This window comes from Schistocerca serialis, unplaced genomic scaffold (assembly GCF_023864345.2).
Source record: "Schistocerca serialis cubense isolate TAMUIC-IGC-003099 unplaced genomic scaffold, iqSchSeri2.2 HiC_scaffold_1352, whole genome shotgun sequence".
Taxonomy (NCBI): Eukaryota; Metazoa; Arthropoda; class Insecta; order Orthoptera; family Acrididae; genus Schistocerca; species Schistocerca serialis.
The window spans coordinates 3141918-3430275 of NW_026047572.1; positions in this window are offsets into that span (position 1 = coordinate 3141918).

A 288358-nucleotide genomic window follows, 5' to 3' on the forward strand; every position below is an offset into this window, starting at 1 on the left:
AGGGTGGAAAGATTCAAAGAAGGGGGAGCAGCTGGCTGCAGTAACTATGACTCTCTTAAGGTAGCCAAATGCCTCGTCACTCGGCAAAATTTATTTTAAAACTCGAGGAAATCGTTGTTAAAGTAACTCAGACAACGGTAACATGGACAGGTGGTGGCGTATTGCCTCTGCAGGACTGACCACAGTACGATTTAAAGGGAGGAAGGATTCAAAGAAGGGGGAGCAGCTGGCTGCAGTAACTATGACGCTTATAAGGTAGCCAAATGCCTCGTCATCCGGCGAGGTACATTTGCTAACTCGAGAGACTCGTAGTGGGAGTAACAGAGACGACGTTAACGTGGACATATAGTGGCACATCGGTTCTGTAGGACAGCCATAGCAAGAATGATAGAGAGAATGGGCTTAGAAAAGTGGGAGCAGCAGGCAGGGGTACTATGACTCCCTTAAGGTAGCCAAATGCCTCGTCACCATGTAAATTTTTTTTTGAAAACTCGAGGATATTTTCGTTAAGGTAGCTCAGACAACGTTAAGGTTTACATGTAGTGGCATATTGCTCCTGCAGGACTGACCACAGTAATAATTAAAGAGTGGAAAGAAAGAAAGTTGGTCGAGCAGCTGGCAGCAGCAACTATGACTCTCTTAAGGCAGCCAAATGCCTCGTCACTCGGCGAAATTTATTTGAAAACTCGAGGAAATCGTCGTTGAAGTAACTCAGACAACGGTAACATGGACAGGTGGTGGCGTATCGCTTCTGCAGGACTGGCCACAGTACGATTTAAAGGGAGGAAAGATTCAAAGAAGGGGGAGCAGCTGCCTGCAGTAACTATGACGCTCTTAAGGTAGCCAAATGGCTCGTCACTCGTCGAAATTTATTTGAAAACGCGAGGAAATCGTCGTTGAAGTAAATCAGACAACGGTAACATGCACAGGTGGTGGCGTATCGCTCTGCAGGACTGACCACAGTACGATTTAAAGGGAGGAAAGATTCAAAGAAGGGGGAGCAGCTGGCTCCAGTAACTATGACTCTCTTAAGGTAGCCAAATGCCTCGTCACTCGGCGAGATTTATTTGAAAACTCGAGGAAATCGTCGTTGAAGTAAATCAGACAACGGTAACATGCACAGGTTGTGGCGTATCGCTCTGCAGGACTGACCACAGTACGATTTAAAGGGAGGAAAGATTCAAAGAAGGGGGAGCAGCCGCCTGCAGTAACTATGACTCTCTTAAGGTAGCCAAATGCCTCGTCACTCGGCGAAATTTATTTGAAAACGCGAGGAAATCGTCGTTGAAGTAAATCAGACAACGGTAACATGGACAGGTGGTGGCGTATCGCTTCTGCAGGACTGGCCACAGTACGATTTAAAGGGAGGAAAGATTCAAAGAAGGGGGAGCAGCTGCCTGCAGTAACTATGACGCTCTTAAGGTAGCCAAATGCCTCGTCACTCGGCGAAATTTATTTGAAAACGCGAGGAAATCGTCGTTGAAGTAAATCAGACAACGGTAACATGCACAGGTGGTGGCGTATCGCTCTGCAGGACTGACCACAGTACGATTTAAAGGGAGGAAAGATTCAAAGAAGGGGGAGCAGCTGGCTGCAGTGACTATGACTCTCTTAAGGTAGCCAAATGCCTCGTCACTCGGCGAAATTTATTTGAAAACTCGAGGAAATCGTTGTTGTGGTAACTCAGACAACGGTAACATGGACAATTGGTGGCGTATCGCTTCTGCAGGACTGACCACAGTACGATTTAAAGGGAGGAAAGATTCAAAGAAGGGGGAGCAGCTGCCTGCAGTAACTATGACGCTCTTAAGGTAGCCAAATGCCTCGTCACTCGGCGAAATTTATTTGAAAACGCGAGGAAATCGTCGTTGAAGTAAATCAGACAACGGTAACATGCACAGGTGGTGGCGTATCGCTCTGCAGGACTGACCACAGTACGATTTAAAGGGTGGAAAGATTCAAAGAAGGGGGAGCAGCTGGCTGCAGTAACTATGACTCTCTTAAGGTAGCCAAATGCCTCGTCACTCGGCAAAATTTATTTTAAAACTCGAGGAAATCGTTGTTAAAGTAACTCAGACAACGGTAACATGGACAGGTGGTGGCGTATTGCCTCTGCAGGACTGACCACAGTACGATTTAAAGGGAGGAAGGATTCAAAGAAGGGGGAGCAGCTGGCTGCAGTAACTATGACGCTTATAAGGTAGCCAAATGCCTCGTCATCCGGCGAGGTACATTTGCTAACTCGAGAGACTCGTAGTGGGAGTAACAGAGACGACGTTAACGTGGACATATAGTGGCACATCGGTTCTGTAGGACAGCCATAGCAAGAATGATAGAGAGAATGGGCTTAGAAAAGTGGGAGCAGCAGGCAGGGGTACTATGACTCCCTTAAGGTAGCCAAATGCCTCGTCACCATGTAAATTTTTTTTTGAAAACTCGAGGATATTTTCGTTAAGGTAGCTCAGACAACGTTAAGGTTTACATGTAGTGGCATATTGCTCCTGCAGGACTGACCACAGTAATAATTAAAGAGTGGAAAGAAAGAAAGTTGGTCGAGCAGCTGGCAGCAGCAACTATGACTCTCTTAAGGCAGCCAAATGCCTCGTCACTCGGCGAAATTTATTTGAAAACTCGAGGAAATCGTCGTTGAAGTAACTCAGACAACGGTAACATGGACAGGTGGTGGCGTATCGCTTCTGCAGGACTGGCCACAGTACGATTTAAAGGGAGGAAAGATTCAAAGAAGGGGGAGCAGCTGCCTGCAGTAACTATGACGCTCTTAAGGTAGCCAAATGGCTCGTCACTCGTCGAAATTTATTTGAAAACGCGAGGAAATCGTCGTTGAAGTAAATCAGACAACGGTAACATGCACAGGTGGTGGCGTATCGCTCTGCAGGACTGACCACAGTACGATTTAAAGGGAGGAAAGATTCAAAGAAGGGGGAGCAGCTGGCTCCAGTAACTATGACTCTCTTAAGGTAGCCAAATGCCTCGTCACTCGGCGAGATTTATTTGAAAACTCGAGGAAATCGTCGTTGAAGTAAATCAGACAACGGTAACATGCACAGGTTGTGGCGTATCGCTCTGCAGGACTGACCACAGTACGATTTAAAGGGAGGAAAGATTCAAAGAAGGGGGAGCAGCTGCCTGCAGTAACTATGACTCTCTTAAGGTAGCCAAATGCCTCGTCACTCGGCGAAATTTATTTGAAAACGCGAGGAAATCGTCGTTGAAGTAAATCAGACAACGGTAACATGGACAGGTGGTGGCGTATCGCTTCTGCAGGACTGGCCACAGTACGATTTAAAGGGAGGAAAGATTCAAAGAAGGGGGAGCAGCTGCCTGCAGTAACTATGACGCTCTTAAGGTAGCCAAATGCCTCGTCACTCGGCGAAATTTATTTGAAAACGCGAGGAAATCGTCGTTGAAGTAAATCAGACAACGGTAACATGAACAGGTGGTGGCGTATCGCTCTGCAGGACTGACCACAGTACGATTTAAAGGGAGGAAAGATTCAAAGAAGGGGGAGCAGCTGGCTGCAGTGACTATGACTCTCTTAAGGTAGCCAAATGCCTCGTCACTCGGCGAAATTTATTTGAAAACTCGAGGAAATCGTTGTTGTGGTAACTCAGACAACGGTAACATGGACAGGTGGTGGCGTATCGCTTCTGCAGGACTGACCACAGTACGATTTAAAGGGAGGAAAGATTCAAAGAAGGAGGAGCAGCTGCCTGCAGTAACTATGACGCTCTTAAGGTAGCCAAATGCCTCGTCACTCGGCGAAATTTATTTGAAAACGCGAGGAAATCGTCGTTGAAGTAAATCAGACAACGGTAACATGCACAGGTGGTGGCGTATCGCTCTGCAGGACTGACCACGGTACGATTTAAAGGGTGGAAAGATTCAAAGAAGGGGGAGCAGCTGGCTGCAGTAACTATGACTCTCTTAAGGTAGCCAAATGCCTCGTCACTCGGCAAAATTTATTTTAAAACTCGAGGAAATCGTTGTTAAAGTAACTCAGACAACGGTAACATGGACAGGTGGTGGCGTATTGCCTCTGCAGGACTGACCACAGTACGATTTAAAGGGAGGAAGGATTCAAAGAAGGGGGAGCAGCTGGCTGCAGTAACTATGACGCTTATAAGGTAGCCAAATGCCTCGTCATCCGGCGAGGTACATTTGCTAACTCGAGAGACTCGTAGTGGGAGTAACAGAGACGACGTTAACGTGGACATATAGTGGCACATCGGTTCTGTAGGACAGCCATAGCAAGAATGATAGAGAGAATGGGCTTAGAAAAGTGGGAGCAGCAGGCAGGGGTACTATGACTCCCTTAAGGTAGCCAAATGCCTCGTCACCATGTAAATTTTTTTTTTAAAACTCGAGGATATTTTCGTTAAGGTAGCTCAGACAACGTTAAGGTTTACATGTAGTGGCATATTGCTCCTGCAGGACTGACCACAGTAATAATTAAAGAGTGGAAAGAAAGAAAGTTGGTCGAGCAGCTGGCAGCAGCAACTATGACTCTCTTAAGGCAGCCAAATGCCTCGTCACTCGGCGAAATTTATTTGAAAACTCGAGGAAATCGTCGTTGAAGTAACTCAGACAACGGTAACATGGACAGGTGGTGGCGTATCGCTTCTGCAGGACTGGCCACAGTACGATTTAAAGGGAGGAAAGATTCAAAGAAGGGGGAGCAGCTGCCTGCAGTAACTATGACGCTCTTAAGGTAGCCAAATGGCTCGTCACTCGTCGAAATTTATTTGAAAACGCGAGGAAATCGTCGTTGAAGTAAATCAGACAACGGTAACATGCACAGGTGGTGGCGTATCGCTCTGCAGGACTGACCACAGTACGATTTAAAGGGAGGAAAGATTCAAAGAAGGGGGAGCAGCTGGCTCCAGTAACTATGACTCTCTTAAGGTAGCCAAATGCCTCGTCACTCGGCGAGATTTATTTGAAAACTCAAGGAAATCGTCGTTGAAGTAAATCAGACAACGGTAACATGCACAGGTTGTGGCGTATCGCTCTGCAGGACTGACCACAGTACGATTTAAAGGGAGGAAAGATTCAAAGAAGGGGGAGCAGCTGCCTGCAGTAACTATGACTCTCTTAAGGTAGCCAAATGCCTCGTCACTCGGCGAAATTTATTTGAAAACGCGAGGAAATCGTCGTTGAAGTAAATCAGACAACGGTAACATGGACAGGTGGTGGCGTATCGCTTCTGCAGGACTGGCCACAGTACGATTTAAAGGGAGGAAAGATTCAAAGAAGGGGGAGCAGCTGCCTGCAGTAACTATGACGCTCTTAAGGTAGCCAAATGCCTCGTCACTCGGCGAAATTTATTTGAAAACGCGAGGAAATCGTCGTTGAAGTAAATCAGACAACGGTAACATGCACAGGTGGTGGCGTATCGCTCTGCAGGACTGACCACAGTACGATTTAAAGGGAGGAAAGATTCAAAGAAGGGGGAGCAGCTGGCTGCAGTGACTATGACTCTCTTAAGGTAGCCAAATGCCTCGTCACTCGGCGAAATTTATTTGAAAACTCGAGGAAATCGTTGTTGTGGTAACTCAGACAACGGTAACATGGACAGGTGGTGGCGTATCGCTTCTGCAGGACTGACCACAGTACGATTTAAAGGGAGGAAAGATTCAAAGAAGGGGGAGCAGCTGCCTGCAGTAACTATGACGCTCTTAAGGTAGCCAAATGCCTCGTCACTCGGCGAAATTTATTTGAAAACGCGAGGAAATCGTCGTTGAAGTAAATCAGACAACGGTAACATGCACAGGTGGTGGCGTATCGCTCTGCAGGACTGACCACAGTACGATTTAAAGGGTGGAAAGATTCAAAGAAGGGGGAGCAGCTGGCTGCAGTAACTATGACTCTCTTAAGGTAGCCAAATTCCTCGTCACTCGGCAAAATTTATTTTAAAACTCGAGGAAATCGTTGTTAAAGTAACTCAGACAACGGTAACATGGACAGGTGGTGGCGTATTGCCTCTGCAGGATTGACCACAGTACGATTTAAAGGGAGGAAGGATTCAAAGAAGGGGGAGCAGCTGGCTGCAGTAACTATGACGCTTATAAGGTAGCCAAATGCCTCGTCATCCGGCGAGGTACATTTGCTAACTCGAGAGACTCGTAGTGGGAGTAACAGAGACGACGTTAACGTGGACATATAGTGGCACATCGGTTCTGTAGGACAGCCATAGCAAGAATGATAGAGAGAATGGGCTTAGAAAAGTGGGAGCAGCAGGCAGGGGTACTATGACTCCCTTAAGGTAGCCAAATGCCTCGTCACCATGTAAATTTTTTTTTGAAAACTCGAGGATATTTTCGTTAAGGTAGCTCAGACAACGTTAAGGTTTACATGTAGTGGCATATTGCTCCTGCAGGACTGACCACAGTAATAATTAAAGAGTGGAAAGAAAGAAAGTTGGTCGAGCAGCTGGCAGCAGCAACTATGACTCTCTTAAGGCAGCCAAATGCCTCGTCACTCGGCGAAATTTATTTGAAAACTCGAGGAAATCGTCGTTGAAGTAACTCAGACAACGGTAACATGGACAGGTGGTGGCGTATCGCTTCTGCAGGACTGACCACAGTACGATTTAAAGGGAGGAAAGATTCAAAGAAGGGGGAGCAGCTGCCTGCAGTAACTATGACGCTCTTAAGGTAGCCAAATGCCTCGTCACTCGGCGAAATTTATTTGGAAACGCGAGGAAATCGTCGTTGAAGTAAATCAGACAACGGTAACATGCACAGGTGGTGGCGTATCGCTCTGCAGGACTGACCACAGTACGATTTAAAGGGAGGAAAGATTCAAAGAAGGGGGAGCAGCTGGCTGCAGTAACTATGACTCTCTTAAGGTAGCCAAATGCCTCGTCACTCGGCGAGATTTATTTGAAAACTCGAGGAAATCGTCGTTGAAGTAAATCAGACAACGGTAACATGCACAGGTTGTGGCGTATCGCTCTGCAGGACTGACCACAGTACGATTTAAACGGAGGAAAGATTCAAAGAAGGAGGAGCAGCTGCCTGCAGTAACTATGACGCTCTTAAGGTAGCCAAAGGCCTCGTCACTCGTCGAAATTTATTTGAAAACGCGAGGAAATCGTCGTTGAAGTAAATCAGACAACGGTAACATGCACAGGTGGTGGCGTATCGCTCTGCAGGACTGACCACAGTACGATTTAAAGGGAGGAAAGATTCAAAGAAGGGGGAGCAGCTGGCTCCAGTAACTATGACTCTCTTAAGGTAGCCAAATGCCTCGTCACTCGGCGAGATTTATTTGAAAACTCGAGGAAATCGTCGTTGAAGTAAATCAGACAACGGTAACATGCACAGGTTGTGGCGTATCGCTCTGCAGGACTGACCACAGTACGATTTAAAGGGAGGAAAGATTCAAAGAAGGGGGAGCAGCTGCCTGCAGTAACTATGACTCTCTTAAGGTAGCCAAATGCCTCGTCACTCGGCGAAATTTATTTGAAAACGCGAGGAAATCGTCGTTGAAGTAAATCAGACAACGGTAACATGGACAGGTGGTGGCGTATCGCTTCTGCAGGACTGGCCACAGTACGATTTAAAGGGAGGAAAGATTCAAAGAAGGGGGAGCAGCTGCCTGCAGTAACTATGACGCTCTTAAGGTAGCCAAATGCCTCGTCACTCGGCGAAATTTATTTGAAAACGCGAGGAAATCGTCGTTGAAGTAAATCAGACAACGGTAACATGCACAGGTGGTGGCGTATCGCTCTGCAGGACTGACCACAGTACGATTTAAAGGGAGGAAAGATTCAAAGAAGGGGGAGCAGCTGGCTGCAGTGACTATGACTCTCTTAAGGTAGCCAAATGCCTCGTCACTCGGCGAAATTTATTTGAAAACTCGAGGAAATCGTTGTTGTGGTAACTCAGACAACGGTAACATGGACAGGTGGTGGCGTATCGCTTCTGCAGGACTGACCACAGTACGATTTAAAGGGAGGAAAGATTCAAAGAAGGGGGAGCAGCTGCCTGCAGTAACTATGACGCTCTTAAGGTAGCCAAATGCCTCGTCACTCGGCGAAATTTATTTGAAAACGCGAGGAAATCGTCGTTGAAGTAAATCAGACAACGGTAACATGCACAGGTGGTGGCGTATCGCTCTGCAGGACTGACCACAGTACGATTTAAAGGGTGGAAAGATTCAAAGAAGGGGGAGCAGCTGGCTGCAGTAACTATGACTCTCTTAAGGTAGCCAAATGCCTCGTCACTCGGCAAAATTTATTTTAAAACTCGAGGAAATCGTTGTTAAAGTAACTCAGACAACGGTAACATGGACAGGTGGTGGCGTATTGCCTCTGCAGGACTGACCACAGTACGATTTAAAGGGAGGAAGGATTCAAAGAAGGGGGAGCAGCTGGCTGCAGTAACTATGACGCTTATAAGGTAGCCAAATGCCTCGTCATCCGGCGAGGTACATTTGCTAACTCGAGAGACTCGTAGTGGGAGTAACAGAGACGACGTTAACGTGGACATATAGTGGCACATCGGTTCTGTAGGACAGCCATAGCAAGAATGATAGAGAGAATGGGCTTAGAAAAGTGGGAGCAGCAGGCAGGGGTACTATGACTCCCTTAAGGTAGCCAAATGCCTCGTCACCATGTAAATTTTTTTTTGAAAACTCGAGGATATTTTCGTTAAGGTAGCTCAGACAACGTTAAGGTTTACATGTAGTGGCATATTGCTCCTGCAGGACTGACCACAGTAATAATTAAAGAGTGGAAAGAAAGAAAGTTGGTCGAGCAGCTGGCAGCAGCAACTATGACTCTCTTAAGGCAGCCAAATGCCTCGTCACTCGGCGAAATTTATTTGAAAACTCGAGGAAATCGTCGTTGAAGTAACTCAGACAACGGTAACATGGACAGGTGGTGGCGTATCGCTTCTGCAGGACTGGCCACAGTACGATTTAAAGGGAGGAAAGATTCAAAGAAGGGGGAGCAGCTGCCTGCAGTAACTATGACGCTCTTAAGGTAGCCAAATGGCTCGTCACTCGTCGAAATTTATTTGAAAACGCGAGGAAATCGTCGTTGAAGTAAATCAGACAACGGTAACATGCACAGGTGGTGGCGTATCGCTCTGCAGGACTGACCACAGTACGATTTAAAGGGAGGAAAGATTCAAAGAAGGGGGAGCAGCTGGCTCCAGTAACTATGACTCTCTTAAGGTAGCCAAATGCCTCGTCACTCGGTGAGATTTATTTGAAAACTCGAGGAAATCGTCGTTGAAGTAAATCAGACAACGGTAACATGCACAGGTTGTGGCGTATCGCTCTGCAGGACTGACCACAGTACGATTTAAAGGGAGGAAAGATTCAAAGAAGGGGGAGCAGCTGCCTGCAGTAACTATGACTCTCTTAAGGTAGCCAAATGCCTCGTCACTCGGCGAAATTTATTTGAAAACGCGAGGAAATCGTCGTTGAAGTAAATCAGACAACGGTAACATGGACAGGTGGTGGCGTATCGCTTCTGCAGGACTGACCACAGTACGATTTAAAGGGAGGAAGGATTCAAAGAAGGGGGAGCAGCTGGCTGCAGTAACTATGACGCTTATAAGGTAGCCAAATGCCTCGTCATCCGGCGAGGTACATTTGCTAACTCGAGAGACTCGTAGTGGGAGTAACAGAGACGACGTTAACGTGGACATATAGTGGCACATCGGTTCTGTAGGACAGCCATAGCAAGAATGATAGAGAGAATGGGCTTAGAAAAGTGGGAGCAGCAGGCAGGGGTACTATGACTCCCTTAAGGTAGCCAAATGCCTCGTCACCATGTAAATTTTTTTTTGAAAACTCGAGGATATTTTCGTTAAGGTAGCTCAGACAACGTTAAGGTTTACATGTAGTGGCATATTGCTCCTGCAGGACTGACCACAGTAATAATTAAAGAGTGGAAAGAAAGAAAGTTGGTCGAGCAGCTGGCAGCAGCAACTATGACTCTCTTAAGGCAGCCAAATGCCTCGTCACTCGGCGAAATTTATTTGAAAACTCGAGGAAATCGTCGTTGAAGTAACTCAGACAACGGTAACATGGACAGGTGGTGGCGTATCGCTTCTGCAGGACTGGCCACAGTACGATTTAAAGGGAGGAAAGATTCAAAGAAGGGGGAGCAGCTGCCTGCAGTAACTATGACGCTCTTAAGGTAGCCAAATGGCTCGTCACTCGTCGAAATTTATTTGAAAACGCGAGGAAATCGTCGTTGAAGTAAATCAGACAACGGTAACATGCACAGGTGGTGGCGTATCGCTCTGCAGGACTGACCACAGTACGATTTAAAGGGAGGAAAGATTCAAAGAAGGGGGAGCAGCTGGCTCCAGTAACTATGACTCTCTTAAGGTAGCCAAATGCCTCGTCACTCATCGAGATTTATTTGAAAACTCGAGGAAATCGTCGTTGAAGTAAATCAGACAACGGTAACATGCACAGGTTGTGGCGTATCGCTCTGCAGGACTGACCACAGTACGATTTAAAGGGAGGAAAGATTCAAAGAAGGGGGAGCAGCTGCCTGCAGTAACTATGACTCTCTTAAGGTAGCCAAATGCCTCGTCACTCGGCGAAATTTATTTGAAAACGCGAGGAAATCGTCGTTGAAGTAAATCAGACAACGGTAACATGGACAGGTGGTGGCGTATCGCTTCTGCAGGACTGGCCACAGTACGATTTAAAGGGAGGAAAGATTCAAAGAAGGGGGAGCAGCTGCCTGCAGTAACTATGACGCTCTTAAGGTAGCCAAATGCCTCGTCACTCGGCGAAATTTATTTGAAAACGCGAGGAAATCGTCGTTGAAGTAAATCAGACAACGGTAACATGCACAGGTGGTGGCGTATCGCTCTGCAGGACTGACCACAGTACGATTTAAAGGGAGGAAAGATTCAAAGAAGGGGGAGCAGCTGGCTCCAGTAACTATGACTCTCTTAAGGTAGCCAAATGCCTCGTCACTCGGCGAGATTTATTTGAAAACTCGAGGAAATCGTCGTTGAAGTAACTCAGACAACTGTAACATGGACAGGTGGTGGCGTATCGCTTCTGCAGGACTGGCCACAGTACGATTTAAAGGGAGGAAAGATTCAAAGAAGGGGGAGCAGCTGCCTGCAGTAGCTATGACGCTCTTAAGGTAGCCAAATGCCTCGTCACTCGGCGAAATTTATTTGAAAACGCGAGGAAATCGTCGTTGAAGTAAATCAGACAACGGTAACATGCACAGGTGGTGGCGTATCGCTCTGCAGGACTGACCACAGTACGATTTAAAGGGAGGAAAGATTCAAAGAAGGGGGAGCAGCTGGCTCCAGTAACTATGACTCTCTTAAGGTAGCCAAATGCCTCGTCACTCGGCGAGATTTATTTGAAAACTCGAGGAAATCGTCGTTGAAGTAAATCAGACAACGGTAACATGCACAGGTTGTGGCGTATCGCTCTGCAGGACTGACCACAGTACGATTTAAAGGGAGGAAAGATTCAAAGAAGGGGGAGCAGCTGGCTGCAGTGTCTATGACTCTCTTAAGGTAGCCAAATGCCTCGTCACTCGGCGAAATTTATTTGAAAACTCGAGGAAATCGTTGTTGTGGTAACTCAGACAACGGTAACATGGACAGGTGGTGGCGTATCGCTTCTGCAGGACTGGCCACAGTACGATTTAAAGGGAGGAAAGATTCAAAGAAGGGGGAGCAGCTGCCTGCAGTAACTATGACGCTCTTAAGGTAGCCAAATGCCTCGTCACTCGGCGAAATTTATTTGAAAACGCGAGGAAATCGTCGTTGAAGTAAATCAGACAACGGTAACATGCACAGGTGGTGGCGTATCGCTCTGCAGGACTGACCACAGTACGATTTAAAGGGAGGAAAGATTCAAAGAAGGGGGAGCAGCTGGCTCCAGTAACTATGACTCTCTTAAGGTAGCCAAATGCCTCGTCACTCGGCGAGATTTATTTGAAAACTCGAGGAAATCGTCGTTGAAGTAAATCAGACAACGGTAACATGCACAGGTTGTGGCGTATCGCTCTGCAGGACTGACCACAGTACGATTTAAAGGGAGGAAAGATTCAAAGAAGGGGGAGCAGCTGGCTGCAGTGTCTATGACTCTCTTAAGGTAGCCAAATGCCTCGTCACTCGGCGAAATTTATTTGAAAACTCGAGGAAATCGTTGTTGTGGTAACTCAGACAACGGTAACATGGACAGGTGGTGGCGTATCGCTTCTGCAGGACTGACCACAGTACGATTTAAAGGGAGGAAAGATTCAAAGAAGGGGGAGCAGCTGCCTGCAGTAACTATGACGCTCTTAAGGTAGCCAAATGCCTCGTCACTCGGCGAAATTTATTTGAAAACGCGAGGAAATCGTCGTTGAAGTAAATCAGACAACGGTAACATGCACAGGTGGTGGCGTATCGCTCTGCAGGACTGACCACAGTACGATTTAAAGGGTGGAAAGATTCAAAGAAGGGGGAGCAGCTGGCTGCAGTAACTATGACTCTCTTAAGGTAGCCAAATGCCTCGTCACTCGGCAAAATTTATTTTAAAACTCGAGGAAATCGTTGTTAAAGTAACTCAGACAACGGTAACATGGACAGGTGGTGGCGTATTGCCTCTGCAGGACTGACCACAGTACGATTTAAAGGGAGGAAGGATTCAAAGAAGGGGGAGCAGCTGGCTGCAGTAACTATGACGCTTATAAGGTAGCCAAATGCCTCGTCATCCGGCGAGGTACATTTGCTAACTCGAGAGACTCGTAGTGGGAGTAACAGAGACGACGTTAACGTGGACATATAGTGGCACATCGGTTCTGTAGGACAGCCATAGCAAGAATGATAGAGAGAATGGGCTTAGAAAAGTGGGAGCAGCAGGCAGGGGTACTATGACTCCCTTAAGGTAGCCAAATGCCTCGTCACCATGTAAATTTTTTTTTGAAAACTCGAGGATATTTTCGTTAAGGTAGCTCAGACAACGTTAAGGTTTACATGTAGTGGCATATTGCTCCTGCAGGACTGACCACAGTAATAATTAAAGAGTGGAAAGAAAGAAAGTTGGTCGAGCAGCTGGCAGCAGCAACTATGACTCTCTTAAGGCAGCCAAATGCCTCGTCACTCGGCGAAATTTATTTGAAAACTCGAGGAAATCGTCGTTGAAGTAACTCAGACAACGGTAACATGGACAGGTGGTGGCGTATCGCTTCTGCAGGACTGGCCACAGTACGATTTAAAGGGAGGAAAGATTCAAAGAAGGGGGAGCAACTGCCTGCAGTAACCATGACGCTCTTAAGGTAGCCAAATGCCTCGTCACTCGGCGAAATTTATTTGAAAACGCGAGGAAATCGTCGTTGAAGTAAATCAGACAACGGTAACATGCACAGGTGGTGGCGCATCGCTCTGCAGGACTGACCACAGTACGATTTAAAGGGAGGAAAGATTCAAAGAAGGGGGAGCAGCTGGCTCCAGTAACTATGACTCTCTTAAGGTAGCCAAATGCCTCGTCACTCGGCGAGATTTATTTGAAAACTCGATGAAATCGTCGTTGAAGTAAATCAGACAACGGTAACATGCACAGGTGGTGGCGTATCGCTCTGCAGGACTGACCACAGTACGATTTAAAGGGTGGAAAGATTCAAAGAAGGGGGAGCAGCTGGCTGCAGTAACTATGACTCTCTTAAGGTAGCCAAATGCCTCGTCACTCGGCAAAATTTATTTTAAAACTCGAGGAAATCGTTGTTAAAGTAACTCAGACAACGGTAACATGGACAGGTGGTGGCGTATTGCCTCTGCAGGACTGACCACAGTACGATTTAAAGGGAGGAAGGATTCAAAGAAGGGGGAGCAGCTGGCTGCAGTAACTATGACGCTTATAAGGTAGCCAAATGCCTCGTCATCCGGCGAGGTACATTTGCTAACTCGAGAGACTCGTAGTGGGAGTAACAGAGACGACGTTAACGTGGACATATAGTGGCACATCGGTTCTGTAGGACAGCCATAGCAAGAATGATAGAGAGAATGGGCTTAGAAAAGTGGGAGCAGCAGGCAGGGGTACTATGACTCCCTTAAGGTAGCCAAATGCCTCGTCACCATGTAAATTTTTTTTTGAAAACTCGAGGATATTTTCGTTAAGGTAGCTCAGACAACGTTAAGGTTTACATGTAGTGGCATATTGCTCCTGCAGGACTGACCACAGTAATAATTAAAGAGTTGAAAGAAAGAAAGTTGGTCGAGCAGCTGGCAGCAGCAACTATGACTCTCTTAAGGCAGCCAAATGCCTCGTCACTCGGCGAAATTTATTTGAAAACTCGAGGAAATCGTCGTTGAAGTAACTCAGACAACGGTAACATGGACAGGTGGTGGCGTATCGCTTCTGCAGGACTGACCACAGTACGATTTAAAGGGAGGAAGGATTCAATGAAGGGGGAGCAGCTGGCTGCAGTGACTATGACTCTCTTAAGGTAGCCAAATGCCTCGTCACCCGGCGAAATTTATTTGAAAACTCGAGGAAATCGTCGTTGAAGTAACTCAGACAACGGTAACATGGACAGGTGGTGGCGTATCGCTTCTGCAGGACTGACCACAGTACGATTTAAAGGGAGGAAAGATTCAAAGAAGGGGGAGCAGCTGCCTGCAGTAACTATGACGCTCTTAAGGTAGCCAAATGCCTCGTCACTCGGCGAAATTTCTTTGAAAACGCGAGGAAATCGTCGTTGAAGTAAATCAGACAACGGTAACATGCACAGGTGGTGGCGTATCGCTCTGCAGGACTGACCACAGTACGATTTAAAGGGTGGAAAGATTCAAAGAAGGGGGAGCAGCTGGCTGCAGTAACTATGACTCTCTTAAGGTAGCCAAATGCCTCGTCACTCGGCAAAATTTATTTTAAAACTCGAGGAAATCGTTGTTAAAGTAACTCAGACAACGGTAACATGGACAGGTGGTGGCGTATTGCCTCTGCAGGACTGACCACAGTACGATTTAAAGGGAGGAAGGATTCAAAGAAGGGGGAGCAGCTGGCTGCAGTAACTATGACGCTTATAAGGTAGCCAAATGCCTCGTCATCCGGCGAGGTACATTTGCTAACTCGAGAGACTCGTAGTGGGAGTAACAGAGACGACGTTAACGTGGACATATAGTGGCACATCGGTTCTGTAGGACAGCCATAGCAAGAATGATAGAGAGAATGGGCTTAGAAAAGTGGGAGCAGCAGGCAGGGGTACTATGACTCCCTTAAGGTAGCCAAATGCCTCGTCACCATGTAAATTTTTTTTTGAAAACTCGAGGATATTTTCGTTAAGGTAGCTCAGACAACGTTAAGGTTTACATGTAGTGGCATATTGCTCCTGCAGGACTGACCACAGTAATAATTAAAGAGTGGAAAGAAAGAAAGTTGGTCGAGCAGCTGGCAGCAGCAACTATGACTCTCTTAAGGCAGCCAAATGCCTCGTCACTCGGCGAAATTTATTTGAAAACTCGAGGAAATCGTCGTTGAAGTAACTCAGACAACGGTAACATGGACAGGTGGTGGCGTATCGCTTCTGCAGGACTGGCCACAGTACGATTTAAAGGGAGGAAAGATTCAAAGAAGTGGGAGCAACTGCCTGCAGTAACCATGACGCTCTTAAGGTAGCCAAATGCCTCGTCACTCGGCGAAATTTATTTGAAAACGCGAGGAAATCGTCGTTGAAGTAAATCAGACAACGGTAACATGCACAGGTGGTGGCGCATCGCTCTGCAGGACTGACCACAGTACGATTTAAAGGGAGGAAAGATTCAAAGAAGGGGGAGCAGCTGGCTCCAGTAACTATGACTCTCTTAAGGTAGCCAAATGCCTCGTCACTCGGCGAGATTTATTTGAAAACTCGATGAAATCGTCGTTGAAGTAAATCAGACAACGGTAACATGCACAGGTGGTGGCGTATCGCTCTGCAGGACTGACCACAGTACGATTTAAAGGGTGGAAAGATTCAAAGAAGGGGGAGCAGCTGGCTGCAGTAACTATGACTCTCTTAAGGTAGCCAAATGCCTCGTCACTCGGCAAAATTTATTTTAAAACTCGAGGAAATCGTTGTTAAAGTAACTCAGACAACGGTAACATGGACAGGTGGTGGCGTATTGCCTCTGCAGGACTGACCACAGTACGATTTAAAGGGAGGAAGGATTCAAAGAAGGGGGAGCAGCTGGCTGCAGTAACTATGACGCTTATAAGGTAGCCAAATGCCTCGTCATCCGGCGAGGTACATTTGCTAACTCGAGAGACTCGTAGTGGGAGTAACAGAGACGACGTTAACGTGGACATATAGTGGCACATCGGTTCTGTAGGACAGCCATAGCAAGAATGATAGAGAGAATGGGCTTAGAAAAGTGGGAGCAGCAGGCAGGGGTACTATGACTCCCTTAAGGTAGCCAAATGCCTCGTCACCATGTAAATTTTTTTTTGAAAACTCGAGGATATTTTCGTTAAGGTAGCTCAGACAACGTTAAGGTTTACATGTAGTGGCATATTGCTCCTGCAGGACTGACCACAGTAATAATTAAAGAGTTGAAAGAAAGAAAGTTGGTCGAGCAGCTGGCAGCAGCAACTATGACTCTCTTAAGGCAGCCAAATGCCTCGTCACTCGGCGAAATTTATTTGAAAACTCGAGGAAATCGTCGTTGAAGTAACTCAGACAACGGTAACATGGACAGGTGGTGGCGTATCGCTTCTGCAGGACTGACCACAGTACGATTTAAAGGGAGGAAGGATACAATGAAGGGGGAGCAGCTGGCTGCAGTGACTATGACTCTCTTAAGGTAGCCAAATGCCTCGTCACCCGGCGAAATTTATTTGAAAACTCGAGGAAATCGTCGTTGAAGTAACTCAGACAACGGTAACATGGACAGGTGGTGGCGTATCGCTTCTGCAGGACTGACCACAGTACGATTTAAAGGGAGGAAAGATTCAAAGAAGGGGGAGCAGCTGCCTGCAGTAACTATGACGCTCTTAAGGTAGCCAAATGCCTCGTCACTCGGCGAAATTTATTTGAAAACGCGAGGAAATCGTCGTTGAAGTAAATCAGACAACGGTAACATGCACAGGTGGTGGCGTATCGCTCTGCAGGACTGACCACAGTACGATTTAAAGGGTGGAAAGATTCAAAGAAGGGGGAGCAGCTGGCTGCAGTAACTATGACTCTCTTAAGGTAGCCAAATGCCTCGTCACTCGGCAAAATTTATTTTAAAACTCGAGGAAATCGTTGTTAAAGTAACTCAGACAACGGTAACATGGACAGGTGGTGGCGTATTGCCTCTGCAGGACTGACCACAGTACGATTTAAAGGGAGGAAGGATTCAAAGAAGGGGGAGCAGCTGGCTGCAGTAACTATGACGCTTATAAGGTAGCCAAATGCCTCGTCATCCGGCGAGGTACATTTGCTAACTCGAGAGACTCGTAGTGGGAGTAACAGAGACGACGTTAACGTGGACATATAGTGGCACATCGGTTCTGTAGGACAGCCATAGCAAGAATGATAGAGAGAATGGGCTTAGAAAAGTGGGAGCAGCAGGCAGGGGTACTATGACTCCCTTAAGGTAGCCAAATGCCTCGTCACCATGTAAATTTTTTTTTGAAAACTCGAGGATATTTTCGTTAAGGTAGCTCAGACAACGTTAAGGTTTACATGTAGTGGCATATTGCTCCTGCAGGACTGACCACAGTAATAATTAAAGAGTGGAAAGAAAGAAAGTTGGTCGAGCAGCTGGCAGCAGCAACTATGACTCTCTTAAGGCAGCCAAATGCCTCGTCACTCGGCGAAATTTATTTGAAAACTCGAGGAAATCGTCGTTGAAGTAACTCAGACAACGGTAACATGGACAGGTGGTGGCGTATCGCTTCTGCAGGACTGGCCACAGTACGATTTAAAGGGAGGAAAGATTCAAAGAAGGGGGAGCAACTGCCTGCAGTAACCATGACGCTCTTAAGGTAGCCAAATGCCGCGTCACTCGGCGAAATTTATTTGAAAACGCGAGGAAATCGTCGTTGAAGTAAATCAGACAACGGTAACATGCACAGGTGGTGGCGCATCGCTCTGCAGGACTGACCACAGTACGATTTAAAGGGAGGAAAGATTCAAAGAAGGGGGAGCAGCTGGCTCCAGTAACTATGACTCTCTTAAGGTAGCCAAATGCCTCGTCACTCGGCGAGATTTATTTGAAAACTCGATGAAATCGTCGTTGAAGTAAATCAGACAACGGTAACATGCACAGGTGGTGGCGTATCGCTCTGCAGGACTGACCACAGTACGATTTAAAGGGTGGAAAGATTCAAAGAAGGGGGAGCAGCTGGCTGCAGTAACTATGACTCTCTTAAGGTAGCCAAATGCCTCGTCACTCGGCAAAATTTATTTTAAAACTCGAGGAAATCGTTGTTAAAGTAACTCAGACAACGGTAACATGGACAGGTGGTGGCGTATTGCCTCTGCAGGACTGACCACAGTACGATTTAAAGGGAGGAAGGATTCAAAGAAGGGGGAGCAGCTGGCTGCAGTAACTATGACGCTTATAAGGTAGCCAAATGCCTCGTCATCCGGCGAGGTACATTTGCTAACTCGAGAGACTCGTAGTGGGAGTAACAGAGACGACGTTAACGTGGACATATAGTGGCACATCGGTTCTGTAGGACAGCCATAGCAAGAATGATAGAGAGAATGGGCTTAGAAAAGTGGGAGCAGCAGGCAGGGGTACTATGACTCCCTTAAGGTAGCCAAATGCCTCGTCACCATGTAAATTTTTTTTTGAAAACTCGAGGATATTTTCGTTAAGGTAGCTCAGACAACGTTAAGGTTTACATGTAGTGGCATATTGCTCCTGCAGGACTGACCACAGTAATAATTAAAGAGTGGAAAGAAAGAAAGTTGGTCGAGCAGCTGGCAGCAGCAACTATGACTCTCTTAAGGCAGCCAAATGCCTCGTCACTCGGCGAAATTTATTTGAAAACGCGAGGAAATCGTCGTTGAAGTAAATGAGACAACGGTAACATGCACAGGTGGTGGCGTATCGCTCTGCAGGACTGACCACAGTACGATTTAAAGGGAGGAAAGATTCAAAGAAAGGGGAGCAGCTGGCTCCAGTAACTATGACTCTCTTAAGGTAGCCAAATGCCTCGTCACTCGGCGAGATTTATTTGAAAACTCGAGGAAATCGTCGTTGAAGTAAATCAGACAACGGTAACATGCACAGGTTGTGGCGTATCGCTCTGCAGGACTGACCACAGTACGATTTAAAGGGAGGAAAGATTCAAAGAAGGGGGAGCAGCTGGCTGCAGTGACTATGACTCTCTTAAGGTAGCCAAATGCCTCGTCACTCTGCGAAATTTATTTGAAAACTCGAGGAAATCGTTGTTGTGGTAACTCAGACAACGGTAACATGGACAGGTGGTGGCGTATCGCTTCTGCAGGACTGACCACAGTACGATTTAAAGGGAGGAAAGATTCAAAGAAGGGGGAGCAGCTGCCTGCAGTAACTATGACGCTCTTAAGGTAGCCAAATGCCTCGTCACTCGGCGAAATTTATTTGAAAACGCGAGGAAATCGTCGTTGAAGTAAATCAGACAACGGTAACATGCACAGGTGGTGGCGTATCGCTCTGCAGGACTGACCACAGTACGATTTAAAGGGAGGAAGGATTCAATGAAGGGGGAGCAGCTGGCTGCAGTGACTATGACTCTCTTAAGCTAGCCAAATGCCTCGTCACCCGGCGAAATTTATTTGAAAACTCGAGGAAATCGTCGTTGAAGTAACTCAGACAACGGTAACATGGACAGGTGGTGGCGTATCGCTTCTGCAGGACTGACCACAGTACGATTTAAAGGGAGGAAGGATTCAATGAAGGGGGAGCAGCTGGCTGCAGTGACTATGACTCTCTTAAGGTAGCCAAATGCCTCGTCACCCGGCGAAATTTATTTGAAAACTCGAGGAAATCGTCGTTGAAGTAACTCAGACAACGGTAACATGGACAGGTGGTGGCGTATCGCTTCTGCAGGACTGGCCACAGTACGATTTAAAGGGAGGAAAGATTCAAAGAAGGGGGAGCAGCTGCCTGCAGTAACTATGACGCTCTTAAGGTAGCCAAATGCCTCGTCACTCGGCGAAATTTATTTGAAAACGCGAGGAAATCGTCGTTGAAGTAAATCAGACAACGGTAACATGCACAGGTGGTGGCGTATCGCTCTGCAGGACTGACCACAGTACGATTTAAAGGGAGGAAAGATTCAAAGAAGGGGGAGCAGCTGGCTCCAGTAACTATGACTCTCTTAAGGTAGCCAAATGCCTCGTCACTCGGCGAGATTTATTTGAAAACTCGAGGAAATCGTCGTTGAAGTAAATCAGAAAACGGTAACATGCACAGGTGGTGGCGTATCGCTCTGCAGGACTGACCACAGTACGATTTAAAGGGTGGAAAGATTCAAAGAAGGGGGAGCAGCTGGCTCCAGTAACTATGACTCTCTTAAGGTAGCCAAATGCCTCGTCACTCGGCAAAATTTATTTTAAAACTCGAGGAAATCGTTGTTAAAGTAACTCAGACAACGGTAACATGGACAGGTGGTGGCGTATTGCCTCTGCAGGACTGACCACAGTACGATTTAAAGGGAGGAAGGATTCAAAGAAGGGGGAGCAGCTGGCTGCAGTAACTATGACGCTTATAAGGTAGCCAAATGCCTCGTCATCCGGCGAGGTACATTTGCTAACTCGAGAGACTCGTAGTGGGAGTAACAGAGACGACGTTAACGTGGACATATAGTGGCACATCGGTTCTGTAGGACAGCCATAGCAAGAATGATAGAGAGAATGGGCTTAGAAAAGTGGGAGCAGCAGGCAGGGGTACTATGACTCCCTTAAGGTAGCCAAATGCCTCGTCACCATGTAAATTTTTTTTTGAAAACTCGAGGATATTTTCGTTAAGGTAGCTCAGACAACGTTAAGGTTTACATGTAGTGGCATATTGCTCCTGCAGGACTGACCACAGTAATAATTAAAGAGTGGAAAGAAAGAAAGTTGGTCGAGCAGCTGGCAGCAGCAACTATGACTCTCTTAAGGCAGCCAAATGCCTCGTCACTCGGCGAAATTTATTTGAAAACTCGAGGAAATCGTCGTTGAAGTAACTCAGACAACGGTAACATGGACAGGTGGTGGCGTATCGCTTCTGCAGGACTGGCCACAGTACGATTTAAAGGGAGGAAAGATTCAAAGAAGGGGAAGCAGCTGCCTGCAGTAACTATGACGCTCTTAAGGTAGCCAAATGCCTCGTCACTCGGCGAAATTTATTTGAAAACGCGAGGAAATCGTCGTTGAAGTAAATGAGACAACGGTAACATGCACAGGTGGTGGCGTATCGCTCTGCAGGACTGACCACAGTACGATTTAAAGGGAGGAAAGATTCAAAGAAAGGGGAGCAGCTGGCTCCAGTAACTATGACTCTCTTAAGGTAGCCAAATGCCTCGTCACTCGGCGAGATTTATTTGAAAACTCGAGGAAATCGTCGTTGAAGTAAATCAGACAACGGTAACATGCACAGGTTGTGGCGTATCGCTCTGCAGGACTGACCACAGTACGATTTAAAGGGAGGAGAGATTCAAAGAAGGGGGAGCAGCTGGCTGCAGTGACTATGACTCTCTTAAGGTAGCCAAATGCCTCGTCACTCGGCGAAATTTATTTGAAAACTCGAGGAAATCGTTGTTGTGGTAACTCAGACAACGGTAACATGGACAGGTGGTGGCGTATCGCTTCTGCAGGACTGACCACAGTACGATTTAAAGGGAGGAAAGATTCAAAGAAGGGGGAGCAGCTGCCTGCAGTAACTATGACGCTCTTAAGGTAGCCAAATGCCTCGTCACTCGGCGAAATTTATTTGAAAACGCGAGGAAATCGTCGTTGAAGTAAATCAGACAACGGTAACATGCACAGGTGGTGGCGTATCGCTCTGCAGGACTGACCACAGTACGATTTAAAGGGAGGAAGGATTCAATGAAGGGGGAGCAGCTGGCTGCAGTGACTATGACTCTCTTAAGGTAGCCAAATGCCTCGTCACCCGGCGAAATTTATTTGAAAACTCGAGGAAATCGTCGTTGAAGTAACTCAGACAACGGTAACATGGACAGGTGGTGGCGTATCGCTTCTGCAGGACTGGCCACAGTACGATTTAAAGGGAAGAAAGATTCAAAGAAGGGGGAGCAGCTGCCTGCAGTAACTATGACGCTCTTAAGGTAGCCAAATGCCTCGTCACTCGGCGAAATTTAATTGAAAACGCGAGGAAATCGTCGTTGAAGTAAATCAGACAACGGTAACATGCACAGGTTGTGGCGTATCGCTCTGCAGGACTGACCACAGTACGATTTAAAGGGAGGAAAGATTCAAAGAAGGGGGAGCAGCTGGCTGCAGTGACTATGACTCTCTTAAGGTAGCCAAATGCCTCGTCACTCGGCGAAATTTATTTGAAAACTCGAGGAAATCGTTGTTGTGGTAACTCAGACAACGGTAACATGGACAGGTGGTGGCGTATCGCTTCTGCAGGACTGACCACAGTACGATTTAAAGGGAGGAAAGATTCAAAGAAGGGGGAGCAGCTGCCTGCAGTAACTATGACGCTCTTAAGGTAGCCAAATGCCTCGTCACTCGGCGAAATTTATTTGAAAACGCGAGGAAATCGTCGTTGAAGTAAATCAGACAACGGTAACATGCACAGGTGGTGGCGTATCGCTCTGCAGGACTGACCACAGTACGATTTAAAGGGTGGAAAGATTCAAAGAAGGGGGAGCAGCTGGCTGCAGTAACTATGACTCTCTTAAGGTAACCAAATGCCTCGTCACTCGGCAAAATTTATTTTAAAACTCGAGGAAATCGTTGTTAAAGTAACTCAGACAACGGTAACATGGACAGGTGGTGGCGTATTGCCTCTGCAGGACTGACCACAGTACGATTTAAAGGGAGGAAGGATTCAAAGAAGGGGGAGCAGCTGGCTGCAGTAACTATGACGCTTATAAGGTAGCCAAATGCCTCGTCATCCGGCGAGGTACATTTGCTAACTCGAGAGACTCGTAGTGGGAGTAACAGAGACGACGTTAACGTGGACATATAGTGGCACATCGGTTCTGTAGGACAGCCATAGCAAGAATGATAGAGAGAATGGGCTTAGAAAAGTGGGAGCAGCAGGCAGGGGTACTATGACTCCCTTAAGGTAGTCAAATGCCTCGTCACCATGTAAATTTTTTTTTGAAAACTCAAGGATATTTTCGTTAAGGTAGCTCAGACAACGTTAAGGTTTACATGTAGTGGCATATTGCTCCTGCAGGACTGACCACAGTAATAATTAAAGAGTGGAAAGAAAGAAAGTTGGTCGAGCAGCTGGCAGCAGCAACTATGACTCTCTTAAGGCAGCCAAATGCCTCGTCACTCGGCGAAATTTTTTGAAAACTCGAGGAAATCGTCGTTGAAGTAACTCAGACAACGGTAACATGGACAGGTGGTGGCGTATCGCTTCTGCAGGACTGGGCCACAGTACGATTTAAAGGGAGGAAAGATTCAAAGAAGGGGGAGCAGCTGCCTGCAGTAACTATGACGCTCTTAAGGTAGCCAAATGCCTCGTCACTCGGCGAAATTTATTTGAAAACGCGAGGAAATCGTCGTTGAAGTAAATCAGACAACGGTAACATGCACAGGTGGTGGCGTATCGCTCTGCAGGACTGACCACAGTACGATTTAAAGGGAGGAAAGATTCAAAGAAGGGGGAGCAGCTGGCTCCAGTAACTATGACTCTCTTAAGGTAGCCAAATGCCTCGTCACTCGGCGAGATTTATTTGAAAACTCGAGGAAATCGTCGTTGAAGTAACTCAGACAACGGTAACATGGACAGGTGGTGGCGTATCGCTTCTGCAGGACTGGCCACAGTACGATTTAAAGGGAGGAAAGATTCAAAGAAGGGGGAGCAGCTGGCTGCAGTAACTATGACGCTCTTAAGGTAGCCAAATGCCTCGTCACTCGGCGAAATTTATTTGAAAACTCGAGGAAATCGTCGTTGAAGTAACTCAGACAACGGTAACATGCACAGGTGGTGGCGTATCGCTCTGCAGGACTGACCACAGTACGATTTAAAGGGAGGAAGGATTCAATGAAGGGGGAGCAGCTGGCTGCAGTGACTATGACTCTCTTAAGGTAGCCAAATGCCTCGTCACCCGGCGAAATTTATTTGAAAACTCGAGGAAATCGTCGTTGAAGTAACTCAGACAACGGTAACATGGACAGGTGGTGGCGTATCGCTTCTGCAGGACTGGCCACAGTACGATTTAAAGGGAAGAAAGATTCAAAGAAGGGGGAGCAGCTGCCTGCAGTAACTATGACGCTCTTAAGGTAGCCAAATGCCTCGTCACTCGGCGAAATTTAATTGAAAACGCGAGGAAATCGTCGTTGAAGTAAATCAGACAACGGTAACATGCACAGGTTGTGGCGTATCGCTCTGCAGGACTGACCACAGTACGATTTAAAGGGAGGAAAGATTCAAAGAAGGGGGAGCAGCTGGCTGCAGTGACTATGACTCTCTTAAGGTAGCCAAATGCCTCGTCACTCGGCGAAATTTATTTGAAAACTCGAGGAAATCGTTGTTGTGGTAACTCAGACAACGGTAACATGGACAGGTGGTGGCGTATCGCTTCTGCAGGACTGACCACAGTACGATTTAAAGGGAGGAAAGATTCAAAGAAGGGGGAGCAGCTGCCTGCAGTAACTATGACGCTCTTAAGGTAGCCAAATGCCTCGTCACTCGGCGAAATTTATTTGAAAACGCGAGGAAATCGTCGTTGAAGTAAATCAGACAACGGTAACATGCACAGGTGGTGGCGTATCGCTCTGCAGGACTGACCACAGTACGATTTAAATTGTGGAAAGATTCAAAGAAGGGGGAGCAGCTGGCTGCAGTAACTATGACTCTCTTAAGGTAACCAAATGCCTCGTCACTCGGCAAAATTTATTTTAAAACTCGAGGAAATCGTTGTTAAAGTAACTCAGACAACGGTAACATGGACAGGTGGTGGCGTATTGCCTCTGCAGGACTGACCACAGTACGATTTAAAGGGAGGAAGGATTCAAAGAAGGGGGAGCAGCTGGCTGCAGTAACTATGACGCTTATAAGGTAGCCAAATGCCTCGTCATCCGGCGAGGTACATTTGCTAACTCGAGAGACTCGTAGTGGGAGTAACAGAGACGACGTTAACGTGGACATATAGTGGCACATCGGTTCTGTAGGACAGCCATAGCAAGAATGATAGAGAGAATGGGCTTAGAAAAGTGGGAGCAGCAGGCAGGGGTACTATGACTCCCTTAAGGTAGTCAAATGCCTCGTCACCATGTAAATTTTTTTTTGAAAACTCAAGGATATTTTCGTTAAGGTAGCTCAGACAACGTTAAGGTTTACATGTAGTGGCATATTGCTCCTGCAGGACTGACCACAGTAATAATTAAAGAGTGGAAAGAAAGAAAGTTGGTCGAGCAGCTGGCAGCAGCAACTATGACTCTCTTAAGGCAGCCAAATGCCTCGTCACTCGGCGAAATTTTTTGAAAACTCGAGGAAATCGTCGTTGAAGTAACTCAGACAACGGTAACATGGACAGGTGGTGGCGTATCGCTTCTGCAGGACTGGGCCACAGTACGATTTAAAGGGAGGAAAGATTCAAAGAAGGGGGAGCAGCTGCCTGCAGTAACTATGACGCTCTTAAGGTAGCCAAATGCCTCGTCACTCGGCGAAATTTATTTGAAAACGCGAGGAAATCGTCGTTGAAGTAAATCAGACAACGGTAACATGCACAGGTGGTGGCGTATCGCTCTGCAGGACTGACCACAGTACGATTTAAAGGGAGGAAAGATTCAAAGAAGGGGGAGCAGCTGGCTCCAGTAACTATGACTCTCTTAAGGTAGCCAAATGCCTCGTCACTCGGCGAGATTTATTTGAAAACTCGAGGAAATCGTCGTTGAAGTAACTCAGACAACGGTAACATGGACAGGTGGTGGCGTATCGCTTCTGCAGGACTGGCCACAGTACGATTTAAAGGGAGGAAAGATTCAAAGAAGGGGGAGCAGCTGGCTGCAGTAACTATGACGCTCTTAAGGTAGCCAAATGCCTCGTCACTCGGCGAAATTTATTTGAAAACGCGAGGAAATCGTCGTTGAAGTAAATCAGACAACGGTAACATGCACAGGTGGTGGCGTATCGCTCTGCAGGACTGACCACAGTACGATTTAAAGGGAGGAAAGATTCAAAGAAGGGGGAGCAGCTGGCTCCAGTAACTATGACTCTCTTAAGGTAGCCAAATGCCTCGTCACTCGGCGAGATTTATTTGAAAACTCGAGGAAATCGTCGTTGAAGTAAATCAGACAACGGTAACATGCACAGGTTGTGGCGTATCGCTCTGCAGGACTGACCACAGTACGATTTAAAGGGAGGAAAGATTCAAAGAAGGGGGAGCAGCAGGCTGCAGTGACTATGACTCTCTTAAGGTAGCCAAATGCCTCGTCACTCGGCGAAATTTATTTGAAAACTCGAGGAAATCGTTGTTGTGGTAACTCAGACAACGGTAACATGGACAGGTGGTGGCGTATCGCTTCTGCAGGACTGACCACAGTACGATTTAAAGGGAGGAAAGATTCAAAGAAGGGGGAGCAGCTGCCTGCAGTAACTATGACGCTCTTAAGGTAGCCAAATGCCTCGTCACTCGGCGAAATTTATTTGAAAACGCGAGGAAATCGTCGTTGAAGTAAATCAGACAACGGTAACATGCACAGGTGGTGGCGTATCGCTCTGCAGGACTGACCACAGTACGATTTAAAGGGTGGAAAGATTCAAAGAAGGGGGAGCAGCTGGCTGCAGTAACTATGACTCTCTTAAGGTAGCCAAATGCCTCGTCACTCGGCAAAATTTATTTTAAAACTCGAGGAAATCGTTGTTAAAGTAACTCAGACAACGGTAACATGGACAGGTGGTGGCGTATTGCCTCTGCAGGACTGACCACAGTACGATTTAAAGGGAGGAAGGATTCAAAGAAGGGGGAGCAGCTGGCTGCAGTAACTATGACGCTTATAAGGTAGCCAAATGCCTCGTCATCCGGCGAGGTACATTTGCTAACTCGAGAGACTCGTAGTGGGAGTAACAGAGACGACGTTAACGTGGACATATAGTGGCACATCGGTTCTGTAGGACAGCCATAGCAAGAATGATAGAGAGAATGGGCTTAGAAAAGTGGGAGCAGCAGGCAGGGGTACTATGACTCCCTTAAGGTAGCCAAATGCCTCGTCACTCGGCGAAATTTATTTGAAAACGCGAGGAAATCGTCGTTGAAGTAAATCAGACAACGGTAACATGCACAGGTGGTGGCGTATCGCTCTGCAGGACTGACCACAGTACGATTTAAAGGGTGGAAAGATTCAAAGAAGGGGGAGCAGCTGGCTGCAGTAACTATGACTCTCTTAAGGTAGCCAAATGCCTCGTCACTCGGCGAGATTTATTTGAAAACTCGAGGAAATCGTCGTTGAAGTAAATCAGACAACGGTAACATGCACAGGTGGTGGCGTATCGCTCTGCAGGACTGACCACAGTACGATTTAAAGGGAGGAAGGATTCAATGAAGGGGGAGCAGCTGGCTGCAGTGACTATGACTCTCTTAAGGTAGCCAAATGCCTCGTCACCCGGCGAAATTTATTTGAAAACTCGAGGAAATCGTCGTTGAAGTAACTCAGACAACGGTAACATGGACAGGTGGTGGCGTATCGCTTCTGCAGGACTGGCCACAGTACGATTTAAAGGGAAGAAAGATTCAAAGAAGGGGGAGCAGCTGCCTGCAGTAACTATGACGCTCTTAAGGTAGCCAAATGCCTCGTCACTCGGCGAAATTTAATTGAAAACGCGAGGAAATCGTCGTTGAAGTAAATCAGACAACGGTAACATGCACAGGTTGTGGCGTATCGCTCTGCAGGACTGACCACAGTACGATTTAAAGGGAGGAAAGATTCAAAGAAGGGGGAGCAGCTGGCTGCAGTGACTATGACTCTCTTAAGGTAGCCAAATGCCTCGTCACTCGGCGAAATTTATTTGAAAACTCGAGGAAATCGTTGTTGTGGTAACTCAGACAACGGTAACATGGACAGGTGGTGGCGTATCGCTTCTGCAGGACTGACCACAGTACGATTTAAAGGGAGGAAAGATTCAAAGAAGGGGGAGCAGCTGCCTGCAGTAACTATGACGCTCTTAAGGTAGCCAAATGCCTCGTCACTCGGCGAAATTTATTTGAAAACGCGAGGAAATCGTCGTTGAAGTAAATCAGACAACGGTAACATGCACAGGTGGTGGCGTATCGCTCTGCAGGACTGACCACAGTACGATTTAAATTGTGGAAAGATTCAAAGAAGGGGGAGCAGCTGGCTGCAGTAACTATGACTCTCTTAAGGTAACCAAATGCCTCGTCACTCGGCAAAATTTATTTTAAAACTCGAGGAAATCGTTGTTAAAGTAACTCAGACAACGGTAACATGGACAGGTGGTGGCGTATTGCCTCTGCAGGACTGACCACAGTACGATTTAAAGGGAGGAAGGATTCAAAGAAGGGGGAGCAGCTGGCTGCAGTAACTATGACGCTTATAAGGTAGCCAAATGCCTCGTCATCCGGCGAGGTACATTTGCTAACTCGAGAGACTCGTAGTGGGAGTAACAGAGACGACGTTAACGTGGACATATAGTGGCACATCGGTTCTGTAGGACAGCCATAGCAAGAATGATAGAGAGAATGGGCTTAGAAAAGTGGGAGCAGCAGGCAGGGGTACTATGACTCCCTTAAGGTAGTCAAATGCCTCGTCACCATGTAAATTTTTTTTTGAAAACTCAAGGATATTTTCGTTAAGGTAGCTCAGACAACGTTAAGGTTTACATGTAGTGGCATATTGCTCCTGCAGGACTGACCACAGTAATAATTAAAGAGTGGAAAGAAAGAAAGTTGGTCGAGCAGCTGGCAGCAGCAACTATGACTCTCTTAAGGCAGCCAAATGCCTCGTCACTCGGCGAAATTTTTTGAAAACTCGAGGAAATCGTCGTTGAAGTAACTCAGACAACGGTAACATGGACAGGTGGTGGCGTATCGCTTCTGCAGGACTGGGCCACAGTACGATTTAAAGGGAGGAAAGATTCAAAGAAGGGGGAGCAGCTGCCTGCAGTAACTATGACGCTCTTAAGGTAGCCAAATGCCTCGTCACTCGGCGAAATTTATTTGAAAACGCGAGGAAATCGTCGTTGAAGTAAATCAGACAACGGTAACATGCACAGGTGGTGGCGTATCGCTCTGCAGGACTGACCACAGTACGATTTAAAGGGAGGAAAGATTCAAAGAAGGGGGAGCAGCTGGCTCCAGTAACTATGACTCTCTTAAGGTAGCCAAATGCCTCGTCACTCGGCGAGATTTATTTGAAAACTCGAGGAAATCGTCGTTGAAGTAACTCAGACAACGGTAACATGGACAGGTGGTGGCGTATCGCTTCTGCAGGACTGGCCACAGTACGATTTAAAGGGAGGAAAGATTCAAAGAAGGGGGAGCAGCTGGCTGCAGTAACTATGACGCTCTTAAGGTAGCCAAATGCCTCGTCACTCGGCGAAATTTATTTGAAAACGCGAGGAAATCGTCGTTGAAGTAAATCAGACAACGGTAACATGCACAGGTGGTGGCGTATCGCTCTGCAGGACTGACCACAGTACGATTTAAAGGGAGGAAAGATTCAAAGAAGGGGGAGCAGCTGGCTCCAGTAACTATGACTCTCTTAAGGTAGCCAAATGCCTCGTCACTCGGCGAGATTTATTTGAAAACTCGAGGAAATCGTCGTTGAAGTAAATCAGACAACGGTAACATGCACAGGTTGTGGCGTATCGCTCTGCAGGACTGACCACAGTACGATTTAAAGGGAGGAAAGATTCAAAGAAGGGGGAGCAGCAGGCTGCAGTGACTATGACTCTCTTAAGGTAGCCAAATGCCTCGTCACTCGGCGAAATTTATTTGAAAACTCGAGGAAATCGTTGTTGTGGTAACTCAGACAACGGTAACATGGACAGGTGGTGGCGTATCGCTTCTGCAGGACTGACCACAGTACGATTTAAAGGGAGGAAAGATTCAAAGAAGGGGGAGCAGCTGCCTGCAGTAACTATGACGCTCTTAAGGTAGCCAAATGCCTCGTCACTCGGCGAAATTTATTTGAAAACGCGAGGAAATCGTCGTTGAAGTAAATCAGACAACGGTAACATGCACAGGTGGTGGCGTATCGCTCTGCAGGACTGACCACAGTACGATTTAAAGGGTGGAAAGATTCAAAGAAGGGGGAGCAGCTGGCTGCAGTAACTATGACTCTCTTAAGGTAGCCAAATGCCTCGTCACTCGGCAAAATTTATTTTAAAACTCGAGGAAATCGTTGTTAAAGTAACTCAGACAACGGTAACATGGACAGGTGGTGGCGTATTGCCTCTGCAGGACTGACCACAGTACGATTTAAAGGGAGGAAGGATTCAAAGAAGGGGGAGCAGCTGGCTGCAGTAACTATGACGCTTATAAGGTAGCCAAATGCCTCGTCATCCGGCGAGGTACATTTGCTAACTCGAGAGACTCGTAGTGGGAGTAACAGAGACGACGTTAACGTGGACATATAGTGGCACATCGGTTCTGTAGGACAGCCATAGCAAGAATGATAGAGAGAATGGGCTTAGAAAAGTGGGAGCAGCAGGCAGGGGTACTATGACTCCCTTAAGGTAGCCAAATGCCTCGTCACCATGTAAATTTTTTTTTGAAAACTCGAGGATATTTTCGTTAAGGTAGCTCAGACAACGTTAAGGTTTACATGTAGTGGCATATTGCTCCTGCAGGACTGACCACAGTAATAATTAAAGAGTGGAAGGAAAGAAAGTTGGTCGAGCAGCTGGCAGCAGCAACTATGACTCTCTTAAGGCAGCCAAATGCCTCGTCACTCGGCGAAATTTATTTGAAAACTCGAGGAAATCGTCGTTGAAGTAACTCAGACAACGGTAACATGGACAGGTGGTGGCGTATCGCTTCTGCAGGACTGGCCACAGTACGATTTAAAGGGAGGAAAGATTCAAAGAAGGGGGAGCAGCTGGCTGCAGTGACTATGACTCTCTTAAGGTAGCCAAATGCCTCGTCACTCGGCGAAATTTATTTGAAAACTCGAGGAAATCGTTGTTGTGGTAACTCAGACAACGGTAACATGGACAGGTGGTGGCGTATCGCTTCTGCAGGACTGACCACAGTACGATTTAAAGGGAGGAAAGATTCAAAGAAGGGGGAGCAGCTGCCTGCAGTAACTATGACGCTCTTAAGGTAGCCAAATGCCTCGTCACTCGGCGAAATTTATTTGAAAACGCGAGGAAATCGTCGTTGAAGTAAATCAGACAACGGTAACATGCACAGGTGGTGGCGTATCGCTCTGCAGGACTGACCACAGTACGATTTAAAGGGTGGAAAGATTCAAAGAAGGGGGGGCAGCTGGCTGCAGTAACTATGACTCTCTTAAGGTAGCCAAATGCCTCGTCACTCGGCAAAATTTATTTTAAAACTCGAGGAAATCGTTGTTAAAGTAACTCAGACAACGGTAACATGGACAGGTGGTGGCGTATTGCCTCTGCAGGACTGACCACAGTACGATTTAAAGGGAGGAAGGATTCAAAGAAGGGGGAGCAGCTGGCTGCAGTAACTATGACGCTTATAAGGTAGCCAAATGCCTCGTCATCCGGCGAGGTACATTTGCTAACTCGAGAGACTCGTAGTGGGAGTAACAGAGACGACGTTAACGTGGACATATAGTGGCACATCGGTTCTGTAGGACAGCCATAGCAAGAATGATAGAGAGAATGGGCTTAGAAAAGTGGGAGCAGCAGGCAGGGGTACTATGACTCCCTTAAGGTAGCCAAATGCCTCGTCACCATGTAAAATTTTTTTTGAAAACTCGAGGATATTTTCGTTAAGGTAGCTCAGACAACGTTAAGGTTTACATGTAGTGGCATATTGCTCCTGTAGGACTGACCACAGTAATAATTAAAGAGTGGAAAGAAAGAAAGTTGGTCGAGCAGCTGGCAGCAGCAACTATGACTCTCTTAAGGCAGCCAAATGCCTCGTCACTCGGCGAAATTTATTTGAAAACTCGAGGAAATCGTCGTTGAAGTAACTCAGACAACGGTAACATGGACAGGTGGTGGCGTATCGCTCTGCAGGACTGACCACAGTACGATTTAAAGGGAGGAAGGATTCAAAGAAGGGGGAGCAGCTGGCTGCAGTAACTATGACGCTTATAAGGTAGCCAAATGCCTCGTCACTCGGCGAAATTTATTTGAAAACGCGAGGAAATCGTCGTTGAAGTAAATCAGACAACGGTAACATGGACAGGTGGTGGCGTATCGCTTCTGCAGGACTGGCCACAGTACGATTTAAAGGGAGGAAAGATTCAAAGAAGGGGGAGCAGCTGCCTGCAGTAACTATGACGCTCTTAAGGTAGCCAAATGCCTCGTCACTCGGCGAAATTTATTTGAAAACGCGAGGAAATCGTCGTTGAAGTAAATCAGACAACGGTAACATGCACAGGTGGTGGCGTATCGCTCTGCAGGACTCACCACAGTACGATTTAAAGGGAGGAAAGATTCAAAGAAGGGGGAGCAGCTGGCTCCAGTAACTATGACTCTCTTAAGGTAGCCAAATGCCTCGTCACTCGGCGAGATATATTTGAAAACTCGAGGAAATCGTCGTTGAAGTAAATCAGACAACGGTAACATGCACAGGTTGTGGCGTATCGCTCTGCAGGACTGACCACAGTACGATTTAAAGGGTGGAAAGATTCAAAGAAGGGGAGCAGCTGGCTGCAGTGACTATGACTCTCTTAAGGTAGCCAAATGCCTCGTCACTCGGCGAAATTTATTTGAAAACTCGAGGAAATCGTTGTTGTGGTAACTCAGACAACGGTAACATGGACAGGTGGTGGCGTATCGCTTCTGCAGGACTGACCACAGTACGATTTAAAGGGAGGAAGGATTCAAAGAAGGGGGAGCAGCTGGCTGCAGTAACTATGACGCTTATAAGGTAGCCAAATGCCTCGTCATCCGGCGAGGTACATTTGCTAACTCGAGAGACTCGTAGTGGGAGTAACAGAGAGGACGTTAACGTGGACATATAGTGGCACATCGGTTCTGTAGGACAGCCATAGCAAGAATGATAGAGAGAATGGGCTTAGAAAAGTGGGAGCAGCAGGCAGGGGTACTATGACTCCCTTAAGGTAGCCAAATGCCTCGTCACCATGTAAATTTTTTTTTGAAAACTCGAGGATATTTTCGTTAAGGTAGCTCAGACAACGTTAAGGTTTACATGTAGTGGCATATTGCTCCTGCAGGACTGACCACAGTAATAATTAAAGAGTGGAAAGAAAGAAAGTTGGTCGAGCAGCTGGCAGCAGCAACTATGACTCTCTTAAGGCAGCCAAATGCCTCGTCACTCGGCGAAATTTATTTGAAAACTCGAGGAAATCGTCGTTGAAGTAACTCAGACAACGGTAACATGGACAGGTGGTGGCGTATCGCTCTGCAGGACTGACCACAGTACGATTTAAAGGGAGGAAGGATTCAAAGAAGGGGGAGCAGCTGGCTGCAGTAACTATGACGCTTATAAGGTAGCCAAATGCCTCGTCACTCGGCGAAATTTATTTGAAAACGCGAGGAAATCGTCGTTGAAGTAAATCAGACAACGGTAACATGCACAGGTGGTGGCGTATCGCTCTGCAGGACTGACCACAGTACGATTTAAAGGGAGGAAAGATTCAAAGAAGGGGGAGCAGCTGGCTCCAGTCACTATGACTCTCTTAAGGTAGCCAAATGCCTCGTCACTCGGCGAACTTTATTTGAAAACGCGAGGAAATCGTCGTTGAAGTAAATCAGACAACGGTAACATGGACAGGTGGTGGCGTATCGCTTCTGCAGGACTGGCCACAGTACGATTTAAAGGGAGGAAAGATTCAAAGAAGGGGGAGCAGCTGCCTGCAGTAACTATGACGCTCTTAAGGTAGCCAAATGCCTCGTCACTCGGCGAAATTTATTTGAAAACGCGAGGAAATCGTCGTTGAAGTAAATCAGACAACGGTAACATGCACAGGTGGTGGCGTATCGCACTGCAGGACTGACCACAGTACGATTTAAAGGGAGGAAAGATTCAAAGAAGGGGGAGCAGCTGGCTCCAGTAACTATGACTCTCTTAAGGTAGCCAAATGCCTCGTCACTCGGCGAGATTTATTTGAAAACTCGAGGAAATCGTCGTTGAAGTAACTCAGACAACGGTAACATGGACAGGTGGTGGCGTATCGCTTCTGCAGGACTGGCCACAGTACGATTTAAAGGGAGGAAAGATTCAAAGAAGGGGGAGCAGCTGCCTGCAGTAACTATGACGCTCTTAAGGTAGCCAAATGCCTCGTCACTCGGCGAAATTTATTTGAAAACGCGAGGAAATCGTCGTTGAAGTAAATCAGACAACGGTAACATGCACAGGTGGTGGCGTATCGCTCTGCAGGACTGACCACAGTACGATTTAAAGGGAGGAAAGATTCAAAGAAGGGGGAGCAGCTGGCTCCAGTAACTATGACTCTCTTAAGGTAGCCAAATGCCTCGTCACTCGGCGAGATTTATTTGAAAACTCGAGGAAATCGTCGTTGAAGTAAATCAGACAACGGTAACATGCACAGGTTGTGGCGTATCGCTCTGCAGGACTGACCACAGTACGATTTAAAGGGAGGAAAGATTCAAAGAAGGGGGAGCAGCTGCCTGCAGTAACTATGACTCTCTTAAGGTAGCCAAATGCCTCGTCACTCGGCGAAATTTATTTAAAAACGCGAGGAAATCGTCGTTGAAGTAAATCAGACAACGGTAACATGGACAGGTGGTGGCGTATCGCTTCTGCAGGACTAGCCACAGTACGATTTAAAGGGAGGAAAGATTCAAAGAAGGGGGAGCAGCTGCCTGCAGTAACTATGACGCTCTTAAGGTAGCCAAATGCCTCGTCACTCGGCGAAATTTATTTGAAAACGCGAGGAAATCGTCGTTGAAGTAAATCAGACAACGGTAACATGCACAGGTGGTGGCGTATCGCTCTGCAGGACTGACCACAGTACGATTTAAAGGGAGGAAAGATTCAAAGAAGGGGGAGCAGCTGGCTCCAGTAACTATGACTCTCTTAAGGTAGCCAAATGCCTCGTCACTCGGCGAGATTTATTTGAAAACTCGAGGAAATCGTCGTTGAAGTAACTCAGACAACGGTAACATGGACATGTGGTGGCGTATCGCTTCTGCAGGACTGGCCACAGTACGATTTAAAGGGAGGAAAGATTCAAAGAAGGGGGAGCAGCTGCCTGCAGTAACTATGACGCTCTTAAGGTAGCCAAATGCCTCGTCACTCGGCGAAATTTATTTGAAAACGCGAGGAAATCGTCGTTGAAGTAAATCAGACAACGGTAACATGCACAGGTGGTGGCGTATCGCTCTGCAGGACTGACCACAGTACGATTTAAAGGGAGGAAAGATTCAAAGAAGGGGGAGCAGCTGGCTCCAGTAACTATGACTCTCTTAAGGTAGCCAAATGCCTCGTCACTCGGCGAGATTTATTTGAAAACTCGAGGAAATCGTCGTTGAAGTAAATCAGACAACGGTAACATGCACAGGTTGTGGCGTATCGCTCTGCAGGACTGACCACAGTACGATTTAAAGGGAGGAAAGATTCAAAGAAGGGGGAGCAGCTGCCTGCAGTAACTATGACTCTCTTAAGGTAGCCAAATGCCTCGTCACTCGGCGAAATTTATTTGAAAACGCGAGGAAATCGTCGTTGAAGTAAATCAGACAACGGTAACATGGACAGGTGGTGGCGTATCGCTTCTGCAGGACTAGCCACAGTACGATTTAAAGGGAGGAAAGATTCAAAGAAGGGGGAGCAGCTGCCTGCAGTAACTATGACGCTCTTAAGGTAGCCAAATGCCTCGTCACTCGGCGAAATTTATTTGAAAACTCGAGGAAATCGTCGTTGAAGTAAATCAGACAACGGTAACATGCACAGGTGGTGGCGTATCGCTCTGCAGGACTGACCACAGTACGATTTAAAGGGAGGAAAGATTCAAAGAAGGGGGAGCAGCTGGCTCCAGTAACTATGACTCTCTTAAGGTAGCCAAATGCCTCGTCACTCGGCGAGATTTATTTGAAAACTCGAGGAAATCGTCGTTGAAGTAACTCAGACAACGGTAACATGGACAGGTGGTGGCGTATCGCTTCTGCAGGACTGGCCACAGTACGATTTAAAGGGAGGAAAGATTCAAAGAAGGGGGAGCAGCTGCCTGCAGTAACTATGACGCTCTTAAGGTAGCCAAATGCCTCGTCACTCGGCGAAATTTATTTGAAAACTCGAGGAAATCGTCGTTGAAGTAAATCAGACAACGGTAACATGCACAGGTGGTGGCGTATCGCTCTGCAGGACTGACCACAGTACGATTTAAAGGGAGGAAAGATTCAAAGAAGGGGGAGCAGCTGGCTGCAGTGACTATGACTCTCTTAAGGTAGCCAAATGCCTCGTCACTCGGCGAAATTTATTTGAAAACTCGAGGAAATCGTTGTTGTGGTAACTCAGACAACGGTAACATGGACAGGTGGTGGCGTATCGCTTCTGCAGGACTGACCACAGTACGAATTAAAGGGAGGAAAGATTCAAAGAAGGGGGAGCAGCTGCCTGCAGTAACTATGACGCTCTTAAGGTAGCCAAATGCCTCGTCACTCTGCAAAATTTATTTGAAAACGCGAGGAAATCGTCGTTGAAGTAACTCAGACAACGGTAACATGGACAGGTGGTGGCGTATTGCCTCTGCAGGACTGACCACAGTACGATTTAAAGGGAGGAAGGATTCAAAGAAGGGGGAGCAGCTGGCTGCAGTAACTATGACGCTTATAAGGTAGCCAAATGCCTCGTCATCCGGCGAGGTACATTTGCTAACTCGAGAGACTCGTAGTGGGAGTAACAGAGACGACGTTAACGTGGACATATAGTGGCACATCGGTTCTGTAGGACAGCCATAGCAAGAATGATAGAGAGAATGGGCTTAGAAAAGTGGGAGCAGCAGACAGGGGTACTATGACTCCCTTAAGGTAGCCAAATGCCTCGTCACCATGTAAATTTTTTTTTTGAAAACTCGAGGATATTTTCGTTAAGGTAGCTCAGACAACGTTAAGGTTTACATGTAGTGGCATATTGCTCCTGCAGGACTGACCACAGTAATAATTAAAGAGTGGAAAGAAAGAAAGTTGGTCGAGCAGCTGGCAGCAGCAACTATGACTCTCTTAAGGCAGCCAAATGCCTCGTCACTCGGCGAAATTTATTTGAAAACTCGAGGAAATCGTCGTTGAAGTAACTCAGACAACGGTAACATGGACAGGTGGTGGCGTATCGCTCTGCAGGACTGACCACAGTACGATTTAAAGGGAGGAAAGATTCAAAGAAGGGGGAGCAGCTGGCTCCAGTAACTATGACTCTCTTAAGGTAGCCAAATGCCTCGTCACTCGGCGAGATTTATTTGAAAACTCGAGGAAATCGTCGTTGAAGTAACTCAGACAACGGTAACATGGACATGTGGTGGCGTATCGCTTCTGCAGGACTGGCCACAGTACGATTTAAAGGGAGGAAAGATTCAAAGAAGGGGGAGCAGCTGCCTGCAGTAACTATGACGCTCTTAAGGTAGCCAAATGCCTCGTCACTCGGCGAAATTTATTTGAAAACGCGAGGAAATCGTCGTTGAAGTAAATCAGACAACGGTAACATGCACAGGTGGTGGCGTATCGCTCTGCAGGACTGACCACAGTACGATTTAAAGGGAGGAAAGATTCAAAGAAGGGGGAGCAGCTGGCTCCAGTAACTATGACTCTCTTAAGGTAGCCAAATGCCTCGTCACTCGGCGAGATTTATTTGAAAACTCGAGGAAATCGTCGTTGAAGTAAATCAGACAACGGTAACATGCACAGGTTGTGGCGTATCGCTCTGCAGGACTGACCACAGTACGATTTAAAGGGAGGAAAGATTCAAAGAAGGGGGAGCAGCTGCCTGCAGTAACTATGACGCTCTTAAGGTAGCCAAATGCCTCGTCACTCGGCGAAATTTATTTGAAAACGCGAGGAAATCGTCGTTGAAGTAAATCAGACAACGGTAACATGCACAGGTGGTGGCGTATCGCTCTGCAGGACTGACCACAGTACGATTTAAAGGGAGGAAAGATTCAAAGAAGGGGGAGCAGCTGCCTGCAGTAACTATGACGCTCTTAAGGTAGCCAAATGCCTCGTCACTCTGCGAAATTTATTTGAAAACGCGAGGAAATCGTCGTTGAAGTAACTCAGACAACGGTAACATGGACAGGTGGTGGCGTATTGCCTCTGCAGGACTGACCACAGTACGATTTAAAGGGAGGAAGGATTCAAAGAAGGGGGAGCAGCTGCCTGCAGTAACTATGACGCTTATAAGGTAGCCAAATGCCTCGTCATCCGGCGAGGTACATTTGCTAACTCGAGAGACTCGTAGTGGGAGTAACAGAGACGACGTTAACGTGGACATATAGTGGCACATCGGTTCTGTAGGACAGCCATAGCAAGAATGATAGAGAGAATGGGCTTAGAAAAGTGGGAGCAGCAGGCAGGGGTACTATGACTCCCTTAAGGTAGCCAAATGCCTCGTCACCATGTAAATTTTTTTTTGAAAACTCGAGGATATTTTCGTTAAGGTAGCTCAGACAACGTTAAGGTTTACATGTAGTGGCATATTGCTCCTGCAGGACTGACCACAGTAATAATTAAAGAGTGGAAAGAAAGAAAGTTGGTCGAGCAGCTGGCAGCAGCAACTATGACTCTCTTAAGGCAGCCAAATGCCTCGTCACTCGGCGAAATTTATTTGAAAACTCGAGGAAATCGTCGTTGAAGTAACTCAGACAACGGTAACATGGACAGGTGGTGGCGTATCGCTTCTGCAGGACTGGCCACAGTACGATTTAAAGGGAGGAAAGATTCAAAGAAGGGGGAGCAGCTGCCTGCAGTAACTATGACGCTCTTAAGGTAGCCAAATGCCTCGTCACTCGGCGAAATTTATTTGAAAACGCGAGGAAATCGTCGTTGAAGTAAATCAGACAACGGTAACATGCACAGGTGGTGGCGTATCGCTCTGCAGGACTGACCACAGTACGATTTAAAGGGAGGAAAGATTCAAAGAAGGGGGAGCAGCTGGCTCCAGTAACTATGACTCTCTTAAGGTAGCCAAATGCCTCGTCACTCGGCGAGATTTATTTGAAAACTCGAGGAAATCGTCGTTGAAGTAAATCAGACAACGGTAACATGCACAGGTGGTGGCGTATCGCTCTGCAGGACTGACCACAGTACGATTTAAAGGGTGGAAAGATTCAAAGAAGGGGGAGCAGCTGGCTGCAGTAACTATGCCTCTCTTAAGGTAGCCAAATGCCTCGTCACTCGGCAAAATTTATTTTAAAACTCGAGGAAATCGTTGTTAAAGTAACTCAGACAACGGTAACATGGACAGGTGGTGGCGTATTGCCTCTGCAGGACTGACCACAGTACGATTGAAAGGGAGGAAGGATTGAAAGAAGGGGGAGCAGCTGGCTGCAGTAACTATGACGCTTATAAGGTAGCCAAATGCCTCGTCATCCGGCGAGGTACATTTGCTAACTCGAGAGACTCGTAGTGGGAGTAACAGAGACGACGTTAACGTGGACATATAGTGGCACATCGGTTCTGTAGGACAGCCATAGCAAGAATGATAGAGAGAATGGGCTTAGAAAAGTGGGAGCAGCAGGCAGGGGTACTATGACTCCCTTAAGGTAGCCAAATGCCTCGTCACCATGTAATTTTTTTTTTGAAAACTCGAGGATATTTTCGTTAAGGCAGCTCAGACAACGTTAAGGTTTACATGTAGTGGCATATTGCTCCTGCAGGACTGACCACAGTAATAATTAAAGAGTGGAAAGAAAGAAAGTTGGTCGAGCAGCTGCCTGCAGTAACTATGACGCTCTTAAGGTAGCCAAATGCCTCGTCACTCGGCGAAATTTATTTGAAAACGCGAGGAAATCGTCGTTGAAGTAAATCAGACAACGGTAACATGCACAGGTGGTGGCGTATCGCTCTGCAGGACTGACCACAGTACGATTTAAAGGGAGGAAAGATTCAAAGAAGGGGGAGCAGCTGGCTCCAGTAACTATGACTCTCTTAAGGTAGCCAAATGCCTCGTCACTCGGCGAGATTTATTGGAAAACTCGAGGAAATCGTCGTTGAAGTAACTCAGACAACGGTAACATGGACAGGTGGTGGCGTATCGCTTCTGCAGGACTGGCCACAGTACGATTTAAAGGGAGGAAAGATTCAAAGAAGGGGGAGCAGCTGCCTGCAGTAACTATGACGCTCTTAAGGTAGCCAAATGCCTCGTCACTCGGCGAAATTTATTTGAAAACGCGAGGAAATCGTCGTTGAAGTAAATCAGACAACGGTAACATGCACAGGTGGTGGCGTATCGCTCTGCAGGACTGACCACAGTACGATTTAAAGGGAGGAAAGATTCAAAGAAGGGGGAGCAGCTGGCTCCAGTAACTATGACTCTCTTAAGGTAGCCAAATGCCTCGTCACTCGGCGAGATTTATTTGAAAACTCGAGGAAATCGTCGTTGAAGTAAATCAGACAACGGTAACATGCACAGGTTGTGGCGTATCGCTCTGCAGGACTGACCACAGTACGATTTAAAGGGAGGAAAGATTCAAAGAAGGGGGAGCAGCTGCCTGCAGTAACTATGACTCTCTTAAGGTAGCCAAATGCCTCGTCACTCGGCGAAATTTATTTGAAAACGCGAGGAAATCGTCGTTGAAGTAAATCAGACAACGGTAACATGGACAGGTGGTGGCGTATCGCTTCTGCAGGACTAGCCACAGTACGATTTAAAGGGAGGAAAGATTCAAAGAAGGGGGAGCAGCTGCCTGCAGTAACTATGACGCTCTTAAGGTAGCCAAATGCCTCGTCACTCGGCGAAATTTATTTGAAAACGCGAGGAAATCGTCGTTGAAGTAAATCAGACAACGGTAACATGCACAGGTGGTGGCGTATCGCTCTGCAGGACTGACCACAGTACGATTTAAAGGGAGGAAAGATTCAAAGAAGGGGGAGCAGCTGGCTCCAGTAACTATGACTCTCTTAAGGTAGCCAAATGCCTCGTCACTCGGCGAGATTTATTTGAAAACTCGAGGAAATCGTCGTTGAAGTAACTCAGACAACGGTAACATGGACAGGTGGTGGCGTATCGCTTCTGCAGGACTGGCCACAGTACGATTTAAAGGGAGGAAAGATTCAAAGAAGGGGGAGCAGCTGCCTGCAGTAACTATGACGCTCTTAAGGTAGCCAAATGCCTCGTCACTCGGCGAAATTTATTTGAAAACGCGAGGAAATCGTCGTTGAAGTAAATCAGACAACGGTAACATGCACAGGTGGTGGCGTATCGCTCTGCAGGACTGACCACAGTACGATTTAAAGGGAGGAAAGATTCAAAGAAGGGGGAGCAGCTGGCTCCAGTAACTATGACTCTCTTAAGGTAGCCAAATGCCTCGTCACTCGGCGAGATTTATTTGAAAACTCGAGGAAATCGTCGTTGAAGTAAATCAGACAACGGTAACATGCACAGGTTGTGGCGTATCGCTCTGCAGGACTGACCACAGTACGATTTAAAGGGAGGAAAGATTCAAAGAAGGGGGAGCAGCTGCCTGCAGTAACTATGACTCTCTTAAGGTAGCCAAATGCCTCGTCACTCGGCGAAATTTATTTGAAAACGCGAGGAAATCGTCGTTGAAGTAAATCAGACAACGGTAACATGGACAGGTGGTGGCGTATCGCTTCTGCAGGACTAGCCACAGTACGATTTAAAGGGAGGAAAGATTCAAAGAAGGGGGAGCAGCTGCCTGCAGTAACTATGACGCTCTTAAGGTAGCCAAATGCCTCGTCACTCGGCGAAATTTATTTGAAAACGCGAGGAAATCGTCGTTGAAGTAAATCAGACAACGGTAACATGCACAGGTGGTGGCGTATCGCTCTGCAGGACTGACCACAGTACGATTTAAAGGGAGGAAAGATTCAAAGAAGGGGGAGCAGCTGGCTCCAGTAACTATGACTCTCTTAAGGTAGCCAAATGCCTCGTCACTCGGCGAGATTTATTTGAAAACTCGAGGAAATCGTCGTTGAAGTAACTCAGACAACGGTAACATGGACAGGTGGTGGCGTATCGCTTCTGCAGGACTGGCCTCAGTACGATTTAAAGGGAGGAAAGATTCAAAGAAGGGGGAGCAGCTGCCTGCAGTAACTATGACGCTCTTAAGGTAGCCAAATGCCTCGTCACTCGGCGAAATTTATTTGAAAACGCGAGGAAATCGTCGTTGAAGTAAATCAGACAACGGTAACATGCACAGGTGGTGGCGTATCGCTCTGCAGGACTGACCACAGTACGATTTAAAGGGAGGAAAGATTCAAAGAAGGGGGAGCAGCTGGCTCCAGTAACTATGACTCTCTTAAGGTAGCCAAATGCCTCGTCACTCGGCGAGATTTATTTGAAAACTCGAGGAAATCGTCGTTGAAGTAAATCAGACAACGGTAACATGCACAGGTTGTGGCGTATCGCTCTGCAGGACTGACCACAGTACGATTTAAAGGGAGGAAAGATTCAAAGAAGGGGGAGCAGCTGGCTGCAGTGACTATGGCTCTCTTAAGGTAGCCAAACGCCTCGTCACTCGGCGAAATTTATTTGAAAACTCGAGGAAATCGTTGTTGTGGTAACTCAGACAATGGTAACATGGACAGGTGGTGGCGTATCGCTTCTGCAGGACTGACCACAGTACGATTTAAAGGGAGGAAAGATTCAAAGAAGGGGGAGCAGCTGCCTGCAGTAACTATGACGCTCTTAAGGTAGCCAAATGCCTCGTCACTCGGCGAAATTTATTTGAAAACGCGAGGAAATCGTCGTTGAAGTAACTCAGACAACGGTAACATGGACAGGTGGTGGCGTATTGCCTCTGCAGGACTGACCACAGTACGATTTAAAGGGAGGAAGGATTCAAAGAAGGGGGAGCAGCTGGCTGCAGTAACTATGACGCTTATAAGGTAGCCAAATGCCTCGTCATCCGGCGAGGTACATTTGCTAACTCGAGAGACTCGTAGTGGGAGTAACAGAGACGACGTTAACGTGGACATATAGTGGCACATCGGTTCTGTAGGACAGCCATAGCAAGAATGATAGAGAGAATGGGCTTAGAAAAGTGGGAGCAGCAGGCAGGGGTACTATGACTCCCTTAAGGTAGCCAAATGCCTCGTCACCATGTAAATTTTTTTTTGAAAACTCGAGGATATTTTCGTTAAGGTAGCTCAGACAACGTTAAGGTTTACATGTAGTGGCATATTGCTCCTGCAGGACTGACCACAGTAATAATTAAAGAGTGGAAAGAAAGAAAGTTGGTCGAGCAGCTGGCAGCAGCAACTATGACTCTCTTAAGGCAGCCAAATGCCTCGTCACTCGGCGAAATTTATTTGAAAACTCGAGGAAATCGTCGTTGAAGTAACTCAGACAACGGTAACATGGACAGGTGGTGGCGTATCGCTTCTGCAGGACTGGCCACAGTACGATTTAAAGGGAGGAAAGATTCAAAGAAGGGGGAGCAGCTGCCTGCAGTAACTATGACGCTCTTAAGGTAGCCAAATGCCTCGTCACTCGGCGAAATTTATTTGAAAACGCGAGGAAAACGTCGTTGAAGTAAATCAGACAACGGTAACACGCACAGGTGGTGGCGTATCGCTCTGCAGGACTGACCACAGTACGATTTAAAGGGAGGAAAGATTCAAAGAAGGGGGAGCAGCTGGCTCCAGTAACTATGACTCTCTTAAGGTAGCCAAATGCCTCGTCACTCGGCGAGATTTATTTGAAAACTCGAGGAAATCGTCGTTGAAGTAAATCAGACAACGGTAACATGCACAGGTGGTGGCGTATCGCTCTGCAGGACTGACCACAGTACGATTTAAAGGGTGGAAAGATTCAAAGAAGGGGGAGCAGCTGGCTGCAGTAACTATGACTCTCTTAAGGTAGCCAAATGCCTCGTCACTCGGCAAAATTTATTTTAAAACTCGAGGAAATCGTTGTTAAAGTAACTCAGACAACGGTAACATGTACAGGTGGTGGCGTATTGCCTCTGCAGGACTGACCACAGTACGATTTAAAGGGAGGAAGGATTCAAAGAAGGGGGAGCAGCTGGCTGCAGTAACTATGACGCTTATAAGGTAGCCAAATGCCTCGTCATCCGGCGAGGTACATTTGCTAACTCGAGAGACTCGTAGTGGGAGTAACAGAGACGACGTTAACGTGGACATATAGTGGCACATCGGTTCTGTAGGACAGCCATAGCAAGAATGATAGAGAGAATGGGCTTAGAAAAGTGGGAGCAGCAGGCAGGGGTACTATGACTCCCTTAAGGTAGCCAAATGCCTCGTCACCATGTAATTTTTTTTTTGAAAACTCGAGGATATTTTCGTTAAGGTAGCTCAGACAACGTTAAGGTTTACATGTAGTGGCATATTGCTCCTGCAGGACTGACCACAGTAATAATTAAAGAGTGGAAAGAAAGAAAGTTGGTCGAGCAGCTGGCAGCAGCAACTATGACTCTCTTAAGGCAGCCAAATGCCTCGTCACTCGGCGAAATTTATTTGAAAACTCGAGGAAATCGTTGTTGTGGTAACTCAGACAACGGTAACATGGACAGGTGGTGGCGTACCGCTTCTGCAGGACTGACCACAGTACGATTTAAAGGGAGGAAAGATTCAAAGAAGGGGGAGCAGCTGCCTGCAGTAACTATGACGCTCTTAAGGTAGCCAAATGCCTCGTCACTCGGCGAAATTTATTTGAAAACGCGAGGAAATCGTCGTTGAAGTAAATCAGACAACGGTAACATGCACAGGTGGTGGCGTATCGCTCTGCAGGACTGACCACAGTACGATTTAAAGGGAGGAAAGATTCAAAGAAGGGGGAGCAGCTGGCTCCAGTAACTATGACTCTCTTAAGGTAGCCAAATGCCTCGTCACTCGGCGAGATTTATTTGAAAACTCGAGGAAATCGTCGTTGAAGTAAATCAGACAACGGTAACATGCACAGGTTGTGGCGTATCGCTCTGCAGGACTGACCACAGTACGATTTAAAGGGAGGAAAGATTCAAAGAAGGGGGAGCAGCTGGCTGCAGTGACTATGACTCTCTTAAGGTAGCCAAATGCCTCGTCACTCGGCGAAATTTATTTGAAAACTCGAGGAAATCGTTGTTGTGGTAACTCAGACAACGGTAACATGGACAGGTGGTGGCGTACCGCTTCTGCAGGACTGGCCACAGTACGATTTAAAGGGAGGAAAGATTCAAAGAAGGGGGAGCAGCTGCCTGCAGTAACTATGACGCTCTTAAGGTAGCCAAATGCCTCGTCACTCGGCGAAATTTATTTGAAAACGCGAGGAAATCGTCGTTGAAGTAAATCAGACAACGGTAACATGCACAGGTGGTGGCGTATCGCTCTGCAGGACTGACCACAGTACGATTTAAAGGGAGGAAAGATTCAAAGAAGGGGGAGCAGCTGGCTCCAGTAACTATGACTCTCTTAAGGTAGCCAAATGCCTCGTCACTCGGCGAGATTTATTTGAAAACTCGAGGAAATCGTCGTTGAAGTAAATCAGACAACGGTAACATGCACAGGTTGTGGCGTATCGCTCTGCAGGACTGACCACAGTACGATTTAAAGGGAGGAAAGATTCAAAGAAGGGGGAGCAGCTGGCTGCAGTGACTATGACTCTCTTAAGGTAGCCAAATGCCTCGTCACTCGGCGAAATTTATTTGAAAACTCGAGGAAATCGTTGTTGTGGTAACTCAGACAACGGTAACATGGACAGGTGGTGGCGTATCGCTTCTGCAGGACTGACCACAGTACGATTTAAGGGGAGGAAACATTCAAAGAAGGGGGAGCAGCTGCCTGCAGTAACTATGACGCTCTTAAGGTAGCCAAATGCCTCGTCATCCGGCGAGGTACATTTGCTAACTCGAGAGACTCGTAGTGGGAGTAACAGAGACGACGTTAACGTGGACATATAGTGGCACATCGGTTCTGTAGGACAGCCATAGCAAGAATGATAGAGAGAATGGGCTTAGAAAAGTGGGAGCAGCAGGCAGGGGTACTATGACTCCCTTAAGGTAGCCAAATGCCTCGTCACCATGTAAATTTTTTTTTGAAAACTCGAGGATATTTTCGTTAAGGTAGCTCAGACAACGTTAAGGTTTACATGTAGTGGCATATTGCTCCTGCAGGACTGACCACAGTAATAATTAAAGAGTGGAAAGAAAGAAAGTTGGTCGAGCAGCTGGCAGCAGCAACTATGACTCTCTTAAGGCAGCCAAATGCCTCGTCACTCGGCGAAATTTATTTGAAAACTCGAGGAAATCGTCGTTGAAGTAACTCAGACAACGGTAACATGGACAGGTGGTGGCGTATCGCTTCTGCAGGACTGGCCACAGTACGATTTAAAGGGAGGAAAGATTCAAAGAAGGGGGAGCAGCTGCCTGCAGTAACTATGACGCTCTTAAGGTAGCCAAATGCCTCGTCACTCGGCGAAATTTATTTGAAAACTCGAGGAAATCGTTGTTGTGGTAACACAGACAACGGTAACATGGACAGGTGGTGGCGTATCGCTTCTGCAGGACTGACCACAGTACGATTTAAAGGGAGGAAAGATTCAAAGAAGGGGGAGCAGCTGCCTGCAGTAACTATGACGCTCTTAAGATAGCCAAATGCCTCGTCACTCGGCGAAATTTATTTGAAAACGCGAGGATATCGTCGTTGAAGTAAATCAGACAACGGTAACATGCACAGGTGGTGGCGTATCGCTCTGCAGGACTGACCACAGTACGATTTAAAGGGTGGAAAGATTCAAAGAAGGGGGAGCAGCTGGCTGCAGTAACTATGACTCTCTTAAGGTAGCCAAATGCCTCGTCACTCGGCAAAATTTATTTTAAAACTCGAGGAAATCGTTGTTAAAGTAACTCAGACAACTATAACATGGACAGGTGGTGGCGTATTGCCTCTGCAGGACTGACCACAGTACGATTTAAAGGGAGGAAGGATTCAAAGAAGGGGGAGCAGCTGGCTGCAGTAACTATGACGCTTATAAGGTAGCCAAATGCCTCGTCATCCGGCGAGGTACATTTGCTAACTCGAGAGACTCGTAGTGGGAGTAACAGAGACGACGTTAACGTGGACATATAGTGGCACATCGGTTCTGTAGGACAGCCATAGCAAGAATGATAGAGAGAATGGGCTTAGAAAAGTGGGAGCAGCAGGCAGGGGTACTATGACTCCCTTAAGGTAGCCAAATGCCTCGTCACCATGTAAATTTTTTTTTGAAAACTCGAGGATATTTTCGTTAAGGTAGCTCAGACAACGTTAAGGTTTACATGTAGTGGCATATTGCTCCTGCAGGACTGACCACAGTAATAATTAAAGAGTGGAAAGAAAGAAAGTTGGTCGAGCAGCTGGCAGCAGCAACTATGACTCTCTTAAGGCAGCCAAATGCCTCGTCACTCGGCGAAATTTATTTGAAAACTCGAGGAAATCGTCGTTGAAGTAACTCAGACAACGGTAACATGGACAGGTGGTGGCGTATCGCTTCTGCAGGACTGGCCACAGTACGATTTAAAGGGAGGAAAGATTCAAAGAAGGGGGAGCAGCTGCCTGCAGTAACTATGACGCTCTTAAGGTAGCCGAATGCCTCGTCACTCGGCGACATTTATTTGAAAACGCGAGGAAATCGTCGTTGAAGTAAATCAGACAACGGTAACATGCACAGGTGGTGGCGTATCGCTCTGCAGGACTGACCACAGTACGATTTAAAGGGAGGAAAGATTCAAAGAAGGGGGGGCAGCTGGCTCCAGTAACTATGACTCTCTTAAGGTAGCCAAATGCCTCGTCACTCGGCGAGATTTATTTGAAAACTCGAGGAAATCGTCGTTGAAGTAAATCAGACAACGGTAACATGCACAGGTTGTGGCGTATCGCTCTGCAGGACTGACCACAGTACGATTTAAAGGGAGGAAAGATTCAAAGAAGGGGGAGCAGCTGGCTGCAGTGACTATGACTCTCTTAAGGTAGCCAAATGCCTCGTCACTCGGCGAAATTTATTTGAAAACTCGAGGAAATCGTTGTTGTGGTAACTCAGACAACGGTAACATGGACAGGTGGTGGCGTATCGCTTCTGCAGGACTGACCACAGTACGATTTAAAGGGAGGAAAGATTCAAAGAAGGGGGAGCAGCTGCCTGCAGTAACTATGACGCTCTTAAGGTAGCCAAATGCCTCGTCACTCGGCGAAATTTATTTGAAAACGCGAGGAAATCGTCGTTGAAGTAAATCAGACAACGGTAACATGCACAGGTGGTGGCGTATCGCTCTGCAGGACTGACCACAGTACGATTTAAAGGGAGGAAGGATTCAATGAAGGGGGAGCAGCTGGCTGCAGTGACTATGACTCTCTTAAGGTAGCCAAATGCCTCGTCACTCGGCGAAATTTATTTGAAAACTCGAGGAAATCGTTGTTGTGGTAACTCAGACAACGGTAACATGGACAGGTGGTGGCGTATCGCTTCTGCAGGACTGACCACAGTACGATTTAAAGGGAGGAAACATTCAAAGAAGGGGGAGCAGCTGCCTGCAGTAACTATGACGCTCTTAAGGTAGCCAAATGCCTCGTCATCCGTCGAGGTACATTTGCTAACTCGAGAGACTCGTAGTGGGAGTAACAGAGACGACGTTAACGTGGACATATAGTGGCACATCGGTTCTGTAGGACAGCCATAGCAAGAATGATAGAGAGAATGGGCTTAGAAAAGTGGGAGCAGCAGGCAGGGGTACTATGACTCCCTTAAGGTAGCCAAATGCCTCGTCACCATGTAAATTTTTTTTTGAAAACTCGAGGATATTTTCGTTAAGGTAGCTCAGACAACGTTAAGGTTTACATGTAGTGGCATATTGCTCCTGCAGGACTGACCACAGTAATAATTAAAGAGTGGAAAGAAAGAAAGTTGGTCGAGCAGCTGGCAGCAGCAACTATGACTCTCTTAAGGCAGCCAAATGCCTCGTCACTCGGCGAAATTTATTTGAAAACTCGAGGAAATCGTCGTTGAAGTAACTCAGACAACGGTAACATGGACAGGTGGTGGCGTATCGCTTCTGCAGGACTGGCCACAGTACGATTTAAAGGGAGGAAAGATTCAAAGAAGGGGGAGCAGCTGCCTGCAGTAACTATGACGCTCTTAAGGTAGCCAAATGCCTCGTCACTCGGCGACATTTATTTGAAAACGCGAGGAAATCGTCGTTGAAGTAAATCAGACAACGGTAACATGCACAGGTGGTGGCGTATCGCTCTGCAGGACTGACCACAGTACGATTTAAAGGGAGGAAAGATTCAAAGAAGGGGGGGCAGCTGGCTCCAGTAACTATGACTCTCTTAAGGTAGCCAAATGCCTCGTCACTCGGCGAGATTTATTTGAAAACTCGAGGAAATCGTCGTTGAAGTAAATCAGACAACGGTAACATGCACAGGTTGTGGCGTATCGCTCTGCAGGACTGACCACAGTACGATTTAAAGGGAGGAAAGATTCAAAGAAGGGGGAGCAGCTGGCTGCAGTGACTATGACTCTCTTAAGGTAGCCAAATGCCTCGTCACTCGGCGAAATTTATTTGAAAACTCGAGGAAATCGTTGTTGTGGTAACTCAGACAACGGTAACATGGACAGGTGGTGGCGTATCGCTTCTGCAGGACTGACCACAGTACGATTTAAAGGGAGGAAAGATTCAAAGAAGGGGGAGCAGCTGCCTGCAGTAACTATGACGCTCTTAAGGTAGCCAAATGCCTCGTCACTCGGCGAAATTTATTTGAAAACGCGAGGAAATCGTCGTTGAAGTAAATCAGACAACGGTAACATGCACAGGTGGTGGCGTATCGCTCTGCAGGACTGACCACAGTACGATTTAAAGGGAGGAAGGATTCAATGAAGGGGGAGCAGCTGGCTGCAGTGACTATGACTCTCTTAAGGTAGCCAAATGCCTCGTCACTCGGCGAAATTTATTTGAAAACTCGAGGAAATCGTTGTTGTGGTAACTCAGACAACGGTAACATGGACAGGTGGTGGCGTATCGCTTCTGCAGGACTGACCACAGTACGATTTAAAGGGAGGAAACATTCAAAGAAGGGGGAGCAGCTGCCTGCAGTAACTATGACGCTCTTAAGGTAGCCAAATGCCTCGTCATCCGTCGAGGTACATTTGCTAACTCGAGAGACTCGTAGTGGGAGTAACAGAGACGACGTTAACGTGGACATATAGTGGCACATCGGTTCTGTAGGACAGCCATAGCAAGAATGATAGAGAGAATGGGCTTAGAAAAGTGGGAGCAGCAGGCAGGGGTACTATGACTCCCTTAAGGTAGCCAAATGCCTCGTCACCATGTAAATTTTTTTTTGAAAACTCGAGGATATTTTCGTTAAGGTAGCTCAGACAACGTTAAGGTTTACATGTAGTGGCATATTGCTCCTGCAGGACTGACCACAGTAATAATTAAAGAGTGGAAAGAAAGAAAGTTGGTCGAGCAGCTGGCAGCAGCAACTATGACTCTCTTAAGGCAGCCAAATGCCTCGTCACTCGGCGAAATTTATTTGAAAACTCGAGGAAATCGTCGTTGAAGTAACTCAGACAACGGTAACATGGACAGGTGGTGGCGTATCGCTTCTGCAGGACTGGCCACAGTACGATTTAAAGGGAGGAAAGATTCAAAGAAGGGGGAGCAGCTGCCTGCAGTAACTATGACGCTCTTAAGGTAGCCAAATGCCTCGTCACTCGGCGAAATTTATTTGAAAACGCGAGGAAATCGTCGTTGAAGTAAATCAGACATCGGTAACATGCACAGGTGGTGGCGTATCGCTCTGCAGGACTGACCACAGTACGATTTAAAGGGAGGAAAGATTCAAAGAAGGGGGAGCAGCTGGCTCCAGTAACTATGACTCTCTTAAGGTAGCCAAATGCCTCGTCACTCGGCGAAATTTATTTGAAAACTCGCGGAAATCGTTGTTGTGGTAACTCAGACAACGGTAACATGGACAGGTGGTGGCGTATCGCTTCTGCAGGACTGACCACAGTACGATTTAAAGGGAGGAAACATTCAAAGAAGGGGGAGCAGCTGCCTGCAGTAACTATGACGCTCTTAAGGTAGCCAAATGCCTCGTCATCCGTCGAGGTACATTTGCTAACTCGAGAGACTCGTAGTGGGAGTAACAGAGACGACGTTAACGTGGACATATAGTGGCACATCGGTTCTGTAGGACAGCCATAGCAAGAATGATAGAGAGAATGGGCTTAGAAAAGTGGGAGCAGCAGGCAGGGGTACTATGACTCCCTTAAGGTAGCCAAATGCCTCGTCACCATGTAAATTTTTTTTTGAAAACTCGAGGATATTTTCGTTAAGGTAGTTCAGACAACGTTAAGGTTTACATGTAGTGGCATATTGCTCCTGCAGGACTGACCACAGTAATAATTAAAGAGTGGAAAGAAAGAAAGTTGGTCGAGCAGCTGGCAGCAGCAACTATGACTCTCTTAAGGCAGCCAAATGCCTCGTCACTCGGCGAAATTTATTTGAAAACTCGAGGAAATCGTCGTTGAAGTAACTCAGACAACGGTAACATGGACAGGTGGTGGCGTATCGCTTCTGCAGGACTGGCCACAGTACGATTTAAAGGGAGGAAAGATTCAAAGAAGGGGGAGCAGCTGCCTGCAGTAACTATGACGCTCTTAAGGTAGCCAAATGCCTCGTCACTCGGCGAAATTTATTTGAAAACGCGAGGAAATCGTCGTTGAAGTAAATCAGACATCGGTAACATGCACAGGTGGTGGCGTATCGCTCTGCAGGACTGACCACAGTACGATTTAAAGGGAGGAAAGATTCAAAGAAGGGGGAGCAGCTGGCTCCAGTAACTATGACTCTCTTAAGGTAGCCAAATGCCTCGTCACTCGGCGAGATTTATTTGAAAACTCGAGGAAATCGTCGTTGAAGTAAATCAGACAGCGGTAACATGCACAGGTGGTGGCGTATCGCTCTGCAGGACTGACCACAGTACGATTTAAAGGGTGGAAAGATTCAAAGAAGGGGGAGCAGCTGGCTGCAGTAACTATGACTCTCTTAAGGTAGCCAAATGCCTCGTCACTCGGCAAAATTTATTTTAAAACTCGAGGAAATCGTTGTTAAAGTAACTCAGACAACGGTAACATGGACAGGTGGTGGCGTATTGCCTCTGCAGGACTGACCACAGTACGATTTAAAGGGAGGAAGGATTCAAAGAAGGGGGAGCAGCTGGCTGCAGTAACTATGACGCTTATAAGGTAGCCAAATGCCTCGTCATCCGGCGAGGTACATTTGCTAACTCGAGAGACTCGTAGTGGGAGTAACAGAGACGACGTTAACGTGGACATATAGTGGCACATCGGTTCTGTAGGACAGCCATAGCAAGAATGATAGAGAGAATGGGCTTAGAAAAGTGGGAGCAGCAGGCAGGGGTACTATGACCCCCTTAAGGTAGCCAAATGCCTCGTCACCATGTAAATTTTTTTTTGAAAACTCGAGGATATTTTCGTTAAGGTAGCTCAGACAACGTTAAGGTTTACATGTAGTGGCATATTGCTCCTGCAGGACTGACCACAGTAATAATTAAAGAGTGGAAAGAAAGAAAGTTGGTCGAGCAGCTGGCAGCAGCAACTATGACTCTCTTAAGGCAGCCAAATGCCTCGTCACTCGGCGAAATTTATTTGAAAACTCGAGGAAATCGTCGTTGAAGTAACTCAGACAACGGTAACATGGACAGGTGGTGGCGTATCGCTTCTGCAGGACTGGCCACAGTACGATTTAAAGGGAGGAAAGATTCAAAGAAGGGGGAGCAGCTGCCTGCAGTAACTATGACGCTCTTAAGGTAGCCAAATGCCTCGTCACTCGGCGAAATTTATTTGAAAACGCGAGGAAATCGTCGTTGAAGTAAATCAGACAACGGTAACATGCACAGGTGGTGGCGTATCGCTCTGCAGGACTGACCACAGTACGATTTAAAGGGAGGAAAGATTCAAAGAAGGGGGAGCAGCTGGCTCCAGTAACTATGACTCTCTTAAGGTAGCCAAATGCCTCGTCACTCGGCGAGATTTATTTGAAAACTCGAGGAAATCGTCGTTGAAGTAAATCAGACAACGGTAACATGCACAGGTGGTGGCGTATCGCTCTGCAGGACTGACCACAGTACGATTTAAAGGGTGGAAAGATTCAAAGAAGGGGGAGCAGCTGGCTGCAGTAACTATGACTCTCTTAAGGTAGCCAAATGCCTCGTCACTCGGCAAAATTTATTTTAAAACTCGAGGAAATCGTTGTTAAAGTAACTCAGACAACGGTAACATGGACAGGTGGTGGCGTATTGCCTCTGCAGGACTGACCACAGTACGATTTAAAGGGAGGAAGGATTCAAAGAAGGGGGAGCAGCTGGCTGCAGTAACTATGACGCTTATAAGGTAGCCAAATGCCTCGTCATCCGGCGAGGTACATTTGCTAACTCGAGAGACTCGTAGTGGGAGTAACAGAGACGACGTTAACGTGGACATATAGTGGCACATCGGTTCTGTAGGACAGCCATAGCAAGAATGATAGAGAGAATGGGCTTAGAAAAGTGGGAGCAGCAGGCAGGGGTACTATGACTCCCTTAAGGTAGCCAAATGCCTCGTCACCATGTAAATTTTTTTTTGAAAACTCGAGGATATTTTCGTTAAGGTAGCTCAGACAACGTTAAGGTTTACATGTAGTGGCATATTGCTCCTGCAGGACTGACCACAGTAATAATTAAAGAGTGGAAAGAAAGAAAGTTGGTCGAGCAGCTGGCAGCAGCAACTATGACTCTCTTAAGGCAGCCAAATGCCTCGTCACTCGGCGAAATTTATTTGAAAACTCGAGGAAATCGTCGTTGAAGTAACTCAGACAACGGTAACATGGACAGGTGGTGGCGTATCGCTTCTGCAGGACTGACCACAGTACGATTTAAAGGGAGGAAGGATTCAATGAAGGGGGAGCAGCTGGCTGCAGTGACTATGACTCTCTTAAGGTAGCCAAATACCTCGTCACTCGGCGAAATTTATTTGAAAACGCGAGGAAATCGTCGTTGAAGTAAATCAGACAACGGTAACATGCACAGGTGGTGGCGTATCGCTCTGCAGGACTGACCACAGTACGATTTAAAGGGAGGAAAGATTCAAAGAAGGGGGAGCAGCTGGCTCCAGTAACTATGACTCTCTTAAGGTAGCCAAATGCCTCGTCACTCGGCGAGATTTATTTGAAAACTCGAGGAAATCGTCGTTGAAGTAAATCAGACAACGGTAACATGCACAGGTTGTGGCGTATCGCTCTGCAGGACTGACCACAGTACGATTTAAAGGGAGGAAAGATTCAAAGAAGGGGGAGCAGCTGGCTGCAGTGACTATGACTCTCTTAAGGTAGCCAAATGCCTCGTCACTCGGCGAAATTTATTTGAAAACTCGAGGAAATCGTTGTTGTGGTAACTCAGACAACGGTAACATTGACAGGTGGTGGCGTATCGCTTCTGCAGGACTGACCACAGTACGATTTAAAGGGAGGAAAGATTCAAAGAAGGGGGAGCAGCTGCCTGCAGTAACTATGACGCTCTTAAGGTAGCCAAATGCCTCGTCACTCGGCGAAATTTATTTGAAAACGCGAGGATATCGTCGTTGAAGTAAATCAGACAACGGTAACATGCACAGGTGGTGGCGTATCGCTCTGCAGGACTGACCACAGTACGATTTAAAGGGTGGAAAGATTCAAAGAAGGGGGAGCAGCTGGCTGCAGTAACTATGACTCTCTTAAGGTAGCCAAATGCCTCGTCACTCGGCAAAATTTATTTTAAAACTCGAGGAAATCGTTGTTAAAGTAACTCAGACAACGGTAACATGGACAGGTGGTGGCGTATTGCCTCTGCAGGACTGACCACAGTACGATTTAAAGGGAGGAAGGATTCAAAGAAGGGGGAGCAGCTGGCTGCAGTAACTATGACGCTTATAAGGTAGCCAAATGCCTCGTCATCCGGCGAGGTACATTTGCTAACTCGAGAGACTCGTAGTGGGAGTAACAGAGACGACGTTAACGTGGACATATAGTGGCACATCGGTTCTGTAGGACAGCCATAGCAAGAATGATAGAGAGAATGGGCTTAGAAAAGTGGGAGCAGCAGGCAGGGGTACTATGACTCCCTTAAGGTAGCCAAATGCCTCGTCACCATGTAAATTTTTTTTTGAAAACTCGAGGATATTTTCGTTAAGGTAGCTCAGACAACGTTAAGGTTTACATGTAGTGGCATATTGCTCCTGCAGGACTGACCACAGTAATAATTAAAGAGTGGAAAGAAAGAAAGTTGGTCGAGCAGCTGGCAGCAGCAACTATGACTCTCTTAAGGCAGCCAAATGCCTCGTCACTCGGCGAAATTTATTTGAAAACTCGAGGAAATCGTCGTTGAAGTAACTCAGACAACGGTAACATGGACAGGTGGTGGCGTATCGCTTCTGCAGGACTGACCACAGTACGATTTAAAGGGAGGAAGGATTCAATGAAGGGGGAGCAGCTGGCTGCAGTGACTATGACTCTCTTAAGGTAGCCAAATACCTCGTCACTCGGCGAAATTTATTTGAAAACGCGAGGAAATCGTCGTTGAAGTAAATCAGACAACGGTAACATGCACAGGTGGTGGCGTATCGCTCTGCAGGACTGACCACAGTACGATTTAAAGGGAGGAAAGATTCAAAGAAGGGGGAGCAGCTGGCTCCAGTAACTATGACTCTCTTAAGGTAGCCAAATGCCTCGTCACTCGGCGAGATTTATTTGAAAACTCGAGGAAATCGTCGTTGAAGTAAATCAGACAACGGTAACATGCACAGGTTGTGGCGTATCGCTCTGCAGGACTGACCACAGTACGATTTAAAGGGAGGAAAGATTCAAAGAAGGGGGAGCAGCTGGCTGCAGTGACTATGACTCTCTTAAGGTAGCCAAATGCCTCGTCACTCGGCGAAATTTATTTGAAAACTCGAGGAAATCGTTGTTGTGGTAACTCAGACAACGGTAACATTGACAGGTGGTGGCGTATCGCTTCTGCAGGACTGACCACAGTACGATTTAAAGGGAGGAAAGATTCAAAGAAGGGGGAGCAGCTGCCTGCAGTAACTATGACGCTCTTAAGGTAGCCAAATGCCTCGTCACTCGGCGAAATTTATTTGAAAACGCGAGGATATCGTCGTTGAAGTAAATCAGACAACGGTAACATGCACAGGTGGTGGCGTATCGCTCTGCAGGACTGACCACAGTACGATTTAAAGGGTGGAAAGATTCAAAGAAGGGGGAGCAGCTGGCTGCAGTAACTATGACTCTCTTAAGGTAGCCAAATGCCTCGTCACTCGGCAAAATTTATTTTAAAACTCGAGGAAATCGTTGTTAAAGTAACTCAGACAACGGTAACATGGACAGGTGGTGGCGTATTGCCTCTGCAGGACTGACCACAGTACGATTTAAAGGGAGGAAGGATTCAAAGAAGGGGGAGCAGCTGGCTGCAGTAACTATGACGCTTATAAGGTAGCCAAATGCCTCGTCATCCGGCGAGGTACATTTGCTAACTCGAGAGACTCGTAGTGGGAGTAACAGAGACGACGTTAACGTGGACATATAGTGGCACATCGGTTCTGTAGGACAGCCATAGCAAGAATGATAGAGAGAATGGGCTTAGAAAAGTGGGAGCAGCAGGCAGGGGTACTATGACTCCCTTAAGGTAGCCAAATGCCTCGTCACCATGTAAATTTTTTTTTGAAAACTCGAGGATATTTTCGTTAAGGTAGCTCAGACAACGTTAAGGTTTACATGTAGTGGCATATTGCTCCTGCAGGACTGACCACAGTAATAATTAAAGAGTGGAAAGAAAGAAAGTTGGTCGAGCAGCTGGCAGCAGCAACTATGACTCTCTTAAGGCAGCCAAATGCCTCGTCACTCGGCGAAATTTATTTGAAAACTCGAGGAAATCGTCGTTGAAGTAACTCAGACAACGGTAACATGGACAGGTGGTGGCGTATCGCTTCTGCAGGACTGACCACAGTACGATTTAAAGGGAGGAAGGATTCAATGAAGGGGGAGCAGCTGGCTGCAGTGACTATGACTCTCTTAAGGTAGCCAAATACCTCGTCACTCGGCGAAATTTATTTGAAAACGCGAGGAAATCGTCGTTGAAGTAAATCAGACAACGGTAACATGCACAGGTGGTGGCGTATCGCTCTGCAGGACTGACCACAGTACGATTTAAAGGGAGGAAAGATTCAAAGAAGGGGGAGCAGCTGGCTCCAGTAACTATGACTCTCTTAAGGTAGCCAAATGCCTCGTCACTCGGCGAGATTTATTTGAAAACTCGAGGAAATCGTCGTTGAAGTAAATCAGACAACGGTAACATGCACAGGTTGTGGCGTATCGCTCTGCAGGACTGACCACAGTACGATTTAAAGGGAGGAAAGATTCAAAGAAGGGGGAGCAGCTGGCTGCAGTGACTATGACTCTCTTAAGGTAGCCAAATGCCTCGTCACTCGGCGAAATTTATTTGAAAACTCGAGGAAATCGTTGTTGTGGTAACTCAGACAACGGTAACATGGACAGGTGGTGGCGTATCGCTTCTGCAGGACTGACCACAGTACGATTTAAAGGGAGGAAAGATTCAAAGAAGGGGGAGCAGCTGCCTGCAGTAACTATGACGCTCTTAAGGTAGCCAAATGCCTCGTCACTCGGCGAAATTTATTTGAAAACGCGAGGATATCGTCGTTGAAGTAAATCAGACAACGGTAACATGCACAGGTGGTGGCGTATCGCTCTCCAGGACTGACCACAGTACGATTTAAAGGGTGGAAAGATTCAAAGAAGGGGGAGCAGCTGGCTGCAGTAACTATGACTCTCTTAAGGTAGCCAAATGCCTCGTCACTCGGCAAAATTTATTTTAAAACTCGAGGAAATCGTTGTTAAAGTAACTCAGACAACGGTAACATGGACAGGTGGTGGCGTATTGCCTCTGCAGGACTGACCACAGTACGATTTAAAGGGAGGAAGGATTCAAAGAAGGGGGAGCAGCTGGCTGCAGTAACTATGACGCTTATAAGGTAGCCAAATGCCTCGTCATCCGGCGAGGTACATTTGCTAACTCGAGAGACTCGTAGTGGGAGTAACAGAGACGACGTTAACGTGGACATATAGTGGCACATCGGTTCTGTAGGACAGCCATAGCAAGAATGATAGAGAGAATGGGCTTAGAAAAGTGGGAGCAGCAGGCAGGGGTACTATGACTCCCTTAAGGTAGCCAAATGCCTCGTCACCATGTAAATTTTTTTTTGAAAACTCGAGGATATTTTCGTTAAGGTAGCTCAGACAACGTTAAGGTTTACATGTAGTGGCATATTGCTCCTGCAGGACTGACCACAGTAATAATTAAAGAGTGGAAAGAAAGAAAGTTGGTCGAGCAGCTGGCAGCAGCAACTATGACTCTCTTAAGGCAGCCAAATGCCTCGTCACTCGGCGAAATTTATTTGAAAACTCGAGGAAATCGTCGTTGAAGTAACTCAGACAACGGTAACATGGACAGGTGGTGGCGTATCGCTTCTGCAGGACTGGCCACAGTACGATTTAAAGGGAGGAAAGATTCAAAGAAGGGGGAGCAGCTGCCTGCAGTAACTATGACGCTCTTAAGGTAGCCAAATGCCTCGTCACTCGGCGAAATTTATTTGAAAACGCGAGGAAATCGTCGTTGAAGTAAATCAGACAACGGTAACATGCACAGGTGGTGGCGTATCGCTCTGCAGGACTGACCACAGTACGATTTAAAGGGAGGAAAGATTCAAAGAAGGGGGAGCAGCTGGCTCCAGTAACTATGACTCTCTTAAGGTAGCCAAATGCCTCGTCACTCGGCGAGATTTATTTGAAAACTCGAGGAAATCGTCGTTGAAGTAAATCAGACAACGGTAACATGCACAGGTTGTGGCGTATCGCTCTGCAGGACTGACCACAGTACGATTTAAAGGGAGGAAAGATTCAAAGAAGGGGGAGCAGCTGGCTGCAGTAACTATGACTCTCTTAAGGTAGCCAAATGCCTCGTCACTCGGCAAAATTTATTTTAAAACTCGAGGAAATCGTTGTTAAAGAAACTCAGACAACGGTAACATGGACAGGTGGTGGCGTATTGCCTCTGCAGGACTGACCACAGTACGATTTAAAGGGAGGAAGGATTCAAAGAAGGGGGAGCAGCTGGCTGCAGTAACTATGACGCTTATAAGGTAGCCAAATGCCTCGTCATCCGGCGAGGTACATTTGCTAACTCGAGAGACTCGTAGTGGGAGTAACAGAGACGACGTTAACGTGGACATATAGTGGCACATCGGTTCTGTAGGACAGCCATAGCAAGAATGATAGAGAGAATGGGCTTAGAAAAGTGGGAGCAGCAGGCAGGGGTACTATGACTCCCTTAAGGTAGCCAAATGCCTCGTCACCATGTAAATTTTTTTTTGAAAACTCGAGGATATTTTCGTTAAGGTAGCTCAGACAACGTTAAGGTTTACATGTAGTGGCATATTGCTCCTGCAGGACTGACCACAGTAATAATTAAAGAGTGGAAAGAAAGAAAGTTGGTCGAGCAGCTGGCAGCAGCAACTATGACTCTCTTAAGGCAGCCAAATGCCTCGTCACTCGGCGAAATTTATTTGAAAACTCGAGGAAATCGTCGTTGAAGTAACTCAGACAACGGTAACATGGACAGGTGGTGGCGTATCGCTTCTGCAGGACTGACCACAGTACGATTTAAAGGGAGGAAGGATTCAATGAAGGGGGAGCAGCTGGCTGCAGTGACTATGACTCTCTTAAGGTAGCCAAATACCTCGTCACTCGGCGAAATTTATTTGAAAACGCGAGGAAATCGTCGTTGAAGTAAATCAGACAACGGTAACATGCACAGGTGGTGGCGTATCGCTCTGCAGGACTGACCACAGTACGATTTAAAGGGAGGAAAGATTCAAAGAAGGGGGAGCAGCTGGCTCCAGTAACTATGACTCTCTTAAGGTAGCCAAATGCCTCGTCACTCGGCGAGATTTATTTGAAAACTCGAGGAAATCGTCGTTGAAGTAAATCAGACAACGGTAACATGCACAGGTTGTGGCGTATCGCTCTGCAGGACTGACCACAGTACGATTTAAAGGGAGGAAAGATTCAAAGAAGGGGGAGCAGCTGGCTGCAGTGACTATGACTCTCTTAAGGTAGCCAAATGCCTCGTCACTCGGCGAAATTTATTTGAAAACTCGAGGAAATCGTTGTTGTGGTAACTCAGACAACGGTAACATTGACAGGTGGTGGCGTATCGCTTCTGCAGGACTGACCACAGTACGATTTAAAGGGAGGAAAGATTCAAAGAAGGGGGAGCAGCTGCCTGCAGTAACTATGACGCTCTTAAGGTAGCCAAATGCCTCGTCACTCGGCGAAATTTATTTGAAAACGCGAGGATATCGTCGTTGAAGTAAATCAGACAACGGTAACATGCACAGGTGGTGGCGTATCGCTCTGCAGGACTGACCACAGTACGATTTAAAGGGTGGAAAGATTCAAAGAAGGGGGAGCAGCTGGCTGCAGTAACTATGACTCTCTTAAGGTAGCCAAATGCCTCGTCACTCGGCAAAATTTATTTTAAAACTCGAGGAAATCGTTGTTAAAGTAACTCAGACAACGGTAACATGGACAGGTGGTGGCGTATTGCCTCTGCAGGACTGACCACAGTACGATTTAAAGGGAGGAAGGATTCAAAGAAGGGGGAGCAGCTGGCTGCAGTAACTATGACGCTTATAAGGTAGCCAAATGCCTCGTCATCCGGCGAGGTACATTTGCTAACTCGAGAGACTCGTAGTGGGAGTAACAGAGACGACGTTAACGTGGACATATAGTGGCACATCGGTTCTGTAGGACAGCCATAGCAAGAATGATAGAGAGAATGGGCTTAGAAAAGTGGGAGCAGCAGGCAGGGGTACTATGACTCCCTTAAGGTAGCCAAATGCCTCGTCACCATGTAAATTTTTTTTTGAAAACTCGAGGATATTTTCGTTAAGGTAGCTCAGACAACGTTAAGGTTTACATGTAGTGGCATATTGCTCCTGCAGGACTGACCACAGTAATAATTAAAGAGTGGAAAGAAAGAAAGTTGGTCGAGCAGCTGGCAGCAGCAACTATGACTCTCTTAAGGCAGCCAAATGCCTCGTCACTCGGCGAAATTTATTTGAAAACTCGAGGAAATCGTCGTTGAAGTAACTCAGACAACGGTAACATGGACAGGTGGTGGCGTATCGCTTCTGCAGGACTGACCACAGTACGATTTAAAGGGAGGAAGGATTCAATGAAGGGGGAGCAGCTGGCTGCAGTGACTATGACTCTCTTAAGGTAGCCAAATACCTCGTCACTCGGCGAAATTTATTTGAAAACGCGAGGAAATCGTCGTTGAAGTAAATCAGACAACGGTAACATGCACAGGTGGTGGCGTATCGCTCTGCAGGACTGACCACAGTACGATTTAAAGGGAGGAAAGATTCAAAGAAGGGGGAGCAGCTGGCTCCAGTAACTATGACTCTCTTAAGGTAGCCAAATGCCTCGTCACTCGGCGAGATTTATTTGAAAACTCGAGGAAATCGTCGTTGAAGTAAATCAGACAACGGTAACATGCACAGGTTGTGGCGTATCGCTCTGCAGGACTGACCACAGTACGATTTAAAGGGAGGAAAGATTCAAAGAAGGGGGAGCAGCTGGCTGCAGTGACTATGACTCTCTTAAGGTAGCCAAATGCCTCGTCACTCGGCGAAATTTATTTGAAAACTCGAGGAAATCGTTGTTGTGGTAACTCAGACAACGGTAACATGGACAGGTGGTGGCGTATCGCTTCTGCAGGACTGACCACAGTACGATTTAAAGGGAGGAAAGATTCAAAGAAGGGGGAGCAGCTGCCTGCAGTAACTATGACGCTCTTAAGGTAGCCAAATGCCTCGTCACTCGGCGAAATTTATTTGAAAACGCGAGGATATCGTCGTTGAAGTAAATCAGACAACGGTAACATGCACAGGTGGTGGCGTATCGCTCTCCAGGACTGACCACAGTACGATTTAAAGGGTGGAAAGATTCAAAGAAGGGGGAGCAGCTGGCTGCAGTAACTATGACTCTCTTAAGGTAGCCAAATGCCTCGTCACTCGGCAAAATTTATTTTAAAACTCGAGGAAATCGTTGTTAAAGTAACTCAGACAACGGTAACATGGACAGGTGGTGGCGTATTGCCTCTGCAGGACTGACCACAGTACGATTTAAAGGGAGGAAGGATTCAAAGAAGGGGGAGCAGCTGGCTGCAGTAACTATGACGCTTATAAGGTAGCCAAATGCCTCGTCATCCGGCGAGGTACATTTGCTAACTCGAGAGACTCGTAGTGGGAGTAACAGAGACGACGTTAACGTGGACATATAGTGGCACATCGGTTCTGTAGGACAGCCATAGCAAGAATGATAGAGAGAATGGGCTTAGAAAAGTGGGAGCAGCAGGCAGGGGTACTATGACTCCCTTAAGGTAGCCAAATGCCTCGTCACCATGTAAATTTTTTTTTGAAAACTCGAGGATATTTTCGTTAAGGTAGCTCAGACAACGTTAAGGTTTACATGTAGTGGCATATTGCTCCTGCAGGACTGACCACAGTAATAATTAAAGAGTGGAAAGAAAGAAAGTTGGTCGAGCAGCTGGCAGCAGCAACTATGACTCTCTTAAGGCAGCCAAATGCCTCGTCACTCGGCGAAATTTATTTGAAAACTCGAGGAAATCGTCGTTGAAGTAACTCAGACAACGGTAACATGGACAGGTGGTGGCGTATCGCTTCTGCAGGACTGGCCACAGTACGATTTAAAGGGAGGAAAGATTCAAAGAAGGGGGAGCAGCTGCCTGCAGTAACTATGACGCTCTTAAGGTAGCCAAATGCCTCGTCACTCGGCGAAATTTATTTGAAAACGCGAGGAAATCGTCGTTGAAGTAAATCAGACAACGGTAACATGCACAGGTGGTGGCGTATCGCTCTGCAGGACTGACCACAGTACGATTTAAAGGGAGGAAAGATTCAAAGAAGGGGGAGCAGCTGGCTCCAGTAACTATGACTCTCTTAAGGTAGCCAAATGCCTCGTCACTCGGCGAGATTTATTTGAAAACTCGAGGAAATCGTCGTTGAAGTAAATCAGACAACGGTAACATGCACAGGTTGTGGCGTATCGCTCTGCAGGACTGACCACAGTACGATTTAAAGGGAGGAAAGATTCAAAGAAGGGGGAGCAGCTGGCTGCAGTAACTATGACTCTCTTAAGGTAGCCAAATGCCTCGTCACTCGGCAAAATTTATTTTAAAACTCGAGGAAATCGTTGTTAAAGAAACTCAGACAACGGTAACATGGACAGGTGGTGGCGTATTGCCTCTGCAGGACTGACCACAGTACGATTTAAAGGGAGGAAGGATTCAAAGAAGGGGGAGCAGCTGGCTGCAGTAACTATGACGCTTATAAGGTAGCCAAATGCCTCGTCATCCGGCGAGGTACATTTGCTAACTCGAGAGACTCGTAGTGGGAGTAACAGAGACGACGTTAACGTGGACATATAGTGGCACATCGGTTCTGTAGGACAGCCATAGCAAGAATGATAGAGAGAATGGGCTTAGAAAAGTGGGAGCAGCAGGCAGGGGTACTATGACTCCCTTAAGGTAGCCAAATGCCTCGTCACCATGTAAATTTTTTTTTGAAAACTCGAGGATATTTTCGTTAAGGTAGCTCAGACAACGTTAAGGTTTACATGTAGTGGCATATTGCTCCTGCAGGACTGACCACAGTAATAATTAAAGAGTGGAAAGAAAGAAAGTTGGTCGAGCAGCTGGCAGCAGCAACTATGACTCTCTTAAGGCAGCCAAATGCCTCGTCACTCGGCGAAATTTATTTGAAAACTCGAGGAAATCGTCGTTGAAGTAACTCAGACAACGGTAACATGGACAGGTGGTGGCGTATCGCTTCTGCAGGACTGACCACAGTACGATTTAAAGGGAGGAAGGATTCAATGAAGGGGGAGCAGCTGGCTGCAGTGACTATGACTCTCTTAAGGTAGCCAAATACCTCGTCACTCGGCGAAATTTATTTGAAAACGCGAGGAAATCGTCGTTGAAGTAAATCAGACAACGGTAACATGCACAGGTGGTGGCGTATCGCTCTGCAGGACTGACCACAGTACGATTTAAAGGGAGGAAAGATTCAAAGAAGGGGGAGCAGCTGGCTCCAGTAACTATGACTCTCTTAAGGTAGCCAAATGCCTCGTCACTCGGCGAGATTTATTTGAAAACTCGAGGAAATCGTCGTTGAAGTAAATCAGACAACGGTAACATGCACAGGTTGTGGCGTATCGCTCTGCAGGACTGACCACAGTACGATTTAAAGGGAGGAAAGATTCAAAGAAGGGGGAGCAGCTGGCTGCAGTGACTATGACTCTCTTAAGGTAGCCAAATGCCTCGTCACTCGGCGAAATTTATTTGAAAACTCGAGGAAATCGTTGTTGTGGTAACTCAGACAACGGTAACATGGACAGGTGGTGGCGTATCGCTTCTGCAGGACTGACCACAGTACGATTTAAAGGGAGGGAAGATTCAAAGAAGGGGGAGCAGCTGCCTGCAGTAACTATGACGCTCTTAAGGTAGCCAAATGCCTCGTCACTCGGCGAAATTTATTTGAAAACGCGAGGATATCGTCGTTGAAGTAAATCAGACAACGGTAACATGCACAGGTGGTGGCGTATCGCTCTGCAGGACTGACCACAGTACGATTTAAAGGGTGGAAAGATTCAAAGAAGGGGGAGCAGCTGGCTGCAGTAACTATGACTCTCTTAAGGTAGCCAAATGCCTCGTCACTCGGCAAAATTTATTTTAAAACTCGAGGAAATCGTTGTTAAAGTAACTCAGACAACGGTAACATGGACAGGTGGTGGCGTATTGCCTCTGCAGGACTGACCACAGTACGATTTAAAGGGAGGAAGGATTCAAAGAAGGGGGAGCAGCTGGCTGCAGTAACTATGACGCTTATAAGGTAGCCAAATGCCTCGTCATCCGGCGAGGTACATTTGCTAACTCGAGAGACTCGTAGTGGGAGTAACAGAGACGACGTTAACGTGGACATATAGTGGCACATCGGTTCTGTAGGACAGCCATAGCAAGAATGATAGAGAGAATGTGCTTAGAAAAGTGGGAGCAGCAGGCAGGGGTACTATGACTCCCTTAAGGTAGCCAAATGCCTCGTCACCATGTAAATTTTTTTTTGAAAACTCGAGGATATTTTCGTTAAGGTAGCTCAGACAACGTTAAGGTTTACATGTAGTGGCATATTGCTCCTGCAGGACTGACCACAGTAATAATTAAAGAGTGGAAAGAAAGAAAGTTGGTCGAGCAGCTGGCAGCAGCAACTATGACTCTCTTAAGGCAGCCAAATGCCTCGTCACTCGGCGAAATTTATTTGAAAACTCGAGGAAATCGTCGTTGAAGTAACTCAGACAACGGTAACATGGACAGGTGGTGGCGTATCGCTTCTGCAGGACTGGCCACAGTACGATTTAAAGGGAGGAAAGATTCAAAGAAGGGGGAGCAGCTGCCTGCAGTAACTATGACGCTCTTAAGGTAGCCAAATGCCTCGTCACTCGGCGAAATTTATTTGAAAACGCGAGGAAATCGTCGTTGAAGTAAATCAGACAACGGTAACATGCACAGGTGGTGGCGTATCGCTCTGCAGGACTGACCACAGTACGATTTAAAGGGAGGAAAGATTCAAAGAAGGGGGAGCAGCTGGCTCCAGTAACTATGACTCTCTTAAGGTAGCCAAATGCCTCGTCACTCGGCGAGATTTATTTGAAAACTCGAGGAAATCGTCGTTGAAGTAAATCAGACAACGGTAACATGCACAGGTTGTGGCGTATCGCTCTGCAGGACTGACCACATTACGATTTAAAGGGAGGAAAGATTCAAAGAAGGGGGAGCAGCTGGCTGCAGTGACTATGACTCTCTTAAGGTAGCCAAATGCCTCGTCACTCGGCGAAATTTATTTGAAAACTCGAGGAAATCGTTGTTGTGGTAACTCAGACAACGGTAACATGGACAGGTGGTGGCGTATCGCTTCTGCAGGACTGACCACAGTACGATTTAAAGGGAGGAAAGATTCAAAGAAGGGGGAGCAGCTGCCTGCAGTAACTATGACGCTCTTAAGGTAGCCAAATGCCTCGTCACTCGGCGAAATTTATTTGAAAACGCGAGGAAATCGTCGTTGAAGTAAATCAGACAACGGTAACATGCACAGGTGGTGGCGTATCGCTCTGCAGGACTGACCACAGTACGATTTAAAGGGAGGAAGGATTCAATGAAGGGGGAGCAGCTGGCTGCAGTGACTATGACTCTCTTAAGGTAGACAAATGCCTCGTCACCCGGCGAAATTTATTTGAAAACTCGAGGAAATCGTCGTTGAAGTAACTCAGACAACGGTAACATGGACAGGTGGTGGCGTATCGCTTCTGCAGGACTGGCCACAGTACGATTTAAAGGGAGGAAAGATTCAAAGAAGGGGGAGCAGCTGCCTGCAGTAACTATGACGCTCTTAAGGTAGCCAAATGCCTCGTCACTCGGCGAAATTTATTTGAAAACGCGAGGAAATCGTCGTTGAAGTAAATCAGACAACGGTAACATGCACAGGTGGTGGCGTATCGCTCTGCAGGACTGACCACAGTACGATTTAAAGGGAGGAAAGATTCAAAGAAGGGGGAGCAGCTGGCTCCAGTAACTATGACTCTCTTAAGGTAGCCAAATGCCTCGTCACTCGGCGAGATTTATTTGAAAACTCGAGGAAATCGTCGTTGAAGTAAATCAGACAACGGTAACATGCACAGGTTGTGGCGTATCGCTCTGCAGGACTGACCACAGTACGATTTAAAGGGAGGAAAGATTCAAAGAAGGGGGAGCAGCTGGCTGCAGTGACTATGACTCTCTTAAGGTAGCCAAATGCCTCGTCACTCGGCGAAATTTATTTGAAAACTCGAGGAAATCGTTGTTGTGGTAACTCAGACAACGGTAACATGGACAGGTGGTGGCGTATCGCTTCTGCAGGACTGACCACAGTACGATTTAAAGGGAGGAAAGATTCAAAGAAGGGGGAGCAGCTGCCTGCAGTAACTATGACGCTCTTAAGGTAGCCAAATGCCTCGTCACTCGGCGAAATTTATTTGAAAACGCGAGGAAATCGTCGTTGAAGTAAATCAGACAACGGTAACATGCACAGGTGGTGGCGTATCGCTCTGCAGGACTGACCACAGTACGATTTAAAGGGTGGAAAGATTCAAAGAAGGGGGAGCAGCTGGCTGCAGTAACTATGACTCTCTTAAGGTAGCCAAATGCCTCGTCACTCGGCAAAATTTATTTTAAAACTCGAGGAAATCGTTGTTAAAGAAACTCAGACAACGGTAACATGGACAGGTGGTGGCGTATTGCCTCTGCAGGACTGACCACAGTACGATTTAAAGGGAGGAAGGATTCAAAGAAGGGGGAGCAGCTGGCTGCAGTAACTATGACGCTTATAAGGTAGCCAAATGCCTCGTCATCCGGCGAGGTACATTTGCTAACTCGAGAGACTCGTAGTGGGAGTAACAGAGACGACGTTAACGTGGACATATAGTGGCACATCGGTTCTGTAGGACAGCCATAGCAAGAATGATAGAGAGAATGGGCTTAGAAAAGTGGGAGCAGCAGGCAGGGGTACTATGACTCCCTTAAGGTAGCCAAATGCCTCGTCACCATGTAAATTTTTTTTTGAAAACTCGAGGATATTTTCGTTAAGGTAGCTCAGACAACGTTAAGGTTTACATGTAGTGGCATATTGCTCCTGCAGGACTGACCACAGTAATAATTAAAGAGTGGAAAGAAAGAAAGTTGGTCGAGCAGCTGGCAGCAGCAACTATGACTCTCTTAAGGCAGCCAAATGCCTCGTCACTCGGCGAAATTTATTTGAAAACTCGAGGAAATCGTCGTTGAAGTAACTCAGACAACGGTAACATGGACAGGTGGTGGCGTATCGCTTCTGCAGGACTGGCCACAGTACGATTTAAAGGGAGGAAAGATTCAAAGAAGGGGGAGCAGCTGCCTGCAGTAACTATGACGCTCTTAAGGTAGCCAAATGCCTCGTCACTCGGCGAAATTTATTTGAAAACGCGAGGAAATCGTCGTTGAAGTAAATCAGACAACGGTAACATGCACAGGTGGTGGCGTATCGCTCTGCAGGACTGACCACAGTACGATTTAAAGGGAGGAAAGATTCAAAGAAGGGGGAGCAGCTGGCTCCAGTAACTATGACTCTCTTAAGGTAGCCAAATGCCTCGTCACTCGGCGAGATTTATTTGAAAACTCGAGGAAATCGTCGTTGAAGTAAATCAGACAACGGTAACATGCACAGGTTGTGGCGTATCGCTCTGCAGGACTGACCACAGTACGATTTAAAGGGAGGAAAGATTCAAAGAAGGGGGAGCAGCTGGCTGCAGTGACTATGACTCTCTTAAGGTAGCCAAATGCCTCGTCACTCAGCGAAATTTATTTGAAAACTCGAGGAAATCGTTGTTGTGGTAACTCAGACAACGGTAACATGGACAGGTGGTGGCGTATCGCTTCTGCAGGACTGACCACAGTACGATTTAAAGGGAGGAAAGATTCAAAGAAGGGGGAGCAGCTGCCTGCAGTAACTATGACGCTCTTAAGGTAGCCAAATGCCTCGTCACTCGGCGAAATTTATTTGAAAACGCGAGGAAATCGTCGTTGAAGTAAATCAGACAACGGTAACATGCACAGGTGGTGGCGTATCGCTCTGCAGGACTGACCACAGTACGATTTAAAGGGTGGAAAGATTCAAAGAAGGGGGAGCAGCTGGCTGCAGTAACTATGACTCTCTTAAGGTAGCCAAATGCCTCGTCACTCGGCAAAATTTATTTTAAAACTCGAGGAAATCGTTGTTAAAGTAACTCAGACAACGGTAACATGGACAGGTGGTGGCGTATTGCCTCTGCAGGACTGACCACAGTACGATTTAAAGGGAGGAAGGATTCAAAGAAGGGGGAGCAGCTGGCTGCAGTAACTATGACGCTTATAAGGTAGCCAAATGCCTCGTCATCCGGCGAGGTACATTTGCTAACTCGAGAGACTCGTAGTGGGAGTAACAGAGACGACGTTAACGTGGACATATAGTGGCACATCGGTTCTGTAGGACAGCCATAGCAAGAATGATAGAGAGAATGGGCTTAGAAAAGTGGGAGCAGCAGGCAGGGGTACTATGACTCCCTTAAGGTAGCCAAATGCCTCGTCACCATGTAAATTTTTTTTTGAAAACTCGAGGATATTTTCGTTAAGGTAGCTCAGACAACGTTAAGGTTTACATGTAGTGGCATATTGCTCCTGCAGGACTGACCACAGTAATAATTAAAGAGTGGAAAGAAAGAAAGTTGGTCGAGCAGCTGGCAGCAGCAACTATGACTCTCTTAAGGCAGCCAAATGCCTCGTCACTCGGCGAAATTTATTTGAAAACTCGAGGAAATCGTCGTTGAAGTAACTCAGACAACGGTAACATGGACAGGTGGTGGCGTATCGCTTCTGCAGGACTGGCCACAGTACGATTTAAAGGGAGGAAAGATTCAAAGAAGGGGGAGCAGCTGCCTGCAGTAACTATGACGCTCTTAAGGTAGCCAAATGCCTCGTCACTCGGCGAAATTTATTTGAAAACGCGAGGAAATCGTCGTTGAAGTAAATCAGACAACGGTAACATGCACAGGTGGTGGCGTATCGCTCTGCAGGACTGACCACAGTACGATTTAAAGGGAGGAAAGATTCAAAGAAGGGGGAGCAGCTGGCTCCAGTAACTATGACTCTCTTAAGGTAGCCAAATGCCTCGTCACTCGGCGAGATTTATTTGAAAACTCGAGGAAATCGTCGTTGAAGTAAATCAGACAACGGTAACATGCACAGGTTGTGGCGTATCGCTCTGCAGGACTGACCACATTACGATTTAAAGGGAGGAAAGATTCAAAGAAGGGGGAGCAGCTGGCTGCAGTGACTATGACTCTCTTAAGGTAGCCAAATGCCTCGTCACTCGGCGAAATTTATTTGAAAACTCGAGGAAATCGTTGTTGTGGTAACTCAGACAACGGTAACATGGACAGGTGGTGGCGTATCGCTTCTGCAGGACTGACCACAGTACGATTTAAAGGGAGGAAAGATTCAAAGAAGGGGGAGCAGCTGCCTGCAGTAACTATGACGCTCTTAAGGTAGCCAAATGCCTCGTCACTCGGCGAAATTTATTTGAAAACGCGAGGAAATCGTCGTTGAAGTAAATCAGACAACGGTAACATGCACAGGTGGTGGCGTATCGCTCTGCAGGACTGACCACAGTACGATTTAAAGGGAGGAAGGATTCAATGAAGGGGGAGCAGCTGGCTGCAGTGACTATGACTCTCTTAAGGTAGACAAATGCCTCGTCACCCGGCGAAATTTATTTGAAAACTCGAGGAAATCGTCGTTGAAGTAACTCAGACAACGGTAACATGGACAGGTGGTGGCGTATCGCTTCTGCAGGACTGGCCACAGTACGATTTAAAGGGAGGAAAGATTCAAAGAAGGGGGAGCAGCTGCCTGCAGTAACTATGACGCTCTTAAGGTAGCCAAATGCCTCGTCACTCGGCGAAATTTATTTGAAAACGCGAGGAAATCGTCGTTGAAGTAAATCAGACAACGGTAACATGCACAGGTGGTGGCGTATCGCTCTGCAGGACTGACCACAGTACGATTTAAAGGGAGGAAAGATTCAAAGAAGGGGGAGCAGCTGGCTCCAGTAACTATGACTCTCTTAAGGTAGCCAAATGCCTCGTCACTCGGCGAGATTTATTTGAAAACTCGAGGAAATCGTCGTTGAAGTAAATCAGACAACGGTAACATGCACAGGTTGTGGCGTATCGCTCTGCAGGACTGACCACAGTACGATTTAAAGGGAGGAAAGATTCAAAGAAGGGGGAGCAGCTGGCTGCAGTGACTATGACTCTCTTAAGGTAGCCAAATGCCTCGTCACTCGGCGAAATTTATTTGAAAACTCGAGGAAATCGTTGTTGTGGTAACTCAGACAACGGTAACATGGACAGGTGGTGGCGTATCGCTTCTGCAGGACTGACCACAGTACGATTTAAAGGGAGGAAAGATTCAAAGAAGGGGGAGCAGCTGCCTGCAGTAACTATGACGCTCTTAAGGTAGCCAAATGCCTCGTCACTCGGCGAAATTTATTTGAAAACGCGAGGAAATCGTCGTTGAAGTAAATCAGACAACGGTAACATGCACAGGTGGTGGCGTATCGCTCTGCAGGACTGACCACAGTACGATTTAAAGGGTGGAAAGATTCAAAGAAGGGGGAGCAGCTGGCTGCAGTAACTATGACTCTCTTAAGGTAGCCAAATGCCTCGTCACTCGGCAAAATTTATTTTAAAACTCGAGGAAATCGTTGTTAAAGAAACTCAGACAACGGTAACATGGACAGGTGGTGGCGTATTGCCTCTGCAGGACTGACCACAGTACGATTTAAAGGGAGGAAGGATTCAAAGAAGGGGGAGCAGCTGGCTGCAGTAACTATGACGCTTATAAGGTAGCCAAATGCCTCGTCATCCGGCGAGGTACATTTGCTAACTCGAGAGACTCGTAGTGGGAGTAACAGAGACGACGTTAACGTGGACATATAGTGGCACATCGGTTCTGTAGGACAGCCATAGCAAGAATGATAGAGAGAATGGGCTTAGAAAAGTGGGAGCAGCAGGCAGGGGTACTATGACTCCCTTAAGGTAGCCAAATGCCTCGTCACCATGTAAATTTTTTTTTGAAAACTCGAGGATATTTTCGTTAAGGTAGCTCAGACAACGTTAAGGTTTACATGTAGTGGCATATTGCTCCTGCAGGACTGACCACAGTAATAATTAAAGAGTGGAAAGAAAGAAAGTTGGTCGAGCAGCTGGCAGCAGCAACTATGACTCTCTTAAGGCAGCCAAATGCCTCGTCACTCGGCGAAATTTATTTGAAAACTCGAGGAAATCGTCGTTGAAGTAACTCAGACAACGGTAACATGGACAGGTGGTGGCGTATCGCTTCTGCAGGACTGGCCACAGTACGATTTAAAGGGAGGAAAGATTCAAAGAAGGGGGAGCAGCTGCCTGCAGTAACTATGACGCTCTTAAGGTAGCCAAATGCCTCGTCACTCGGCGAAATTTATTTGAAAACGCGAGGAAATCGTCGTTGAAGTAAATCAGACAACGGTAACATGCACAGGTGGTGGCGTATCGCTCTGCAGGACTGACCACAGTACGATTTAAAGGGAGGAAAGATTCAAAGAAGGGGGAGCAGCTGGCTCCAGTAACTATGACTCTCTTAAGGTAGCCAAATGCCTCGTCACTCGGCGAGATTTATTTGAAAACTCGAGGAAATCGTCGTTGAAGTAAATCAGACAACGGTAACATGCACAGGTTGTGGCGTATCGCTCTGCAGGACTGACCACAGTACGATTTAAAGGGAGGAAAGATTCAAAGAAGGGGGAGCAGCTGGCTGCAGTGACTATGACTCTCTTAAGGTAGCCAAATGCCTCGTCACTCAGCGAAATTTATTTGAAAACTCGAGGAAATCGTTGTTGTGGTAACTCAGACAACGGTAACATGGACAGGTGGTGGCGTATCGCTTCTGCAGGACTGACCACAGTACGATTTAAAGGGAGGAAAGATTCAAAGAAGGGGGAGCAGCTGCCTGCAGTAACTATGACGCTCTTAAGGTAGCCAAATGCCTCGTCACTCGGCGAAATTTATTTGAAAACGCGAGGAAATCGTCGTTGAAGTAAATCAGACAACGGTAACATGCACAGGTGGTGGCGTATCGCTCTGCAGGACTGACCACAGTACGATTTAAAGGGTGGAAAGATTCAAAGAAGGGGGAGCAGCTGGCTGCAGTAACTATGACTCTCTTAAGGTAGCCAAATGCCTCGTCACTCGGCAAAATTTATTTTAAAACTCGAGGAAATCGTTGTTAAAGTAACTCAGACAACGGTAACATGGACAGGTGGTGGCGTATTGCCTCTGCAGGACTGACCACAGTACGATTTAAAGGGAGGAAGGATTCAAAGAAGGGGGAGCAGCTGGCTGCAGTAACTATGACGCTTATAAGGTAGCCAAATGCCTCGTCATCCGGCGAGGTACATTTGCTAACTCGAGAGACTCGTAGTGGGAGTAACAGAGACGACGTTAACGTGGACATATAGTGGCACATCGGTTCTGTAGGACAGCCATAGCAAGAATGATAGAGAGAATGGGCTTAGAAAAGTGGGAGCAGCAGGCAGGGGTACTATGACTCCCTTAAGGTAGCCAAATGCCTCGTCACCATGTAAATTTTTTTTTGAAAACTCGAGGATATTTTCGTTAAGGTAGCTCAGACAACGTTAAGGTTTACATGTAGTGGCATATTGCTCCTGCAGGACTGACCACAGTAATAATTAAAGAGTGGAAAGAAAGAAAGTTGGTCGAGCAGCTGGCAGCAGCAACTATGACTCTCTTAAGGCAGCCAAATGCCTCGTCACTCGGCGAAATTTATTTGAAAACTCGAGGAAATCGTCGTTGAAGTAACTCAGACAACGGTAACATGGACAGGTGGTGGCGTATCGCTTCTGCAGGACTGGCCACAGTACGATTTAAAGGGAGGAAAGATTCAAAGAAGGGGGAGCAGCTGCCTGCAGTAACTATGACGCTCTTAAGGTAGCCAAATGCCTCGTCACTCGGCGAAATTTATTTGAAAACGCGAGGAAATCGTCGTTGAAGTAAATCAGACAACGGTAACATGCACAGGTGGTGGCGTATCGCTCTGCAGGACTGACCACAGTACGATTTAAAGGGAGGAAAGATTCAAAGAAGGGGGAGCAGCTGGCTCCAGTAACTATGACTCTCTTAAGGTAGCCAAATGCCTCGTCACTCGGCGAGATTTATTTGAAAACTCGAGGAAATCGTCGTTGAAGTAACTCAGACAACGGTAACATGGACAGGTGGTGGCGTATCGCTTCTGCAGGACTGGCCACAGTACGATTTAAAGGGAGGAAAGATTCAAAGAAGGGGGAGCAGCTGCCTGCAGTAACTATGACGCTCTTAAGGTAGCCAAATGCCTCGTCACTCGGCGAAATTTATTTGAAAACGCGAGGAAATCGTCGTTGAAGTAAATCAGACAACGGTAACATGCACAGGTGGTGGCGTATCGCTCTGCAGGACTGACCACAGTACGATTTAAAGGGAGGAAAGATTCAAAGAAGGGGGAGCAGCTGGCTCCAGTAACTATGACTCTCTTAAGGTAGCCAAATGCCTCGTCACTCGGCGAGATTTATTTGAAAACTCGAGGAAATCGTCGTTGAAGTAAATCAGACAACGGTAACATGCACAGGTTGTGGCGTATCGCTCTGCAGGACTGACCACAGTACGATTTAAAGGGAGGAAAGATTCAAAGAAGGGGGAGCAGCTGGCTGCAGTGACTATGACTCTCTTAAGGTAGCCAAATGCCTCGTCACTCGGCGAAATTTATTTGAAAACTCGAGGAAATCGTTGTTGTGGTAACTCAGACAACGGTAACATGGACAGGTGGTGGCGTATCGCTTCTGCAGGACTGACCACAGTACGATTTAAAGGGAGGAAAAATTCAAAGAAGGGGGAGCAGCTGCCTGCAGTAACTATGACGCTCTTAAGGTAGCCAAATGCCTCGTCACTCGGCGAAATTTATTTGAAAACGCGAGGAAATCGTCGTTGAAGTAAATCAGACAACGGTAACATGCACAGGTGGTGGCGTATCGCTCTGCAGGACTGACCACAGTACGATTTAAAGGGTGGAAAGATTCAAAGAAGGGGGAGCAGCTGGCTGCAGTAACTATGACTCTCTTAAGGTAGCCAAATGCCTCGTCACTCGGCAAAATTTATTTTAAAACTCGAGGAAATCGTTGTTAAAGTAACTCAGACAACGGTAACATGGACAGGTGGTGGCGTATTGCCTCTGCAGGACTGACCACAGTACGATTTAAAGGGAGGAAGGATTCAAAGAAGGGGGAGCAGCTGGCTGCAGTAACTATGACGCTTATAAGGTAGCCAAATGCCTCGTCATCCGGCGAGGTACATTTGCTAACTCGAGAGACTCGTAGTGGGAGTAACAGAGACGACGTTAACGTGGACATATAGTGGCACATCGGTTCTGTAGGACAGCCATAGCAAGAATGATAGAGAGAATGGGCTTAGAAAAGTGGGAGCAGCAGGCAGGGGTACTATGACTCCCTTAAGGTAGCCAAATGCCTCGTCACCATGTAAATTTTTTTTTGAAAACTCGAGGATATTTTCGTTAAGGTAGCTCAGACAACGTTAAGGTTTACATGTAGTGGCATATTGCTCCTGCAGGACTGACCACAGTAATAATTAAAGAGTGGAAAGAAAGAAAGTTGGTCGAGCAGCTGGCAACAGCAACTATGACTCTCTTAAGGCAGCCAAATGCCTCGTCACTCGGCGAAATTTATTTGAAAACTCGAGGAAATCGTCGTTGAAGTAACTCAGACAACGGTAACATGGACAGGTGGTGGCGTATCGCTTCTGCAGGACTGGCCACAGTACGATTTAAAGGGAGGAAAGATTCAAAGAAGGGGGAGCAGCTGCCTGCAGTAACTATGACGCTCTTAAGGTAGCCAAATGCCTCGTCACTCGGCGAAATTTATTTGAAAACGCGAGGAAATCGTCGTTGAAGTAAATCAGACAACGGTAACATGCACAGGTGGTGGCGTATCGCTCTGCAGGACTGACCACAGTACGATTTAAAGGGAGGAAAGATTCAAAGAAGGGGGAGCAGCTGGCTCCAGTAACTATGACTCTCTTAAGGTAGCCAAATGCCTCGTCACTCGGCGAGATATATTTGAAAACTCGAGGAAATCGTCGTTGAAGTAAATCAGACAACGGTAACATGCACAGGTTGTGGCGTATCGCTCTGCAGGACTGACCACAGTACGATTTAAAGGGAGGAAAGATTCAAAGAAGGGGGAGCAGCTGGCTGCAGTGACTATGACTCTCTTAAGGTAGCCAAATGCCTCGTCACTCGGCGAAATTTATTTGAAAACTCGAGGAAATCGTTGTTGTGGTAACTCAGACAACGGTAACATGGACAGGTGGTGGCGTATCGCTTCTGCAGGACTGACCACAGTACGATTTAAAGGGAGGAAAGATTCAAAGAAGGGGGAGCAGCTGCCTGCAGTAACTATGACGCTCTTAAGGTAGCCAAATGCCTCGTCACTCGGCGAAATTTATTTGAAAACGCGAGGAAATCGTCGTTGAAGTAAATCAGATAACGGTAACATGCACAGGTGGTGGCGTATCGCTCTGCAGGACTGACCACAGTACGATTTAAAGGGTGGAAAGATTCAAAGAAGGGGGAGCAGCTGGCTGCAGTAACTATGACTCTCTTAAGGTAGCCAAATGCCTCGTCACTCGGCAAAATTTATTTTAAAACTCGAGGAAATCGTTGTTAAAGTAACTCAGACAACGGTAACATGGACAGGTGGTGGCGTATTGCCTCTGCAGGACTGACCACAGTACGATTTAAAGGGAGGAAGGATTCAAAGAAGGGGGAGCAGCTGGCTGCAGTAACTATGACGCTTATAAGGTAGCCAAATGCCTCGTCATCCGGCGAGGTACATTTGCTAACTCGAGAGACTCGTAGTGGGAGTAACAGAGACGACGTTAACGTGGACATATAGTGGCACATCGGTTCTGTAGGACAGCCATAGCAAGAATGATAGAGAGAATGGGCTTAGAAAAGTGGGAGCAGCAGGCAGGGGTACTATGACTCCCTTAAGGTACCCAAATGCCTCGTCACCATGTAAATTTTTTTTTGAAAACTCGAGGATATTTTCGTTAAGGTAGCTCAGACAACGTTAAGGTTTACATGTAGTGGCATATTGCTCCTGCAGGACTGACCACAGTAATAATTAAAGAGTGGAAAGAAAGAAAGTTGGTCGAGCAGCTGGCAGCAGCAACTATGACTCTCTTAAGGCAGCCAAATGACTCGTCACTCGGCGAAATTTATTTGAAAACTCGAGGAAATCGTCGTTGAAGTAACTCAGACAACGGTAACATGGACAGGTGGTGGCGTATCGCTTCTGCAGGACTGACCACGGTACGATTTAAAGGGAGGAAGGATTCAAAGAAGGGGGAGCAGCTGGCTGCAGTAACTATGACGCTTATAAGGTAGCCAAATGCCTCGTCATCCGGCGAGGTACATTTGCTAACTCGAGAGACTCGTAGTGGGAGTAACAGAGACGACGTTAACGTGGACATATAGTGGCACATCGGTTCTGTAGGACAGCCATAGCAAGAATGATAGAGAGAATGGGCTTAGAAAAGTGGGAGCAGCAGGCAGGGGTACTATGACTCCCTTAAGGTAGCCAAATGCCTCGTCACCATGTAAATTTTTTTTTGAAAACTCGAGGATATTTTCGTTAAGGTAGCTCAGACAACGTTAAGGTTCACATGTAGTGGCATATTGCTCCTGCAGGACTGACCACAGTAATAATTAAAGAGTGGAAAGAAAGAAAGTTGGTCGAGCAGCTAGCAGCAGCAACTATGACTCTCTTAAGGCAGCCAAATGACTCGTCACTCGGCGAAATTTATTTGAAAACTCGAGGAAATCGTCGTTGAAGTAACTCAGACAACGGTAACATGGACAGGTGGTGGCGTATCGCTTCTGCAGGACTGGCCACAGTACGATTTAAAGGGAGGAAAGATTCAAAGAAGGGGGAGCAGCTGCCTGCAGTAACTATGACGCTCTTAAGGTAGCCAAATGCCTCGTCACTCGGCGAAATTTATTTGAAAACGCGAGGAAATCGTCGTTGAAGTAAATCAGACAACGGTAACATGCACAGGTGGTGGCGTATCGCTCTGCAGGACTGACCACAGTACGATTTAAAGGGAGGAAAGATTCAAAGAAGGGGGAGCAGCTGGCTCCAGTAACTGTGACTCTCTTAAGGTAGCCAAATGCCTCGTCACTCGGCGAGATTTATTTGAAAACACGAGGAAATCGTCGTTGAAGTAACTCAGACAACGGTAACATGGACAGGTGGTGGCGTATCCCTTCTGCAGGACTGGCCACAGTACGATTTAAAGGGAGGAAAGATTCAAAGAAGGGGGAGCAGCTGCCTGCAGTAACTATGACGCTCTTAAGGTAGCCAAATGCCTCGTCACTCGGCGAAATTTATTTGAAAACGCGAGGAAATCGTCGTTGAAGTAAATCAGACAACGGTAACATGCACAGGTGGTGGCGTATCGCTCTGCAGGACTGACCACAGTACGATTTAAAGGGAGGAAAGATTCAAAGAAGGGGGAGCAGCTGGCTCCAGTAACTATGACTCTCTTAAGGTAGCCAAATGCCTCGTCACTCGGCGAGATTTATTTGAAAACTCGAGGAAATCGTCGTTGAAGTAAATCAGACAACGGTAACATGCACAGGTTGTGGCGTATCGCTCTGCAGGACTGACCACAGTACGATTTAAAGGGAGGAAAGATTCAAAGAAGGGGGAGCAGCTGGCTGCAGTGACTATGACTCTCTTAAGGTAGCCAAATGCCTCGTCACTCGGCGAAATTTATTTGAAAACTCGAGGAAATCGTTGTTGTGGTAACTCAGACAACGGTAACATGGACAGGTGGTGGCGTATCGCTTCTGCAGGACTGACCACAGTACGATTTAAAGGGAGGAAAGATTCAAAGAAGGGGGAGCAGCTGCCTGCAGTAACTATGACGCTCTTAAGGTAGCCAAATGCCTCGTCACTCGGCGAAATTTATTTGAAAACGCGAGGAAATCGTCGTTGAAGTAAATCAGACAACGGTAACATGCACAGGTGGTGGCGTATCGCTCTGCAGGACTGACCACAGTACGATTTAAAGGGTGGAAAGATTCAAAGAAGGGGGAGCAGCTGGCTGCAGTAACTATGACTCTCTTAAGGTAGCCAAATGCCTCGTCACTCGGCAAAATTTATTTTAAAACTCGAGGAAATCGTTGTTAAAGTAACTCAGACAACGGTAACATGGACAGGTGGTGGCGTATTGCCTCTGCAGGACTGACCACAGTACGATTTAAAGGGAGGAAGGATTCAAAGAAGGGGGAGCAGCTGGCTGCAGTAACTATGACGCTTATAAGGTAGCCAAATGCCTCGTCATCCGGCGAGGTACATTTGCTAACTCGAGAGACTCGTAGTGGGAGTAACAGAGACGACGTTAACGTGGACATATAGTGGCACATCGGTTCTGTAGGACAGCCATAGCAAGAATGATACAGAGAATGGGCTTAGAAAAGTGGGAGCAGCAGGCAGGGGTACTATGACTCCCTTAAGGTAGCCAAATGCCTCGTCACCATGTAAATTTTTTTTTGAAAACTCGAGGATATTTTCGTTAAGGTAGCTCAGACAACGTTAAGGTTTACATGTAGTGGCATATTGCTCCTGCAGGACTGACCACAGTAATAATTAAAGAGTGGAAAGAAAGAAAGTTGGTCGAGCAGCTGGCAGCAGCAACTATGACTCTCTTAAGGCAGCCAAATGCCTCGTCACTCGACGAAATTTATTTGAAAACTCGAGGAAATCGTCGTTGAAGTAACTCAGACAACGGTAACATGGACAGGTGGTGGCGTATCGCTTCTGCAGGACTGGCCACAGTACGATTTAAAGGGAGGAAAGATTCAAAGAAGGGGGAGCAGCTGCCTGCAGTAACTATGACGCTCTTAAGGTAGCCAAATGCCTCGTCACTCGGCGAAATTTATTTGAAAACGCGAGGAAATCGTCGTTGAAGTAAATCAGACAACGGTAACATGCACAGGTGGTGGCGTATCGCTCTGCAGGACTGACCACAGTACGATTTAAAGGGAGGAAAGATTCAAAGAAGGGGGAGCAGCTGGCTCCAGTAACTATGACTCTCTTAAGGTAGCCAAATGCCTCGTCACTCGGCGAGATATATTTGAAAACTCGAGGAAATCGTCGTTGAAGTAAATCAGACAACGGTAACATGCACAGGTTGTGGCGTATCGCTCTGCAGGACTGACCACAGTACGATTTAAAGGGAGGAAAGATTCGAAGAAGGGGGAGCAGCTGGCTGCAGTGACTATGACTCTCTTAAGGTAGCCAAATGCCTCGTCACTCGGCGAAATTTATTTGAAAACTCGAGGAAATCGTTGTTGTGGTAACTCAGACAACGGTAACATGGACAGGTGGTGGCGTATCGCTTCTGCAGGACTGACCACAGTACGATTTAAAGGGAGGAAAGATTCAAAGAAGGGGGAGCAGCTGCCTGCAGTAACTATGACGCTCTTAAGGTAGCCAAATGCCTCGTCACTCGGCGAAATTTATTTGAAAACGCGAGGAAATCGTCGTTGAAGTAAATCAGACAACGGTAACATGCACAGGTGGTGGCGTATCGCTCTGCAGGACTGACCACAGTACGATTTAAAGGGAGGAAAGATTCAAAGAAGGGGGAGCAGCTGGCTCCAGTAACTATGACTCTCTTAAGGTAGCCAAATGCCTCGTCACTCGGCGAGATTTATTTGAAAACACGAGGAAATCGTCGTTGAAGTAACTCAGACAACGGTAACATGGACAGGTGGTGGCGTATCCCTTCTGCAGGACTGGCCACAGTACGATTTAAAGGGAGGAAAGATTCAAAGAAGGGGGAGCAGCTGCCTGCAGTAACTATGACGCTCTTAAGGTAGCCAAATGCCTCGTCGCTCGGCGAAATTTATTTGAAAACGCGAGGAAATCGTCGTTGAAGTAAATCAGACAACGGTAACATGCACAGGTGGTGGCGTATCGCTCTGCAGGACTGACCACAGTACGATTTAAAGGGAGGAAAGATTCAAAGAAGGGGGAGCAGCTGGCTCCAGTAACTATGACTCTCTTAAGGTAGCCAAATGCCTCGTCACTCGGCGAGATTTATTTGAAAACTCGAGGAAATCGTCGTTGAAGTAAATCAGACAACGGTAACATGCACAGGTTGTGGCGTATCGCTCTGCAGGACTGACCACAGTACGATTTAAAGGGAGGAAAGATTCAAAGAAGGGGGAGCAGCTGGCTGCAGTGACTATGACTCTCTTAAGGTAGCCAAATGCCTCGTCACTCGGCGAAATTTATTTGAAAACTCGAGGAAATCGTTGTTGTGGTAACTCAGACAACGGTAACATGGACAGGTGGTGGCGTATCGCTTCTGCAGGACTGACCACAGTACGATTTAAAGGGAGGAAAGATTCAAAGAAGGGGGAGCAGCTGCCTGCAGTAACTATGACGCTCTTAAGGTAGCCAAATGCCTCGTCACTCGGCGAAATTTATTTGAAAACGCGAGGAAATCGTCGTTGAAGTAAATCAGACAACGGTAACATGCACAGGTGGTGGCGTATCGCTCTGCAGGACTGACCACAGTACGATTTAAAGGGTGGAAAGATTCAAAGAAGGGGGAGCAGCTGGCTGCAGTAACTATGACTCTCTTAAGGTAGCCAAATGCCTCGTCACTCGGCAAAATTTATTTTAAAACTCGAGGAAATCGTTGTTAAAGTAACTCAGACAACGGTAACATGGACAGGTGGTGGCGTATTGCCTCTGCAGGACTGACCACAGTACGATTTAAAGGGAGGAAGGATTCAAAGAAGGGGGAGCAGCTGGCTGCAGTAACTATGACGCTTATAAGGTAGCCAAATGCCTCGTCATCCGGCGAGGTACATTTGCTAACTCGAGAGACTCGTAGTGGGAGTAACAGAGACGACGTTAACGTGGACATATAGTGGCACATCGGTTCTGTAGGACAGCCATAGCAAGAATGATACAGAGAATGGGCTTAGAAAAGTGGGAGCAGCAGGCAGGGGTACTATGACTCCCTTAAGGTAGCCAAATGCCTCGTCACCATGTAAATTTTTTTTTGAAAACTCGAGGATATTTTCGTTAAGGTAGCTCAGACAACGTTAAGGTTTACATGTAGTGGCATATTGCTCCTGCAGGACTGACCACAGTAATAATTAAAGAGTGGAAAGAAAGAAAGTTGGTCGAGCAGCTGGCAGCAGCAACTATGACTCTCTTAAGGCAGCCAAATGCCTCGTCACTCGGCGAAATTTATTTGAAAACTCGAGGAAATCGTCGTTGAAGTAACTCAGACAACGGTAACATGGACAGGTGGTGGCGTATCGCTTCTGCAGGACTGGCCACAGTACGATTTAAAGGGAGGAAAGATTCAAAGAAGGGGGAGCAGCTGCCTGCAGTAACTATGACGCTCTTAAGGTAGCCAAATGCCTCGTCACTCGGCGAAATTTATTTGAAAACGCGAGGAAATCGTCGTTGAAGTAAATCAGACAACGGTAACATGCACAGGTGGTGGCGTATCGCTCTGCAGGACTGACCACAGTACGATTTAAAGGGAGGAAAGATTCAAAGAAGGGGGAGCAGCTGGCTCCAGTAACTATGACTCTCTTAAGGTAGCCAAATGCCTCGTCACTCGGCGAGATATATTTGAAAACTCGAGGAAATCGTCGTTGAAGTAAATCAGACAACGGTAACATGCACAGGTTGTGGCGTATCGCTCTGCAGGACTGACCACAGTACGATTTAAAGGGAGGAAAGATTCAAAGAAGGGGGAGCAGCTGGCTGCAGTGACTATGACTCTCTTAAGGTAGCCAAATGCCTCGTCACTCGGCGAAATTTATTTGAAAACTCGAGGAAATCGTTGTTGTGGTAACTCAGACAACGGTAACATGGACAGGTGGTGGCGTATCGCTTCTGCAGGACTGACCACAGTACGATTTAAAGGGAGGAAAGATTCAAAGAAGGGGGAGCAGCTGCCTGCAGTAACTATGACGCTCTTAAGGTAGCCAAATGCCTCGTCACTCGGCGAAATTTATTTGAAAACGCGAGGAAATCGTCGTTGAAGTAAATCAGACAACGGTAACATGCACAGGTGGTGGCGTATCGCTCTGCAGGACTGACCACAGTACGATTTAAAGGGTGGAAAGATTCAAAGAAGGGGGAGCAGCTGGCTGCAGTAACTATGACTCTCTTAAGGTAGCCAAATGCCTCGTCACTCGGCAAAATTTATTTTAAAACTCGAGGAAATCGTTGTTAAAGTAACTCAGACAACGGTAACATGGACAGGTGGTGGCGTATTGCCTCTGCAGGACTGACCACAGTACGATTTAAAGGGAGGAAGGATTCAAAGAAGGGGGAGCAGCTGGCTGCAGTAACTATGACGCTTATAAGGTAGCCAAATGCCTCGTCATCCGGCGAGGTACATTTGCTAACTCGAGAGACTCGTAGTGGGAGTAACAGAGACGACGTTAACGTGGACATATAGTGGCACATCGGTTCTGTAGGACAGCCATAGCAAGAATGATAGAGAGAATGGGCTTAGAAAAGTGGGAGCAGCAGGCAGGGGTACTATGACTCCCTTAAGGTAGCCAAATGCCTCGTCACCATGTAAATTTTTTTTTGAAAACTCGAGGATATTTTCGTTAAGGTAGCTCAGACAACGTTAAGGTTTACATGTAGTGGCATATTGCTCCTGCAGGACTGACCACAGTAATAATTAAAGAGTGGAAAGAAAGAAAGTTGGTCGAGCAGCTGGCAGCAGCAACTATGACTCTCTTAAGGCAGCCAAATGACTCGTCACTCGGCGAAATTTATTTGAAAACTCGAGGAAATCGTCGTTGAAGTAACTCAGACAACGGTAACATGGACAGGTGGTGGCGTATCGCTTCTGCAGGACTGGCCACAGTACGATTTAAAGGGAGGAAAGATTCAAAGAAGGGGGAGCAGCTGCCTGCAGTAACTATGACGCTCTTAAGGTAGCCAAGTGCCTCGTCACTCGGCGAAATTTATTTGAAAACGCGAGGAAATCGTCGTTGAAGTAAATCAGACAACGGTAACATGCACAGGTGGTGGCGTATCGCTCTGCAGGACTGACCACAGTACGATTTAAAGGGAGGAAAGATTCAAAGAAGGGGGAGCAGCTGCCTGCAGTAACTATGACGCTCTTAAGGTAGCCAAATGCCTCGTCACTCGGCGAAATTTATTTGAAAACGTGAGGAAATCGTCGTTGAAGTAAATCAGACAACGGTAACATGCACAGGTGGTGGCGTATCGCTCTGCAGGACTGACCACAGTACGATTTAAAGGGTGGAAAGATTCAAAGAAGGGGGAGCAGCTGGCTGCAGTAACTATGACTCTCTTAAGGTAGCCAAATGCCTCGTCACTCGGCAAAATTTATTTTAAAACTCGAGGAAATCGTTGTTATAGTAACTCAGACAACGGTCACATGGACAGGTGGTGGCGTATTGCCTCTGCAGGACTGACCACAGTACGATTTAAAGGGAGGAAGGATTCAAAGAAGGGGGAGCAGCTGGCTGCAGTAACTATGACGCTTATAAGGTAGCCAAATGCCTCGTCATCCGGCGAGGTACATTTGCTAACTCGAGAGACTCGTAGTGGGAGTAACAGAGACGACGTTAACGTGGACATATAGTGGCACATCGGTTCTGTAGGACAGCCATAGCAAGAATGATAGAGAGAATGGGCTTAGAAAAGTGGGAGCAGCAGGCAGGGGTACTATGACTCCCTTAAGGTAGCCAAATGCCTCGTCACCATGTAAATTTTTTTTTGAAAACTCGAGGATATTTTCGTTAAGGTAGCTCAGACAACGTTAAGGTTTACATGTAGTGGCATATTGCTCCTGCAGGACTGACCACAGTAATAATTAAAGAGTGGAAAGAAAGAAAGTTGGTCGAGCAGCTGGCAGCAGCAACTATGACTCTCTTAAGGCAGCCAAATGACTCGTCACTCGGCGAAATTTATTTGAAAACTCGAGGAAATCGTCGTTGAAGTAACTCAGACAACGGTAACATGGACAGGTGGTGGCGTATCGCTTCTGCAGGACTGGCCACAGTACGATTTAAAGGGAGGAAAGATTCAAAGAAGGGGGAGCAGCTGCCTGCAGTAACTATGACGCTCTTAAGGTAGCCAAGTGCCTCGTCACTCGGCGAAATTTATTTGAAAACGCGAGGAAATCGTCGTTGAAGTAAATCAGACAACGGTAACATGCACAGGTGGTGGCGTATCGCTCTGCAGGACTGACCACAGTACGATTTAAAGGGAGGAAAGATTCAAAGAAGGGGGAGCAGCTGCCTGCAGTAACTATGACGCTCTTAAGGTAGCCAAATGCCTCGTCACTCGGCGAAATTTATTTGAAAACGCGAGGAAATCGTCGTTGAAGTAAATCAGACAACGGTAACATGCACAGGTGGTGGCGTATCGCTCTGCTGGACTGACCACAGTACGATTTAAAGGGTGGAAAGATTCAAAGAAGGGGGAGCAGCTGGCTGCAGTAACTATGACTCTCTTAAGGTAGCCAAATGCCTCGTCACTCGGCAAAATTTATTTTAAAACTCGAGGAAATCGTTGTTATAGTAACTCAGACAACGGTCACATGGACAGGTGGTGGCGTATTGCCTCTGCAGGACTGACCACAGTACGATTTAAAGGGAGGAAGGATTCAAAGAAGGGGGAGCAGCTGGCTGCAGTAACTATGACGCTTATAAGGTAGCCAAATGCCTCGTCATCCGGCGAGGTACATTTGCTAACTCGAGAGACTCGTAGTGGGAGTAACAGAGACGACGTTAACGTGGACATATAGTGGCACATCGGTTCTGTAGGACAGCCATAGCAAGAATGATAGAGAGAATGGGCTTAGAAAAGTGGGAGCAGCAGGCAGGGGTACTATGACTCCCTTAAGGTAGCCAAATGCCTCGTCACCATGTAAATATTTTTTTGAAAACTCGAGGATATTTTCGTTAAGGTAGCTCAGACAACGTTAAGGTTTACATGTAGTGGCATATTGCTCCTGCAGGACTGACCACAGTAATAATTAAAGAGTGGAAAGAAAGAAAGTTGGTCGAGCAGCTGGCAGCGGCAACTATGACTCTCTTAAGGCAGCCAAATGACTCGTCACTCGGCGAAATTTATTTGAAAACTCGAGGAAATCGTCGTTGAAGTAACTCAGACAACGGTAACATGGACAGGTGGTGGCGTATCGCTTCTGCAGGACTGGCCACAGTACGATTTAAAGGGAGGAAAGATTCAAAGAAGGGGGAGCAGCTGCCTGCAGTAACTATGACGCTCTTAAGGTAGCCAAATGCCTCGTCACTCGGCGAAATTTATTTGAAAACGCGAGGAAATCGTCGTTGAAGTAAATCAGACAACGGTAACATGCACAGGTGGTGGCGTATCGCTCTGCAGGACTGACCACAGTACGATTTAAAGGGAGGAAAGATTCAAAGAAGGGGGAGCAGCTGCCTGCAGTAACTATGACGCTCTTAAGGTAGCCAAATGCCTCGTCACTCGGCGAAATTTATTTGAAAACGCGAGGATATCGTCGTTGAAGTAAATCAGACAACGGTAACATGCACAGGTGGTGGCGTATCGCTCTGCAGGACTGACCACAGTACGATTTAAAGGGTGGAAAGATTCAAAGAAGGGGGAGCAGCTGGCTGCAGTAACTATGACTCTCTTAAGGTAGCCAAATGCCTCGTCACTCGGCAAAATTTATTTTAAAACTCGAGGAAATCGTTGTTATAGTAACTCAGACAACGGTCACATGGACAGGTGGTGGCGTATTGCCTCTGCAGGACTGACCACAGTACGATTTAAAGGGAGGAAGGATTCAAAGAAGGGGGAGCAGCTGGCTGCAGTAACTATGACGCTTATAAGGTAGCCAAATGCCTCGTCATCCGGCGAGGTACATTTGCTAACTCGAGAGACTCGTAGTGGGAGTAACAGAGACGACGTTAACGTGGACATATAGTGGCACATCGGTTCTGTAGGACAGCCATAGCAAGAATGATAGAGAGAATGGGCTTAGAAAAGTGGGAGCAGCAGGCAGGGGTACTATGACTCCCTTAAGGTAGCCAAATGCCTCGTCACCATGTAAATATTTTTTTGAAAACTCGAGGATATTTTCGTTAAGGTAGCTCAGACAACGTTAAGGTTTACATGTAGTGGCATATTGCTCCTGCAGGACTGACCACAGTAATAATTAAAGAGTGGAAAGAAAGAAAGTTGGTCGAGCAGCTGGCAGCGGCAACTATGACTCTCTTAAGGCAGCCAAATGACTCGTCACTCAGCGAAATTTATTTGAAAACTCGAGGAAATCGTCGTTGAAGTAACTCAGACAACGGTAACATGGACAGGTGGTGGCGTATCGCTTCTGCAGGACTGGCCACAGTACGATTTAAAGGGAGGAAAGATTCAAAGAAGGGGGAGCAGCTGCCTGCAGTAACTATGACGCTCTTAAGGTAGCCAAATGCCTCGTCACTCGGCGAAATTTATTTGAAAACGCGAGGAAATCGTCGTTGAAGTAAATCAGACAACGGTAACATGCACAGGTGGTGGCGTATCGCTCTGCAGGACTGACCACAGTACGATTTAAAGGGAGGAAAGATTCAAAGAAGGGGGAGCAGCTGCCTGCAGTAACTATGACGCTCTTAAGGTAGCCAAATGCCTCGTCACTCGGCGAAATTTATTTGAAAACGCGAGGATATCGTCGTTGAAGTAAATCAGACAACGGTAACATGCACAGGTGGTGGCGTATCGCTCTGCAGGACTGACCACAGTACGATTTAAAGGGTGGAAAGATTCAAAGAAGGGGGAGCAGCTGGCTGCAGTAACTATGACTCTCTTAAGGTAGCCAAATGCCTCGTCACTCGGCAAAATTTATTTTAAAACTCGAGGAAATCGTTGTTATAGTAACTCAGACAACGGTCACATGGACAGGTGGTGGCGTATTGCCTCTGCAGGACTGACCACAGTACGATTTAAAGGGAGGAAGGATTCAAAGAAGGGGGAGCAGCTGGCTGCAGTAACTATGACGCTTATAAGGTAGCCAAATGCCTCGTCATCCGGCGAGGTACATTTGCTAACTCGAGAGACTCGTAGTGGGAGTAACAGAGACGACGTTAACGTGGACATATAGTGGCACATCGGTTCTGTAGGACAGCCATAGCAAGAATGATAGAGAGAATGGGCTTAGAAAAGTGGGAGCAGCAGGCAGGGGTACTATGACTCCCTTAAGGTAGCCAAATGCCTCGTCACCATGTAAATATTTTTTTGAAAACTCGAGGATATTTTCGTTAAGGTAGCTCAGACAACGTTAAGGTTTACATGTAGTGGCATATTGCTCCTGCAGGACTGACCACAGTAATAATTAAAGAGTGGAAAGAAAGAAAGTTGGTCGAGCAGCTGGCAGCGGCAACTATGACTCTCTTAAGGCAGCCAAATGACTCGTCACTCAGCGAAATTTATTTGAAAACTCGAGGAAATCGTCGTTGAAGTAACTCAGACAACGGTAACATGGACAGGTGGTGGCGTATCGCTTCTGCAGGACTGGCCACAGTACGATTTAAAGGGAGGAAAGATTCAAAGAAGGGGGAGCAGCTGCCTGCAGTAACTATGACGCTCTTAAGGTAGCCAAATGCCTCGTCACTCGGCGAAATTTATTTGAAAACGCGAGGAAATCGTCGTTGAAGTAAATCAGACAACGGTAACATGCACAGGTGGTGGCGTATCGCTCTGCAGGACTGACCACAGTACGATTTAAAGGGAGGAAAGATTCAAAGAAGGGGGAGCAGCTGCCTGCAGTAACTATGACGCTCTTAAGGTAGCCAAATGCCTCGTCACTCGGCGAAATTTATTTGAAAACGCGAGGAAATCGTCGTTGAAGTAAATCAGACAACGGTAACATGCACAGGTGGTGGCGTATCGCTCTGCAGGACTGACCACAGTACGATTTAAAGGGTGGAAAGATTCAAAGAAGGGGGAGCAGCTGGCTGCAGTAACTATGACTCTCTTAAGGTAGCCAAATGCCTCGTCACTCGGCAAAATTTATTTTAAAACTCGAGGAAATCGTTGTTATAGTAACTCAGACAACGGTCACATGGACAGGTGGTGGCGTATTGCCTCTGCAGGACTGACCACAGTACGATTTAAAGGGAGGAAGGATTCAAAGAAGGGGGAGCAGCTGGCTGCAGTAACTATGACGCTTATAAGGTAGCCAAATGCCTCGTCATCCGGCGAGGTACATTTGCTAACTCGAGAGACTCGTAGTGGGAGTAACAGAGACGACGTTAACGTGGACATATAGTGGCACATCGGTTCTGTAGGACAGCCATAGCAAGAATGATAGAGAGAATGGGCTTAGAAAAGTGGGAGCAGCAGGCAGGGGTACTATGACTCCCTTAAGGTAGCCAAATGCCTCGTCACCATGTAAATATTTTTTTGAAAACTCGAGGATATTTTCGTTAAGGTAGCTCAGACAACGTTAAGGTTTACATGTAGTGGCATATTGCTCCTGCAGGACTGACCACAGTAATAATTAAAGAGTGGAAAGAAAGAAAGTTGGTCGAGCAGCTGGCAGCGGCAACTATGACTCTCTTAAGGCAGCCAAATGACTCGTCACTCGGCGAAATTTATTTGAAAACTCGAGGAAATCGTCGTTGAAGTAACTCAGACAACGGTAACATGGACAGGTGGTGGCGTATCGCTTCTGCAGGACTGGCCACAGTACGATTTAAAGGGAGGAAAGATTCAAAGAAGGGGGAGCAGCTGCCTGCAGTAACTATGACGCTCTTAAGGTAGCCAAATGCCTCGTCACTCGGCGAAATTTATTTGAAAACGCGAGGAAATCGTCGTTGAAGTAAATCAGACAACGGTAACATGCACAGGTGGTGGCGTATCGCTCTGCAGGACTGACCACAGTACGATTTAAAGGGAGGAAAGATTCAAAGAAGGGGGAGCAGCTGGCTCCAGTAACTATGACTCTCTTAAGGTAGCCAAATGCCTCGTCACTCGGCGAGATTTATTTGAAAACACGAGGAAATCGTCGTTGAAGTAACTCAGACAACGGTAACATGGACAGGTGGTGGCGTATCCCTTCTGCAGGACTGGCCACAGTACGATTTAAAGGGAGGAAAGATTCAAAGAAGGGGGAGCAGCTGCCTGCAGTAACTATGACGCTCTTAAGGTAGCCAAATGCCTCGTCACTCGGCGAAATTTATTTGAAAACGCGAGGAAATCGTCGTTGAAGTAAATCAGACAACGGTAACATGCACAGGTGGTGGCGTATCGCTCTGCAGGACTGACCACAGTACGATTTAAAGGGAGGAAAGATTCAAAGAAGGGGGAGCAGCTGGCTCCAGTAACTATGACTCTCTTAAGGTAGCCAAATGCCTCGTCACTCGGCGAGATTTATTTGAAAACTCGAGGAAATCGTCGTTGAAGTAAATCAGACAACGGTAACATGCACAGGTTGTGGCGTATCGCTCTGCAGGACTGACCACAGTACGATTTAAAGGGAGGAAAGATTCAAAGAAGGGGGAGCAGCTGGCTGCAGTGACTATGACTCTCTTAAGGTAGCCAAATGCCTCGTCACTCGGCGAAATTTATTTGAAAACTCGAGGAAATCGTTGTTGTGGTAACTCAGACAACGGTAACATGGACAGGTGGTGGCGTATCGCTTCTGCAGGACTGACCACAGTACGATTTAAAGGGAGGAAAGATTCAAAGAAGGGGGAGCAGCTGCCTGCAGTAACTATGACGCTCTTAAGGTAGCCAAATGCCTCGTCACTCGGCGAAATTTATTTGAAAACGCGAGGAAATCGTCGTTGAAGTAAATCAGACAACGGTAACATGCACAGGTGGTGGCGTATCGCTCTGCAGGACTGACCACAGTACGATTTAAAGGGTGGAAAGATTCAAAGAAGGGGGAGCAGCTGGCTGCAGTAACTATGACTCTCTTAAGGTAGCCAAATGCCTCGTCACTCGGCAAAATTTATTTTAAAACTCGAGGAAATCGTTGTTAAAGTAACTCAGACAACGGTAACATGGACAGGTGGTGGCGTATTGCCTCTGCAGGACTGACCACAGTACGATTTAAAGGGAGGAAGGATTCAAAGAAGGGGGAGCAGCTGGCTGCAGTAACTATGACGCTTATAAGGTAGCCAAATGCCTCGTCATCCGGCGAGGTACATTTGCTAACTCGAGAGACTCGTAGTGGGAGTAACAGAGACGACGTTAACGTGGACATATAGTGGCACATCGGTTCTGTAGGACAGCCATAGCAAGAATGATACAGAGAATGGGCTTAGAAAAGTGGGAGCAGCAGGCAGGGGTACTATGACTCCCTTAAGGTAGCCAAATGCCTCGTCACAATGTAAATTTTTTTTTGAAAACTCGAGGATATTTTCGTTAAGGTAGCTCAGACAACGTTAAGGTTTACATGTAGTGGCATATTGCTCCTGCAGGACTGACCACAGTAATAATTAAAGAGTGGAAAGAAAGAAAGTTGGTCGAGCAGCTGGCAGCAGCAACTATGACTCTCTTAAGGCAGCCAAATGCCTCGTCACTCGGCGAAATTTATTTGAAAACTCGAGGAAATCGTCGTTGAAGTAACTCAGACAACGGTAACATGGACAGGTGGTGGCGTATCCCTTCTGCAGGACTGGCCACAGTACGATTTAAAGGGAGGAAAGATTCAAAGAAGGGGGAGCAGCTGGCTCCAGTACCTATGACTCTCTTAAGGTAGCCAAATGCCTCGTCACTCGGCGAGATTTATTTGAAAACTCGAGGAAATCGTCGTTGAAGTAACTCAGACAACGGTAACATGGACAGGTGGTGGCGTATCCCTTCTGCAGGACTGGCCACAGTACGATTTAAAGGGAGGAAAGATTCAAAGAAGGGGGAGCAGCTGCCTGCAGTAACTATGACGCTCTTAAGGTAGCCAAATGCCTCGTCACTCGGCGAAATTTATTTGAAAACGCGAGGAAATCGTCGTTGAAGTAAATCAGACAACGGTAACATGCACAGGTGGTGGCGTATCGCTCTGCAGGACTGACCACAGTACGATTTAAAGGGAGGAAAGATTCAAAGAAGGGGGAGCAGCTGGCTCCAGTAACTATGACTCTCTTAAGGTAGCCAAATGCCTCGTCACTCGGCGAGATTTATTTGAAAACTCGAGGAAATCGTCGTTGAAGTAAATCAGACAACGGTAACATGCACAGGTTGTGGCGTATCGCTCTGCAGGACTGACCACAGTACGATTTAAAGGGAGGAAAGATTCAAAGAAGGGGGAGCAGCTGGCTGCAGTGACTATGACTCTCTTAAGGTAGCCAAATGCCTCGTCACTCGGCGAAATTTATTTGAAAACTCGAGGAAATCGTTGTTGTGGTAACTCAGACAACGGTAACATGGACAGGTGGTGGCGTATCGCTTCTGCAGGACTGACCACAGTACGATTTAAAGGGAGGAAAGATTCAAAGAAGGGGGAGCAGCTGCCTGCAGTAACTATGACGCTCTTAAGGTAGCCAAATGCCTCGTCACTCGGCGAAATTTATTTGAAAACGCGAGGAAATCGTCGTTGAAGTAAATCAGACAACGGTAACATGCACAGGTGGTGGCGTATCGCTCTGCAGGACTGACCACAGTACGATTTAAAGGGTGGAAAGATTCAAAGAAGGGGGAGCAGCTGGCTGCAGTAACTATGACTCTCTTAAGGTAGCCAAATGCCTCGTCACTCGGCAAAATTTATTTTAAAACTCGAGGAAATCGTTGTTAAAGTAACTCAGACAACGGTAACATGAACAGGTGGTGGCGTATTGCCTCTGCAGGACTGACCACAGTACGATTTAAAGGGAGGAAGGATTCAAAGAAGGGGGAGCAGCTGGCTGCAGTAACTATGACGCTTATAAGGTAGCCAAATGCCTCGTCATCCGGCGAGGTACATTTGCTAACTCGAGAGACTCGTAGTGGGAGTAACAGAGACGACGTTAACGTGGACATATAGTGGCACATCGGTTCTGTAGGACAGCCATAGCAAGAAAGATAGAGAGAATGGGCTTAGAAAAGTGGGAGCAGCAGGCAGGGGTACTATGACTCCCTTAAGGTAGCCAAATGCCTCGTCACCATGTAAATTTTTTTTTGAAAACTCGAGGATATTTTCGTTAAGGTAGCTCAGACAACGTTAAGGTTTACATGTAGTGGCATATTGCTCCTGCAGGACTGACCACAGTAATAATTAAAGAGTGGAAAGAAAGAAAGTTGGTCGAGCAGCTGGCAGCAGCAACTATGACTCTCTTAAGGCAGCCAAATGCCTCGTCACTCGGCGAAATTTATTTGAAAACTCGAGGAAATCGTCGTTGAAGTAACTCAGACAACGGTAACATGGACAGGTGGTGGCGTATCGTTTCTGCAGGACTGGCCACAGTACGATTTAAAGCGAGGAAAGATTCAAAGAAGGGGGAGCAGCTGCCTGCAGTAACTATGACGCTCTTAAGGTAGCCAAATGCCTCGTCACTCGGCGAAATTTATTTGAAAACGCGAGGAAATCGTCGTTGAAGTAAATCAGACAACGGTAACATGCACAGGTGGTGGCGTATCGCTCTGCAGGACTGACCACAGTACGATTTAAAGGGAGGAAAGATTCAAAGAAGGGGGAGCAGCTGGCTCCAGTAACTATGACTCTCTTAAGGTAGCCAAATGCCTCGTCACTCGGCGAGATTTATTTGAAAACTCGAGGAAATCGTCGTTGAAGTAACTCAGACAACGGTAACATGGACAGGTGGTGGCGTATCCCTTCTGCAGGACTGGCCACAGTACGATTTAAAGGGAGGAAAGATTCAAAGAAGGGGGAGCAGCTGCCTGCAGTAACTATGACGCTCTTAAGGTAGCCAAATGCCTCGTCACTCGGCGAAATTTATTTGAAAACGCGAGGAAATCGTCGTTGAAGTAAATCAGACAACGGTAACATGCACAGGTGGTGGCGTATCGCTCTGCAGGACTGACCACAGTACGATTTAAAGGGAGGAAAGATTCAAAGAAGGGGGAGCAGCTGGCTCCAGTAACTATGACTCTCTTAAGGTAGCCAAATGCCTCGTCACTCGGCGAGATTTATTTGAAAACTCGAGGAAATCGTCGTTGAAGTAAATCAGACAACGGTAACATGCACAGGTTGTGGCGTATCGCTCTGCAGGACTGACCACAGTACGATTTAAAGGGAGGAAAGATTCAAAGAAGGGGGAGCAGCTGGCTGCAGTGACTATGACTCTCTTAAGGTAGCCAAATGCCTCGTCACTCGGCGAAATTTATTTGAAAACTCGAGGAAATCGTTGTTGTGGTAACTCAGACAACGGTAACATGGACAGGTGGTGGCGTATCGCTTCTGCAGGACTGACCACAGTACGATTTAAAGGGAGGAAAGATTCAAAGAAGGGGGAGCAGCTGCCTGCAGTAACTATGACGCTCTTAAGGTAGCCAAATGCCTCGTCACTCGGCGAAATTTATTTGAAAACGCGAGGAAATCGTCGTTGAAGTAAATCAGACAACGGTAACATGCACAGGTGGTGGCGTATCGCTCTGCAGGACTGACCACAGTACGATTTAAAGGGTGGAAAGATTCAAAGAAGGGGGAGCAGCTGGCTGCAGTAACTATGACTCTCTTAAGGTAGCCAAATGCGTCGTCACTCGGCAAAATTTATTTTAAAACTCGAGGAAATCGTTGTTAAAGTAACTCAGACAACGGTAACATGAACAGGTGGTGGCGTATTGCCTCTGCAGGACTGACCACAGTACGATTTAAAGGGAGGAAGGATTCAAAGAAGGGGGAGCAGCTGGCTGCAGTAACTATGACGCTTATAAGGTAGCCAAATGCCTCGTCATCCGGCGAGGTACATTTGCTAACTCGAGAGACTCGTAGTGGGAGTAACAGAGACGACGTTAACGTGGACATATAGTGGCACATCGGTTCTGTAGGACAGCCATAGCAAGAAAGATAGAGAGAATGGGCTTAGAAAAGTGGGAGCAGCAGGCAGGGGTACTATGACTCCCTTAAGGTAGCCAAATGCCTCGTCACCATGTAAATTTTTTTTTGAAAACTCGAGGATATTTTCGTTAAGGTAGCTCAGACAACGTTAAGGTTTACATGTAGTGGCATATTGCTCCTGCAGGACTGACCACAGTAATAATTAAAGAGTGGAAAGAAAGAAAGTTGGTCGAGCAGCTGGCAGCAGCAACTATGACTCTCTTAAGGCAGCCAAATGCCTCGTCACTCGGCGAAATTTATTTGAAAACTCGAGGAAATCGTCGTTGAAGTAACTCAGACAACGGTAACATGGACAGGTGGTGGCGTATCGTTTCTGCAGGACTGGCCACAGTACGATTTAAAGCGAGGAAAGATTCAAAGAAGGGGGAGCAGCTGCCTGCAGTAACTATGACGCTCTTAAGGTAGCCAAATGCCTCGTCACTCGGCGAAATTTATTTGAAAACGCGAGGAAATCGTCGTTGAAGTAAATCAGACAACGGTAACATGCACAGGTGGTGGCGTATCGCTCTGCAGGACTGACCACAGTACGATTTAAAGGGAGGAAAGATTCAAAGAAGGGGGAGCAGCTGGCTCCAGTAACTATGACTCTCTTAAGGTAGCCAAATGCCTCGTCACTCGGCGAGATTTATTTGAAAACTCGAGGAAATCGTCGTTGAAGTAACTCAGACAACGGTAACATGGACAGGTGGTGGCCTATCCCTTCTGCAGGACTGGCCACAGTACGATTTAAAGGGAGGAAAGATTCAAAGAAGGGGGAGCAGCTGCCTGCAGTAACTATGACGCTCTTAAGGTAGCCAAATGCCTCGTCACTCGGCGAAATTTATTTGAAAACGCGAGGAAATCGTCGTTGAAGTAAATCAGACAACGGTAACATGCACAGGTGGTGGCGTATCGCTCTGCAGGACTGACCACAGTACGATTTAAAGGGAGGAAAGATTCAAAGAAGGGGGAGCAGCTGGCTCCAGTAACTATGACTCTCTTAAGGTAGCCAAATGCCTCGTCACTCGGCGAGATTTATTTGAAAACTCGAGGAAATCGTCGTTGAAGTAAATCAGACAACGGTAACATGCACAGGTTGTGGCGTATCGCTCTGCAGGACTGACCACAGTACGATTTAAAGGGAGGAAATATTCAAAGAAGGGGGAGCAGCTGGCTGCAGTGACTATGACTCTCTTAAGGTAGCCAAATGCCTCGTCACTCGGCGAAATTTATTTGAAAACTCGAGGAAATCGTTGTTGTGGTAACTCAGACAACGGTAACATGGACAGGTGGTGGCGTATCGCTTCTGCAGGACTGGCCACAGTACGATTTAAAGGGAGGAAAGATTCAAAGAAGGGGGAGCAGCTGGCTCCAGTAACTATGACTCTCTTAAGGTAGCCAAATGCCTCGTCACTCGGCGAGATTTATTTGAAAACTCGAGGAAATCGTCGTTGAAGTAACTCAGACAACGGTAACATGGACAGGTGGTGGCGTATCCCTTCTGCAGGACTGGCCACAGTACGATTTAAAGGCAGGAAAGATTCAAAGAAGGGGGAGCAGCTGGCTCCAGTAACTATGACTCTCTTAAGGTAGCCAAATGCCTCGTCACTCGGCGAGATTTATTTGAAAACTCGAGGAAATCGTCGTTGAAGTAAATCAGACAACGGTAACATGCACAGGTTGTGGCGTATCGCTCTGCAGGACTGACCACAGTACGATTTAAAGGGAGGAAAGATTCAAAAAAGGGGGAGCAGCTGGCTGCAGTGACTATGACTCTCTTAAGGTAGCCAAATGCCTCGTCACTCGGCGAAATTTATTTGAAAACTCGAGGAAATCGTTGTTGTGGTAACTCAGACAACGGTAACATGGACAGGTGGTGGCGTATCGCTTCTGCAGGACTGACCACAGTACGATTTAAAGGGAGGAAAGATTCAAAGAAGGGGGAGCAGCTGCCTGCAGTAACTATGACGCTCTTAAGGTAGCCAAATGCCTCGTCACTCGGCGAAATTTATTTGAAAACGCGAGGAAATCGTCGTTGAAGTAAATCAGACAACGGTAACATGCACAGGTGGTGGCGTATCGCTCTGCAGGACTGACCACAGTACGATTTAAAGGGTGGAAAGATTCAAAGAAGGGGGAGCAGCTGGCTGCAGTAACTATGACTCTCTCAAGGTAGCCAAATGCCTCGTCACTCGGCAAAATTTATTTTAAAACTCGAGGAGATCGTTGTTAAAGTAACTCAGACAACGGTAACATGGACAGGTGGTGGCGTATTGCCTCTGCAGGACTGACCACAGTACGATTTAAAGGGAGGAAGGATTCAAAGAAGGGGGAGCAGCTGGCTGCAGTAACTATGACGCTTATAAGGTAGCCAAATGCCTCGTCATCCGGCGAGGTACATTTGCTAACTCGAGAGACTCGTAGTGGGAGTAACAGAGACGACGTTAACGTGGACATATAGTGGCACATCGGTTCTGTAGGACAACCATAGCAAGAATGATAGAGAGAATGGGCTTAGAAAAGTGGGAGCAGCAGGCAGGGGTACTATGACTCCCTTAAGGTAGCCAAATGCCTCGTCACCATGTAAATTTTTTTTTGAAAACTCGAGGATATTTTCGTTAAGGTAGCTCAGACAACGTTAAGGTTTACATGTAGTGGCATATTGCTCCTGCAGGACTGACCACAGTAATAATTAAAGAGTGGAAAGAAAGAAAGTTGGTCGAGCAGCTGGCAGCAGCAACTATGACTCTCTTAAGGCAGCCAAATGCTTCGTCACTCGGCGAAATTTATTTGAAAACTCGAGGAAATCGTCGTTGAAGTAACTCAGACAACGGTAACATGGACAGGTGGTGGCGTATCGTTTCTGCAGGACTGGCCACAGTACGATTTAAAGCGAGGAAAGATTCAAAGAAGGGGGAGCAGCTGCCTGCAGTAACTATGACGCTCTTAAGGTAGCCAAATGCCTCGTCACTCGGCGAAATTTATTTGAAAACGCGAGGAAATCGTCGTTGAAGTAAATCAGACAACGGTAACATGCACAGGTGGTGGCGTATCGCTCTGCAGGACTGACCACAGTACGATTTAAAGGGAGGAAAGATTCAAAGAAGGGGGAGCAGCTGGCTCCAGTAACTATGACTCTCTTAAGGTAGCCAAATGCCTCGTCACTCGGCGAGATTTATTTGAAAACTCGAGGAAATCGTCGTTGAAGTAAATCAGACAACGGTAACATGCACAGGTTGTGGCGTATCGCTCTGCAGGACTGACCACAGTACGATTTAAAGGGAGGAAAGATTCAAAGAAGGGGGAGCAGCTGGCTGCAGTGACTATGACTCTCTTACGGTAGCCAAATGCCTCGTCACTCGGCGAAATTTATTTGAAAACTCGAGGAAATCGTTGTTGTGGTAACTCAGACAACGGTAACATGGACAGGTGGTGGCGTATCGCTTCTGCAGGACTGACCACAGTACGATTTAAAGGGAGGAAAGATTCAAAGAAGGGGGAGCAGCTGCCTGCAGTAACTATGACGCTCTTAAGGTAGCCAAATGCCTCGTCACTCGGCGAAATTTATTTGAAAACGCGAGGAAATCGTCGTTGAAGTAAATCAGACAACGGTAACATGCACAGGTGGTGGCGTATCGCTCTGCAGGACTGACAACAGTACGATTTAAAGGGTGGAAAGATTCAAAGAAGGGGGAGCAGCTGGCTGCAGTAACTATGACTCTCTTAAGGTAGCCAAATGCCTCGTCACTCGGCAAAATTTATTTTAAAACTCGAGGAAATCGTTGTTAAAGTAACTCAGACAACGGTAACATGAACAGGTGGTGGCGTATTGCCTCTGCAGGACTGACCACAGTACGATTTAAAGGGAGGAAGGATTCAAAGAAGGGGGATCAGCTGGCTGCAGTAACTATGACGCTTATAAGGTAGCCAAATGCCTCGTCATCCGGCGAGGTACATTTGCTAACTCGAGAGACTCGTAGTGGGAGTAACAGAGACGACGTTAACGTGGACATATAGTGGCACATCGGTTCTGTAGGACAGCCATAGCAAGAAAGATAGAGAGAATGGGCTTAGAAAAGTGGGAGCAGCAGGCAGGGGTACTATGACTCCCTTAAGGTAGCCAAATGCCTCGTCACCATGTAAATTTTTTTTTGAAAACTCGAGGATATTTTCGTTAAGGTAGCTCAGACAACGTTAAGGTTTACATGTAGTGGCATATTGCTCCTGCAGGACTGACCACAGTAATAATTAAAGAGTGGAAAGAAAGAAAGTTGGTCGAGCAGCTGGCAGCAGCAACTATGACTCTCTTAAGGCAGCCAAATGCCTCGTCACTCGGCGAAATTTATTTGAAAACTCGAGGAAATCGTCGTTGAAGTAACTCAGACAACGGTAACATGGACAGGTGGTGGCGTATTGTTTCTGCAGGACTGGCCACAGTACGATTTAAAGCGAGGAAAGATTCAAAGAAGGGGGAGCAGCTGCCTGCAGTAACTATGACGCTCTTAAGGTAGCCAAATGCCTCGTCACTCGGCGAAATTTATTTGAAAACGCGAGGAAATCGTCGTTGAAGTAAATCAGACAACGGTAACATGCACAGGTGGTGGCGTATCGCTCTGCAGGACTGACCACAGTACGATTTAAAGGGAGGAAAGATTCAAAGAAGGGGGAGCAGCTGGCTCCAGTAACTATGACTCTCTTAAGGTAGCCAAATGCCTCGTCACTCGGCGAGATTTATTTGAAAACTCGAGGAAATCGTCGTTGAAGTAACTCAGACAACGGTAACATGGACAGGTGGTGGCGTATCCCTTCTGCAGGACTGGCCACAGTACGATTTAAAGGGAGGAAAGATTCAAAGAAGGGGGAGCAGCTGCCTGCAGTAACTATGACGCTCTTAAGGTAGCCAAATGCCTCGTCACTCGGCGAAATTTATTTGAAAACGCGAGGAAATCGTCGTTGAAGTAAATCAGACAACGGTAACATGCACAGGTGGTGGCGTATCGCTCTGCAGGACTGACCACAGTACGATTTAAAGGGAGGAAAGATTCAAAGAAGGGGGAGCAGCTGGCTCCAGTAACTATGACTCTCTTAAGGTAGCCAAATGCCTCGTCACTCGGCGAGATTTATTTGAAAACTCGAGGAAATCGTCGTTGAAGTAACTCAGACAACGGTAACATGGACAGGTGGTGGCGTATCCCTTCTGCAGGACTGGCCACAGTACGATTTAAAGGGAGGAAAGATTCAAAGAAGGGGGAGCAGCTGCCTGCAGTAACTATGACGCTCTTAAGGTAGCCAAATGCCTCGTCACTCGGCGAAATTTATTTGAAAACGCGAGGAAATCGTCGTTGAAGTAAATCAGACAACGGTAACATGCACAGGTGGTGGCGTATCGCTCTGCAGGACTGACCACAGTACGATTTAAAGGGAGGAAAGATTCAAAGAAGGGGGAGCAGCTGGCTCCAGTAACTATGACTCTCTTAAGGTAGCCAAATGCCTCGTCACTCGGCGAGATTTATTTGAAAACTCGAGGAAATCGTCGTTGAAGTAAATCAGACAACGGTAACATGCACAGGTTGTGGCGTATCGCTCTGCAGGACTGACCACAGTACGATTTAAAGGGAGGAAAGATTCAAAGAAGGGGGAGCAGCTGGCTGCAGTGACTATGACTCTCTTAAGGTAGCCAAATGCCTCGTCACTCGGCGAAATTTATTTGAAAACTCGAGGAAATCGTTGTTGTGGTAACTCAGACAACGGTAACATGGACAGGTGGTGGCGTATCGCTTCTGCAGGACTGGCCACAGTACGATTTAAAGGGAGGAAAGATTCAAAGAAGGGGGAGCAGCTGGCTCCAGTAACTATGACTCTCTTAAGGTAGCCAAATGCCTCGTCACTCGGCGAGATTTATTTGAAAACTCGAGGAAATCGCCGTTGAAGTAACTCAGACAACGGTAACATGGACAGGTGGTGGCGTATCCCTTCTGCAGGACTGGCCACAGTACGATTTAAAGGGAGGAAAGATTCAAAGAAGGGGGAGCAGCTGGCTCCAGTAACTATGACTCTCTTAAGGTAGCCAAATGCCTCGTCACTCGGCGAGATTTATTTGAAAACTCGAGGAAATCGTCGTTGAAGTAAATCAGACAACGGTAACATGCACAGGTTGTGGCGTATCGCTCTGCAGGACTGACCACAGTACGATTTAAAGGGAGGAAAGATTCAAAGAAGGGGGAGCAGCTGGCTGCAGTGACTATGACTCTCTTAAGGTAGCCAAATGCCTCGTCACTCGGCGAAATTTATTTGAAAACTCGAGGAAATCGTTGTTGTGGTAACTCAGACAACGGTAACATGGACAGGTGGTGGCGTATCGCTTCTGCAGGACTGACCACAGTACGATTTAAAGGGAGGAAAGATTCAAAGAAGGGGGAGCAGCTGCCTGCAGTAACTATGACGCTCTTAAGGTAGCCAAATGCCTCGTCACTCGGCGAAATTTATTTGAAAACGCGAGGAAATCGTCGTTGAAGTAAATCAGACAACGGTAACATGCACAGGTGGTGGCGTATCGCTCTGCAGGACTGACCACAGTACGATTTAAAGGGTGGAAAGATTCAAAGAAGGGGGAGCAGCTGGCTGCAGTAACTATGACTCTCTTAAGGTAGCCAAATGCCTCGTCACTCGGCAAAATTTATTTTAAAACTCGAGGAGATCGTTGTTAAAGTAACTCAGACAACGGTAACATGGACAGGTGGTGGCGTATTGCCTCTGCAGGACTGACCACAGTACGATTTAAAGGGAGGAAGGATTCAAAGAAGGGGGAGCAGCTGGCTGCAGTAACTATGACGCTTATAAGGTAGCCAAATGCCTCGTCATCCGGCGAGGTACATTTGCTAACTCGAGAGACTCGTAGTGGGAGTAACAGAGACGACGTTAACGTGGACATATAGTGGCACATCGGTTCTGTAGGACAGCCATAGCAAGAATGATACAGAGAATGGGCTTAGAAAAGTGGGAGCAGCAGGCAGGGGTACTATGACTCCCTTAAGGTAGCCAAATGCCTCGTCACCATGTAAATTTTTTTTTGAAAACTCGAGGATATTTTCGTTAAGGTAGCTCAGACAACGTTAAGGTTTACATGTAGTGGCATATTGCTCCTGCAGGACTGACCACAGTAATAATTAAAGAGTGGAAAGAAAGAAAGTTGGTCGAGCAGCTGGCAGCAGCAACTATGACTCTCTTAAGGCAGCCAAATGCCTCGTCACTCGGCGAAATTTATTTGAAAACTCGAGGAAATCGTCGTTGAAGTAACTCAGACAACGGTAACATGGACAGGTGGTGGCGTATCCCTTCTGCAGGACTGGCCACAGTACGATTTAAAGGGAGGAAAGATTCAAAGAAGGGGGAGCAGCTGGCTCCAGTAACTATGACTCTCTTAAGGTAGCCAAATGCCTCGTCACTCGGCGAGATTTATTTGAAAACTCGAGGAAATCGTCGTTGAAGTAACTCAGACAACGGTAACATGGACAGGTGGTGGCGTATCCCTTCTGCAGGACTGGACACAGTACGATTTAAAGGGAGGAAAGATTCAAAGAAGGGGGAGCAGCTGCCTGCAGTAACTATGACGCTCTTAAGGTAGCCAAATGCCTCGTCACTCGGCGAAATTTATTTGAAAACGCGAGGAAATCGTCGTTGAAGTAAATCAGACAACGGTAACATGCACAGGTGGTGGCGTATCGCTCTGCAGGACTGACCACAGTACGATTTAAAGGGAGGAAAGATTCAAAGAAGGGGGAGCAGCTGGCTCCAGTAACTATGACTCTCTTAAGGTAGCCAAATGCCTCGTCACTCGGCGAGATTTATTTGAAAACTCGAGGAAATCGTCGTTGAAGTAAATCAGACAACGGTAACATGCACAGGTTGTGGCGTATCGCTCTGCAGGACTGACCACAGTACGATTTAAAGGGAGGAAAGATTCAAAGAAGGGGGAGCAGCTGGCTGCAGTGACTATGACTCTCTTAAGGTAGCCAAATGCCTCGTCACTCGGCGAGATTTATTTGAAAACTCGAGGAAATCGTCGTTGAAGTAAATCAGACAACGGTAACATGCACAGGTTGTGGCGTATCGCTCTGCAGGACTGACCACAGTACGATTTAAAGGGAGGAAAGATTCAAAGAAGGGGGAGCAGCTGGCTGCAGTGACTATGACTCTCTTAAGGTAGCCAAATGCCTCGTCACTCGGCGAAATTTATTTGAAAACTCGAGGAAATCGTTGTTGTGGTAACTCAGACAACGGTAACATGGACAGGTGGTGGCGTATCGCTTCTGCAGGACTGACCACAGTACGATTTAAAGGGAGGAAAGATTCAAAGAAGGGGGAGCAGCTGCCTGCAGTAACTATGACGCTCTTAAGGTAGCCAAATGCCTCGTCACTCGGCGAAATTTATTTGAAAACGCGAGGAAATCGTCGTTGAAGTAAATCAGACAACGGTAACATGCACAGGTGGTGGCGTATCGCTCTGCAGGACTGACCACAGTACGATTTAAAGGGTGGAAAGATTCAAAGAAGGGGGAGCAGCTGGCTGCAGTAACTATGACTCTCTTAAGGTAGCCAAATGCCTCGTCACTCGGCAAAATTTATTTTAAAACTCGAGGAGATCGTTGTTAAAGTAACTCAGACAACGGTAACATGGACAGGTGGTGGCGTATTGCCTCTGCAGGACTGACCACAGTACGATTTAAAGGGAGGAAGGATTCAAAGAAGGGGGAGCAGCTGGCTGCAGTAACTATGACGCTTATAAGGTAGCCAAATGCCTCGTCATCCGGCGAGGTACATTTGCTAACTCGAGAGACTCGTAGTGGGAGTAACAGAGACGACGTTAACGTGGACATATAGTGGCACATCGGTTCTGTAGGACAGCCATAGCAAGAATGATACAGAGAATGGGCTTAGAAAAGTGGGAGCAGCAGGCAGGGGTACTATGACTCCCTTAAGGTAGCCAAATGCCTCGTCACCATGTAAATTTTTTTTTGAAAACTCGAGGATATTTTCGTTAAGGTAGCTCAGACAACGTTAAGGTTTACATGTAGTGGCATATTGCTCCTGCAGGACTGACCACAGTAATAATTAAAGAGTGGAAAGAAAGAAAGTTGGTCGAGCAGCTGGCAGCAGCAACTATGACTCTCTTAAGGCAGCCAAATGCCTCGTCACTCGGCGAAATTTATTTGAAAACTCGAGGAAATCGTCGTTGAAGTAACTCAGACAACGGTAACATGGACAGGTGGTGGCGTATCCCTTCTGCAGGACTGGCCACAGTACGATTTAAAGGGAGGAAAGATTCAAAGAAGGGGGAGCAGCTGGCTCCAGTAACTATGACTCTCTTAAGGTAGCCAAATGCCTCGTCACTCGGTGAGATTTATTTGAAAACTCGAGGAAATCGTCGTTGAAGTAACTCAGACAACGGTAACATGGACAGGTGGTGGCGTATCCCTTCTGCAGGACTGGACACAGTACGATTTAAAGGGAGGAAAGATTCAAAGAAGGGGGAGCAGCTGCCTGCAGTAACTATGACGCTCTTAAGGTAGCCAAATGCCTCGTCACTCGGCGAAATTTATTTGAAAACGCGAGGAAATCGTCGTTGAAGTAAATCAGACAACGGTAACATGCACAGGTGGTGGCGTATCGCTCTGCAGGACTGACCACAGTACGATTTAAAGGGAGGAAAGATTCAAAGAAGGGGGAGCAGCTGGCTCCAGTAACTATGACTCTCTTAAGGTAGCCAAATGCCTCGTCACTCGGCGAGATTTATTTGAAAACTCGAGGAAATCGTCGTTGAAGTAAATCAGACAACGGTAACATGCACAGGTTGTGGCGTATCGCTCTGCAGGACTGACCACAGTACGATTTAAAGGGAGGAAAGATTCAAAGAAGGGGGAGCAGCTGGCTGCAGTGACTATGACTCTCTTAAGGTAGCCAAATGCCTCGTCACTCGGCGAAATTTATTTGAAAACTCGAGGAAATCGTTGTTGTGGTAACTCAGACAACGGTAACATGGACAGGTGGTGGCGTATCGCTTCTGCAGGACTGACCACAGTACGATTTAAAGGGAGGAAAGATTCAAAGAAGGGGGAGCAGCTGCCTGCTGTAACTATGACGCTCTTAAGGTAGCCAAATGCCTCGTCACTCGGCGAAATTTATTTGAAAACGCGAGGAAATCGTCGTTGAAGTAAATCAGACAACGGTAACATGCACAGGTGGTGGCGTATCGCTCTGCAGGACTGACCACAGTACGATTTAAAGGGTGGAAAGATTCAAAGAAGGGGGAGCAGCTGGCTGCAGTAACTATGACTCTCTTAAGGTAGCCAAATGCCTCGTCACTCGGCAAAATTTATTTTAAAACTCGACGAAATCGTTGTTAAAGTAACTCAGACAACGGTAACATGAACAGGTGGTGGCGTATTGCCTCTGCAGGACTGACCACAGTACGATTTAAAGGGAGGAAGGATTCAAAGAAGGGGGAGCAGCTGGCTGCAGTAACTATGACGCTTATAAGGTAGCCAAATGCCTCGTCATCCGGCGAGGTACATTTGCTAACTCGAGAGACTCGTAGTTTGAGTAACAGAGACGACGTTAACGTGGACATATAGTGGCACATCGGTTCTGTAGGACAGCCATAGCAAGAAAGATAGAGAGAATGGGCTTAGAAAAGTGGGAGCAGCAGGCAGGGGTACTATGACTCCCTTAAGGTAGCCAAATGCCTCGTCACCATGTAAATTTTTTTTTGAAAACTCGAGGATATTTTCGTTAAGGTAGCTCAGACAACGTTAAGGTTTACATGTAGTGGCATATTGCTCCTGCAGGACTGACCACAGTAATAATTAAAGAGTGGAAAGAAAGAAAGTTGGTCGAGCAGCTGGCAGCAGCAACTATGACTCTCTTAAGGCAGCCAAATGCCTCGTCACTCGGCGAAATTTATTTGAAAACTCGAGGAAATCGTCGTTGAAGTAACTCAGACAACGGTAACATGGACAGGTGGTGGCGTATCGTTTCTGCAGGACTGGCCACAGTACGATTTAAAGCGAGGAAAGATTCAAAGAAGGGGGAGCAGCTGCCTGCAGTAACTATGACGCTCTTAAGGTAGCCAAATGCCTCGTCACTCGGCGAAATTTATTTGAAAACGCGAGGAAATCGTCGTTGAAGTAAATCAGACAACGGTAACATGCACAGGTGGTGGCGTATCGCTCTGCAGGACTGACCACAGTACGATTTAAAGGGAGGAAAGATTCAAAGAAGGGGGAGCAGCTGGCTCCAGTAACTATGACTCTCTTAAGGTAGCCAAATGCCTCGTCACTCGGCGAGATTTATTTGAAAACTCGAGGAAATCGTCGTTGAAGTAACTCAGACAACGGTAACATGGACAGGTGGTGGCGTATCCCTTCTGCAGGACTGGCCACAGTACGATTTAAAGGGAGGAAAGATTCAAAGAAGGGGGAGCAGCTGCCTGCAGTAACTATGACGCTCTTAAGGTAGCCAAATGCCTCGTCACTCGGCGAAATTTATTTGAAAACGCGAGGAAATCGTCGTTGAAGTAAATCAGACAACGGTAACATGCACAGGTGGTGGCGTATCGCTCTGCAGGGCTGACCACAGTACGATTTAAAGGGAGGAAAGATTCAAAGAAGGGGGAGCAGCTGGCTCCAGTAACTATGACTCTCTTAAGGTAGCCAAATGCCTCGTCACTCGGCGAGATTTATTTGAAAACTCGAGGAAATCGTCGTTGAAGTAAATCAGACAACGGTAACATGCACAGGTTGTGGCGTATCGCTCTGCAGGACTGACCACAGTACGATTTAAAGGGAGGAAAGATTGAAAGAAGGGGGAGCAGCTGGCTGCAGTGACTATGACTCTCTTAAGGTAGCCAAATGCCTCGTCACTCGGCGAAATTTATTTGAAAACTCGAGGAAATCGTTGTTGTGGTAACTCAGACAACGGTAACATGGACAGGTGGTGGCGTATCGCTTCTGCAGGACTGGCCACAGTACGATTTAAAGGGAGGAAAGATTCAAAGAAGGGGGAGCAGCTGCCTGCAGTAACTATGACGCTCTTAAGGTAGCCAAATGCCTCGTCACTCGGCGAAATTTATTTGAAAACGCGAGGAAATCGTCGTTGAAGTAAATCAGACAACGGTAACATGCACAGGTGGTGGCGTATCGCTCTGCAGGGCTGACCACAGTACGATTTAAAGGGAGGAAAGATTCAAAGAAGGGGGAGCAGCTGGCTCCAGTAACTATGACTCTCTTAAGGTAGCCAAATGCCTCGTCACTCGGCGAGATTTATTTGAAAACTCGAGGAAATCGTCGTTGAAGTAAATCAGACAACGGTAACATGCACAGGTTGTGGCGTATCGCTCTGCAGGACTGACCACAGTACGATTTAAAGGGAGGAAAGATTGAAAGAAGGGGGAGCAGCTGGCTGCAGTGACTATGACTCTCTTAAGGTAGCCAAATGCCTCGTCACTCGGCGAAATTTATTTGAAAACTCGAGGAAATCGTTGTTGTGGTAACTCAGACAACGGTAACATGGACAGGTGGTGGCGTATCGCTTCTGCAGGACTGACCACAGTACGATTTAAAGGGTGGAAAGATTCAAAGAAGGGGGAGCAGCTGGCTGCAGTAACTATGACTCTCTTAAGGTAGCCAAATGCCTCGTCACTCGGCAAAATTTATTTTAAAACTCGAGGAAATCGTTGTTAAAGTAACTCAGACAACGGTAACATGAACAGGTGGTGGCGTATTGCCTCTGCAGGACTGACCACAGTACGATTTAAAGGGAGGAAGGATTCAAAGAAGGGGGAGCAGCTGGCTGCAGTAACTATGACGCTTATAAGGTAGCCAAATGCCTCGTCATCCGGCGAGGTACATTTGCTAACTCGAGAGACTCGTAGTGGGAGTAACAGAGACGACGTTAACGTGGACATATAGTGGCACATCGGTTCTGTAGGACAGCCATAGCAAGAAAGATAGAGAGAATGGGCTTAGAAAAGTGGGAGCAGCAGGCAGGGGTACTATGACTCCCTTAAGGTAGCCAAATGCCTCGTCACCATGTAAATTTTTTTTTGAAAACTCGAGGATATTTTCGTTAAGGTAGCTCAGACAACGTTAAGGTTTACATGTAGTGGCATATTGCTCCTGCAGGACTGACCACAGTAATAATTAAAGAGTGGAAAGAAAGAAAGTTGGTCGAGCAGCTGGCAGCAGCAACTATGACTCTCTTAAGGCAGCCAAATGCCTCGTCACTCGGCGAAATTTATTTGAAAACTCGAGGAAATCGTCGTTGAAGTAACTCAGACAACGGTAACATGGACAGGTGGTGGCGTATCGTTTCTGCAGGACTGGCCACAGTACGATTTAAAGCGAGGAAAGATTCAAAGAAGGGGGAGCAGCTGCCTGCAGTAACTATGACGCTCTTAAGGTAGCCAAATGCCTCGTCACTCGGCGAAATTTATTTGAAAACGCGAGGAAATCGTCGTTGAAGTAAATCAGACAACGGTAACATGCACAGGTGGTGGCGTATCGCTCTGCAGGACTGACCACAGTACGATTTAAAGGGAGGAAAGATTCAAAGAAGGGGGAGCAGCTGGCTCCAGTAACTATGACTCTCTTAAGGTAGCCAAATGCCTCGTCACTCGGCGAGATTTATTTGAAAACTTGAGGAAATCGTCGTTGAAGTAACTCAGACAACGGTAACATGGACAGGTGGTGGCGTATCCCTTCTGCAGGACTGGCCACAGTACGATTTAAAGGGAGGAAAGATTCAAAGAAGGGGGAGCAGCTGCCTGCAGTAACTATGACGCTCTTAAGGTAGCCAAATGCCTCGTCACTCGGCGAAATTTATTTGAAAACGCGAGGAAATCGTCGTTGAAGTAAATCAGACAACGGTAACATGCACAGGTGGTGGCGTATCGCTCTGCAGGGCTGACCACAGTACGATTTAAAGGGAGGAAAGATTCAAAGAAGGGGGAGCAGCTGGCTCCAGTAACTATGACTCTCTTAAGGTAGCCAAATGCCTCGTCACTCGGCGAGATTTATTTGAAAACTCGAGGAAATCGTCGTTGAAGTAAATCAGACAACGGTAACATGCACAGGTTGTGGCGTATCGCTCTGCAGGACTGACCACAGTACGATTTAAAGGGAGGAAAGATTCAAAGAAGGGGGAGCAGCTGGCTGCAGTGACTATGACTCTCTTAAGGTAGCCAAATGCCTCGTCACTCGGCGAAATTTATTTGAAAACTCGAGGAAATCGTTGTTGTGGTAACTCAGACAACGGTAACATGGACAGGTGGTGGCGTATCGCTTCTGCAGGACTGACCACAGTACGATTTAAAGGGAGGAAAGATTCAAAGAAGGGGGAGCAGCTGCCTGCAGTAACTATGACGCTCTTAAGGTAGCCAAATGCCTCGTCACTCGGCGAAATTTATTTGAAAACGCGAGGAAATCGTCGTTGAAGTAAATCAGACAACGGTAACATGCACAGGTGGTGGCGTATCGCTCTGCAGGACTGACCACAGTACGATTTAAAGGGTGGAAAGATTCAAAGAAGGGGGAGCAGCTGGCTGCAGTAACTATGACTCTCTTAAGGTAGCCAAATGCCTCGTCACTCGGCAAAATTTATTTTAAAACTCGAGGAAATCGTTGTTAAAGTAACTCAGACAACGGTAACATGGACAGGTGGTGGCGTATTGCCTCTGCAGGACTGACCACAGTACGATTTAAAGGGAGGAAGGATTCAAAGAAGGGGGAGCAGCTGGCTGCAGTAACTATGACGCTTATAAGGTAGCCAAATGCCTCGTCATCCGGCGAGGTACATTTGCTAACTCGAGAGACTCGTAGTGGGAGTAACAGAGACGACGTTAACGTGGACATATAGTGGCACATCGGTTCTGTAGGACAGCCATAGCAAGAAAGATAGAGAGAATGGGCTTAGAAAAGTGGGAGCAGCAGGCAGGGGTACTATGACTCCCTTAAGGTAGCCAAATGCCTCGTCACCATGTAAATTTTTTTTTGAAAACTCGAGGATATTTTCGTTAAGGTAGCTCAGACAACGTTAAGGTTTACATGTAGTGGCATATTGCTCCTGCAGGACTGACCACAGTAATAATTAAAGAGTGGAAAGAAAGAAAGTTGGTCGAGCAGCTGGCAGCAGCAACTATGACTCTCTTAAGGCAGCCAAATGCCTCGTCACTCGGCGAAATTTATTTGAAAACTCGAGGAAATCGTCGTTGAAGTAACTCAGACAACGGTAACATGGACAGGTGGTGGCGTATCCCTTCTGCAGGACTGGCCACAGTACGATTTAAAGGGAGGAAAGATTCAAAGAAGGGGGAGCAGCTGGCTCCAGTAACTATGACTCTCTTAAGGTAGCCAAATGCCTCGTCACTCGGCGAGATTTATTTGAAAACTCGAGGAAATCGTCGTTGAAGTAACTCAGACAACGGTAACATGGACAGGTGGTGGCGTATCCCTTCTGCAGGACTGGCCACAGTACGATTTAAAGGGAGGAAAGATTCAAAGAAGGGGGAGCAGCTGCCTGCAGTAACTATGACGCTCTTAAGGTAGCCAAATGCCTCGTCACTCGGCGAAATTTATTTGAAAACGCGAGGAAATCGTCGTTGAAGTAAATCAGACAACGGTAACATGCACAGGTGGTGGCGTATCGCTCTGCAGGACTGACCACAGTACGATTTAAAGGGAGGAAAGATTCAAAGAAGGGGGAGCAGCTGGCTCCAGTAACTATGACTCTCTTAAGGTAGCCAAATGCCTCGTCACTCGGCGAGATTTATTTGAAAACTCGAGGAAATCGTCGTTGAAGTAAATCAGACAACGGTAACATGCACAGGTTGTGGCGTATCGCTCTGCAGGACTGACCACAGTACGATTTAAAGGGAGGAAAGATTCAAAGAAGGGGGAGCAGCTGGCTGCAGTGACTATGACTCTCTTAACGTAGCCAAATGCCTCGTCACTCGGCGAAATTTATTTGAAAACTCGAGGAAATCGTTGTTGTGGTAACTCAGACAACGGTAACATGGACAGGTGGTGGCGTATCGCTTCTGCAGGACTGACCACAGTACGATTTAAAGGGAGGAAAGATTCAAAGAAGGGGGAGCAGCTGCCTGCAGTAACTATGACGCTCTTAAGGTAGCCAAATGCCTCGTCACTCGGCGAAATTTATTTGAAAACGCGAGGAAATCGTCGTTGAAGTAAATCAGACAACGGTAACATGCACAGGTGGTGGCGTATCGCTCTGCAGGACTGACCACAGTACGATTTAAAGGGTGGAAAGATTCAAAGAAGGGGGAGCAGCTGGCTGCAGTAACTATGACTCTCTTAAGGTAGCCAAATGCCTCGTCACTCGGCAAAATTTATTTTAAAACTCGAGGAAATCGTTGTTAAAGTAACTCAGACAACGGTAACATGGACAGGTGGTGGCGTATTGCCTCTGCAGGACTGACCACAGTACGATTTAAAGGGAGGAAGGATTCAAAGAAGGGGGAGCAGCTGGCTGCAGTAACTATGACGCTTATAAGGTAGCCAAATGCCTCGTCATCCGGCGAGGTACATTTGCTAACTCGAGAGACTCGTAGTGGGAGTAACAGAGACGACGTTAACGTGGACATATAGTGGCACATCGGTTCTGTAGGACAGCCATAGCAAGAAAGATAGAGAGAATGGGCTTAGAAAAGTGGGAGCAGCAGGCAGGGGTACTATGACTCCCTTAAGGTAGCCAAATGCCTCGTCACCATGTAAATTTTTTTTTGAAAACTCGAGGATATTTTCGTTAAGGTAGCTCAGACAACGTTAAGGTTTACATGTAGTGGCATATTGCTCCTGCAGGACTGACCACAGTAATAATTAAAGAGTGGAAAGAAAGAAAGTTGGTCGAGCAGCTGGCAGCAGCAACTATGACTCTCTTAAGGCAGCCAAATGCCTCGTCACTCGGCGAAATTTATTTGAAAACTCGAGGAAATCGTCGTTGAAGTAACTCAGACAACGGTAACATGGACAGGTGGTTCCGTATCGTTTCTGCAGGACTGGCCACAGTACGATTTAAAGGGAGGAAAGATTCAAAGAAGGGGGAGCAGCTGCCTGCAGTAACTATGACGCTCTTAAGGTAGCCAAATGCCTCGTCACTCGGCGAAATTTATTTGAAAACGCGAGGAAATCGTCGTTGAAGTAAATCAGACAACGGTAACATGCACAGGTGGTGGCGTATCGCTCTGCAGGACTGACCACAGTACGATTTAAAGGGAGGAAAGATTCAAAGAAGGGGGAGCAGCTGGCTCCAGTAACTATGACTCTCTTAAGGTAGCCAAATGCCTCGTCACTCGGCGAGATTTATTTGAAAACTCGAGGAAATCGTCGTTGAAGTAAATCAGACAACGGTAACATGCACAGGTTGTGGCGTATCGCTCTGCAGGACTGACCACAGTACGATTTAAAGGGAGGAAAGATTCAAAGAAGGGGGAGCAGCTGGCTGCAGTGACTATGACTCTCTTAAGGTAGCCAAATGCCTCGTCACTAGGCGAAATTTATTCGAAAACTCGAGGAAATCGTTGTTGTGGTAACTCAGACAACGGTAACATGGACAGGTGGTGGCGTATCGCTTCTGCAGGACTGGCCACAGTACGATTTAAAGGGAGGAAAGATTCAAAGAAGGGGGAGCAGCTGCCTGCAGTAACTATGACGCTCTTAAGGTAGCCAAATGCCTCGTCACTCGGCGAAATTTATTTGAAAACGCGAGGAAATCGTCGTTGAAGTAAATCAGACAACGGTAACATGCACAGGTGGTGGCGTATCGCTCTGCAGGACTGACCACAGTACGATTTAAAGGGTGGAAAGATTCAAAGAAGGGGGAGCAGCTGGCTGCAGTAACTATGACTCTCTTAAGGTAGCCAAATACCTCGTCACTCGGCAAAATTTATTTTAAAACTCGAGGAAATCGTTGTTAAAGTAACTCAGACAACGGTAACATGGACAGGTGGTGGCGTATTGCCTCTGCAGGACTGACCACAGTACGATTTAAAGGGAGGAAGGATTCAAAGAAGGGGGAGCAGCTGGCTGCAGTAACTATGACGCTTATAAGGTAGCCAAATGCCTCGTCATCCGGCGAGGTACATTTGCTAACTCGAGAGACTCGTAGTGGGAGTAACAGAGACGACGTTAACGTGGACATATAGTGGCACATCGGTTCTGTAGGACAGCCATAGCAAGAATGATAGAGAGAATGGGCTTAGAAAAGTGGGAGCAGCAGGCAGGGGTACTATGACTCCCTTAAGGTAGCCAAATGCCTCGTCACCATGTAAATTTTTTTTTGAAAACTCGAGGATATTTTCGTTAAGGTAGCTCAGACAACGTTAAGGTTTACATGTAGTGGCATATTGCTCCTGCAGGACTGACCACAGTAATAATTAAAGAGTGGAAAGAAAGAAAGTTGGTCGAGCAGCTGGCAGCAGCAACTATGACTCTCTTAAGGCAGCCAAATGCCTCGTCACTCGGCGAAATTTATTTGAAAACTCGAGGAAATCGTCGTTGAAGTAACTCAGACAACGGTAACATGGACAGGTGGTGGCGTATCGCTTCTGCAGGACTGGCCACAGTACGATTTAAAGGGAGGAAAGATTCAAAGAAGGGGGAGCAGCTGCCTGCAGTAACTATGACGCTCTTAAGGTAGCCAAATGCTTCGTCACTCGGCGAAATTTATTTGAAAACGCGAGGAAATCGTCGTTGAAGTAAATCAGACAACGGTAACATGCACAGGTGGTGGCGTATCGCTCTGCAGGACTGACCACAGTACGATTTAAAGGGAGGAAAGATTCAAAGAAGGGGGAGCAGCTGGCTCCAGTAACTATGACTCTCTTAAGGTAGCCAAATGCCTCGTCACTCGGCGAGATTTATTTGAAAACTCGAGGAAATCGTCGTTGAAGTAAATCAGACAACGGTAACATGCACAGGTTGTGGCGTATCGCTCTGCAGGACTGACCACAGTACGATTTAAAGGGAGGAAAGATTCAAAGAAGGGGGAGCAGCTGGCTGCAGTGACTATGACTCTCTTAAGGTAGCCAAATGCCTCGTCACTCGGCGAAATTTATTTGAAAACTCGAGGAAATCGTTGTTGTGGTAACTCAGACAACGGTAACATGGACAGGTGGTGGCGTATCGCTTCTGCAGGACTGACCACAGTACGATTTAAAGGGAGGAAAGATTCAAAGAAGGGGGAGCAGCTGCCTGCAGTAACTATGACGCTCTTAAGGTAGCCAAATGCCTCGTCACTCGGCGAAATTTATTTGAAAACGCGAGGAAATCGTCGTTGAAGTAAATCAGACAACGGTAACATGCACAGGTGGTGGCGTATCGCTCTGCAGGACTGACCACAGTACGATTTAAAGGGTGGAAAGATTCAAAGAAGGGGGAGCAGCTGGCTGCAGTAACTATGACTCTCTTAAGGTAGCCAAATGCCTCGTCACTCGGCAAAATTTATTTTAAAACTCGAGGAAATCGTTGTTAAAGTAACTCAGACAACGGTAACATGGACAGGTGGTGGCGTATTGCTTCTGCAGGACTGACCACAGTACGATTTAAAGGGAGGAAGGATTCAAAGAAGGGGGAGCAGCTGGCTGCAGTAACTATGACGCTTATAAGGTAGCCAAATGCCTCGTCATCCGGCGAGGTACATTTGCTAACTCAAGAGACTCGTAGTGGGAGTAACAGAGACGACGTTAACGTGGACATATAGTGGCACATCGGTTCTGTAGGACAGCCATAGCAAGAATGATAGAGAGAATGGGCTTAGAAAAGTGGGAGCAGCAGGCAGGGGTACTATGACTCCCTTAAGGTAGCCAAATGCCTCGTCACCATGTAAATTTTTTTTTGAAAACTCGAGGATATTTTCGTTAAGGTAGCTCAGATAACGTTAAGGTTTACATGTAGTGGCATATTGCTCCTGCAGGACTGACCACAGTAATAATTAAAGAGTGGAAAGAAAGAAAGTTGGTCGAGCAGCTGGCAGCAGCAACTATGACTCTCTTAAGGCAGCCAAATGCCTCGTCACTCGGCGAAATTTATTTGAAAACTCGAGGAAATCGTCGTTGAAGTAACTCAGACAACGGTAACATGGACAGGTGGTGGCGTATCGCTCTGCAGGACTGACCACAGTACGATTTAAAGGGAGGAAAGATTCAAAGAAGGGGGAGCAGCTGGCTCCAGTAACTATGACTCTCTTAAGGTAGCCAAATGCCTCGTCACTCGGCGAGATTTATTTGAAAACTCGAGGAAATCGTCGTTGAAGTAACTCAGACAACGGTAACATGGACAGGTGGTGGCGTATCGCTTCTGCAGGACTGGCCACAGTACGATTTAAAGGGAGGAAAGATTCAAAGAAGGGGGAGCAGCTGCCTGCAGTAACTATGACGCTCTTAAGGTAGCCAAATGCTTCGTCACTCGGCGAAATTTATTTGAAAACGCGAGGAAATCGTCGTTGAAGTAAATCAGACAACGGTAACATGCACAGGTGGTGGCGTATCGCTCTGCAGGACTGACCACAGTACGATTTAAAGGGAGGAAAGATTCAAAGAAGGGGGAGCAGCTGGCTCCAGTAACTATGACTCTCTTAAGGTAGCCAAATGCCTCGTCACTCGGCGAGATTTATTTGAAAACTCGAGGAAATCGTCGTTGAAGTAAATCAGACAACGGTAACATGCACAGGTTGTGGCGTATCGCTCTGCAGGACTGACCACAGTACGATTTAAAGGGAGGAAAGATTCAAAGAAGGGGGAGCAGCTGGCTGCAGTGACTATGACTCTCTTAAGGTAGCCAAATGCCTCGTCACTCGGCGAAATTTATTTGAAAACTCGAGGAAATCGTTGTTGTGGTAACTCAGACAACGGTAACATGGACAGGTGGTGGCGTATCGCTTCTGCAGGACTAACCACAGTACGATTTAAAGGGAGGAAAGATTCAAAGAAGGGGGAGCAGCTGCCTGCAGTAACTATGACGCTCTTAAGGTAGCCAAATGCCTCGTCACTCGGCGAAATTTATTTGAAAACGCGAGGAAATCGTCGTTGAAGTAAATCAGACAACGGTAACATGCACAGGTGGTGGCGTATCGCTCTGCAGGACTGACCACAGTACGATTTAAAGGGTGGAAAGATTCAAAGAAGGGGGAGCAGCTGGCTGCAGTAACTATGACTCTCTTAAGGTAGCCAAATGCCTCGTCACTCGGCAAAATTTATTTTAAAACTCGAGGAAATCGTTGTTAAAGTAACTCAGACAACGGTAACATGGACAGGTGGTGGCGTATTGCCTCTGCAGGACTGACCACAGTACGATTTAAAGGGAGGAAGGATTCAAAGAAGGGGGAGCAGCTGGCTGCAGTAACTATGACGCTTATAAGGTAGCCAAATGCCTCGTCATCCGGCGAGGTACATTTGCTAACTCGAGAGACTCGTAGTGGGAGTAACAGAGACGACGTTAACGTGGACATATAGTGGCACATCGGTTCTGTAGGACAGCCATAGCAAGAAAGATAGAGAGAATGGGCTTAGAAAAGTGGGAGCAGCAGGCAGGGGTACTATGACTCCCTTAAGGTAGCCAAATGCCTCGTCACCATGTAAATTTTTTTTTGAAAACTCGAGGATATTTTCGTTAAGGTAGCTCAGACAACGTTAAGGTTTACATGTAGTGGCATATTGCTCCTGCAGGACTGACCACAGTAATAATTAAAGAGTGGAAAGAAAGAAAGTTGGTCGAGCAGCTGGCAGCAGCAACTATGACTCTCTTAAGGCAGCCAAATGCCTCGTCACTCGGCGAAATTTATTTGAAAACTCGAGGAAATCGTCGTTGAAGTAAATCAGACAACGGTAACATGCACAGGTGGTGGCGTATCGCTCTGCAGGACTGACCACAGTACGATTTAAAGGGAGGAAAGATTCAAAGAAGGGGGAGCAGCTGGCTCCAGTAACTATGACTCTCTTAAGGTAGCCAAATGCCTCGTCACTCGGCGAGATTTATTTGAAAACTCGAGGAAATCGTCGTTGAAGTAAATCAGACAACGGTAACATGCACAGGTTGTGGCGTATCGCTCTGCAGGACTGACCACAGTACGATTTAAAGGGAGGAAAGATTCAAAGAAGGGGGAGCAGCTGCCTGCAGTAACTATGACGCTCTTAAGGTAGCCAAATGCTTCGTCACTCGGCGAAATTTATTTGAAAACGCGAGGAAATCGTCGTTGAAGTAAATCAGACAACGGTAACATGCACAGGTGGTGGCGTATCGCTCTGCAGGACTGACCACAGTACGATTTAAAGGGAGGAAAGATTCAAAGAAGGGGGAGCAGCTGGCTCCAGTAACTATGACTCTCTTAAGGTAGCCAAATGCCTCGTCACTCGGCGAGATTTATTTGAAAACTCGAGGAAATCGTCGTTGAAGTAAATCAGACAACGGTAACATGCACAGGTTGTGGCGTATCGCTCTGCAGGACTGACCACAGTACGATTTAAAGGGAGGAAAGATTCAAAGAAGGGGGAGCAGCTGGCTGCAGTGACTATGACTCTCTTAAGGTAGCCAAATGCCTCGTCACTCGGCGAAATTTATTTGAAAACTCGAGGAAATCGTTGTTGTGGTAACTCAGACAACGGTAACATGGACAGGTGGTGGCGTATCGCTTCTGCAGGACTGACCACAGTACGATTTAAAGGGAGGAAAGATTCAAAGAAGGGGGAGCAGCTGCCTGCAGTAACTATGACGCTCTTAAGGTAGCCAAATGCCTCGTCACTCGGCGAAATTTATTTGAAAACGCGAGGAAATCGTCGTTGAAGTAAATCAGACAACGGTAACATGCACAGGTGGTGGCGTATCGCTCTGCAGGACTGACCACAGTACGATTTAAAGGGTGGAAAGATTCAAAGAAGGGGGAGCAGCTGGCTGCAGTAACTATGACTCTCTTAAGGTAGCCAAATGCCTCGTCACTCGGCAAAATTTATTTTAAAACTCGAGGAAATCGTTGTTAAAGTAACTCAGACAACGGTAACATGGACAGGTGGTGGCGTATTGCCTCTGCAGGACTGACCACAGTACGATTTAAAGGGAGGAAGGATTCAAAGAAGGGGGAGCAGCTGGCTGCAGTAACTATGACGCTTATAAGGTAGCCAAATGCCTCGTCATCCGGCGAGGTACATTTGCTAACTCGAGAGACTCGTAGTGGGAGTAACAGAGACGACGTTAACGTGGACATATAGTGGCACATCGGTTCTGTAGGACAGCCATAGCAAGAAAGATAGAGAGAATGGGCTTAGAAAAGTGGGAGCAGCAGGCAGGGGTACTATGACTCCCTTAAGGTAGCCAAATGCCTCGTCACCATGTAAATTTTTTTTTGAAAACTCGAGGATATTTTCGTTAAGGTAGCTCAGACAACGTTAAGGTTTACATGTAGTGGCATATTGCTCCTGCAGGACTGACCACAGTAACAATTAAAGAGTGGAAAGAAAGAAAGTTGGTCGAGCAGCTGGCAGCAGCAACTATGACTCTCTTAAGGCAGCCAAATGCCTCGTCACTCGGCGAAATTTATTTGAAAACTCGAGGAAATCGTCGTTGAAGTAAATCAGACAACGGTAACATGCACAGGTGGTGGCGTATCGCTCTGCAGGACTGACCACAGTACGATTTAAAGGGAGGAAAGATTCAAAGAAGGGGGAGCAGCTGGCTCCAGTAACTATGACTCTCTTAAGGTAGCCAAATGCCTCGTCACTCGGCGAGATTTATTTGAAAACTCGAGGAAATCGTCGTTGAAGTAAATCAGACAACGGTAACATGCACAGGTTGTGGCGTATCGCTCTGCAGGACTGACCACAGTACGATTTAAAGGGAGGAAAGATTCAAAGAAGGGGGAGCAGCTGGCTGCAGTGACTATGACTCTCTTAAGGTAGCCAAATGCCTCGTCACTCGGCGAAATTTATTTGAAAACTCGAGGAAATCGTTGTTGTGGTAACTCAGACAACGGTAACATGGACAGGTGGTGGCGTATCGCTTCTGCAGGACTGACCACAGTACGATTTAAAGGGAGGAAAGATTCAAAGAAGGGGGAGCAGCTGCCTGCAGTAACTATGACGCTCTTAAGGTAGCCAAATGCCTCGTCACTCGGCGAAATTTATTTGAAAACGCGAGGAAATCGTCGTTGAAGTAAATCAGACAACGGTAACATGCACAGGTGGTGGCGTATCGCTCTGCAGGACTGACCACAGTACGATTTAAAGGGTGGAAAGATTCAAAGAAGGGGGAGCAGCTGGCTGCAGTAACTATGACTCTCTTAAGGTAGCCAAATGCCTCGTCACTCGGCAAAATTTATTTTAAAACTCGAGGAAATCGTTGTTAAAGTAACTCAGACAACGGTAACATGGACAGGTGGTGGCGTATTGCTTCTGCAGGACTGACCACAGTACGATTTAAAGGGAGGAAGGATTCAAAGAAGGGGGAGCAGCTGGCTGCAGTAACTATGACGCTTATAAGGTAGCCAAATGCCTCGTCATCCGGCGAGGTACATTTGCTAACTCAAGAGACTCGTAGTGGGAGTAACAGAGACGACGTTAACGTGGACATATAGTGGCACATCGGTTCTGTAGGACAGCCATAGCAAGAATGATAGAGAGAATGGGCTTAGAAAAGTGGGAGCAGCAGGCAGGGGTACTATGACTCCCTTAAGGTAGCCAAATGCCTCGTCACCATGTAAATTTTTTTTTGAAAACTCGAGGATATTTTCGTTAAGGTAGCTCAGACAACGTTAAGGTTTACATGTAGTGGCATATTGCTCCTGCAGGACTGACCACAGTAATAATTAAAGAGTGGAAAGAAAGAAAGTTGGTCGAGCAGCTGGCAGCAGCAACTATGACTCTCTTAAGGCAGCCAAATGACTCGTCACTCGGCGAAATTTATTTGAAAACTCGAGGAAATCGTCGTTGAAGTAACTCAGACAACGGTAACATGGACAGGTGGTGGCGTATCGCTTCTGCAGGACTGACCACAGTACGATTTAAAGGGAGGAAAGATTCAAAGAAGGGGGAGCAGCTGCCTGCAGTAACTATGACGCTCTTAAGGTAGCCAAATGCCTCGTCACTCGGCGAAATTTATTTGAAAACGCGAGGAAATCGTCGTTGAAGTAAATCAGACAACGGTAACATGCACAGGTGGTGGCGTATCGCTCTGCAGGACTGACCACAGTACGATTTAAAGGGAGGAATAATTCAAAGAAGGGGGAGCAGCTGGCTGCAGTAACTATGACTCTCTTAAGGTAGCCAAATGCCTCGTCACTCGGCGAGATTTATTTGAAAACTCGAGGAAATCGTCGTTGAAGTAAATCAGACAACGGTAACAAGCACAGGTTGTGGCGTATCGCTCTGCAGGACTGACCACAGTACGATTTAAAGGGAGGAAAGATTCAAAGAAGGGGGAGCAGCTGGCTGCAGTGACTATGACTCTCTTAAGGTAGCCAAATGCCTCGTCACTCGGCGAAATTTATTTGAAAACTCGAGGAAATCGTTGTTGTGGTAACTCAGACAACGGTAACATGGACAGGTGGTGGCGTATCGCTTCTGCAGGACTGACCACAGTACGATTTAAAGGGAGGAAAGATTCAAAGAAGGGGGAGCAGCTGCCTGCAGTAACTATGACGCTCTTAAGGTAGCCAAATGCCTCGTCACTCGGCGAAATTTATTTGAAAACGCGAGGAAATCGTCGTTGAAGTAAATCAGACAACGGTAACATGCACAGGTGGTGGCGTATCGCTCTGCAGGACTGACCACAGTACGATTTAAAGGGAGGAAAGATTCAAAGAAGGGGGAGCAGCTGGCTGCAGTAACTATGACTCTCTTAAGGTAGCCAAATGCCTCGTCACTCGGCGAGATTTATTTGAAAACTCGAGGAAATCGTCGTTGAAGTAAATCAGACAACGGTAACATGCACAGGTTGTGGCGTATCGCTCTGCAGGACTGACCACAGTACGATTTAAAGGGAGGAAAGATTCAAAGAAGGGGGAGCAGCTGCCTGCAGTAACTATGACGCCCTTAAGGTAGCCAAATGCCTCGTCACTCGGCGAAATTTATTTGAAAACGCGAGGAAATCGTCGTTGAAGTAAATCAGACAACGGTAACATGCACAGGTGGTGGCGTATCGCTCTGCAGGACTGACCACAGTACGATTTAAAGGGTGGAAAGATTCAAAGAAGGGGGAGCAGCTGGCTGCAGTAACTATGACTCTCTTAAGGTAGCCAAATGCCTCGTCACTCGGCAAAATTTATTTTAAAACTCGAGGAAATCGTTGTTAAAGTAACTCAGACAACGGTAACATGGACAGGTGGTGGCGTATTGCTTCTGCAGGACTGACCTCAGTACGATTTAAAGGGAGGAAGGATTCAAAGAAGGGGGAGCAGCTGGCTGCAGTAACTATGACGCTTATAAGGTAGCCAAATGCCTCGTCATCCGGCGAGGTACATTTGCTAACTCAAGAGACTCGTAGTGGGAGTAACAGAGACGACGTTAACGTGGACATATAGTGGCACATCGGTTCTGTAGGACAGCCATAGCAAGAATGATAGAGAGAATGGGCTTAGAAAAGTGGGAGCAGCAGGCAGGGGTACTATGACTCCCTTAAGGTAGCCAAATGCCTCGTCACCATGTAAATTTTTTTTTGAAAACTCGAGGATATTTTCGTTAAGGTAGCTCAGACAACGTTAAGGTTTACATGTAGTGGCATATTGCTCCTGCAGGACTGACCACAGTAATAATTAAAGAGTGGAAAGAAAGAAAGTTGGTCGAGCAGCTGGCAGCAGCAACTATGACTCTCTTAAGGCAGCCAAATGACTCGCCACTCGGCGAAATTTATTTGAAAACTCGAGGAAATCGTCGTTGAAGTAACTCAGACAACGGTAACATGGACAGGTGGTGGCGTATCGCTTCTGCAGGACTGACCACAGTACGATTTAAAGGGAGGAAAGATTCAAAGAAGGGGGAGCAGCTGCCTGCAGTAACTATGACGCTCTTAAGGTAGCCAAATGCCTCGTCACTCGGCGAAATTTATTTGAAAACGCGAGGAAATCGTCGTTGAAGTAAATCAGACAACGGTAACAAGCACAGGTTGTGGCGTATCGCTCTGCAGGACTGACCACAGTACGATTTAAAGGGAGGAAAGATTCAAAGAAGGGGGAGCAGCTGGCTGCAGTGACTATGACTCTCTTAAGGTAGCCAAATGCCTCGTCACTCGGCGAAATTTATTTGAAAACTCGAGGAAATCGTTGTTGTGGTAACTCAGACAACGGTAACATGGACAGGTGGTGGCGTATCGCTTCTGCAGGACTGACCACAGTACGATTTAAAGGGAGGAAAGATTCAAAGAAGGGGGAGCAGCTGCCTGCAGTAACTATGACGCTCTTAAGGTAGCCAAATGCCTCGTCACTCGGCGAAATTTATTTGAAAACGCGAGGAAATCGTCGTTGAAGTAAATCAGACAACGGTAACATGCACAGGTGGTGGCGTATCGCTCTGCAGGACTGACCACAGTACGATTTAAAGGGAGGAAAGATTCAAAGAAGGGGGAGCAGCTGGCTGCAGTAACTATGACTCTCTTAAGGTAGCCAAATGCCTCGTCACTCGGCGAGATTTATTTGAAAACTCGAGGAAATCGTCGTTGAAGTAAATCAGACAACGGTAACATGCACAGGTTGTGGCGTATCGCTCTGCAGGACTGACCACAGTACGATTTAAAGGGAGGAAAGATTCAAAGAAGGGGGAGCAGCTGCCTGCAGTAACTATGACGCCCTTAAGGTAGCCAAATGCCTCGTCACTCGGCGAAATTTATTTGAAAACGCGAGGAAATCGTCGTTGAAGTAAATCAGACAACGGTAACATGCACAGGTGGTGGCGTATCGCTCTGCAGGACTGACCACAGTACGATTTAAAGGGTGGAAAGATTCAAAGAAGGGGGAGCAGCTGGCTGCAGTAACTATGACTCTCTTAAGGTAGCCAAATGCCTCGTCACTCGGCAAAATTTATTTTAAAACTCGAGGAAATCGTTGTTAAAGTAACTCAGACAACGGTAACATGGACAGGTGGTGGCGTATTGCTTCTGCAGGACTGACCTCAGTACGATTTAAAGGGAGGAAGGATTCAAAGAAGGGGGAGCAGCTGGCTGCAGTAACTATGACGCTTATAAGGTAGCCAAATGCCTCGTCATCCGGCGAGGTACATTTGCTAACTCAAGAGACTCGTAGTGGGAGTAACAGAGACGACGTTAACGTGGACATATAGTGGCACATCGGTTCTGTAGGACAGCCATAGCAAGAATGATAGAGAGAATGGGCTTAGAAAAGTGGGAGCAGCAGGCAGGGGTACTATGACTCCCTTAAGGTAGCCAAATGCCTCGTCACCATGTAAATTTTTTTTTGAAAACTCGAGGATATTTTCGTTAAGGTAGCTCAGACAACGTTAAGGTTTACATGTAGTGGCATATTGCTCCTGCAGGACTGACCACAGTAATAATTAAAGAGTGGAAAGAAAGAAAGTTGGTCGAGCAGCTGGCAGCAGCAACTATGACTCTCTTAAGGCAGCCAAATGCCTCGTCACTCGGCGAAATTTATTTGAAAACTCGAGGAAACCGTCGTTGAAGTAACTCAGACAACGGTAACATGGACAGGTGGTGGCGTATCGCTTCTGCAGGACTGACCACAGTACGATTTAAAGGGAGGAAAGATTCAAAGAAGGGGGAGCAGCTGCCTGCAGTAACTATGACGCTCTTAAGGTAGCCAAATGCCTCGTCACTCGGCGAAATTTATTTGAAAACGCGAGGAAATCGTCGTTGAAGTAAATCAGACAACGGTAACATGCACAGGTGGTGGCGTATCGCTCTGCAGGACTGACCACAGTACGATTTAAAGGGAGGAAAGATTCAAAGAAGGGGGAGCAGCTGCCTGCAGTAACTATGACGCTCTTAAGGTAGCCAAATGCCTCGTCACTCGGCGAAATTTATTTGAAAACGCGAGGAAATCGTCGTTGAAGTAAATCAGACAACGGTAACATGCACAGGTGGTGGCGTATCGCTCTGCAGGACTGACCACAGTACGATTTAAAGGGAGGAAAGATTCAAAGAAGGGGGAGCAGCTGGCTGCAGTAACTATGACTCTCTTAAGGTAGCCAAATGCCTCGTCACTCGGCAGAATTTATTTTAAAACTCGAGGAAATCGTTGTTAAAGTAACTCAGACAACGGTAACATGGACAGGTGGTGGCGTATTGCTTCTGCAGGACTGACCACAGTACGATTTAAAGGGAGGAAGGATTCAAAGAAGGGGGAGCAGCTGGCTGCAGTAACTATGACGCTTATAAGGTAGCCAAATGCCTCGTCATCCGGCGAGGTACATTTGCTAACTCGAGAGACTCGTAGTGGGAGTAACAGAGACGACGTTAACGTGGACATATAGTGGCACATCGGTTCTGTAGGACAGCCATAGCAAGAATGATAGAGAGAATGGGCTTAGAAAAGTGGGAGCAGCAGGCAGGGGTACTATGACTCCCTTAAGGTAGCCAAATGCCTCGTCACCAGGTAAAATTTTTTTTGAAAACTCGAGGATATTTTCGTTAAGGTAGCTCAGACAACGTTAAGGTTTACATGTAGTGGCATATTGCTCCTGCAGGACTGACCACAGTAATAATTAAAGAGTGGAAAGAAAGAAAGTTGGTCGAGCAGCTGGCAGCAGCAACTATGACTCTCTTAAGGCAGCCAAATGCCTCGTCACTCGGCGAAATTTATTTGAAAACTCGAGGAAATCGTCGTTGAAGTAACTCAGACAACGGTAACATGGACAGGTGGTGGCGTATCGCTTCTGCAGGACTGACCACAGTACGATTTAAAGGGAGGAAAGATTCAAAGAAGGGGGAGCAGCTGCCTGCAGTAACTATGACGCTCTTAAGGTAGCCAAATGCCTCGTCACTCGGCGAAATTTATTTGAAAACGCGAGGAAATCGTCGTTGAAGTAAATCAGACAACGGTAACATGCACAGGTGGTGGCGTATCGCTCTGCAGGACTGACCACAGTACGATTTAAAGGGAGGACAGATTCAAAGAAGGGGGAGCAGCTGGCTGCAGTAACTATGACTCTCTTAAGGTAGCCAAATGCCTCGTCACTCGGCGAGATTTATTTGAAAACTCGAGGAAATCGTCGTTGAAGTAAATCAGACAACGGTAACATGCACAGGTTGTGGCGTATCGCTCTGCAGGACTGACCACAGTACGATTTAAAGGGAGGAAAGATTCAAAGAAGGGGGAGCAGCTGGCTGCAGTGACTATGACTCCCCTAAGGTAGCCAAATGCCTCGTCACTCGGCGAAATTTATTTGAAAACTCGAGGAAATCGTTGTTGTGGTAACTCAGACAACGGTAACATGGACAGGTGGTGGCGTATCGCTTCTGCAGGACTGACCACAGTACGATTTAAAGGGAGGAAAGATTCAAAGAAGGGGGAGCAGCTGCCTGCAGTAACTATGACGCTCTTAAGGTAGCCAAATGCCTCGTCACTCGGCGAAATTTATTTGAAAACGCGAGGAAATCGTCGTTGAAGTAAATCAGACAACGGTAACATGCACAGGTGGTGGCGTATCGCTTCTGCAGGACTGACCTCAGTACGATTTAAAGGGAGGAAGGATTCAAAGAAGGGGGAGCAGCTGGCTGCAGTAACTATGACGCTTATAAGGTAGCCAAATGCCTCGTCATCCGGCGAGGTACATTTGCTAACTCAAGAGACTCGTAGTGGGAGTAACAGAGACGACGTTAACGTGGACATATAGTGGCACATCGGTTCTGTAGGACAGCCATAGCAAGAATGATAGAGAGAATGGGCTTAGAAAAGTGGGAGCAGCAGGCAGGGGTACTATGACAGCCTTAAGGTAGCCAAATGCCTCGTCACCATGTAAATTTTTTTTTGAAAACTCGAGGATATTTTCGTTAAGGTAGCTCAGACAACGTTAAGGTTTACATGTAGTGGCATATTGCTCCTGCAGGACTGACCACGGTAATAATTAAAGAGTGGAAAGAAAGAAAGTTGGTCGAGCAGCTGGCAGCAGCAACTATGACTCTCTTAAGGCAGCCAAATGCCTCGTCACTCGGCGAAATTTATTTGAAAACTCGAGGAAACCGTCGTTGAAGTAACTCAGACAACGGTAACATGGACAGGTGGTGGCGTATCGCTTCTGCAGGACTGGCCACAGTACGATTTAAAGGGAGGAAAGATTCAAAGAAGGGGGAGCAGCTGCCTGCAGTAACTATGACGCTCTTAAGGTAGCCAAATGCCTCGTCACTCGGCGAAATTTATTTGAAAACGCGAGGAAATCGTCGTTGAAGTAAATCAGACAACGGTAACATGCACAGGTGGTGGCGTATCGCTCTGCAGGACTGACCACAGTACGATTTAAAGGGAGGAAAGATTCAAAGAAGGGGGAGCAGCTGGCTGCAGTAACTATGACTCTCTTAAGGTAGCCAAATGCCTCGTCACTCGGCGAGATTTATTTGAAAACTCGAGGAAATCGTCGTTGAAGTAAATCAGACAACGGTAACAAGCACAGGTTGTGGCGTATCGCTCTGCAGGACTGACCACAGTACGATTTAAAGGGAGGAAAGATTCAAAGAAGGGGGAGCAGCTGGCTGCAGTGACTATGACGCTCTTAAGGTAGCCAAATGCCTCGTCACTCGGCGAAATTTTTTTGAAAACTCGAGGAAATCGTTGTTGTGGTAACTCAGACAACGGTAACATGGACAGGTGGTGGCGTATCGCTTCTGCAGGACTGACCACAGTACGATTTAAAGGGAGGAAAGATTCAAAGAAGGGGGAGCAGCTGCCTGCAGTAACTATGACGCTCTTAAGGTAGCCAAATGCCTCGTCACTCGGCGAAATTTATTTGAAAACGCGAGGAAATCGTCGTTGAAGTAAATCAGACAACGGTAACATGCACAGGTGGTGGCGTATCGCTCTGCAGGACTGACCACAGTACGATTTAAAGGGAGGAAAGATTCAAAGAAGGGGGAGCAGCTGGCTGCAGTAACTATGACTCTCTTAAGGTAGCCAAATGCCTCGTCACTCGGCAGAATTTATTAAAAAACTCGAGGAAATCGTTGTTAAAGTAACTCAGACAACGGTAACATGGACAGGTGGTGGCGTATTGCTTCTGCAGGACTGACCACAGTACGATTTAAAGGGAGGAAGGATTCAAAGAAGGGGGAGCAGCTGGCTGCAGTAACTATGACGCTTATAAGGTAGCCAAATGCCTCGTCATCCGGCGAGGTACATTTGCTAACTCGAGAGACTCGTAGTGGGAGTAACAGAGACGACGTTAACGTGGACATATAGTGGCACATCGGTTCTGTAGGACAGCCATAGCAAGAATGATAGAGAGAATGGGCTTAGAAAAGTGGGAGCAGCAGGCAGGGGTACTATGACTCCCTTAAGGTAGCCAAATGCCTCGTCACCAGGTAAAATTTTTTTTGAAAACTCGAGGATATTTTCGTTAAGGTAGCTCAGACAACGTTAAGGTTTACATGTAGTGGCATATTGCTCCTGCAGGACTGACCACAGTAATAATTAAAGAGTGGAAAGAAAGAAAGTTGGTCGAGCAGCTGGCAGCAGCAACTATGACTCTCTTAAGGCAGCCAAATGCCTCGTCACTCGGCGAAATTTATTTGAAAACTCGAGGAAATCGTCGTTGAAGTAACTCAGACAACGGTAACATGGACAGGTGGTGGCGTATCGCTTCTGCAGGACTGACCACAGTACGATTTAAAGGGAGGAAAGATTCAAAGAAGGGGGAGCAGCTGCCTGCAGTAACTATGACGCTCTTAAGGTAGCCAAATGCCTCGTCACTCGGCGAAATTTATTTGAAAACGCGAGGAAATCGTCGTTGAAGTAAATCAGACAACGGTAACATGCACAGGTGGTGGCGTATCGCTCTGCAGGACTGACCACAGTACGATTTAAAGGGAGGACAGATTCAAAGAAGGGGGAGCAGCTGGCTGCAGTAACTATGACTCTCTTAAGGTAGCCAAATGCCTCGTCACTCGGCGAGATTTATTTGAAAACTCGAGGAAATCGTCGTTGAAGTAAATCAGACAACGGTAACATGCACAGGTTGTGGCGTATCGCTCTGCAGGACTGACCACAGTACGATTTAAAGGGAGGAAAGATTCAAAGAAGGGGGAGCAGCTGGCTGCAGTGACTATGACTCCCCTAAGGTAGCCAAATGCCTCGTCACTCGGCGAAATTTATTTGAAAACTCGAGGAAACCGTCGTTGAAGTAACTCAGACAACGGTAACATGGACAGGTGGTGGCGTATCGCTTCTGCAGGACTGGCCACAGTACGATTTAAAGGGAGGAAAGATTCGAAGAAGGGGGAGCAGCTGCCTGCAGTAACTATGACGCTCTTAAGGTAGCCAAATGCCTCGTCACTCGGCGAAATTTATTTGAAAACGCGAGGAAATCGTCGTTGAAGTAAATCAGACAACGGTAACATGCACAGGTGGTGGCGTATCGCTTCTGCAGGACTGACCTCAGTACGATTTAAAGGGAGGAAGGATTCAAAGAAGGGGGAGCAGCTGGCTGCAGTAACTATGACGCTTATAAGGTAGCCAAATGCCTCGTCATCCGGCGAGGTACATTTGCTAACTCAAGAGACTCGTAGTGGGAGTAACAGAGACGACGTTAACGTGGACATATAGTGGCACATCGGTTCTGTAGGACAGCCATAGCAAGAATGATAGAGAGAATGGGCTTAGAAAAGTGGGAGCAGCAGGCAGGGGTACTATGACAGCCTTAAGGTAGCCAAATGCCTCGTCACCATGTAAATTTTTTTTTGAAAACTCGAGGATATTTTCGTTAAGGTAGCTCAGACAACGTTAAGGTTTACATGTAGTGGCATATTGCTCCTGCAGGACTGACCACGGTAATAATTAAAGAGTGGAAAGAAAGAAAGTTGGTCGAGCAGCTGGCAGCAGCAACTATGACTCTCTTAAGGCAGCCAAATGCCTCGTCACTCGGCGAAATTTATTTGAAAACTCGAGGAAACCGTCGTTGAAGTAACTCAGACAACGGTAACATGGACAGGTGGTGGCGTATCGCTTCTGCAGGACTGGCCACAGTACGATTTAAAGGGAGGAAAGATTCAAAGAAGGGGGAGCAGCTGCCTGCAGTAACTATGACGCTCTTAAGGTAGCCAAATGCCTCGTCACTCGGCGAAATTTATTTGAAAACGCGAGGAAATCGTCGTTGAAGTAAATCAGACAACGGTAACATGCACAGGTGGTGGCGTATCGCTCTGCAGGACTGACCACAGTACGATTTAAAGGGAGGAAAGATTCAAAGAAGGGGGAGCAGCTGGCTGCAGTAACTATGACTCTCTTAAGGTAGCCAAATGCCTCGTCACTCGGCGAGATTTATTTGAAAACTCGAGGAAATCGTCGTTGAAGTAAATCAGACAACGGTAACAAGCACAGGTTGTGGCGTATCGCTCTGCAGGACTGACCACAGTACGATTTAAAGGGAGGAAAGATTCAAAGAAGGGGGAGCAGCTGGCTGCAGTGACTATGACGCTCTTAAGGTAGCCAAATGCCTCGTCACTCGGCGAAATTTTTTTGAAAACTCGAGGAAATCGTTGTTGTGGTAACTCAGACAACGGTAACATGGACAGGTGGTGGCGTATCGCTTCTGCAGGACTGACCACAGTACGATTTAAAGGGAGGAAAGATTCAAAGAAGGGGGAGCAGCTGCCTGCAGTAACTATGACGCTCTTAAGGTAGCCAAATGCCTCGTCACTCGGCGAAATTTATTTGAAAACGCGAGGAAATCGTCGTTGAAGTAAATCAGACAACGGTAACATGCACAGGTGGTGGCGTATCGCTCTGCAGGACTGACCACAGTACGATTTAAAGGGAGGAAAGATTCAAAGAAGGGGGAGCAGCTGGCTGCAGTAACTATGACTCTCTTAAGGTAGCCAAATGCCTCGTCACTCGGCAGAATTTATTTTAAAACTCGAGGAAATCGTTGTTAAAGTAACTCAGACAACGGTAACATGGACAGGTGGTGGCGTATTGCTTCTGCAGGACTGACCACAGTACGATTTAAAGGGAGGAAGGATTCAAGGAAGGGGGAGCAGCTGGCTGCAGTAACTATGACGCTTATAAGGTAGCCAAATGCCTCGTCATCCGGCGAGGTACATTTGCTAACTCGAGAGACTCGTAGTGGGAGTAACAGAGACGACGTTAACGTGGACATATAGTGGCACATCGGTTCTGTAGGACAGCCATAGCAAGAATGATAGAGAGAATGGGCTTAGAAAAGTGGGAGCAGCAGGCAGGGGTACTATGACTCCCTTAAGGTAGCCAAATGCCTCGTCACCAGGTAAAATTTTTTTTGAAAACTCGAGGATATTTTCGTTAAGGTAGCTCAGACAACGTTAAGGTTTACATGTAGTGGCATATTGCTCCTGCAGGACTGACCACAGTAATAATTAAAGAGTGGAAAGAAAGAAAGTTGGTCGAGCAGCTGGCAGCAGCAACTATGACTCTCTTAAGGCAGCCAAATGCCTCGTCACTCGGCGAAATTTATTTGAAAACTCGAGGAAATCGTCGTTGAAGTAACTCAGACAACGGTAACATGGACAGGTGGTGGCGTATCGCTTCTGCAGGACTGACCACAGTACGATTTAAAGGGAGGAAAGATTCAAAGAAGGGGGAGCAGCTGCCTGCAGTAACTATGACGCTCTTAAGGTAGCCAAATGCCTCGTCACTCGGCGAAATTTATTTGAAAACGCGAGGAAATCGTCGTTGAAGTAAATCAGACAACGGTAACATGCACAGGTGGTGGCGTATCGCTCTGCAGGACTGACCACAGTACGATTTAAAGGGAGGACAGATTCAAAGAAGGGGGAGCAGCTGGCTGCAGTAACTATGACTCTCTTAAGGTAGCCAAATGCCTCGTCACTCGGCGAGATTTATTTGAAAACTCGAGGAAATCGTCGTTGAAGTAAATCAGACAACGGTAACATGCACAGGTTGTGGCGTATCGCTCTGCAGGACTGACCACAGTACGATTTAAAGGGAGGAAAGATTCAAAGAAGGGGGAGCAGCTGGCTGCAGTGACTATGACTCCCCTAAGGTAGCCAAATGCCTCGTCACTCGGCGAAATTTATTTGAAAACTCGAGGAAATCGTTGTTGTGGTAACTCAGACAACGGTAACATGGACAGGTGGTGGCGTATCGCTTCTGCAGGACTGACCACAGTACGATTTAAAGGGAGGAAAGATTCAAAGAAGGGGGAGCAGCTGCCTGCAGTAACTATGACGCTCTTAAGGTAGCCAAATGCCTCGTCACTCGGCGAAATTTATTTGAAAACGCGAGGAAATCGTCGTTGAAGTAAATCAGACAACGGTAACATGCACAGGTGGTGGCGTATCGCTTCTGCAGGACTGACCTCAGTACGGTTTAAAGGGAGGAAGGATTCAAAGAAGGGGGAGCAGCTGGCTGCAGTAACTATGACGCTTATAAGGTAGCCAAATGCCTCGTCATCCGGCGAGGTACATTTGCTAACTCAAGAGACTCGTAGTGGGAGTAACAGAGACGACGTTAACGTGGACATATAGTGGCACATCGGTTCTGTAGGACAGCCATAGCAAGAATGATAGAGAGAATGGGCTTAGAAAAGTGGGAGCAGCAGGCAGGGGTACTATGACAGCCTTAAGGTAGCCAAATGCCTCGTCACCATGTAAATTTTTTTTTGAAAACTCGAGGATATTTTCGTTAAGGTAGCTCAGACAACGTTAAGGTTTACATGTAGTGGCATATTGCTCCTGCAGGACTGACCACGGTAATAATTAAAGAGTGGAAAGAAAGAAAGTTGGTCGAGCAGCTGGCAGCAGCAACTATGACTCTCTTAAGGCAGCCAAATGCCTCGTCACTCGGCGAAATTTATTTGAAAACTCGAGGAAACCGTCGTTGAAGTAACTCAGACAACGGTAACATGGACAGGTGGTGGCGTATCGCTTCTGCAGGACTGGCCACAGTACGATTTAAAGGGAGGAAAGATTCAAAGAAGGGGGAGCAGCTGCCTGCAGTAACTATGACGCTCTTAAGGTAGCCAAATGCCTCGTCACTCGGCGAAATTTATTTGAAAACTCGAGGAAATCGTTGTTGTGGTAACTCAGACAACGGTAACATGGACAGGTGGTGGCGTATCGCTTCTGCAGGACTGACCACAGTACGATTTAAAGGGAGGAAAGATTCAAAGAAGGGGGAGCAGCTGCCTGCAGTAACTATGACGCTCTTAAGGTAGCCAAATGCCTCGTCACTCGGCGAAATTTATTTGAAAACGCGAGGAAATCGTCGTTGAAGTAAATCAGACAACGGTAACATGCACAGGTGGTGGCGTATCGCTCTGCAGGACTGACCACAGTACGATTTAAAGGGAGGAAAGATTCAAAGAAGGGGGAGCAGCTGGCTGCAGTAACTATGACTCTCTTAAGGTAGCCAAATGCCTCGTCACTCGGCAGAATTTATTTTAAAACTCGAGGAAATCGTTGTTAAAGTAACTCAGACAACGGTAACATGGACAGGTGGTGGCGTATTGCTTCTGCAGGACTGACCACAGTACGATTTAAAGGGAGGAAGGATTCAAAGAAGGGGGAGCAGCTGGCTGCAGTAACTATGACGCTTATAAGGTAGCCAAATGCCTCGTCATCCGGCGAGGTACATTTGCTAACTCGAGAGACTCGTAGTGGGAGTAACAGAGACGACGTTAACGTGGACATATAGTGGCACATCGGTTCTGTAGGACAGCCATAGCAAGAATGATAGAGAGAATGGGCTTAGAAAAGTGGGAGCAGCAGGCAGGGGTACTATGACTCCCTTAAGGTAGCCAAATGCCTCGTCACCATGTAAATTTTTTTTTGAAAACTCGAGGATATTTTCGTTAAGGTAGCTCAGACAACGTTAAGGTTTACATGTAGTGGCATATTGCTCCTGCAGGACTGACCACAGTAATAATTAAAGAGTGGAAAGAAAGAAAGTTGGTCGAGCAGCTGGCAGCAGCAACTATGACTCTCTTAAGGCAGCCAAATGCCTCGTCACTCGGCGAAATTTATTTGAAAACTCGAGGAAATCGTCGTTGAAGTAACTCAGACAACGGTAACATGGACAGGTGGTGGCGTATCGCTTCTGCAGGACTGACCACAGTACGATTTAAAGGGAGGAAAGATTCAAAGAAGGGGGAGCAGCTGCCTGCAGTAACTATGACGCTCTTAAGGTAGCCAAATGCCTCGTCACTCGGCGAAATTTATTTGAAAACGCGAGGAAATCGTCGTTGAAGTAAATCAGACAACGGTAACATGCAAAGGTGGTGGCGTATCGCTCTGCAGGACTGACCACAGTACGATTTAAAGGGAGGACAGATTCAAAGAAGGGGGAGCAGCTGGCTGCAGTAACTATGACTCTCTTAAGGTAGCCAAATGCCTCGTCACTCGGCGAGATTTATTTGAAAACTCGAGGAAATCGTCGTTGAAGTAAATCAGACAACGGTAACATGCACAGGTTGTGGCGTATCGCTCTGCAGGACTGACCACAGTACGATTTAAAGGGAGGAAAGATTCAAAGAAGGGGGAGCAGCTGCCTGCAGTGACTATGACTCCCCTAAGGTAGCCAAATGCCTCGTCACTCGGCGAAATTTATTTGAAAACTCGAGGAAATCGTTGTTGTGGTAACTCAGACAACGGTAACATGCACAGGTGGTGGCGTATCGCTTCTGCAGGACTGACCACAGTACGATTTAAAGGGAGGAAAGATTCAAAGAAGGGGGAGGAGCTGCCTGCAGTAACTATGACGCTCTTAAGGTAGCCAAATGCCTCGTCACTCGGCGAAATTTATTTGAAAACGCGAGGAAATCGTCGTTGAAGTAAATCAGACAACGGTAACATGCACAGGTGGTGGCGTATCGCTCTGCAGGACTGACCACAGTACGATTTAAAGGGAGGAAAGATTCAAAGAAGGGGGAGCAGCTGGCAGCAGCAACTATGACTCTCTTAAGGCAGCCAAATGCCTCGTCACTCGGCGAAATTTATTTGAAAACTCGAGGAAATCGTTGTTAAAGTAACACAGACAACGGTAACATGGACAGGTGGTGGCGTATTGCTTCTGCAGGACTGACCTCAGTACGATTTAAAGGGAGGAAGGATTCAAAGAAGGGGGAGCAGCTGGCTGCAGTAACTATGACGCTTATAAGGTAGCCAAATGCCTCGTCATCCGGCGAGGTACATTTGCTAACTCAAGAGACTCGTAGTGGGAGTAACAGAGACGACGTTAACGTGGACATATAGTGGCACATCGGTTCTGTAGGACAGCCATAGCAAGAATAATAGAGAGAATGGGCTTAGAAAAGTGGGAGCAGCAGGCAGGGGTACTATGACTCCCTTAAGGTAGCCAAATGCCTCGTCACCATGTAAATTTTTTTTTGAAAACTCGAGGATATTTTCGTTAAGGTAGCTCAGACAACGTTAAGGTTTACATGTAGTGGCATATTGCTCCTGCAGGACTGACCACAGTAATAATTAAAGAGTGGAAAGAAAGAAAGTTGGTCGAGCAGCTGGCAGCAGCAACTATGACTCTCTTAAGGCAGCCAAATGCCTCGTCACTCGGCGAAATTTATTTGAAAACTCGAGGAAATCGTCGTTGAAGTAACTCAGACAACGGTAACATGGACAGGTGGTGGCGTATCGCTTCTGCAGGACTGACCACAGTACGATTTAAAGGGAGGAAAGATTCAAAGAAGGGGGAGCAGCTGCCTGCAGTAACTATGACGCTCTTAAGGTAGCCAAATGCCTCGTCACTCGGCGAAATTTATTTGAAAACGCGAGGAAATCGTCGTTGAAGTAAATCAGACAACGGTAACATGCACAGGTGGTGGCGTATCGCTCTGCAGGACTGACCACAGTACGATTTAAAGGGAGGACAGATTCAAAGAAGGGGGAGCAGCTGGCTGCAGTAACTATGACTCTCTTAAGGTAGCCAAATGCCTCGTCACTCGGCGAGATTTATTTGAAAACTCGAGGAAATCGTCGTTGAAGTAAATCAGACAACGGTAACATGCACAGGTTGTGGCGTATCGCTCTGCAGGACTGACCACAGTACGATTTAAAGGGAGGAAAGATTCAAAGAAGGGGGAGCAGCTGGCTGCAGTGACTATGACTCCCCTAAGGTAGCCAAATGCCTCGTCACTCGGCGAAATTTATTTGAAAACTCGAGGAAATCGTTGTTGTGGTAACTCAGACAACGGTAACATGGACAGGTGGTGGCGTATCGCTTCTGCAGGACTGACCACAGTACGATTTAAAGGGAGGAAAGATTCAAAGAAGGGGGAGCAGCTGCCTGCAGTAACTATGACGCTCTTAAGGTAGCCAAATGCCTCGTCACTCGGCGAAATTTATTTGAAAACGCGAGGAAATCGTCGTTGAAGTAAATCAGACAACGGTAACATGCACAGGTGGTGGCGTATCGCTCTGCAGGACTGACCACAGTACGATTTAAAGGGAGGAAAGATTCAAAGAAGGGGGAGCAGCTGGCTGCAGTAACTATGACTCTCTTAAGGTAGCCAAATGCCTCGTCACTCGGCGAGATTTATTTGAAAACTCGAGGAAATCGTCGTTGAAGTAAATCAGACAACGGTAACATGCACAGGTTGTGGCGTATCGTTCTGCAGGACTGACCACAGTACGATTTAAAGGGAGGAAAGATTCAAAGAAGGGGGAGCAGCTGGCTGCAGTGACTATGACTCTCTTAAGGTAGCCAAATGCCTCGTCACTCGGCGAAATTTATTTGAAAACTCGAGGAAATCGTTGTTGTGGTAACTCAGACAACGGTAACATGGACAGGTGGTGGCGTATCGCTTCTGCAGGACTGACCACAGTACGATTTAAAGGGAGGAAATTTTCAAAGAAAGGGGAGCAGCTGCCTGCAGTAACTATGACGCTCTTAAGGTAGCCAAATGCCTCGTCACTCGGCGAAATTTATTTGAAAACGCGAGGAAATCGTCGTTGAAGTAAATCAGACAACGGTAACATGCACAGGTGGTGGCGTATCGCTCTGCAGGACTGACCACAGTACGATTTAAAGGGTGGAAAGATTCAAAGAAGGGGGAGCAGCTGGCTGCAGTAACTATGACTCTCTTAAGGTAGCCAAATGCCTCGTCACTCGGCAAAATTTATTTTAAAACTCGAGGAAATCGTTGTTAAAGTAACTCAGACAACGGTAACATGGACAGGTGGTGGCGTATCGCTTCTGCAGGACTGGCCACAGTACGATTTAAAGGGAGGAAAGATTCAAAGAAGGGGGAGCAGCTGCCTGCAGTAACTATGACGCTCTTAAGGTAGCCAAATGCCTCGTCACTCGGCGAAATTTATTTGAAAACGCGAGGAAATCGTCGTTGAAGTAAATCAGACAACGGTAACATGCACAGGTGGTGGCGTATCGCTCTGCAGGACTGACCACAGTACGATTTAAAGGGAGGACAGATTCAAAGAAGGGGGAGCAGCTGGCTGCAGTAACTATGACTCTCTTAAGGTAGCCAAATGCCTCGTCACTCGGCGAGATTTATTTGAAAACTCGAGGAAATCGTCGTTGAAGTAAATCAGACAACGGTAACATGCACAGGTTGTGGCGTATCGCTCTGCAGGACTGACCACAGTACGATTTAAAGGGAGGAAAGATTCAAAGAAGGGGGAGCAGCTGGCTGCAGTGACTATGACTCCCCTAAGGTAGCCAAATGCCTCGTCACTCGGCGAAATTTATTTGAAAACTCGAGGAAATCGTTGTTGTGGTAACTCAGACAACGGTAACATGGACAGGTGGTGGCGTATCGCTTCTGCAGGACTGACCACAGTACGATTTAAAGGGAGGAAAGATTCAAAGAAGGGGGAGCAGCTGCCTGCAGTAACTATGACGCTCTTAAGGCAGCCAAATGCCTCGTCACTCGGCGAAATTTATTTGAAAACGCGAGGAAATCGTCGTTGAAGTAAATCAGACAACGGTAACATGCACAGGTGGTGGCGTATCGCTTCTGCAGGACTGACCTCAGTACGATTTAAAGGGAGGAAGGATTCAAAGAAGGGGGAGCAGCTGGCTGCAGTAACTATGACGCTTATAAGGTAGCCAAATGCCTCGTCATCCGGCGAGGTACATTTGCTAACTCAAGAGACTCGTAGTGGGAGTAACAGAGACGACGTTAACGTGGACATATAGTGGCACATCGGTTCTGTAGGACAGCCATAGCAAGAATGATAGAGAGAATGGGCTTAGAAAAGTGGGAGCAGCAGGCAGGGGTACTATGACAGCCTTAAGGTAGCCAAATGCCTCGTCACCATGTAAATTTTTTTTTGAAAACTCGAGGATATTTTCGTTAAGGTAGCTCAGACAACGTTAAGGTTTACATGTAGTGGCATATTGCTCCTGCAGGACTGACCACGGTAATAATTAAAGAGTGGAAAGAAAGAAAGTTGGTCGAGCAGCTGGCAGCAGCAACTATGACTCTCTTAAGGCAGCCAAATGCCTCGTCACTCGGCGAAATTTATTTGAAAACTCGAGGAAACCGTCGTTGAAGTAACTCAGACAACGGTAACATGGACAGGTGGTGGCGTATCGCTTCTGCAGGACTGGCCACAGTACGATTTAAAGGGAGGAAAGATTCAAAGAAGGGGGAGCAGCTGCCTGCAGTAACTATGACGCTCTTAAGGTAGCCAAATGCCTCGTCACTCGGCGAAATTTATTTGAAAACTCGAGGAAATCGTTGTTGTGGTAACTCAGACAACGGTAACATGGACAGGTGGTGGCGTATCGCTTCTGCAGGACTGACCACAGTACGATTTAAAGGGAGGAAAGATTCAAAGAAGGGGGAGCAGCTGCCTGCAGTAACTATGACGCTCTTAAGGTAGCCAAATGCCTCGTCACTCGGCGAAATTTATTTGAAAACGCGAGGAAATCGTCGTTGAAGTAAATCAGACAACGGTAACATGCACAGGTGGTGGCGTATCGCTCTGCAGGACTGACCACAGTACGATTTAAAGGGAGGAAAGATTCAAAGAAGGGGGAGCAGCTGGCTGCAGTAACTATGACTCTCTTAAGGTAGCCAAATGCCTCGTCACTCGGCAGAATTTATTTTAAAACTCGAGGAAATCGTTGTTAAAGTAACTCAGACAACGGTAACATGGACAGGTGGTGGCGTATTGCTTCTGCAGGACTGACCACAGTACGATTTAAAGGGAGGAAGGATTCAAAGAAGGGGGAGCAGCTGGCTGCAGTAACTATGACGCTTATAAGGTAGCCAAATGCCTCGTCATCCGGCGAGGTACATTTGCTAACTCGAGAGACTCGTAGTGGGAGTAACAGAGACGACGTTAACGTGGACATATAGTGGCACATCGGTTCTGTAGGACAGCCATAGCAAGAATGATAGAGAGAATGGGCTTAGAAAAGTGGGAGCAGCAGGCAGGGGTACTATGACTCCCTTAAGGTAGCCAAATGCCTCGTCACCATGTAAATTTTTTTTTGAAAACTCGAGGATATTTTCGTTAAGGTAGCTCAGACAACGTTAAGGTTTACATGTAGTGGCATATTGCTCCTGCAGGACTGACCACAGTAATAATTAAAGAGTGGAAAGAAAGAAAGTTGGTCGAGCAGCTGGCAGCAGCAACTATGACTCTCTTAAGGCAGCCAAATGCCTCGTCACTCGGCGAAATTTATTTGAAAACTCGAGGAAATCGTCGTTGAAGTAACTCAGACAACGGTAACATGGACAGGTGGTGGCGTATCGCTTCTGCAGGACTGACCACAGTACGATTTAAAGGGAGGAAAGATTCAAAGAAGGGGGAGCAGCTGCCTGCAGTAACTATGACGCTCTTAAGGTAGCCAAATGCCTCGTCACTCGGCGAAATTTATTTGAAAACGCGAGGAAATCGTCGTTGAAGTAAATCAGACAACGGTAACATGCAAAGGTGGTGGCGTATCGCTCTGCAGGACTGACCACAGTACGATTTAAAGGGAGGACAGATTCAAAGAAGGGGGAGCAGCTGGCTGCAGTAACTATGACTCTCTTAAGGTAGCCAAATGCCTCGTCACTCGGCGAGATTTATTTGAAAACTCGAGGAAATCGTCGTTGAAGTAAATCAGACAACGGTAACATGCACAGGTTGTGGCGTATCGCTCTGCAGGACTGACCACAGTACGATTTAAAGGGAGGAAAGATTCAAAGAAGGGGGAGCAGCTGCCTGCAGTGACTATGACTCCCCTAAGGTAGCCAAATGCCTCGTCACTCGGCGAAATTTATTTGAAAACTCGAGGAAATCGTTGTTGTGGTAACTCAGACAACGGTAACATGCACAGGTGGTGGCGTATCGCTTCTGCAGGACTGACCACAGTACGATTTAAAGGGAGGAAAGATTCAAAGAAGGGGGAGGAGCTGCCTGCAGTAACTATGACGCTCTTAAGGTAGCCAAATGCCTCGTCACTCGGCGAAATTTATTTGAAAACGCGAGGAAATCGTCGTTGAAGTAAATCAGACAACGGTAACATGCACAGGTGGTGGCGTATCGCTCTGCAGGACTGACCACAGTACGATTTAAAGGGAGGAAAGATTCAAAGAAGGGGGAGCAGCTGGCAGCAGCAACTATGACTCTCTTAAGGCAGCCAAATGCCTCGTCACTCGGCGAAATTTATTTGAAAACTCGAGGAAATCGTTGTTAAAGTAACACAGACAACGGTAACATGGACAGGTGGTGGCGTATTGCTTCTGCAGGACTGACCTCAGTACGATTTAAAGGGAGGAAGGATTCAAAGAAGGGGGAGCAGCTGGCTGCAGTAACTATGACGCTTATAAGGTAGCCAAATGCCTCGTCATCCGGCGAGGTACATTTGCTAACTCAAGAGACTCGTAGTGGGAGTAACAGAGACGACGTTAACGTGGACATATAGTGGCACATCGGTTCTGTAGGACAGCCATAGCAAGAATGATAGAGAGAATGGGCTTAGAAAAGTGGGAGCAGCAGGCAGGGGTACTATGACTCCCTTAAGGTAGCCAAATGCCTCGTCACCATGTAAATTTTTTTTTGAAAACTCGAGGATATTTTCGTTAAGGTAGCTCAGACAACGTTAAGGTTTACATGTAGTGGCATATTGCTCCTGCAGGACTGACCACAGTAATAATTAAAGAGTGGAAAGAAAGAAAGTTGGTCGAGCAGCTGGCAGCAGCAACTATGACTCTCTTAAGGCAGCCAAATGCCTCGTCACTCGGCGAAATTTATTTGAAAACTCGAGGAAATCGTCGTTGAAGTAACTCAGACAACGGTAACATGGACAGGTGGTGGCGTATCGCTTCTGCAGGACTGACCACAGTACGATTTAAAGGGAGGAAAGATTCAAAGAAGGGGGAGCAGCTGCCTGCAGTAACTATGACGCTCTTAAGGTAGCCAAATGCCTCGTCACTCGGCGAAATTTATTTGAAAACGCGAGGAAATCGTCGTTGAAGTAAATCAGACAACGGTAACATGCACAGGTGGTGGCGTATCGCTCTGCAGGACTGACCACAGTACGATTTAAAGGGAGGACAGATTCAAAGAAGGGGGAGCAGCTGGCTGCAGTAACTATGACTCTCTTAAGGTAGCCAAATGCCTCGTCACTCGGCGAGATTTATTTGAAAACTCGAGGAAATCGTCGTTGAAGTAAATCAGACAACGGTAACATGCACAGGTTGTGGCGTATCGCTCTGCAGGACTGACCACAGTACGATTTAAAGGGAGGAAAGATTCAAAGAAGGGGGAGCAGCTGGCTGCAGTGACTATGACTCCCCTAAGGTAGCCAAATGCCTCGTCACTCGGCGAAATTTATTTGAAAACTCGAGGAAATCGTTGTTGTGGTAACTCAGACAACGGTAACATGGACAGGTGGTGGCGTATCGCTTCTGCAGGACTGACCACAGTACGATTTAAAGGGAGGAAAGATTCAAAGAAGGGGGAGGAGCTGCCTGCAGTAACTATGACGCTCTTAAGGTAGCCAAATGCCTCGTCACTCGGCGAAATTTATTTGAAAACGCGAGGAAATCGTCGTTGAAGTAAATCAGACAACGGTAACATGCACAGGTGGTGGCGTATCGCTCTGCAGGACTGACCACAGTACGATTTAAAGGGAGGAAAGATTCAAAGAAGGGGGAGCAGCTGGCTGCAGTAACTATGACTCTCTTAAGGTAGCCAAATGCCTCGTCACTCGGCGAGATTTATTTGAAAACTCGAGGAAATCGTCGTTGAAGTAAATCAGACAACGGTAACATGCACAGGTTGTGGCGTATCGTTCTGCAGGACTGACCACAGTACGATTTAAAGGGAGGAAAGATTCAAAGAAGGGGGAGCAGCTGGCTGCAGTGACTATGACTCTCTTAAGGTAGCCAAATGCCTCGTCACTCGGCGAAATTTATTTGAAAACTCGAGGAAATCGTTGTTGTGGTAACTCAGACAACGGTAACATGGACAGGTGGTGGCGTATCGCTTCTGCAGGACTGACCACAGTACGATTTAAAGGGAGGAAATTTTCAAAGAAAGGGGAGCAGCTGCCTGCAGTAACTATGACGCTCTTAAGGTAGCCAAATGCCTCGTCACTCGGCGAAATTTATTTGAAAACGCGAGGAAATCGTCGTTGAAGTAAATCAGACAACGGTAACATGCACAGGTGGTGGCGTATCGCTCTGCAGGACTGACCACAGTACGATTTAAAGGGTGGAAAGATTCAAAGAAGGGGGAGCAGCTGGCTGCAGTAACTATGACTCTCTTAAGGTAGCCAAATGCCTCGTCACTCGGCAAAATTTATTTTAAAACTCGAGGAAATCGTTGTTAAAGTAACTCAGACAACGGTAACATGGACAGGTGGTGGCGTATTGCTTCTGCAGGACTGACCACAGTACGATTTAAAGGGAGGAAGGATTCAAAGAAGGGGGAGCAGCTGGCTGCAGTAACTATGACGCTTATAAGGTAGCCAAATGCCTCGTCATCCGGCGAGGTACATTTGCTAACTCGAGAGACTCGTAGTGGGAGTAACAGAGACGACGTTAACGTGGACATATAGTGGCACATCGGTTCTGTAGGACAGCCATAGCAAGAATGATAGAGAGAATGGGCTTAGAAAAGTGGGAGCAGCAGGCAGGGGTACTATGACTCCCTTAAGGTAGCCAAATGCCTCGTCACCATGTAAATTTTTTTTTGAAAACTCGAGGATATTTTCGTTAAGGTAGCTCAGACAACGTTAAGGTTTACATGTAGTGGCATATTGCTCCTGCAGGACTGACCACAGTAATAATTAAAGAGTGGAAAGAAAGAAAGTTGGTCGAGCAGCTGGCAGCAGCAACTATGACTCTCTTAAGGCAGCCAAATGCCTCGTCACTCGGCGAAATTTATTTGAAAACTCGAGGAAATCGTTGTTGTGGTAACTCAGACAACGGTAACATGGACAGGTGGTGGCGTATCGCTTCTGCAGGACTGACCACAGTACGATTTAAAGGGAGGAAAGATTCAAAGAAGGGGGAGGAGCTGCCTGCAGTAACTATGACGCTCTTAAGGTAGCCAAATGGCTCGTCACTCGTCGAAATTTATTTGAAAACGCGAGGAAATCGTCGTTGAAGTAAATCAGACAACGGTAACATGCACAGGTGGTGGCGTATCGCTCTGCAGGACTGACCACAGTACGATTTAAAGGGAGGAAAGATTCAAAGAAGGGGGAGCAGCTGGCTGCAGTAACTATGACTCTCTTAAGGTAGCCAAATGCCTCGCACTCGGCGAGATTTATTTGAAAACTCGAGGAAATCGTCGTTGAAGTAAATCAGACAACGGTAACATGCACAGGTTGTGGCGTATCGCTCTGCAGGACTGACCACAGTACGATTTAAAGGGAGGAAAGATTCAAAGAAGGGGGAGCAGCTGGCTGCAGTGACTATGACGCTCTTAAGGTAGCCAAATGCCTCGTCACTCTGCGAAATTTATTTGAAAACTCGAGGAAATCGTTGTTGTGGTAACTCAGACAACGGTAACATGGACAGGTGGTGGCGTATCGCTTCTGCAGGACTGACCACAGTACGATTTAAAGGGAGGAAAGATTCAAAGAAGGGGGAGCAGCTGCCTGCAGTAACTATGACGCTCTTAAGGTAGCCAAATGGCTCGTCACTCGGCGAAATTTATTTGAAAACGCGAGGAAATCGTCGTTGAAGTAAATCAGACAACGGTAACATGCACAGGTGGTGGCGTATCGCTCTGCAGGACTGACCACAGTACGATTTAAAGGGAGGAAAGATTCAAAGAAGGGGGAGCAGCTGGCTGCAGTGACTATGACTCTCTTAAGGTAGCCAAATGCCTCGTCACTCTGCGAAATTTATTTGAAAACTCGAGGAAATCGTTGTTGTGGTAACTCAGACAACGGTAACATGGACAGGTGGTGGCGTATCGCTTCTGCAGGACTGACCACAGTACGATTTAAAGGGAGGAAAGATTCAAAGAAGGGGGAGGAGCTTCCTGCAGTAACTATGACGCTCTTAAGGTAGCCAAATGCCTCGCCACTCGGCGAAATTTATTTGAAAACGCGAGGAAATCGTCGTTGAAGTAAATCAGACAACGGTAACATGCACAGGTGGTGGCGTATCGCTCTGCAGGACTGACCACAGTACGATTTAAAGGGAGGAAAGATTCAAAGAAGGGGGAGCAGCTGGCTGCAGTAACTATGACTCTCTTAAGGTAGCCAAATGCCTCGTCACTTGGCGAGATTTATTTGAAAACTCGAGGAAATCGTCGTTGAAGTAAATCAGACAACGGTAACATGCACAGGTTGTGGCGTATCGCTCTGCAGGACTGACCACAGTACGATTTAAAGGGAGGAAAGATTCAAAGAAGGGGGAGCAGCTGGCTGCAGTGACTATGACTCTCTTAAGGTAGCCAAATGCCTCGTCACTCTGCGAAATTTATTTGAAAACTCGAGGAAATCGTTGTTGTGGTAACTCAGACAACGGTAACATGGACAGGTGGTGGCGTATCGCTTCTGCAGGACTGACCACAGTACGATTTAAAGGGAGGAAAGATTCAAAGAAGGGGGAGCAGCTGCCTGCAGTAACTATGACGCTCTTAAGGTAGCCAAATGCCTCGTCACTCGGCGAAATTTATTTGAAAACGCGAGGAAATCGTCGTTGAAGTAAATCAGACAACGGTAACATGCACAGGTGGTGGCGTATCGCTCTGCAGGACTGACCACAGTACGATTTAAAGGGTGGAAAGATTCAAAGAAGGGGGAGCAGCTGGCTGCAGTAACTATGACTCTCTTAAGGTAGCCAAATGCCTCGTCACTCGGCAAAATTTATTTTAAAACTCGAGGAAATCGTTGTTAAAGTAACTCAGACAACGGTAACATGGACAGGTGGTGGCGTATTGCTTCTGCAGGACTGACCACAGTACGATTTAAAGGGAGGAAGGATTCAAAGAAGGGGGAGCAGCTGGCTGCAGTAACTATGACGCTTATAAGGTAGCCAAATGCCTCGTCATCCGGCGAGGTACATTTGCTAACTCGAGAGACTCGTAGTGGGAGTAACAGAGACGACGTTAACGTGGACATATAGTGGCACATCGGTTCTGTAGGACAGCCATAGCAAGAATGATAGAGAGAATGGGCTTAGAAAAGTGGGAGCAGCAGGCAGGGGTACTATGACTCCCTTAAGGTAGCCAAATGCCTCGTCACCATGTAAATTTTTTTTTGAAAACTCGAGGATATTTTCGTTAAGGTAGCTCAGACAACGTTAAGGTTTACATGTAGTGGCATATTGCTCCTGCAGGACTGACCACAGTAATAATTAAAGAGTGGAAAGAAAGAAAGTTGGTCGAGCAGCTGGCAGCAGCAACTATGACTCTCTTAAGGCAGCCAAATGCCTCGTCACTCGGCGAAATTTATTTGAAAACTCGAGGATATCGTCGTTGAAGTAAATCAGACAACGGTAACATGCACAGGTTGTGGCGTATCGCTCTGCAGGACTGACCACAGTACGATTTAAAGGGAGGAAAGATTCAAAGAAGGGGGAGCAGCTGGCTGCAGTGACTATGACTCTCTTAAGGTAGCCAAATGCCTCGTCACTCTGCGAAATTTATTTGAAAACTCGAGGAAATCGTTGTTGTGGTAACTCAGACAACGGTAACATGGACAGGTGGTGGCGTATCGCTCTGCAGGACTGACCACAGTACGATTTAAAGGGAGGAAAGATTCAAAGAAGGGGGAGCAGCTGGCTGCAGTGACTATGACTCTCTTAAGGTAGCCAAATGCCTCGTCACTCGGCGAAATTTATTTGAAAACGCGAGGAAATCGTCGTTGAAGTAAATCAGACAACGGTAACATGCACAGGTGGTGGCGTATCGCTCTGCAGGACTGACCACAGTACGATTTAAAGGGAGGACAGATTCAAAGAAGGGGGAGCAGCTGGCTGCAGTAACTATGACTCTCTTAAGGTAGCCAAATGCCTCGTCACTCGGCGAGATTTATTTGAAAACTCGAGGAAATCGTCGTTGAAGTAAATCAGACAACGGTAACATGCACAGGTTGTGGCGTATCGCTCTGCAGGACTGACCACAGTACGATTTAAAGGGAGGAAAGATTCAAAGAAGGGGGAGCAGCTGGCTGCAGTGACTATGACTCCCCTAAGGTAGCCAAATGCCTCGTCACTCGGCGAAATTTATTTGAAAACTCGAGGAAATCGTTGTTGTGGTAACTCAGACAACGGTAACATGGACAGGTGGTGGCGTATCGCTTCTGCAGGACTGACCACAGTACGATTTAAAGGGAGGAAAGATTCAAAGAAGGGGGAGGAGCTGCCTGCAGTAACTATGACGCTCTTAAGGTAGCCAAATGCCTCGTCACTCGGCGAAATTTATTTGAAAACGCGAGGAAATCGTCGTTGAAGTAAATCAGACAACGGTAACATGCACAGGTGGTGGCGTATCGCTCTGCAGGACTGACCACAGTACGATTTAAAGGGAGGAAAGATTCAAAGAAGGGGGAGCAGCTGGCTGCAGTAACTATGACTCTCTTAAGGTAGCCAAATGCCTCGTCACTCGGCGAGATTTATTTGAAAACTCGAGGAAATCGTCGTTGAAGTAAATCAGACAACGGTAACATGCACAGGTTGTGGCGTATCGTTCTGCAGGACTGACCACAGTACGATTTAAAGGGAGGAAAGATTCAAAGAAGGGGGAGCAGCTGGCTGCAGTGACTATGACTCTCTTAAGGTAGCCAAATGCCTCGTCACTCGGCGAAATTTATTTGAAAACTCGAGGAAATCGTTGTTGTGGTAACTCAGACAACGGTAACATGGACAGGTGGTGGCGTATCGCTTCTGCAGGACTGACCACAGTACGATTTAAAGGGAGGAAATTTTCAAAGAAAGGGGAGCAGCTGCCTGCAGTAACTATGACGCTCTTAAGGTAGCCAAATGCCTCGTCACTCGGCGAAATTTATTTGAAAACGCGAGGAAATCGTCGTTGAAGTAAATCAGACAACGGTAACATGCACAGGTGGTGGCGTATCGCTCTGCAGGACTGACCACAGTACGATTTAAAGGGTGGAAAGATTCAAAGAAGGGGGAGCAGCTGGCTGCAGTAACTATGACTCTCTTAAGGTAGCCAAATGCCTCGTCACTCGGCAAAATTTATTTTAAAACTCGAGGAAATCGTTGTTAAAGTAACTCAGACAACGGTAACATGGACAGGTGGTGGCGTATTGCTTCTGCAGGACTGACCACAGTACGATTTAAAGGGAGGAAGGGTTCAAAGAAGGGGGAGCAGCTGGCTGCAGTAACTATGACGCTTATAAGGTAGCCAAATGCCTCGTCATCCGGCGAGGTACATTTGCTAACTCGAGAGACTCGTAGTGGGAGTAACAGAGACGACGTTAACGTGGACATATAGTGGCACATCGGTTCTGTAGGACAGCCATAGCAAGAATGATAGAGAGAATGGGCTTAGAAAAGTGGGAGCAGCAGGCAGGGGTACTATGACTCCCTTAAGGTAGCCAAATGCCTCGTCACCATGTAAATTTTTTTTTGAAAACTCGAGGATATTTTCGTTAAGGTAGCTCAGACAACGTTAAGGTTTACATGTAGTGGCATATTGCTCCTGCAGGACTGACCACAGTAATAATTAAAGAGTGGAAAGAAAGAAAGTTGGTCGAGCAGCTGGCAGCAGCAACTATGACTCTCTTAAGGCAGCCAAATGCCTCGTCACTCGGCGAAATTTATTTGAAAACTCGAGGAAATCGTTGTTGTGGTAACTCAGACAACGGTAACATGGACAGGTGGTGGCGTATCGCTTCTGCAGGACTGACCACAGTACGATTTAAAGGGAGGAAAGATTCAAAGAAGGGGGAGGAGCTGCCTGCAGTAACTATGACGCTCTTAAGGTAGCCAAATGGCTCGTCACTCGTCGAAATTTATTTGAAAACGCGAGGAAATCGTCGTTGAAGTAAATCAGACAACGGTAACATGCACAGGTGGTGGCGTATCGCTCTGCAGGACTGACCACAGTACGATTTAAAGGGAGGAAAGATTCAAAGAAGGGGGAGCAGCTGGCTGCAGTAACTATGACTCTCTTAAGGTAGCCAAATGCCTCGCACTCGGCGAGATTTATTTGAAAACTCGAGGAAATCGTCGTTGAAGTAAATCAGACAACGGTAACATGCACAGGTTGTGGCGTATCGCTCTGCAGGACTGACCACAGTACGATTTAAAGGGAGGAAAGATTCAAAGAAGGGGGAGCAGCTGGCTGCAGTGACTATGACGCTCTTAAGGTAGCCAAATGCCTCGTCACTCTGCGAAATTTATTTGAAAACTCGAGGAAATCGTTGTTGTGGTAACTCAGACAACGGTAACATGGACAGGTGGTGGCGTATCGCTTCTGCAGGACTGACCACAGTACGATTTAAAGGGAGGAAAGATTCAAAGAAGGGGGAGCAGCTGCCTGCAGTAACTATGACGCTCTTAAGGTAGCCAAATGGCTCGTCACTCGGCGAAATTTATTTGAAAACGCGAGGAAATCGTCGTTGAAGTAAATCAGACAACGGTAACATGCACAGGTGGTGGCGTATCGCTCTGCAGGACTGACCACAGTACGATTTAAAGGGAGGAAAGATTCAAAGAAGGGGGAGCAGCTGGCTGCAGTGACTATGACTCTCTTAAGGTAGCCAAATGCCTCGTCACTCTGCGAAATTTATTTGAAAACTCGAGGAAATCGTTGTTGTGGTAACTCAGACAACGGTAACATGGACAGGTGGTGGCGTATCGCTTCTGCAGGACTGACCACAGTACGATTTAAAGGGAGGAAAGATTCAAAGAAGGGGGAGGAGCTGCCTGCAGTAACTATGACGCTCTTAAGGTAGCCAAATGCCTCGCCACTCGGCGAAATTTATTTGAAAACGCGAGGAAATCGTCGTTGAAGTAAATCAGACAACGGTAACATGCACAGGTGGTGGCGTATCGCTCTGCAGGACTGACCACAGTACGATTTAAAGGGAGGAAAGATTCAAAGAAGGGGGAGCAGCTGGCTGCAGTAACTATGACTCTCTTAAGGTAGCCAAATGCCTCGTCACTTGGCGAGATTTATTTGAAAACTCGAGGAAATCGTCGTTGAAGTAAATCAGACAACGGTAACATGCACAGGTTGTGGCGTATCGCTCTGCAGGACTGACCACAGTACGATTTAAAGGGAGGAAAGATTCAAAGAAGGGGGAGCAGCTGGCTGCAGTGACTATGACTCTCTTAAGGTAGCCAAATGCCTCGTCACTCTGCGAAATTTATTTGAAAACTCGAGGAAATCGTTGTTGTGGTAACTCAGACAACGGTAACATGGACAGGTGGTGGCGTATCGCTTCTGCAGGACTGACCACAGTACGATTTAAAGGGAGGAAAGATTCAAAGAAGGGGGAGCAGCTGCCTGCAGTAACTATGACGCTCTTAAGGTAGCCAAATGCCTCGTCACTCGGCGAAATTTATTTGAAAACGCGAGGAAATCGTCGTTGAAGTAAATCAGACAACGGTAACATGCACAGGTGGTGGCGTATCGCTCTGCAGGACTGACCACAGTACGATTTAAAGGGTGGAAAGATTCAAAGAAGGGGGAGCAGCTGGCTGCAGTAACTATGACTCTCTTAAGGTAGCCAAATGCCTCGTCACTCGGCAAAATTTATTTTAAAACTCGAGGAAATCGTTGTTAAAGTAACTCAGACAACGGTAACATGGACAGGTGGTGGCGTATTGCTTCTGCAGGACTGACCACAGTACGATTTAAAGGGAGGAAGGATTCAAAGAAGGGGGAGCAGCTGGCTGCAGTAACTATGACGCTTATAAGGTAGCCAAATGCCTCGTCATCCGGCGAGGTACATTTGCTAACTCGAGAGACTCGTAGTGGGAGTAACAGAGACGACGTTAACGTGGACATATAGTGGCACATCGGTTCTGTAGGACAGCCATAGCAAGAATGATAGAGAGAATGGGCTTAGAAAAGTGGGAGCAGCAGGCAGGGGTACTATGACTCCCTTAAGGTAGCCAAATGCCTCGTCACCATGTAAATTTTTTTTTGAAAACTCGAGGATATTTTCGTTAAGGTAGCTCAGACAACGTTAAGGTTTACATGTAGTGGCATATTGCTCCTGCAGGACTGACCACAGTAATAATTAAAGAGTGGAAAGAAAGAAAGTTGGTCGAGCAGCTGGCAGCAGCAACTATGACTCTCTTAAGGCAGCCAAATGCCTCGTCACTCGGCGAAATTTATTTGAAAACTCGAGGATATCGTCGTTGAAGTAAATCAGACAACGGTAACATGCACAGGTTGTGGCGTATCGCTCTGCAGGACTGACCACAGTACGATTTAAAGGGAGGAAAGATTCAAAGAAGGGGGAGCAGCTGGCTGCAGTGACTATGACTCTCTTAAGGTAGCCAAATGCCTCGTCACTCTGCGAAATTTATTTGAAAACTCGAGGAAATCGTTGTTGTGGTAACTCAGACAACGGTAACATGGACAGGTGGTGGCGTATCGCTTCTGCAGGACTGACCACAGTACGATTTAAAGGGAGGAAAGATTCAAAGAAGGGGGAGCAGCTGCCTGCAGTAACTATGACGCTCTTAAGGTAGCCAAATGCCTCATCACTCGGCGAAATTTATTTGAAAACGCGAGGAAATCGTCGTTGAAGTAAATCAGACAACGGTAACATGCACAGGTGGTGGCGTATCGCTCTGCAGGACTGACCACAGTACGATTTAAAGGGTGGAAAGATTCAAAGAAGGGGGAGCAGCTGGCTGCAGTAACTATGACTCTCTTAAGGTAGCCAAATGCCTCGTCACTCGGCAAAATTTATTTTAAAATTCGAGGAAATCGTTGTTAAAGTAACTCAGACAACGGTAACATGGACAGGTGGTGGCGTATTGCTTCTGCAGGACTGACCACAGTACGATTTAAAGGGAGGAAGGATTCAAAGAAGGGGGAGCAGCTGGCTGCAGTAACTATGACGCTTATAAGGTAGCCAAATGCCTCGTCATCCGGCGAGGTACATTTGCTAACTCGAGAGACTCGTAGTGGGAGTAACAGAGACGACGTTAACGTGGACATATAGTGGCACATCGGTTCTGTAGGACAGCCATAGCAAGAATGATAGAGAGAATGGGCTTAGAAAAGTGGGAGCAGCAGGCAGGGGTACTATGACTCCCTTAAGGTAGCCAAATGCCTCGTCACCATGTAAATTTTTTTTTGAAAACTCGAGGATATTTTCGTTAAGGTAGCTCAGACAACGTTAAGGTTTACATGTAGTGGCATATTGCTCCTGCAGGACTGACCACAGTAATAATTAAAGAGTGGAAAGAAAGAAAGTTGGTCGAGCAGCTGGCAGCAGCAACTATGACTCTCTTAAGGTAGCCAAATGCCTCGTCACTCGGCGAAATTTATTTGAAAACGCGAGGAAATCGTCGTTGAAGTAAATCAGACAACGGTAACATGCACAGGTGGTGGCGTATCGCTCTGCAGGACTGACCACAGTACGATTTAAAGGGAGGAAAGATTCAAAGAAGGGGGAGCAGCTGCCTGCAGTAACTATGACTCTCTTAAGGTAGCCAAATGCCTCGTCACTCGGCGAGATTTATTTGAAAACTCGAGGAAATCGTCGTTGAAGTAAATCAGACAACGGTAACATGCACAGGTTGTGGCGTATCGCTCTGCAGGACTGACCACAGTACGATTTAAAGGGAGGAAAGATTCAAAGAAGGGGGAGCAGCTGGCTGCAGTGACTATGACTCTCTTAAGGTAGCCAAATGCCTCGTCACTCGGCGAAATTTATTTGAAAACTCGAGGAAATCGTTGTTGTGGTAACTCAGACAACGGTAACATGGACAGGTGGTGGCGTATCGCTTCTGCAGGACTGACCACAGTACGATTTAAAGGGAGGAAAGATTCAAAGAAGGGGGAGCAGCTGCCTGCAGTAACTATGACGCTCTTAAGGTAGCCAAATGCCTCGTCACTCGGCGAAATTTATTTGAAAACGCGAGGAAATCGTCGTTGAAGTAAATCAGACAACGGTAACATGCACAGGTGGTGGCGTATCGCTCTGCAGGACTGACCACAGTACGATTTAAAGGGAGGAAAGATTCAAAGAAGGGGGAGCAGCTGCCTGCAGTAACTATGACGCTCTTAAGGTAGCCAAATGCCTCGTCACTCGGCGAAATTTATTTGAAAACGCGAGGAAATCGTCGTTGAAGTAAATCAGACAACGGTAACATGCACAGGTGGTGGCGTATCGCTCTGCAGGACTGACCACAGTACGATTTAAAGGGAGGAAGGATTCAAAGAAGGGGGAGCAGCTGGCTGCAGTAACTATGACGCTTATAAGGTAGCCAAATGCCTCGTCATCCGGCGAGGTACATTTGCTAACTCGAGAGACTCGTAGTGGGAGTAACAGAGACGACGTTAACGTGGACATATAGTGGCACATCGGTTCTGTAGGACAGCCATAGCAAGAATGATAGAGAGAATGGGCTTAGAAAAGTGGGAGCAGCAGGCAGGGGTACTATGACTCCCTTAAGGTAGCCAAATGCCTCGTCACCATGTAAATTTTTTTTTGAAAACTCGAGGATATTTTCGTTAAGGTAGCTCAGACAACGTTAAGGTTTACATGTAGTGGCATATTGCTCCTGCAGGACTGACCACAGTAATAATTAAAGAGTGGAAAGAAAGAAAGTTGGTCGAGCAGCTGGCAGCAGCAACTATGACTCTCTTAAGGCAGCCAAATGCCTCGTCACTCGGCGAAATTTATTTGAAAACTCGAGGATATCGTCGTTGAAGTAAATCAGACAACGGTAACATGCACAGGTTGTGGCGTATCGCTCTGCAGGACTGACCACAGTACGATTTAAAGGGAGGAAAGATTCAAAGAAGGGGGAGCAGCTGGCTGCAGTGACTATGACTCTCTTAAGGTAGCCAAATGCCTCGTCACTCTGCGAAATTTATTTGAAAACTCGAGGAAATCGTTGTTGTGGTAACTCAGACAACGGTAACATGGACAGGTGGTGGCGTATCGCTTCTGCAGGACTGACCACAGTACGATTTAAAGGGAGGAAAGATTCAAAGAAGGGGGAGCAGCTGCCTGCAGTAACTATGACGCTCTTAAGGTAGCCAAATGCCTCGTCACTCGGCGAAATTTATTTGAAAACGCGAGGAAATCGTCGTTGAAGTAAATCAGACAACGGTAACATGCACAGGTGGTGGCGTATCGCTCTGCAGGACTGACCACAGTACGATTTAAAGGGTGGAAAGATTCAAAGAAGGGGGAGCAGCTGGCTGCAGTAACTATGACTCTCTTAAGGTAGCCAAATGCCTCGTCACTCGGCAAAATTTATTTTAAAATTCGAGGAAATCGTTGTTAAAGTAACTCAGTCAACGGTAACATGGACAGGTGGTGGCGTATTGCTTCTGCAGGACTGACCACAGTACGATTTAAAGGGAGGAAGGATTCAAAGAAGGGGGAGCAGCTGGCTGCAGTAACTATGACGCTTATAAGGTAGCCAAATGCCTCGTCATCCGGCGAGGTACATTTGCTAACTCGAGAGACTCGTAGTGGGAGTAACAGAGACGACGTTAACGTGGACATATAGTGGCACATCGGTTCTGTAGGACAGCCATAGCAAGAATGATAGAGAGAATGGGCTTAGAAAAGTGGGAGCAGCAGGCAGGGGTACTATGACTCCCTTAAGGTAGCCAAATGCCTCGTCACCATGTAAATTTTTTTTTGAAAACTCGAGGATATTTTCGTTAAGGTAGCTCAGACAACGTTAAGGTTTACATGTAGTGGCATATTGCTCCTGCAGGACTGACCACAGTAATAATTAAAGAGTGGAAAGAAAGAAAGTTGGTCGAGCAGCTGGCAGCAGCAACTATGACTCTCTTAAGGTAGCCAAATGCCTCGTCACTCGGCGAAATTTATTTGAAAACGCGAGGAAATCGTCGTTGAAGTAAATCAGACAACGGTAACATGCACAGGTGGTGGCGTATCGCTCTGCAGGACTGACCACAGTACGATTTAAAGGGAGGAAAGATTCAAAGAAGGGGGAGCAGCTGCCTGCAGTAACTATGACTCTCTTAAGGTAGCCAAATGCCTCGTCACTCGGCGAGATTTATTTGAAAACTCGAGGAAATCGTCGTTGAAGTAAATCAGACAACGGTAACATGCACAGGTTGTGGCGTATCGCTCTGCAGGACTGACCACAGTACGATTTAAAGGGAGGAAAGATTCAAAGAAGGGGGAGCAGCTGGCTGCAGTGACTATGACTCTCTTAAGGTAGCCAAATGCCTCGTCACTCGGCGAAATTTATTTGAAAACTCGAGGAAATCGTTGTTGTGGTAACTCAGACAACGGTAACATGGACAGGTGGTGGCGTATCGCTTCTGCAGGACTGACCACAGTACGATTTAAAGGGAGGAAAGATTCAAAGAAGGGGGAGCAGCTGCCTGCAGTAACTATGACGCTCTTAAGGTAGCCAAATGCCTCGTCACTCGGCGAAATTTATTTGAAAACGCGAGGAAATCGTCGTTGAAGTAAATCAGACAACGGTAACATGCACAGGTGGTGGCGTATCGCTCTGCAGGACTGACCACAGTACGATTTAAAGGGAGGAAAGATTCAAAGAAGGGGGAGCAGCTGCCTGCAGTAACTATGACGCTCTTAAGGTAGCCAAATGCCTCGTCACTCGGCGAAATTTGTTTGAAAACGCGAGGAAATCGTCGTTGAAGTAAATCAGACAACGGTAACATGCACAGGTGGTGGCGTATCGCTCTGCAGGACTGACCACAGTACGATTTAAAGGGAGGAAGGATTCAAAGAAGGGGGAGCAGCTGGCTGCAGTAACTATGACGCTTATAAGGTAGCCAAATGCCTCGTCATCCGGCGAGGTACATTTGCTAACTCGAGAGACTCGTAGTGGGAGTAACAGAGACGACGTTAACGTGGACATATAGTGGCACATCGGTTCTGTAGGACAGCCATAGCAAGAATGATAGAGAGAATGGGCTTAGAAAAGTGGGAGCAGCAGGCAGGGGTACTATGACTCCCTTAAGGTAGCCAAATGCCTCGTCACCATGTAAATTTTTTTTTGAAAACTCGAGGATATTTTCGTTAAGGTAGCTCAGACAACGTTAAGGTTTACATGTAGTGGCATATTGCTCCTGCAGGACTGACCACAGTAATAATTAAAGAGTGGAAAGAAAGAAAGTTGGTCGAGCAGCTGGCAGCAGCAACTATGACTCTCTTAAGGCAGCCAAATGCCTCGTCACTCGGCGAAATTTATTTGAAAACTCGAGGAAATCGTCGTTGAAGTAACTCAGACAACGGTAACATGGACAGGTGGTGGCGTATCGCTTCTGCAGGACTGGCCACAGTACGATTTAAAGGGAGGAAAGATTCAAAGAAGGGGGAGCAGCTGCCTGCAGTAACTATGACGCTCTTAAGGTAGCCAAATGCCTCATCACTCGGCGAAATTTATTTGAAAACGCGAGGAAATCGTCGTTGAAGTAAATCAGACAACGGTAACATGCACAGGTGGTGGCGTATCGCTCTGCAGGACTGACCACAGTACGATTTAAAGGGAGGAAAGATTCAAAGAAGGGGGAGCAGCTGGCTGCAGTAACTATGACTCTCTTAAGGTAGCCAAATGCCTCGTCACTCGGCGAGATTTATTTGAAAACTCGAGGAAATCGTCGTTGAAGTAAATCAGACAACGGTAACATGCACAGGTTGTGGCGTATCGCTCTGCAGGACTGACCACAGTACGATTTAAAGGGAGGAAAGATTCAAAGAAGGGGGAGCAGCTGGCTGCAGTGACTATGACTCTCTTAAGGTAGCCAAATGCCTCGTCACTCGGCGAAATTTATTTGAAAACTCGAGGAAATCGTTGTTGTGGTAACTCAGACAACGGTAACATGCACAGGTGGTGGCGTATCGCTTCTGCAGGACTGACCACAGTACGATTTAAAGGGAGGAAAGATTCAAAGAAGGGGGAGGAGCTGCCTGCAGTAACTATGACGCTCTTAAGGTAGCCAAATGCCTCGTCACTCGGCGAAATTTATTTGAAAACGCGAGGAAATCGTCGTTGAAGTAAATCAGACAACGGTAACATGCACAGGTGGTGGCGTATCGCTCTGCAGGACTGACCACAGTACGACTTAAAGGGAGGAAAGATTCAAAGAAGGGGGAGCAGCTGGCTGCAGTAACTATGACTCTCTTAAGGTAGCCAAATGCCTCGTCACTCGGCGAGATTTATTTGAAAACTCGAGGAAATCGTCGTTGAAGTAAATCAGACAACGGTAACATGCACAGGTTGTGGCGTATCGCTCTGCAGGACTGACCACAGTACGATTTAAAGGGAGGAAAGATTCAAAGAAGGGGGAGCAGCTGCCTGCAGTAACTATGACGCTCTTAAGGTAGCCAAATGCCTCGTCACTCGGCGAAATTTATTTGAAAACGCGAGGAAATCGTCGTTGAAGTAAATCAGACAACGGTAACATGCACAGGTGGTGGCGTATCGCTCTGCAGGACTGACCACAGTACGATTTAAAGGGAGGAAGGATTCAAAGAAGGGGGAGCAGCTGGCTGCAGTAACTATGACGCTTATAAGGTAGCCAAATGCCTCGTCATCCGGCGAGGTACATTTGCTAACTCGAGAGACTCGTAGTGGGAGTAACAGAGACGACGTTAACGTGGACATATAGTGGCACATCGGTTCTGTAGGACAGCCATAGCAGGAATGATAGAGAGAATGGGCTTAGAAAAGTGGGAGCAGCAGGCAGGGGTACTATGACTCCCTTAAGGTAGCCAAATGCCTCGTCACCATGTAAATTTTTTTTTGAAAACTCGAGGATATTTTCGTTAAGGTAGCTCAGACAACGTTAAGGTTTACATGTAGTGGCATATTGCTCCTGCAGGACTGACCACAGTAATAATTAAAGAGTGGAAAGAAAGAAAGTTGGTCGAGCAGCTGGCAGCAGCAACTATGACTCTCTTAAGGCAGCCAAATGCCTCGTCACTCGGCGAAATTTATTTGAAAACTCGAGGAAATCGTCGTTGAAGTAACTCAGACAACGGTAACATGGACAGGTGGTGGCGTATCGCTTCTGCAGGACTGGCCACAGTACGATTTAAAGGGAGGAAAGATTCAAAGAAGTGGGAGCAGCTGCCTGCAGTAACTATGACGCTCTTAAGGTAGCCAAATGCCTCATCACTCGGCGAAATTTATTTGAAAACGCGAGGAAATCGTCGTTGAAGTAAATCAGACAACGGTAACATGCACAGGTGGTGGCGTATCGCTCTGCAGGACTGACCACAGTACGATTTAAAGGGAGGAAAGATTCAAAGAAGGGGGAGCAGCTGGCTGCAGTAACTATGACTCTCTTAAGGTAGCCAAATGCCTCGTCACTCGGCGAGATTTATTTGAAAACTCGAGGAAATCGTCGTTGAAGTAAATCAGACAACGGTAACATGCACAGGTTGTGGCGTATCGCTCTGCAGGACTGACCACAGTACGATTTAAAGGGAGGAAAGATTCAAAGAAGGGGGAGCAGCTGGCTGCAGTGACTATGACTCTCTTAAGGTAGCCAAATGCCTCGTCACTCGGCGAAATTTATTTGAAAACTCGAGGAAATCGTTGTTGTGGTAACTCAGACAACGGTAACATGCACAGGTGGTGGCGTATCGCTTCTGCAGGACTGACCACAGTACGATTTAAAGGGAGGAAAGATTCAAAGAAGGGGGAGGAGCTGCCTGCAGCAACTATGACGCTCTTAAGGTAGCCAAATGCCTCGTCACTCGGCGAAATTTATTTGAAAACGCGAGGAAATCGTCGTTGAAGTAAATCAGACAACGGTAACATGCACAGGTGGTGGCGTATCGCTCTGCAGGACTGACCACAGTACGATTTAAAGGGAGGAAAGATTCAAAGAAGGGGGAGCAGCTGGCTGCAGTAACTATGACTCTCTTAAGGTAGCCAAATGCCTCGTCACTCGGCGAGATTTATTTGAAAACTCGAGGAAATCGTCGTTGAAGTAAATCAGACAACGGTAACATGCACAGGTTGTGGCGTATCGCTCTGCAGGACTGACCACAGTACGATTTAAAGGAAGGAAAGATTCAAAGAAGGGGGAGCAGCTGGCTGCAGTGACTATGACTCTCTTAAGGTAGCCAAATGCCTCGTCACTCGGCGAAATTTATTTGAATACTCGAGGAAATCGTTGTTGTGGTAACTCAGACAACGGTAACATGCACAGGTGGTGGCGTATCGCTTCTGCAGGACTGACCACAGTACGATTTAAAGGGAGGAAAGATTCAAAGAAGGGGGAGGAGCTGCCTGCAGTAACTATGACGCTCTTAAGGTAGCCAAATGCCTCGTCACTCGGCGAAATTTATTTGAAAACGCGAGGAAATCGTCGTTGAAGTAAATCAGACAACGGTAACATGCACAGGTGGTGGCGTATCGCTCTGCAGGACTGACCACAGTACGATTTAAAGGGAGGAAAGATTCAAAGAAGGGGGAGCAGCTGGCTGCAGTAACTATGACTCCCTTAAGGTAGCCAAATGCCTCGTCACCATGTAAATTTTTTTTTGAAAACTCGAGGATATTTTCGTTAAGGTAGCTCAGACAACGTTAAGGTTTACATGTAGTGGCATATTGCTCCTGCAGGACTGACCACAGTAATAATTAAAGAGTGGAAAGAAAGAAAGTTGGTCGAGCAGCTGGCAGCAGCAACTATGACTCTCTTAAGGCAGCCAAATGCCTCGTCACTCGGCGAAATTTATTTGAAAACTCGAGGAAATCGTCGTTGAAGTAACTCAGACAACGGTAACATGGACAGGTGGTGGCGTATCGCTTCTGCAGGACTGGCCACAGTACGATTTAAAGGGAGGAAAGATTCAAAGAAGGGGGAGCAGCTGCCTGCAGTAACTATGACGCTCTTAAGGTAGCCAAATGCCTCATCACTCGGCGAAATTTATTTGAAAACGCGAGGAAATCGTCGTTGAAGTAAATCAGACAACGGTAACATGCACAGGTGGTGGCGTATCGCTCTGCAGGACTGACCACAGTACGATTTAAAGGGAGGAAAGATTCAAAGAAGGGGGAGCAGCTGGCTGCAGTAACTATGACTCTCTTAAGGTAGCCAAATGCCTCGTCACTCGGCGAGATTTATTTGAAAACTCGAGGAAATCGTCGTTGAAGTAAATCAGACAACGGTAACATGCACAGGTTGTGGCGTATCGCTCTGCAGGACTGACCACAGTACGATTTAAAGGGAGGAAAGATTCAAAGAAGGGGGAGCAGCTGGCTGCAGTGACTATGACTCTCTTAAGGTAGCCAAATGCCTCGTCACTCGGCGAAATTTATTTGAAAACTCGAGGAAATCGTTGTTGTGGTAACTCAGACAACGGTAACATGCACAGGTGGTGGCGTATCGCTTCTGCAGGACTGACCACAGTACGATTTAAAGGGAGGAAAGATTCAAAGAAGGGGGAGGAGCTGCCTGCAGTAACTATGACTCTCTTAAGGTAGCCAAATGCCTCGTCACTCGGCGAGATTTATTTGAAAACTCGAGGAAATCGTCGTTGAAGTAAATCAGACAACGGTAACATGCACAGGTTGTGGCGTATCGCTCTGCAGGACTGACCACAGTACGATTTAAAGGGAGGAAAGATTCAAAGAAGGGGGAGCAGCTGCCTGCAGTAACTATGACGCTCTTAAGGTAGCCAAATGCCTCGTCACTCGGCGAAATTTATTTGAAAACGCGAGGAAATCGTCGTTGAAGTAAATCAGACAACGGTAACATGCACAGGTGGTGGCGTATCGCTCTGCAGGACTGACCACAGTACGATTTAAAGGGAGGAAGGATTCAAAGAAGGGGGAGCAGCTGGCTGCAGTAACTATGACGCTTATAAGGTAGCCAAATGCCTCGTCATCCGGCGAGGTACATTTGCTAACTCGAGAGACTCGTAGTGGGAGTAACAGAGACGACGTTAACGTGGACATATAGTGGCACATCGGTTCTGTAGGACAGCCATAGCAGGAATGATAGAGAGAATGGGCTTAGAAAAGTGGGAGCAGCAGGCAGGGGTACTATGACTCCCTTAAGGTAGCCAAATGCCTCGTCACCATGTAAATTTTTTTTTGAAAACTCGAGGATATTTTCGTTAAGGTAGCTCAGACAACGTTAAGGTTTACATGTAGTGGCATATTGCTCCTGCAGGACTGACCACAGTAATAATTAAAGAGTGGAAAGAAAGAAAGTTGGTCGAGCAGCTGGCAGCAGCAACTATGACTCTCTTAAGGCAGCCAAATGCCTCGTCACTCGGCGAAATTTATTTGAAAACTCGAGGAAATCGTCGTTGAAGTAACTCAGACAACGGTAACATGGACAGGTGGTGGCGTATCGCTTCTGCAGGACTGGCCACAGTACGATTTAAAGGGAGGAAAGATTCAAAGAAGTGGGAGCAGCTGCCTGCAGTAACTATGACGCTCTTAAGGTAGCCAAATGCCTCATCACTCGGCGAAATTTATTTGAAAACGCGAGGAAATCGTCGTTGAAGTAAATCAGACAACGGTAACATGCACAGGTGGTGGCGTATCGCTCTGCAGGACTGACCACAGTACGATTTAAAGGGAGGAAAGATTCAAAGAAGGGGGAGCAGCTGGCTGCAGTAACTATGACTCTCTTAAGGTAGCCAAATGCCTCGTCACTCGGCGAGATTTATTTGAAAACTCGAGGAAATCGTCGTTGAAGTAAATCAGACAACGGTAACATGCACAGGTTGTGGCGTATCGCTCTGCAGGACTGACCACAGTACGATTTAAAGGGAGGAAAGATTCAAAGAAGGGGGAGCAGCTGGCTGCAGTGACTATGACTCTCTTAAGGTAGCCAAATGCCTCGTCACTCGGCGAAATTTATTTGAAAACTCGAGGAAATCGTTGTTGTGGTAACTCAGACAACGGTAACATGCACAGGTGGTGGCGTATCGCTTCTGCAGGACTGACCACAGTACGATTTAAAGGGAGGAAAGATTCAAAGAAGGGGGAGGAGCTGCCTGCAGCAACTATGACGCTCTTAAGGTAGCCAAATGCCTCGTCACTCGGCGAAATTTATTTGAAAACGCGAGGAAATCGTCGTTGAAGTAAATCAGACAACGGTAACATGCACAGGTGGTGGCGTATCGCTCTGCAGGACTGACCACAGTACGATTTAAAGGGAGGAAAGATTCAAAGAAGGGGGAGCAGCTGGCTGCAGTAACTATGACTCTCTTAAGGTAGCCAAATGCCTCGTCACTCGGCGAGATTTATTTGAAAACTCGAGGAAATCGTCGTTGAAGTAAATCAGACAACGGTAACATGCACAGGTTGTGGCGTATCGCTCTGCAGGACTGACCACAGTACGATTTAAAGGAAGGAAAGATTCAAAGAAGGGGGAGCAGCTGGCTGCAGTGACTATGACTCTCTTAAGGTAGCCAAATGCCTCGTCACTCGGCGAAATTTATTTGAATACTCGAGGAAATCGTTGTTGTGGTAACTCAGACAACGGTAACATGCACAGGTGGTGGCGTATCGCTTCTGCAGGACTGACCACAGTACGATTTAAAGGGAGGAAAGATTCAAAGAAGGGGGAGGAGCTGCCTGCAGTAACTATGACGCTCTTAAGGTAGCCAAATGCCTCGTCACTCGGCGAAATTTATTTGAAAACGCGAGGAAATCGTCGTTGAAGTAAATCAGACAACGGTAACATGCACAGGTGGTGGCGTATCGCTCTGCAGGACTGACCACAGTACGATTTAAAGGGAGGAAAGATTCAAAGAAGGGGGAGCAGCTGGCTGCAGTAACTATGACTCTCTTAAGGTAGCCAAATGCCTCGTCACTCGGCGAGATTTATTTGAAAACTCGAGGAAATCGTCGTTGAAGTAAATCAGACAACGGTAACATGCACAGGTTGTGGCGTATCGCTCTGCAGGACTGACCACAGTACGATTTAAAGGGAGGAAAGATTCAAAGAAGGGGGAGCAGCTGGCTGCAGTGACTATGACTCTCTTAAGGTAGCCAAATGCCTTGTCACTCTGCGAAATTTATTTGAAAACTCGAGGAAATCGTTGTTGTGGTAACTCAGACAACGGTAACATGGACAGGTGGTGGCGTATCGCTTCTGCAGGACTGACCACAGTACGATTTAAAGGGAGGAAAGATTCAAAGAAGGGGGAGCAGCTGCCTGCAGTAACTATGACGCTCTTAAGGTAGCCAAATGCCTCGTCACTCGGCGAAATTTATTTGAAAACGCGAGGAAATCGTCGTTGAAGTAAATCAGACAACGGTAACATGCACAGGTGGTGGCGTATCGCTCTGCAGGACTGACCACAGTACGATTTAAAGGGAGGAAAGATTCAAAGAAGGGGGAGCAGCTGGCTGCAGTGACTATGACTCTCTTAAGGTAGCCAAATGCCTCGTCACTCGGCGAAATTTATTTGAAAACTCGAGGAAATCGTTGTTGTGGTAACTCAGACAACGGTAACATGCACAGGTGGTGGCGTATCGCTCTGCAGGACTGACCACAGTACGATTTAAAGGGTGGAAAGATTCAAAGAAGGGGGAGCAGCTGGCTGCAGTAACTATGACTCTCTTAAGGTAGCCAAATGCCTCGTCACTCGGCAAAATTTATTTTAAAACTCGAGGAAATCGTTGTTAAAGTAACTCAGACAACGGTAACATGGACAGGTGGTGGCGTATTGCTTCTGCAGGACTGACCACAGTACGATTTAAAGGGAGGAAGGATTCAAAGTAGGGGGAGCAGCTGGCTGCAGTAACTATGACGCTTATAAGGTAGCCAAATGCCTCGTCATCCGGCGAGGTACATTTGCTAACTCGAGAGACTCGTAGTGGGAGTAACAGAGACGACGTTAACGTGGACATATAGTGGCACATCGGTTCTGTAGGACAGCCATAGCAAGAATGATAGAGAGAATGGGCTTAGAAAAGTGGGAGCAGCAGGCAGGGGTACTATGACTCCCTTAAGGTAGCCAAATGCCTCGTCACCATGTAAATTTTTTTTTGAAAACTCGAGGATATTTTCGTTAAGGTAGCTCAGACAACGTTAAGGTTTACATGTAGTGGCATATTGCTCCTGCAGGACTGACCACAGTAATAATTAAAGAGTGGAAAGAAAGAAAGTTGGTCGAGCAGCTGGCAGCAGCAACTATGACTCTCTTAAGGCAGCCAAATGCCTCGTCACTCGGCGAAATTTATTTGAAAACTCGAGGAAATCGTCGTTGAAGTAAATCAGACAACGGTAACATGCACAGGTTGTGGCGTATCGCTCTGCAGGACTGACCACAGTACGATTTAAAGGGAGGAAAGATTCAAAGAAGGGGGAGCAGCTGGCTGCAGTGACTATGACTCTCTTAAGGTAGCCAAATGCCTCGTCACTCTGCGAAATTTATTTGAAAACTCGAGGAAATCGTTGTTGTGGTAACTCAGACAACGGTAACATGGACAGGTGGTGGCGTATCGCTTCTGCAGGACTGACCACAGTACGATTTAAAGGGAGGAAAGATTCAAAGAAGGGGGAGCAGCTGCCTGCAGTAACTATGACGCTCTTAAGGTAGCCAAATGCCTCGTCACTCGGCGAAATTTATTTGAAAACGCGAGGAAATCGTCGTTGAAGTAAATCAGACAACGGTAACATGCATAGGTGGTGGCGTATCGCTCTGCAGGACTGACCACAGTACGATTTAAAGGGTGGAAAGATTCAAAGAAGGGGGAGCAGCTGGCTGCAGTAACTATGACTCTCTTAAGGTAGCCAAATGCCTCGTCACTCGGCAAAATTTATTTTAAAACTCGAGGAAATCGTTGTTAAAGTAACTCAGACAACGGTAACATGGACAGGTGGTGGCGTATTGCTTCTGCAGGACTGACCACAGTACGATTTAAAGGGAGGAAGGATTCAAAGAAGGGGGAGCAGCTGGCTGCAGTAACTATGACGCTTATAAGGTAGCCAAATGCCTCGTCATCCGGCGAGGTACATTTGCTAACTCGAGAGACTCGTAGTGGGAGTAACAGAGACGACGTTAACGTGGACATATAGTGGCACATCGGTTCTGTAGGACAGCCATAGCAAGAATGATAGAGAGAATGGGCTTAGAAAAGTGGGAGCAGCAGGCAGGGGTACTATGACTCCCTTAAGGTAGCCAAATGCCTCATCACCATGTAAATTTTTTTTTGAAAACTCGAGGATATTTTCGTTAAGGTAGCTCAGACAACGTTAAGGTTTACATGTGGTGGCATATTGCTCCTGCAGGACTGACCACAGTAATAATTAAAGAGTGGAAAGAAAGAAAGTTGGTCGAGCAGCTGGCAGCAGCAACTATGACTCTCTTAAGGCAGCCAAATGCCTCGTCACTCGGCGAAATTTATTTGAAAACTCGAGGAAATCGTCGTTGAAGTAACTCAGACAACGGTAACATGGACAGGTGGTGGCGTATCGCTTCTGCAGGACTGGCCACAGTACGATTTAAAGGGAGGAAAGATTCAAAGAAGGGGGAGCAGCTGCCTGCAGTAACTATGACGCTCTTAAGGTAGCCAAATGCCTCGTCACTCGGCGAAATTTATTTGAAAACGCGAGGAAATCGTCGTTGAAGTAAATCAGACAACGGTAACATGCACAGGTGGTGGCGTATCGCTCTGCAGGACTGACCACAGTACGATTTAAAGGGAGGAAAGATTCAAAGAAGGGGGAGCAGCTGGCTGCAGTAACTATGACTCTCTTAAGGTAGCCAAATGCCTCGTCACTCGGCGAGATTTATTTGAAAACTCGAGGAAATCGTCGTTGAAGTAAATCAGACAACGGTAACATGCACAGGTTGTGGCGTATCGCTCTGCAGGACTGACCACAGTACGATTTAAAGGGAGGAAAGATTCAAAGAAGGGGGAGCAGCTGGCTGCAGTGACTATGACTCTCTTAAGGTAGCCAAATGCCTCGTCACTCGGCGAAATTTATTTGAAAACTCGAGGAAATCGTTGTTGTGGTAACTCAGACAACGGTAACATGGACAGGTGGTGGCGTATCGCTTCTGCAGGACTGACCACAGTACGATTTAAAGGGAGGAAAGATTCAAAGAAGGGGGAGGAGCTGCCTGCAGTAACTATGACGCTCTTAAGGTAGCCAAATGCCTCGTCACTCGGCGAAATTTATTTGAAAACGCGAGGAAATCGTCGTTGAAGTAAATCAGACAACGGTAACATGCACAGGTGGTGGCGTATCGCTCTGCAGGACTGACCACAGTACGATTTAAAGGGAGGAAAGATTCAAAGAAGGGGGAGCAGCTGGCTGCAGTAACTATGACTCTCTTAAGGTAGCCAAATGCCTCGTCACTCGGCGAGATTTATTTGAAAACTCGAGGAAATCGTCGTTGAAGTAAATCAGACAACGGTAACATGCACAGGTTGTGGCGTATCGCTCTGCAGGACTGACCACAGTACGATTTAAAGGGAGGAAAGATTCAAAGAAGGGGGAGCAGCTGGCTGCAGTGACTATGACTCTCTTAAGGTAGCCAAATGCCTCGTCACTCGGCGAAATTTATTTGAAAACTCGAGGAAATCGTTGTTGTGGTAACTCAGACAACGGTAACATGGACAGGTGGTGGCGTATCGCTTCTGCAGGACTGACCACAGTACGATTTAAAGGGAGGAAAGATTCAAAGAAGGGGGAGCAGCTGCCTGCAGTAACTATGACGCTCTTAAGGTAGCCAAATGCCTCGTCACTCGGCGAAATTTATTTGAAAACGCGAGGAAATCGTCGTTGAAGTAAATCAGACAACGGTAACATGCACAGGTGGTGGCGTATCGCTCTGCAGGACTGACCACAGTACGATTTAAAGGGAGGAAAGATTCAAAGAAGGGGGAGCAGCTGGCTGCAGTGACTATGACTCTCTTAAGGTAGCCAAATGCCTCGTCACTCGGCGAAATTTATTTGAAAACTCGAGGAAATCGTTGTTGTGGTAACTCAGACAACGGTAACATGGACAGGTGGTGGCGTATCGCTTCTGCAGGACTGACCACAGTACGATTTAAAGGGAGGAAAGATTCAAAGAAGGGGGAGCAGCTGCCTGCAGTAACTATGACGCTCTTAAGGTAGCCAAATGCCTCGTCACTCGGCGAAATTTATTTGAAAACGCGAGGAAATCGTCGTTGAAGTAAATCAGACAACGGTAACATGCACAGGTGGTGGCGTATCGCTCTGCAGGACTGACCACAGTACGATTTAAAGGGTGGAAAGATTCAAAGAAGGGGGAGCAGCTGGCTGCAGTAACTATGACTCTCTTAAGGTAGCCAAATGCCTCGTCACTCGGCAAAATTTATTTTAAAACTCGAGGAAATCGTTGTTAAAGTAACTCAGACAACGGTAACATGGACAGGTGGTGGCGTATTGCTTCTGCAGGACTGACCACAGTACGATTTAAAGGGAGGAAGGATTCAAAGAAGGGGGAGCAGCTGGCTGCAGTAACTATGACGCTTATAAGGTAGCCAAATGCCTCGTCATCCGGCGAGGTACATTTGCTAACTCGAGAGACTCGTAGTGGGAGTAACATAGACGACGTTAACGTGGACATATAGTGGCACATCGGTTCTGTAGGACAGCCATAGCAAGAATGATAGAGAGAATGGGCTTAGAAAAGTGGGAGCAGCAGGCAGGGGTACTATGACTCCCTTAAGGTAGCCAAATGCCTCGTCACCATGTAAATTTTTTTTTGAAAACTCGAGGATATTTTCGTTAAGGTAGCTCAGACAATGTTAAGGTTTACATGTAGTGGCATATTGCTCCTGCAGGACTGACCACAGCAATAATTAAAGAGTGGAAAGAAAGAAAGTTGGTCGAGCAGCTGGCAGCAGCAACTATGACTCTCTTAAGGCAGCCAAATGCCTCGTCACTCGGCGAAATTTATTTGAAAACTCGAGGAAATCGTCGTTGAAGTAAATCAGACAACGGTAACATGCACAGGTTGTGGCGTATCGCTCTGCAGGACTGACCACAGTACGATTTAAAGGGAGGAAAGATTCAAAGAAGGGGGAGCAGCTGGCTGCAGTGACTATGACTCTCTTAAGGTAGCCAAATGCCTCGTCACTCTGCGAAATTTATTTGAAAACTCGAGGAAATCGTTGTTGTGGTAACTCAGACAACGGTAACATGGACAGGTGGTGGCGTATCGCTTCTGCAGGACTGACCACAGTACGATTTAAAGGGAGGAAAGATTCAAAGAAGGGGGAGCAGCTGCCTGCAGTAACTATGACGCTCTTAAGGTAGCCAAATGCCTCGTCACTCGGCGAAATTTATTTGAAAACGCGAGGAAATCGTCGTTGAAGTAAATCAGACAACGGTAACATGCACAGGTGGTGGCGTATCGCTCTGCAGGACTGACCACAGTACGATTTAAAGGGTGGAAAGATTCAAAGAAGGGGGAGCAGCTGGCTGCAGTAACTATGACTCTCTTAAGGTAGCCAAATGCCTCGTCACTCGGCAAAATTTATTTTAAAACTCGAGGAAATCGTTGTTAAAGTAACTCAGACAACGGTAACATGGACAGGTGGTGGCGTATTGCTTCTGCAGGACTGACCACAGTACGATTTAAAGGGAGGAAGGATTCAAAGAAGGGGGAGCAGCTGGCTGCAGTAACTATGACGCTTATAAGGTAGCCAAATGCCTCGTCATCCGGCGAGGTACATTTGCTAACTCGAGAGACTCGTAGTGGGAGTAACAGAGACGACGTTAACGTGGACATATAGTGGCACATCGGTTCTGTAGGACAGCCATAGCAAGAATGATAGAGAGAATGGGCTTAGAAAAGTGGGAGCAGCAGGCAGGGGTACTATGACTCCCTTAAGGTAGCCAAATGCCTCGTCACCATGTAAATTTTTTTTTGAAAACTCGAGGATATTTTCGTTAAGGTAGCTCAGACAACGTTAAGGTTTACATGTAGTGGCATATTGCTCCTGCAGGACTGACCACAGTAATAATTAAAGAGTGGAAAGAAAGAAAGTTGGTCGAGCAGCTGGCAGCAGCAACTATGACTCTCTTAAGGCAGCCAAATGCCTCGTCACTCGGCGAAATTTATTTGAAAACTCGAGGAAATCGTCGTTGAAGTAACTCAGACAACGGTAACATGGACAGGTGGTGGCGTATCGCTTCTGCAGGACTGGCCACAGTACGATTTAAAGGGAGGAAAGATTCAAAGAAGGGGGAGCAGCTGCCTGCAGTAACTATGACGCTCTTAAGGTAGCCAAATGCCTCGTCACTCGGCGAAATTTATTTGAAAACGCGAGGAAATCGTCGTTGAAGTAAATCAGACAACGGTAACATGCACAGGTGGTGGCGTATCGCTCTGCAGGACTGACCACAGTACGATTTAAAGGGAGGAAAGATTCAAAGAAGGGGGAGCAGCTGGCTGCAGTAACTATGACTCTCTTAAGGTAGCCAAATGCCTCGTCACTCGGCGAGATTTATTTGAAAACTCGAGGAAATCGTCGTTGAAGTAAATCAGACAACGGTAACATGCACAGGTTGTGGCGTATCGCTCTGCAGGACTGACCACAGTACGATTTAAAGGGAGGAAAGATTCAAAGAAGGGGGAGCAGCTGGCTGCAGTGACTATGACTCTCTTAAGGTAGCCAAATGCCTCGTCACTCGGCGAAATTTATTTGAAAACTCGAGGAAATCGTTGTTGTGGTAACTCAAACAACGGTAACATGGACAGGTGGTGGCGTATCGCTTCTGCAGGACTGACCACAGTACGATTTAAAGGGAGGAAAGATTCAAAGAAGGGGGAGGAGCTGCCTGCAGTAACTATGACGCTCTTAAGGTAGCCAAATGCCTCGTCACTCGGCGAAATTTATTTGAAAACGCGAGGAAATCGTCGTTGAAGTAAATCAGACAACGGTAACATGCACAGGTGGTGGCGTATCGCTCTGCAGGACTGACCACAGTACGATTTAAAGGGAGGAAAGATTCAAAGAAGGGGGAGCAGCTGGCTGCAGTAACTATGACTCTCTTAAGGTAGCCAAATGCCTCGTCACTCGGCGAGATTTATTTGAAAACTCGAGGAAATCGTCGTTGAAGTAAATCAGACAACGGTAACATGCACAGGTTGTGGCGTATCGCTCTGCAGGACTGACCACAGTACGATTTAAAGGGAGGAAAGATTCAAAGAAGGGGGAGCAGCTGGCTGCAGTGACTATGACTCTCTTAAGGTAGCCAAATGCCTCGTCACTCTGCGAAATTTATTTGAAAACTCGAGGAAATCGTTGTTGTGGTAACTCAGACAACGGTAACATGGACAGGTGGTGGCGTATCGCTTCTGCAGGACTGACCACAGTACGATTTAAAGGGAGGAAAGATTCAAAGAAGGGGGAGCAGCTGCCTGCAGTAACAATGACGCTCTTAAGGTAGCCAAATGCCTCGTCACTCGGCGAAATTTATTTGAAAACGCGAGGAAATCGTCGTTGAAGTAAATCAGACAACGGTAACATGCACAGGTGGTGGCGTATCGCTCTGCAGGACTGACCACAGTACGATTTAAAGGGAGGAAAGATTCAAAGAAGGGGGAGCAGCTGGCTGCAGTGACTATGACTCTCTTAAGGTAGCCAAATGCCTCGTCACTCGGCGAAATTTATTTGAAAACTCGAGGAAATCGTTGTTGTGGTAACTCAGACAACGGTAACATGGACAGGTGGTGGCGTATCGCTTCTGCAGGACTGACCACAGTACGATTTAAAGGGAGGAAAGATTCAAAGAAGGGGGAGCAGCTGCCTGCAGTAACTATGACGCTCTTAAGGTAGCCAAATGCCTCGTCACTCGGCGAAATTTATTTGAAAACGCGAGGAAATCGTCGTTGAAGTAAATCAGACAACGGTAACATGCACAGGTGGTGGCGTATCGCTCTGCAGGACTGACCACAGTACGATTTAAAGGGTGGAAAGATTCAAAGAAGGGGGAGCAGCTGGCTGCAGTAACTATGACTCTCTTAAGGTAGCCAAATGCCTCGTCACTCGGCAAAATTTATTTTAAAACTCGAGGAAATCGTTGTTAAAGTAACTCAGACAACGGTAACATGGACAGGTGGTGGCGTATTGCTTCTGCAGGACTGACCACAGTACGATTTAAAGGGAGGAAGGATTCAAAGAAGGGGGAGCAGCTGGCTGCAGTAACTATGACGCTTATAAGGTAGCCAAATGCCTCGTCATCCGGCGAGCTACATTTGCTAACTCGAGAGACTCGTAGTGGGAGTAACAGAGACGACGTTAACGTGGACATATAGTGGCACATCGGTTCTGTAGGACAGCCATAGCAAGAATGATAGAGAGAATGGGCTTAGAAAAGTGGGAGCAGCAGGCAGGGGTACTATGACTCCCTTAAGGTAGCCAAATGCCTCGTCACCATGTAAATTTTTTTTTGAAAACTCGAGGATATTTTCGTTAAGGTAGCTCAGACAACGTTAAGGTTTACATGTAGTGGCATATTGCTCCTGCAGGACTGACCACAGTAATAATTAAAGAGTGGAAAGAAAGAAAGTTGGTCGAGCAGCTGGCAGCAGCAACTATGACTCTCTTAAGGCAGCCAAATGCCTCGTCACTCGGCGAAATTTATTTGAAAACTCGAGGAAATCGTCGTTGAAGTAACTCAGACAACGGTAACATGGACAGGTGGTGGCGTATCGCTTCTGCAGGACTGGCCACAGTACGATTTAAAGGGAGGAAAGATTCAAAGAAGGGGGGGCAGCTGCCTGCAGTAACTATGACGCTCTTAAGGTAGCCAAATGCCTCGTCACTCGGCGAAATTTATTTGAAAACGCGAGGAAATCGTCGTTGAAGTAAATCAGACAACGGTAACATGCACAGGTGGTGGCGTATCGCTCTGCAGGACTGACCACAGTACGATTTAAAGGGAGGAAAGATTCAAAGAAGGGGGAGCAGCTGGCTGCAGTAACTATGACTCTCTTAAGGTAGCCAAATGCCTCGTCACTCGGCGAGATTTATTTGAAAACTCGAGGAAATCGTCGTTGAAGTAAATCAGACAACGGTAACATGCACAGGTTGTGGCGTATCGCTCTGCAGGACTGACCACAGTACGATTTAAAGGGAGGAAAGATTCAAAGAAGGGGGAGCAGCTGGCTGCAGTGACTATGACTCTCTTAAGGTAGCCAAATGCCTCGTCACTCTGCGAAATTTATTTGAAAACTCGAGGAAATCGTTGTTGTGGTAACTCAGACAACGGTAACATGGACAGGTGGTGGCGTATCGCTTCTGCAGGACTGACCACAGTACGATTTAAAGGGAGGAAAGATTCAAAGAAGGGGGAGCAGCTGCCTGCAGTAACTATGACGCTCTTAAGGTAGCCAAATGCCTCGTTACTCGGCGAAATTTATTTGAAAACGCGAGGAAATCGTCGTTGAAGTAAATCAGACAACGGTAACATGCACAGGTGGTGGCGTATCGCTCTGCAGGACTGACCACAGTACGATTTAAAGGGAGGAAAGATTCAAAGAAGGGGGAGCAGCTGGCTGCAGTGACTATGACTCTCTTAAGGTAGCCAAATGCCTCGTCACTCGGCGAAATTTATTTGAAAACTCGAGGAAATCGTTGTTGTGGTAACTCAGACAACGGTAACATGGACAGGTGGTGGGGTATCGCTTCTGCAGGACTGACCACAGTACGATTTAAAGGGAGGAAAGATTCAAAGAAGGGGGAGCAGCTGCCTGCAGTAACTATGACGCTCTTAAGGTAGCCAAATGCCTCGTCACTCGGCGAAATTTATTTGAAAACGCGAGGAAATCGTCGTTGAAGTAAATCAGACAACGGTAACATGCACAGGTGGTGGCGTATCGCTCTGCAGGACTGACCACAGTACGATTTAAAGGGAGGAAAGATTCAAAGAAGGGGGAGCAGCTGGCTGCAGTAACTATGACTCTCTTAAGGTAGCCAAATGCCTCGTCACTCGGCGAGATTTATTTGAAAACTCGAGGAAATCGTCGTTGAAGTAAATCAGACAACGGTAACATGCACAGGTTGTGGCGTATCGCTCTGCAGGACTGACCACAGTACGATTTAAAGGGAGGAAAGATTCAAAGAAGGGGGAGCAGCTGGCTGCAGTGACTACGACTCTCTTAAGGTAGCCAAATGCCTCGTCACTCTGCGAAATTTATTTGAAAACTCGAGGAAATCGTTGTTGTGGTAACTCAGACAACGGTAACATGCACAGGTGGTGGCGTATCGCTCTGCAGGACTGACCACAGTACGATTTAAAGGGAGGAAAGATTCAAAGAAGGGGGAGCAGCTGGCTGCAGTGACTCTGACTCTCATAAGGTAGCCAAATGCCTCGTCACTCGGCGAAATTTATTTGAAAACTCGAGGAAATCGTTGTTGTGGTAACTCAGACAACGGTAACATGGACAGGTGGTGGCGTATCGCTTCTGCAGGACTGACCACAGTACGATTTAAAGGGAGGAAGGATTCAAAGAAGGGGGAGCAGCTGGCTGCAGTAACTATGACGCTTATAAGGTAGCCAAATGCCTCGTCATCCGGCGAGGTACATTTGCTAACTCGAGAGACTCGTAGTGGGAGTAACAGAGACGACGTTAACGTGGACATATAGTGGCACATCGGTTCTGTAGGACAGCCATAGCAAGAATGATAGAGAGAATGGGCTTAGAAAAGTGGGAGCAGCAGGCAGGGGTACTATGACTCCCTTAAGGTAGCCAAATGCCTCGTCACCATGTAAATTTTTTTTTGAAAACTCGAGGATATTTTCGTTAAGGTAGCTCAGACAACGTTAAGGTTTACATGTAGTGGCATATTGCTCCTGCAGGACTGACCACAGTAATAATTAAAGAGTGGAAAGAAAGAAAGTTGGTCGAGCAGCTGGCAGCAGCAACTATGACTCTCTTAAGGCAGCCAAATGCCTCGTCACTCGGCGAAATTTATTTGAAAACTCGAGGAAATCGTCGTTGAAGTAACTCAGACAACGGTAACATGGACAGGTGGTGGCGTATCGCTTCTGCAGGACTGGCCACAGTACGATTTAAAGGGAGGAAAGATTCAAAGAAGGGGGAGCAGCTGCCTGCAGTAACTATGACGCTCTTAAGGTAGCCAAATGCCTCGTCACTCGGCGAAATTTATTTGAAAACGCGAGGAAATCGTCGTTGAAGTAAATCAGACAACGGTAACATGCACAGGTGGTGGCGTATCGCTCTGCAGGACTGACCACAGTACGATTTAAAGGGAGGAAAGATTCAAAGAAGGGGGAGCAGCTGGCTGCAGTAACTATGACTCTCTTAAGGTAGCCAAATGCCTCGTCACTCGGCGAGATTTATTTGAAAACTCGAGGAAATCGTCGTTGAAGTAAATCAGACAACGGTAACATGCACAGGTTGTGGCGTATCGCTCTGCAGGACTGACCACAGTACGATTTAAAGGGAGGAAAGATTCAAAGAAGGGGGAGCAGCTGGCTGCAGTGACTATGACTCTCTTAAGGTAGCCAAATGCCTCGTCACTCTGCGAAATTTATTTGAAAACTCGAGGAAATCGTTGTTGTGGTAACTCAGACAACGGTAACATGGACAGGTGGTGGCGTATCGCTTCTGCAGGACTGACCACAGTACGATTTAAAGGGAGGAAAGATTCAAAGAAGGGGGAGCAGCTGCCTGCAGTAACTATGACGCTCTTAAGGTAGCCAAATGCCTCGTTACTCGGCGAAATTTATTTGAAAACGCGAGGAAATCGTCGTTGAAGTAAATCAGACAACGGTAACATGCACAGGTGGTGGCGTATCGCTCTGCAGGACTGACCACAGTACGATTTAAAGGGAGGAAAGATTCAAAGAAGGGGGAGCAGCTGGCTGCAGTGACTATGACTCTCTTAAGGTAGCCAAATGCCTCGTCACTCGGCGAAATTTATTTGAAAACTCGAGGAAATCGTTGTTGTGGTAACTCAGACAACGGTAACATGGACAGGTGGTGGCGTATCGCTTCTGCAGGACTGACCACAGTACGATTTAAAGGGAGGAAAGATTCAAAGAAGGGGGAGCAGCTGCCTGCAGTAACTATGACGCTCTTAAGGTAGCCAAATGCCTCGTCACTCGGCGAAATTTATTTGAAAACGCGAGGAAATCGTCGTTGAAGTAAATCAGACAACGGTAACATGCACAGGTGGTGGCGTATCGCTCTGCAGGACTGACCACAGTACGATTTAAAGGGAGGAAAGATTCAAAGAAGGGGGAGCAGCTGGCTGCAGTAACTATGACTCTCTTAAGGTAGCCAAATGCCTCGTCACTCGGCGAGATTTATTTGAAAACTCGAGGAAATCGTCGTTGAAGTAAATCAGACAACGGTAACATGCACAGGTTGTGGCGTATCGCTCTGCAGGACTGACCACAGTACGATTTAAAGGGAGGAAAGATTCAAAGAAGGGGGAGCAGCTGGCTGCAGTGACTATGACTCTCTTAAGGTAGCCAAATGCCTCGTCACTCTGCGAAATTTATTTGAAAACTCGAGGAAATCGTTGTTGTGGTAACTCAGACAACGGTAACATGCACAGGTGGTGGCGTATCGCTCTGCAGGACTGACCACAGTACGATTTAAAGGGAGGAAAGATTCAAAGAAGGGGGAGCAGCTGGCTGCAGTGACTCTGACTCTCATAAGGTAGCCAAATGCCTCGTCACTCGGCGAAATTTATTTGAAAACTCGAGGAAATCGTTGTTGTGGTAACTCAGACAACGGTAACATGGACAGGTGGTGGCGTATCGCTTCTGCAGGACTGACCACAGTACGATTTAAAGGGAGGAAAGATTCAAAGAAGGGGGAACAGCTGCCTGCAGTAACTATGACGCTCTTAAGGTAGCCAAATGCCTCGTCACTCGGCGAAATTTATTTGAAAACGCGAGGAAATCGTCGTTGAAGTAAATCAGACAACGGTAACATGGACAGGTGGTGGCGTATCGCTCTGCAGGACTGACCACAGTACGATTTAAAGGGAGGAAAGATTCAAAGAAGGGGGAGCAGCTGGCTGCAGTGACTATGACTCTCTTAAGGTAGCCAAATGCCTCGTCACTCGGCGAAATTTATTTGAAAACTCGAGGAAATCGTTGTTGTGGTAACTCAGACAACGGTAACATGGACAGGTGGTGGCGTATCGCTTCTGCAGGACTGACCACAGTACGATTTAAAGGGAGGAAAGATTCAAAGAAGGGGGAGCAGCTGCCTGCAGTAACTATGACGCTCTTAAGGTAGCCAAATGCCTCGTCACTCGGCGAAATTTATTTGAAAACGCGAGGAAATCGTCGTTGAAGTAAATCAGACAACGGTAACATGCACAGGTGGTGGCGTATCGCTCTGCAGGACTGACCACAGTACGATTTAAAGGGTGGAAAGATTCAAAGAAGGGGGAGCAGCTGGCTGCAGTAACTATGACTCTCTTAAGGTAGCCAAATGCCTCGTCACTCGGCAAAATTTATTTTAAAACTCGAGGAAATCGTTGTTAAAGTAACTCAGACAACGGTAACATGGACAGGTGGTGGCGTAATGCTTCTGCAGGACTGACCACAGTACGATTTAAAGGGAGGAAGGATTCAAAGAAGGGGGAGCAGCTGGCTGCAGTAACTATGACGCTTATAAGGTAGCCAAATGCCTCGTCATCCGGCGAGGTACATTTGCTAACTCGAGAGACTCGTAGTGGGAGTAACAGAGACGACGTTAACGTGGACATATAGTGGCACATCGGTTCTGTAGGACAGCCATAGCAAGAATGATAGAGAGAATGGGCTTAGAAAAGTGGGAGCAGCAGGCAGGGGTACTATGACTCCCTTAAGGTCGCCAAATGCCTCGTCACCATGTAAATTTTTTTTTGAAAACTCGAGGATATTTTCGTTAAGGTAGCTCAGACAACGTTAAGGTTTACATGTAGTGGCATATTGCTCCTGCAGGACTGACCACAGTAATAATTAAAGAGTGGAAAGAAAGAAAGTTGGTCGAGCAGCTGGCAGCAGCAACTATGACTCTCTTAAGGCAGCTAAATGCCTCGTCACTCGGCGAAATTTATTTGAAAACTCGAGGAAATCGTCGTTGAAGTAAATCAGACAACGGTAACATGCACAGGTTGTGGCGTATCGCTCTGCAGGACTGACCACAGTACGATTTAAAGGGAGGAAAGATTCAAAGAAGGGGGAGCAGCTGGCTGCAGTGACTATGACTCTCTTAAGGTAGCCAAATGCCTCGTCACTCGGCGAAATTTATTTGAAAACTCGAGGAAATCGTTGTTGTGGTAACTCAGACAACGGTAACATGGACAGGTGGTGGCGTATCGCTTCTGCAGGACTGACCACAGTACGATTTAAAGGGAGGAAAGATTCAAAGAAGGGGGAGCAGCTGCCTGCAGTAACTATGACGCTCTTAAGGTAGCCAAATGCCTCGTCACTCGGCGAAATTTATTTGAAAACGCGAGGAAATCGTCGTTGAAGTAAATCAGACAACGGTAACATGCACAGGTGGTGGCGTATCGCTCTGCAGGACTGACCACAGTACGATTTAAAGGGTGGAAAGATTCAAAGAAGGGGGAGCAGCTGGCTGCAGTAACTATGACTCTCTTAAGGTAGCCAAATGCCTCGTCACTCGGCAAAATTTATTTTAAAACTCGAGGAAATCGTTGTTAAAGTAACTCAGACAACGGTAACATGGACAGGTGGTGGCGTATTGCTTCTGCAGGACTGACCACAGTACGATTTAAAGGGAGGAAGGATTCAAAGAAGGGGGAGCAGCTGGCTGCAGTAACTATGACGCTTATAAGGTAGCCAAATGCCTCGTCATCCGGCGAGGTACATTTGCTAACTCGAGAGACTCGTAGTGGGAGTAACAGAGACGACGTTAACGTGGACATATAGTGGCACATCGGTTCTGTAGGACAGCCATAGCAAGAATGATAGAGAGAATGGGCTTAGAAAAGTGGGAGCAGCAGGCAGGGGTACTATGACTCCCTTAAGGTCGCCAAATGCCTCGTCACCATGTAAATTTTTTTTTGAAAACTCGAGGATATTTTCGTTAAGGTAGCTCAGACAACGTTAAGGTTTACATGTAGTGGCATATTGCTCCTGCAGGACTGACCACAGTAATAATTAAAGAGTGGAAAGAAAGAAAGTTGGTCGAGCAGCTGGCAGCAGCAACTATGACTCTCTTAAGGCAGCCAAATGCCTCGTCACTCGGCGAAATTTATTTGAAAACTCGAGGAAATCGTCGTTGAAGTAAATCAGACAACGGTAACATGCACAGGTTGTGGCGTATCGCTCTGCAGGACTGACCACAGTACGATTTAAAGGGAGGAAAGATTCAAAGAAGGGGGAGCAGCTGGCTGCAGTGACTATGACTCTCTTAAGGTAGCCAAATGCCTCGTCACTCGGCGAAATTTATTTGAAAACTCGAGGAAATCGTTGTTGTGGTAACTGAGACAACGGTAACATGGACAGGTGGTGGCGTATCGCTTCTGCAGGACTGACCACAGTACGATTTAAAGGGAGGAAAGATTCAAAGAAGGGGGAGCAGCTGCCTGCAGTAACTATGACGCTCTTAAGGTAGCCAAATGCCTCGTCACTCGGCGAAATTTATTTGAAAACGCGAGGAAATCGTCGTTGAAGTAAATCAGACAACGGTAACATGCACAGGTGGTGGCGTATCGCTCTGCAGGACTGACCACAGTACGATTTAAAGGGAGGAAAGATTCAAAGAAGGGGGAGCAGCTGGCTGCAGTGACTATGACTCTCTTAAGGTAGCCAAATGCCTCGTCACTCGGCGAAATTTATTTGAAAACTCGAGGAAATCGTTGTTGTGGTAACTCAGACAACGGTAACATGGACAGGTGGTGGCGTATCGCTTCTGCAGGACTGACCACAGTACGATTTAAAGGGAGGAAAGATTCAAAGAAGGGGGAGCAGCTGCCTGCAGTAACTATGACGCTCTTAAGGTAGCCAAATGCCTCGTCACTCGGCGAAATTTATTTGAAAACGCGAGGAAATCGTCGTTGAAGTAAATCAGACAACGGTAACATGCACAGGTGGTGGCGTATCGCTCTGCAGGACTGACCACAGTACGATTTAAAGGGTGGAAAGATTCAAAGAAGGGGGAGCAGCTGGCTGCAGTAACTATGACTCTCTTAAGGTAGCCAAATGCCTCGTCACTCGGCAAAATTTATTTTAAAACTCGAGGAAATCGTTGTTAAAGTAACTCAGACAACGGTAACATGGACAGGTGGTGGCGTATTGCTTCTGCAGGACTGACCACAGTACGATTTAAAGGGAGGAAGGATTCAAAGAAGGGGGAGCAGCTGGCTGCAGTAACTATGACGCTTATAAGGTAGCCAAATGCCTCGTCATCCGGCGAGGTACATTTGCTAACTCGAGAGACTCGTAGTGGGAGTAACAGAGACGACGTTAACGTGGACATATAGTGGCACATCGGTTCTGTAGGACAGCCATAGCAAGAATGATAGAGAGAATGGGCTTAGAAAAGTGGGAGCAGCAGGCAGGGGTACTATGACTCCCTTAAGGTCGCCAAATGCCTCGTCACCATGTAAATTTTTTTTTGAAAACTCGAGGATATTTTCGTTAAGGTAGCTCAGACAACGTTAAGGTTTACATGTAGTGGCATATTGCTCCTGCAGGACTGACCACAGTAATAATTAAAGAGTGGAAAGAAAGAAAGTTGGTCGAGCAGCTGGCAGCAGCAACTATGACTCTCTTAAGGCAGCCAAATGCCTCGTCACTCGGCGAAATTTATTTGAAAACTCGAGGAAATCGTCGTTGAAGTAAATCAGACAACGGTAACATGCACAGGTTGTGGCGTATCGCTCTGCAGGACTGACCACAGTACGATTTAAAGGGAGGAAAGATTCAAAGAAGGGGGAGCAGCTGGCTGCAGTGACTATGACTCTCTTAAGGTAGCCAAATGCCTCGTCACTCGGCGAAATTTATTTGAAAACTCGAGGAAATCGTTGTTGTGGTAACTGAGACAACGGTAACATGGACAGGTGGTGGCGTATCGCTTCTGCAGGACTGACCACAGTACGATTTAAAGGGAGGAAAGATTCAAAGAAGGGGGAGCAGCTGCCTGCAGTAACTATGACGCTCTTAAGGTAGCCAAATGCCTCGTCACTCGGCGAAATTTATTTGAAAACGCGAGGAAATCGTCGTTGAAGTAAATCAGACAACGGTAACATGCACAGGTGGTGGCGTATCGCTCTGCAGGACTGACCACAGTACGATTTAAAGGGAGGAAAGATTCAAAGAAGGGGGAGCAGCTGGCTGCAGTGACTATGACTCTCTTAAGGTAGCCAAATGCCTCGTCACTCGGCGAAATTTATTTGAAAACTCGAGGAAATCGTTGTTGTGGTAACTCAGACAACGGTAACATGGACAGGTGGTGGCGTATCGCTTCTGCAGGACTGACCACAGTACGATTTAAAGGGAGGAAAGATTCAAAGAAGGGGGAGCAGCTGCCTGCAGTAACTATGACGCTCTTAAGGTAGCCAAATGCCTCGTCACTCGGCGAAATTTATTTGAAAACGCGAGGAAATCGTCGTTGAAGTAAATCAGACAACGGTAACATGCACAGGTGGTGGCGTATCGCTCTGCAGGACTGACCACAGTACGATTTAAAGGGTGGAAAGATTCAAAGAAGGGGGAGCAGCTGGCTGCAGTAACTATGACTCTCTTAAGGTAGCCAAATGCCTCGTCACTCGGCAAAATTTATTTTAAAACTCGAGGAAATCGTTGTTAAAGTAACTCAGACAACGGTAACATGGACAGGTGGTGGCGTATTGCTTCTGCAGGACTGACCACAGTACGATTTAAAGGGAGGAAGGATTCAAAGAAGGGGGAGCAGCTGGCTGCAGTAACTATGACGCTTATAAGGTAGCCAAATGCCTCGTCATCCGGCGAGGTACATTTGCTAACTCAAAAGACTCGTAGTGGGAGTAACAGAGACGACGTTAACGTGGACATATAGTGGCACATCGGTTCTGTAGGACAGCCATAGCAAGAATGATAGAGAGAATGGGCTTAGAAAAGTGGGAGCAGCAGGCAGGGGTACTATGACTCCCTTAAGGTCGCCAAATGCCTCGTCACCATGTAAATTTTTTTTTGAAAACTCGAGGATATTTTCGTTAAGGTAGCTCAGACAACGTTAAGGTTTACATGTAGTGGCATATTGCTCCTGCAGGACTGACCACAGTAATAATTAAAGAGTGGAAAGAAAGAAAGTTGGTCGAGCAGCTGGCAGCAGCAACTATGACTCTCTTAAGGCAGCCAAATGCCTCGTCACTCGGCGAAATTTATTTGAAAACTCGAGGAAATCGTCGTTGAAGTAAATCAGACAACGGTAACATGCACAGGTTGTGGCGTATCGCTCTGCAGGACTGACCACAGTACGATTTAAAGGGAGGAAAGATTCAAAGAAGGGGGAGCAGCTGGCTGCAGTGACTATGACTCTCTTAAGGTAGCCAAATGCCTCGTCACTCGGCGAAATTTATTTGAAAACTCGAGGAAATCGTTGTTGTGGTAACTGAGACAACGGTAACATGGACAGGTGGTGGCGTATCGCTTCTGCAGGACTGACCACAGTACGATTTAAAGGGAGGAAAGATTCAAAGAAGGGGGAGCAGCTGCCTGCAGTAACTATGACGCTCTTAAGGTAGCCAAATGCCTCGTCACTCGGCGAAATTTATTTGAAAACGCGAGGAAATCGTCGTTGAAGTAAATCAGACAACGGTAACATGCACAGGTGGTGGCGTATCGCTCTGCAGGACTGACCACAGTACGATTTAAAGGGAGGAAAGATTCAAAGAAGGGGGAGCAGCTGGCTGCAGTGACTATGACTCTCTTAAGGTAGCCAAATGCCTCGTCACTCGGCGAAATTTATTTGAAAACTCGAGGAAATCGTTGTTGTGGTAACTCAGACAACGGTAACATGGACAGGTGGTGGCGTATCGCTTCTGCAGGACTGACCACAGTACGATTTAAAGGGAGGAAAGATTCAAAGAAGGGGGAGCAGCTGCCTGCAGTAACTATGACGCTCTTAAGGTAGCCAAATGCCTCGTCACTCGGCGAAATTTATTTGAAAACGCGAGGAAATCGTCGTTGAAGTAAATCAGACAACGGTAACATGCACAGGTGGTGGCGTATCGCTCTGCAGGACTGACCACAGTACGATTTAAAGGGTGGAAAGATTCAAAGAAGGGGGAGCAGCTGGCTGCAGTAACTATGACTCTCTTAAGGTAGCCAAATGCCTCGTCACTCGGCAAAATTTATTTTAAAACTCGAGGAAATCGTTGTTAAAGTAACTCAGACAACGGTAACATGGACAGGTGGTGGCGTATTGCTTCTGCAGGACTGACCACAGTACGATTTAAAGGGAGGAAGGATTCAAAGAAGGGGGAGCAGCTGGCTGCAGTAACTATGACGCTTATAAGGTAGCCAAATGCCTCGTCATCCGGCGAGGTACATTTGCTAACTCGAGAGACTCGTAGTGGGAGTAACAGAGACGACGTTAACGTGGACATATAGTGGCACATCGGTTCTGTAGGACAGCCATAGCAAGAATGATAGAGAGAATGGGCTTAGAAAAGTGGGAGCAGCAGGCAGGGGTACTATGACTCCCTTAAGGTCGCCAAATGCCTCGTCACCATGTAAATTTTTTTTTGAAAACTCGAGGATATTTTCGTTAAGGTAGCTCAGACAACGTTAAGGTTTACATGTAGTGGCATATTGCTCCTGCAGGACTGACCACAGTAATAATTAAAGAGTGGAAAGAAAGAAAGTTGGTCGAGCAGCTGGCAGCAGCAACTATGACTCTCTTAAGGCAGCCAAATGCCTCGTCACTCGGCGAAATTTATTTGAAAACTCGAGGAAATCGTCGTTGAAGTAAATCAGACAACGGTAACATGCACAGGTTGTGGCGTATCGCTCTGCAGGACTGACCACAGTACGATTTAAAGGGAGGAAAGATTCAAAGAAGGGGGAGCAGCTGGCTGCAGTGACTATGACTCTCTTAAGGTAGCCAAATGCCTCGTCACTCGGCGAAATTTATTTGAAAACTCGAGGAAATCGTTGTTGTGGTAACTGAGACAACGGTAACATGGACAGGTGGTGGCGTATCGCTTCTGCAGGACTGACCACAGTACGATTTAAAGGGAGGAAAGATTCAAAGAAGGGGGAGCAGCTGCCTGCAGTAACTATGACGCTCTTAAGGTAGCCAAATGCCTCGTCACTCGGCGAAATTTATTTGAAAACGCGAGGAAATCGTCGTTGAAGTAAATCAGACAACGGTAACATGCACAGGTGGTGGCGTATCGCTCTGCAGGACTGACCACAGTACGATTTAAAGGGAGGAAAGATTCAAAGAAGGGGGAGCAGCTGGCTGCAGTGACTATGACTCTCTTAAGGTAGCCAAATGCCTCGTCACTCGGCGAAATTTATTTGAAAACTCGAGGAAATCGTTGTTGTGGTAACTCAGACAACGGTAACATGGACAGGTGGTGGCGTATCGCTTCTGCAGGACTGACCACAGTACGATTTAAAGGGAGGAAAGATTCAAAGAAGGGGGAGCAGCTGCCTGCAGTAACTATGACGCTCTTAAGGTAGCCAAATGCCTCGTCACTCGGCGAAATTTATTTGAAAACGCGAGGAAATCGTCGTTGAAGTAAATCAGACAACGGTAACATGCACAGGTGGTGGCGTATCGCTCTGCAGGACTGACCACAGTACGATTTAAAGGGAGGAAAGATTCAAAGAAGGGGGAGCAGCTGCCTGCAGTAACTATGACGCTCTTAAGGTAGCCAAATGCCTCGTTACTCGGCGAAATTTATTTGAAAACGCGAGGAAATCGTCGTTGAAGTAAATCAGACAACGGTAACATGCACAGGTGGTGGCGTATCGCTCTGCAGGACTGACCACAGTACGATTTAAAGGGAGGAAAGATTCAAAGAAGGGGGAGCAGCTGGCTGCAGTGACTATGACTCTCTTAAGGTAGCCAAATGCCTCGTCACTCGGCGAAATTTATTTGAAAACTCGAGGAAATCGTTGTTGTGGTAACTCAGACAACGGTAACATGGACAGGTGGTGGCGTATCGCTTCTGCAGGACTGACCACAGTACGATTTAAAGGGAGGAAAGATTCAAAGAAGGGGGAGCAGCTGCCTGCAGTAACTATGACGCTCTTAAGGTAGCCAAATGCCTCGTCACTCGGCGAAATTTATTTGAAAACGCGAGGAAATCGTCGTTGAAGTAAATCAGACAACGGTAACATGCACAGGTGGTGGCGTATCGCTCTGCAGGACTGACCACAGTACGATTTAAAGGGAGGAAAGATTCAAAGAAGGGGGAGCAGCTGGCTGCAGTAACTATGACTCTCTTAAGGTAGCCAAATGCCTCGTCACTCGGCGAGATTTATTTGAAAACTCGAGGAAATCGTCGTTGAAGTAAATCAGACAACGGTAACATGCACAGGTTGTGGCGTATCGCTCTGCAGGACTGACCACAGTACGATTTAAAGGGAGGAAAGATTCAAAGAAGGGGGAGCAGCTGGCTGCAGTGACTATGACTCTCTTAAGGTAGCCAAATGCCTCGTCACTCTGCGAAATTTATTTGAAAACTCGAGGAAATCGTTGTTGTGGTAACTCAGACAACGGTAACATGCACAGGTGGTGGCGTATCGCTCTGCAGGACTGACCACAGTACGATTTAAAGGGAGGAAAGATTCAAAGAAGGGGGAGCAGCTGGCTGCAGTGACTATGACTCTCATAAGGTAGCCAAATGCCTCGTCACTCGGCGAAATTTATTTGAAAACTCGAGGAAATCGTTGTTGTGGTAACTCAGACAACGGTAACATGGACAGGTGGTGGCGTATCGCTTCTGCAGGACTGACCACAGTACGATTTAAAGGGAGGAAAGATTCAAAGAAGGGGGAACAGCTGCCTGCAGTAACTATGACGCTCTTAAGGTAGCCAAATGCCTCGTCACTCGGCGAAATTTATTTGAAAACGCGAGGAAATCGTCGTTGAAGTAAATCAGACAACGGTAACATGCACAGGTGGTGGCGTATCGCTCTGCAGGACTGACCACAGTACGATTTAAAGGGAGGAAAGATTCAAAGAAGGGGGAGCAGCTGGCTGCAGTGACTATGACTCTCTTAAGGTAGCCAAATGCCTCGTCACTCGGCGAAATTTATTTGAAAACTCGAGGAAATCGTTGTTGTGGTAACTCAGACAACGGTAACATGGACAGGTGGTGGCGTATCGCTTCTGCAGGACTGACCACAGTACGATTTAAAATGAGGAAAGATTCAAAGAAGGGGGAGCAGCTGAATGCAGTAACTATGACGCTCTTAAGGTAGCCAAATGCCTCGTCACTCGGCGAAATTTATTTGAAAACGCGAGAAAATCGTCGTTGAAGTAAATCAGACAACGGTAACATGCACAGGTGGTGGCGTATCGCTCTGCAGGACTGACCACAGTACGATTTAAAGGGTGGAAAGATTCAAAGAAGGGGGAGCAGCTGGCTGCAGTAACTATGACTCTCTTAAGGTAGCCAAATGCCTCGTCACTCGGCAAAATTTATTTTAAAACTCGAGGAAATCGTTGTTAAAGTAACTCAGACAACGGTAACATGGACAGGTGGTGGCGTATTGCTTCTGCAGGACTGACCACAGTACGATTTAAAGGGAGGAAGGATTCAAAGAAGGGGGAGCAGCTGGCTGCAGTAACTATGACGCTTATAAGGTAGCCAAATGCCTCGTCATCCGGCGAGGTACATTTGCTAACTCGAGAGACTCGTAGTGGGAGTAACAGAGACGACGTTAACGTGGACATATAGTGGCACATCGGTTCTGTAGGACAGCCATAGCAAGAATGATAGAGAGAATGGGCTTAGAAAAGTGGGAGCAGCAGGCAGGGGTACTATGACTCCCTTAAGGTCGCCAAATGCCTCGTCACCATGTAAATTTTTTTTTGAAAACTCGAGGATATTTTCGTTAAGGTAGCTCAGACAACGTTAAGGTTTACATGTAGTGGCATATTGCTCCTGCAGGACTGACCACAGTAATAATTAAAGAGTGGAAAGAAAGAAAGTTGGTCGAGCAGCTGGCAGCAGCAACTATGACTCTCTTAAGGCAGCCAAATGCCTCGTCACTCGGCGAAATTTATTTGAAAACTCGAGGAAATCGTCGTTGAAGTAAATCAGACAACGGTAACATGCACAGGTTGTGGCGTATCGCTCTGCAGGACTGACCACAGTACGATTTAAAGGGAGGAAAGATTCAAAGAAGGGGGAGCAGCTGGCTGCAGTGACTATGACTCTCTTAAGGTAGCCAAATGCCTCGTCACTCGGCGAAATTTATTTGAAAACTCGAGGAAATCGTTGTTGTGGTAACTCAGACAACGGTAACATGGACAGGTGGTGGCGTATCGCTTCTGCAGGACTGACCACAGTACGATTTAAAGGGAGGAAAGATTCAAAGAAGGGGGAGCAGCTGCCTGCAGTAACTATGACGCTCTTAAGGTAGCCAAATGCCTCGTCACTCGGCGAAATTTATTTGAAAACGCGAGGAAATCGTCGTTGAAGTAAATCAGACAACGGTAACATGCACAGGTGGTGGCGTATCGCTCTGCAGGACTGACCACAGTACGATTTAAAGGGAGGAAAGATTCAAAGAAGGGGGAGCAGCTGGCTGCAGTGACTATGACTCTCTTAAGGTAGCCAAATGCCTCGTCACTCGGCGAAATTTATTTGAAAACTCGAGGAAATCGTTGTTGTGGTAACTGAGACAACGGTAACATGGACAGGTGGTGGCGTATCGCTTCTGCAGGACTGACCACAGTACGATTTAAAGGGAGGAAAGATTCAAAGAAGGGGGAGCAGCTGCCTGCAGTAACTATGACGCTCTTAAGGTAGCCAAATGCCTCGTCACTCGGCGAAATTTATTTGAAAACGCGAGGAAATCGTCGTTGAAGTAAATCAGACAACGGTAACATGCACAGGTGGTGGCGTATCGCTCTGCAGGACTGACCACAGTACGATTTAAAGGGAGGAAAGATTCAAAGAAGGGGGAGCAGCTGGCTGCAGTGACTATGACTCTCTTAAGGTAGCCAAATGCCTCGTCACTCGGCGAAATTTATTTGAAAACTCGAGGAAATCGTTGTTGTGGTAACTCAGACAACGGTAACATGGACAGGTGGTGGCGTATCGCTTCTGCAGGACTGACCACAGTACGATTTAAAGGGAGGAAAGATTCAAAGAAGGGGGAGCAGCTGCCTGCAGTAACTATGACGCTCTTAAGGTAGCCAAATGCCTCGTCACTCGGCGAAATTTATTTGAAAACGCGAGGAAATCGTCGTTGAAGTAAATCAGACAACGGTAACATGCACAGGTGGTGGCGTATCGCTCTGCAGGACTGACCACAGTACGATTTAAAGGGTGGAAAGATTCAAAGAAGGGGGAGCAGCTGGCTGCAGTAACTATGACTCTCTTAAGGTAGCCAAATGCCTCGTCACTCGGCAAAATTTATTTTAAAACTCGAGGAAATCGTTGTTAAAGTAACTCAGACAACGGTAACATGGACAGGTGGTGGCGTATTGCTTCTGCAGGACTGACCACAGTACGATTTAAAGGGAGGAAGGATTCAAAGAAGGGGGAGCAGCTGGCTGCAGTAACTATGACGCTTATAAGGTAGCCAAATGCCTCGTCATCCGGCGAGGTACATTTGCTAACTCGAGAGACTCGTAGTGGGAGTAACAGAGACGACGTTAACGTGGACATATAGTGGCACATCGGTTCTGTAGGACAGCCATAGCAAGAATGATAGAGAGAATGGGCTTAGAAAAGTGGGAGCAGCAGGCAGGGGTACTATGACTCCCTTAAGGTCGCCAAATGCCTCGTCACCATGTAAATTTTTTTTTGAAAACTCGAGGATATTTTCGTTAAGGTAGCTCAGACAACGTTAAGGTTTACATGTAGTGGCATATTGCTCCTGCAGGACTGACCACAGTAATAATTAAAGAGTGGAAAGAAAGAAAGTTGGTCGAGCAGCTGGCAGCAGCAACTATGACTCTCTTAAGGCAGCCAAATGCCTCGTCACTCGGCGAAATTTATTTGAAAACTCGAGGAAATCGTCGTTGAAGTAAATCAGACAACGGTAACATGCACAGGTTGTGGCGTATCGCTCTGCAGGACTGACCACAGTACGATTTAAAGGGAGGAAAGATTCAAAGAAGGGGGAGCAGCTGGCTGCAGTGACTATGACTCTCTTAAGGTAGCCAAATGCCTCGTCACTCGGCGAAATTTATTTGAAAACTCGAGGAAATCGTTGTTGTGGTAACTGAGACAACGGTAACATGGACAGGTGGTGGCGTATCGCTTCTGCAGGACTGACCACAGTACGATTTAAAGGGAGGAAAGATTCAAAGAAGGGGGAGCAGCTGCCTGCAGTAACTATGACGCTCTTAAGGTAGCCAAATGCCTCGTCACTCGGCGAAATTTATTTGAAAACGCGAGGAAATCGTCGTTGAAGTAAATCAGACAACGGTAACATGCACAGGTGGTGGCGTATCGCTCTGCAGGACTGACCACAGTACGATTTAAAGGGAGGAAAGATTCAAAGAAGGGGGAGCAGCTGGCTGCAGTGACTATGACTCTCTTAAGGTAGCCAAATGCCTCGTCACTCGGCGAAATTTATTTGAAAACTCGAGGAAATCGTTGTTGTGGTAACTCAGACAACGGTAACATGGACAGGTGGTGGCGTATCGCTTCTGCAGGACTGACCACAGTACGATTTAAAGGGAGGAAAGATTCAAAGAAGGGGGAGCAGCTGCCTGCAGTAACTATGACGCTCTTAAGGTAGCCAAATGCCTCGTCACTCGGCGAAATTTATTTGAAAACGCGAGGAAATCGTCGTTGAAGTAAATCAGACAACGGTAACATGCACAGGTGGTGGCGTATCGCTCTGCAGGACTGACCACAGTACGATTTAAAGGGTGGAAAGATTCAAAGAAGGGGGAGCAGCTGGCTGCAGTAACTATGACTCTCTTAAGGTAGCCAAATGCCTCGTCACTCGGCAAAATTTATTTTAAAACTCGAGGAAATCGTTGTTAAAGTAACTCAGACAACGGTAACATGGACAGGTGGTGGCGTATTGCTTCTGCAGGACTGACCACAGTACGATTTAAAGGGAGGAAGGATTCAAAGAAGGGGGAGCAGCTGGCTGCAGTAACTATGACGCTTATAAGGTAGCCAAATGCCTCGTCATCCGGCGAGGTACATTTGCTAACTCAAAAGACTCGTAGTGGGAGTAACAGAGACGACGTTAACGTGGACATATAGTGGCACATCGGTTCTGTAGGACAGCCATAGCAAGAATGATAGAGAGAATGGGCTTAGAAAAGTGGGAGCAGCAGGCAGGGGTACTATGACTCCCTTAAGGTCGCCAAATGCCTCGTCACCATGTAAATTTTTTTTTGAAAACTCGAGGATATTTTCGTTAAGGTAGCTCAGACAACGTTAAGGTTTACATGTAGTGGCATATTGCTCCTGCAGGACTGACCACAGTAATAATTAAAGAGTGGAAAGAAAGAAAGTTGGTCGAGCAGCTGGCAGCAGCAACTATGACTCTCTTAAGGCAGCCAAATGCCTCGTCACTCGGCGAAATTTATTTGAAAACTCGAGGAAATCGTCGTTGAAGTAAATCAGACAACGGTAACATGCACAGGTTGTGGCGTATCGCTCTGCAGGACTGACCACAGTACGATTTAAAGGGAGGAAAGATTCAAAGAAGGGGGAGCAGCTGGCTGCAGTGACTATGACTCTCTTAAGGTAGCCAAATGCCTCGTCACTCGGCGAAATTTATTTGAAAACTCGAGGAAATCGTTGTTGTGGTAACTGAGACAACGGTAACATGGACAGGTGGTGGCGTATCGCTTCTGCAGGACTGACCACAGTACGATTTAAAGGGAGGAAAGATTCAAAGAAGGGGGAGCAGCTGCCTGCAGTAACTATGACGCTCTTAAGGTAGCCAAATGCCTCGTCACTCGGCGAAATTTATTTGAAAACGCGAGGAAATCGTCGTTGAAGTAAATCAGACAACGGTAACATGCACAGGTGGTGGCGTATCGCTCTGCAGGACTGACCACAGTACGATTTAAAGGGAGGAAAGATTCAAAGAAGGGGGAGCAGCTGGCTGCAGTGACTATGACTCTCTTAAGGTAGCCAAATGCCTCGTCACTCGGCGAAATTTATTTGAAAACTCGAGGAAATCGTTGTTGTGGTAACTCAGACAACGGTAACATGGACAGGTGGTGGCGTATCGCTTCTGCAGGACTGACCACAGTACGATTTAAAGGGAGGAAAGATTCAAAGAAGGGGGAGCAGCTGCCTGCAGTAACTATGACGCTCTTAAGGTAGCCAAATGCCTCGTCACTCGGCGAAATTTATTTGAAAACGCGAGGAAATCGTCGTTGAAGTAAATCAGACAACGGTAACATGCACAGGTGGTGGCGTATCGCTCTGCAGGACTGACCACAGTACGATTTAAAGGGTGGAAAGATTCAAAGAAGGGGGAGCAGCTGGCTGCAGTAACTATGACTCTCTTAAGGTAGCCAAATGCCTCGTCACTCGGCAAAATTTATTTTAAAACTCGAGGAAATCGTTGTTAAAGTAACTCAGACAACGGTAACATGGACAGGTGGTGGCGTATTGCTTCTGCAGGACTGACCACAGTACGATTTAAAGGGAGGAAGGATTCAAAGAAGGGGGAGCAGCTGGCTGCAGTAACTATGACGCTTATAAGGTAGCCAAATGCCTCGTCATCCGGCGAGGTACATTTGCTAACTCGAGAGACTCGTAGTGGGAGTAACAGAGACGACGTTAACGTGGACATATAGTGGCACATCGGTTCTGTAGGACAGCCATAGCAAGAATGATAGAGAGAATGGGCTTAGAAAAGTGGGAGCAGCAGGCAGGGGTACTATGACTCCCTTAAGGTCGCCAAATGCCTCGTCACCATGTAAATTTTTTTTTGAAAACTCGAGGATATTTTCGTTAAGGTAGCTCAGACAACGTTAAGGTTTACATGTAGTGGCATATTGCTCCTGCAGGACTGACCACAGTAATAATTAAAGAGTGGAAAGAAAGAAAGTTGGTCGAGCAGCTGGCAGCAGCAACTATGACTCTCTTAAGGCAGCCAAATGCCTCGTCACTCGGCGAAATTTATTTGAAAACTCGAGGAAATCGTCGTTGAAGTAAATCAGACAACGGTAACATGCACAGGTTGTGGCGTATCGCTCTGCAGGACTGACCACAGTACGATTTAAAGGGAGGAAAGATTCAAAGAAGGGGGAGCAGCTGGCTGCAGTGACTATGACTCTCTTAAGGTAGCCAAATGCCTCGTCACTCGGCGAAATTTATTTGAAAACTCGAGGAAATCGTTGTTGTGGTAACTGAGACAACGGTAACATGGACAGGTGGTGGCGTATCGCTTCTGCAGGACTGACCACAGTACGATTTAAAGGGAGGAAAGATTCAAAGAAGGGGGAGCAGCTGCCTGCAGTAACTATGACGCTCTTAAGGTAGCCAAATGCCTCGTCACTCGGCGAAATTTATTTGAAAACGCGAGGAAATCGTCGTTGAAGTAAATCAGACAACGGTAACATGCACAGGTGGTGGCGTATCGCTCTGCAGGACTGACCACAGTACGATTTAAAGGGAGGAAAGATTCAAAGAAGGGGGAGCAGCTGGCTGCAGTGACTATGACTCTCTTAAGGTAGCCAAATGCCTCGTCACTCGGCGAAATTTATTTGAAAACTCGAGGAAATCGTTGTTGTGGTAACTCAGACAACGGTAACATGGACAGGTGGTGGCGTATCGCTTCTGCAGGACTGACCACAGTACGATTTAAAGGGAGGAAAGATTCAAAGAAGGGGGAGCAGCTGCCTGCAGTAACTATGACGCTCTTAAGGTAGCCAAATGCCTCGTCACTCGGCGAAATTTATTTGAAAACGCGAGGAAATCGTCGTTGAAGTAAATCAGACAACGGTAACATGCACAGGTGGTGGCGTATCGCTCTGCAGGACTGACCACAGTACGATTTAAAGGGAGGAAAGATTCAAAGAAGGGGGAGCAGCTGCCTGCAGTAACTATGACGCTCTTAAGGTAGCCAAATGCCTCGTTACTCGGCGAAATTTATTTGAAAACGCGAGGAAATCGTCGTTGAAGTAAATCAGACAACGGTAACATGCACAGGTGGTGGCGTATCGCTCTGCAGGACTGACCACAGTACGATTTAAAGGGAGGAAAGATTCAAAGAAGGGGGAGCAGCTGGCTGCAGTGACTATGACTCTCTTAAGGTAGCCAAATGCCTCGTCACTCGGCGAAATTTATTTGAAAACTCGAGGAAATCGTTGTTGTGGTAACTCAGACAACGGTAACATGGACAGGTGGTGGCGTATCGCTTCTGCAGGACTGACCACAGTACGATTTAAAGGGAGGAAAGATTCAAAGAAGGGGGAGCAGCTGCCTGCAGTAACTATGACGCTCTTAAGGTAGCCAAATGCCTCGTCACTCGGCGAAATTTATTTGAAAACGCGAGGAAATCGTCGTTGAAGTAAATCAGACAACGGTAACATGCACAGGTGGTGGCGTATCGCTCTGCAGGACTGACCACAGTACGATTTAAAGGGAGGAAAGATTCAAAGAAGGGGGAGCAGCTGGCTGCAGTAACTATGACTCTCTTAAGGTAGCCAAATGCCTCGTCACTCGGCGAGATTTATTTGAAAACTCGAGGAAATCGTCGTTGAAGTAAATCAGACAACGGTAACATGCACAGGTTGTGGCGTATCGCTCTGCAGGACTGACCACAGTACGATTTAAAGGGAGGAAAGATTCAAAGAAGGGGGAGCAGCTGGCTGCAGTGACTATGACTCTCTTAAGGTAGCCAAATGCCTCGTCACTCTGCGAAATTTATTTGAAAACTCGAGGAAATCGTTGTTGTGGTAACTCAGACAACGGTAACATGCACAGGTGGTGGCGTATCGCTCTGCAGGACTGACCACAGTACGATTTAAAGGGAGGAAAGATTCAAAGAAGGGGGAGCAGCTGGCTGCAGTGACTATGACTCTCATAAGGTAGCCAAATGCCTCGTCACTCGGCGAAATTTATTTGAAAACTCGAGGAAATCGTTGTTGTGGTAACTCAGACAACGGTAACATGGACAGGTGGTGGCGTATCGCTTCTGCAGGACTGACCACAGTACGATTTAAAGGGAGGAAAGATTCAAAGAAGGGGGAACAGCTGCCTGCAGTAACTATGACGCTCTTAAGGTAGCCAAATGCCTCGTCACTCGGCGAAATTTATTTGAAAACGCGAGGAAATCGTCGTTGAAGTAAATCAGACAACGGTAACATGCACAGGTGGTGGCGTATCGCTCTGCAGGACTGACCACAGTACGATTTAAAGGGAGGAAAGATTCAAAGAAGGGGGAGCAGCTGGCTGCAGTGACTATGACTCTCTTAAGGTAGCCAAATGCCTCGTCACTCGGCGAAATTTATTTGAAAACTCGAGGAAATCGTTGTTGTGGTAACTCAGACAACGGTAACATGGACAGGTGGTGGCGTATCGCTTCTGCAGGACTGACCACAGTACGATTTAAAATGAGGAAAGATTCAAAGAAGGGGGAGCAGCTGAATGCAGTAACTATGACGCTCTTAAGGTAGCCAAATGCCTCGTCACTCGGCGAAATTTATTTGAAAACGCGAGAAAATCGTCGTTGAAGTAAATCAGACAACGGTAACATGCACAGGTGGTGGCGTATCGCTCTGCAGGACTGACCACAGTACGATTTAAAGGGTGGAAAGATTCAAAGAAGGGGGAGCAGCTGGCTGCAGTAACTATGACTCTCTTAAGGTAGCCAAATGCCTCGTCACTCGGCAAAATTTATTTTAAAACTCGAGGAAATCGTTGTTAAAGTAACTCAGACAACGGTAACATGGACAGGTGGTGGCGTATTGCTTCTGCAGGACTGACCACAGTACGATTTAAAGGGAGGAAGGATTCAAAGAAGGGGGAGCAGCTGGCTGCAGTAACTATGACGCTTATAAGGTAGCCAAATGCCTCGTCATCCGGCGAGGTACATTTGCTAACTCGAGAGACTCGTAGTGGGAGTAACAGAGACGACGTTAACGTGGACATATAGTGGCACATCGGTTCTGTAGGACAGCCATAGCAAGAATGATAGAGAGAATGGGCTTAGAAAAGTGGGAGCAGCAGGCAGGGGTACTATGACTCCCTTAAGGTCGCCAAATGCCTCGTCACCATGTAAATTTTTTTTTGAAAACTCGAGGATATTTTCGTTAAGGTAGCTCAGACAACGTTAAGGTTTACATGTAGTGGCATATTGCTCCTGCAGGACTGACCACAGTAATAATTAAAGAGTGGAAAGAAAGAAAGTTGGTCGAGCAGCTGGCAGCAGCAACTATGACTCTCTTAAGGCAGCCAAATGCCTCGTCACTCGGCGAAATTTATTTGAAAACTCGAGGAAATCGTCGTTGAAGTAAATCAGACAACGGTAACATGCACAGGTTGTGGCGTATCGCTCTGCAGGACTGACCACAGTACGATTTAAAGGGAGGAAAGATTCAAAGAAGGGGGAGCAGCTGGCTGCAGTGACTATGACTCTCTTAAGGTAGCCAAATGCCTCGTCACTCGGCGAAATTTATTTGAAAACTCGAGGAAATCGTTGTTGTGGTAACTGAGACAACGGTAACATGGACAGGTGGTGGCGTATCGCTTCTGCAGGACTGACCACAGTACGATTTAAAGGGAGGAAAGATTCAAAGAAGGGGGAGCAGCTGCCTGCAGTAACTATGACGCTCTTAAGGTAGCCAAATGCCTCGTCACTCGGCGAAATTTATTTGAAAACGCGAGGAAATCGTCGTTGAAGTAAATCAGACAACGGTAACATGCACAGGTGGTGGCGTATCGCTCTGCAGGACTGACCACAGTACGATTTAAAGGGAGGAAAGATTCAAAGAAGGGGGAGCAGCTGGCTGCAGTAACTATGACTCTCTTAAGGTAGCCAAATGCCTCGTCACTCGGCAAAATTTATTTTAAAACTCGAGGAAATCGTTGTTAAAGTAACTCAGACAACGGTAACATGGACAGGTGGTGGCGTATTGCTTCTGCAGGACTGACCACAGTACGATTTAAAGGGAGGAAGGATTCAAAGAAGGGGGAGCAGCTGGCTGCAGTAACTATGACGCTTATAAGGTAGCCAAATGCCTCGTCATCCGGCGAGGTACATTTGCTAACTCGAGAGACTCGTAGTGGGAGTAACAGAGACGACGTTAACGTGGACATATAGTGGCACATCGGTTCTGTAGGACAGCCATAGCAAGAATGATAGAGAGAATGGGCTTAGAAAAGTGGGAGCAGCAGGCAGGGGTACTATGACTCCCTTAAGGTCGCCAAATGCCTCGTCACCATGTAAATTTTTTTTTGAAAACTCGAGGATATTTTCGTTAAGGTAGCTCAGACAACGTTAAGGTTTACATGTAGTGGCATATTGCTCCTGCAGGACTGACCACAGTAATAATTAAAGAGTGGAAAGAAAGAAAGTTGGTCGAGCAGCTGGCAGCAGCAACTATGACTCTCTTAAGGCAGCCAAATGCCTCGTCACTCGGCGAAATTTATTTGAAAACTCGAGGAAATCGTCGTTGAAGTAAATCAGACAACGGTAACATGCACAGGTTGTGGCGTATCGCTCTGCAGGACTGACCACAGTACGATTTAAAGGGAGGAAAGATTCAAAGAAGGGGGAGCAGCTGGCTGCAGTGACTATGACTCTCTTAAGGTAGCCAAATGCCTCGTCACTCGGCGAAATTTATTTGAAAACTCGAGGAAATCGTTGTTGTGGTAACTGAGACAACGGTAACATGGACAGGTGGTGGCGTATCGCTTCTGCAGGACTGACCACAGTACGATTTAAAGGGAGGAAAGATTCAAAGAAGGGGGAGCAGCTGCCTGCAGTAACTATGACGCTCTTAAGGTAGCCAAATGCCTCGTCACTCGGCGAAATTTATTTGAAAACGCGAGGAAATCGTCGTTGAAGTAAATCAGACAACGGTAACATGCACAGGTGGTGGCGTATCGCTCTGCAGGACTGACCACAGTACGATTTAAAGGGAGGAAAGATTCAAAGAAGGGGGAGCAGCTGGCTGCAGTGACTATGACTCTCTTAAGGTAGCCAAATGCCTCGTCACTCGGCGAAATTTATTTGAAAACTCGAGGAAATCGTTGTTGTGGTAACTCAGACAACGGTAACATGGACAGGTGGTGGCGTATCGCTTCTGCAGGACTGACCACAGTACGATTTAAAGGGAGGAAAGATTCAAAGAAGGGGGAGCAGCTGCCTGCAGTAACTATGACGCTCTTAAGGTAGCCAAATGCCTCGTCACTCGGCGAAATTTATTTGAAAACGCGAGGAAATCGTCGTTGAAGTAAATCAGACAACGGTAACATGCACAGGTGGTGGCGTATCGCTCTGCAGGACTGACCACAGTACGATTTAAAGGGAGGAAAGATTCAAAGAAGGGGGAGCAGCTGGCTGCAGTGACTATGACTCTCTTAAGGTAGCCAAATGCCTCGTCACTCGGCGAAATTTATTTGAAAACTCGAGGAAATCGTTGTTGTGGTAACTCAGACAACGGTAACATGGACAGGTGGTGGCGTATCGCTTCTGCAGGACTGACCACAGTACGATTTAAAGGGAGGAAAGATTCAAAGAAGGGGGAGCAGCTGCCTGCAGTAACTATGACGCTCTTAAGGTAGCCAAATGCCTCGTCACTCGGCGAAATTTATTTGAAAACGCGAGGAAATCGTCGTTGAAGTAAATCAGACAACGGTAACATGCACAGGTGGTGGCGTATCGCTCTGCAGGACTGACCACAGTACGATTTAAAGGGTGGAAAGATTCAAAGAAGGGGGAGCAGCTGGCTGCAGTAACTATGACTCTCTTAAGGTAGCCAAATGCCTCGTCACTCGGCAAAATTTATTTTAAAACTCGAGGAAATCGTTGTTAAAGTAACTCAGACAACGGTAACATGGACAGGTGGTGGCGTATTGCTTCTGCAGGACTGACCACAGTACGATTTAAAGGGAGGAAGGATTCAAAGAAGGGGGAGCAGCTGGCTGCAGTAACTATGACGCTTATAAGGTAGCCAAATGCCTCGTCATCCGGCGAGGTACATTTGCTAACTCGAGAGACTCGTAGTGGGAGTAACAGAGACGACGTTAACGTGGACATATAGTGGCACATCGGTTCTGTAGGACAGCCATAGCAAGAATGATAGAGAGAATGGGCTTAGAAAAGTGGGAGCAGCAGGCAGGGGTACTATGACTCCCTTAAGGTCGCCAAATGCCTCGTCACCATGTAAATTTTTTTTTGAAAACTCGAGGATATTTTCGTTAAGGTAGCTCAGACAACGTTAAGGTTTACATGTAGTGGCATATTGCTCCTGCAGGACTGACCACAGTAATAATTAAAGAGTGGAAAGAAAGAAAGTTGGTCGAGCAGCTGGCAGCAGCAACTATGACTCTCTTAAGGCAGCCAAATGCCTCGTCACTCGGCGAAATTTATTTGAAAACTCGAGGAAATCGTCGTTGAAGTAAATCAGACAACGGTAACATGCACAGGTTGTGGCGTATCGCTCTGCAGGACTGACCACAGTACGATTTAAAGGGAGGAAAGATTCAAAGAAGGGGGAGCAGCTGGCTGCAGTGACTATGACTCTCTTAAGGTAGCCAAATGCCTCGTCACTCGGCGAAATTTATTTGAAAACTCGAGGAAATCGTTGTTGTGGTAACTGAGACAACGGTAACATGGACAGGTGGTGGCGTATCGCTTCTGCAGGACTGACCACAGTACGATTTAAAGGGAGGAAAGATTCAAAGAAGGGGGAGCAGCTGCCTGCAGTAACTATGACGCTCTTAAGGTAGCCAAATGCCTCGTCACTCGGCGAAATTTATTTGAAAACGCGAGGAAATCGTCGTTGAAGTAAATCAGACAACGGTAACATGCACAGGTGGTGGCGTATCGCTCTGCAGGACTGACCACAGTACGATTTAAAGGGAGGAAAGATTCAAAGAAGGGGGAGCAGCTGGCTGCAGTGACTATGACTCTCTTAAGGTAGCCAAATGCCTCGTCACTCGGCGAAATTTATTTGAAAACTCGAGGAAATCGTTGTTGTGGTAACTCAGACAACGGTAACATGGACAGGTGGTGGCGTATCGCTTCTGCAGGACTGACCACAGTACGATTTAAAGGGAGGAAAGATTCAAAGAAGGGGGAGCAGCTGCCTGCAGTAACTATGACGCTCTTAAGGTAGCCAAATGCCTCGTCACTCGGCGAAATTTATTTGAAAACGCGAGGAAATCGTCGTTGAAGTAAATCAGACAACGGTAACATGCACAGGTGGTGGCGTATCGCTCTGCAGGACTGACCACAGTACGATTTAAAGGGTGGAAAGATTCAAAGAAGGGGGAGCAGCTGGCTGCAGTAACTATGACTCTCTTAAGGTAGCCAAATGCCTCGTCACTCGGCAAAATTTATTTTAAAACTCGAGGAAATCGTTGTTAAAGTAACTCAGACAACGGTAACATGGACAGGTGGTGGCGTATTGCTTCTGCAGGACTGACCACAGTACGATTTAAAGGGAGGAAGGATTCAAAGAAGGGGGAGCAGCTGGCTGCAGTAACTATGACGCTTATAAGGTAGCCAAATGCCTCGTCATCCGGCGAGGTACATTTGCTAACTCAAAAGACTCGTAGTGGGAGTAACAGAGACGACGTTAACGTGGACATATAGTGGCACATCGGTTCTGTAGGACAGCCATAGCAAGAATGATAGAGAGAATGGGCTTAGAAAAGTGGGAGCAGCAGGCAGGGGTACTATGACTCCCTTAAGGTCGCCAAATGCCTCGTCACCATGTAAATTTTTTTTTGAAAACTCGAGGATATTTTCGTTAAGGTAGCTCAGACAACGTTAAGGTTTACATGTAGTGGCATATTGCTCCTGCAGGACTGACCACAGTAATAATTAAAGAGTGGAAAGAAAGAAAGTTGGTCGAGCAGCTGGCAGCAGCAACTATGACTCTCTTAAGGCAGCCAAATGCCTCGTCACTCGGCGAAATTTATTTGAAAACTCGAGGAAATCGTCGTTGAAGTAAATCAGACAACGGTAACATGCACAGGTTGTGGCGTATCGCTCTGCAGGACTGACCACAGTACGATTTAAAGGGAGGAAAGATTCAAAGAAGGGGGAGCAGCTGGCTGCAGTGACTATGACTCTCTTAAGGTAGCCAAATGCCTCGTCACTCGGCGAAATTTATTTGAAAACTCGAGGAAATCGTTGTTGTGGTAACTGAGACAACGGTAACATGGACAGGTGGTGGCGTATCGCTTCTGCAGGACTGACCACAGTACGATTTAAAGGGAGGAAAGATTCAAAGAAGGGGGAGCAGCTGCCTGCAGTAACTATGACGCTCTTAAGGTAGCCAAATGCCTCGTCACTCGGCGAAATTTATTTGAAAACGCGAGGAAATCGTCGTTGAAGTAAATCAGACAACGGTAACATGCACAGGTGGTGGCGTATCGCTCTGCAGGACTGACCACAGTACGATTTAAAGGGAGGAAAGATTCAAAGAAGGGGGAGCAGCTGGCTGCAGTGACTATGACTCTCTTAAGGTAGCCAAATGCCTCGTCACTCGGCGAAATTTATTTGAAAACTCGAGGAAATCGTTGTTGTGGTAACTCAGACAACGGTAACATGGACAGGTGGTGGCGTATCGCTTCTGCAGGACTGACCACAGTACGATTTAAAGGGAGGAAAGATTCAAAGAAGGGGGAGCAGCTGCCTGCAGTAACTATGACGCTCTTAAGGTAGCCAAATGCCTCGTCACTCGGCGAAATTTATTTGAAAACGCGAGGAAATCGTCGTTGAAGTAAATCAGACAACGGTAACATGCACAGGTGGTGGCGTATCGCTCTGCAGGACTGACCACAGTACGATTTAAAGGGTGGAAAGATTCAAAGAAGGGGGAGCAGCTGGCTGCAGTAACTATGACTCTCTTAAGGTAGCCAAATGCCTCGTCACTCGGCAAAATTTATTTTAAAACTCGAGGAAATCGTTGTTAAAGTAACTCAGACAACGGTAACATGGACAGGTGGTGGCGTATTGCTTCTGCAGGACTGACCACAGTACGATTTAAAGGGAGGAAGGATTCAAAGAAGGGGGAGCAGCTGGCTGCAGTAACTATGACGCTTATAAGGTAGCCAAATGCCTCGTCATCCGGCGAGGTACATTTGCTAACTCGAGAGACTCGTAGTGGGAGTAACAGAGACGACGTTAACGTGGACATATAGTGGCACATCGGTTCTGTAGGACAGCCATAGCAAGAATGATAGAGAGAATGGGCTTAGAAAAGTGGGAGCAGCAGGCAGGGGTACTATGACTCCCTTAAGGTCGCCAAATGCCTCGTCACCATGTAAATTTTTTTTTGAAAACTCGAGGATATTTTCGTTAAGGTAGCTCAGACAACGTTAAGGTTTACATGTAGTGGCATATTGCTCCTGCAGGACTGACCACAGTAATAATTAAAGAGTGGAAAGAAAGAAAGTTGGTCGAGCAGCTGGCAGCAGCAACTATGACTCTCTTAAGGCAGCCAAATGCCTCGTCACTCGGCGAAATTTATTTGAAAACTCGAGGAAATCGTCGTTGAAGTAAATCAGACAACGGTAACATGCACAGGTTGTGGCGTATCGCTCTGCAGGACTGACCACAGTACGATTTAAAGGGAGGAAAGATTCAAAGAAGGGGGAGCAGCTGGCTGCAGTGACTATGACTCTCTTAAGGTAGCCAAATGCCTCGTCACTCGGCGAAATTTATTTGAAAACTCGAGGAAATCGTTGTTGTGGTAACTGAGACAACGGTAACATGGACAGGTGGTGGCGTATCGCTTCTGCAGGACTGACCACAGTACGATTTAAAGGGAGGAAAGATTCAAAGAAGGGGGAGCAGCTGCCTGCAGTAACTATGACGCTCTTAAGGTAGCCAAATGCCTCGTCACTCGGCGAAATTTATTTGAAAACGCGAGGAAATCGTCGTTGAAGTAAATCAGACAACGGTAACATGCACAGGTGGTGGCGTATCGCTCTGCAGGACTGACCACAGTACGATTTAAAGGGAGGAAAGATTCAAAGAAGGGGGAGCAGCTGGCTGCAGTGACTATGACTCTCTTAAGGTAGCCAAATGCCTCGTCACTCGGCGAAATTTATTTGAAAACTCGAGGAAATCGTTGTTGTGGTAACTCAGACAACGGTAACATGGACAGGTGGTGGCGTATCGCTTCTGCAGGACTGACCACAGTACGATTTAAAGGGAGGAAAGATTCAAAGAAGGGGGAGCAGCTGCCTGCAGTAACTATGACGCTCTTAAGGTAGCCAAATGCCTCGTCACTCGGCGAAATTTATTTGAAAACGCGAGGAAATCGTCGTTGAAGTAAATCAGACAACGGTAACATGCACAGGTGGTGGCGTATCGCTCTGCAGGACTGACCACAGTACGATTTAAAGGGAGGAAAGATTCAAAGAAGGGGGAGCAGCTGCCTGCAGTAACTATGACGCTCTTAAGGTAGCCAAATGCCTCGTTACTCGGCGAAATTTATTTGAAAACGCGAGGAAATCGTCGTTGAAGTAAATCAGACAACGGTAACATGCACAGGTGGTGGCGTATCGCTCTGCAGGACTGACCACAGTACGATTTAAAGGGAGGAAAGATTCAAAGAAGGGGGAGCAGCTGGCTGCAGTGACTATGACTCTCTTAAGGTAGCCAAATGCCTCGTCACTCGGCGAAATTTATTTGAAAACTCGAGGAAATCGTTGTTGTGGTAACTCAGACAACGGTAACATGGACAGGTGGTGGCGTATCGCTTCTGCAGGACTGACCACAGTACGATTTAAAGGGAGGAAAGATTCAAAGAAGGGGGAGCAGCTGCCTGCAGTAACTATGACGCTCTTAAGGTAGCCAAATGCCTCGTCACTCGGCGAAATTTATTTGAAAACGCGAGGAAATCGTCGTTGAAGTAAATCAGACAACGGTAACATGCACAGGTGGTGGCGTATCGCTCTGCAGGACTGACCACAGTACGATTTAAAGGGAGGAAAGATTCAAAGAAGGGGGAGCAGCTGGCTGCAGTAACTATGACTCTCTTAAGGTAGCCAAATGCCTCGTCACTCGGCGAGATTTATTTGAAAACTCGAGGAAATCGTCGTTGAAGTAAATCAGACAACGGTAACATGCACAGGTTGTGGCGTATCGCTCTGCAGGACTGACCACAGTACGATTTAAAGGGAGGAAAGATTCAAAGAAGGGGGAGCAGCTGGCTGCAGTGACTATGACTCTCTTAAGGTAGCCAAATGCCTCGTCACTCTGCGAAATTTATTTGAAAACTCGAGGAAATCGTTGTTGTGGTAACTCAGACAACGGTAACATGCACAGGTGGTGGCGTATCGCTCTGCAGGACTGACCACAGTACGATTTAAAGGGAGGAAAGATTCAAAGAAGGGGGAGCAGCTGGCTGCAGTGACTATGACTCTCATAAGGTAGCCAAATGCCTCGTCACTCGGCGAAATTTATTTGAAAACTCGAGGAAATCGTTGTTGTGGTAACTCAGACAACGGTAACATGGACAGGTGGTGGCGTATCGCTTCTGCAGGACTGACCACAGTACGATTTAAAGGGAGGAAAGATTCAAAGAAGGGGGAGCAGCTGAATGCAGTAACTATGACGCTCTTAAGGTAGCCAAATGCCTCGTCACTCGGCGAAATTTATTTGAAAACGCGAGAAAATCGTCGTTGAAGTAAATCAGACAACGGTAACATGCACAGGTGGTGGCGTATCGCTCTGCAGGACTGACCACAGTACGATTTAAAGGGTGGAAAGATTCAAAGAAGGGGGAGCAGCTGGCTGCAGTAACTATGACTCTCTTAAGGTAGCCAAATGCCTCGTCACTCGGCAAAATTTATTTTAAAACTCGAGGAAATCGTTGTTAAAGTAACTCAGACAACGGTAACATGGACAGGTGGTGGCGTATTGCTTCTGCAGGACTGACCACAGTACGATTTAAAGGGAGGAAGGATTCAAAGAAGGGGGAGCAGCTGGCTGCAGTAACTATGACGCTTATAAGGTAGCCAAATGCCTCGTCATCCGGCGAGGTACATTTGCTAACTCGAGAGACTCGTAGTGGGAGTAACAGAGACGACGTTAACGTGGACATATAGTGGCACATCGGTTCTGTAGGACAGCCATAGCAAGAATGATAGAGAGAATGGGCTTAGAAAAGTGGGAGCAGCAGGCAGGGGTACTATGACTCCCTTAAGGTCGCCAAATGCCTCGTCACCATGTAAATTTTTTTTTGAAAACTCGAGGATATTTTCGTTAAGGTAGCTCAGACAACGTTAAGGTTTACATGTAGTGGCATATTGCTCCTGCAGGACTGACCACAGTAATAATTAAAGAGTGGAAAGAAAGAAAGTTGGTCGAGCAGCTGGCAGCAGCAACTATGACTCTCTTAAGGCAGCCAAATGCCTCGTCACTCGGCGAAATTTATTTGAAAACTCGAGGAAATCGTCGTTGAAGTAAATCAGACAACGGTAACATGCACAGGTTGTGGCGTATCGCTCTGCAGGACTGACCACAGTACGATTTAAAGGGAGGAAAGATTCAAAGAAGGGGGAGCAGCTGGCTGCAGTGACTATGACTCTCTTAAGGTAGCCAAATGCCTCGTCACTCGGCAAAATTTATTTGAAAACTCGAGGAAATCGTTGTTGTGGTAACTGAGACAACGGTAACATGGACAGGTGGTGGCGTATCGCTTCTGCAGGACTGACCACAGTACGATTTAAAGGGAGGAAAGATTCAAAGAAGGGGGAGCAGCTGCCTGCAGTAACTATGACGCTCTTAAGGTAGCCAAATGCCTCGTCACTCGGCGAAATTTATTTGAAAACGCGAGGAAATCGTCGTTGAAGTAAATCAGACAACGGTAACATGCACAGGTGGTGGCGTATCGCTCTGCAGGACTGACCACAGTACGATTTAAAGGGAGGAAAGATTCAAAGAAGGGGGAGCAGCTGGCTGCAGTGACTATGACTCTCTTAAGGTAGCCAAATGCCTCGTCACTCGGCGAAATTTATTTGAAAACTCGAGGAAATCGTTGTTGTGGTAACTCAGACAACGGTAACATGGACAGGTGGTGGCGTATCGCTTCTGCAGGACTGACCACAGTACGATTTAAAGGGAGGAAAGATTCAAAGAAGGGGGAGCAGCTGCCTGCAGTAACTATGACGCTCTTAAGGTAGCCAAATGCCTCGTCACTCGGCGAAATTTATTTGAAAACGCGAGGAAATCGTCGTTGAAGTAAATCAGACAACGGTAACATGCACAGGTGGTGGCGTATCGCTCTGCAGGACTGACCACAGTACGATTTAAAGGGTGGAAAGATTCAAAGAAGGGGGAGCAGCTGGCTGCAGTAACTATGACTCTCTTAAGGTAGCCAAATGCCTCGTCACTCGGCAAAATTTATTTTAAAACTCGAGGAAATCGTTGTTAAAGTAACTCAGACAACGGTAACATGGACAGGTGGTGGCGTATTGCTTCTGCAGGACTGACCACAGTACGATTTAAAGGGAGGAAGGATTCAAAGAAGGGGGAGCAGCTGGCTGCAGTAACTATGACGCTTATAAGGTAGCCAAATGCCTCGTCATCCGGCGAGGTACATTTGCTAACTCGAGAGACTCGTAGTGGGAGTAACAGAGACGACGTTAACGTGGACATATAGTGGCACATCGGTTCTGTAGGACAGCCATAGCAAGAATGATAGAGAGAATGGGCTTAGAAAAGTGGGAGCAGCAGGCAGGGGTACTATGACTCCCTTAAGGTCGCCAAATGCCTCGTCACCATGTAAATTTTTTTTTGAAAACTCGAGGATATTTTCGTTAAGGTAGCTCAGACAACGTTAAGGTTTACGTGTAGTGGCATATTGCTCCTGCAGGACTGACCACAGTAATAATTAAAGAGTGGAAAGAAAGAAAGTTGGTCGAGCAGCTGGCAGCAGCAACTATGACTCTCTTAAGGCAGCCAAATGCCTCGTCACTCGGCGAAATTTATTTGAAAACTCGAGGAAATCGTCGTTGAAGTAAATCAGACAACGGTAACATGCACAGGTTGTGGCGTATCGCTCTGCAGGACTGACCACAGTACGATTTAAAGGGAGGAAAGATTCAAAGAAGGGGGAGCAGCTGGCTGCAGTGACTATGACTCTCTTAAGGGAGCCAAATGCCTCGTCACTCGGCGAAATTTATTTGAAAACTCGAGGAAATCGTTGTGTGGTAACTCAGACAACGGTAACATGGACAGGTGGTGGCGTATCGCTTCTGCAGGACTGACCACAGTACGATTTAAAGGGAGGAAAGATTCAAAGAAGGGGGAGCAGCTGCCTGCAGTAACTATGACGCTCTTAAGGTAGCCAAATGCCTCGTCACTCGGCGAAATTTATTTGAAAACGCGAGGAAATCGTCGTTGAAGTAAATCAGACAACGGTAACATGCACAGGTGGTGGCGTATCGCTCTGCAGGACTGACCACAGTACGATTTAAAGGGAGGAAAGATTCAAAGAAGGGGGAGCAGCTGGCTGCAGTGACTATGACTCTCTTAAGGTAGCCAAATGCCTCGTCACTCGGCGAAATTTATTTGAAAACTCGAGGAAATCGTTGTTGTGGTAACTCAGACAACGGTAACATGGACAGGTGGTGGCGTATCGCTTCTGCAGGACTGAACCACAGTACGATTTAAAGGGAGGAAAGATTCAAAGAAGGGGGAGCAGCTGCCTGCAGTAACTATGACGCTCTTAAGGTAGCCAAATGCCTCGTCACTCGGCGAAATTTATTTGAAAACGCGAGGAAATCGTCGTTGAAGTAAATCAGACAACGGTAACATGCACAGGTGGTGGCGTATCGCTCTGCAGGACTGACCACAGTACGATTTAAAGGGAGGAAAGATTCAAAGAAGGGGGAGCAGCTGGCTGCAGTAACTATGACTCTCTTAAGGTAGCCAAATGCCTCGTCACTCGGCGAGATTTATTTGAAAACTCGAGGAAATCGTCGTTGAAGTAAATCAGACAACGGTAACATGCACAGGTTGTGGCGTATCGCTCTGCAGGACTGACCACAGTACGATTTAAAGGGAGGAAAGATTCAAAGAAGGGGGAGCAGCTGGCTGCAGTAACTATGACGCTCTTAAGGTAGCCAAATGCCTCGTCACTCATCGAAATTTATTTAAAAACGCGAGGAAATCGTCGTTGAAGTAAATCAGACAACGGTAACATGCACAGGTGGTGGCGTATCGCTCTGCAGGACTGACCACAGTACGATTTAAAGGGAGGAAAGATTCAAAGAAGGGGGAGCAGCTGGCTGCAGTGACTATGACTCTCTTAAGGTAGCCAAATGCCTCGTCACTCGGCGAAATTTATTTGAAAACTCGAGGAAATCGTTGTTGTGGTAACTCAGACAACGGTAACATGGACAGGTGGTGGCGTATCGCTTCTGCAGGACTGACCACAGTACGATTTAAAGGGAGGAAAGATTCAAAGAAGGGGGAGCAGCTGCCTGCAGTAACTATGACGCTCTTAAGGTAGCCAAATGCCTCGTCACTCGGCGAAATTTATTTGAAAACGCGAGGAAATCGTCGTTGAAGTAAATCAGACAACGGTAACATGCACAGGTGGTGGCGTATCGCTCTGCAGGACTGACCACAGTACGATTTAAAGGGTGGAAAGATTCAAAGAAGGGGGAGCAGCTGGCTGCAGTAACTATGACTCTCTTAAGGTAGCCAAATGCCTCGTCACTCGGCAAAATTTATTTTAAAACTCGAGGAAATCGTTGTTAAAGTAACTCAGACAACGGTAACATGGACAGGTGGTGGCGTATTGCTTCTGCAGGACTGACCGCAGTACGATTTAAAGGGAGGAAGGATTCAAAGAAGGGGGAGCAGCTGGCTGCAGTAACTATGACGCTTATAAGGTAGCCAAATGCCTCGTCATCCGGCGAGGTACATTTGCTAACTCGAGAGACTCGTAGTGGGAGTAACAGAGACGACGTTAACGTGGACATATAGTGGCACATCGGTTCTGTAGGACAGCCATAGCAAGAATGATAGAGAGAATGGGCTTAGAAAAGTGGGAGCAGCAGGCAGGGGTACTATGACTCCCTTAAGGTCGCCAAATGCCTCGTCACCATGTAAATTTTTTTTTGAAAACTCGAGGATATTTTCGTTAAGGTAGCTCAGACAACGTTAAGGTTTACATGTAGTGGCATATTGCTCCTGCAGGACTGACCACAGTAATAATTAAAGAGTGGAAAGAAAGAAAGTTGGTCGAGCAGCTGGCAGCAGCAACTATGACTCTCTTAAGGCAGCCAAATGCCTCGTCACTCGGCGAAATTTATTTGAAAACTCGAGGAAATCGTCGTTGAAGTAAATCAGACAACGGTAACATGCACAGGTTGTGGCGTATCGCTCTGCAGGACTGACCACAGTACGATTTAAAGGGAGGAAAGATTCAAAGAAGGGGGAGCAGCTGGCTGCAGTGACTATGACTCTCTTAAGGTAGCCAAATGCCTCGTCACTCGGCGAAATTTATTTGAAAACTCGAGGAAATCGTTGTTGTGGTAACTCAGACAACGGTAACATGGACAGGTGGTGGCGTATCGCCACTGCAGGACTGACCACAGTACGATTTAAAGGGAGGAAAGATTCAAAGAAGGGGGAGCAGCTGCCTGCAGTAACTATGACGCTCTTAAGGTAGCCAAATGCCTCGTCACTCGGCGAAATTTATTTGAAAACGCGAGGAAATCGTCGTTGAAGTAAATCAGACAACGGTAACATGCACAGGTGGTGGCGTATCGCTCTGCAGGACTGACCACAGTACGATTTAAAGGGAGGAAAGATTCAAAGAAGGGGGAGCAGCTGGCTGCAGTGACTATGACTCTCTTAAGGTAGCCAAATGCCTCGTCACTCGGCGAAATTTATTTGAAAACTCGAGGAAATCGTTGTTGTGGTAACTCAGACAACGGTAACATGGACAGGTGGTGGCGTATCGCTTCTGCAGGACTGACCACAGTACGATTTAAAGGGAGGAAAGATTCAAAGAAGGGGGAGCAGCTGCCTGCAGTAACTATGACGCTCTTAAGGTAGCCAAATGCCTCGTCACTCGGCGAAATTTATTTGAAAACGCGAGGAAATCGTCGTTGAAGTAAATCAGACAACGGTAACATGCACAGGTGGTTTCGTATCGCTCTGCAGGACTGACCACAGTACGATTTAAAGGGTGGAAAGATTCAAAGAAGGGGGAGCAGCTGGCTGCAGTAACTATGACTCTCTTAAGGTAGCCAAATGCCTCGTCACTCGGCAAAATTTATTTTAAAACTCGAGGAAATCGTTGTTAAAGTAACTCAGACAACGGTAACATGGACAGGTGGTGGCGTATTGCTTCTGCAGGACTGACCGCAGTACGATTTAAAGGGAGGAAGGATTCAAAGAAGGGGGAGCAGCTGGCTGCAGTAACTATGACGCTTATAAGGTAGCCAAATGCCTCGTCATCCGGCGAGGTACATTTGCTAACTCGAGAGACTCGTAGTGGGAGTAACAGAGACGACGTTAACGTGGACATATAGTGGCACATCGGTTCTGTAGGACAGCCATAGCAAGAATGATAGATAGAATGGGCTTAGAAAAGTGGGAGCAGCAGGCAGGGGTACTATGACTCCCTTAAGGTCGCCAAATGCCTCGTCACCATGTAAATTTTTTTTTGAAAACTCGAGGATATTTTCGTTAAGGTAGCTCAGACAACGTTAAGGTTTACATGTAGTGGCATATTGCTCCTGCAGGACTGACCACAGTAATAATTAAAGAGTGGAAAGAAAGAAAGTTGGTCGAGCAGCTGGCAGCAGCAACTATGACTCTCTTAAGGCAGCCAAATGCCTCGTCACTCGGCGAAATTTATTTGAAAACTCGAGGAAATCGTCGTTGAAGTAAATCAGACAACGGTAACATGCACAGGTTGTGGCGTATCGCTCTGCAGGACTGACCACAGTACGATTTAAAGGGAGGAAAGATTCAAAGAAGGGGGAGCAGCTGGCTGCAGTGACTATGACTCTCTTAAGGTAGCCAAATGCCTCGTCACTCTGCGAAATTTATTTGTAAAGTCGAGGAAATCGTTGTTGTGGTAATTCAGACAACGGTAACATGGACAGGTGGTGGCGTATCGCTTCTGCAGGACTGACCACAGTACGATTTAAAGGGAGGAAAGATTCAAAGAAGGGGGAGCAGCTGGCTGCAGTAACTATGACTCTCTTAAGGTAGCCAAATGCCTCGTCACTCGGCGAGATTTATTTGAAAACTCGAGGAAATCGTCGTTGAAGTAAATCAGACAACGGTAACATGCACAGGTTGTGGCGTATCGCTCTGCAGGACTGACCACAGTACGATTTAAAGGGAGGAAAGATTCAAAGAAGGGGGAGCAGCTGGCTGCAGTGACTATGACTCTCTTAAGGTAGCCAAATGCCTCGTCACTCGGCGAAATTTATTTGAAAACTCGAGGAAATCGTTGTTGTGGTAACTCAGACAACGGTAACATGGACAGGTGGTGGCGTATCGCTTCTGCAGGACTGACCACAGTACGATTTAAAGGGAGGAAAGATTCAAAGAAGGGGGAGCAGCTGCCTGCAGTAACTATGACGCTCTTAAGGTAGCCAAATGCCTCGTCACTCGGCGAAATTTATTTGAAAACGCGAGGAAATCGTCGTTGAAGTAAATCAGACAACGGTAACATGCACAGGTGGTGGCGTATCGCTCTGCAGGACTGACCACAGTACGATTTAAAGGGAGGAAAGATTCAAAGAAGGGGGAGCAGCTGGCTGCAGTGACTATGACTCTCTTAAGGTAGCCAAATGCCTCGTCACTCGGCGAAATTTATTTGAAAACTCGAGGAAATCGTTGTTGTGGTAACTCAGACAACGGTAACATGGACAGGTGGTGGCGTATCGCTTCTGCAGGACTGACCACAGTACGATTTAAAGGGAGGAAAGATTCAAAGAAGGGGGAGCAGCTGCCTGCAGTAACTATGACGCTCTTAAGGTAGCCAAATGCCTCGTCACTCGGCGAAATTTATTTGAAAACGCGAGGAAATCGTCGTTGAAGTAAATCAGACAACGGTAACATGCACAGGTGGTGGCGTATCGCTCTGCAGGACTGACCACAGTACGATTTAAAGGGTGGAAAGATTCAAAGAAGGGGGAGCAGCTGGCTGCAGTAACTATGACTCTCTTAAGGTAGCCAAATGCCTCGTCACTCGGCAAAATTTATTTTAAAACTCGAGGAAATCGTTGTTAAAGTAACTCAGACAACGGTAACATGGACAGGTGGTGGCGTATTGCTTCTGCAGGACTGACCGCAGTACGATTTAAAGGGAGGAAGGATTCAAAGAAGGGGGAGCAGCTGGCTGCAGTAACTATGACGCTTATAAGGTAGCCAAATGCCTCGTCATCCGGCGAGGTACATTTGCTAACTCGAGAGACTCGTAGTGGGAGTAACAGAGACGACGTTAACGTGGACATATAGTGGCACATCGGTTCTGTAGGACAGCCATAGCAAGAATGATAGAGAGAATGGGCTTAGAAAAGTGGGAGCAGCAGGCAGGGGTACTATGACTCCCTTAAGGTCGCCAAATGCCTCGTCACCATGTAAATTTTTTTTTGAAAACTCGAGGATATTTTCGTTAAGGTAGCTCAGACAACGTTAAGGTTTACATGTAGTGGCATATTGCTCCTGCAGGACTGACCACAGTAATAATTAAAGAGTGGAAAGAAAGAAAGTTGGTCGAGCAGCTGGCAGCAGCAACTATGACTCTCTTAAGGCAGCCAAATGCCTCGTCACTCGGCGAAATTTATTTGAAAACTCGAGGAAATCGTCGTTGAAGTAAATCAGACAACGGTAACATGCACAGGTTGTGGCGTATCGCTCTGCAGGACTGACCACAGTACGATTTAAAGGGAGGAAAGATTCAAAGAAGGGGGAGCAGCTGGCTGCAGTGACTATGACTCTCTTAAGGTAGCCAAATGCCTCGTCACTCGGCGAAATTTATTTGAAAACTCGAGGAAATCGTTGTTGTGGTAACTCAGACAACGGTAACATGGACAGGTGGTGGCGTATCGCTTCTGCAGGACTGACCACAGTACGATTTAAAGGGAGGAAAGATTCAAAGAAGGGGGAGCAGCTGCCTGCAGTAACTATGACGCTCTTAAGGTAGCCAAATGCCACGTCACTCGGCGAAATTTATTTGAAAACGCGAGGAAATCGTCGTTGAAGTAAATCAGACAACGGTAACATGCACAGGTGGTGGCGTATCGCTCTGCAGGACTGACCACAGTACGATTTAAAGGGAGGAAAGATTCAAAGAAGGGGGAGCAGCTGGCTGCAGTGACTATGACTCTCTTAAGGTAGCCAAATGCCTCGTCACTCGGCGAAATTTATTTGAAAACTCGAGGAAATCGTTGTTGTGGTAACTCAGACAACGGTAACATGGACAGGTGGTGGCGTATCGCTTCTGCAGGACTGACCACAGTACGATTTAAAGGGAGGAAAGATTCAAAGAAGGGGGAGCAGCTGCCTGCAGTAACTATGACGCTCTTAAGGTAGCCAAATGCCTCGTCACTCGGCGAAATTTATTTGAAAACGCGAGGAAATCGTCGTTGAAGTAAATCAGACAACGGTAACATGCACAGGTGGTGGCGTATCGCTCTGCAGGACTGACCACAGTACGATTTAAAGGGTGGAAAGATTCAAAGAAGGGGGAGCAGCTGGCTGCAGTAACTATGACTCTCTTAAGGTAGCCAAATGCCTCGTCACTCGGCAAAATTTATTTTAAAACTCGAGGAAATCGTTGTTAAAGTAACTCAGACAACGGTAACATGGACAGGTGGTGGCGTATTGCTTCTGCAGGACTGACCGCAGTACGATTTAAAGGGAGGAAGGATTCAAAGAAGGGGGAGCAGCTGGCTGCAGTAACTATGACGCTTATAAGGTAGCCAAATGCCTCGTCATCCGGCGAGGTACATTTGCTAACTCGAGAGACTCGTAGTGGGAGTAACAGAGACGACGTTAACGTGGACATATAGTGGCACATCGGTTCTGTAGGACAGCCATAGCAAGAATGATAGATAGAATGGGCTTAGAAAAGTGGGAGCAGCAGGCAGGGGTACTATGACTCCCTTAAGGTCGCCAAATGCCTCGTCACCATGTAAATTTTTTTTTGAAAACTCGAGGATATTTTCGTTAAGGTAGCTCAGACAACGTTAAGGTTTACATGTAGTGGCATATTGCTCCTGCAGGACTGACCACAGTAATAATTAAAGAGTGGAAAGAAAGAAAGTTGGTCGAGCAGCTGGCAGCAGCAACTATGACTCTCTTAAGGCAGCCAAATGCCTCGTCACTCGGCGAAATTTATTTGAAAACTCGAGGAAATCGTCGTTGAAGTAAATCAGACAACGGTAACATGCACAGGTTGTGGCGTATCGCTCTGCAGGACTGACCACAGTACGATTTAAAGGGAGGAAAGATTCAAAGAAGGGGGAGCAGCTGGCTGCAGTGACTATGACTCTCTTAAGGTAGCCAAATGCCTCGTCACTCTGCGAAATTTATTTGTAAACTCGAGGAAATCGTTGTTGTGGTAACTCAGACAACGGTAACATGGACAGGTGGTGGCGTATCGCTTCTGCAGGACTGACCACAGTACGATTTAAAGGGAGGAAAGATTCAAAGAAGGGGGAGCAGCTGCCTGCAGTAACTATGACGCTCTTAAGGTAGCCAAATGCCTCGTCACTCGGCGAAATTTATTTGAAAACGCGAGGAAATCGTCGTTGAAGTAAATCAGACAACGGTAACATGCACAGGTGGTGGCGTATCGCTCTGCAGGACTGACCACAGTACGATTTAAAGGGAGGAAAGATTCAAAGAAGGGGGAGCAGCTGGCTGCAGTGACTATGACTCTCTTAAGGTAGCCAAATGCCTCGTCACTCGGCGAAATTTATTTGAAAACTCGAGGAAATCGTTGTTGTGGTAACTCAGACAACGGTAACATGGACAGGTGGTGGCGTATCGCTTCTGCAGGACTGACCACAGTACGATTTAAAGGGAGGAAAGATTCAAAGAAGGGGGAGCAGCTGCCTGCAGTAACTATGACGCTCTTAAGGTAGCCAAATGCCTCGTCACTCGGCGAAATTTATTTGAAAACGCGAGGAAATCGTCGTTGAAGTAAATCAGACAACGGTAACATGCACAGGTGGTGGCGTATCGCTCTGCAGGACTGACCACAGTACGATTTAAAGGGTGGAAAGATTCAAAGAAGGGGGAGCAGCTGGCTGCAGTAACTATGACTCTCTTAAGGTAGCCAAATGCCTCGTCACTCGGCAAAATTTATTTTAAAACTCGAGGAAATCGTTGTTAAAGTAACTCAGACAACGGTAACATGGACAGGTGGTGGCGTATTGCTTCTGCAGGACTGACCGCAGTACGATTTAAAGGGAGGAAGGATTCAAAGAAGGGGGAGCAGCTGGCTGCAGTAACTATGACGCTTATAAGGTAGCCAAATGCCTCGTCATCCGGCGAGGTACATTTGCTAACTCGAGAGACTCGTAGTGGGAGTAACAGAGACGACGTTAACGTGGACATATAGTGGCACATCGGTTCTGTAGGACAGCCATAGCAAGAATGATAGAGAGAATGGGCTTAGAAAAGTGGGAGCAGCAGGCAGGGGTACTATGACTCCCTTAAGGTCGCCAAATGCCTCGTCACCATGTAAATTTTTTTTTGAAAACTCGAGGATATTTTCGTTAAGGTAGCTCAGACAACGTTAAGGTTTACATGTAGTGGCATATTGCTCCTGCAGGACTGACCACAGTAATAATTAAAGAGTGGAAAGAAAGAAAGTTGGTCGAGCAGCTGGCAGCAGCAACTATGACTCTCTTAAGGCAGCCAAATGCCTCGTCACTCGGCGAAATTTATTTGAAAACTCGAGGAAATCGTCGTTGAAGTAAATCAGACAACGGTAACATGCACAGGTTGTGGCGTATCGCTCTGCAGGACTGACCACAGTACGATTTAAAGGGAGGAAAGATTCAAAGAAGGGGGAGCAGCTGGCTGCAGTGACTATGACTCTCTTAAGGTAGCCAAATGCCTCGTCACTCGGCGAAATTTATTTGAAAACTCGAGGAAATCGTTGTTGTGGTAACTCAGACAACGGTAACATGGACAGGTGGTGGCGTATCGCTTCTGCAGGACTGACCACAGTACGATTTAAAGGGAGGAAAGATTCAAAGAAGGGGGAGCAGCTGCCTGCAGTAACTATGACGCTCTTAAGGTAGCCAAATGCCTCGTCACTCGGCGAAATTTATTTGAAAACGCGAGGAAATCGTCGTTGAAGTAAATCAGACAACGGTAACATGCACAGGTGGTGGCGTATCGCTCTGCAGGACTGACCACAGTACGATTTAAAGGGAGGAAAGATTCAAAGAAGGGGGAGCAGCTGGCTGCAGTGACTATGACTCTCTTAAGGTAGCCAAATGCCTCGTCACTCGGCGAAATTTATTTGAAAACTCGAGGAAATCGTTGTTGTGGTAACTCAGACAACGGTAACATGGACAGGTGGTGGCGTATCGCTTCTGCAGGACTGACCACAGTACGATTTAAAGGGAGGAAAGATTCGAAGAAGGGGGAGCAGCTGCCTGCAGTAACTATGACGCTCTTAAGGTAGCCAAATGCCTCGTCACTCGGCGAAATTTATTTGAAAACGCGAGGCAATCGTCGTTGAAGTAAATCAGACAACGGTAACATGCACAGGTGGTGGCGTATCGCTCTGCAGGACTGACCACAGTACGATTTAAAGGGTGGAAAGATTCAAAGAAGGGGGAGCAGCTGGCTGCAGTAACTATGACTCTCTTAAGGTAGCCAAATGCCTCGTCACTCGGCAAAATTTATTTTAAAACTCGAGGAAATCGTTGTTAAAGTAACTCAGACAACGGTAACATGGACAGGTGGTGGCGTATTGCTTCTGCAGGACTGACCACAGTACGATTTAAAGGGAGGAAGGATTCAAAGAAGGGGGAGCAGCTGGCTGCAGTAACTATGACGCTTATAAGGTAGCCAAATGCCTCGTCATCCGGCGAGGTACATTTGCTAACTCGAGAGACTCGTAGTGGGAGTAACAGAGACGACGTTAACGTGGACATATAGTGGCACATCGGTTCTGTAGGACAGCCATAGCAAGAATGATAGAGAGAATGGGCTTAGAAAAGTGGGAGCAGCAGGCAGGGGTACTATGACTCCCTTAAGGTAGCCAAATGCCTCGTCACCATGTAAATTTTTTTTTGAAAACTCGAGGATATTTTCGTTAAGGTAGCTCAGACAACGTTAAGGTTTACATGTAGTGGCATATTGCTCCTGCAGGACTGACCACAGTAATAATTAAAGAGTGGAATGAAAGAAAGTTGGTCGAGCAGCTGGCAGCAGCAACTATGACTCTCTTAAGGCAGCCAAATGCCTCGTCACTCGGCGAAATTTATTTGAAAACTCGAGGAAATCGTCGTTGAAGTAAATCAGACAACGGTAACATGCACAGGTTGTGGCGTATCGCTCTGCAGGACTGACCACAGTACGATTTAAAGGGAGGAAAGATTCAAAGAAGGGGGAGCAGCTGCCTGCAGTAACTATGACGCTCTTAAGGTAGCCAAATGCCTCGTCACTCGGCGAAATTTATTTGAAAACGCGAGGAAATCGTCGTTGAAGTAAATCAGACAACGGTAACATGCACAGGTGGTGGCGTATCGCTCTGCAGGACTGACCACAGTACGATTTAAAGGGAGGAAAGATTCAAAGAAGGGGGAGCAGCTGGCTGCAGTAACTATGACTCTCTTAAGGTAGCCAAATGCCTCGTCACTCGGCGAGATTTATTTGAAAACTCGAGGAAATCGTCGTTGAAGTAAATCAGACAACGGTAACATGCACAGGTTGTGGCGTATCGCTCTGCAGGACTGACCACAGTACGATTTAAAGGGAGGAAAGATTCAAAGAAGGGGGAGCAGCTGGCTGCAGTGACTATGACTCTCTTAAGGTAGCCAAATGCCTCGTCACTCGGCAAAATTTATTTGAAAACTCGAGGAAATCGTTGTTGTGGTAACTCAGACAACGGTAACATGGACAGGTGGTGGCGTATCGCTTCTGCAGGAATGACCACAGTACGATTTAAAGGGAGGAAAGATTCAAAGAAGGGGGAGGAGCTGCCTGCAGTAACTATGACGCTCTTAAGGTAGCCAAATGCCTCGTCACTCGGCGAAATTTATTTGAAAACGCGAGGAAATCGTCGTTGAAGTAAATCAGACAACGGTAACATGCACAGGTGGTGGCGTATCGCTCTGCAGGACTGACCACAGTACGATTTAAAGGGAGGAAAGATTCAAAGAAGGGGGAGCAGCTGGCTGCAGTAACTATGACTCTCTTAAGGTAGCCAAATGCCTCGTCACTCGGCGAGATTTATTTGAAAACTCGAGGAAATCGTCGTTGAAGTAAATCAGACAACGGTAACATGCACAGGTTGTGGCGTATCGCTCTGCAGGACTGACCACAGTACGATTTAAAGGGAGGAAAGATTCAAAGAAGGGGGAGCAGCTGGCTGCAGTGACTATGACTCTCTTAAGGTAGCCAAATGCCTCGTCACTCTGCGAAATTTATTTGAAAACTCGAGGAAATCGTTGTTGTGGTAACTGAGACAACGGTAACATGGACAGGTGGTGGCGTATCGCTTCTGCAGGACTGACCACAGTACGATTTAAAGGGAGGAAAGATTCAAAGAAGGGGGAGCAGCTGCCTGCAGTAACTATGACGCTCTTAAGGTAGCCAAATGCCTCGTCACTCGGCGAAATTTATTTGAAAACGCGAGGAAATCGTCGTTGAAGTAAATCAGACAACGGTAACATGCACAGGTGGTGGCGTATCGCTCTGCAGGACTGACCACAGTACGATTTAAAGGGAGGAAAGATTCAAAGAAGGGGGAGCAGCTGGCTGCAGTGACTATGACTCTCTTAAGGTAGCCAAATGCCTCGTCACTCGGCGAAATTTATTTGAAAACTCGAGGAAATCGTTGTTGTGGTAACTCAGACAACGGTAACATGGACAGGTGGTGGCGTATCGCTTCTGCAGGACTGACCACAGTACGATTTAAAGGGAGGAAAGATTCAAAGAAGGGGGAGCAGCTGCCTGCAGTAACTATGACGCTCTTAAGGTAGCCAAATGCCTCGTCACTCGGCGAAATTTATTTGAAAACGCGAGGAAATCGTCGTTGAAGTAAATCAGACAACGGTAACATGCACAGGTGGTGGCGTATCGCTCTGCAGGACTGACCACAGTACGATTTAAAGGGTGGAAAGATTCAAAGAAGGGGGAGCAGCTGGCTGCAGTAACTATGACTCTCCTAAGGTAGCCAAATGCCTCGTCACTCGGCAAAATTTATTTTAAAACTCGAGGAAATCGTTGTTAAAGTAACTCAGACAACGGTAACATGGACAGGTGGTGGCGTATTGCTTCTGCAGGACTGACCACAGTACGATTTAAAGGGAGGAAGGATTCAAAGAAGGGGGAGCAGCTGGCTGCAGTAACTATGACGCTTATAAGGTAGCCAAATGCCTCGTCATCCGGCGAGGTACATTTGCTAACTCGAGAGACTCGTAGTGGGAGTAACAGAGACGACGTTAACGTGGACATATAGTGGCACATCGGTTCTGTAGGACAGCCATAGCAAGAATGATAGAGAGAATGGGCTTAGAAAAGTGGGAGCAGCAGGCAGGGGTACTATGACTCCCTTAAGGTAGCCAAATGCCTCGTCACCATGTAAATTTTTTTTTGAAAACTCGAGGATATTTTCGTTAAGGTAGCTCAGACAACGTTAAGGTTTACATGTAGTGGCATATTGCTCCTGCAGGACTGACCACAGTAATAATTAAAGAGTGGAAAGAAAGAAAGTTGGTCGAGCAGCTGGCAGCAGCAACTATGACTCTCTTAAGGCAGCCAAATGCCTCGTCACTCGGCGAAATTTATTTGAAAACTCGAGGAAATCGTCGTTGAAGTAACTCAGACAACGGTAACATGGACAGGTGGTGGCGTATCGCTTCTGCAGGACTGGCCACAGTACGATTTAAAGGGAGGAAAGATTCAAAGAAGGGGGAGCAGCTGCCTGCAGTAACTATGACGCTCTTAAGGTAGCCAAATGCCTCGTCACTCGGCGAAATTTATTTGAAAACGCGAGGAAATCGTCGTTGAAGTAAATCAGACAACGGTAACATGCACAGGTGGTGGCGTATCGCTCTGCAGGACTGACCACAGTACGATTTAAAGGGAGGAAAGATTCAAAGAAGGGGGAGCAGCTGGCTGCAGTAACTATGACTCTCTTAAGGTAGCCAAATGCCTCGTCACTCGGCGAGATTTATTTGAAAACTCGAGGAAATCGTCGTTGAAGTAAATCAGACAACGGTAACATGCACAGGTTGTGGCGTATCGCTCTGCAGGACTGACCACAGTACGATTTAAAGGGAGGAAAGATTCAAAGAAGGGGGAGCAGCTGGCTGCAGTGACTATGACTCTCTTAAGGTAGCCAAATGCCTCGTCACTCTGCGAAATTTATTTGAAAACTCGAGGAAATCGTTGTTGTGGTAACTCAGACAACGGTAACATGGACAGGTGGTGGCGTATCGCTTCTGCAGGACTGACCACAGTACGATTTAAAGGGAGGAAAGATTCAAAGAAGGGGGAGCAGCTGCCTGCAGTAACTATGACGCTCTTAAGGTAGCCAAATGCCTCGTTACTCGGCGAAATTTATTTGAAAACGCGAGGAAATCGTCGTTGAAGTAAATCAGACAACGGTAACATGCACAGGTGGTGGCGTATCGCTCTGCAGGACTGACCACAGTACGATTTAAAGGGAGGAAAGATTCAAAGAAGGGGGAGCAGCTGCCTGCAGTAACTATGACGCTCTTAAGGTAGCCAAATGCCTCGTCACTCGGCGAAATTTATTTGAAAACGCGAGGAAATCGTCGTTGAAGTAAATCAGACAACGGTAACATGCACAGGTGGTGGCGTATCGCTCTGCAGGACTGACCACAGTACGATTTAAAGGGAGGAAAGATTCAAAGAAGGGGGAGCAGCTGGCTGCAGTAACTATGACTCTCTTAAGGTAGCCAAATGCCTCGTCACTCGGCGAGATTTATTTGAAAACTCGAGGAAATCGTCGTTGAAGTAAATCAGACAACGGTAACATGCACAGGTTGTGGCGTATCGCTCTGCAGGACTGACCACAGTACGATTTAAAGGGAGGAAAGATTCAAAGAAGGGGGAGCAGCTGGCTGCAGTGACTATGACTCTCTTAAGGTAGCCAAATGCCTCGTCACTCTGCGAAATTTATTTGAAAACTCGAGGAAATCGTTGTTGTGGTAACTCAGACAACGGTAACATGCACAGGTGGTGGCGTATCGCTCTGCAGGACTGACCACAGTACGATTTAAAGGGAGGAAAGATTCAAAGAAGGGGGAGCAGCTGGCTGCAGTAACTATGACTCTCTTAAGGTAGCCAAATGCCTCGTCACTCGGCGAGATTTATTTGAAAACTCGAGGAAATCGTCGTTGAAGTAAATCAGACAACGGTAACATGCACAGGTTGTGGCGTATCGCTCTGCAGGACTGACCACAGTACGATTTAAAGGGAGGAAAGATTCAAAGAAGGGGGAGCAGCTGGCTGCAGTGACTATGACTCTCTTAAGTTAGCCAAATGCCTCGTCACTCTGCGAAATTTATTTGAAAACTCGAGGAAATCGTTGTTGTGGTAACTCAGACAACGGTAACATGGACAGGTGGTGGCGTATCGCTGCTGCAGGACTGACCACAGTACGATTTAAAGGGAGGAAAGATTCAAAGAAGGGGGAGCAGCTGCCTGCAGTAACTATGACGCTCTTAAGGTAGCCAAATGCCTCGTCACTCGGCGAAATTTATTTGAAAACGCGAGGAAATCGTCGTTGAAGTAAATCAGACAACGGTAACATGCACAGGTGGTGGCGTATCGCTCTGCAGGACTGACCACAGTACGATTTAAAGGGAGGAAAGATTCAAAGAAGGGGGAGCAGCTGGCTGCAGTGACTATGACTCTCTTAAGGTAGCCAAATGCCTCGTCACTCGGCGAAATTTATTTGAAAACTCGAGGAAATCGTTGTTGTGGTAACTCAGACAACGGTAACATGGACAGGTGGTGGCGTATCGCTTCTGCAGGACTGACCACAGTACGATTTAAAGGGAGGAAAGATTCAAAGAAGGGGGAGCAGCTGCCTGCAGTAACTATGACGCTCTTAAGGTAGCCAAATGCCTCGTCACTCGGCGAAATTTATTTGAAAACGCGAGGAAATCGTCGTTGAAGTAAATCAGACAACGGTAACATGCACAGGTGGTGGCGTATCGCTCTGCAGGACTGACCACAGTACGATTTAAAGGGTGGAAAGATTCAAAGAAGGGGGAGCAGCTGGCTGCAGTAACTATGACTCTCTTAAGGTAGCCAAATGCCTCGTCACTCGGCAAAATTTATTTTAAAACTCGAGGAAATCGTTGTTAAAGTAACTCAGACAACGGTAACATGGACAGGTGGTGGCGTATTGCTTCTGCAGGACTGACCACAGTACGATTTAAAGGGAGGAAGGATTCAAAGAAGGGGGAGCAGCTGGCTGCAGTAACTATGACGCTTATAAGGTAGCCAAATGCCTCGTCATCCGGCGAGGTACATTTGCTAACTCGAGAGACTCGTAGTGGGAGTAACAGAGACGACGTTAACGTGGACATATAGTGGCACATCGGTTCTGTAGGACAGCCATAGCAAGAATGATAGAGAGAATGGGCTTAGAAAAGTGGGAGCAGCAGGCAGGGGTACTATGACTCCCTTAAGGTCGCCAAATGCCTCGTCACCATGTAAATTTTTTTTTGAAAACTCGAGGATATTTTCGTTAAGGTAGCTCAGACAACGTTAAGGTTTACATGTAGTGGCATATTGCTCCTGCAGGACTGACCACAGTAATAATTAAAGAGTGGAAAGAAAGAAAGTTGGTCGAGCAGCTGGCAGCAGCAACTATGACTCTCTTAAGGCAGCCAAATGCCTCGTCACTCGGCGAAATTTATTTGAAAACTCGAGGAAATCGTCGTTGAAGTAACTCAGACAACGGTAACATGGACAGGTGGTGGCGTATCGCTTCTGCAGGACTGGCCACAGTACGATTTAAAGGGAGGAAAGATTCAAAGAAGGGGGAGCAGCTGCCTGCAGTAACTATGACGCTCTTAAGGTAGCCAAATGCCTCGTCACTCGGCGAAATTTATTTGAAAACGCGAGGAAATCGTCGTTGAAGTAAATCAGACAACGGTAACATGCACAGGTGGTGGCGTATCGCTCTGCAGGACTGACCACAGTACGATTTAAAGGGAGGAAAGATTCAAAGAAGGGGGAGCAGCTGGCTGCAGTAACTATGACTCTCTTAAGGTAGCCAAATGCCTCGTCACTCGGCGAGATTTATTTGAAAACTCGAGGAAATCGTCGTTGAAGTAAATCAGACAACGGTAACATGCACAGGTTGTGGCGTATCGCTCTGCAGGACTGACCACAGTACGATTTAAAGGGAGGAAAGATTCAAAGAAGGGGGAGCAGCTGGCTGCAGTGACTATGACTCTCTTAAGGTAGCCAAATGCCTCGTCACTCTGCGAAATTTATTTGAAAACTCGAGGAAATCGTTGTTGTGGTAACTCAGACAACGGTAACATGGACAGGTGGTGTCGTATCGCTTCTGCAGGACTGTCCACAGTACGATTTAAAGGGAGGAAAGATTCAAAGAAGGGGGAGCAGCTGCCTGCAGTAACTATGACGCTCTTAAGGTAGCCAAATGCCTCGTTACTCGGCGAAATTTATTTGAAAACGCGAGGAAATCGTCGTTGAAGTAAATCAGACAACGGTAACATGCACAGGTGGTGGCGTATCGCTCTGCAGGACTGACCACAGTACGATTTAAAGGGAGGAAAGATTCAAAGAAGGGGGAGCAGCTGCCTGCAGTAACTATGACGCTCTTAAGGTAGCCAAATGCCTCGTCACTCGGCGAAATTTATTTGAAAACGCGAGGAAATCGTCGTTGAAGTAAATCAGACAACGGTAACATGCACAGGTGGTGGCGTATCGCTCTGCAGGACTGACCACAGTACGATTTAAAGGGAGGAAAGATTCAAAGAAGGGGGAGCAGCTGGCTGCAGTGACTATGACTCTCTTAAGGTAGCCAAATGCCTCGTCACTCGGCGAAATTTATTTGAAAACTCGAGGAAATCGTTGTTGTGGTAACTCAGACAACGGTAACATGGACAGGTGGTGGCGTATCGCTTCTGCAGGACTGACCACAGTACGATTTAAAGGGAGGAAAGATTCAAAGAAGGGGGAGCAGCTGCCTGCAGTAACTATGACGCTCTTAAGGTAGCCAAATGCCTCGTCACTCGGCGAAATTTATTTGAAAACGCGAGGAAATCGTCGTTGAAGTAAATCAGACAACGGTAACATGCACAGGTGGTGGCGTATCGCTCTGCAGGACTGACCACAGTACGATTTAAAGGGTGGAAAGATTCAAAGAAGGGGGAGCAGCTGGCTGCAGTAACTATGACTCTCTTAAGGTAGCCAAATGCCTCGTCACTCGGCAAAATTTATTTTAAAACTCGAGGAAATCGTTGTTAAAGTAACTCAGACAACGGTAACATGGACAGGTGGTGGCGTATTGCTTCTGCAGGACTGACCGCAGTACTATTTAAAGGGAGGAAGGATTCAAAGAAGGGGGAGCAGCTGGCTGCAGTAACTATGACGCTTATAAGGTAGCCAAATGCCTCGTCATCCGGCGAGGTACATTTGCTAACTCGAGAGACTCGTAGTGGGAGTAACAGAGACGACGTTAACGTGGACATATAGTGGCACATCGGTTCTGTAGGACAGCCATAGCAAGAATGATAGAGAGAATGGGCTTAGAAAAGTGGGAGCAGCAGGCAGGGGTACTATGACTCCCTTAAGGTCGCCAAATGCCTCGTCACCATGTAAATTTTTTTTTGAAAACTCGAGGATATTTTCGTTAAGGTAGCTCAGACAACGTTAAGGTTTACATGTAGTGGCATATTGCTCCTGCAGGACTGACCACAGTAATAATTAAAGAGTGGAAAGAAAGAAAGTTGGTCGAGCAGCTGGCAGCAGCAACTATGACTCTCTTAAGGCAGCCAAATGCCTCGTCACTCGGCGAAATTTATTTGAAAACTCGAGGAAATCGTCGTTGAAGTAACTCAGACAACGGTAACATGGACAGGTGGTGGCGTATCGCTTCTGCAGGACTGGCCACAGTACGATTTAAAGGGAGGAAAGATTCAAAGAAGGGGGAGCAGCTGCCTGCAGTAACTATGACGCTCTTAAGGTAGCCAAATGCCTCGTCACTCGGCGAAATTTATTTGAAAACGCGAGGAAATCGTCGTTGAAGTAAATCAGACAACGGTAACATGCACAGGTGGTGGCGTATCGCTCTGCAGGACTGACCACAGTACGATTTAAAGGGAGGAAAGATTCAAAGAAGGGGGAGCAGCTGGCTGCAGTAACTATGACTCTCTTAAGGTAGCCAAATGCCTCGTCACTCGGCGAGATTTATTTGAAAACTCGAGGAAATCGTCGTTGAAGTAAATCAGACAACGGTAACATGCACAGGTTGTGGCGTATCGCTCTGCAGGACTGACCACAGTACGATTTAAAGGGAGGAAAGATTCAAAGAAGGGGGAGCAGCTGGCTGCAGTGACTATGACTCTCTTAAGGTAGCCAAATGCCTCGTCACTCTGCGAAATTTATTTGAAAACTCGAGGAAATCGTTGTTGTGGTAACTCAGACAACGGTAACATGGACAGGTGGTGGCGTATCGCTTCTGCAGGACTGACCACAGTACGATTTAAAGGGAGGAAAGATTCAAAGAAGGGGGAGCAGCTGCCTGCAGTAACTATGACGCTCTTAAGGTAGCCAAATGCCTCGTTACTCGGCGAAATTTATTTGAAAACGCGAGGAAATCGTCGTTGAAGTAAATCAGACAACGGTAACATGCACAGGTGGTGGCGTATCGCTCTGCAGGACTGACCACAGTACGATTTAAAGGGAGGAAAGATTCAAAGAAGGGGGAGCAGCTGCCTGCAGTAACTATGACGCTCTTAAGGTAGCCAAATGCCTCGTCACTCGGCGAAATTTATTTGAAAACGCGAGGAAATCGTCGTTGAAGTAAATCAGACAACGGTAACATGCACAGGTGGTGGCGTATCGCTCTGCAGGACTGACCACAGTACGATTTAAAGGGAGGAAAGATTCAAAGAAGGGGGAGCAGCTGGCTGCAGTAACTATGACTCTCTTAAGGTAGCCAAATGCCTCGTCACTCGGCGAGATTTATTTGAAAACTCGAGGAAATCGCCGTTGAAGTAAATCAGACAACGGTAACATGCACAGGTTGTGGCGTATCGCTCTGCAGGACTGACCACAGTACGATTTAAAGGGAGGAAAGATTCAAAGAAGGGGGAGCAGCTGGCTGCAGTGACTATGACTCTCTTAAGGTAGCCAAATGCCTCGTCACTCTGCGAAATTTATTTGAAAACTCGAGGAAATCGTTGTTGTGGTAACTCAGACAACGGTAACATGCACAGGTGGTGGCGTATCGCTCTGCAGGACTGACCACAGTACGATTTAAAGGGAGGAAAGATTCAAAGAAGGGGGAGCAGCTGGCTGCAGTGACTATGACTCTCATAAGGTAGCCAAATGCCTCGTCACTCGGCGAAATTTATTTGAAAACTCGAGGAAATCGTTGTTGTGGTAACTCAGACAACGGTAACATGGACAGGTGGTGGCGTATCGCTTCTGCAGGACTGACCACAGTACGATTTAAAGGGAGGAAAGATTCAAAGAAGGGGGAGCAGCTGCCTGCAGTAACTATGACGCTCTTAAGGTAGCCAAATGCCTCGTCACTCGGCGAAATTTATTTGAAAACGCGAGGAAATCGTCGTTGAAGTAAATCAGACAACGGTAACATGCACAGGTGGTGGCGTATCGCTCTGCAGGACTGACCACAGTACGATTTAAAGGGAGGAAAGATTCAAAGAAGGGGGAGCAGCTGGCTGCAGTGACTATGACTCTCTTAAGGTAGCCAAATGCCTCGTCACTCGGCGAAATTTATTTGAAAACTCGAGGAAATCGTTGTTGTGGTAACTCAGACAACGGTAACATGGACAGGTGGTGGCGTATCGCTTCTGCAGGACTGACCACAGTACGATTTAAAGGGAGGAAAGATTCAAAGAAGGGGGAGCAGCTGCCTGCAGTAACTATGACGCTCTTAAGGTAGCCAAATGCCTCGTCACTCGGCGAAATTTATTTGAAAACGCGAGGAAATCGTCGTTGAAGTAAATCAGACAACGGTAACATGCACAGGTGGTGGCGTATCGCTCTGCAGGACTGACCACAGTACGATTTAAAGGGTGGAAAGATTCAAAGAAGGGGGAGCAGCTGGCTGCAGTAACTATGACACTCTTAAGGTAGCCAAATGCCTCGTCACTCGGCAAAATTTATTTTAAAACTCGAGGAAATCGTTGTTAAAGTAACTCAGACAACGGTAACATGGACAGGTGGTGGCGTATTGCTTCTGCAGGACTGACCACAGTACGATTTAAAGGGAGGAAGGATTCAAAGAAGGGGGAGCAGCTGGCTGCAGTAACTATGACGCTTATAAGGTAGCCAAATGCCTCGTCATCCGGCGAGGTACATTTGCTAACTCGAGAGACTCGTAGTGGGAGTAACAGAGACGACGTTAACGTGGACATATAGTGGCACATCGGTTCTGTAGGACAGCCATAGCAAGAATGATAGAGAGAATGGGCTTAGAAAAGTGGGAGCAGCAGGCAGGGGTACTATGACTCCCTTAAGGTCGCCAAATGCCTCGTCACCATGTAAATTTTTTTTTGAAAACTCGAGGATATTTTCGTTAAGGTAGCTCAGACAACGTTAAGGTTTACATGTAGTGGCATATTGCTCCTGCAGGACTGACCACAGTAATAATTAAAGAGTGGAAAGAAAGAAAGTTGGTCGAGCAGCTGGCAGCAGCAACTATGACTCTCTTAAGGCAGCCAAATGCCTCGTCACTCGGCGAAATTTATTTGAAAACTCGAGGAAATCGTCGTTGAAGTAAATCAGACAACGGTAACATGCACAGGTTGTGGCGTATCGCTCTGCAGGACTGACCACAGTACGATTTAAAGGGAGGAAAGATTCAAAGAAGGGGGAGCAGCTGGCTGCAGTGACTATGACTCTCTTAAGGTAGCCAAATGCCTCGTCACTCGGCGAAATTTATTTGAAAACTCGAGGAAATCGTTGTTGTGGTAACTCAGACAACGGTAACATGGACAGGTGGTGGCGTATCGCTTCTGCAGGACTGACCACAGTACGATTTAAAGGGAGGAAAGATTCAAAGAAGGGGGAGCAGCTGCCTGCAGTAACTATGACGCTCTTAAGGTAGCCAAATGCCTCGTCACTCGGCGAAATTTATTTGAAAACGCGAGGAAATCGTCGTTGAAGTAAATCAGACAACGGTAACATGCACAGGTGGTGGCGTATCGCTCTGCAGGACTGACCACAGTACGATTTAAAGGGAGGAAAGATTCAAAGAAGGGGGAGCAGCTGGCTGCAGTGACTATGACTCTCTTAAGGTAGCCAAATGCCTCGTCACTCGGCGAAATTTATTTGAAAACTCGAGGAAATCGTTGTTGTGGTAACTCAGACAACGGTAACATGGACAGGTGGTGGCGTATCGCTTCTGCAGGACTGACCACAGTACGATTTAAAGGGAGGAAAGATTCAAAGAAGGGGGAGCAGCTGCCTGCAGTAACTATGACGCTCTTAAGGTAGCCAAATGCCTCGTCACTCGGCGAAATTTATTTGAAAACGCGAGGAAATCGTCGTTGAAGTAAATCAGACAACGGTAACATGCACAGGTGGTGGCGTATCGCTCTGCAGGACTGACCACAGTACGATTTAAAGGGTGGAAAGATTCAAAGAAGGGGGAGCAGCTGGCTGCAGTAACTATGACTCTCTTAAGGTAGCCAAATGCCTCGTCACTCGGCGAGATTTATTTGAAAACTCGAGGAAATCGTCGTTGAAGTAAATCAGACAACGGTAACATGCACAGGTTGTGGCGTATCGCTCTGCAGGACTGACCACAGTACGATTTAAAGGGAGGAAAGATTCAAAGAAGGGGGAGCAGCTGGCTGCAGTGACTATGACTCTCTTAAGGTAGCCAAATGCCTCGTCACTCTGCGAAATTTATTTGAAAACTCGAGGAAATCGTTGTTGTGGTAACTCAGACAACGGTAACATGGACAGGTGGTGGCGTATCGCTTCTGCAGGACTGACCACAGTACGATTTAAAGGGAGGAAAGATTCAAAGAAGGGGGAGCAGCTGCCTGCAGTAACTATGACGCTCTTAAGGTAGCCAAATGCCTCGTCACTCGGCGAAATTTATTTGAAAACGCGAGGAAATCGTCGTTGAAGTAAATCAGACAACGGTAACATGCACAGGTGGTGGCGTATCGCTCTGCAGGACTGACCACAGTACGATTTAAAGGGAGGAAAGATTCAAAGAAGGGGGAGCAGCTGGCTGCAGTGACTATGACTCTCTTAAGGTAGCCAAATGCCTCGTCACTCGGCGAAATTTATTTGAAAACTCGAGGAAATCGTTGTTGTGGTAACTCAGACAACGGTAACATGGACAGGTGGTGGCGTATCGCTTCTGCAGGACTGACCACAGTACGATTTAAAGGGAGGAAAGATTCAAAGAAGGGGGAGCAGCTGCCTGCAGTAACTATGACGCTCTTAAGGTAGCCAAATGCCTCGTCACTCGGCGAAATTTATTTGAAAACGCGAGGAAATCGTCGTTGAAGTAAATCAGACAACGGTAACATGCACAGGTGGTGGCGTATCGCTCTGCAGGACTGACCACAGTACGATTTAAAGGGTGGAAAGATTCAAAGAAGGGGGAGCAGCTGGCTGCAGTAACTATGACTCTCTTAAGGTAGCCAAATGCCTCGTCACTCGGCAAAATTTATTTTAAAACTCGAGGAAATCGTTGTTAAAGTAACTCAGACAACGGTAACATGGACAGGTGGTGGCGTATTGCTTCTGCAGGACTGACCGCAGTACGATTTAAAGGGAGGAAGGATTCAAAGAAGGGGGAGCAGCTGGCTGCAGTAACTATGACGCTTATAAGGTAGCCAAATGCCTCGTCATCCGGCGAGGTACATTTGCTAACTCGAGAGACTCGTAGTGGGAGTAACAGAGACGACGTTAACGTGGACATATAGTGGCACATCGGTTCTGTAGGACAGCCATAGCAAGAATGATAGAGAGAATGGGCTTAGAAAAGTGGGAGCAGCAGGCAGGGGTACTATGACTCCCTTAAGGTCGCCAAATGCCTCGTCACCATGTAAATTTTTTTTTGAAAACTCGAGGATATTTTCGTTAAGGTAGCTCAGACAACGTTAAGGTTTACATGTAGTGGCATATTGCTCCTGCAGGACTGACCACAGTAATAATTAAAGAGTGGAAAGAAAGAAGGTAGGTCGAGCAGCTGGCAACAGTAACTATGACTTTCTTAAGGTAGCCAAATGCCTCGTCACTCGGAGAAATTTATTTGAAAACTCGAGGAAATCTTTGTTGAAGTAACTCAGACAACGGTAACATGGACAGGTGGTGGCGTATCGCTTCTGCAGGACTGGCCACAGTACGATTTAAAGGGAGGAAAGATTCAAAGAAGGGGGAGCAGCTGCCTGCAGTAACTATGACGCTCTTAAGGTAGCCAAATGCCTCGTCACTCGGCGAAATTTATTTGAAAACGCGAGGAAATCGTCGTTGAAGTAAATCAGACAACGGTAACATGCACAGGTGGTGGCGTATCGCTCTGCAGGACTGACCACAGTACGATTTAAAGGGTGGAAAGATTCAAAGAAGGGGGAGCAGCTGGCTGCAGTAACTATGACTCTCTTAAGGTAGCCAAATGCCTCGTCACTCGGCAAAATTTATTTTAAAACTCGAGGAAATCGTTGTTAAAGTAACTCAGACAACGGTAACATGGACAGGTGGTGGCGTATTGCTTCTGCAGGACTGACCGCAGTACGATTTAAAGGGAGGAAGGATTCAAAGAAGGGGGAGCAGCTGGCTGCAGTAACTATGACGCTTATAAGGTAGCCAAATGCCTCGTCATCCGGCGAGGTACATTTGCTAACTCGAGAGACTCGTAGTGGGAGTAACAGAGACGACGTTAACGTGGACATATAGTGGCACATCGGTTCTGTAGGACAGCCATAGCAAGAATGATAGAGAGAATGGGCTTAGAAAAGTGGGAGCAGCAGGCAGGGGTACTATGACTCCCTTAAGGTCGCCAAATGCCTCGTCACCATGTAAATTTTTTTTTGAAAACTCGAGGATATTTTCGTTAAGGTAGCTCAGACAACGTTAAGGTTTACATGTAGTGGCATATTGCTCCTGCAGGACTGACCACAGTAATAATTAAAGAGTGGAAAGAAAGAAAGTTGGTCGAGCAGCTGGCAGCAGCAACTATGACTCTCTTAAGGCAGCCAAATGCCTCGTCACTCGGCGAAATTTATTTGAAAACTCGAGGATATCGTCGTTGAAGTAAATCAGACAACGGTAACATGCACAGGTTGTGGCGTATCGCTCTGCAGGACTGACCACAGTACGATTTAAAGGGAGGAAAGATTCAAAGAAGGGGGAGCAGCTGGCTGCAGTGACTATGACTCTCTTAAGGTAGCCAAATGCCTCGTCACTCTGCGAAATTTATTTGAAAACTCGAGGAAATCGTTGTTGTGGTAACTCAGACAACGGTAACATGGACAGGTGGTGGCGTATCGCTTCTGCAGGACTGACCACAGTACGATTTAAAGGGAGGAAAGATTCAAAGAAGGGGGAGCAGCTGCCTGCAGTAACTATGACGCTCTTAAGGTAGCCAAATGCCTCGTCACTCGGCGAAATTTATTTGAAAACGCGAGGAAATCGTCGTTGAAGTAAATCAGACAACGGTAACATGCACAGGTGGTGGCGTATCGCTCTGCAGGACTGACCACAGTACGATTTAAAGGGAGGAAAGATTCAAAGAAGGGGGAGCAGCTGGCTGCAGTGACTATGACTCTCTTAAGGTAGCCAAATGCCTCGTCACTCGGCGAAATTTATTTGAAAACTCGAGGAAATCGTTGTTGTGGTAACTCAGACAACGGTAACATGGACAGGTGGTGGCGTATCGCTTCTGCAGGACTGACCACAGTACGATTTAAAGGGAGGAAAGATTCAAAGAAGGGGGAGCAGCTGCCTGCAGTAACTATGACGCTCTTAAGGTAGCCAAATGCCTCGTCACTCGGCGAAATTTATTTGAAAACGCGAGGAAATCGTCGTTGAAGTAAATCAGACAACGGTAACATGCACAGGTGGTGGCGTATCGCTCTGCAGGACTGACCACAGTACGATTTAAAGGGAGGAAGGATTCAAAGAAGGGGGAGCAGCTGGCTGCAGTAACTATGACGCTTATAAGGTAGCCAAATGCCTCGTCATCCGGCGAGGTACATTTGCTAACTCGAGAGACTCGTAGTGGGAGTAACAGAGACGACGTTAACGTGGACATATAGTGGCACATCGGTTCTGTAGGACAGCCATAGCAAGAATGATAGAGAGAATGGGCTTAGAAAAGTGGGAGCAGCAGGCAGGGGTACTATGACTCCCTTAAGGTCGCCAAATGCCTCGTCACCATGTAAATTTTTTTTTGAAAACTCGAGGATATTTTCGTTAAGGTAGCTCAGACAACGTTAAGGTTTACATGTAGTGGCATATTGCTCCTGCAGGACTGACCACAGTAATAATTAAAGAGTGGAAAGAAAGAAGGTAGGTCGAGCAGCTGGCAACAGTAACTATGACTTTCTTAAGGTAGCCAAATGCCTCGTCACTCGGAGAAATTTATTTGAAAACTCGAGGAAATCTTTGTTGAAGTAACTCAGACAACGGTAACATGGACAGGTGGTGGCGTATCGCTTCTGCAGGACTGGCCACAGTACGATTTAAAGGGAGGAAAGATTCAAAGAAGGGGGAGCAGCTGCCTGCAGTAACTATGACGCTCTTAAGGTAGCCAAATGCCTCGTCACTCGGCGAAATTTATTTGAAAACGCGAGGAAATCGTCGTTGAAGTAAATCAGACAACGGTAACATGCACAGGTGGTGGCGTATCGCTCTGCAGGACTGACCACAGTACGATTTAAAGGGTGGAAAGATTCAAAGAAGGGGGAGCAGCTGGCTGCAGTAACTATGACTCTCTTAAGGTAGCCAAATGCCTCGTCACTCGGCAAAATTTATTTTAAAACTCGAGGAAATCGTTGTTAAAGTAACTCAGACAACGGTAACATGGACAGGTGGTGGCGTATTGCTTCTGCAGGACTGACCGCAGTACGATTTAAAGGGAGGAAGGATTCAAAGAAGGGGGAGCAGCTGGCTGCAGTAACTATGACGCTTATAAGGTAGCCAAATGCCTCGTCATCCGGCGAGGTACATTTGCTAACTCGAGAGACTCGTAGTGGGAGTAACAGAGACGACGTTAACGTGGACATATAGTGGCACATCGGTTCTGTAGGACAGCCATAGCAAGAATGATAGAGAGAATGGGCTTAGAAAAGTGGGAGCAGCAGGCAGGGGTACTATGACTCCCTTAAGGTCGCCAAATGCCTCGTCACCATGTAAATTTTTTTTTGAAAACTCGAGGATATTTTCGTTAAGGTAGCTCAGACAACGTTAAGGTTTACATGTAGTGGCATATTGCTCCTGCAGGACTGACCACAGTAATAATTAAAGAGTGGAAAGAAAGAAAGTTGGTCGAGCAGCTGGCAGCAGCAACTATGACTCTCTTAAGGCAGCCAAATGCCTCGTCACTCGGCGAAATTTATTTGAAAACTCGAGGAAATCGTCGTTGAAGTAAATCAGACAACGGTAACATGCACAGGTTGTGGCGTATCGCTCTGCAGGACTGACCACAGTACGATTTAAAGGGAGGAAAGATTCAAAGAAGGGGGAGCAGCTGGCTGCAGTGACTATGACTCTCTTAAGGTAGCCAAATGCCTCGTCACTCGGCGAAATTTATTTGAAAACTCGAGGAAATCGTTGTTGTGGTAACTCAGACAACGGTAACATGGACAGGTGGTGGCGTATCGCTTCTGCAGGACTGACCACAGTACGATTTAAAGGGAGGAAAGATTCAAAGAAGGGGGAGCAGCTGGCTGCAGTGACTATGACTCTCTTAAGGTAGCCAAATGCCTCGTCACTCGGCGAAATTTATTTGAAAACTCGAGGAAATCGTTGTTGTGGTAACTCAGACAACGGTAACATGGACAGGTGGTGGCGTATCGCTTCTGCAGGACTGACCGCAGTACGATTTAAAGGGAGGAAGGATTCAAAGAAGGGGGAGCAGCTGGCTGCAGTAACTATGACGCTTATAAGGTAGCCAAATGCCTCGTCATCCGGCGAGGTACATTTGCTAACTCGAGAGACTCGTAGTGGGAGTAACAGAGACGACGTTAACGTGGACATATAGTGGCACATCGGTTCTGTAGGACAGCCATAGCAAGAATGATAGATAGAATGGGCTTAGAAAAGTGGGAGCAGCAGGCAGGGGTACTATGACTCCCTTAAGGTCGCCAAATGCCTCGTCACCATGTAAATTTTTTTTGGAAAACTCGAGGATATTTTCGTTAAGGTAGCTCAGACAACGTTAAGGTTTACATGTAGTGGCATATTGCTCCTGCAGGACTGACCACAGTAATAATTAAAGAGTGGAAAGAAAGAAAGTTGGTCGAGCAGCTGGCAGCAGCAACTATGACTCTCTTAAGGCAGCCAAATGCCTCGTCACTCTGCGAAATTTATTTGAAAACTCGAGGAAATCGTTGTTGTGGTAACTCAGACAACGGTAACATGGACAGGTGGTGGCGTATCGCTTCTGCAGGACTGACCAAAGTACGATTTAAAGGGAGGAAAGATTCAAAGAAGGGGGAGCAGCTGCCTGCAGTAACTATGACGCTCTTAAGGTAGCCAAATGCCTCGTCACTCGGCGAAATTTATTTGAAAACGCGAGGAAATCGTCGTTGAAGTAAATCAGACAACGGTAACATGCACAGGTGGTGGCGTATCGCTCTGCAGGACTGACCACAGTACGATTTAAAGGGAGGAAAGATTCAAAGAAGGGGGAGCAGCTGGCTGCAGTGACTATGACTCTCTTAAGGTAGCCAAATGCCTCGTCACTCGGCGAAATTTATTTGAAAACTCGAGGAAATCGTTGTTGTGGTAACTCAGACAACGGTAACATGGACAGGTGGTGGCGTATCGCTTCTGCAGGACTGACCACAGTACGATTTAAAGGGAGGAAAGATTCAAAGAAGGGGGAGCAGCTGCCTGCAGTAACTATGACGCTCTTAAGGTAGCCAAATGCCTCGTCACTCGGCGAAATTTATTTGAAAACGCGAGGAAATCGTCGTTGAAGTAAATCAGACAACGGTAACATGCACAGGTGGTGGCGTATCGCTCTGCAGGACTGACCACAGTACGATTTAAAGGGTGGAAAGATTCAAAGAAGGGGGAGCAGCTGGCTGCAGTAACTATGACTCTCTTAAGGTAGCCAAATGCCTCGTCACTCGGCAAAATTTATTTTAAAACTCGAGGAAATCGTTGTTAAAGTAACTCAGACAACGGTAACATGGACAGGTGGTGGCGTATTGCTTCTGCAGGACTGACCGCAGTACGATTTAAAGGGAGGAAGGATTCAAAGAAGGGGGAGCAGCTGGCTGCAGTAACTATGACGCTTATAAGGTAGCCAAATGCCTCGTCATCCGGCGAGGTACATTTGCTAACTCGAGAGACTCGTAGTGGGAGTAACAGAGACGACGTTAACGTGGACATATAGTGGCACATCGGTTCTGTAGGACAGCCATAGCAAGAATGATAGAGAGAATGGGCTTAGAAAAGTGGGAGCAGCAGGCAGGGGTACTATGACTCCCTTAAGGTCGCCAAATGCCTCGTCACCATGTAAATTTTTTTTTGAAAACTCGAGGATATTTTCGTTAAGGTAGCTCAGACAACGTTAAGGTTTACATGTAGTGGCATATTGCTCCTGCAGGACTGACCACAGTAATAATTAAAGAGTGGAAAGAAAGAAAGTTGGTCGAGCAGCTGGCAGCAGCAACTATGACTCTCTTAAGGCAGCCAAATGCCTCGTCACTCGGCGAAATTTATTTGAAAACTCGAGGAAATCGTCGTTGAAGTAAATCAGACAACGGTAACATGCACAGGTTGTGGCGTATCGCTCTGCAGGACTGACCACAGTACGATTTAAAGGGAGGAAAGATTCAAAGAAGGGGGAGCAGCTGGCTGCAGTGACTATGACTCTCTTAAGGTAGCCAAATGCCTCGTCACTCGGCGAAATTTATTTGAAAACTCGAGGAAATCGTTGTTGTGGTAACTCAGACAACGGTAACATGGACAGGTGGTGGCGTATCGCTTCTGCAGGACTGACCACAGTACGATTTAAAGGGAGGAAAGATTCAAAGAAGGGGGAGCAGCTGCCTGCAGTAACTATGACGCTCTTAAGGTAGCCAAATGCCTCGTCACTCGGCGAAATTTATTTGAAAACGCGAGGCAATCGTCGTTGAAGTAAATCAGACAACGGTAACATGCACAGGTGGTGGCGTATCGCTCTGCAGGACTGACCACAGTACGATTTAAAGGGTGGAAAGATTCAAAGAAGGGGGAGCAGCTGGCTGCAGTAACTATGACTCTCTTAAGGTAGCCAAATGCCTCGTCACTCGGCAAAATTTATTTTAAAACTCGAGGAAATCGTTGTTAAAGTAACTCAGACAACGGTAACATGGACAGGTGGTGGCGTATTGCTTCTGCAGGACTGACCACAGTACGATTTAAAGGGAGGAAGGATTCAAAGAAGGGGGAGCAGCTGGCTGCAGTAACTATGACGCTTATAAGGTAGCCAAATGCCTCGTCATCCGGCGAGGTACATTTGCTAACTCGAGAGACTCGTAGTGGGAGTAACAGAGACGACGTTAACGTGGACATATAGTGGCACATCGGTTCTGTAGGACAGCCATAGCAAGAATGATAGAGAGAATGGGCTTAGAAAAGTGGGAGCAGCAGGCAGGGGTACTATGACTCCCTTAAGGTAGCCAAATGCCTCGTCACCATGTAAATTTTTTTTTGAAAACTCGAGGATATTTTCGTTAAGGTAGCTCAGACAACGTTAAGGTTTACATGTAGTGGCATATTGCTCCTGCAGGACTGACCACAGTAATAATTAAAGAGTGGAAAGAAAGAAAGTTGGTCGAGCAGCTGGCAGCAGAAACTATGACTCTCTTAAGGCAGCCAAATGCCTCGTCACTCGGCGAAATTTATTTGAAAACTCGAGGAAATCGTCGTTGAAGTAACTCAGACAACGGTAACATGGACAGGTGGTGGCGTATCGCTTCTGCAGGACTGGCCACAGTACGATTTAAAGGGAGGAAAGATTCAAAGAAGGGGGAGCAGCTGCCTGCAGTAACTATGACGCTCTTAAGGTAGCCAAATGAATCGTCACTCGGCGAAATTTATTTGAAAACGCGAGGAAATCGTCGTTGAAGTAAATCAGACAACGGTAACATGCACAGGTGGTGGCGTATCGCTCTGCAGGACTGACCACAGTACGATTTAAACGGAGGAAAGATTCAAAGAAGGGGGAGCAGCTGGCTGCAGTGACTATGACTCTCTTAAGGTAGCCAAATGCCTCGTCACTCGGCGAAATTTATTTGAAAACTCGAGGAAATCGTTGTTGTGGTAACTCAGACAACGGTAACATGGACAGGTGGTGGCGTATCGCTTCTGCAGGACTGACCACAGTACGATTTAAAGGGAGGAAAGATTCAAAGAAGGGGGAGCAGCTGCCTGCAGTAACTATGACGCTCTTAAGGTAGCCAAATGCCTCGTCACTCGGCGAAATTTATTTGAAAACGCGAGGAAATCGTCGTTGAAGTAAATCAGACAACGGTAACATGCACAGGTGGTGGCGTATCGCTCTGCAGGACTGACCATAGTACGATTTAAAGGGAGGAAAGATTCAAAGAAGGGGGAGCAGCTGGCTGCAGTGACTTTGACTCTCTTAAGGTAGCCAAATGCCTCGTCACTCGGCGAAATTTATTTGAAAACTCGAGGAAATCGTTGTTGTGGTAACTCAGACAACGGTAACATGGACAGGTGGTGGCGTATCGCTTCTGCAGGACTGACCACAGTACGATTTAAAGGGAGGAAAGATTCAAAGAAGGGGGAGCAGCTGCCTGCAGTAACTATGACGCTCTTAAGGTAGCCAAATGCCTCGTCACTCGGCGAAATTTATTTGAAAACGCGAGGAAATCGTCGTTGAAGTAAATCAGACAACGGTATCATGCACAGGTGGTGGCGTATCGCTCTGCAGGACTGACCACAGTACGATTTAAAGGGAGGAAAGATTCAAAGAAGGGGGAGCAGCTGGCTGCAGTAACTATGACTCTCTTAAGGTAGCCAAATGCCTCGTCACTCGGCGAGATTTATTTGAAAACTCGAGGAAATCGTCGTTGAAGTAAATCAGACAACGGAAACATGCACAGGTTGTGGCGTATCGCTCTGCAGGACTGACCACAGTACGATTTAAAGGGAGGAAAGATTCAAAGAAGGGGGAGCAGCTGGCTGCAGTGACTATGACTCTCTTAAGGTAGCCAAATGCCTCGTCACTCTGCGAAATTTATTTGAAAACTCGAGGAAATCGTTGTTGTGGTAACTCAGACAACGGTAACATGGACAGGTGGTGGCGTATCGCTTCTGCAGGACTGACCACAGTACGATTTAAAGGGAGGAAAGATTCAAAGAAGGGGGAGCAGCTGCCTGCAGTAACTATGACGCTCTTAAGGTAGCCAAATGCCTCGTCACTCGGCGAAATTTATTTGAAAACGCGAGGAAATCGTCGTTGAAGTAAATCAGACAACGGTAACATGCACAGGTGGTGGCGTATCGCTCTGCAGGACTGACCACAGTACGATTTAAAGGGAGGAAAGATTCAAAGAAGGGGGAGCAGCTGGCTGCAGTGACTATGACTCTCTTAAGGTAGCCAAATGCCTCGTCACTCGGCGAAATTTATTTGAAAACTCGAGGAAATCGTTGTTGTGGTAACTCAGACAACGGTAACATGGACAGGTGGTGGCGTATCGCTTCTGCAGGACTGACCACAGTACGATTTAAAGGGAGGAAAGATTCAAAGAAGGGGGAGCAGCTGCCTGCAGTAACTATGACGCTCTTAAGGTAGCCAAATGCCTCGTCACTCGGCGAAATTTATTTGAAAACGCGAGGAAATCGTCGTTGAAGTAAATCAGACAACGGTAACATGCACAGGTGGTGGCGTATCGCTCTGCAGGACTGACCACAGTACGATTTAAAGGGTGGAAAGATTCAAAGAAGGGGGAGCAGCTGGCTGTAGTAACTATGACTCTCTTAAGGTAGCCAAATGCCTCGTCACTCGGCAAAATTTATTTTAAAACTCGAGGAAATCGTTGTTAAAGTAACTCAGACAACGGTAACATGGACAGGTGGTGGCGTATTGCTTCTGCAGGACTGACCACAGTACGATTTAAAGGGAGGAAGGATTCAAAGAAGGGGGAGCAGCTGGCTGCAGTAACTATGACGCTTATAAGGTAGCCAAATGCCTCGTCATCCGGCGAGGTACATTTGCTAACTCGAGAGACTCGTAGTGGGAGTAACAGAGACGACGTTAACGTGGACATATAGTGGCACATCGGTTCTGTAGGACAGCCATAGCAAGAATGATAGAGAGAATGGGCTTAGAAAAGTGGGAGCAGCAGGCAGGGGTACTATGACTCCCTTAAGGTCGCCAAATGCCTCGTCACCATGTAATTTTTTTTTTGAAAACTCGAGGATATTTTCGTTAAGGTAGCTCAGACAACGTTAAGGTTTACATGTAGTGGCATATTGCTCCTGCAGGACTGACCACAGTAATAATTAAAGAGTGGAAAGAAAGAAAGTTGGTCGAGCAGCTGGCAGCAGCAACTATGACTCTCTTAAGGCAGCCAAATGCCTCGTCACTCGGCGAAATTTATTTGAAAACTCGAGGAAATCGTCGTTGAAGTAAATCAGACAACGGTAACATGCACAGGTTGTGGCGTATCGCTCTGCAGGACTGACCACAGTACGATTTAAAGGGAGGAAAGATTCAAAGAAGGGGGAGCAGCTGGCTGCAGTGACTATGACTCTCTTAAGGTAGCCAAATGCCTCGTCACTCGGCGAAATTTATTTGAAAACTCGAGGAAATCGTTGTTGTGGTAACTCAGACAACGGTAACATGGACAGGTGGTGGCGTATCGCTTCTGCAGGACTGACCACAGTACGATTTAAAGGGAGGAAAGATTCAAAGAAGGGGGAGCAGCTGGCTGCAGTGACTATGACTCTCTTAAAGTAGCCAAATGCCTCGTCACTCGGCGAAATTTATTTGAAAACTCGAGGAAATCGTTGTTGTGGTAACTCAGACAACGGTAACATGGACAGGTGGTGGCGTATCGCTTCTGCAGGACTGACCACAGTACGATTTAAAGGGAGGAAAGATTCAAAGAAGGGGGAGCAGCTGCCTGCAGTAACTATGACGCTCTTAAGGTAGCCAAATGCCTCGTCACTCGGCGAAATTTATTTGAAAACGCGAGGAAATCGTCGTAGAAGTAAATCAGACAACGGTAACATGCACAGGTGGTGGCGTATCGCTCTGCAGGACTGACCACAGTACGATTTAAAGGGTGGAAAGATTCAAAGAAGGGGGAGCAGCTGGCTGCAGTAACTATGACTCTCTTAAGGTAGCCAAATGCCTCGTCACTCGGCAAAATTTATTTTAAAACTCGAGGAAATCGTTGTTAAAGTAACTCAGACAACGGTAACATGGACAGGTGGTGGCGTATTGCTTCTGCAGGACTGACCACAGTACGATTTAAAGGGAGGAAGGATTCAAAGAAGGGGGAGCAGCTGGCTGCAGTAACTATGACGCTTATAAGGTAGCCAAATGCCTCGTCATCCGGCGAGGTACATTTGCTAACTCGAGAGACTCGTAGTGGGAGTAACAGAGACGACGTTAACGTGGACATATAGTGGCACATCGGTTCTGTAGGACAGCCATAGCAAGAATGATAGAGAGAATGGGCTTAGAAAAGTGGGAGCAGCAGGCAGGGGTACTATGACTCCCTTAAGGTAGCCAAATGCCTCGTCACCATGTAAATTTTTTTTTGAAAACTCGAGGATATTTTCGTTAAGGTAGCTCAGACAACGTTAAGGTTTACATGTAGTGGCATATTGCTCCTGCAGGACTGACCACAGTAATAATTAAAGAGTGGAAAGAAAGAAAGTTGGTCGAGCAGCTGGCAGCAGAAACTATGACTCTCTTAAGGCAGCCAAATGCCTCGTCACTCGGCGAAATTTATTTGAAAACTCGAGGAAATCGTTGTTGTGGTAACTCAGACAACGGTAACATGGACAGGTGGTGGCGTATCGCTTCTGCAGGACTGACCACAGTACGATTTAAAGGGAGGATAGATTCGAAGAAGGGGGAGCAGCTGCCTGCAGTAACTATGACGCTCTTAAGGTAGCCAAATGCCTCGTCACTCGGCGAAATTTATTTGAAAACGCGAGGAAATCGTCGTTGAAGTAAATCAGACAACGGTAACATGCACAGGTGGTGGCGTATCGCTCTGCAGGACTGACCACAGTAAGATTTAAAGGGAGGAAAGATTCAAAGAAGGGGGAGCAGCTGGCTGCTGTAACTATGACTCTCTTAAGGTAGCCAAATGCCTCGTCACTCGGCGAGATTTATTTGAAAACTCGAGGAAATCGTTGTTGAAGTAAATCAGACAACGGTAACATGCACAGGTTGTGGCGTATCGCTCTGCAGGACTGACCACAGTACGATTTAAAGGGAGGAAAGATTCAAAGAAGGGGGAGCAGCTGGCTGCAGTGACTATGACTCTCTTAAGGTAGCCAAATGCCTCGTCACTCGGCGAAATTTATTTGAAAACTCGAGGAAATCGTTGTTGTGGTAACTCAGACAACGGTAACATGGACAGGTGGTGGCGTATCGCTTCTGCAGGACTGACCACAGTACGATTTAAAGGGAGGAAAGATTCAAAGAAGGGGGAGCAGCTGCCTGCAGTAACTATGACGCTCTTAAGGTAGCCAAATGCCTCGTCACTCGGCGAAATTTATTTGAAAACGCGAGGAAATCGTCGTTGAAGTAAATCAGACAACGGTAACATGCACAGGTGGTGGCGTATCGATCTGCAGGACTGACCACAGTACGATTTAAAGGGAGGAAAGATTCAAAGAAGGGGGAGCAGCTGCCTGCAGTAACTATGACGCTCTTAAGGTAGCCAAATGCCTCGTCACTCGGCGACATTTATTTGAAATCGCGAGGAAATCGTCGTTGAAGTAAATCAGACAACGGTAACATGCACAGGTGGTGGCGTATCGCTCTGCAGGACTGACCACAGTACGATTTAAAGGGTGGAAAGATTCAAAGAAGGGGGAGCAGCTGGCTGCAGTAACTATGACTCTCTTAAGGTAGCCAAATGCCTCGTCACTCGGCAAAATTTATTTTAAAACTCGAGGAAATCGTTGTTAAAGTAACTCAGACAACGGTAACATGGACAGGTGGTGGCGTATTGCTTCTGCAGGACTGACCACAGTACGATTTAAAGGGAGGAAGGATTCAAAGAAGGGGGAGCAGCTGGCTGCAGTAACTATGACGCTTATAAGGTAGCCAAATGCCTCGTCATCCGGCGAGGTACATTTGCTAACTCGAGAGACTCGTAGTGGGAGTAACAGAGACGACGTTAACGTGGACATATAGTGGCACATCGGTTCTGTAGGACAGCCATAGCAAGAATGATAGAGAGAATGGGCTTAGAAAAGTGGGAGCAGCAGGCAGGGGTACTATGACTCCCTTAAGGTAGCCAAATGCCTCGTCACCATGTAAATTTTTTTTTGAAAACTCGAGGATATTTTCGTTAAGGTAGCTCAGACAACGTTAAGGTTTACATGTAGTGGCATATTGCTCCTGCAGGACTGACCACAGTAATAATTAAAGAGTGGAAAGAAAGAAAGTTGGTCGAGCAGCTGGCAGCAGCAACTATGACTCTCTTAAGGCAGCCAAATGCCTCGTCACTCGGCGAAATTTATTTGAAAACTCGAGGAAATCGTCGTTGAAGTAACTCAGACAACGGTAACATGGACAGGTGGTGGCGTATCGCTTCTGCAGGACTGGCCACAGTACGATTTAAAGGGAGGAAAGATTCAAAGAAGGGGGAGCAGCTGCCTGCAGTAACTATGACGCTCTTAAGGTAGCCAAATGCCTCGTCACTCGGCGAAATTTATTTGAAAACGCGAGGAAATCGTCGTTGAAGTAAATCAGACAACGGTAACATGCACAGGTGGTGGCGTATCGCTCTGCAGGACTGACCATAGTACGATTTAAAGGGAGGAAAGATTCAAAGAAGGGGGAGCAGCTGGCTGCAGTAACTATGACTCTCTTAAGGTAGCCAAATGCCTCGTCACTCGGCGAGATTTATTTGAAAACTCGAGGAAATCGTCGTTGAAGTAAATCAGACAACGGTAACATGCACAGGTTGTGGCGTATCGCTCTGCAGGACTGACCACAGTACGATTTAAAGGGAGGAAAGATTCAAAGAAGGGGGAGCAGCTGGCTGCAGTGACTATGACTCTCTTAAGGTAGCCAAATGCCTCGTCACTCGGCGAAATTTATTTGAAAACTCGAGGAAATCGTTGTTGTGGTAACTCAGACAACGGTAACATGGACAGGTGGTGGCGTATCGCTTCTGCAGGACTGACCACAGTACGATTTAAAGGGAGGATAGATTCGAAGAAGGGGGAGCAGCTGCCTGCAGTAACTATGACGCTCTTAAGGTAGGCAAATGCCTCGTCACTCGGCGAAATTTATTTCAAAACGCGAGGAAATCGTCGTTGAAGTAAATCAGACAACGGTAACATGCACAGGTGGTGGCGTATCGCTCTGCAGGACTGACCGCAGTATGATTTAAAGGGTGGAAAGATTCAAAGAAGGGGGAGCAGCTGGCTGCAGTAACTATGACTCTCTTAAGGTAGCCAAATGCTTCGTCACTCGGCGAGATTTATTTGAAAACTCGAGGAAATCGTCGTTGAAGTAAATCAGACAACGGTAACATGCACAGGTTGTGGCGTATCGCTCTGCAGGACTGACCACAGTACGATTTAAAGGGAGGAAAGATTCAAAGAATGGGGAGCAGCTGCCTGCAGTAACTATGACGCTCTTAAGGTAGCCAAATGCCTCGTCACTCGGCGAAATTTATTTGAAAACGCGAGGAAATCGTCGTTGAAGTAAATCAGACAACGGTAACATGCACAGGTGGTGGCGTATCGCTCTGCAGGACTGACCACAGTACGATTTAAAGGGTGGAAAGATTCAAAGAAGGGGGAGCAGCTGGCTGCAGTAACTATGACTCTCTTAAGGTAGCCAAATGCCTCGTCACTCGGCAAAATTTATTTTAAAACTCGAGGAAATCGTTGTTAAAGTAACTCAGACAACGGTAACATGGACAGGTGGTGGCGTATTGCCTCTGCAGGACTGACCACAGTACGATTTAAAGGGAGGAAGGATTCAAAGAAGGGGGAGCAGCTGGCTGCAGTAACTATGACGCTTATAAGGTAGCCAAATGCCTCGTCATCCGGCGAGGTACATTTGCTAACTCGAGAGACTCGTAGTGGGAGTAACAGAGACGACGTTAACGTGGACATATAGTGGCACATCGGTTCTGTAGGACAGCCATAGCAAGAATGATAGAGAGAATGGGCTTGGAAAAGTGGGAGCAGCAGGCAGGGGTACTATGACTCCCTTAAGGTAGCCAAATGCCTCGTCACCATGTAAATTTTTTTTTGAAAACTCGAGGATATTTTCGTTAAGGTAGCTCAGACAACGTTAAGGTTTACATGTAGTGGCATATTGCTCCTGCAGGACTGACCACAGTAATAATTAAAGAGTGGAAAGAAAGAAAGTTGGTCGAGCAGCTGGCAGCAGCAACTATGACTCTCTTAAGGCAGCCAAATGCCTCGTCACTCGGCGAAATTTATTTGAAAACTCGAGGAAATCGTCGTTGAAGTAACTCAGACAACGGTAACATGGACAGGTGGTGGCGTATCGCTTCTGCAGGACTGGCCACAGTACGATTTAAAGGGAGGAAAGATTCAAAGAAGGGGGAGCAGCTGCCTGCAGTAACTATGACGCTCTTAAGGTAGCCAAATGCCTCGTCACTCGGCGAAATTTATTTGAAAACGCGAGGAAATCGTCGTTGAAGTAAATCAGACAACGGTAACATGCACAGGTGGTGGCGTATCGCTCTGCAGGACTGACCACAGTACGATTTAAAGGGAGGAAAGATTCAAAGAAGGGGGAGCAGCTGGCTGCAGTAACTATGACTCTCTTAAGGTAGCCAAATGCCTCGTCACTCGGCGAGATTTATTTGAAAACTCGAGGAAATCGTCGTTGAAGTAAATCAGACAACGGTAACATGCACAGGTTGTGGCGTATCGCTCTGCAGGACTGACCACAGTACGATTTAAAGGGAGGAAAGATTCAAAGAAGGGGGAGCAGCTGGCTGCAGTGACTATGACTCTCTTAAGGTAGCCAAATGCCTCGTCACTCGGCGAAATTTATTTGAAAACTCGAGGAAATCGTTGTTGTGGTAACTCAGACAACGGTAACATGGACAGGTGGTGGCGTATCGCTTCTGCAGGACTGACCACAGTACGATTTAAAGGGAGGAAAGATTCGAAGAAGGGGGAGCAGCTGCCTGCAGTAACTATGACGCTCTTAAGGTAGCCAAATGCCTCGTCACTCGGCGAAATTTATTTGAAAACGCGAGGAAATCGTCGTTGAAGTAAATCAGACAACGGTAACATGCACAGGTGGTGGCGTATCGCTCTGCAGGACTGACCACAGTACGATTTAAAGGGTGGAAAGATTCAAAAAAGGGGGAGCAGCTGGCTGCAGTAACTATGACTCTCTTAAGGTAGCCAAATGCCTCGTCACCCGCGCAAAATTTATTTTAAAACTCGAGGAAATCGTTGTTAAAGTAACTCAGACAACGGTAACATGGACAGGTGGTGGCGTATTGCTTCTGCAGGACTGACCACAGTACGATTTAAAGGGAGGAAGGATTCAAAGAAGGGGGAGCAGCTGGCTGCAGTAACTATGACGCTTATAAGGTAGCCAAATGCCTCGTCATCCGGCGAGGTACATTTGCTAACTCGAGAGACTCGTAGTGGGAGTAACAGAGACGACGTTAACGTGGACATATAGTGGCACATCGGTTCTGTAGGACAGCCATAGCAAGAATGATAGAGAGAATGGGCTTAGAAAAGTGGGAGCAGCAGGCAGGGGTACTATGACTCCCTTAAGGTAGCCAAATGCCTCGTCACCATGTAAATTTTTTTTTGAAAACTCGAGGATATTTTCGTTAAGGTAGCTCAGACAACGTTAAGGTTTACATGTAGTGGCATATTGCTCCTGCAGGACTGACCACAGTAATAATTAAAGAGTGGAAAGAAAGAAAGTTGGTCGAGCAGCTGGCAGCAGCAACTATGACTCTCTTAAGGCAGCCAAATGCCTCGTCACTCGGCGAAATTTATTTGAAAACTCGAGGAAATCGTCGTTGAAGTAACTCAGACAACGGTAACATGGACAGGTGGTGGCGTATCGCTTCTGCAGGACTGGCCACAGTACGATTTAAAGGGAGGAAAGATTCAAAGAAGGGGGAGCAGCTGCCTGCAGTAACTATGACGCTCTTAAGGTAGCCAAATGCCTCGTCACTCGGCGAAATTTATTTGAAAACGCGAGGAAATCGTCGTTGAAGTAAATCAGACAACGGTAACATGCACAGGTGGTGGCGTATCGCTCTGCAGGACTGACCACAGTACGATTTAAAGGGAGGAAAGATTCAAAGAAGGGGGAGCAGCTGGCTGCAGTAACTATGACTCTCTTAAGGTAGCCAAATGCCTCGTCACTCGGCGAGATTTATTTGAAAACTCGAGGAAATCGGCGTTGAAGTAAATCAGACAACGGTAACATGCACAGGTTGTGGCGTATCGCTCTGCAGGACTGACCACAGTACGATTTAAAGGGAGGAAAGATTCAAAGAAGGGGGAGCAGCTGGCTGCAGTGACTATGACTCTCTTAAGGTAGCCAAATGCCTCGTCACTCGGCGAAATTTATTTGAAAACTCGAGGAAATCGTTGTTGTGGTAACTCAGACAACGGTAACATGGACAGGTGGTGGCGTATCGCTTCTGCAGGACTGACCACAGTACGATTTAAAGGGAGGAAAGATTCGAAGAAGGGGGAGCAGCTGCCTGCAGTAACTATGACGCTCTTAAGGTAGCCAAATGCCTCGTCACTCGGCGAAATTTATTTGAAAACGCGAGGAAATCGTCGTTGAAGTAAATCAGACAACGGTAACATGCACAGGTGGTGGCGTATCGCTCTGCAGGACTGACCACAGTACGATTTAAAGGGTGGAAAGATTCAAAGAAGGGGGAGCAGCTGGCTGCAGTAACTATGACTCTCTTAAGGTAGCCAAATGCCTCGTCACCCGCGCAAAATTTATTTTAAAACTCGAGGAAATCGTTGTTAAAGTAACTCAGACAACGGTAACATGGACAGGTGGTGGCGTATTGCTTCTGCAGGACTGACCACAGTACGATTTAAAGGAAGGAAGGATTCAAAGAAGGGGGAGCAGCTGGCTGCAGTAACTATGACACTTATAAGGTAGCCAAATGCCTCGTCATCCGGCGAGGTACATTTGCTAACTCGAGAGACTCGTAGTGGGAGTAACAGAGACGACGTTAACGTGGACATATAGTGGCACATCGGTTCTGTAGGACAGCCATAGCAAGAATGATAGAGAGAATGGGCTTGGAAAAGTGGGAGCAGCAGGCAGGGGTACTATGACTCCCTTAAGGTAGCCAAATGCCTCGTCACCATGTAAATTTTTTTTTGAAAACTCGAGGATATTTTCGTTAAGGTAGCTCAGACAACGTTAAGGTTTACATGTAGTGGCATATTGCTCCTGCAGGACTGACCACAGTAATAATTAAAGAGTGGAAAGAAAGAAAGTTGGTCGAGCAGCTGGCAGCAGCAACTATGACTCTCTTAAGGCAGCCAAATGCCTCGTCACTCGGCGAAATTTATTTGAAAACTCGAGGAAATCGTCGCTGAAGTAACTCAGACAACGGTAACATGGACAGGTGGTGGCGTATCGCTTCTGCAGGACTGGCCACAGTACGATTTAAAGGGAGGAAAGATTCAAAGAAGGGGGAGCAGCTGCCTGCAGTAACTATGACGCTCTTAAGGTAGCCAAATGCCTCGTCACTCGGCGAAATTTATTTGAAAACGCGAGGAAATCGTCGTTGAAGTAAATCAGACAACGGTAACATGCACAGGTGGTGGCGTATCGCTCTGCAGGACTGACCACAGTACGATTTAAAGGGAGGAAAGATTCAAAGAAGGGGGAGCAGCTGGCTGCAGTAACTATGACTCTCTTAAGGTAGCCAAATGCCTCGTCACTCGGCGAGATTTATTTGAAAACTCGAGGAAATCGTCGTTGAAGTAAATCAGACAACGGTAACATGCACAGGTTGTGGCGTATCGCTCTGCAGGACTGACCACAGTACGATTTAAAGGGAGGAAAGATTCAAAGAAGGGGGAGCAGCTGGCTGCAGTGACTATGACTCTCTTAAGGTAGCCAAATGCCTCGTCACTCGGCGAAATTTATTTGAAAACTCGAGGAAATCGTTGTTGTGGTAACTCAGACAACGGTAACATGGACAGGTGGTGGCGTATCGCTTCTGCAGGACTGACCACAGTACGATTTAAAGGGAGGAAAGATTCGAAGAAGGGGGAGCAGCTGCCTGCAGTAACTATGACGCTCTTAAGGTAGCCAAATGCCTCGTCACTCGGCGAAATTTATTTGAAAACGCGAGGAAATCGTCGTTGAAGTAAATCAGACAACGGTAACATGCACAGGTGGTGGCGTATCGCTCTGCAGGACTGACCACAGTACGATTTAAAGGGTGGAAAGATTCAAAGAAGGGGGAGCAGCTGGCTGCAGTAACTATGACTCTCTTAAGGTAGCCAAATGCCTCGTCACCCGCGCAAAATTTATTTTAAAACTCGAGGAAATCGTTGTTAAAGTAACTCAGACAACGGTAACATGGACAGGTGGTGGCGTATTGCTTCTGCAGGACTGACCACAGTACGATTTAAAGGGAGGAAGGATTCAAAGAAGGGGGAGCAGCTGGCTGCAGTAACTATGACGCTTATAAGGTAGCCAAATGCCTCGTCATCCGGCGAGGTACATTTGCTAACTCGAGAGACTCGTAGTGGGAGTAACAGAGACGACGTTAACGTGGACATATAGTGGCACATCGGTTCTGTAGGACAGCCATAGCAAGAATGATAGAGAGAATGGGCTTAGAAAAGTGGGAGCAGCAGGCAGGGGTACTATGACTCCCTTAAGGTAGCCAAATGCCTCGTCACCATGTAAATTTTTTTTTGAAAACTCGAGGATATTTTCGTTAAGGTAGCTCAGACAACGTTAAGGTTTACATGTAGTGGCATATTGCTCCTGCAGGACTGACCACAGTAATAATTAAAGAGTGGAAAGAAAGAAAGTTGGTCGAGCAGCTGGCAGCAGCAACTATGACTCTCTTAAGGCAGCCAAATGCCTCGTCACTCGGCGAAATTTATTTGAAAACTCGAGGAAATCGTCGTTGAAGTAACTCAGACAACGGTAACATGGACAGGTGGTGGCGTATCGCTTCTGCAGGACTGGCCACAGTACGATTTAAAGGGAGGAAAGATTCAAAGAAGGGGGAGCAGCTGCCTGCAGTAACTATGACGCTCTTAAGGTAGCCAAATGCCTCGTCACTCGGCGAAATTTATTTGAAAACGCGAGGAAATCGTCGTTGAAGTAAATCAGACAACGGTAACATGCACAGGTGGTGGCGTATCGCTCTGCAGGACTGACCACAGTACGATTTAAAGGGAGGAAAGATTCAAAGAAGGGGGAGCAGCTGGCTGCAGTAACTATGACTCTCTTAAGGTAGCCAAATGCCTCGTCACTCGGCGAGATTTATTTGAAAACTCGAGGAAATCGTCGTTGAAGTAAATCAGACAACGGTAACATGCACAGGTTGTGGCGTATCGCTCTGCAGGACTGACCACAGTACGATTTAAAGGGAGGAAAGATTCAAAGAAGGGGGAGCAGCTGGCTGCAGTGACTATGACTCTCTTAAGGTAGCCAAATGCCTCGTCACTCGGCGAAATTTATTTGAAAACTCGAGGAAATCGTTGTTGTGGTAACTCAGACAACGGTAACATGGACAGGTGGTGGCGTATCGCTTCTGCAGGACTGACCACAGTACGATTTAAAGGGAGGAAAGATTCGAAGAAGGGGGAGCAGCTGCCTGCAGTAACTATGACGCTCTTAAGGTAGCCAAATGCCTCGTCACTCGGCGAAATTTATTTGAAAACGCGAGGAAATCGTCGTTGAAGTAAATCAGACAACGGTAACATGCACAGGTGGTGGCGTATCGCTCTGCAGGACTGACCACAGTACGATTTAAAGGGTGGAAAGATTCAAAGAAGGGGGAGCAGCTGGCTGCAGTAACTATGACTCTCTTAAGGTAGCCAAATGCCTCGTCACCCGCGCAAAATTTATTTTAAAACTCGAGGAAATCGTTGTTAAAGTAACTCAGACAACGGTAACATGGACAGGTGGTGGCGTATTGCTTCTGCAGGACTGACCACAGTACGATTTAAAGGGAGGAAGGATTCAAAGAAGGGGGAGCAGCTGGCTGCAGTAACTATGACGCTTATAAGGTAGCCAAATGCCTCGTCATCCGGCGAGGTACATTTGCTAACTCGAGAGACTCGTAGTGAGAGTAACAGAGACGACGTTAACGTGGACATATAGTGGCACATCGGTTCTGTAGGACAGCCATAGCAAGAATGATAGAGAGAATGGGCTTAGAAAAGTGGGAGCAGCAGGCAGGGGTACTATGACTCCCTTAAGGTAGCCAAATGCCTCGTCACCATGTAAATTTTTTTTTGAAAACTCGAGGATATTTTCGTTAAGGTAGCTCAGACAACGTTAAGGTTTACATGTAGTGGCATATTGCTCCTGCAGGACTGACCACAGTAATAATTAAAGAGTGGAAAGAAAGAAAGTTGGTCGAGCAGCTGGCAGCAGCAACTATGACTCTCTTAAGGCAGCCAAATGCCTCGTCACTCGGCGAAATTTATTTGAAAACTCGAGGAAATCGTCGTTGAAGTAACTCAGACAACGGTAACATGGACAGGTGGTGGCGTATCGCTTCTGCAGGACTGGCCACAGTACGATTTAAAGGGAGGAAAGATTCAAAGAAGGGGGAGCAGCTGCCTGCAGTAACTATGACGCTCTTAAGGTAGCCAAATGCCTCGTCACTCGGCGAAATTTATTTGAAAACGCGAGGAAATCGTCGTTGAAGTAAATCAGACAACGGTAACATGCACAGGTGGTGGCGTATCGCTCTGCAGGACTGACCACAGTACGATTTAAAGGGAGGAAAGATTCAAAGAAGGGGGAGCAGCTGGCTGCAGTAACTATGACTCTCTTAAGGTAGCCAAATGCCTCGTCACTCGGCGAGATTTATTTGAAAACTCGAGGAAATCGTCGTTGAAGTAAATCAGACAACGGTAACATGCACAGGTTGTGGCGTATCGCTCTGCAGGACTGACCACAGTACGATTTAAAGGGAGGAAAGATTCAAAGAAGGGGGAGCAGCTGGCTGCAGTGACTATGACTCTCTTAAGGTAGCCAAATGCCTCGTCACTCGGCGAAATTTATTTGAAAACTCGAGGAAATCGTTGTTGTGGTAACTCAGACAACGGTAACATGGACAGGTGGTGGCGTATCGCTTCTGCAGGACTGACCACAGTACGATTTAAAGGGAGGAAAGATTCAAAGAAGGGGGAGCAGCTGCCTGCAGTAACTATGACGCTCTTAAGGTAGCCAAATGCCTCGTCACCCGCGCAAAATTTATTTTAAAACTCGAGGAAATCGTTGTTAAAGTAACTCAGACAACGGTAACATGGACAGGTGGTGGCGTATTGCTTCTGCAGGACTGACCACAGTACGATTTAAAGGGAGGAAGGATTCAAAGAAGGGGGAGCAGCTGGCTGCAGTAACTATGACGCTTATAAGGTAGCCAAATGCCTCGTCATCCGGCGAGGTACATTTGCTAACTCGAGAGACTCGTAGTGGGAGTAACAGAGACGACGTTAACGTGGACATATAGTGGCACATCGGTTCTGTAGGACAGCCATAGCAAGAATGATAGAGAGAATGGGCTTAGAAAAGTGGGAGCAGCAGGCAGGGGTACTATGACTCCCTTAAGGTAGCCAAATGCCTCGTCACCATGTAAATTTTTTTTTGAAAACTCGAGGATATTTTCGTTAAGGTAGCTCAGACAACGTTAAGGTTTACAAGTAGTGGCATATTGCTCCTGCAGGACTGACCACAGTAATAATTAAAGAGTGGAAAGAAAGAAAGTTGGTCGAGCAGCTGGCAGCAGCAACTATGACTCTCTTAAGGCAGCCAAATGCCTCGTCACTCGGCGAAATTTATTTGAAAACTCGAGGAAATCGTCGTTGAAGTAACTCAGACAACGGTAACATGGACAGGTGGTGGCGTATCGCTTCTGCAGGACTGGCCACAGTACGATTTAAAGGGAGGAAAGATTCAAAGAAGGGGGAGCAGCTGCCTGCAGTAACTATGACGCTCTTAAGGTAGCCAAATGCCTCGTCACTCGGCGAAATTTATTTGAAAACGCGAGGAAATCGTCGTTGAAGTAAATCAGACAACGGTAACATGCACAGGTGGTGGCGTATCGCTCTGCAGGACTGACCACAGTACGATTTAAAGGGAGGAAAGATTCAAAGAAGGGGGAGCAGCTGGCTGCAGTAACTATGACTCTCTTAAGGTAGCCAAATGCCTCGTCACTCGGCGAGATTTATTTGAAAACTCGAGGAAATCGTCGTTGAAGTAAATCAGACAACGGTAACATGCACAGGTTGTGGCGTATCGCTCTGCAGGACTGACCACAGTACGATTTAAAGGGAGGAAAGATTCAAAGAAGGGGGAGCAGCTGGCTGCAGTGACTATGACTCTCTTAAGGTAGCCAAATGCCTCGTCACTCGGCGAAATTTATTTGAAAACTCGAGGAAATCGTTGTTGTGGTAACTCAGACAACGGTAACATGGACAGGTGGTGGCGTATCGCTTCTGCAGGACTGACCACAGTACGATTTAAAGGGAGGAAAGATTCGAAGAAGGGGGAGCAGCTGCCTGCAGTAACTATGACGCTCTTAAGGTAGCCAAATGCCTCGTCACTCGGCGAAATTTATTTGAAAACGCGAGGAAATCGTCGTTGAAGTAAATCAGACAACGGTAACATGCACAGGTGGTGGCGTATCGCTCTGCAGGACTGACCACAGTACGATTTAAAGGGTGGAAAGATTCAAAGAAGGGGGAGCAGCTGGCTGCAGTAACTATGACTCTCTTAAGGTAGCCAAATGCCTCGTCACCCGCGCAAAATTTATTTTAAAACTCGAGGAAATCGTTGTTAAAGTAACTCAGACAACGGTAACATGGACAGGTGGTGGCGTATTGCTTCTGCAGGACTGACCACAGTACGATTTAAAGGGAGGAAGGATTCAAAGAAGGGGGAGCAGCTGGCTGCAGTAACTATGACGCTTATAAGGTAGCCAAATGCCTCGTCATCCGGCGAGGTACATTTGCTAACTCGAGAGACTCGTAGTGGGAGTAACAGAGACGACGTTAACGTGGACATATAGTGGCACATCGGTTCTGTAGGACAGCCATAGCAAGAATGATAGAGAGAATGGGCTTAGAAAAGTGGGAGCAGCAGGCAGGGGTACTATGACTCCCTTAAGGTAGCCAAATGCCTCGTCACCATGTAAATTTTTTTTTGAAAACTCGAGGATATTTTCGTTAAGGTAGCTCAGACAACGTTAAGGTTTACATGTAGTGGCATATTGCTCCTGCAGGACTGACCACAGTAATAATTAAAGAGTGGAAAGAAAGAAAGTTGGTCGAGCAGCTGGCAGCAGCAACTATGACTCTCTTAAGGCAGCCAAATGCCTCGTCACTCGGCGAAATTTATTTGAAAACTCGAGGAAATCGTCGTTGAAGTAACTCAGACAACGGTAACATGGACAGGTGGTGGCGTATCGCTTCTGCAGGACTGGCCACAGTACGATTTAAAGGGAGGAAAGATTCAAAGAAGGGGGAGCAGCTGCCTGCAGTAACTATGACGCTCTTAAGGTAGCCAAATGCCTCGTCACTCGGCGAAATTTATTTGAAAACGCGAGGAAATCGTCGTTGAAGTAAATCAGACAACGGTAACATGCACAGGTGGTGGCGTATCGCTCTGCAGGACTGACCACAGTACGATTTAAAGGGAGGAAAGATTCAAAGAAGGGGGAGCAGCTGGCTGCAGTAACTATGACTCTCTTAAGGTAGCCAAATGCCTCGTCACTCGGCGAGATTTATTTGAAAACTCGAGGAAATCGTCGTTGAAGTAAATCAGACAACGGTAACATGCACAGGTTGTGGCGTATCGCTCTGCAGGACTGACCACAGTACGATTTAAAGGGAGGAAAGATTCAAAGAAGGGGAAGCAGCTGGCTGCAGTGACTATGACTCTCTTAAGGTAGCCAAATGCCTCGTCACTCGGCGAAATTTATTTGAAAACTCGAGGAAATCGTTGTTGTGGTAACTCAGACAACGGTAACATGGACAGGTGGTGGCGTATCGCTTCTGCAGGACTGACCACAGTACGATTTAAAGGGAGGAAAGATTCAAAGAAGGGGGAGCAGCTGCCTGCAGTAACTATGACGCTCTTAAGGTAGCCAAATGCCTCGTCACTCGGCGAAATTTATTTGAAAACGCGAGGAAATCGTCGTTGAAGTAAATCAGACAACGGTAACATGCACAGGTGGTGGCGTATCGCTCTGCAGGACTGACCACAGTACGATTTAAAGGGTGGAAAGATTCAAAGAAGGGGGAGCAGCTGGCTGCAGTAACTATGACTCTCTTAAGGTAGCCAAATGCCTCGTCACTCGGCAAAATTTATTTTAAAACTCGAGGAAATCGTTGTTAAAGTAACTCAGACAACGGTAACATGGACAGGTGGTGGCGTATTGCTTCTGCAGGACTGACCACAGTACGATTTAAAGGGAGGAAGGATTCAAAGAAGGGGGAGCAGCTGGCTGCAGTAACTATGACGCTTATAAGGTAGCCAAATGCCTCGTCATCCGGCGAGGTACATTTGCTAACTCGAGAGACTCGTAGTGGGAGTAACAGAGACGACGTTAACGTGGACATATAGTGGCACATCGGTTCTGTAGGACAGCCATAGCAAGAATGATAGAGAGAATGGGCTTAGAAAAGTGGGAGCAGCAGGCAGGGGTACTATGACTCCCTTAAGGTAGCCAAATGCCTCGTCACCATGTAAATTTTTTTTTGAAAACTCGAGGATATTTTCGTTAAGGTAGCTCAGACAACGTTAAGGTTTACATGTAGTGGCATATTGCTCCTGCAGGACTGACCACAGTAATAATTAAAGAGTGGAAAGAAAGAAAGTTGGTCGAGCAGCTGGCAGCAGCAACTATGACTCTCTTAAGGCAGCCAAATGCCTCGTCACTCGGCGAAATTTATTTGAAAACTCGAGGAAATCGTCGTTGAAGTAACTCAGACAACGGTAACATGGACAGGTGGTGGCGTATCGCTTCTGCAGGACTGGCCACAGTACGATTTAAAGGGAGGAAAGATTCAAAGAAGGGGGAGCAGCTGCCTGCAGTAACTATGACGCTCTTAAGGTAGCCAAATGCCTCGTCACTCGGCGAATTTTATTTGAAAACGCGAGGAAATCGTCGTTGAAGTAAATCAGACAACGGTAACATGCACAGGTGGTGGCGTATCGCTCTGCAGGACTGACCACAGTACGATTTAAAGGGAGGAAAGATTCAAAGAAGGGGGAGCAGCTGGCTGCAGTAACTATGACTCTCTTAAGGTAGCCAAATGCCTCGTCACTCGGCGAGATTTATTTGAAAACTCGAGGAAATCGTCGTTGAAGTAAATCAGACAACGGTAACATGCACAGGTTGTGGCGTATCGCTCTGCAGGACTGACCACAGTACGATTTAAAGGGAGGAAAGATTCAAAGAAGGGGGAGCAGCTGGCTGCAGTGACTATGACTCTCTTAAGGTAGCCAAATGCCTCGTCACTCGGCGAAATTTATTTGAAAACTCGAGGAAATCGTTGTTGTGGTAACTCAGACAACGGTAACATGGACAGGTGGTGGCGTATCGCTTCTGCAGGACTGACCACAGTACGATTTAAAGGGAGGAAAGATTCGAAGAAGGGGGAGCAGCTGCCTGCAGTAACTATGACGCTCTTAAGGTAGCCAAATGCCTCGTCACTCGGCGAAATTTATTTGAAAACGCGAGGAAATCGTCGTTGAAGTAAATCAGACAACGGTAACATGCACAGGTGGTGGCGTATCGCTCTGCAGGACTGACCACAGTACGATTTAAATGGTGGAAAGATTCAAAGAAGGGGGAGCAGCTGGCTGCAGTAACTATGACTCTCTTAAGGTAGCCAAATGCCTCGTCACCCGCGCAAAATTTATTTTAAAACTCGAGGAAATCGTTGTTAAAGTAACTCAGACAACGGTAACATGGACAGGTGGTGGCGTATTGCTTCTGCAGGACTGACCACAGTACGATTTAAAGGGAGGAAGGATTCAAAGAAGGGGGAGCAGCTGGCTGCAGTAACTATGACGCTTATAGGGTAGCCAAATGCCTCGTCATCCGGCGAGGTACATTTGCTAACTCGAGAGACTCGTAGTGGGAGTAACAGAGACGACGTTAACGTGGACATATAGTGGCACATCGGTTCTGTAGGACAGCCATAGCAAGAATGATAGAGAGAATGGGCTTAGAAAAGTGGGAGCAGCAGGCAGGGGTACTATGACTCCCTTAAGGTAGCCAAATGCCTCGTCACCATGTAAATTTTTTTTTGAAAACTCGAGGATATTTTCGTTAAGGTAGCTCAGACAACGTTAAGGTTTACATGTAGTGGCATATTGCTCCTGCAGGACTGACCACAGTAATAATTAAAGAGTGGAAAGAAAGAAAGTTGGTCGAGCAGCTGGCAGCAGCAACTATGACTCTCTTAAGGCAGCCAAATGCCTCGTCACTCGGCGAAATTTATTTGAAAACTCGAGGAAATCGTCGTTGAAGTAACTCAGACAACGGTAACATGGACAGGTGGTGGCGTATCGCTTCTGCAGGACTGACCACAGTACGATTTAAAGGGAGGAAAGATTCAAAGAAGGGGGAGCAGCTGCCTGCAGTAACTATGACGCTCTTAAGGTAGCCAAATGCCTCGTCACTCGGCGAAATTTATTTGAAAACGCGAGGAAATCGTCGTTGAAGTAAATCAGACAACGGTAACATGCACAGGTGGTGGCGTATCGCTCTGCAGGACTGACCACAGTACGATTTAAAGGGTGGAAAGATTCAAAGAAGGGGGAGCAGCTGGCTGCAGTAACTATGACTCTCTTAAGGTAGCCAAATGCCTCGTCACTCGGCAAAATTTATTTTAAAACTCGAGGAAATCGTTGTTAAAGTAACTCAGACAACGGTAACATGGACAGGTGGTGGCGTATTGCTTCTGCAGGACTGACCACAGTACGATTTAAAGGGAGGAAGGATTCAAAGAAGGGGGAGCAGCTGGCTGCAGTAACTATGACGCTTATAAGGTAGCCAAATGCCTCGTCATCCGGCGAGGTACATTTGCTAACTCGAGAGACTCGTAGTGGGAGTAACAGAGACGACGTTAACGTGGACATATAGTGGCACATCGGTTCTGTAGGACAGCCATAGCAAGAATGATAGAGAGAATGGGCTTAGAAAAGTGGGAGCAGCAGGCAGGGGTACTATGACTCCCTTAAGGTAGCCAAATGCCTCGTCACCATGTAAATTTTTTTTTGAAAACTCGAGGATATTTTCGTTAAGGTAGCTCAGACAACGTTAAGGTTTACATGTAGTGGCATATTGCTCCTGCAGGACTGACCACAGTAATAATTAAAGAGTGGAAAGAAAGAAAGTTGGTCGAGCAGCTGGCAGCAGCAACTATGACTCTCTTAAGGCAGCCAAATGCCTCGTCACTCGGCGAAATTTATTTGAAAACTCGAGGAAATCGTCGTTGAAGTAACTCAGACAACGGTAACATGGACAGGTGGTGGCGTATCGCTTCTGCAGGACTGGCCACAGTACGATTTAAAGGGAGGAAAGATTCAAAGAAGGGGGAGCAGCTGCCTGCAGTAACTATGACGCTCTTAAGGTAGCCAAATGCCTCGTCACTCGGCGAATTTTATTTGAAAACGCGAGGAAATCGTCGTTGAAGTAAATCAGACAACGGTAACATGCACAGGTGGTGGCGTATCGCTCTGCAGGACTGACCACAGTACGATTTAAAGGGAGGAAAGATTCAAAGAAGGGGGAGCAGCTGGCTGCAGTAACTATGACTCTCTTAAGGTAGCCAAATGCCTCGTCACTCGGCGAGATTTATTTGAAAACTCGAGGAAATCGTCGTTGAAGTAAATCAGACAACGGTAACATGCACAGGTTGTGGCGTATCGCTCTGCAGGACTGACCACAGTACGATTTAAAGGGAGGAAAGATTCAAAGAAGGGGGAGCAGCTGGCTGCAGTGACTATGACTCTCTTAAGGTAGCCAAATGCCTCGTCACTCGGCGAAATTTATTTGAAAACTCGAGGAAATCGTTGTTGTGGTAACTCAGACAACGGTAACATGGACAGGTGGTGGCGTATCGCTTCTGCAGGACTGACCACAGTACGATTTAAAGGGAGGAAAGATTCGAAGAAGGGGGAGCAGCTGCCTGCAGTAACTATGACGCTCTTAAGGTAGCCAAATGCCTCGTCACTCGGCGAAATTTATTTGAAAACGCGAGGAAATCGTCGTTGAAGTAAATCAGACAACGGTAACATGCACAGGTGGTGGCGTATCGCTCTGCAGGACTGACCACAGTACGATTTAAATGGTGGAAAGATTCAAAGAAGGGGGAGCAGCTGGCTGCAGTAACTATGACTCTCTTAAGGTAGCCAAATGCCTCGTCACCCGCGCAAAATTTATTTTAAAACTCGAGGAAATCGTTGTTAAAGTAACTCAGACAACGGTAACATGGACAGGTGGTGGCGTATTGCTTCTGCAGGACTGACCACAGTACGATTTAAAGGGAGGAAGGATTCAAAGAAGGGGGAGCAGCTGGCTGCAGTAACTATGACGCTTATAGGGTAGCCAAATGCCTCGTCATCCGGCGAGGTACATTTGCTAACTCGAGAGACTCGTAGTGGGAGTAACAGAGACGACGTTAACGTGGACATATAGTGGCACATCGGTTCTGTAGGACAGCCATAGCAAGAATGATAGAGAGAATGGGCTTAGAAAAGTGGGAGCAGCAGGCAGGGGTACTATGACTCCCTTAAGGTAGCCAAATGCCTCGTCACCATGTAAATTTTTTTTTGAAAACTCGAGGATATTTTCGTTAAGGTAGCTCAGACAACGTTAAGGTTTACATGTAGTGGCATATTGCTCCTGCAGGACTGACCACAGTAATAATTAAAGAGTGGAAAGAAAGAAAGTTGGTCGAGCAGCTGGCAGCAGCAACTATGACTCTCTTAAGGCAGCCAAATGCCTCGTCACTCGGCGAAATTTATTTGAAAACTCGAGGAAATCGTCGTTGAAGTAACTCAGACAACGGTAACATGGACAGGTGGTGGCGTATCGCTTCTGCAGGACTGGCCACAGTACGATTTAAAGGGAGGAAAGATTCAAAGAAGGGGGAGCAGCTGCCTGCAGTAACTATGACGCTCTAAAGGTAGCCAAATGCCTCGTCACTCGGCGAAATTTATTTGAAAACGCGAGGAAATCGTCGTTGAAGTAAATCAGACAACGGTAACATGCACAGGTGGTGGCGTATCGCTCTGCAGGACTGACCACAGTACGATTTAAAGGGAGGAAAGATTCAAAGAAGGGGGAGCAGCTGGCTGCAGTAACTATGACACTCTTAAGGTAGCCAAATGCCTCGTCACTCGGCGAGATTTATTTGAAAACTCGAGGAAATCGTCGTTGAAGTAAATCAGACAACGGTAACATGCACAGGTTGTGGCGTATCGCTCTGCAGGACTGACCACAGTACGATTTAAAGGGAGGAAAGATTCAAAGAAGGGGGAGCAGCTGGCTGCAGTAACTATGACGCTTATAAGGTAGCCAAATGCCTCGTCATCCGGCGAGGTACATTTGCTAACTCGAGAGACTCGTAGTGGAAGTAACAGAGACGACGTTAACGTGGACATATAGTGGCACATCGGTTCTGTAGGACAGCCATAGCAAGAATGATAGAGAGAATGGGCTTGGAAAAGTGGGAGCAGCAGGCAGGGGTACTATGACTCCCTTAAGGTAGCCAAATGCCTCGTCACCATGTAAATTTTTTTTTGAAAACTCGAGGATATTTTCGTTAAGGTAGCTCAGACAACGTTAAGGTTTACATGTAGTGGCATATTGCTCCTGCAGGACTGACCACAGTAATAATTAAAGAGTGGAAAGAAAGAAAGTTGGTCGAGCAGCTGGCAGCAGCAACTATGACTCTCTTAAGGCAGCCAAATGCCTCGTCACTCGGCGAAATTTATTTGAAAACTCGAGGAAATCGTCGTTGAAGTAACTCAGACAACGGTAACATGGACAGGTGGTGGCGTATCGCTTCTGCAGGACTGGCCACAGTACGATTTAAAGGGAGGAAAGATTCAAAGAAGGGGGAGCAGCTGCCTGCAGTAACTATGACGCTCTTAAGGTAGCCAAATGCCTCGTCACTCGGCGAAATTTATTTGAAAACGCGAGGAAATCGTCGTTGAAGTAAATCAGACAACGGTAACATGCACAGGTGGTGGCGTATCGCTCTGCAGGACTGACCACAGTACGATTTAAAGGGAGGAAAGATTCAAAGAAGGGGGAGCAGCTGGCTGCAGTAACTATGACACTCTTAAGGTAGCCAAATGCCTCGTCACTCGGCGAGATTTATTTGAAAACTCGAGGAAATCGTCGTTGAAGTAAATCAGACAACGGTAACATGCACAGGTTGTGGCGTATCGCTCTGCAGGACTGACCACAGTACGATTTAAAGGGAGGAAAGATTCAAAGAAGGGGGAGCAGCTGGCTGCAGTAACTATGACGCTTATAAGGTAGCCAAATGCCTCGTCATCCGGCGAGGTACATTTGCTAACTCGAGAGACTCGTAGTGGAAGTAACAGAGACGACGTTAACGTGGACATATAGTGGCACATCGGTTCTGTAGGACAGCCATAGCAAGAATGATAGAGAGAATGGGCTTGGAAAAGTGGGAGCAGCAGGCAGGGGTACTATGACTCCCTTAAGGTAGCCAAATGCCTCGTCACCATGTAAATTTTTTTTTGAAAACTCGAGGATATTTTCGTTAAGGTAGCTCAGACAACGTTAAGGTTTACATGTAGTGGCATATTGCTCCTGCAGGACTGACCGCAGTAATAATTAAAGAGTGGAAAGAAAGAAAGTTGGTCGAGCAGCTGGCAGCAGCAACTATGACTCTCTTAAGGCAGCCAAATGCCTCGTCACTCGGCGAAATTTATTTGAAAACTCGAGGAAATCGTCGTTGAAGTAACTCAGACAACGGTAACATGGACAGGTGGTGGCGTATCGCTTCTGCAGGACTGGCCACAGTACGATTTAAAGGGAGGAAAGATTCAAAGAAGGGGGAGCAGCTGCCTGCAGTAACTATGACGCTCTTAAGGTAGCCAAATGCCTCGTCACTCGGCGAAATTTATTTGAAAACGCGAGGAAATCGTCGTTGAAGTAAATCAGACAACGGTAACATGCACAGGTGGTGGCGTATCGCTCTGCAGGACTGACCACAGTAAGATTTAAAGGGAGGAAAGATTCAAAGAAGGGGGAGCAGCTGGCTGCAGTAACTATGACTCTCTTAAGGTAGCCAAATGCCTCGTCACTCGGCGAGATTTATTTGAAAACTCGAGGAAATCGTCGTTGAAGTAAATCAGACAACGGTAACATGCACAGGTTGTGGCGTATCGCTCTGCAGGACTGACCACAGTACGATTTAAAGGGAGGAAAGATTCAAAGAAGGGGGAGCAGCTGGCTGCAGTGACTATGACTCTCTTAAGGTAGCCAAATGCCTCGTCACTCGGCGAAATTTATTTGAAAACTCGAGGAAATCGTTGTTGTGGTAACTCAGACAACGGTAACATGGACAGGTGGTGGCGTATCGCTTCTGCAGGACTGACCACAGTACGATTTAAAGGGAGGAAAGATTCGAAGAAGGGGGAGCAGCTGCCTGCAGTAACTATGACGCTCTTAAGGTAGCCAAATGCCTCGTCACTCGGCGAAATTTATTTGAAAACGCGAGGAAATCGTCGTTGAAGTAAATCAGACAACGGTAACATGCACAGGTGGTGGCGTATCGCTCTGCAGGACTGACCACAGTACGATTTAAAGGGTGGAAAGATTCAAAGAAGGGGGAGCAGCTGGCTGCAGTAACTATGAATCTCTTAAGGTAGCCAAATGCCTCGTCACCCGCGCAAAATTTATTTTAAAACTCGAGGAAATCGTTGTTAAAGTAACTCAGACAACGGTAACATGGACAGGTGGTGGCGTATTGCTTCTGCAGGACTGACCACAGTACGATTTAAAGGGAGGAAGGATTCAAAGAAGGGGGAGCAGCTGGCTGCAGTAACTATGACGCTTATAAGGTAGCCAAATGCCTCGTCATCCGGCGAGGTACATTTGCTAACTCGAGAGACTCGTAGTGGGAGTAACAGAGACGACGTTAACGTGGACATATAGTGGCACATCGGTTCTGTAGGACAGCCATAGCAAGAATGATAGAGAGAATGGGCTTAGAAAAGTGGGAGCAGCAGGCAGGGGTACTATGACTCCCTTAAAGTAGCCAAATGCCTCGTCACCATGTAAATTTTTTTTTGAAAACTCGAGGATATTTTCGTTAAGGTAGCTCAGACAACGTTAAGGTTTACATGTAGTGGCATATTGCTCCTGCAGGACTGACCACAGTAATAATTAAAGAGTGGAAAGAAAGAAAGTTGGTCGAGCAGCTGGCAGCAGCAACTATGACTCTCTTAAGGCAGCCAAATGCCTCGTCACTCGGCGAAATTTATTTGAAAACTCGAGGAAATCGTCGTTGAAGTAACTCAGACAACGGTAACATGGACAGGTGGTGGCGTATCGCTTCTGCAGGACTGGCCACAGTACGATTTAAAGGGAGGAAAGATTCAAAGAAGGGGGAGCAGCTGGCTGCAGTGACTATGACTCTCTTAAGGTAGCCAAATGCCTCGTCACTCGGCGAAATTTATTTGAAAACTCGAGGAAATCGTTGTTGTGGTAACTCAGACAACGGTAACATGGACAGGTGGTGGCGTATCGCTTCTGCAGGACTGACCACAGTACGATTTAAAGGGAGGAAAGATTCGAAGAAGGGGGAGCAGCTGCCTGCAGTAACTATGACGCTCTTAAGGTAGCCAAATGCCTCGTCACTCGGCGAAATTTATTTGAAAACTCGAGGAAATCGTCGTTGAAGTAAATCAGACAACGGTAACATGCACAGGTGGTGGCGTATCGCTCTGCAGGACTGACCACAGTACGATTTAAAGGGTGGAAAGATTCAAAGAAGGGGGAGCAGCTGGCTGCAGTAACTATGACTCTCTTAAGGTAGCCAAATGCCTCGTCACCCGCGCAAAATTTATTTTAAAACTCGAGGAAATCGTTGTTAAAGTAACTCAGACAACGGTAACATGGACAGGTGGTGGCGTATTGCTTCTGCAGGACTGACCACAGTACGATTTAAAGGGAGGAAGGATTCAAAGAAGGGGGAGCAGCTGGCTGCAGTAACTATGACGCTTATAAGGTAGCCAAATGCCTCGTCATCCGGCGAGGTACATTTGCTAACTCGAGAGACTCGTAGTGGGAGTAACAGAGACGACGTTAACGTGGACATATAGTGGCACATCGGTTCTGTAGGACAGCCATAGCAAGAATGATAGAGAGAATGGGCTTAGAAAAGTGGGAGCAGCAGGCAGGGGTACTATGACTCCCTTAAAGTAGCCAAATGCCTCGTCACCATGTAAATTTTTTTTTGAAAACTCGAGGATATTTTCGTTAAGGTAGATCAGACAACGTTAAGGTTTACATGTAGTGGCATATTGCTCCTGCAGGACTGACCACAGTAATAATTAAAGAGTGGAAAGAAAGAAAGTTGGTCGAGCAGCTGGCAGCAGCAACTATGACTCTCTTAAGGCAGCCAAATGCCTCGTCACTCGGCGAAATTTATTTGAAAACTCGAGGAAATCGTCGTTGAAGTAACTCAGACAACGGTAACATGGACAGGTGGTGGCGTATCGCTTCTGCAGGACTGGCCACAGTACGATTTAAAGGGAGGAAAGATTCAAAGAAGGGGGAGCAGCTGGCTGCAGTGACTATGACTCTCTTAAGGTAGCCAAATGCCTCGTCACTCGGCGAAATTTATTTGAAAACTCGAGGAAATCGTTGTTGTGGTAACTCAGACAACGGTAACATGGACAGGTGGTGGCGTATCGCTTCTGCAGGACTGACCACAGTACGATGTAAAGGGAGGAAAGATTCGAAGAAGGGGGAGCAGCTGCCTGCAGTAACTATGACGCTCTTAAGGTAGCCAAATGCCTCGTCACTCGGCGAAATTTATTTGAAAACGCGAGGAAATCGTCGTTGAAGTAAATCAGACAACGGTAACATGCACAGGTGGTGGCGTATCGCTCTGCAGGACTGACCACAGTACGATTTAAAGGGAGGAAAGATTCAAAGAAGGGGGAGCAGCTGGCTGCAGTAACTATGACTCTCTTAAGGTAGCCAAATGCCTCGTCACCCGCGCAAAATTTATTTTAAAACTCGAGGAAATCGTTGTTAAAGTAACTCAGACAACGGTAACATGGACAGGTGGTGGCGTATTGCTTCTGCAGGACTGACCACAGTACGATTTAAAGGGAGGAAGGATTCAAAGAAGGGGGAGCAGCTGGCTGCAGTAACTATGACGCTTATAAGGTAGCCAAATGCCTCGTCATCCGGCGAGGTACATTTGCTAACTCGAGAGACTCGTAGTGGAAGTAACAGAGACGACGTTAACGTGGACATATAGTGGCATATAGGTTCTGTAGGACAGCCATAGCAAGAATGATAGAGAGAATGGGCTTGGAAAAGTGGGAGCAGCAGGCAGGGGTACTATGACTCCCTTACGGTAGCCAAATGCCTCGTCACCATGTAAATTTTTTTTTGAAAACTCGAGGATATTTTCGTTAAGGTAGCTCAGACAACGTTAAGGTTTACATGTAGTGGCATATTGCTCCTGCAGGACTGACCACAGTAATAATTAAAGAGTGGAAAGAAAGAAAGTTGGTCGAGCAGCTGGCAGCAGCAACTATGACTCTCTTAAGGCAGCCAAATGCCTCGTCACTCGGCGAAATTTATTTGAAAACTCGAGGAAATCGTCGTTGAAGTAACTCAGACAACGGTAACATGGACAGGTGGTGGCGTATCGCTTCTGCAGGACTGGCCACAGTACGATTTAAAGGGAGGAAAGATTCAAAGAAGGGGGAGCAGCTGCCTGCAGTAACTATGACGCTCTTAAGGTAGCCAAATGCCTCGTCACTCGGCGAAATTTATTTGAAAACGCGAGGAAATCGTCGTTGAAGTAAATCAGACAACGGTAACATGCACAGGTGGTGGCGTATCGCTCTGCAGGACTGACCACAGTACGATTTAAAGGGAGGAAAGATTCAAAGAAGGGGGAGCAGCTGGCTGCAGTAACTATGACTCTCTTAAGGTAGCCAAATGCCTCGTCACTCGGCGAGATTTATTTGAAAACTCGAGGAAATCGTCGTTGAAGTAAATCAGACAACGGTAACATGCACAGGTTGTGGCGTATCGCTCTGCAGGACTGACCACAGTACGATTTAAAGGGAGGAAAGATTCAAAGAAGGGGGAGCAGCTGGCTGCAGTGACTATGACTCTCTTAAGGTAGCCAAATGCCTCGTCACTCGGCGAAATTTATTTGAAAACTCGAGGAAATCGTTGTTGTGGTAACTCAGACAACGGTAACATGGACAGGTGGTGGCGTATCGCTTCTGCAGGACTGACCACAGTACGATTTAAAGGGAGGAAAGATTCGAAGAAGGGGGAGCAGCTGCCTGCAGTAACTATGACGCTCTTAAGGTAGCCAAATGCCTCGTCACTCGGCGAAATTTATTTGAAAACGCGAGGAAATCGTCGTTGAAGTAAATCAGACAACGGTAACATGCACAGGTGGTGGCGTATCGCTCTGCAGGACTGACCACAGTACGATTTAAAGGGTGGAAAGATTCAAAGAAGGGGGAGCAGCTGGCTGCAGTAACTATGACTCTCTTAAGGTAGCCAAATGCCTCATCACCCGCGCAAAATTTATTTTAAAACTCGAGGAAATCGTTGTTAAAGTAACTCAGACAACGGTAACATGGACAGGTGGTGGCGTATTGCTTCTGCAGGACTGACCACAGTACGATTTAAAGGGAGGAAGGATTCAAAGAAGGGGGAGCAGCTGGCTGCAGTAACTATGACGCTTATAAGGTAGCCAAATGCCTCGTCATCCGGCGAGGTACATTTGCTAACTCGAGAGACTCGTAGTGGGAGTAACAGAGACGACGTTAACGTGGACATATAGTGGCACATCGGTTCTGTAGGACAGCCATAGCAAGAATGATAGAGAGAATGGGCTTAGAAAAGTGGGAGCAGCAGGCAGGGGACTATGACTCCCTTAAGGTAGCCAAATGCCTCGTCACCATGTAAATTTTTTTTTGAAAACTCGAGGATATTTTCGTTAAGGTAGCTCAGACAACGTTAAGGTTTACATGTAGTGGCATATTGCTCCTGCAGGACTGACCACAGTAATAATTAAAGAGTGGAAAGAAAGAAAGTTGGTCGAGCAGCTGGCAGCAGCAACTATGACTCTCTTAAGGCAGCCAAATGCCTCGTCACTCGGCGAAATTTATTTGAAAACGCGAGGAAATCGTCGTTGAAGTAAATCAGACAACGGTAACATGCACAGGTGGTGGCGTATCGCTCTGCAGGACTGACCACAGTACGATTTAAAGGGAGGAAAGATTCAAAGAAGGGGGAGCAGCTGGCTGCAGTAACTATGACTCTCTTAAGGTAGCCAAATGCCTCGTCACCCGCGCAAAATTTATTTTAAAACTCGAGGAAATCGTTGTTAAAGTAACTCAGACAACGGTAACATGGACAGGTGGTGGCGTATTGCTTCTGCAGGACTGACCACAGTACGATTTAAAGGGAGGAAGGATTCAAAGAAGGGGGAGCAGCTGGCTGCAGTAACTATGACGCTTATAAGGTAGCCAAATGCCTCGTCATCCGGCGAGGTACATTTGCTAACTCGAGAGACTCGTAGTGGAAGTAACAGAGACGACGTTAACGTGGACATATAGTGGCATATAGGTTCTGTAGGACAGCCATAGCAAGAATGATAGAGAGAATGGGCTTGGAAAAGTGGGAGCAGCAGGCAGGGGTACTATGACTCCCTTACGGTAGCCAAATGCCTCGTCACCATGTAAATTTTTTTTTGAAAACTCGAGGATATTTTCGTTAAGGTAGCTCAGACAACGTTAAGGTTTACATGTAGTGGCATATTGCTCCTGCAGGACTGACCACAGTAATAATTAAAGAGTGGAAAGAAAGAAAGTTGGTCGAGCAGCTGGCAGCAGCAACTATGACTCTCTTAAGGCAGCCAAATGCCTCGTCACTCGGCGAAATTTATTTGAAAACTCGAGGAAATCGTCGTTGAAGTAACTCAGACAACGGTAACATGGACAGGTGGTGGCGTATCGCTTCTGCAGGACTGGCCACAGTACGATTTAAAGGGAGGAAAGATTCAAAGAAGGGGGAGCAGCTGCCTGCAGTAACTATGACGCTCTTAAGGTAGCCAAATGCCTCGTCACTCGGCGAAATTTATTTGAAAACGCGAGGAAATCGTCGTTGAAGTAAATCAGACAACGGTAACATGCACAGGTGGTGGCGTATCGCTCTGCAGGACTGACCACAGTACGATTTAAAGGGAGGAAAGATTCAAAGAAGGGGGAGCAGCTGGCTGCAGTAACTATGACTCTCTTAAGGTAGCCAAATGCCTCGTCACTCGGCGAGATTTATTTGAAAACTCGAGGAAATCGTCGTTGAAGTAAATCAGACAACGGTAACATGCACAGGTTGTGGCGTATCGCTCTGCAGGACTGACCACAGTACGATTTAAAGGGAGGAAAGATTCAAAGAAGGGGGAGCAGCTGGCTGCAGTGACTATGACTCTCTTAAGGTAGCCAAATGCCTCGTCACTCGGCGAAATTTATTTGAAAACTCGAGGAAATCGTTGTTGTGGTAACTCAGACAACGGTAACATGGACAGGTGGTGGCGTATCGCTTCTGCAGGACTGACCACAGTACGATTTAAAGGGAGGAAAGATTCGAAGAAGGGGGAGCAGCTGCCTGCAGTAACTATGACGCTCTTAAGGTAGCCAAATGCCTCGTCACTCGGCGAAATTTATTTGAAAACGCGAGGAAATCGTCGTTGAAGTAAATCAGACAACGGTAACATGCACAGGTGGTGGCGTATCGCTCTGCAGGACTGACCACAGTACGATTTAAAGGGTGGAAAGATTCAAAGAAGGGGGAGCAGCTGGCTGCAGTAACTATGACTCTCTTAAGGTAGCCAAATGCCTCATCACCCGCGCAAAATTTATTTTAAAACTCGAGGAAATCGTTGTTAAAGTAACTCAGACAACGGTAACATGGACAGGTGGTGGCGTATTGCTTCTGCAGGACTGACCACAGTACGATTTAAAGGGAGGAAGGATTCAAAGAAGGGGGAGCAGCTGGCTGCAGTAACTATGACGCTTATAAGGTAGCCAAATGCCTCGTCATCCGGCGAGGTACATTTGCTAACTCGAGAGACTCGTAGTGGGAGTAACAGAGACGACGTTAACGTGGACATATAGTGGCACATCGGTTCTGTAGGACAGCCATAGCAAGAATGATAGAGAGAATGGGCTTAGAAAAGTGGGAGCAGCAGGCAGGGGTACTATGACTCCCTTAAGGTAGCCAAATGCCTCGTCACCATGTAAATTTTTTTTTGAAAACTCGAGGATATTTTCGTTAAGGTAGCTCAGACAACGTTAAGGTTTACATGTAGTGGCATATTGCTCCTGCAGGACTGACCACAGTAATAATTAAAGAGTGGAAAGAAAGAAAGTTGGTCGAGCAGCTGGCAGCAGCAACTATGACTCTCTTAAGGCAGCCAAATGCCTCGTCACTCGGCGAAATTTATTTGAAAACGCGAGGAAATCGTCGTTGAAGTAAATCAGACAACGGTAACATGCACAGGTGGTGGCGTATCGCTCTGCAGGACTGACCACAGTACGATTTAAAGGGAGGAAAGATTCAAAGAAGGGGGAGCAGCTGGCTGCAGTAACTATGACTCTCTTAAGGTAGCCAAATGCCTCGTCACCCGCGCAAAATTTATTTTAAAACTCGAGGAAATCGTTGTTAAAGTAACTCAGACAACGGTAACATGGACAGGTGGTGGCGTATTGCTTCTGCAGGACTGACCACAGTACGATTTAAAGGGAGGAAGGATTCAAAGAAGGGGGAGCAGCTGGCTGCAGTAACTATGACGCTTATAAGGTAGCCAAATGCCTCGTCATCCGGCGAGGTACATTTGCTAACTCGAGAGACTCGTAGTGGAAGTAACAGAGACGACGTTAACGTGGACATATAGTGGCATATAGGTTCTGTAGGACAGCCATAGCAAGAATGATAGAGAGAATGGGCTTGGAAAAGTGGGAGCAGCAGGCAGGGGTACTATGACTCCCTTACGGTAGCCAAATGCCTCGTCACCATGTAAATTTTTTTTTGAAAACTCGAGGATATTTTCGTTAAGGTAGCTCAGACAACGTTAAGGTTTACATGTAGTGGCATATTGCTCCTGCAGGACTGACCACAGTAATAATTAAAGAGTGGAAAGAAAGAAAGTTGGTCGAGCAGCTGGCAGCAGCAACTATGACTCTCTTAAGGCAGCCAAATGCCTCGTCACTCGGCGAAATTTATTTGAAAACTCGAGGAAATCGTCGTTGAAGTAACTCAGACAACGGTAACATGGACAGGTGGTGGCGTATCGCTTCTGCAGGACTGGCCACAGTACGATTTAAAGGGAGGAAAGATTCAAAGAAGGGGGAGCAGCTGCCTGCAGTAACTATGACGCTCTTAAGGTAGCCAAATGCCTCGTCACTCGGCGAAATTTATTTGAAAACGCGAGGAAATCGTCGTTGAAGTAAATCAGACAACGGTAACATGCACAGGTGGTGGCGTATCGCTCTGCAGGACTGACCACAGTACGATTTAAAGGGAGGAAAGATTCAAAGAAGGGGGAGCAGCTGGCTGCAGTAACTATGACTCTCTTAAGGTAGCCAAATGCCTCGTCACTCGGCGAGATTTATTTGAAAACTCGAGGAAATCGTCGTTGAAGTAAATCAGACAACGGTAACATGCACAGGTTGTGGCGTATCGCTCTGCAGGACTGACCACAGTACGATTTAAAGGGAGGAAAGATTCAAAGAAGGGGGAGCAGCTGGCTGCAGTGACTATGACTCTCTTAAGGTAGCCAAATGCCTCGTCACTCGGCGAAATTTATTTGAAAACTCGAGGAAATCGTTGTTGTGGTAACTCAGACAACGGTAACATGGACAGGTGGTGGCGTATCGCTTCTGCAGGACTGACCACAGTACGATTTAAAGGGAGGAAAGATTCGAAGAAGGGGGAGCAGCTGCCTGCAGTAACTATGACGCTCTTAAGGTAGCCAAATGCCTCGTCACTCGGCGAAATTTATTTGAAAACGCGAGGAAATCGTCGTTGAAGTAAATCAGACAACGGTAACATGCACAGGTGGTGGCGTATCGCTCTGCAGGACTGACCACAGTACGATTTAAAGGGTGGAAAGATTCAAAGAAGGGGGAGCAGCTGGCTGCAGTAACTATGACTCTCTTAAGGTAGCCAAATGCCTCATCACCCGCGCAAAATTTATTTTAAAACTCGAGGAAATCGTTGTTAAAGTAACTCAGACAACGGTAACATGGACAGGTGGTGGCGTATTGCTTCTGCAGGACTGACCACAGTACGATTTAAAGGGAGGAAGGATTCAAAGAAGGGGGAGCAGCTGGCTGCAGTAACTATGACGCTTATAAGGTAGCCAAATGCCTCGTCATCCGGCGAGGTACATTTGCTAACTCGAGAGACTCGTAGTGGGAGTAACAGAGACGACGTTAACGTGGACATATAGTGGCACATCGGTTCTGTAGGACAGCCATAGCAAGAATGATAGAGAGAATGGGCTTAGAAAAGTGGGAGCAGCAGGCAGGGGTACTATGACTCCCTTAAGGTAGCCAAATGCCTCGTCACCATGTAAATTTTTTTTTGAAAACTCGAGGATATTTTCGTTAAGGTAGCTCAGACAACGTTAAGGTTTACATGTAGTGGCATATTGCTCCTGCAGGACTGACCACAGTAATAATTAAAGAGTGGAAAGAAAGAAAGTTGGTCGAGCAGCTGGCAGCAGCAACTATGACTCTCTTAAGGCAGCCAAATGCCTCGTCACTCGGCGAAATTTATTTGAAAACGCGAGGAAATCGTCGTTGAAGTAAATCAGACAACGGTAACATGCACAGGTGGTGGCGTATCGCTCTGCAGGACTGACCACAGTACGATTTAAAGGGAGGAAAGATTCAAAGAAGGGGGAGCAGCTGGCTGCAGTAACTATGACTCTCTTAAGGTAGCCAAATGCCTCGTCACTCGGCGAAATTTATTTGAAAACTCGAGGAAATCGTCGTTGAAGTAACTCAGACAACGGTAACATGGACAGGTGGTGGCGTATCGCTTCTGCAGGACTGGCCACAGTACGATTTAAAGGGAGGAAAGATTCAAAGAAGGGGGAGCAGCTGCCTGCAGTAACTATGACGCTCTTAAGGTAGCCAAATGCCTCGTCACTCGGCGAAATTTATTTGAAAACGCGAGGAAATCGTCGTTGAAGTAAATCAGACAACGGTAACATGCACAGGTGGTGGCGTATCGCTCTGCAGGACTGACCACAGTACGATTTAAAGGGAGGAAAGATTCAAAGAAGGGGGAGCAGCTGGCTGCAGTAACTATGACTCTCTTAAGGTAGCCAAATGCCTCGTCACTCGGCGAGATTTATTTGAAAACTCGAGGAAATCGTCGTTGAAGTAAATCAGACAACGGTAACATGCACAGGTTGTGGCGTATCGCTCTGCAGGACTGACCACAGTACGATTTAAAGGGAGGAAAGATTCAAAGAAGGGGAAGCAGCTGGCTGCAGTGACTATGACTCTCTTAAGGTAGCCAAATGCCTCGTCACTCGGCGAAATTTATTTGAAAACTCGAGGAAATCGTTGTTGTTATAACTCAGACAACGGTAACATGGACAGGTGGTGGCGTATCGCTTCTGCAGGACTGACCACAGTACGATTTAAAGGGAGGAAAGATTCAAAGAAGGGGGAGCAGCTGCCTGCAGTAACTATGACGCTCTTAAGGTAGCCAAATGCCTCGTCACTCGGCGAAATTTATTTGAAAACGCGAGGAAATCGTCGTTGAAGTAAATCAGACAACGGTAACATGCACAGGTGGTGGCGTATCGCTCTGCAGGACTGACCACAGTACGATTTAAAGGGTGGAAAGATTCAAAGAAGGGGGAGCAGCTGGCTGCAGTAACTATGACTCTCTTAAGGTAGCCAAATGCCTCGTCACTCGGCAAAATTTATTTTAAAACTCGAGGAAATCGTTGTTAAAGTAACTCAGACAACGGTAACATGGACAGGTGGTGGCGTATTGCTTCTGCAGGACTGACCACAGTACGATTTAAAGGGAGGAAGGATTCAAAGAAGGGGGAGCAGCTGGCTGCAGTAACTATGACGCTTATAAGGTAGCCAAATGCCTCGTCATCCGGCGAGGTACATTTGCTAACTCGAGAGACTCGTAGTGGGAGTAACAGAGACGACGTTAACGTGGACATATAGTGGCACATCGGTTCTGTAGGACAGCCATAGCAAGAATGATAGAGAGAATGGGCTTGGAAAAGTGGGAGCAGCAGGCAGGGGTACTATGACTCCCTTAAGGTAGCCAAATGCCTCATCACCATGTAAATTTTTTTTTGAAAACTCGAGGATATTTTCGTTAAGGTAGCTCAGACAACGTTAAGGTTTACATGTAGTGGCATATTGCTCCTGCAGGACTGACCACAGTAATAATTAAAGAGTGGAAAGAAAGAAAGTTGGTCGAGCAGCTGGCAGCAGCAACTATGACTCTCTTAAGGCAGCCAAATGCCTCGTCACTCGGCGAAATTTATTTGAAAACTCGAGGAAATCGTCGTTGAAGTAACTCAGACAACGGTAACATGGACAGGTGGTGGCGTATCGCTTCTGCAGGACTGGCCACAGTACGATTTAAAGGGAGGAAAGATTCAAAGAAGGGGGAGCAGCTGCCTGCAGTAACTATGACGCTCTTAAGGTAGCCAAATGCCTCGTCACTCGGCGAAATTTATTTGAAAACGCGAGGAAATCGTCGTTGAAGTAAATCAGACAACGGTAACATGCACAGGTGGTGGCGTATCGCTCTGCAGGACTGACCACAGTACGATTTAAAGGGAGGAAAGATTCAAAGAAGGGGGAGCAGCTGGCTGCAGTGACTATGACTCTCTTAAGGTAGCCAAATGCCTCGTCACTCGGCGAAATTTATTTGAAAACTCGAGGAAATCGTTGTTGTGGTAACTCAGACAACGGTAACATGGACAGGTGGTGGCGTATCGCTTCTGCAGGACTGACCACAGTACGATTTAAAGGGAGGAAAGATTCGAAGAAGGGGGAGCAGCTGCCTGCAGTAACTATGACGCTCTTAAGGTAGCCAAATGCCTCGTCACTCGGCGAAATTTATTTGAAAACGCGAGGAAATCGTCGTTGAAGTAAATCAGACAACGGTAACATGCACAGGTGGTGGCGTATCGCTCTGCAGGACTGACCACAGTACGATTTAAAGGGTGGAAAGATTCAAAGAAGGGGGAGCAGCTGGCTGCAGTAACTATGACTCTCTTAAGGTAGCCAAATGCCTCGTCACCCGCGCAAAATTTATTTTAAAACTCGAGGAAATCGTTGTTAAAGTAACTCAGACAACGGTAACATGGACAGGTGGTGGCGTATTGCTTCTGCAGGACTGACCACAGTACGATTTAAAGGGAGGAAGGATTCAAAGAAGGGGGAGCAGCTGGCTGCAGTAACTATGACGCTTATAAGGTAGCCAAATGCCTCGTCATCCGGCGAGGTACATTTGCTAACTCGAGAGACTCGTAGTGGGAGTAACAGAGACAACGTTAACTTGGACATATAGTGGCACATCGGTTCTGTAGGACAGCCATAGCAAGAATGATAGAGAGAATGGGCTTAGAAAAGTGGGAGCAGCAGGCAGGGGTACTATGACTCCCTTAAGGTAGCCAAATGCCTCGTCACCATGTAAATTTTTTTTTTGAAAACTCGAGGATATTTTCGTTAAGGTAGCTCAGACAACGTTAAGGTTTACATGTAGTGGCATATTGCTCCTGCAGGACTGACCACAGTAATAATTAAAGAGTGGAAAGAAAGAAAGTTGGTCGAGCAGCTGGCAGCAGCAACTATGACTCTCTTAAGGCAGCCAAATGCCTCGTCACTCGGCGAAATTTATTTGAAAACTCGAGGAAATCGTCGTTGAAGTAACTCAGACAACGGTAACATGGACAGGTGGTGGCGTATCGCTTCTGCAGGACTGACCACAGTACGATTTAAAGGGAGGAAAGATTCAAAGAAGGGGGAGCAGCTGCCTGCAGTAACTATGACGCTCTTAAGGTAGCCAAATGCCTCGTCACTCGGCGAAATTTATTTGAAAACGCGAGGAAATCGTCGTTGAAGTAAATCAGACAACGGTAACATGCACAGGTTGTGGCGTATCGCTCTGCAGGACTGACCACAGTACGATTTAAAGGGAGGAAAGATTCAAAGAAGGGGGAGCAGCTGGCTGCAGTGACTATGACTCTCTTAAGGTAGCCAAATGCCTCGTCACTCGGCGAAATTTATTTGAAAACTCGAGGAAATCGTTGTTGTGGTAACTCAGACAACGGTAACATGGACAGGTGGTGGCGTATCGCTTCTGCAGGACTGACCACAGTACGATTTAAAGGGAGGAAAGATTCGAAGAAGGGGGAGCAGCTGCCTGCAGTAACTATGACGCTCTTAAGGTAGCCAAATGCCTCGTCACTCGGCGAAATTTATTTGAAAACGCGAGGAAATCGTCGTTGAAGTAAATCAGACAACGGTAACATGCACAGGTGGTGGCGTATCGCTCTGCAGGACTGACCACAGTACGATTTAAAGGGTGGAAAGATTCAAAGAAGGGGGAGCAGCTGGCTGCAGTAACTATGACTCTCTTAAGGTAGCCAAATGCCTCGTCACCCGCTCAAAATTTATTTTGAAACTCGAGGAAATCGTTGTTAAAGTAACTCAGACAACGGTAACATGGACAGGTGGTGGCGTATTGCTTCTGCAGGACTGACCACAGTACGATTTAAAGGGAGGAAGGATTCAAAGAAGGGGGAGCAGCTGGCTGCAGTAACTATGACGCTTATAAGGTAGCCAAATGCCTCGTCATCCGGCGAGGTACATTTGCTAACTCGAGAGACTCGTAGTGGGAGTAACAGAGACGACGTTAACGTGGACATATAGTGGCACATCGGTTCTGTAGGACAGCCATAGCAAGAATGATAGAGAGAATGGGCTTAGAAAAGTGGGAGCAGCAGGCAGGGGTACTATGACTCCCTTAAGGTAGCCAAATGCCTCGTCACCATGTAAATTTTTTTTTGAAAACTCGAGGATATTTTCGTTAAGGTAGCTCAGACAACGTTAAGGTTTACATGTAGTGGCATATTGCTCCTGCAGGACTGACCACAGTAATAATTAAAGAGTGGAAAGAAAGAAAGTTGGTCGAGCAGCTGGCAGCAGCAACTATGACTCTCTTAAGGCAGCCAAATGCCTCGTCACTCGGCGAAATTTATTTGAAAACTCGAGGAAATCGTCGTTGAAGTAAATCAGACAACGGTAACATGCACAGGTGGTGGCGTATCGCTCTGCAGGACTGACCACAGTACGATTTAAAGGGAGGAAAGATTCAAAGAAGGGGGAGCAGCTGCCTGCAGTAACTATGACGCTCTTAAGGTAGCCAAATGCCTCGTCACTCGGCGAAATTTATTTGAAAACGCGAGGAAATCGTCGTTGAAGTAAATCAGACAACGGTAACATGCACAGGTGGTGGCGTATCGCTCTGCAGGACTGACCACAGTACGATTTAAAGGGAGGAAAGATTCAAAGAAGGGGGAGCAGCTGGCTGCAGTAACTATGACTCTCTTAAGGTAGCCAAATGCCTCGTCACTCGGCGAGATTTATTTGAAAACTCGAGGAAATCGTCGTTGAAGTAAATCAGACAACGGTAACATGCACAGGTTGTGGCGTATCGCTCTGCAGGACTGACCACAGTACGATTTAAAGGGAGGAAAGATTCAAAGAAGGGGAAGCAGCTGGCTGCAGTGACTATGACTCTCTTAAGGTAGCCAAATGCCTCGTCACTCGGCGAAATTTATTTGAAAACTCGAGGAAATCGTTGTTGTGGTAACTCAGACAACGGTAACATGGACAGGTGGTGGCGTATCGCTTCTGCAGGACTGACCACAGTACGATTTAAAGGGAGGAAAGATTCAAAGAAGGGGGAGCAGCTGCCTGCAGTAACTATGACGCTCTTAAGGTAGCCAAATGCCTCGTCACTCGGCGAAATTTATTTGAAAACGCGAGGAAATCGTCGTTGAAGTAAATCAGACAACGGTAACATGCACAGGTGGTGGCGTATCGCTCTGCAGGACTGACCACAGTACGATTTAAAGGGTGGAAAGATTCAAAGAAGGGGGAGCAGCTGGCTGCAGTAACTATGACTCTCTTAAGGTAGCCAAATGCCTCGTCACTCGGCAAAATTTATTTTAAAACTCGAGGAAATCGTTGTTAAAGTAACTCAGACAACGGTAACATGGACAGGTGGTGGCGTATTGCTTCTGCAGGACTGACCACAGTACGATTTAAAGGGAGGAAGGATTCAAAGAAGGGGGAGCAGCTGGCTGCAGTAACTATGACGCTTATAAGGTAGCCAAATGCCTCGTCATCCGGCGAGGTACATTTGCTAACTCGAGAGACTCGTAGTGGGAGTAACAGAGACGACGTTAACGTGGACATATAGTGGCACATCGGTTCTGTAGGACAGCCATAGCAAGAATGATAGAGAGAATGGGCTTGGAAAAGTGGGAGCAGCAGGCAGGGGTACTATGACTCCCTTAAGGTAGCCAAATGCCTCGTCACCATGTAAATTTTTTTTTGAAAACTCGAGGATATTTTCGTTAAGGTAGCTCAGACAACGTTAAGGTTTACATGTAGTGGCATATTGCTCCTGCAGGACTGACCACAGTAATAATTAAAGAGTGGAAAGAAAGAAAGTTGGTCGAGCAGCTGGCAGCAGCAACTATGACTCTCTTAAGGCAGCCAAATGCCTCGTCACTCGGCGAAATTTATTTGAAAACTCGAGGAAATCGTCGTTGAAGTAACTCAGACAACGGTAACATGGACAGGTGGTGGCGTATCGCTTCTGCAGGACTGGCCACAGTACGATTTAAAGGGAGGAAAGATTCAAAGAAGGGGGAGCAGCTGCCTGCAGTAACTATGACGCTCTTAAGGTAGCCAAATGCCTCGTCACTCGGCGAAATTTATTTGAAAACGCGAGGAAATCGTCGTTGAAGTAAATCAGACAACGGTAACATGCACAGGTGGTGGCGTATCGCTCTGCAGGACTGACCACAGTACGATTTAAAGGGAGGAAAGATTCAAAGAAGGGGGAGCAGCTGCCTGCAGTAACTATGACGCTCTTAAGGTAGCCAAATGCCTCGTCACTCGGCGAAATTTATTTGAAAACGCGAGGAAATCGTCGTTGAAGTAAATCAGACAACGGTAACATGCACAGGTGGTGGCGTATCGCTCTGCAGGACTGACCACAGTACGATTTAAAGGGAGGAAAGATTCAAAGAAGGGGGAGCAGCTGGCTGCAGTAACTATGACTCTCTTAAGGTAGCCAAATGCCTCGTCACTCGGCGAGATTTATTTGAAAACTCGAGGAAATCGTCGTTGAAGTAAATCAGACAACGGTAACATGCACAGGTTGTGGCGTATCGCTCTGCAGGACTGACCACAGTACGATTTAAAGGGAGGAAAGATTCAAAGAAGGGGAAGCAGCTGGCTGCAGTGACTATGACTCTCTTAAGGTAGCCAAATGCCTCGTCACTCGGCGAAATTTATTTGAAAACTCGAGGAAATCGTTGTTGTTTTAACTCAGACAACGGTAACATGGACAGGTGGTGGCGTATCGCTTCTGCAGGACTGACCACAGTACGATTTAAAGGGAGGAAAGATTCAAAGAAGGGGGAGCAGCTGCCTGCAGTAACTATGACGCTCTTAAGGTAGCCAAATGCCTCGTCACTCGGCGAAATTTATTTGAAAACGCGAGGAAATCGTCGTTGAAGTAAATCAGACAACGGTAACATGCACAGGTGGTGGCGTATCGCTCTGCAGGACTGACCACAGTACGATTTAAAGGGTGGAAAGATTCAAAGAAGGGGGAGCAGCTGGCTGCAGTAACTATGACTCTCTTAAGGTAGCCAAATGCCTCGTCACTCGGCAAAATTTATTTTAAAACTCGAGGAAATCGTTGTTAAAGTAACTCAGACAACGGTAACATGGACAGGTGGTGGCGTATTGCTTCTGCAGGACTGACCACAGTACGATTTAAAGGGAGGAAGGATTCAAAGAAGGGGGAGCAGCTGGCTGCAGTAACTATGACGCTTATAAGGTAGCCAAATGCCTCGTCATCCGGCGAGGTACATTTGCTAACTCGAGAGACTCGTAGTGGGAGTAACAGAGACGACGTTAACGTGGACATATAGTGGCACATCGGTTCTGTAGGACAGCCATAGCAAGAATGATAGAGAGAATGGGCTTGGAAAAGTGGGAGCAGCAGGCAGGGGTACTATGACTCCCTTAAGGTAGCCAAATGCCTCGTCACCATGTAAATTTTTTTTTGAAAACTCGAGGATATTTTCGTTAAGGTAGCTCAGACAACGTTAAGGTTTACATGTAGTGGCATATTGCTCCTGCAGGACTGACCACAGTAATAATTAAAGAGTGGAAAGAAAGAAAGTTGGTCGAGCAGCTGGCAGCAGCAACTATGACTCTCTTAAGGCAGCCAAATGCCTCGTCACTCGGCGAAATTTATTTGAAAACTCGAGGAAATCGTCGTTGAAGTAACTCAGACAACGGTAACATGGACAGGTGGTGGCGTATCGCTTCTGCAGGACTGGCCACAGTACGATTTAAAGGGAGGAAAGATTCAAAGAAGGGGGAGCAGCTGCCTGCAGTAACTATGACGCTCTTAAGGTAGCCAAATGCCTCGTCACTCGGCGAAATTTATTTGAAAACGCGAGGAAATCGTCGTTGAAGTAAATCAGACAACGGTAACATGCACAGGTGGTGGCGTATCGCTCTGCAGGACTGACCACAGTACGATTTAAAGGGAGGAAAGATTCAAAGAAGGGGGAGCAGCTGGCTGCAGTAACTATGACTCTCTTAAGGTAGCCAAATGCCTCGTCACTCGGCGAGATTTATTTGAAAACTCGAGGAAATCGTCGTTGAAGTAAATCAGACAACGGTAACATGCACAGGTTGTGGCGTATCGCTCTGCAGGACTGACCACAGTACGATTTAAAGGGAGGAAAGATTCAAAGAAGGGGGAGCAGCTGGCTGCAGTGACTATGACTCTCTTAAGGTAGCCAAATGCCTCGTCACTCGGCGAAATTTATTTGAAAACTCGAGGAAATCGTTGTTGTGGTAACTCAGACAACGGTAACATGGACAGGTGGTGGCGTATCGCTTCTGCAGGACTGACCACAGTACGATTTAAAGGGAGGAAAGATTCGAAGAAGGGGGAGCAGCTGCCTGCAGTAACTATGACGCTCTTAAGGTAGCCAAATGCCTCGTCACTCGGCGAAATTTATTTGAAAACGCGAGGAAATCGTCGTTGAAGTAAATCAGACAACGGTAACATGCACAGGTGGTGGCGTATCGCTCTGCAGGACTGACCACAGTACGATTTAAAGGGTGGAAAGATTCAAAGAAGGGGGAGCAGCTGGCTGCAGTAACTATGACTCTCTTAAGGTAGCCAAATGCCTCGTCACCCGCTCAAAATTTATTTTGAAACTCGAGGAAATCGTTGTTAAAGTAACTCAGACAACGGTAACATGGACAGGTGGTGGCGTATTGCTTCTGCAGGACTGACCACAGTACGATTTAAAGGGAGGAAGGATTCAAAGAAGGGGAAGCAGCTGGCTGCAGTAACTATGACGCTTATAAGGTAGCCAAATGCCTCGTCATCCGGCGAGGTACATTTGCTAACTCGAGAGACTCGTAGTGGGAGTAACAGAGACGACGTTAACGTGGACATATAGTGGCACATCGGTTCTGTAGGACAGCCATAGCAAGAATGATAGAGAGAATGGGCTTAGAAAAGTGGGAGCAGCAGGCAGGGGTACTATGACTCCCTTAAGGTAGCCAAATGCCTCGTCACCATGTAAATTTTTTTTTGAAAACTCGAGGATATTTTCGTTAAGGTAGCTCAGACAACGTTAAGGTTTACATGTAGTGGCATATTGCTCCTGCAGGACTGACCACAGTAATAATTAAAGAGTGGAAAGAAAGAAAGTTGGTCGAGCAGCTGGCAGCAGCAACTATGACTCTCTTAAGGCAGCCAAATGCCTCGTCACTCGGCGAAATTTATTTGAAAACTCGAGGAAATCGTCGTTGAAGTAACTCAGACAACGGTAACATGGACAGGTGGTGGCGTATCGCTTCTGCAGGACTGGCCACAGTACGATTTAAAGGGAGGAAAGATTCAAAGAAGGGGGAGCAGCTGCCTGCAGTAACTATGACGCTCTTAAGGTAGCCAAATGCCTCGTCACTCGGCGAAATTTATTTGAAAACGCGAGGAAATCGTCGTTGAAGTAAATCAGACAACGGTAACATGCACAGGTGGTGGCGTATCGCTCTGCAGGACTGACCACAGTACGATTTAAAGGGAGGAAATTTTCAAAGAAGGGGGAGCAGCTGGCTGCAGTAACTATGACTCTCTTAAGGTAGCCAAATGCCTCGTCACTCGGCGAGATTTATTTGAAAACTCGAGGAAATCGTCGTTGAAGTAAATCAGACAACGGTAACATGCACAGGTTGTAGCGTATCGCTCTGCAGGACTGACCACAGTACGATTTAAAGGGAGGAAAGATTCAAAGAAGGGGGAGCAGCTGGCTGCAGTGACTATGACTCTCTTAAGGTAGCCAAATGCCTCGTCACTCGGCGAAATTTATTTGAAAACTCGAGGAAATCGTTGTTGTGGTAACTCAGACAACGGTAACATGGACAGGTGGTGGCGTATCGCTTCTGCAGGACTGGCCACAGTACAATTTAAAGGGAGGAAAGATTCAAAGAAGGGGGAGCAGCTGCCTGCAGTAACTATGACGCTCTTAAGGTAGCCAAATGCCTCGTCACTCGGCGAAATTTATTTGAAAACGCGAGGAAATCGTCGTTGAAGTAAATCAGACAACGGTAACATGCACAGGTGGTGGCGTATCGCTCTGCAGGACTGACCACAGTACGATTTAAAGGGAGGAAAGATTCAAAGAAGGGGGAGCAGCTGGCTGCAGTAACTATGACTCTCTTAAGGTAGCCAAATGCCTCGTCACTCGGCGAAATTTATTTTAAAACTCGAGCAAATCGTTGTTAAAGTAACTCAGACAACGGTAACATGGACAGGTGGTGGCGTATTGCTTCTGCAGGACTGACCACAGTACGATTTAAAGGGAGGAAAGATTCAAAGAAGGGGGAGCAGCTGCCTGCAGTAACTATGACGCTCTTAAGGTAGCCAAATGCCTCGTCACTCGGCGAAATTTATTTGAAAACGCGAGGAAATCGTCGTTGAAGTAAATCAGACAACGGTAACATGCACAGGTTGTGGCGTATCGCTCTGCAGGACTGACCACAGTACGATTTAAAGGGAGGAAAGATTCAAAGAAGGGGGAGCAGCTGGCTGCAGTGACTATGACTCTCTTAAGGTAGCCAAATGCCTCGTCACTCGGCGAAATTTATTTGAAAACTCGAGGAAATCGTTGTTGTGGTAACTCAGACAACGGTAACATGGACAGGTGGTGGCGTATCGCTTCTGCAGGACTGACCACAGTACGATTTAAAGGGAGGAAAGATTCGAAGAAGGGGGAGCAGCTGCCTGCAGTAACTATGACTTTCTTAAGGTAGCCAAATGCCTCGTCACTCGGCGAAATTTATTTGAAAACGCGAGGAAATCGTCGTTGAAGTAAATCAGACAACGGTAACATGCACAGGTGGTGGCGTATCGCTCTGCAGGACTGACCACAGTACGATTTAAAGGGTGGAAAGATTCAAAGAAGGGGGAGCAGCTGGCTGCAGTAACTATGACTCTCTTAAGGTAGCCAAATGCCTCGTCACCCGCTCAAAATTTATTTTGAAACTCGAGGAAATCGTTGTTAAAGTAACTCAGACAACGGTAACATGGACAGGTGGTGGCGTATTGCTTCTGCAGGACTGACCACAGTACGATTTAAAGGGAGGAAGGATTCAAAGAAGGGGGAGCAGCTGGCTGCAGTAACTATGACGCTTATAAGGTAGCCAAATGCCTCGTCATCCGGCGAGGTACATTTGCTAACTCGAGAGACTCGTAGTGGGAGTAACAGAGACGACGTTAACGTGGACATATAGTGGCACATCGGTTCTGTAGGACAGCCATAGCAAGAATGATAGAGAGAATGGGCTTAGAAAAGTGGGAGCAGCAGGCAGGGGTACTATGACTCCCTTAAGGTAGCCAAATGCCTCGTCACCATGTAAATTTTTTTTTGAAAACTCGAGGATATTTTCGTTAAGGTAGCTCAGACAACGTTAAGGTTTACATGTAGTGGCATATTGCTCCTGCAGGACTGACCACAGTAATAATTAAAGAGTGGAAAGAAAGAAAGTTGGTCGAGCAGCTGGCAGCAGCAACTATGACTCTCTTAAGGCAGCCAAATGCCTCGTCACTCGGCGAAATTTATTTGAAAACTCGAGGAAATCGTCGTTGAAGTAACTCAGACAACGGTAACATGGACAGGTGGTGGCGTATCGCTTCTGCAGGACTGGCCACAGTACGATTTAAAGGGAGGAAAGATTCAAAGAAGGGGGAGCAGCTGCCTGCAGTAACTATGACGCTCTTAAGGTAGCCAAATGCCTCGTCACTCGGCGAAATTTATTTGAAAACGCGAGGAAATCGTCGTTGAAGTAAATCAGACAACGGTAACATGCACAGGTGGTGGCGTATCGCTCTGCAGGACTGACCACAGTACGATTTAAAGGGAGGAAAGATTCAAAGAAGGGGGAGCAGCTGGCTGCAGTAACTATGACTCTCTTAAGGTAGCCAAATGCCTCGTCACTCGGCGAGATTTATTTGAAAACTCGAGGAAATCGTCGTTGAAGTAAATCAGACAACGGTAACATGCACAGGTTGTGGCGTATCGCTCTGCAGGACTGACCACAGTACGATTTAAAGGGAGGAAAGATTCAAAGAAGGGGGAGCAGCTGGCTGCAGTGACTATGACTCTCTTAAGGTAGCCAAATGCCTCGTCACTCGGCGAAATTTATTTGAAAACTCGAGGAAATCGTTGTTGTGGTAACTCAGACAACGGTAACATGGACAGGTGGTGGCGTATCGCTTCTGCAGGACTGGCCACAGTACAATTTAAAGGGAGGAAAGATTCAAAGAAGGGGGAGCAGCTGCCTGCAGTAACTATGACGCTCTTAAGGTAGCCAAATGCCTCGTCACTCGGCGAAATTTATTTGAAAACGCGAGGAAATCGTCGTTGAAGTAAATCAGACAACGGTAACATGCACAGGTGGTGGCGTATCGCTCTGCAGGACTGACCACAGTACGATTTAAAGGGAGGAAAGATTCAAAGAAGGGGGAGCAGCTGGCTGCAGTAACTATGACTCTCTTAAGGTAGCCAAATGCCTCGTCACTCGGCGAGATTTATTTGAAAACTCGAGGAAATCGTCGTTGAAGTAAATCAGACAACGGTAACAAGCACAGGTTGTGGCGTATCGCTCTGCAGGACTGACCACAGTACGATTTAAAGGGAGGAAAGATTCAAAGAAGGGGGAGCAGCTGGCTGCAGTGACTATGACTCTCTTAAGGTAGCCAAATGCCTCGTCACTCGGCGAAATTTATTTGAAAACTCGAGGAAATCGTTGTTGTGGTAACTCAGACAACGGTAACATGGACAGGTGGTGGCGTATCGCTTCTGCAGGACTGACCACAGTACGATTTAAAGGGAGGAAAGATTCAAAGAAGGGGGAGGAGCTGCCTGCAGTAACTATGACGCTCTTAAGGTAGCCAAATGCCTCGTCACTCGGCGAAATTTATTTGAAAACGCGAGGAAATCGTCGTTGAAGTAAATCAGACAACGGTAACATGCACAGGTGGTGGCGTATCGCTCTGCAGGACTGACCACAGTACGATTTAAAGGGAGGAAAGATTCAAAGAAGGGGGAGCAGCTGGCTGCAGTAACTATGACTCTCTTATGGTAGCCAAATGCCTCGTCACTCGCCGAGATTTATTTGAAAACTCGAGGAAATCGTCGTTGAAGTAAATCAGACAACGGTAACAAGCACAGGTTGTGGCGTATCGCTCTGCAGGACTGACCACAGTACGATTTAAAGGGAGGAAAGATTCAAAGAAGGGGGAGCAGCTGGCTGCAGTGACTATGACTCTCTTAAGGTAGCCAAATGCCTCGTCACTCGGCGAAATTTATTTGAAAACTCGAGGAAATCGTTGTTGTGGTAACTCAGACAACGGTAACATGGACAGGTGGTGGCGTATCGCTTCTGCAGGACTGACCACAGTACGATTTAAAGGGAGGAAAGATTCAAAGAAGGGGGAGGAGCTGCCTGCAGTAACTATGACGCTCTTAAGGTAGCCAAATGCCTCGTCACTCGGCGAAATTTATTTGAAAACGCGAGGAAATCGTCGTTGAAGTAAATCAGACAACGGTAACATGCACAGGTGGTGGCGTATCGCTCTGCAGGACTGACCACAGTACGATTTAAAGGGAGGAAAGATTCAAAGAAGGGGGAGCAGCTGGCTGCAGTAACTATGACTCTCTTAAGGTAGCCAAATGCCTCGTCACTCGGCGAGATTTATTTGAAAACTCGAGGAAATCGTCGTTGAAGTAAATCAGACAACGGTAACATGCACAGGTTGTGGCGTATCGCTCTGCAGGACTGACCACAGTACGATTTAAAGGGAGGAAAGATTCAAAGAAGGGGGAGCAGCTGGCTGCAGTGACTATGACTCTCTTAAGGTATCCAAATGCCTCGTCACTCGGCGAAATTTATTTGAAAACTCGAGGAAATCGTTGTTGTGGTAACTCAGACAACGGTAACATGGACAGGTGGTGGCGTATTGCTTCTGCAGGACTGACCACAGTACGATTTAAAGGGAGGAAGGATTCAAAGAAGGGGGAGCAGCTGGCTGCAGTAACTATGACGCTTATAAGGTAGCCAAATGCCTCGTCATCCGGCGAGGTACATTTGCTAACTCGAGAGACTCGTAGTGGGAGTAACAGAGACGACGTTAACGTGGACATATAGTGGCACATCGGTTCTGTAGGACAGCCATAGCAAGAATGATAGAGAGAATGGGCTTAGAAAAGTGGGAGCAGCAGGCAGGTGTACTATGACTCCCTTAAGGTAGCCAAATGCCTCGTCACCACGTAAATTTTTTTTTGAAAACTCGAGGATATTTTCGTTAAGGTAGCTCAGACAACGTTAAGGTTTACATGTAGTGGCATATTGCTCCTGCAGGACTGACCACAGTAATAATTAAAGAGTGGAAAGAAAGAAAGTTGGTCGAGCAGCTGGCAGCAGCAACTATGACTCTCTTAAGGCAGCCAAATGCGTCGTCACTCGGCGAAATTTATTTGAAAACTCGAGGAAATCGTCGTTGAAGTAACTCAGACAACGGTAACATGGACAGGTGGTGGCGTATCGCTCTGCAGGACTGACCACAGTACGATTTAAAGGGAGGAAAGATTCAAAGAAGGGGGAGGAGCTGCCTGCAGTAACTATGACGCTCTTAAGGTAGCCAAATGCCTCGTCACTCGGCGAAATTTATTTGAAAACGCGAGGAAATCGTCGTTGAAGTAAATCAGACAACGGTAACATGCACAGGTGGTGGCGTATCGCTCTGCAGGACTGACCACAGTACGATTTAAAGGGAGGAAAGATTCAAAGAAGGGGGAGCAGCTGGCTGCAGTAACTATGACTCTCTTAAGGTAGCCAAATGCCTCGTCACTCGGCGAGATTTATTTGAAAACTCGAGGAAATCGTCGTTGAAGTAAATCAGACAACGGTAACATGCACAGGTTGTGGCGTATCGCTCTGCAGGACTGACCACAGTACGATTTAAAGGGAGGAAAGATTCAAAGAAGGGGGAGCAGCTGGCTGCAGTGACTATGACTCTCTTAAGGTAGCCAAATGCCTCGTCACTCGGCGAAATTTATTTGAAAACTCGAGGAAATCGTTGTTGTGGTAACTCAGACAACGGTAACATGGACAGGTGGTGGCGTATTGCTTCTGCAGGACTGACCACAGTACGATTTAAAGGGAGGAAGGATTAAAAGAAGGGGGAGCAGCTGGCTGCAGTAACTATGACGCTTATAAGGTAGCCAAATGCCTCGTCATCCGGCGAGGTACATTTGCTAACTCGAGAGACTCGTAGTGGGAGTAACAGAGACGACGTTAACGTGGACATATAGTGGCACATCGGTTCTGTAGGACAGCCATAGCAAGAATGATAGAGAGAATGGGCTTAGAAAAGTGGGAGCAGCAGGCAGGGGTACTATGACTCCCTTAAGGTAGCCAAATGCCTCGTCACCATGTAAATTTTTTTTTGAAAACTCGAGGATATTTTCGTTAAGGTAGCTCAGACAACGTTAAGGTTTACATGTAGTGGCATATTGCTCCTGCAGGACTGACCACAGTAATAATTAAAGAGTGGAAAGAAAGAAAGTTGGTCGAGCAGCTGGCAGCAGCAACTATGACTCTCTTAAGGCAGCCAAATGCCTCGTCACTCGGCGAAATTTATTTGAAAACTCGAGGAAATCGTCGTTGAAGTAACTCAGACAACGGTAACATGGACAGGTAGTGGCGTATCGCTTCTGCAGGACTGGCCACAGTACGATTTAAAGGGAGGAAAGATTCAAAGAAGGGGGAGCAGCTGCCTGCAGTAACTATGACGCTCTTAAGGTAGCCAAATGCCTCGTCACTCGGCGAAATTTATTTGAAAACGCGAGGAAATCGTCGTTGAAGTAAATCAGACAACGGTAACATGCACAGGTGGTGGCGTATCGCTCTGCAGGACTGACCTCAGTACGATTTAAAGGGAGGAAAGATTCAAAGAAGGGGGAGCAGCTGGCTGCAGTAACTATGACTCTCTTAAGGTAGTCAAATGCCTCCTCACTCGGCGAGATTTATTTGAAAACTCGAGGAAATCGTCGTTGTAGTAAATCAGACAACGGTAACATGCACAGGTTGTGGCGTATCGCTTTGCAGGACTGACCACAGTACGATTTAAAGGGAGGAAAGATTCGAAGAAGGGGGAGCAGCTGCCTAGCTGCCTGCAGTAACTATGACGCTCTTAAGGTAGCCAAATGCCTCGTCACTCGGCGAAATTTATTTGAAAACGCGAGGAAATCGTCGTTGAAGTAAATCAGACAACGGTAACATGCACAGGTGGTGGCGTATCGCTCTGCAGGACTGACCACAGTACGATCTAAAGGGAGGAAAGATTCAAAGAAGGGGGAGCAGCTGGCTGCAGTAACTATGACTCTCTTAAGGTAGCCAAATGCCTCGTCACTCGGCGAAATTTATTTTAAAACTCGAGGAAATCGTTGTTAAAGTAACTCAGACAACGGAAACATGGACAGGTGGTGGCGTATTGCTTCTGCAGGACTGACCACAGTACGATTTAAAGGGAGGAAGGATTCAATGAAGGGGGAGCAGCTGGCTGCAGTAACTATGACGCTTATAAGGTAGCCAAATGCCTCGTCATCCGGCGAGGTACATTTGCTAACTCGAGAGACTCGTAGTGGGAGTAACAGAGACGACGTTAACGTGGACATATAGTGGCACATCGGTTCTGTAGGACAGCCATAGCAAGAATGATAGAGAGAATGGGCTTAGAAAAGTGGGAGCAGCAGGCAGGGGTACTATGACTCCCTTAAGGTAGCCAAATGCCTCGTCACCATGTAAATTTTTTTTTGAAAACTCGAGGATATTTTCGTTTAGGTAGCTCAGACAACGTTAAGGTTTACATGTAGTGGCATATTGCTCCTGCAGGACTGACCACAGTAATAATTAAAGAGTGGAAAGAAAGAAAGTTGGTCGAGCAGCTGGCAGCAGCAACTATGACTCTCTTAAGGCAGCCAAATGCCTCGTCACTCGGCGAAATTTATTTGAAAACTCGAGGAAATCGTCGTTGAAGTAACTCAGACAACGGTAACATGCACAGGTTGTGGCGTATCGCTCTGCAGGACTGACCACAGTACGATTTAAAGGGAGGAAAGATTCAAAGAAGGGGGAGCAGCTGGCTGCAGTGACTATGACTCTCTTAAGGTAGCCAAATGCCTCGTCACTCGGCGAAATTTATTTGAAAACTCGAGGAAATCGTTGTTGTGGTAACTCAGACAACGGTAACATGGACAGGTGGTGGCGTATTGCTTCTGCAGGACTGACCACAGTACGATTTAAAGGGAGGAAGGATTAAAAGAAGGGGGAGCAGCTGGCTGCAGTAACTATGACGCTTATAAGGTAGCCAAATGCCTCGTCATCCGGCGAGGTACATTTGCTAACTCGAGAGACTCGTAGTGGGAGTAACAGAGACGACGTTAACGTGGACATATAGTGGCACATCGGTTCTGTAGGACAGCCATAGCAAGAATGATAGAGAGAATGGGCTTAGAAAAGTGGGAGCAGCAGGCAGGGGTACTATGACTCCCTTAAGGTAGCCAAATGCCTCGTCACCATGTAAATTTTTTTTTGAAAACTCGAGGATATTTTCGTTAAGGTAGCTCAGACAACGTTAAGGTTTACATGTAGTGGCATATTGCTCCTGCAGGACTGACCACAGTAATAATTAAAGAGTGGAAAGAAAGAAAGTTGGTCGAGCAGCTGGCAGCAGCAACTATGACTCTCTTAAGGCAGCCAAATGCCTCGTCACTCGGCGAAATTTATTTGAAAACTCGAGGAAATCGTCGTTGAAGTAACTCAGACAACGGTAACATGGACAGGTAGTGGCGTATCGCTTCTGCAGGACTGGCCACAGTACGATTTAAAGGGAGGAAAGATTCAAAGAAGGGGGAGCAGCTGCCTGCAGTAACTATGACGCTCTTAAGGTAGCCAAATGCCTCGTCACTCGGCGAAATTTATTTGAAAACGCGAGGAAATCGTCGTTGAAGTAAATCAGACAACGGTAACATGCACAGGTGGTGGCGTATCGCTCTGCAGGACTGACCTCAGTACGATTTAAAGGGAGGAAAGATTCAAAGAAGGGGGAGCAGCTGGCTGCAGTAACTATGACTCTCTTAAGGTAGTCAAATGCCTCCTCACTCGGCGAGATTTATTTGAAAACTCGAGGAAATCGTCGTTGTAGTAAATCAGACAACGGTAACATGCACAGGTTGTGGCGTATCGCTTTGCAGGACTGACCACAGTACGATTTAAAGGGAGGAAAGATTCGAAGAAGGGGGAGCAGCTGCCTAGCTGCCTGCAGTAACTATGACGCTCTTAAGGTAGCCAAATGCCTCGTCACTCGGCGAAATTTATTTGAAAACGCGAGGAAATCGTCGTTGAAGTAAATCAGACAACGGTAACATGCACAGGTGGTGGCGTATCGCTCTGCAGGACTGACCACAGTACGATCTAAAGGGAGGAAAGATTCAAAGAAGGGGGAGCAGCTGGCTGCAGTAACTATGACTCTCTTAAGGTAGCCAAATGCCTCGTCACTCGGCGAAATTTATTTTAAAACTCGAGGAAATCGTTGTTAAAGTAACTCAGACAACGGAAACATGGACAGGTGGTGGCGTATTGCTTCTGCAGGACTGACCACAGTACGATTTAAAGGGAGGAAGGATTCAATGAAGGGGGAGCAGCTGGCTGCAGTAACTATGACGCTTATAAGGTAGCCAAATGCCTCGTCATCCGGCGAGGTACATTTGCTAACTC